Raw genomic sequence first — 288,358 nt, forward strand, 5'->3', positions numbered from 1 at the left:
TTTCTGCCTATTGCTTTTTTTTGGGGGGGGGGGGAGGGTTTGCTTAGCTTGCAAACTCTTTGGGGGCAGGAAAGTCTGGGAGGTGTTGCCGTGTTAGTCTGTAACTTTAAAACCGAGTCGTCCTGAGGCACCTTAGAGACTAACAAATATATATAAAGGATCATGAGCTTTCATGGGGCAAAACCCGCTTCTTCAGGTGTGGCGGAGACATCTCTTCCTTTGTGTACATTGAATGTCCAGCACATCTAGCTCCGGTTTTCATGGAAGCCGTTCAGTGCTACTGAAATACATGTAAAAATGTGGGTAGATCGTTTCCCATGAGAAATCCTACAAACAGGTGTGCCTTTCTGAACGGCAGCTTGGAAACATAGGAGGGCTCAACACAGGTGGGTTCATGAAGTGAGTGTGTGTGTGTGTGTGTGTGTGTGTGTGTGTGTGTGCAGGAGCGGCCTGAGGCGGGCTGTGGCAGCTAGTGCCCCAGGCGGAACACACGATCGACGCCTCCGCCTGCACGGCTGTCAATGGGCTGTCAATGGGGTGACATCATCATCAGGTGCCCTGTGACATCATCATCGGGCACTGTTGAAGGCGGCACCCTAGGCTACGGCCGAGTCGGCCTATAATCATGGGCCGCCCCTGTGTGTGTGTGTTTATAATGGAAAATGAAATATTTTCCTCTATAGTTTCTCAAGGACAGAATTTAAGAGAAGAGTAAATGAAAGAACAGACCAAAACACCTCCATGATTTTGCAAATTATAAAGAGAGAATTTTGCCCTGAGGGACCGATCTTCCCTGGAACTAACGTGCCAACTGTAACAGTCAAAAAAGATTCGCTGGGGCCCATGTTTATGGAGCAGAATGGTATTGCAGGTCCCCTTCAGGTGTGTATGTGTGTGATTTGCCTAGTACTCGTATTCGCTACAGCTGCTGAATTATTTATCCTCAGCCAGATCATTTTAAAAGTACTGATGGTATTTTTCATCCGTGTGGTTGGTTTATTTTTTCTTAAGGCTGCTATTGCTTGTCGGAAACCACAAGTGTCTTTTTTTTTTGCGTGCATGTGTCATTCACCTGCCTGGCTGGCTCCTTCAGGAAACCTTTTTAAATTGCAGGAGATAATGAGCAGCTTCATTTGCAGGGTTTGTTTATTTCTTTATTTTGGTGGAAGGGGCATGCCTCTATCTAGGAGGAAAATTGGGTGGTGCCTGAAATAATCCTTAACTGCATTGCTGAGAAATACCAGCGTGCCGGGAGGACGCTGCTTCAGTGATAAATATGCGACTTTCATGATTTTAATAATTAAAAATGCACTTTAAAAATTCCTTCTGTACATGCTATAGAGGGGACCGTGGCATTTTATCTTATCCTCTCATGGATCCTTAAGGTTTTATGGGCACTTTAAAGCAGAAATAAAGATCTCCCCCCTTTTTTTATAGTGGGAAAACAGATGTGGCTCGAACTGCCATCCCATTTCACATAACCGTAGTTATTTTCGCTTTTGGCTGCTGCATCTGGATCATCGTTTTACAATACGCTGCTGGGGAAGCTATAAAACAACTCACAAAGCACTGAGTCAACAAACTCAGCTACCCTGATGCTCCTTTATAGAGAAACAGACGAGGCTAGGCCCTGAGGACAGGCAGCAACAGCGCTCTCTAGAATTCACACGCATTGCCTAAACTTTCTACCCCCTTGCCTCAAACTTTTGTAGAGGAAAAAGATGACTTCATTGTTAAACTACAAAGACCCAAGCATTGATTCCCAGATATACTTCAGCAGCTTAAAGGAACTGGAAAGGCCCATAAATGGTTCTCTGAGAATACTGTCTGCAAGGAGGGACTCCCAGATGGGTACAGAAGTGGTCTACAAGTTTTATACCAGTCCTACAGCTCTTCTTGCCCAGGTAGGGATGCTCCAATGGATCAGTTGCTGGACTAAAACTCGAGAAAGCGAGCTTGAATTTCTGGTTTAGCAATTGGCTTCCTATGAGACTTTGTGCAAGCCACTTAACCCACAGTGTTACTTGGTTCCTTGTCTGTAAAATGAAGCTACTACAGGTTTAACCTCTCTGGTCTGATACCCTCAGGACCTGACAGGTACAGAACCAGAGAATTTGCTGAACCATGAGAGGACAATGTTGTCTAGCAGCATTGCCAACACATCTACTGCTTACTTGGCTCTTAGAAAACATTTAGGGGTAAATTGGAGTTAAATCGCAACACAGAGCACTGAACACCAGGACTGGTGGCTGTAAACAAACTTTATGGGACCACAGGAAACTTGGTCACACCCATGATAAGTGGACATCCAGCTAACTAAAATCACGCTGGACCATGCAGGTTGCTGGACCAGAGAGTGCCAGACTAGAGAGGTTCAGCCTGTACTTTCCTACCTAAAACCCATTAATGAGATGCTTAGAAGCTTAGGTGGTGAGGATCATGTAGGAACAGAGGGAGACTGGAGATTATTGTGGGTGGGAAGAAGAAAATAGTTAGGTAATGGAATCTCTAAATCCGAAACTGGAGATTGTTAGAATAACAAAATCCAGTGATTGAAGGGAAAAGTTTTGTTCTGTAGAGTTTTGTTCTTTTTTTAGTATGAGACTCACTGAAGAAATTTCTGAAAGAAATAAAACTGATGAAGCCGGTTTGCTTGGGAAATAGATATTTCTCATTATTGTTTTCTGGCAGAAAATGTTCCCTGTAGAAAATACATTTAAAAAGATTAGATTGGAAAAATCCGTGCTTTTGGAAGCCACTTTCATCCCAACTTGATTTTTTGTTGTTGTTGTTTTTGTTTAGGGGGGTTGTTCTTTTATTTCTAAAGTTTCTTTGAGCTCATTTGTCTCATTGGCAACTGAGGAAGTCTTACAGTATAAAGTCCCCATATTGCATGAGCTAGAAAAACAAGGGCGGGATAATGCTACTTATCTCATTGATGTGTGAGGGGGGTTTGTTGACAATGAATTGAATGGGTTTGGGCAAAAGCAAAATACCTTCATTTCCTATGAGTGGATTTACTGAGGGACTAATAATATTGGGAAGAGCCCAGAATAGGGCGTTAACTCTTCCAGTTCCAATGTTCTCTCTAGTTTTTTCCATCAATGCATGGAATAAATTTTGTTATGTGCACTGAGGCATGAACAGATGTGCACCACCAGTAGAAACATATGCTGCCAGCTGTGGGCACTTTTCTAATCAGCTGGGTGGCATTTGAATCTCTCCTTTGTAGCTGCCCAAGTGCTCAGCTTATAGGATACGCTGCCTAGTTCTAATCTACAGGAACCATCCTAGCCCTGCGTTTCTAGGGCTGGGCTCTGGACAAACAGCTTTGCCAGTGCTTCTCGGTCTTGTCATGTTCCTGGGCTCTCTCCAGAGCTCTGCCATTGCTGTTCCAGCTCTCTGCAACCCCAAACCATGGGCCACTGTGCTCTTCCACTCCCTGCTTCATTCTTTTGCACCTGGTGTTGGCGGGAGTAGGAGGGGGGGAGGAGGGAGGGTAGGAGAGGGCACCTCTGTTAAACACATGCCATGTGTGGAGAGGATGCATTGTCACTAGCGTGAAACCTAAGTCTACTTTTACGGGTGACACCAGCAAAATTCTTAGAGGCTGATGCTGGATTGATGCAACCTTACTTCCTCAGCGCTGTACGAGGTGAATCATAGTCTCATCGAATGAGAAGGGACCCAGAGAGGTTGTCAAGCCCAGTCCCCTGCACTCACAGCAGGACCAAACACAGGGGTGGGCACAATATGGCCTGTGGGCCGCATCTGGCCCACTAAGCCATTTAATCCAGCCTGTGGCCTGCTCTGGCGGGGGGACAGGGTCAAAAGACAACATGCCCCCCCCGATCCCAATTGGCCCTGGAGGGAGGGGGAGTGTATGAAGTCTCCTCCTCTCTCTCCCCCCCAAGAGTGTGTGACACTTAGAGCATTCAAAAGAGGTGGTGGCTCCCTCTAGGTGCTGCATGACCCTGGTGGGGGGCCAAAGAGTTTGTGTGCTCCCCCGCCTCCAGGCTCCACTCCCAGCTGTGATGATTGACCTGGGGGCAGGGGAGCATATGCAATGTCTCTTGCCCCCCAGGGACATGTGGCCCTGAGCAGCACATGGAGGGAAGCCATGTGGCCTGGGATGCTGCAGGATGGAGACTGCCTCAGGGACCCTGCTGGGCTGCTGGCTGGGAGCCACCTAAGGTAAGTGACTCCTGGCCAGAGCCTGTCTCCAACACCTCAGCCCCTGCCTCTTGCACTCTAGCCCCTCCCACTTCCTAACTCCCTGTCCTAAGTCACCAAATCCTCTGCACACACATCCTGCTCCAGGTCACAATTCCCTTCCAGACTCCCCGCTACATCCCTCCCCCAAGTCAAAATTCCTCCTTGAGCACGTGCGTAAGTCCCCATGACTTGAAACATTCTTCAGAAGGATATGGAAGTGCTGTCCTAAATTGGGATCTCATTTGAAGCAAAGCAGCAAAAGGCATGGTAGCACACATTGTGTATGTGTGCACTACAGTCTGTTTTAACAACTTGCCCAAGAACAAGGTCTAACTGTTTTGAAAACTTCTCTGCTGCTCAGGGTGCGTCTACACTGCACTGTCCCTCAAAATAAGATACGCAATTTGAGCTATGCAAATTGCGTATCTTATTTCACTGCTATGTCGAAATACCTTATTTCGTTGTTTGGCGCTGTCTACACAACACGCTATTCTGAAACATTCCTTACCCCTTGTAGAATGAGGTTCACAGGGATGTCGGAATAATGAGTCTGAAATAACAGGCTTGCTGTGAAGATACGGGATAGCTATTTCGGGATACTCCAGTATCCCGAAATAGCGTTGCCGTATAGCCGTAGCCTCAGTATACAGCTGTGGCAGGGAATGCAGGCAAGGCAGGAAAGGATGCTTTGTTGGGAGAGAAATCAAATATAAATCAAAGCGGTTAAACTAGAATAGAAGTGAAATTGAGGCTTCTTTTCCTGTTTATGGTGGCAGTTAGGGTTCAGACAGTGGGCTGGCAATAGAATTATAAATTGTTGTACCACAATGTCTTCGAAGAACAATGCAGATTAAACCAGCCCTAGGCAAACCTAATGAGATTAATAATAATAACCATGCCTCTCCAAGTGTGGAAGATGAGAGGGAAGTAGAGTATTATTTATGCAAAAATGGAGAGTCTGTGATGACCATTTGGGGCTGATTTTTAAAAGCTGTAATAAGGAAATGGATCGAAATGTTTCTCGAAGGGAAACATAGTGAGTGGTGCATGAAAAAAGAATGCAAGCAAATTATTATGTGCACAACTGTTGGCTTGTCTTCACTTACCCCGAGATTGACACTCTGAAGATCAATTTCCCAGGGTTTGATTGAGTGGGTCTAGTAAGGACCCACTAAATCTACTGCTGATGCTGCCTCAGTAGATCCCAGTATTCCACTGGGTTGCAAGGAGTAGAGGAAGTTGACAGGACACTGCAAAAATTTGACTTAAGGTATGTCGACACCAGCTATGTTTTCATAGCTGGAATTGCATATCTTCTGTCGACTTTCGCTGGTAGTGTAAACTTGGCTTAAGTGTAAAGGAGTTAGTTGTCAGAGGAGGAAGAACAATTCTGTTCAGTTTTTGTCAGAAGGACTTATAACCAAAGGTGGCGGGTAATGTAGGCAAGGGAAGGAGTTGCCTTCCCCAAACAGCCTATGGACTCTGCCTGGGAGGGCTGAGGAGTCTGGCTCTTTGGCTACCTGGGAGGGCTGGGGCTGCAGTGTAGCAGCCTTGCTCCCCAGCTGGCCAGGAAGGATAGGTTTCCAGGCAGGGGTTGGGCAGGACTTGGCTCCACAGGGGGAGGTTGCAGAAGGGATGGAGTCTCAGGTGGAAGGGGTGTGGCCATGGGCAGAAGAGGCAGGGCTGGGGCTTGCCGTCACCAGCTGGGCCTTCACTTGCCGCCCGTGCTCATAAACCTTAAACTGAGCCTCACAATATCTCAGGATGGTGATTCCTTTTCATTGGTCCAGATTCTCAGCTGATGTAAAGTGATTTACTGTCATGAGGCGCATCAGCTAAAGAGAATATTCATGAAATTCAGGCCAAAGACGGGCAACAGAAGCAGCACAGCCAAGGAAACGGGATGTTGAACTTTGACCCGTATAACTGATATTTTGTTCCCGGTTCTCTTACATGGCCTGTGGGTCAAATTTCCTCTCTTCTCTCTACCTCCTCCTGTTTTTTGTCTGTTTTGACTGTCAGCTCTTTTGGGCAGCCATTTTTGTCTCAATGAGTTTGTGTGAGGCATTGATCTCATTTGGGTCTATACATGCTACAAGAACAATAACTGAATTATTTACCTGATGGAAAGAATTTTAAGTTCCTGCATGGATAATTCCTCCTCCCATTTGAGGGTCTTTCTCATTCACTGCACCCTGCATTAGGGTCCCGTGGCAGTTGTGTGTCATGGGCCCTCGGTAGCTCTCTTCTAGCCCATTAATTTTGAAATGAAATGACCACATTTCTCTGGTGTGATTTTTCTCTCTCTCTCCATAGGAGAAGAAAAATCTGAATGCAGTGTAGATATTAACTGACAGGTACCTCTTTTCTGCTGTGAAGCATCAGCATGAGGCAAAAAAAAAAGAGTACTTTGTAAAAAGATAGTGTCCCAGGGGAAAAAAATAAAAGACCATTCATGCGTGAAGGAATAACTTGTGTAAATGTCTGGAGTGAGTAAAGAGAAAGGATACGGTGCAAGGGGAGAGGACCAGAGATGTATGAAGGGAGCCAAAGTGCATGTTTTCCCCCTCTAAGCATCGTGACAAGTAAAACAAAGCCCATTCTCCTCTCTTCCTCCAAGTTGGATGTGTGGTTTTTTTTTAATTTGCTAATTTATGCTATCCTAATATCACCTCAATCGTGTGCCACTTCTGGCTCTGGGTTGATATTCATGTGGTGGGGGGGTGTTAATTTTATAACGGAGGAAAGGAGCTTTTGTCTTCCTTTCAGCTGAGAAGGAATTAAAGCACAATGATGCCGGATTGCAAGTGATGCTTAACACCTCCACCTCCAGGTGCCTTCTGAAAATGAGGTCGCCTTTGTTGTTGTGTATTGGGATGTTATAGATATAGATCTTGTTGTGATAGCAACTGAATTAGGTCACTAGGGTTCAGCCTGGCCAGTGTGGGCTGGTTCTAGTTAGTTCTGTGTTATGGAATAAATGGACACTGGCAACTGCTCAGGCTCTCAGTATTTCCAGTTATTTCTTTCTAAACTGCGGAACTCCAAATGATAGAACAGCCTTATTGTTCCAATAGCACTTCAGGCCAAAAAGAGATCAGGCCCTGTTGTACTAACCGCTGTATCCCACTGGTGAGTGGATGATTGTTACAGGTCCCTGCCTGTGACAACCCCACATGGGTTTTTTCCCCCCTTAGCTCAAGTTATGGCAGCTGAGGTACCTAGTTCTGGAAGGCCTTGTGGCTAGAGTGGTGGACAGATGAGAGCCCATTTGTTTCAGTGAATCATCTTCTGTGACCGTAAAGCAATAAGGGATGCTTACAAGACATGGCTGCATATTTTTGCCATCGCCTGCTGTCTGTGCACATGCTTCCTTGGCCTTTTCTGTTTTGCTCTTCACCGTGGCTTTAACTGCAGACTAAGAAATCTGCTGCCATCTTGATCTATTGGCCACTGCAGATCCCCATACATTCAGGTCAACCTGGTCCGCTTTTGGTGAGCTTTGAGAGTGCCTTTGTACTGGTTTCACTAGCCTCCCAGTATATGAACTGCCCTTTTCTACTGTCCATAAGAATATGGCTTTGGGAGTCCCTTGTCCATATGTACGAGGTGACCAGCCCAGAAAAGTTGAGCATATAAAAGTAGACATTCATGCGACGTCCCCTCGCGCCATGAGAGCCAGCGGGGGCAGTGGCAGCCCTGGCAGCAGCAAGGAGGCGGCCAAAGCCCCAAGCCTGGTGTGCAGAGACGAGTTTGCCAGCTCCCAAGCCTGGCCTTCTGTGTGAGTGGAGCTGCTGCTGCCGCAGCACCCGCAAGCACCAGGTATCCTCTTGTTTGAAAGTTCAAATATGGTCCCCCTCTTGGCCGGGACCTGCGGGGAACCTTCTCACTTCTCAGTCTCTGCTTTTAGGAAACATGGATCCAGATTGTTCCCTGTGGAGCAGCCTCTTGGCACTCCGGCCTGGATTAGAGGGCTCCTCTGGTGGTGGGGTAAATGGCTGCTGTACTCCTTCTTTTGTGGCTCCAGAGAGTGTGGCGGTTAAAATGGCGGTAGGGCTGAAACTTCTACATGCCAAGACCCAACCCCGTGACTTTGTGAAGTCTTATATCAGCTCTCTAATCATATATCAACCCCCAAGCCATCGAGTTCCCATCCTTGGTGTATTTTAATGATAGTGGCGCTATTAAAACAAATCAGCTTCGCTTTGCAAGTAATATTATACAGGTGATTAGTATATATATGGCCTTTATTTGCAAGCAGTTTGCATATCTGTTACCTCGCTACCGCTGTCTTCTCACTAGATGCACAGAGGAAAACAGTAATATTGCCAAAAGCTATCGTCACTTTTTGCAGTTATTCCCTCTTGTTTCTTCCACTTTTGAATTATAATATCTTTTATTACAGCCCATCAATCAGATTTCATCATGTACAGATCCTATTACTGATAATGTGGCTTTCCCATAAAGGAAAAGAAAAAAAATATAGAAAAGGGAAGAGAATTGATTCGGGAGGGGGCAGGGGAGAGTCAAGCAAGTTTGTTTGTCCAAAACTTGAGAGGAACAACAGACTATTTCGCCGTCTGCAAGTGCTGTCTAGACATTTTTAAAGACAGATGATTAAAAATTATTTCATCTCCTTGGGTTGCTTTCATAAATACCAGTTTGCCTCCAATTCAGCAGCTATTTGATATACATGCTAAAACAGGATGTTTTGTATCATTATAATGCAATCTGAGAACACCATGTCATCTTCTCTGTGCTGCCTACAAAGTTGGGGATGTATCATAGAGCTGCATATAAACGAAAGCTGGATTAAATTGTTCAGTTGTGTATTACAAGGCCAGAAATGCAATAAATGAATTTTGTAAAGTGTTGTTTAAACTGAGTGATTAACTGGCTAGCTAAGGAAATATACCAGTGCAGGAAACACTGTAAATTCAAAGCAGTTAATAACCTTCTGCAGGCATCTGGTGTGAGGCAATTTAGCACACTGTACATTTTGAAGTACAAGGAAAGCAAATAGCTCATGTCAGAGAAGGGGGAAAACCAGAAATGTTTATGGAATAGAAAATGAGATGCAGAGAAATCATGATTCATGTGCGCAAGGAAATTATCTTTGCCTTGTTTGCGTCACATTAATGTGATTGTTCTACACACAAAAGGAAGAAACGAAAGTCTTGATTCTGTGAGCCGTTCCATTCAACATCAACATAAATGTGTCTTAAAAAAATTTCCCATGAAAAAAACCTGGCATTTTTCAAAGTGTTTTTTCAAAAATCTCAAATAGTTTTCAATTTTTAATACAAAACCCAAACTATATTTTTCTGATTTTGATTTTCATTGAAAAACTGGAAAATTTAGACCAAATTGAAATGTTCATAGTGGCCAAAAAGCCATGTATCTTGGAAAAACTTTGTAGGCAAAAAACAATTTCAACTAGCTTTACTCTCTAGTTTCCAGGCCAGATTCATAGAATCCTAGGGTTGGAAGAGACCACCCAGAGGCAACCCCAACAAAATCATCCCAGTAGGACTTAAAAACCTCTAGGGCTGGAGACTCCAAGGGAACCCATTCCAGTGCTTCCCCATCCTCCTAGGGAAATAGTTTTTCCTCCTATCCAACCTAGACCACTTCCGCTGCAGTTTGAGACCATTGCTCCTCATTCTGCCATGTGTCACTACTGAGAACAGCCTCTCTCTATCTTCTTTGGAACCTCCCTTCAGGGAGTTGAAGGCTGCTATCAATTCCCCCTCACTCTTCTCTTCTGCAGACTGAATAAGCCCAAATCCCTCAGTCTCTCCCCATAGGTCATGTGCTCCAGCCCTCTCATCATTTTTGTTGCCCTCTGCTGGACCCTCTCCAATGCGTCCACATCCTTTTTGTAGTGGGGGGCCCAGAACTGGACACAATTCTCCAGATGTGGCCTCACCAGTGCAGAATTCATCCGTGTGTTATCCCAGTTATAAACCCATTTAACTCCATTGATTTCAAAAGCAATGCAGTGGCGAATTAGGCCCACTGTTTACCAAATGTCATATGATAGAATTCACTGAGTCTTTTTCCCTGAGTTTAGGCCTGTACACTGGGGGGCGGGAGTGCGAACTCCCCCTCCCGCCCGGTCCTTCATGGTCCACCATGAGGCTGATTCCGGCTGGTCTGGGAAAGGCAGGGGTGGCGCATTGCCCCAGCCTCCCTCCCTGTGCTCCCACCGGCCAGAGGAAAGCAGAGGCCGTGAATTGCCCCAGACTCCCCCCACCCGCAGTTGTAACACACACACCTCTTGGGCGTGGTACATTGTCCCATCTAAGGGCACTGAGACCACTGAGGCCCTGATCTACACGAGGACTTTATTTCGAAATAACCATATTTAGGACAAATTTATCAGCAGGGCTCGACAAACCGCGGTGAAATCCACTCGCCAGCCCTGCACCGCGCATGTGCCAGACCGGCACTGCTCATGTGCGCACCGCCGGTGAACGGGGTGACTGGCTGAAATCTACTTGCCCTGGGCGAGTAGATACACAGATTTGTCAAATCCAGTTTATCAGCGGTGTGTTCACACTACCAAGCTCGTTATTTTGAAACAACGGGCTGCTTAATTGGAAATCTGGACTGCTGCTTTTCATCGGGAGTAACGCTAATTCCAAAATAGTTATTTTGATAGTGGTCGTGTGGGCGCGCTGGTGCTGCTATTTCGAAATAACGACTCCCCAGAGTCATTTGAATGAATTACTCCCCAGTGCTTCCTGGGACTCTAAGTCCACGGTAGCACGTCCACAGTAATGGAGCCTGCCTCTGACTAATTTCGAGGCTTCTCCATCGCGTGGACACACTAATTCAATTTTGTTAAATTGGGAGTTATTAAGTCAAATTTAGTAATTTCAAAATAATTTCCTAGTGCAGATATAGCCACAGAGAAAGAACAATGAAACTGCTCTTCAGCCTTAGCTAATAGGCTGCTGCCTTTTAGCTCACATAGCAGAGACTCATACACCAAGTTCCAAAGGTCCCAAGTTTGATTCTGTCCACAGATGATGGGGATCTATTGGCATTACACAGACACTCTCCCTGGCTGAGGTAAGAGCTCTTAGCACTCAGTGTATGGGGTTTAGCGGAGATGTGTCCCTACATCAGGGGTAGGGAACATTTTTTGAGTCAGAGGCCACCAAGCCACAGACAAATCAGTCGGGCTACACACACACATGAGAAACAAAAAAAAACACCCCTCACCACTCCGGGCTCCTCAGTGCTGGGTGGAGCCCCAAGCATCAGGGGCCAGATCCAGGCAAGTTGGGGGCTGCATCCGGCCCCCGGGATTTAGGTTCTGCACCCGTGCCCTACAGCTATTCTCTGCTTCCCACTCATCCTGCAGCCTTGTCTACACTAGAAAAGTTTTACTGGGATAGTTAAACCAGTATAATTGTACCAGCAAACCCCCTTAGGGAGGATGCCACTTCTAGCAGAAAAAGAGTTCTTTTGTTGCATAGCTTCTACCAGTTCCCTGCTCAGAATAAGCTACATTGGCCAAAGCACTATTTTGCTGGTATAACTGCATCTCTACTAGAGCTTTTGCCACCTCAGCTTGTTGGTTTGGGGTATGATGTTTTTTACCCACCTAACCAATGTAGCAATATTTGCTGGTGTCAGCCAGGCAGGTATAACTCTTGGGCTGTGTCTAGACTGGCAAGTTTTTCCGCAAAATCATCTGATTTTGCGGAAAAACTTGCCAGCTGTCTACACTGGCCGCTTGAATTTCCGGAAAAGCACTGACAATCTCCTGTAAAATCATCAGTGCTTTTCCGGAAATACTATGCTGCTCCCGTTTGGGCAAAAGTCTTTTTCTGAAAGACTTTTGCGCGAAAGGGGCCAGTGTAGACAGCATAGTATTGTTTTCCGCAAAAAAGCCCCGATCGCAAAAATGGCGATTGGGGCTTTTTGGCGGAAAACCGCGTCTAGATTGACCACGGATGCTTTTCCACAAAAAGTGCTTTTGCAGAAAAGCATCCTGCTAATTTAGACGTGCTTTTCCGAAAATACTTTTAACGGAAAACTTTTCCGTTAAAAGCATTTTCGGAAATTCATGCCAGTGTAGATGTAGCCTTGCAGGGCAGGAAGAGCGATATGGGTATAAGGCACCATTAAAGCAATGCAACTGTGCTCACGCAATTGGTTAAAATCAGTCTTCTCACCGATATACCGGTATAACTTTCATGCATAGACTAGGCCTATGCTTTGTGTGCAATATTGCTAGATACATACCCTGTGATACACTGTTCATATCACTTGGCAGCTGAGAGAATTTTATGTAGCTTTCCCCTTTTTTCTAAGCATTTAGGGGTAAATTCATCCCTGTGCAGAAAGACAGCCTTTGCATCCTTCAAGCTGTGCTCTTTGAGGAATGGGACTTACATGTTTTCTAGGGCGTCTGCCAGTTCTTTTTCCAGGCTTAAATTCACCCTTGCTGAATAAATTCCTGTCTCTGGAATTCTTACATTGTACAGATCGCTTGGGTAAGCTCTTTACACTGACATTCACAGAGGAGGTGAGTCTATGACTTCACCAGCTTTTAACTCCAGTTGTAGCCTCTCATGACTTTAACTCTGGGGGGTCCTTGGTTTAGTCACTGGCATGTTGGCTCTGAAGGCAGCTGTCAAACTTGTCATAGTACTTGCTTTGTGCATTGCTTGTAGCTTCATAAAATATTGCATCCTACCCGTGCTGTGGCTTCAGATAAAATGTTATGCTTCACCTGTTTGGGGAGCTGTTTAAAACATCTTCCCTATGTTTTTATGCTCAGATTTTCCCCCCTTTGTCCACAGGAGCCCAGCATCCTTCAATTAAAGGGAGATATTTGTGTTTTGTTTTGTTTTAAAGAAGTATGTCAAAAATAATTAGTTTCCTGGAGATTAAAGGAAACTGCTCACTTCCTGAAAGTTCCACCATGTTGCATTCTACACAAACCATCCACAAGAGACTAGAGCATGAACGTGCAGCATTGTGTGTCACCAATTTTAACAGGGATGGATGCCGAAAAGGGATGGGAGTGTTTTGTTTGTTTGTTTTGTGTTTAGAAGCCCAAAAAGGTGATTGAATATTTTGCTTGTACTTTGTAGCAGCCACGGGCATTTTGTTGCTGGAATGCTTCCACTCATTAGGGTTGTACTGTCTGCTTGACAACATGGCTGATGTACATCTCTTCACCTCAGAGATATCTGGATGGAGTCTGTTCTCAGTCCTGCCAGTGTAAACCCAGAGTAACTCAGACTATGTCTACACTATAGGGGTTTTTGGGGATACCGGAATGCGTCTGCCCTTCCACTTTTTTTTTTGAGGAAGAGCAGATGTGCTCTTTCAGAAGCCCTGTCTTCCTCCTCCCCCCCCCCCCCCCCCCCAAGGAGGAAGAAGGGTTCTTCCAAAAGAGGAGGTTTTTCCAAAATTTGGTCCAGTGTAGATGGGCCAAATTTTGGAAAAGCCTCTTCCGAAAAAACTATCGGAAAAAGGTATGCGGATTGCGGGGTGCAATTTATGTACCCTTTTCCGATACATAAGTGTAGTGTAGACATAGCCTCATACCCGGAAAAACCCTGTAGTGTAGACATACCCTCACACTCTGCAAAGGTTGTATTCTTCCCATTTCAACACGTACTCCCCTGCTACACTACAAACCAAAATCCAATAAAAGGACGGTGAGGCTGTAAACACCTGATCTGTGAAAAGGAAGTGAAACTAAACAGGGAATGTTAATTGCGCTGTCTGATTAGGACCAAGTGCAAACAGTAAAACAAGCCCCGCCAGTGGTGAAATATATTATGCTTTCAGTTTGGTGAACCTTCAGGGTGGATGAATTTTTATTGTGTACGACATCCCTTTGACGTTATTGTTTGTGAAAAGTTCTCTCTTTCCAGCAGAAAACTGAGAATGTATTTTGTTGGGACTAGAGAAGTATTGCCTCTCCCTCCCCCCGCCTCCCCCGTTCAGCATGTGGCACAGATAAACACACAACTAAGTAAAAGGGAGTGCTTTCATTCAACATTTCTTCACGAGGATTCTAACACAGAGGGAAGCTGACAAGTGAGGTTTTTGAACATTGATTCAGTGGCGTGGGCTGGTGTTCATACATTTTTCAGCGACATTAAGGTCAGTGAGCATTCATCCTGACACACAGTGTCATCCTGACATGGCAGTTGCAGATTTGCTACTCAGGCTGTTTCATTTCCTCCAAAATTGTGTATCAACTTAGCTCCCCCAGTCCTTCCCTGTGGGGCGACTCACAGCTGCTCCTAAAAGGGCTTAAATCGTGTAAACGTCCAATGGCAAAGCCTGTCATGAATAATCCACAGGGTTGTCCCATTAACAAGACACTGTATTTCACAGGGAAGACCCCTCTTTCTAAATTACAGACTATGTGGAACATTTAGAAAACACGGTGCAGAGGCTGTTTAATAACAGATTCCTGCCACGCTGGGCTAATAGAGAGCTAATGCAAGGAAAAGACCACCTCATTAATACTATTCCGGTGCCTGTGAGCTGTATATACAGAAGGCATATGTTTCCATGGAAGTCATCGAGCAGGATAGAAATATCCTAGAGTGGCAACTCCAAGTACGATATAACGGGTGAAGATGTCTCTGTCGGAAGCAGAAGGAACTAGGTTTTTTCTTCAAGGAAGCAATAGGAACAACTAGTTTTGGGGACAAAGTGTAAGAAAGGCAAACACCCAGGAAGTGAGGAAAGCTGGGACTGCAAATAGTTAGCCAACTCCCACCTGAGTCTATAGTAATGAGACAACTTCTCAATTGGTTTGAACCAGAAATCAGTAAATCTATGCTCATTTATACCAGCTGAAACTGTTCCAGTGAGTATACACATCATCTATCTTGATGTGGGTACCAGATCCGCTTCCATCCAGCTGCCTTTTTGAATGTGAAATGGACACCTGTCTGAGTTACGACCACCTCCACTTACGACCATCCGCACTTCCGAACAGCACAGTTGCCATGTAACTCTATGGGATCCGAGTTACAAACACTTCAAGTTACGGACCGTAACTTGTTCGTAACTCGGGGAGCGGCTGTATTTTGTTCATACCTTGCACAATCAATCTGTGGAACTCCTTGCCGAAGAGTGTTGAAAAGGCCAATCCTATAACAGAGTTTAAAAGGGAACTAGATAAGTTCTTGGAGGATAAGTCCATCATGGGCTATTAGCCAGGATGGGCAGGAATGGTGTCCCTAGCCTGTTTGCCAATGGATGATGGGATGGATTACTCGATGATTACTTGTATTGTTCATTCCCACTGAAGCACCTGGCATTGGCAGCTGTCGGAAGACAGGACACTCAGCTATATGGATCTTTGGTCTGATCCAGTATAGCTGTTCTTATGTACGTATAAGCAGGGGCTGAATTACTGCATGCTATCAGCCAGCTAAAAGGAGAGAACTGCCCTGGGGGTGGGTGTGCTCACTCCAATTGTTTAGTTCTGCAAGATAATTAACTGTTAACTGTTGATATGTAAATACAGCTCATGCCAGGAGGGGGAAGGAATCCGAGGTGTGGCTATGTAAATCCAATTCAGCGAGGGCTGATGGAGGATCAGTGTTGGAAATGGAATGTGATGTATTGTAACTAATTTGGGGCTGTTGTGGGGGTCACTAATCATGCTGCCCCTAAATGTGACACCAGTGCTTGCAGGAGAGACGCCATCGTTGTAAGAGGTCTCAGAGGAACAAGCCTCCCCCATGCCAGAGTTGAGTGAACTGAGTTGGGGGGAGGAGGGGAAGGGCTTGAGGCAGCCTGCTTCATGCCTGCCAGGTGTGAGCTGTAAGACTGGCTCAACCTACCCCTTTCCCCCTGGTTTTAAGGACAGACCTAAAGCAGACTTCATGAAGGCTACATCTACACTGGTGGGTTCTTGTGCAACAACCTGCAGAGTGTCCACACTGCCCACCCTTTCTTGCACAAGAAGATTTGCAGTACGGCATGGTAAGAGAGGGTTTCTTGCACAAGAGCTACACTCTTTTCTTACAAGTGTAAGCTCGCTTGTGCAACAGCTCTCGTGCAAGAGGGCAATGTGAACGCGCTGCAGGGCTTGCTTGCACAAGAAAGCCCTATGGCTAATATGGCCATTGGAGCTTTCTTGCGCAAGAGAGCGTCCACACTGCCATGGGCGCTCTTGTGCAAAAGCACAGCTCACACATGGCAGTGTGGAGGTGTTCTTGCGCAACACTTATTGCACAAGAACCCTTGCGCAAGATGTTCTTGCGCAAGAACCCGGTAGTGTAGACATAGCCGAGGAGTCTTTTTGATAGTCCAGTGGAAGCTGGAATCTTTGGCCAGCCTAGGTGGTGGCTAAAGCGTTGAAATTGCTAAGAGCTGAAATCACTGGTTTGGCCGGGAGCCAGACCCATTGCAGCCAGTGGAGCATCTGGTGGGAATGGCCAGTGAGTGGCCGGTAGGAGCAGCGTCAGGCGGCTGGTGGGAACGACCTGCGGGTGGCTGGTAGGAGCGGCAGTAGGCGGCTGGCGGGAATGACCAGCGGGTGGCTGGTAGGAGCGGCGGCAGGCGGCCAGTGGTGTGGCTGGCGGGAACAACCGGCGGGTAGCCAGGAGAGTGGCTGGCGGGAACAACCGGCAGGTGGCCGGTAGGAGCAGCACAAAGGTGTCATAGCCTCAGGCTCAAGGAGTAGAGTCATCAGGATGATGTGTCAGGGTCTGCACTGACTGGACAGAGCTGTAAGTGGGGCGTTTGATGTGGGCTACGGAGAAAGTTTGGTTAAGTGAATGGAACCCTTACCTTGTTGGACTGATGAGCTTGAGAGGCAAAAGACCTTGCTCAATCCTTTTGAGCTGGGACAGTTACTCGTGGGGGAGGGGGCTACGAACTCTGTGGTATTTCACCAAGGTAATGTCATGTGACTTCTCTCTCTCTTTTATTAAAAATTTCTTTTCTACACTCAGACTCTGTGCTTGCGAGTGGGGAAGCATTGCCTCTCAGAGGCGCCGTGGGGTGTGTGAATTTCCCAGGCTACTGGGTGGGGGCTTGAGCCAGTTCTGTGTGAGATGGACCCCTAGATATTGAACCCGGCCCTGGTTGCTGCCAGGCCTACCCGGTGGAAGGGTTACATAGGTATTGAACTTTAGTCACCAATCCCTTTCAGACAGGCAATTACTTTCAAAGAGCCAATACAATAAATTAGTCTCTCCTGCAAAGACATTCAACATCTCGATTACCTTGATAATTACTCGACAAACTTCTTGTTTTTATCGCAGCAGAAAGAGTTGTTAATCACACACTGAGCCAGGATCGCACCTTATGGAAATCCAACATATTGCTCTAAAAATTTGACACTCGAACCACAAATGCAACTTGAGGCCTCTACTGGCAAGTTTTATTCTTCCTGAACATGGAATGAAAGGAGATTTTTTTTTAGACGAAAGTAACAATAGCATAACGCTTGCTGGCGCGGAGGCCGGACAGTGTTGGTGCAGAAGTAGTATGAAAATGGGGGGTCATGCAGAATTTCTAGGAGAATCATCAGCAAGCACTGAGAGCATGAAGGGATTGGAGGAGAAGCAGAGAGGGATTAGCAGAAAGGAACTTGAGACTTGATGGCTGTAGTCCGATGCCAGGATGACGGGCATGGTCTAAGAACCAGGACAGCTAGCTATAATTCAATGATAAAATGGAAGCTTGGATGGATAGAGAGCAACATTCCTCCTAATCTTTTCCATTCACATGTGGAATAATTTTTGTGCACACCAAGGCATGTGTGAATGTGCACCACCAGTGGAAACATAAAACCTAGCTGAGTTGCTCTGCTCATCAGCTGGGTGGCATTTGGCTCTCTTCTGAGCAGCTGCCCAAGTGCACAGCTTACAGGGAATGCTGAAGGGGTCGGGTATGTATATAGCTCTATAGACAGGTGTAACAAAGCTCCTACTTGCACTGGGGAGGCCCTGCTCTTTCTGGTGGATTTGCTTGCCTCAGAGGCTCACAGCAGCCCTCAATTTAGGCACCGTACTTAGGGCATCAGCTTGCTGTTTGCTCAGCTCCTCTCATCATTGGCCAGTATGAGGGACAGAAGGAAACAAAATTCCACAGTCTCACTGAACCCTCAAATAACACAGGGCTGGAAAGACCCCTGACTTTTACCCAGCCAGACTTTTCCCTATGTGGAAATAGGGAAGTGGGTTTTGGGGGGCATCTACTTTGGGTTCCAGCCTAGGGCCGTGTAACAGCAGCTGCCTATAAAATTTTCTAACACCAGCTGTGAGACAGCTACACAATCCCTGGGCTACTTCCCCAGAACCTTCCTTATCACAGGCTCTGCCTCCAACTATCGGCTGGCGCTTGCTCCTCCTTGACCCTCTGCAGCTCTCCCTCCATTCTCTCAGCTCCTCACATACTTACTGCAGAGAAGATCCTTTTTAATCAGTCTTTGTTCGCCAGACTCGGGAAGCCCACTTAATTAGCTCCAGGTGCTTAATTGCCCTGGTTGATTCTGGATCAAACTTCAGTAGTTAAAAGGGGAAAGTGTCTGTCTGTTTATCCATTCATCCTACTTCCAGTTGAGTGAAGAGTGGAAAGACAGTACTTTTACTAACGCCTGCAGTACTGAAGACTGAAGGTGTGATCCTTCAGTGCATTTATATTTGAGGCATCTCATTCTGTTTCGCTGATATAGACGGAGAACTCAATTCCGTGTAGCTACGAACCAAATTTTAAAATATCTGCCTCTCGATTTGCTAAGGGGATGACTGTATTGCTGAGTTCATCACACAACCGCTGAAAACGGGCATGCCCGAGATGGTTAATCATAAAATATCCAGGCTACATCTAGACTGGCATGATTTTGTGGAAATACTTTTAATGGAAAAGTTTTTCTGTTAAAAGTATTTCTGCAAAAGAGTGTCTAGATTGGCAAGGATGCTTTTGCGCAAAAGCATCCGTGGCCAGTCTAGATGCGATTTTGCGCAAGAAAGCCCCAATCGCCATTTTAGCCATCGGGGCTTTTTTGCGAAAAACAATTCTTCCCTGTCTACACTGGCCCTCTTGAGCAAGTATTCTTGCGCGAGAGGGCTTTTTCCCGAGCAGGAGCGTGAAAGTATTTGCACAAGAAGCACTGATTTTGTACATTACAAAGTCAGTGCTCTTGTGCAAATTCAAGCGGCCAGTGTAGACAGCTGGCAAGTTTTTGTGCAAAAGCAGCTGCTTTTGCGCAAAATCTTGCCAGTCTAGATGCACCTCCAGTGTCTGAGATGTTGCATTATCACTTGATATTCTTTATTGCAAAGTGTCCCGTGGCAGAAGGTCTGAGAGGGTTCATAAAGTTAGTGTGATAAATGAGAAGAGGAAACCCGAAAGGAGGGTTGAAAAATCCTCCACAAAATCCCAGATGCTGGGGAAAGACATTTCAATGTTCATCCACTTAACACTGGTGACGTGCTTTGTACCCAGACCTTCGAGTGAGGAATCCTTAACACAGTGGTTCTCAAAGTGTGGGCCAACTCTCTTGCCGGTGGGTCGCGGGCTTGGGACTTGCTCCCTGCAGTGGGGAGCCTGCACTGGAGCGCCAGCCTCGTGCCCCGTGAGAGGTCGGCATGCCACTGACAGCTTCCAGCTGTGGGGTGCAGGGAGGCAAGCCTCGTGGGCCAAATTCGGCTTGCGGGGGAGTGACGGCACGTCAGGGTTCCCCCCGATCCTGCACCCCCGTAGCAGCCAGAACAGACTCCACCAGCCAGTAGAACAGAGGGGGTTTATTGCTTCTCCCGGATACAGCCCAGCACAGACGTGATGTGGCTACAGAGTCAGGGCCAGGATGCCTCAGACCCCTTGGGTTAGGGGGTCCATTGCCCCCTCAGCACTCAGCTTAGTCTGTTCCCTTCATGTTTCCCAGCCAGAAACTCCCTCGCTCCCAGGCCTTGCCCCCCAGCCAGGTGGCCGTCTCCGCCTCCCTTCCTTTGTCTCTCCCTCTGGGAAGAGTCTTGTTACCTGCTCAAGCTGGGACTAGGTGTCTGGGCCAATACACAGGTGGGCGAGTCAGTGGGAATCACACATCACAGCACAGGGGAACCCCGAGTTACAGAGCAGACAGCCCCCCCACTATGTCACAGGGGAGAGAAAGCGGCTCAGCGTGTTGCCACTCCCCCTTCCTCTGGCAGCGCAGGAAACCGCTCACCTGGAGGCTTTCACTGCTGCTCCCATTGGCCGGGATCCCAGCCAATAGGAGCAACAGGGGGGCGGCCCCCATCCCCTTCATGCCAGATCCCACATCCCATCCTGCTCACGCACCTCCTGCCGAGACCCTGGACTGGTATTGCATTGGTGGCTGGGAAGCAGCATGACAGGTGATACCCCCTCTTGGTTAGCATGCAGATGACATGGATTGCTTGGGGCAGGCCAAGAAGAACAAGCCATTTTACCAAGCCTTTAAGATGGATAAAATGCCGTGGGAAAGACCATGTTTTTCTTCCTCTTCCCTCTGAAAGCATGAACCCTGAGCAAATCAGGTGGCTTCTGTGAATATATGACAGGTACCATTAGGAGAACAATTACATAATATTCAGCAGCAGCTACGTCTCTTTTGTCCTGACCTGCAATGACAATTCGATTGGATAATAATGCATTTCTTATCATTTGGACACTGCTCTTCCTGAAAGCAAAATTAAAGAGCAAGATCCAGTGATAAGTCAACAACCAAAATGGTCACTGGCTTATGAACGGAATCCCATTGTGAAGAAATGAAGGATCTCCACTGCATTGCAGCAGTTAAAGCAGAGATGGGGAACCTGCAGCCCACAGTCCATCGGGGTTCTAAGTGTGGCCTGTGAGACATTGTATTTACGGTTGCCCACGCTCTGGGTTGCCAGATTCAGCTGGTTTCTGTCTGCACATTTTTTTCCCCCCTACTGGTGTTACTAAAGTGATGGCCAGCATGCTCGGAGCAGTGCTGAGGGCTGGCCAGCAGGGGGAGGGGCAGACCACAGTCCCACTTGCTACACCTGAAACCCCGCCCCTTTCAGGGACATGGAGCAAACCCCATCCAACTGGCCTGCGGGTGGCGATTCTGTTGGTTTCCCCTTCTATACCACGTAGCTTTTAGCGACAAGGCTATGTCCACACCACTAAAAGTCAGCTTGCGTGAATGCTGCTTAACGCTTCCACTCCCTATGAAGGGGGTTCGCTTTGTCGGCTGGGACGGCAATTATACCCAATCAAAACGGTTTGTGGGGGAGGGCCTGCCTCCCCAGCTTCTCCAGCAACTGCGTTGTCTACAGAGACCCCTCCTCAAAAAAAAAAAATTCCTCGTGGCTGACAGTGGCTGTCTGTCATGCTCCAGCAGCAAAGCAGGCTTAAAACCCAGCTTTTTCAGCCAATCCATTGCTGTGTGCGATCTGGCTGCCTGACCCTCAGGAGGAAACTTGCCACCCTGAAAATATTCAGCAAGGTGGGGAGATGAGATTGGCATGGACATGGGGTGTGGCTCGGTGGTAGATTGTCTCAGCAGGCCTCACCTGCTCAAGTCCCTCCATTGCAGGGACCTTCGGCCCTGGACCCCTATTTTCTGCCTGTTTAGTCTCCTGAGGACTGAAATGTGTTGTTTAAAGTCACTGGGCTCCGTACAGGGATATTTGGTGACATTTAATTCTTTCAGCTCTGACATCTATGAAAAAACGGCACAACCCTGGATGTCAGTGTGTCATGGAAAGCCCTGTCCACAAGATTCCGTCTCATGGGTTTCTCATTCCAAGGTCAGCATGACTGCAGGGGAAAGTGCTGAAAAAGCATCAGGGAGTCACCGCTCGAGCTAGCAGAAATGTTTTTTGGGAGAAACATTTTCTCAGTGGAAAAGAGCTTTTGGGTGAACAGGTTTTTCAAACCTGTTTTGGTTTTCAGCAACTGCAAAATTTCATCAGATCAGGTGAAAAAACCAAATGTGGCTGCGTCTAGATTGGCATGATTTTCCGGAAATGCTTTTAACGGAAAACTTTTCTGTTAAAAGCATTTTCGGAACAGAGCGTCTAGATTGGCACGGACGCTTTTCTGCAAAAGCACTTTTTGCGGAAAAGCATCCGTGCCAATCTAGATGCGCTTTTCTGCAAAAAAGCCCCGATCGCCATTTTTGCAATTGGTGCTTTTTTGCGGAAAACAAATCTGAGCTGTCTACACTAGCCCTTTTGCGCAAAAGCTTTGCGCAAAAGGGACTTTTGCCTGAACGGGAGCAGAATAGTATTTCCGGAAGAAGCACTGATTTCTTACAGTAGGAAGTCAGTGCTTTTGCGGAAATTCAAGCGGCCAGTGTAGACAGGTCAAATTTCTGGGTTTGTGATGCACAATCTCCCCCCACAATTGTTGCAAAATGTTGACAGAAATGGAAAAGTTTTGTTTTTGTCGAAAGAGAAATTGTTGGAAACATCCCATTACTGCTTCCCAACTAATCCTAAGCCATGGTCAGTCTTCTGTTCCTTATAGGTAGATGAGTGAGACTGGTCCCTAATCTTAAATGATGTTATAAGGTGAAATTACAGTACAGCAAAGTCCATTGCATTAGCTTGATGCAAGGACTTTGGATGAGGATTCCAGCTAAGTAAAGACTAACAACTTCATGTAATACAGACTGTTTGCTCAGATCTCAGCTTTCTAGACATCCTATCACTCTGAGAGTGACACATGCATTGTGTGCTGCTCCTTCTTTAGCTAGAATATTTTTTTGAATCCTGCTTCCCGTTTTCAGAAGTTCACATTTAGCATCATGTAATTCAGTGCAGCTCTGTCTACAGCTTTAAAATAAATAAAGGGCGTGGAGACCATTCTGAATGCACCGAGAGAGCTCATTATCAGAGCCGGCTTGAACGCCCACTGGGTAAGAAAGCGATATTGTTGCTCATGTGATTGACTTCCTGGAAACGTCAGTGTTGTTTGTTTCATTCTTTCCCCCTCCCTTATAACATTATTACCTCCAATCCAGTAAGTGACAATTATTTACTAGATGTAGGATGTCAGGCTGAATGGATTTGCTAGGGAACTTTTTCTTCCGTCAGAAAATGGGATGAATTCTGATGCTTGCTGCTTAGCTTAGGTACCAGGTGCAGGGGGCAAGTTGAAACAAGGAAGAAAAACAAAGGATTTTAGTTTATTTTAGGAGCAGGTGTGTGAGATAGCTAAGCTCAGAGGGCTGAATCCTCAGTGGATGTAAACTGGTATTGCTCCATAATATTTGACATGCTTGCTTTTGGGATGTAAAATCCTGTTTAATTGGTTAAACATATTGTTTCCCAATTTTATTTGGCCACGGAACTGGGATGAATTTCAAGGAACCCCTACAGCAGGAGAGAAGTTTTGTTGAGCCAAAAAAAAAAAAAAAAAAAGCAAAATAGACTCGGTCACTTTAAGAGGGGGCTGCGTTCTCATGGAACCCTTACTTTTGCTTCACGGAACCCCGGGCGTTCCACGGAACACCAATTGGGAAACACTAGTTTAACTGATGAACCAATTAAAACAGGGATGGGGGAGCTGCTCCTCCCGCAGGCAGGGGCTGCTCCAGATTCTGCGGCAGCTTCCGCCTGCAGGGGGTGCACCATTAAAAATATTGCCCACTCCTGGGTTAACTGGTTAACCAGTTAAACATTCACATCCCCAGTTTGCTTAATCCCACAAAGATAACTTTAGGGTACGTCTACACTAGCTCGTTAGTTTGAGGTAGGCAGGGTAATGAGGGCAAGCAGAGTTGCAAATGAAGCCCGGGATATTTAAATCCCGGGCTTCATTTGCAACTCCGCTTGCCCTCATTATCCTACCTAGCTCGAACTAATGAGCTACTGTTGACGTTCCCTTAGTTATTACTGAAAATCTATTATATATTTGAGAGAGTTTGTCTGTCTGAATGTCTGTCTGTGTGTTCAAAAACTCCTCCTAAATGGTAATAGGTAGGACCACCAAATTCAGAATGCAGCTTCCTCTTACCATAACTTAAAGCAAAGTCAGGGTCTGGTTGCGCCAGGAAAATAGGATATGCCTGGAATGGGTTTGCTTCTCATAAAACCATACAGAAAAGAGAGGGGTGGCTAGAGGTGTACCCCTCCATCTAGGACCAAGTAGGCCCCAAGCCTCCCACTTTCAGGTGCCCATTTGAGGAGACAGGGGGCAAGTCTGAAACCCCCCCTCCAATTTGTACAGGAACATTGGCGACTATTCCCCATTTTCAGGGAGTGAGGGGAAAGTGCACAGTTTGCTGCATTCCTCACTTCCTCTGGGGAGTGCAGGGGGCAGATGAACCTAGACCTGCCTTTGCAGCTCCAGTGGGCACAGCTAGGGGAGGGGGCGCATGTTCCGCAGCTGAGGCCATACAGAGGCACTTCTCACCTGGCCCCAAGCTGCTGCTGTGAAAGAGGGCTGGGAGAGTCCTCTCTTCCTGGAGCAGCCTTGCATCCTGAACCCCTCCTCCACAGCCCCACCCCAGAGCAATGATTTAAATGAAGCACGGACATTTTAATTTTATTTTCTAAGAAACAAAAAGTAATTGAGTAAAGGACATGAGCAATGCCAGGCAAATCTTCTAGTGCTTAGTAATTGCACTGCAAGTGCCTTGAGTTATCTGGGCTGCAAATGGTGCTGTAGAAAGAAACGACATATTTTTTTCCCCTCGCTATCCAGGACCATATGTCACCTAAGGGTCTGGCCTGTATTTTAGAACTTGGCATTTGCCTATTTACCTGCTTAAACATCAATTCCTTAGAGGCTTAATCCTCTGAAGTCATTAATGTAATGTACTGTATGGAAGGAGGCAGCTTTGGAATTATGTGCTACAAATTTGAAGGAGCATAGCGGCAGCCTAGATTTGTGGGCTCACTAACAATGGAGCTAGTTGCATGGGTGTGTCTATGAGTTAATAAAGACTGTTCTTATTGTTACTTGTATTCCAGGAGGGAGAGTGTTCCCACTGTTCCAGCAGGGGGCGTCACAGGGAGGACTCCCAGTTTCTATTCTCAGCTCCATTGTGTAACCTTAGGAAATCACTTAACCACTCCATGCCTCAGTTTCCCTATTTGTACGACAGACATGTTAAACACATATTCTGTTATTTTGATCACCTTTCTTCTGAGGATCTCCAAACCTTCTACAGGACTGAACTAATGCTTTCTATTAGAGCTGGGTGAAATATTTCCTCTGAAGCTTTTTTTGGCAAAAAGTACATGGTCAGGTCAACTGAAACATTTCATGAATTTCTGTCAAAATTGCTGATTTTTATATGGGGGGGGGGGGGTTAAGAAGGGAAGCAAAACCAATAAAGAATTTTAGAAAAAAACACTCAATGTTCTGTTTTGACACTTTCATAATGAAAAAATTCACTTTTTTATTCACATTTTTTCTGAATTTGAGTTTTTTAAATTAAACATGTTTGAACAGATCAAAAATTTTTCATTTTAGGGGGAATGAGAAGTTTTGCTTCGGGTCAATCAAAATATTTTGATGACCTGTAATTTTTTCTAAAATGCTTGTGAAACTGCCAGCCAACTAAAAAATTGGTCATTTACCCAACCTGTAATTATTATCGTCGTTTTACAAATGGTGATTTTTGCCATAGACAAGTCAAGTGACTTGACCAGGGTTACAGTAAGTCAATGGCAGAACCAGAAAAAGGAAGCTAGGAGTCCTGACACATAGATTTCTCCAACAAACATTTCTTTGTATGAACTGCCTGGCTAATATATCCTGTTTTTTCATACAACACAGAGCTCAGAATTTGGACCTGTAGGTTCATAAATGGGAACTAATGCTGGGTATGTAATGGAGCCAGACTCCCAAAAATACTCAGGTAGATTTTTCAATGGCAAAGCTCTAATTTACATGGGCACATAAGGACCTTTGCTCAGAATCCAGCAGCTCCTGTTGTCATATTGCTGACGAGATCAATAATAGGGCTCACATCCAATACCACTGGCCAGTTGGAAAATAACAATCCTTAGTTCTTAGATCACATTTTTCCTTAGTAGATCTCAAAGCACTTTAACCAAAGAGATTAGCATCATTACTCTCATTTTGCAGATGGGGAAATTGAGGCACAGAAAAGCTAGACCTTGCTGAAATGCTCACAGAAACCCTGCAAGTCGGTGATAGGACCCAAGTTTCCTGAGTTCTAGTCCAGGGCTTGCTTCGCTAGCTCATGCTTTAAGGTGACTGCAAGGGAGCCAAGATATTTGGAAAAATGTGGGTCCCACTATGCAGGCTGAGTCCTCTTAAAATTACAGCCCTGGGGCCAGACCCGTATCTAACTCAGGCCAGATCTGCACTAGGGGAGAAAGTCCACCTAAGAACACAACTCCAGCTACTTGAATAGCATAGCTGGGGTTGATGTACCTTAGGTTGAGTTTCTGTGGCAGCCGCACTCTGGGAGGTCAATAGAAGAAACTCTCCTGTCAACTTCCCTGACCGCTTGTAACCCCGGTGAAGTACCTGAGTTGACAGAGGCATGATCAGGGGTTAATTTAGCAGGTCCTTACTAGACCCTCTCAATCGATCCCTGGGAGATCGATTTTCTGGTAGTGAAGGCAAGCTCTCAGCTTATCTTCATTGACTTCATAGTCAACTGGCCGTCGGAGAAGATTCTTCCTCTCTTTGTTTGATACCTTTTCAGCTACAGCTGATGACAAATGAGGCTATTAATGTCAGTAAAGCACTTTGGGATCCGTGCATGAAAAATGTTGTATAAATATAAAGTATTTTTATGTTGATGAGGTCTCTTGGCTTAAGGTATAATCCTTTTTGGGGGGTAATTTAACAGGAATAATAGCCTAGAGAGCTGTCAGGAAGAAGTGGCACATTACAACCTTTTAATATACTATTTGCCAGAAAAGTTATCATAAATAAAAAGGTGTTTAAAAACCCACCTTCCATTTAAAAGACATACAGTCACACTTAATATCCAATGATTTCTGTTATGAATAATAGGAAATGATAGCAGAGAACAGTACAACGTGGCTTCTTTTTACAGCACCATTTGTGGTCCATCTCTCCCAAGGCAGTCTGCCAAGCAATTATGAACCATTTTAAATAATGACTAAATTTACTGATAATGCAATGGCTGTGTTAGGCAGATGTTATGGTCCAGATGCTGCACTGGTATAAATAAGCATATTTTCACTGAATGGAAAGGGGGCTGTGGATTTCAATAGCAGGGGAGAGGGCTGGAGTAAAGTGCATTAATTAGCAGAGGGATGTGGGGTCTCCAGGCCTGACATAGCAGGGGCAGGTTTGTAGGTTAGAATGAAAAGGTACTGGCGGTCTGCGCTGAGATGCCTAGGTAGAGCTGCTTGAGGGAAGCTAGCTTAGCCTTCTTCCCATTCGTATTTGCAATCCTGCAAGGTGCTGATTGCAAGGATTGCAAGGGTGCAATCCTGCAAGATGCTGATTTCCCGTTGAAGTCGGTGAGAACAGAGGGCACCTGAAGAATCAAACCCTTTGCTTTCACGAGCGCCAGACTCCCAGTTTAAATAAGATTTAAAACAGTCTTTCGAAATGAATGCCTTCCAGTGAAAGTCTGGCTTTTAATTGTAATTTATATTGGAAGTGTTTAACAAAATCTTTGCTTTCCCGGAGTGCAAATCCATCATATTTTGAAATACAACAAACAAAATAGCTTGGGGAAAGGGAGAGGGAAACAACACAACCCAAAACACTGACTAATGGGGCTTTTACTCACTCTTTGGATACAAGTGTGATTATTCCTCCCCCTAATGATCTAAAGATGTTTTCTCTTCGCTTAAAAGATCCCTAATGGGGGGGGGGGGGGATTTCTGAGAAGAGGGGGAACTTTGCAATGTGACAGGGAGACTGATTTGTCTCCCCCTTTGTATTTGTTATATCACAGCTCTTGAACATCAGTGACTGGGCCAAAATACAACACGAGGACTAAGTCACCCTTTGGTTTTAGGTTTGTAAAACCCAGATCCACCCTCCTCCTCTTGGCTCAGCTGCTGTAAATCACTGTAATTCTGTTGGTGTCAATGGCAGGTGCCAATCAATGTGGATCCATTCACATCAATGGAATTATACCAGTTTCATAGATTTTAATGGGATTTGGACCAGGCCCTGAATGCCAGCAGTGGCATTCCCATCTCTAGCCCACGTCCTTTTGATAAAGTCCGTGTCGTTTCCTGTGTCACCTTATCGGCAGCACCTATTTTCATTTGTCTTAGATGCACAAGTGACTTCCCGGCTCTCCTAAATTAAGCCAGCATGTCAAACAGTGCCCTGCTTTCTCCGGAGGCAAGGTTTTACAATGCATAATACAGCTTAATGGCTAAATGTGTCTTTTTGGATCTCAGGTGCTTGAGATCAGGCTCTCTTGCTGATACATGGCCACAACTTTCCAATCCGGCAATGGGCCTATGATGATGTATTATTATAACATCATGGATCTTTATTATCAATAAAGAGAGCTGATTAGTTGGGTTAGGGAATTAGGCAAGTGGTAAAGAATCTCAGGCACTGTGATTGAGGGACTGGGCGGATGGGAATAGGGAATTAGGAGAACAGAACTAATTGCAACAGTGTATAGTCACAGGCAGCAAGTCCAGTTCTAGGCTACGTCTAGACTGCAGGCTTCTTTTGGAAGTTTTTCCGGAAAAGATCTTCTGAAAAAATATCTTCCAAAAGAGAGCGTCTACACTGCCAAAGCGCATTGAAAAAGCAATCTGCTTTTTTGAAAGATAGCGTCCACACTGAATGGATGCTATCTCACATTTCAGCTGTGATTACTATAGACGGAGTGGCCACCAGGGTACGTGTGCTTTTTCCTCTTTCCTCTTCTTTTGAAAAAATTCCCTCTTCCCCCTCCACACATGCCTTTTTCTGAAAGAGCTCTTTCGGAAAAAGGCTTCTTTCTCGTAAAAAAAGAGGTTTGCCAATGTTGGAAAAAACGGTCTGTTCTTTCGATTTTTTTTTTGAAAGAACGCGATTGCAGTGTGGATGTAAGTAAGGATTTTTTTCAGAAAAATGGCCATTTTTCCAAAATATCTCTGCAGTGTAGACATACTCTTACACATACCATAGGCAACCAGCCTGTAGAAGGACATAAGTGGTGCACAGACCTTGTGTGAACAGGAATTAGGTTTCCTGGTAGCTAGTAAAATGCATGCAGCTCATCTGGTCTGGTAACAGGCTCAACGCTTGGGCTCCAGTGGATTGCTCCTACCTAGTATTGCTATTCAGAAAGGTCTCTTAAGTATGTGCTTAATGTTAAGAAAGCTTAAGTGCTTTCCTGAATCAGGATCCTAGACTAGGAGCAATGTTCCTTTTAATCATTTCCATCCACATGTGGATTTTTTCCCCCCATCCATGTGTGGAATAAATTTTATGTGCACTGAGGCATGTGTGAATGTGCAACACCAGTAGAATCAAAACCTAGCCGAGCGCTCTGCTAATTGCCTGGGCAGCATTTGAATCTCTCCTGAGCAGCTCCAGTTCTGGGCCCCTCACTAGAGAAAGGATGTGGACGCACTAGAGAAGGTCCAGCAGAGGACAACCAAAATGATGAGGGGGCTGGAGCACATGACCTATGAGGAGAGGTTGAGGGATTTGGGTTTGGTTAGTCTGCAAAAGAGAAGAGTGAAGGGGGATTTGATAGCAGCCTTCAACTTCTTGAAGTGAGGTTCCAAAGAGGATGGAGAGAGACTGTTCTCAATGGTGACAGATGGCAGAAGGAGGAGAAATGGTCTCAAGTTGCAGTGGGGGAGGTCTAGGTTGGATATTAGGAAAAACTGTTTCCCTAGGAGGGATGATTGAGTTGGGTTGGTCCTGCTTTGAGCAGGGGGCTGGACTCGATGACTCCTGAGGTCTCTTCTAGCCTTAGGATTCTATGATTCTAGCTGCACAAGATCACAGTTTACAGGGCACACTAACCAGGAGCGTTATGGGGCAAGGACAAACTGTACTTGTCCATGGAGTGTCTAGCATAATGGAGCCCTGTCTCCTGAGAGAGGTTCCTACAGGCTTCCATTGTAGAACTAATCCTCAGTAGAGTCCAGTGCAGAAGGGGGCCTGCTCTCAGGCTGATAACTGTCCATTGGCATTGTTCTTGCATTGCCCTATCCCTTGCAGATGGATTTGTTATTGAGCATACTGCTGCTTTCTAGTTGTCCGGGGGAGGCGAGGATGGCACGTGCTCTTGATGGAACAGAGCTGGCTGAATGAAAACATTCCCTTCCTCTCCCTTCTGGGTTTGCGTGGTGCTGATTCTAAATGATTCTCCCAAAGCCGGGTCTCTTTTCTTGTTGTTTTTTTTTGTTCTCCCTGCTGTTACTTTGTCAGTCTCTGCATGAGTCAGGTCGACAAACCCATGCCCGGAGGAACGGTGAAGGAGCAGGACAGCCTGAGAAAGGAAGAGAAGTTCTGAGGCTTTGGTGCAATGACCGGCAGACACGCAATCAGAGGTTAAAGCATCCGAGAGGATGAGTGGGAAATGAGGGAGGGGACGACGTTTTTTTCTGTGCGTCTCCTTCCGAGGAGGACACTGCATCGGAACACCTGTTGTGAAGACCAGGACTTTAACAGGGTTCAAATAAAAAAAGAACTAGATAAATTCACAGAGGACAAGAACATCAATGTATAGCCAGGATGGGTGGGAATGGTGTCCCTAGCCTCTGTTTGTCTGGAAATGGATGACAGGAGAGGGATCACTGGATGATTCTGTTTCCTTTCTCTGGGGCACCTGGCATTGGCCACTGTTGGCAGACAGGACACTGGGCTAAGTGGACCTTTGGTCTGACCCAGGGCGGCCGTTCTGATGTTCTTATGTTCACAGCTGAGGAGGACTGGATGGCTGTGTCTAGACTGGCCAGTTTTTCCGGAAAATCAGCCGCTTTTCCGGAAAAACTTGCCAGCTGTCTTCACTGGCCGCTTGAATTTCCGCAAAAGCACTGACTTCCTACTGTAAGAAATCAGTGCTTCTTGCGGAAATACTATGCTGCTCCCGTTCGGGCAAAAGTCCCTTTTGCGCAAAGCTTTTGCACAAAAGGGCCAGTGTAGACAGCTCAGATTTGTTTTCCGAAAAAAAGCCCCGATCACAAAAATGGCGACCGGGGCTTTTTTGCGGAAAAATGCGTCTAGATTGGCATGGACGCTTTTCTGCAAAAAGTGCTTTTGCGGAAAAGCATCCATGCCAATCTAGAAGCTGTGTTCCAAAAATGCTTTTAATGGAAAACTTTTCCGTTAAAAGCATTTCCGGAAAATCATGCCAATCTAGATGTAGCCTATGTCTTTGCCCAGATGTGACTGTATCAGAACATGCCAGATGTAGGTGCCAGGGAATCAGCAGCAACAGCATGATGTACGTTTGACAGTAAGTTCCAGTAACCCACTGGCCACTGTGTATTATGTATTTCTGTCTCTCTGCCTCTTCTGCTCAAGCAAGACAGAGTCACGCTTTTCGGTCTGGCGGCCTCTGGTTTAAATCCTGTGGTTGGCCGATTGGATAGGCATCTCAGCTGCCCCTGTGCAGCCGCTTTCCTGCAAATGCATGCCAGGTAAACAGTCTGTCTGAAAATCAGTTGCTGCCTCTTATAGATGAGAGCCAGTGCCCAAATCATCCACCCGACAACTCCCCTGAGGCAGCAGGGTAGAATTTTGAATGGAAATTTGGACTCTTTGCCTGAAAGATTTCAGGACAAAGCGGAATTTCCCCTATGTTCTGAAGTTGCTCCCTTGCTTTCTCACTCTCGAATCCATGGGACCCATGGAAATGGTCCTACTTTGAGTTGAGTGGAGCCACCAAGATCTGTGTGTGTTTGTGTGCACTTGTGTGTACACATGTGGCACCACATCCAGATAGATTTTATTTCCAAAATATTTCATTCCATGAGAATCTGAGAGTTCAACTGTGTATCCCATTTTGGGATGAAACCCCATTTTGCATCAACAGAAATGAGCCCCCAGACAACATGGGAGGTGAGTTCCGTGCATCTGGAAAGGGCGGGGTCAAGGCCAGAAGGGGTGGGGCTGAGGGCAGCTAGCCCTCAGCACTGCCCAGAGCATAGCACCCCCTCCCCCAAGCCCTTAGCACTGCCTTGTGGTCTGGTAGCAATTTAATGGGCTCAGGGCTCTGGCGGCAGCTGCTAGATTGTGACTGCCCCTTTTGCCCCCTCCCTATCGATCGGCCAACACCAGTCCACCTTCATGTGCAGACCAGGCTCCAGAGAGACTGCTAGTGTAGAAAAGTTTCATGCCTCCGACTCGCTTTGCTGGGGGTTCTTTGCAGGGCTGTCACCTGGGTACTGGGAAGGTAGAAGACCTTTCGCACAATCCTGGCAAAGCTGAGAGGAGCCCACATGGCGAATGAGCGGGGAATGAGCAAACACAGTATAATCCACCCATGAGACATGGCAGGCAGATGCTGGCTAAGCCTATTCTGAAGAGACCTGATAAATAATACCCCATAAAAGCTACGGAGCAGAAAGTGGCATTTGCACACCAGTGAGATTGCTCTTTAAACTGGTGAATTCTTGATTTCAGAGGCCTTTTGAAAATCTGACCTCTAATTTCTGTCCTGACTGACTGGCTTGTCACCTCTCTACTGAAAAATTGTGCATTGATGGGATATATACTATCCATCCCAGGCCTCTATACTGGAGAATTAAACAGGTTTTTGTCTCCACCTTTGCATGCAAATTAATTATTTGGTGAGGATTTCACAGCCAGACTCCTTGGAAAGAGTAAATCTGAAAGAAAATCCGGGTTTAAATCATTAAAAGCATTAAAAATGACCTTTACCTGCTGCAAACATAATCCATTAATAATGTGCCTTGTACTGGAGAGATAATAGGGCTCTTTCACCAGGGGATTAAGGGATTGTGGGAATTCAGAGTTGCCGATTCACTGAGAAAACGGTTTTTAATCGCGGGTGGGACCATTTATAAAAAACAAAAGACCTAAAACACACAGGACAGATTTAACGATGTTCTTGTTTTAGGTACATTCCCAGAATTAAAGTTTTTATGGAACAGACAGGGAAGAAAGTTTAACTCTTTCCCGCATGTCCCTAAACACGCCAAATACCTAGTGCAAGTATGACTGTCCAATAAAATCCATGCTCCACAGGGACTTGTTTAAGGGCCTGATGTGTGTCAATTTGCAGACAGTATTTTATAAAACCTCTACTGTCTATGCCTATGGTTATAGGGTTGCTCATTAAATTCTACATACTATCCATCTTAGCTCTCTCCTGCTCTACTTGAGCTGGTTGACAAATTTTGAACTACATACTTTCACATCAGAAAATGGGATTTTGTTGAGAGAGGAACATTTCACACGAAACGCTGAAAAAAGGCAAAATCTACACAAAGTGTTTTGTTTAGGGTGGGGTCAACATTAAATTCTGTATCTACCTGTGCCCTCAACGCATCTAATGGGAATTGTAGTTCTGGGTTCATCGTCCCACCTTTATAAGACTTGTGAATCCTGCTCCCCAATCTAAACTACCTATCCCATGATGCATGGCAGTCTCTTCTTATGCTGCAGCTGTCATGTGAATCCTGTGATGCCCCATAGTGACACTGCCACGGGGGGGACAGGCTGCAGTGCATCCTGGGAGATGTAGTTTGGCTGTGGAATTGGGCATAGAAGGAAGAACAGGGGTGTGAGAGAGTTGTAATTGCACCTTCTGTGAGGCATCTCAGGTGAATACAATCCTACCCACTCCTAGATGAAACATTTTGTCATTTCCAACGTGAACTACTTCAGAGTGGTTCATGCCATTAAAAGTGTTGATATTTGGGACAAAGAAAAATAGTGAAGCACTTTAAAAAAATTATTTGTAGGGTGAAATTTACCCTAACGCGGAGCACAAAGCCTAAGCCACGTTTATGTGCTGCGTACGCCCAGCTTTATAAATCCTGGGCCACTTATCTATTTACACTTGTGTTAATGAAATTACTCTGGATTTATGCCAAGGTAGAGAAGAGAAAAAGTTGGTCCAACGGGCCAGCTCAGCTGGCTTCAATCGGAACTCAATGTGGCTATGTTGACTTGCTGGAACCGAGAATCTGACCCTGATGTTGGCATTGTGGACTGCAGTGGATAAAGAATTATCCCGATATCCCCTGGGGTGCATTTCTGGTGCTCTCTGGTTGGTCAATGCATAGATTTCCTAGCTTTATGTGAACAGGGAGAGGGACTTGGCTAACCAACCTCATCCATCTTGGCGGGCTCGAGCCGCTTCACAAATAGAAGTTAAATGTGGAGAACGTACCGAGCAAGGTGGACAGAATGTTTTGTGGCGCTGTTCTTACAGCCGAGGAGGCTTCATGGAAGCTAAAGTGTGTCAGGTTGATTTATCACATGGCTCCAGGAGAAAATAAACAGTTTCTGATGGCAGGAAAGAGCTTTGCTCACTTAAGAGCCTTTGGGTTTTCTAGAACTGTAAACAGCCATAGAGGTAACCCCTGATGGTGGGGGGCGGGGGGAGGAAGGACAGGGGGAGAAGTAATCAGATTAATTTGAAACAACGAAGAAGTTTTCTAATACGAAGAGTAGCTGAGCACTGGAATAGCATTCCAAGGAAGATTGTGCAACCCCTGTCATTGGAAAAAAACTGTCAGGGTTTGTCTAAGGCCAGGTCTACACTAGATTCGGCAGCTCAGCTTAAGGTACACAACTCCAGCCATGTAGAATACATAGCTGGAGTCAGCTTACCTTAAGCCAAGTGTCGCGGTGCCCCCAAGCAGGAGGCCAATGGGAGCAAACACTCTCAGCAGCTTCCCTTACTCCTCACAAGTGCAGGAGTACCGGATGCCAGCGGGGGCAGCCTCTGAGTTTGATTTAGCGGGTCTTAACTAGACTCTCTAAATCGAACTCCAGAAGATCGATTGTGGCAGCGTCACTCTTCCGTGAAGTGAAGACATTACCTAAGTTTACTTGATCCTGCCTTAGTGCAGGAAGCGAGACTAAATGACTTCTTGAGGTCCTTTCTAGCCCCACATTTCTATTATTATATTATTTTCCTTCCTTGTCTGCTGCATCTTTAATGGTGAGGGAAGGACAAACGGTATTTTCCCCATGAATTACATTTTTCAGCTCAATTTCTCTCTTGTTCTTCCACAAAGGTGAAAGTAGACACCGAGACCCACCAGCATGCCCTATAGTAGGCCAGACGTCCCGACCGCTGCTGTGGTGGTCGGGACCCCCAGGTCCTTTTTAATCCCTGGGCCTCGGGGCAGCTGCCCCTTTTTCTCCCCCCATTGGTGACCCTGCCGGTAGGTCCAGCAGCATGTTAACCTCACTGCCATGACAGCACTGCTGAACTCTGCTGTCAGAGATGCCTACTGGGACAGCAAAATGTTTGCTGTGTGCGGGCCGGTCCCTACCAGAACACTGCACGGGCCTACCCCGGTTCACTTTCACCTCTGCTCTTCCTTCCTGTCTTGGTACCTTTCCCTTCATCCACGCTTCCCTCAAGAGGTGAAGAGAGGCAAACCCTAGGATATTTTACGTCCAAATGACAGGTCGGATTTTCAAAGTCACCAGAACTTGGGCTCCTAATTGAAGCACTTTTGAAAACGCTTCTCTTCATCCCTCTTCTGCCTTGTTTTTGGGTGCCCCGCAGACTGAGATGTGCCAATAAACCGCAGGCAGGTTGCAGTCAATGGCCACTGTGCGGGCAGTGTGTGTATGTGTGTGTGTGAAAACCAGAGCCCAGGTTTTCAAACTGTGCCCCGAGATTTAGCATCTGTTGGAGCAATGAGAGATGCACGTTGCCAGCCTTTGCCCTTCTCTTAACAAGGAGCACCTTGACCTCCAGCTAATTGGCGATGTGCACGGGTTGCAGTGAAGTCTCCTGTTCGGAGCACGCTTTCAAGCTTTTCTCACTCACTGTGTGATGTTGTAATGGTAGGGGAGGTCGCAGGCAAGCCAGGGATCAGCCGTGGGAGGGTCACAAAATTAATTCTCTCTTGCAAGTGACTTGTTTTCTAATTAAGGATGATGTGGCACTGCCAGTAATTGGGTTTCAAAGCAGGTTGCTCGCCCAGACTTTAACAGCACGTGCATTGCAATGGGCAAGGGCCATGGAAATTAGGTATGTATGAACACCATGCAAGACCATGCAGCAGAGGCTGGGTTGTCATTCCGGTTCCATACACAGGACTTAATACTTAGCTTTAGAGAGCTTTCCGTCCATGTCACCAGGGAGAATGAGTATCAACAGCCCCATTTTACAGATGGGGCTACTGAGGCACAACAGGGCAAAGTGACTGGTTAGAGGTTACTAGTGTCCAGGAGAAGAAAGTTGGTCTCACAGCTTGTCAGTAGAAATCATTGTTGACAGGTGAAGGACATGTGGTGGTTGGTGCATGCTACCAGGGGGTCAGCCTCTTTCTTGGGATTACGGGAGTCCTTTACACAAGAACTCTACAGAGAGGAGGAAACTGTCAATGGTTACACGTAGCTCTTATCAACCATCAGTCTTAAAGCATTTTACAATGGGAGGATCAATATCATTATCTCCCAAGGGAAACTGAGGCACAAAGAAAAGTGGTGACTTCCTTCAGGTCACCCACAAGCAAAGGTGGCACTAGAACCCAGAGCCATGGTGTCCCAAGCTTGTTCTTTGCCCCCTACACCACACTAACCCTTTATTAGCCTGTCTGTTTAAATTAATCATTCCTTGTTTCCAAATCGGGTGGGTGGGGGAGGAAACGTCAGTCCTCCAATCAGGGAGCCGAAGCAACACCAGGTGATTGGACTGACCAATGGCACATGACAAATGATGAGCAGTTATGGTCAAGGCTCAAACCTAGGGGCTGGAATTGATCAGATAAATTATTTAGTATTGAATCAATCACCAAACTGAGAGGCCACATCACAGCCTCTGAGCCATCCTTTTTGGAGGTAGCAGCATCAATGCTGGATGTATGCACAAGATAAATAAACTACAGCTCTGGGTGTTGGATTATGAGGAGTCTCTAAATACAAAAAAAATTACTAGTTTGTAGTTGCACCCTCGCCTATGTACTAGTATAAATGCAAATATAAAACTATGATGTCTATTTTCATTGTCCTTTCTGTTAGAATACTACATATTTTCTTGGTAATGCTATGAGGCCTCTTAAACTTGACATACCTTAGGGCCTCAGGTTGTGTTAATCCAGCCCTAATCAACCAGCCTGTTGTAAGCAAGACACAAGATATCATTCTTGCACTCGACTCTGCACTGATTAGGCCTCCTTTAGGGTATTGTGTCCAGTTCTGGGCGTCACATTTCAGAGGGAAGATGTGAACAAATTGGAGAAGATCCAGAGAAGAGCAGCAGGAATGATGAAAGGTCCAGAAAACACGAGCTATGGGGAAAGAAGTGGGTTTGTTTAGTCTGGAGAAGAGAGGCCATGATAACCACTTTCAAGTACACAAAAGGGTGTTACAGAGAGGAGGGAGAGAAATTCCTCTTATTAACTCACAACTGGTAAATCACGCTTTGCATGAAGGTAAATTGTACTCATAAGTATTGTTCAGTGTAAATATACCGGGCTTGACTCCATTCATCTGAAGAAGTGGTCTGTGCACACGAAAGCTCATAATACCATCTATGGCTGTGTCTAGACTGGCCAGTTTTTCCGGAAAATCAGCTGCTTTTCCGGAAAAACCTGCCAGCTGTCTATACTGGCCGCTTGAATTTCCGCAAAAGCACTGACGATCTCATGTAAGATTGTCAGTGTTTTTGCGGAAATACTATGCTGCTCCCATTCAGGCAAAAGTCCTTTTGCGCAAAACTTTTGCGCAAAAGGGCCAGTGTAGACAGCTCAGCTTTGTTTTCCACAAAAAAGCCCCGATCGTGAAAATGGCGATTGGGGCTTTTTTGCGGAAAAGCGCATCTAGATTGGCAAGGACGCTTTTCTGCAAAAAGTGCTTTTGCGGAATAGCGTCCGTGCCAATCTAGATGCTCTTTTCCGAAATGCTTTTAACGGAAAAGTTTTCCGTTAAAAGCATTTCCAGAAAATCATGCCAGTCTAGCCGTAGCCTGCATGTTTTGTTAGTCTATAAAGAGCTACCAGACCATTTGTTGTTTTTTAAGTTTATCCTGTACAGACTAACTCGGCTACCCCCTGAAGCACTTAAATTATGCTACTTTTCCCTTGCCCATTCACCCTGCAGGTTATCTACATCTATCTGGTGTCACGAAGCAGAGAATCAAGACCTTTCCCTCACACTTAGGAAACCAGCACAAAACGATTGATTGGACCAGAATTGATGGGACCTGGAGGGAAGATGTGGTGCCTACTTAGCCAGTGCTATGGAGCAGCTCATTTCTAACCTCCTGCACCAAGCACTTGCAAAACCCACAGTTCATTTATTAGCAGCTGTTCTAAGGACACAGGTGCCCAAATCCTATCAAAAAATGAATCAGGGTTTGAGACCCAATTCCTGTGTGTGTCTTTGGACCTCTCCTCCTTAACTCTTTCCTGCTTTTCTTCCTGTCCACAGAGCTCTCACCTCATCTTTCTGCTAGGAACGGTGCAGGCTGCAGCTCCATAGAACTCGTGCTACTTTCCTCCTCGGTTTCCAAACCACTTACCAGGTATGACCCGGCTAATAAATGGGAGGCTTTAGCCCATCATCAAGGAAGTATGGTGCATAGACTGAGTCACTTAAGGGATTATCCTAGGAATGCATGGGGCCATAAATGTCTTCCTTGCTCGTAACCCTGATATAGAGGCAAAGAGGCACAGCTGGGTTGCTCTGCTTTGTGTGTGACACATTCGGATTGTGCTGAATGCAGGTGAAATTGACTCCGACCCAGAAGGGCCGAACAATAGTTGTGCACCACTAGTGCCCTTCTTACACTACTTAAAGCCTTTGGATAACGTACGCCATTAAGGGCTCCAGGAGTTTCAGGCTGAACATTTGAAATGTGGAGGATGTTGCAGTTTAGATCTGTGCTCCATTTTGTCTGAAGCCCCCAAAGATTTGTCCCAGATATAGACCAAGGGTATGTCTACACTACCACCCTAGTTCGAACTAGGGTGGTAGTGTAGACATACCCCAAGATCCTATCACCCTTTGCTCTGTACAAACACAGAACGAAAAGAGGATCCCAGCTTTTTGGATTCTTATCCAGCTCTGCTCCAGGAATGCGAATCTCAGGACACATTTCATAAAGTCAAACCTGCATACTCTAAAGCCAGGAGCCAAACCCTGCAAAATCATGAAATTAAAAAATAATACATTTTTGGTTCTTTTTATTTGCTTTCTGATTTGGGGGGCACACGTGGGTCACACTTTCAAAGCTTTTTCCTCAGAAACCACAAATGCTAGAAACTGAAATTGTTGGGGGTTTTTTTTAAGCAAAACTTTAGATTCTTTTTAAGTCAGATAATTCCAGGAACTGCAACTTTAAGGAAAAAAATTAATGAATTGCTCCAGTCAGCAACACTGCTGGTGTTTAAACGTGTTAGTGGTTCTGTTGGTTTGAATGAGGTTTTTCACACCCTTAAAATCACATCTATATACTAAGGATGTAAGCGACTAATCGACTAGTCAACTATCCAATAAGCAAAAGCTTATCGAATAGTCGACACATTAGATGACTAGTCGGTTCCGCTCCCCTTGCTGCCTCTATCACAAAGAGGTAGCAAGCGGGGGAGGAAGATGAGGGGATACTGGAGGGAGCCAGCTTAAAGGCCAGTCCCCCCCAGCTAGAGCTCCGTGGGAGGGGCAGGATGCATTGGTGGCCAACTTTGATATGTACAAGAGTCCCCGCTCGAGCTCTTGTACATTTCAAAGTGGAAGCACCACATGGAGCTCGGGTCGGTTAGTGGGACTCCCCCCTGACCCCGGGTTCGACACAGCATTTCAATCTTTGAAATGCACAAGAGCTCTTGTACATTTCAAAGATGGAATGGAGAAGTCCTTATCGACTAATCGAATATGTACGTGAATGCTTTGAATCAAATATGTACTTGAATTCTTTGCTGGATCAGGACTTGTATGAGTGCCCTTTCAGGGTGTGCTAAAGAGCAAAGTAACAACATTTCTTGAGCTGATTGAAGTCATTTTTTCCCCAATGCCTTCCAAAAGCTTTGCCCAAGCTGTCATGTTCCAGGACTCACCAGATGGACCCTATAAAAACCATCCCCGTTACAGATCCCTCAACACTTCCCTGCAAAGCTGTGAGTGGTCTGTTCAGCTAACCTGCATAAAATCCTAAAGCAAATAGGCCGAGCTCCCAGATGGCTAGATGGCCCTATGTTGAGATCAAAAGGGAGATTTTAATGCATATGCAATTCATAACTTTCAAATGATTAAACAATGACTGTGACTCTGCGAAACCCTCGAGCCATTAATGAGACAGCCATAAAGATACGGAAAACCACTTCTGATTATTGACTTGCAAACCTTCTCTTATCTCATCCAGAAAAGTGACTATTTCTGCACTCACCTAGTCCATGTCGCCTTCACACAGGTAATACATTCTGGACACCAACTTGCTAACACTCTCTGATGACAATTTATCAATTGGATGGAACAACAGGGAAGAAGCCGCAAGGAAAACACATGTAGTCTGTAAAAACAATGAGGAGTCCTTTGACACCTTAGAGACTAACAAGTTTATTAGGTCATGAGCTTTTGTGGCTAAAACCCACTTCATCAGATGAATTGGAGTGGAAATTACAGACTCTAGGGAATATATAACAGCAAAATAAGTTACCTGTCAATTGTAGGACCAGTGTAAATGAAGCTAATTAAGTCAGGGTGGATGTGTCTCATTCGTAGCATGTGATGTGGAAATGAGAATATCAAAGATGGGGAAATTGCCTTCGTAGTGAGTTAAACAGTTACAATCTTTATTCAAATTGATAGTGTTGAACTTGTAAATGAACTCCAGTTCACATGTCTCCCTCCATAATCAGGTGATAAAATTCTTTTGTAGAAGAATGGCTACTTTTAAATCCATTAGGGTATGTCTACACTGCGGTGCTATTCCAGGATACTTCTGGGTATCCTGAAATAGCTTTTCCGCGTCTTGACAGCGTGTCTGTTTTTTCAAAATATGTTTTGAAATAACGTGTGTGCTATTCTGACGTCCCTGTAAATCTTGTTCCATGAGGATTAAGGGACATTTCAGAATAGCGGTTTATTTCAAAATATGGTGCTGTGTAGACAGCACCAAATTATGAGCTAAGCTATTTCAAAATAAGCTACGCAATTTGCATAGTGCAAATTTTGTAGCTTATTTTGAGCTCAGGGTGCTGTGTAGATGCACCTTTACTGAATGTCCATGGAGGTTAAACTGTTCCCCTATAGGTTTCTGTGTGTTACCATTCTTGATGTCTGACTTGTTTCCTTTGGCACAGAGACTGTCCAGTTTGGCCAAAATCCATGGCAAAGGGGCATTGCTGACACTTGATGGCCTAGATCACATTAGTGGATAGGCAGGTGTGTGAGCTCCTGATGTTGTGCCTTATGTGGTTAGTTCCTGTGATGGTGTCACTTGTATAGATGTGTGGACAGAGTTAGCAACAGGGTTTGTTTCAGGGGTAGGTGCCTGGGTAAGTGTATTTGTGATGTGGTGTGTAGCAGCTGGTGAGGATTTACTTCAGGTTGAGGGGTTTTTTGTAGATGAGGACTGGCCTGCCTCCCAAGGTCTGTGAGAGTGAGGGAACATTTTCCAGGATAGGTTGTAGATTGTCAATGATGCACTGGAGGGGTTTGCACTGGGGGCCGTAGGTGATGACCAGGGGTGTTCTGTTATTTTCCGTGTTGGGCCTGTCCTGAAGTAGGTGACTTCTCGGTACTCATCTGGCTCTGTCAGTCTGTTTCCTCACTTCCCCAGATGGATATTTAAATTTTAAGAATGTTTGATAAAGATCTTGCAGGTATTTGTCTCAGTCTGAGGGATTGGTGCAGATTTGGTTGTATCGTAGGGCTCAGCTGTAAACAATGGATTGTGTGATGAGTCCTGGATAGAAGCTAGAGGCTGATCCTTCCAAAATTCATTTCTCAGCACAGAGATGGAGAGAGGAATTTATATGCAGCCTGGCTGCATGTGCAGCATATATTATTTCTTAGCTCTTTGGGAAAGGTTCCTGCCCCATTTGGCCATAATCATGGCTTGAATGAAAGACTTTCTTCTCCCCCCTCTTTGTGCTAAACCTTTTTCTTTTGTTTTTGGAAAGCACCAAGTCTAGTCCGGGAAAAGTGGTCTTGCGAGTATGTGTGTGGATACGTGCAGGCACACGTGTGTGTGTGTGTGTGCATGTGTGCGTGTATGCACACGTGTGTGCGTGCATGTGTCTGCATGTGTGTATGTGCACATCCGTGTGTGTACATGCATGTGGGTGTGGATGTGCCCATGAGTGTGTGATGTGTGTGCATGCATGTGTATGGGTGTTAGTGAGTGTGAGCATGTGTGTACACATGTGCCAGGTGAAATCAATATTTACGGATGAATGAACATTGAAAATGGATGCTGCCGGGCCTAACCAGACAGGTTAGATTGGAATGATTGGAGTGGTCCCTTCAGATCTATGAATATTCAGAACAGTCATTGCTTCTGACGATGCGTCTGAACAGTATCATGCTCAAGGGGGCCTGTGGTCTCTAAGTGCCATCATGATTCCAATAATTAACCAGAAGATGCAATGATTGCTGACGGGATGCCACTTCAGTCATCTGGCTACAACATTAGCTACAGTCAGGCTGGGGGAAAGCACCTAGGTAAGGCTGTGGAAGGGGTGCTATGGTGCTTAATGCAGATAATATTGGGTATCAGAAAGGGATAGATTGCACTTACTGATTGGGTGGGTTTCTCTCTCCCTTTGTGCTGGGGGTGGTCACACCGACTAGGCTGTCAAAGACAGAGCAGCACACATGGGTTGAGTGTCTTGTTCACATCAACTCTCTGGTCCTCAGTTTCCCCAGTATAATTTGGGAAGGGTCCTAAGATCGGTTCTGATGTTTAGTTACATTGGTACCTTTTTATGTGGCTCTGGCAGTGTAACGGGCTCTTAAAGTATGCGGGAAGGACCCTAAGAGCATCCCTACCACCACCATAGAATTAGTATATGGGCCTTGCCCAGACCTCCCCATCTGGTGTGGATCAGGTTGAGTGTGGCCAATGTGCATTGCACTAGGGTTATTCTTTTTTTTCCCCCTTTGGGTGCGAGTGGAAGCAGAGGCCTATCTAGAGCAGCCAAGAGTTTGCTCTAACTTACACCAAGGACTGCTGACCTCTGTTTTCGCTCATAAGAAACTTCCTTCCCACCTCATCTTTCACTAAGGCATCCCTGTTCCAAGTGCAGGAATAGAGGAACTGGCTTGACATTCATCTCCCTAAGGGGATTGGCTGTAATGAGTGTGTGGAATATCTGCCCCCCACCATGTCCAGTTGCTAGAGCTGTACCTGAGCGAAGGGTGGATTTTATGTTATGTGCAAAACAAGAGAGCGTGTCTGCACAGAGCTACAGATGGGCACGCTACATCCTATTTATTTATACAGCCGCATTTCCTCCTGGCAACTGGCAGGTTTGCTTTGTTCTTCACCAGGCCTTTTATTAACACATGGCTGGATCCCTCTGTCTGTCTGGACCCAGAGTGTTAGTGATCAGACAGTGTGTAATTGTGCATCTGCCCGGAGAAACTGGGAGATGATGGCTAGGCAACCAATCAGCCATTGGAAGTAGCTCTCCCGGGTGCCATGTTTTCAAAGGAGGTGGCAAAAGATGCTCCTAGCAATATATGTAAAACTTTTAAACCGACACATGTCATCCTATCCCCAATGTTTGCAAGGACAAATGGACTTTGGTTTAGTGTCTCTAATCAGTATCGGAGGGGTAGCCGTGTTGGTATGAATCTGCAAAAACAACGGGAAGTCCTGTGGCACCTTCTAGACTAAAAGATTTATTGGAACATAAGATTTTGTGGGCAAAGACCTACTTTGTTAGATGCATGTCTCTAACCAGTGGTCCCTGTAACCTGAGCGCTTGGACGGTCACCCCAGAAGTGATTCAAATGCCACTCAGCTGGTTAACAGAGCATTCACCGTGAGGTGTATTGTTTCTATGGGTGGTGCACATCTGCACATGCCTCGGTGCACATAACAGTATTCCACATGTGGGTGGAAAAATTTTTTCATGTGGATGGAAAAGATTAAAGGGAACATTGATGTGGGCTATGGGGAACGGTTGAGTAGCCAAAGTTTGAAGAATTGAGGCACTCTCCACTGTAACTATTAGGTGGTGTTCAGAGATTTTACCGACTTGTGGATGATAGAAAGTGGAAGGATGGGTTGCTGCTTAGACACTTCCCTGGGACTCAGAACACCTGGGTTTCATGCCATTCAAAGTCCCTATCACAGACACCTTGAGCAAGTTGCTTAATATTGTGGAGCAGCAGTTTCCCATCTTTGGGATAATAGCTGTACATTACCGCATTGGGGATGGGGGTGCACAAATAAATATGCTAAAACTCGTGAGTCGCTCAGATACTCTAGTCACTTGGGCCAGAGAAGCACCCAAGCTAAAGAAGGGGAGGTTTTACTCTGCGGTCAAAGGGTCAGATTCTGACACCTGGCCTGATCCTCCACAGCCCTGCATCTTTGCAGCCATTGACACGAGTGCAAAATGGCGCCATTCTCTTGGTCTCGCACTAGTGGGAAGGAGGCACATGGCAATAGGGAATCTCCACCTTGCCCAGTAGGTTACGCCATGATTAGTCGCACTCAGATCGAGGGGATAGAGGAAGGGGCTTCTGCATGGGCCAGGCGGTGAATCTCTTAGGGTATGTCTACACTACCCCGCTAGTTCGAACTAGCAGGGGTAATGTAGTCATCCGCAATTGCAAATGAAGCCCGGGATTTGAATTTCCCGGGCTTCATTTGCATAAAGCCGGCCGGCGCCATTTTTAAATGCCGGCAGTTCGAACCCCGTGCCACACGACTACACGCAGCACGGAGTAGCTAGTTCAGATTAGGCTACACGCGGCACGGGGTTCGAACTGCCAGCATTTAAAAATGGCGCCGGCCGGCTTTATGCAAATGAAGCCCGGGAAATTCAAATCCCGGGCTTCATTTGCAATTGCGGATGACTACATTACCCCGGCTAGTTCGAACTAGCGGAGTAGTGTAGACATACCCTTACACTGCCAAGCTGTAGCTCGCACGAGTTGTCTCCTTCAAAAGAGCACTAGCGAGGTGAACCACAGCTTAGCAGCGTGAAGAAGGGCCTTAAATTAGGGCCATTTCTGTTCTCCGTCATGTCCGTCTCAATCCAGTGTTCACTCTATTGATGGGGATGAAATTGATCCAACGGTCCTTAGACATAAGGATCAGATTCTGCCCCCTCCCTGTAGCTTCAGACTCCACTAATAATCCCTTGGTTTCATTAGGACTATGTATGGTGTAAGGTTCTACTTCCCATGAATAAGGGAGACGGGCTAGGTCTACACTGAAAGAGGATGTTAAAGCAAAATACGTAGTTCCAGCTACGTTAATTATGTAGCTGGAGTCAACGTACCTTTTTTCACGTTTCCCCGCCGTTCCCACAGTGGGAAGCCCATGGGAGCAAACGCTCCTGTTGGCTTCCCTTACTCCTGGCAGGAGCAGGAATACCTGCAGCCGGCGGGGATGCCCTCTGAGTTTGATGTATCGAGTCTTAACGAGACTTGCTAAATCAAACTCCGGAAGATCGATTGTGGCAGCGGAGATCTGCTGTTTAGTGTTGACATGGTCCAAGTTCTTTAGATGATGGTCTCCCCTGTTTTTGGCCTCATCTTGCGTGAGCCCCTATGAGGCATAAGACTGTTTCTGGGCACCTTCCTCTGCTTGACACTGATATGCTCCAGTTTGATTAGAAATCACCAGACCTGCCAAAGTGGGAAGCGGCCTGGCAGTGGGCACAGAATGGCATTGTCTTAACCGGACGGGCTTGCACTGCATTTCCCTGTGTGTCCCATGGACAGAGCTGGTGCTACTCTGAAATCTGTGTGATTGAGTGACCCCACTCAGGTGACCTGGAAGGTTATTTGTTTGTCTCATAAATTGCGGAGCCCCAAGCCACTAGCGGGTAATTTTTGTCTCCGTTATTTTGAACATTATATTTCACTCTAGCAGGGTGGATTTGTCTCAGCCGGGAAATTGATTTTAAATCCTACTGCTCATACTTCTGAGGCCTGCTACATACGTCTTTGCTGTCCTCTCTCCCTGAGTCTTTCAGCCTTTTACTCCTTCGCCTTCCCTCTCCCTCCTCTGACTGACACGCTTTACGCCACTTTGAGCAGCAGCTGGCGTTTTATATCTTCATTCGGCCTATTGATTTGCTTTTACTGCTCAGCTCTCCCACTGCACCAAAGGGCGTCGCCGCTTCCCAACCCTGCTGGGTTAAATGAGGCCTGGCAGGATCTTGGGGCTTCATGCTTGAAAACAAAACTCAACCGCAAAGTCGGCTGCGGAGTCTCCGCCTGGCGAAGCGACGCCGGGATGGACGCCGGAGCCGGCATGTTTCACGGGATTCAGGAAGTGCTGGGATAACGAAAATGGAGCCTTTTAATGTGAGGCCCACCCGTCACATCCCCTCTGAGATCAGACAGCTGGTCAGTAATATGAGTCTAGCGGCCACCGTGCGGTTCAAGCGCCTGAGTGTCCACACCACAAAGCCACCATCACTCCGGATGTTAGTTTCCTTCATTGAGTGGTGGTCTCCTCAGAGGAACCAAGCACTGAATAAGCCAGAGTCATGGGTCAGCATGTCCACTGGAATAAATTTACATTCAGTAGAGCTACTCTGACATCTGCTGAGGGTAGGGCCCCATCTCCCTAGCTGGCTGAACCAGTGCTCCAGCTCTGAATACGCCTGAATGTGGGGACTTGAAAATGCAGCTCCAAACCGGACCTTCTCCCAGATTTGCTGGGCTTGGTTTAGGCTGGGCTCTGGGCATATCTGAACCCTGGGGTGGACCAGGGAATCATGGTCAGTGTTGCAGCTTTTGGTGTGAATGGAACCTGGAACGGATGCAGAAGCTGTGTCTTGGGGGTGGCCTCGAACCCCTGAGAAGAACAACTTGCCAAGTTTTGCTCTGCTGTAACAAAGACCTTCCCAGCATGAGAGCCTTTGCCCACTTCTGGAAGCCAATCCAAATGGAATGGTATGAAAAAAATGTTTGCCGTGTTCCCCGACTTTCTATGCCACGGTCAGTTCAACTTCTAGCATTTCACAGTGGGGCCAGGTGGGAGCAGGACCTTTGAGAACAGATCCACTGAACCAATTCTCCTGAGAAACAATTCACTTCATGGCAGTACAGAGGAAGTGTCCAAGTATTTGGCTTCCCATCTCCATTCCACCCCAGACTTCTTGGCTACGTCTACACTGGCATGATTTTCCGGAAATGCTTTTAACGGAAAAGTTTTCCGTTATAAGCATTTTCGGAAAAGCGCGTCTAGGTTGGCAGGACGCTTTTCCGGAAAAGCACTTTTTGCGGAAAAGCGTCCGTGGTCAATCTAGACGCGCTTTTCCACAAAAAAGCCCCGATCGCCATTTTCGCGATCGGGGCTTTTTTGCGGAAAACAGTACTGTGCTGTTTACACTGGCCCTCTTGCTCAAATGATTTGCGCAAAAGGGGTTTTGCCCGAACGGGAGCAGCACAGTATTTCCGCAAGAACACTGATCATCTTACATGAGATCGTCAGTGTTCTTGTGGAAATTCAAGCGGCCAGTGTAGACAGCTGGCAAGTTTTTCCGCAAAAGCAGATGATTTTGTGGAAAAACTTGCCAGTCTAGACACAGCCCTTATGTGATCTTGGGCAAGATATTTAACCTCTCTGGGCCTCTGTTCCCCATCTGTAAAATTGAGGTAATACCACCGCCCTGCCTCGCAAGAGTGTTGTGAAGGTAAATACATTAAAGATTGTGAAGTGCTCAGATACTAGAGTAATGGGGCTAAATAAATAGCATAGATAGTACAAGGCTCTATGCATGAGTTAAGGCCCAGTGTATCAACAATGCTGGGCTATACACAGGAATGATATTTCTAGCCCACTTTAACAGCGCCAAGGCATCAGGATAATATGTATCAGCTTTACCCAAGTTGTCCAGATGTTAGGGTGCTTCAGAACTGAACCCCAAACAATTTTGGGTCTTTCCACTCCTCTATGGAAACTGGCATTGGGTTAAACATTGGAATAAATTGCCTAGGTGGGGTTGTGGAATCTCCATCAGGTTATACAGGGATAATCCATGAGGGCAGGGGGCTGGACTCGATGGCTATGTCTAGACTACAAGCCACTTTCGAAAGAGAGCCTCTAGACTACAAGCAGATTGTTTGAAAAAGCGAGCCGCTTTTTCAAAAGACAGTCTAGACACTCTCTTTCGAAAAAGTGCAGTTTCAATTCAATAGCGCCTTTTTTCGAAAGAGTACTTTCGAAAAAAGGCGTTATTCCTTGTAAAATGAGGTTTACTGTGATTGAAAAAACTGCCGCATTCTTTCAATTTACTTTCAAAAGAACGCGGCAGCAGTCTAGACACAGGTGAAGTTTTTTTGAAAAAGGCTGCTTGTTTGGAAAAAAACCTGTAGTCTAGTCACACCGATGACCTCTCGAGGTCCAGTTCTAGTGTTCTAGGATGCTATGATTGCAATGGGTTGCAAGAGATCATGGTTAGAGACCCTACCACATTTATGATCTATTTCGGTCATTTTCACAGTCATAGGATTTTAAAAATTCTAAATTGCACAAATTTAGCTATTTACAGCTGAAATTTCACAGTGTTATTCTTGCAGGAATCCTGACCCAGAAATTAGCTGGGGGGGGGGGAAGGGGTGTCATAAGCTTATTGTGGGGGGGGGGCTGCAATACTGCTACCCTTACTTCTGCACTTCTGGAGGCAGCGCTGCCTTCAGAGCTGGGTGACTGGAGAGCAGTTACTGCTGGCTAGGAGCCCAGCTTTGATGGCAGAGCCGCTGCCAGCAGCAGCAAAGAAGGAAGAATGGTATGGAAAGGCATTGCTGCCCTTACTTCTGTGCTGCTGCTGGTGAGGAAGCTATCTTCAGAGATGCACCTTGCCGACAACTGCTGCTCTTCATCCACCTAGCTCTGAAGGCAGCATGGAATTAAGGCTAGCAATGACCCCCACTCCGAAAATGACCCTCCTCTTTTGGTTCAGGGCCCCACATTTGAGAAACAATATTGTCCCCTGGCAATTCTGTGTAGTAGAGCATGAAAGCACCGAGGCTACATCTAGACTGCAGAGTTTTTGTGCAAAACCGGCTAGTTTTGCGCAAAAACTCACGGGGCCTTCAAACTGTGAGCGCATTTTTGCGCAAGTACATTTATAGTAAATCAGAAGAAGAGAGGGGGTTTTGCACAATTTTTATTCCTCTTTCTATGAGGAATACGCCTTTTTGCGCAAGAGCTCTTGTGCAAAAAGGTATGTGAGAATGGGAAACAGGGGTTTTTTTGTGCCCTGGAGGCCATTCTGTGAATCGCAAGAAAGCTCTGATTGCCAGAGTGTCCATGCAGTCTGGATGCTCTCTTGTGCAAAAGCACATAGCTTTTCCGATGCGCTTTTGCAGTGTGAACGCACTCTTGCACAAGAAGCCTGCCGTCTAGACATAGCCTCAAAGACCAGATTTACATAAGAACATAAGATCGTCCATACTGGGTTAGGCCAAAGATCCATCTAGCCCACTATCCTGCCTTCCAAACAGCGGCCAATGCCAGATGCCCCAGAAGCAGTGAACAGAACAGGTAATCATCATATGATCCCTCTCCCGTCACCCATTTCTAGCCTCTGACAAACAGAGACTAGGGACACCATTCCTACCCTTCCTGGCTAATACCCATTGATGGACCTATCCTCCATGAATTTATCTAGTTCTGTTTTGAACCCTGTTAAAGTCGTGGTCTTCACAACATCCTCTTGCAAGGAGTTCCACAGGTTGACTGTGTGCTTCGTGAAAAAAAACTTCCTTTTGCTTGTTTTAAACCTGCATCACTGTCCATGATGTATTTTTCATGGCTGTGAATTTGGTAGGTCCCTAATCACAATGCCAGACAGCATCAGAAAAGTAATTTTCCAGCCGCCCCCAAGGTAAGTGTTTTGCAGGTTTTTCTCCTTCCAGCACAATGATGGGAAGGGCTGAAGTTAAATTGAAAAGTGAAAAAGGGCTGGTAACTTTATTGTCATATATTGTCAAAGGGTGGCTGGCCTCTGCCTCCAGCCACGTTCATCATCTTGCCCTAAAGGCATTAAACTGAAACAAACAAAGGGAGTGGGAGTGGATGAGCTCTTGATTCGCAAAGACAAGTTGAGTGTGTTTTCTGCTGCAGATCTTTTACCTCCTGGGTGAGACACTGAGCCAACCACACACTTCTTCAGGGAGTGAAGAGCAGCAAAGTGACAACATGCTGTCAATATGTCTCCTTGGGGACACCATTTAGATGCATGCTACCCATCTCTTGGAAAGGGCTGCATGTGCCCAAGTGCAGGTGCGAGTCAGGGAGAGAGAACACACCAGAAACTGCTGTGTGTGTGTCTCTTTGGGTGTGTCTTGAAATGGAAGAAAGGACCCAGTATACAAAACGGACGCAAACAAATGTGTGCATGTGTGGGGCGAGATATGAAAACCACAGAAAGATGGTTCCTGCAGGGCTTGGAAAGGACCCAGTGCATCTCTGAACCACTGGGAATTTAAATGGGGTCATTTAGACTCTTCATCCTGACTGTTAAAAGTCTAGAAAACATGAGCGATGAGGCAAGGCTGCAGGAATTGGGCTTGTTTAGTTTGGAAAGGAGAAGACTGTGAGGGGACATGATAGAGGCTTTCAAGTATCTAAAAGGGTGTCACAGGGAGGAGGGGGAAATTGTTCTCCTTTGCCACTGAGGACAGGACAAGAAGCAATGGGCTTCAATTGCATCAAGGGAGGTTTAGGCTGGACATTTGGAAAAACTTCCTACCAGTCAGGGTGGTTAAACACTGGAATAAATTGCCAGGGAAGCGGTGGAATCTCCATCACTGGAGATATTTATGAGCAGGTTAGATGGTGCCGTATCCTGCCATGAGGGCAGGGGACTGGACTTGATGATCTCTCAAGGCCCCTTCCAGTTCTGATGTTCTATGATTCTATCTCCTGTTAGCAGATTTTTGCTCCCTTAACTAGTGAGGCTGGTGAGTGGCCACAGAACAAGACTGGGGGGTGTGAATGGGAAGCAGGCCTGCTTTTCAACAGTTTGATCAGTTGTCTCCACCTCTGGTGGTTCCCTTTTGCCCTTCGCCCCATGTGAGGTATGTCTACACTTGCAACCTCTTTCGAGAGAGGAATGCAAATGAAGATGTTCAGAATTGCAAATGAAGCTGGGATTTAAATATCCTGTGCTTCATTTGCATAATCACGTTAGAATAGTTTCCTAGTGTAGACATGCTGCCAGTGACTGTGGCAATACTTTGGGTCATAAACCTGTTTCTATGCCAATATTTAGCCTAGTCAAAAATAATGGGTGTGGGGGACATAGAATCATAGAATAATAGGACTGGAAGGGACCTCAAGAGGTCATCGAGTCCAGCCCCCCGCCCTCAAGGCAGGACCAAGCTCCGTCTACACCATCCCTGACAGATGTCTATCTAACCTGTTCTTAAATATCTCCAGAGAGGGAGATTCCACCACCTCCCTTGGCAATTTATTCCAATATTTGACCACCCTGACAGTTAGGAATTTTTTCCTAATGTCCAATCTAAACCTCCCCTGCTGCACTTTAAGCCCATTACTCCTTGTCCTGTCCTCAGAAACCAAGAGGAACAAATTTTCTCCTTCCTCCTTGTGACACCCTTTTAGATATTTGAAAACCGCTATCATGTCCCCTCTTAATCTTCTTTTTTCCAAACTAAACAAGCCCAGTTCATGTGACACAGTTGCCAGGCTGAGAGCTGGGATGGTCCAGGGCTGGTTTAGGATTCTTGGGTTCCACCCAGCTGTGCTGCTAATTCTTTGCAGTCACTTTGCCTTTTTCTTCCACTTTCTGCGTCTATACCAGAGGACTACTCCAGCTTCCTCTACTTGATGAAGACACGATGGAACCTTTTTTTTGGGGGGGGGGAAGCAGCGACGTTTGTGTTCATTACTAGTGTGAGTAATCAAACAGGATGAGCAGGAGGCTTTGTGGGTTGAGATGTGCAGATGCTTGCAGAGCTCAGTGCGGGTGGAGAGCCGAGCGCTGGGGGCACAAGAGAGACTGGGGGTCAGTGCTGAAGTGTTAGTAGAGCTGGAGTCAAGTGGGGAAGGGGCTCAGAACTGGGAAAGCAGGGAGGTTTTGGAACAGGATTGAGGAAGTGGCGGGAGGGTGGCTGGGTGCACCGGACTGGAGGAGTGTGTTTTGGGGTGTGTGTGTCTCAGAATTGAGGTGTGTTGTCAGCACTGGGCTAGGAAGACGTTCGCATTGTGCATGCGTTCTGCCCGCCTCCGCTCGGCACTTTTTTTTATTCACAAGCCACCGAACGAGTCACAAAAGGACATAAATAAATAAACGCGCCTCTCACTTCTGCCCGGCTGTGACAGGCCTATGACCAGCAGCCCCCTGCTTAGATGGGAGCTGATCGCTGCTCTCCCCTCCCATCTCTTCCAGATCAGCAGGGAGAGAACTTCTCCTGCTTGACAGGAGTGCTGCCAGGAGGTAAAAGTTTATTCCTCCACCAGCACATTAATGAGAAGAGAACTCTGGCGCAAGGAAGCAGCTTATCAAATATAGATATTTGCATACATGAATGCATTAGGTGGCAGGGAGGGCCAGCTGCCCGGAACAGGCCAGAGATAATGGGTGTTTCACGTGCAATCTCCAAACCCTTTACATTCAGAATGGGAGGGTAGAAGGGGAGGCTTTTTCTGTCTCCTGCGAACTCTTCCTCCTGAGCTATCGCTTCACCCGCCCTTGTCTCTTTCTATTCACTTGTTGGGGGAGCAGCTAGGTGCGCCATGCTCAGGACCCCCTTCTGCCAGGCGTGGAAGAAAGTCGCTTCCATTTTCAAACACGCACTTGGGCATTCTCTCCCACGCTGCCATTTGCATTCGGAGGTGCCCTGGCAGCCGTTTTCATAGGTAGGGGTTCCTCGGGATATGAAAAAATATTTTAGGGGTTCCTCCATGGGAAAAAGGTTGGGGATCACTGTTCTAGGGCGCTTCTGTGGAGATCCAGGCTGCAACCGGGACACGGTTGGGGGTGGCATCTTTGACCTCTATGGGTGTGATGCTCTGGTGCTCAGCAGGCTGGGCTGTCCTTAAATCGCTTACAAAAACCGTGAAGCCATGTTTGGTAGCCGCCTGGCCCTGGTATCACTGACAGCCCGAGGTGCCAGGCAACGGGCAGCAAGCACCCTTGGTGGAAAGTGTTCCGAGCATGCTTTCTGCATGCAGAGACACCGCAGATTAATGAAAAGGTGCCAGTAGAGGGCACTCAGGAATACTGGACATTGTTTCTGGGCTTCGAATACCAGCTCAGTGGACTGTGGCGCACCGCCTGTAGCTTCCCGTGGGAGGCCTTGGCAGAAACGTGTTGGATAAGCGACTCTGCGAGGTGCAGGACGATGGTGAATCAAGCTTCTTACATCCCAGCCTACGGATAGGTGGGGCAAATGGGGCAATTCACCCGGGACCCAGTGGTTCAAAAGGACCCGGGGCTCCCAGCCTTCACTGCCTTGGAGCTCTGAGCCCTTTAAATCATGCCCCAGTGCGGGTACTGATGGGCTGGTGGAGAGAAGGTACACCCCAGCTCTGCCCCTTCTGACCGAGGCTCTGCCCCTTCCAGGAGCACAGTCCCCCCTCCCCCCCGACCTTGCTCAACAGCCAGGAAATTCCGCCCCCCGCTCTCCGGGCCCAGGTGTAAACTGACAGCCCCGCTTCCCACTTATCGTCACGGTGACTTAAAACAAACCCAGCCCTTTGGGGTTGAAATAAGCAAGGCCTGTGGAGCCCGTTCACGGCTGAGCTGGCCTAGGTAGATTGTGGGCAAATCACTACGCTCCCTGCTGTGACAGGCGCAATTTATCTTGCGCTGAAAAAAGCCGCTTCTCCCCATCCAGTGCCGCGCAGGGTCATCCATCACTTTTTGTTATTTTTATAAACTGTCCAGGGAGTGCGCCGGTTTCCCCTCCCCCCGCCAGACTCCTCTGCAGAGATGGACAGATTAGCACGTCCGACGCCAGTGAGCTCAGGGCGTAGGTGTGTTTGTGGGGTTAATGCCGACGCAGGAGATGCCTGGTCCCCGGGTACAGCTCCGGACGGCATTCTCGGGAGAGGGTCTGTTCGAGCGGGGCCAGTGGGGAGGGGGTGACAGGCCTCTGGGGTGCTGTTCCCGTGCGTGGTTCTGGGCCTGTCCCGCTGTACAGCGAAAAGGATGATTGTGCTGCTTGGAGCCCAGGGAGCTGTACAAATCGGAGCTCTCTCTCCTCTGCCCCCAGAAAGGAGCCGTTCACTCTGGACCTTATGCTGCGATGACGTCTGTGTGTGGGCCCCAACGGCTTGGTCATCTCGCATGACTGGGGCTTCATTTATATCTACATGCCACCTGGCACGATGGGACCCCCTAAAGCATCTGTAGCAGTACAGCTGCGTGCCACCCCAGGGCAAATCCATTAGCATCCTCGTCTCACCTGGGCACCCCAAAGACCTAGACAAATGAAGAGTTGCAGCTCATTCGTGAGGAGAGAAGATACCATCACGGAGATTATACATCGCTGGGTAATTCCCTGATAGCTACACCCTCCTTTTGGCACTGAAGGGCAAAAAAGCGAGCATGATTCTGGGAGGCATGAACAGGAGTGTTGTGAGCAAGACATGAGAAATAATTTTCCACTCTACTCTGTACTGATTAGGCTTCAACTGGAGTATTGTGTCCAGTTCTGGGCACCACATTTCAGGAAAGATGCGGAGAAATTGGAGGAGAGCAACAAAAATAATGAAAGGTCTAGAAGACATGACCTCTGAGGGAAGACTGAAATAATTGGGTTTGTTTAGTTTGGAGAAGAGAAGACTGAGAGGGACATGATAGCAGTTTTCAAATACCTAAAAGGGTGCTACAAGAGGGAGAAAAAATATTCTCCTTAACATCTGATGACAGGACAGGAAGCAAGGGGCTTAAATTACAGCAAGGGAGGTTTAGGTTGGACATTAGGAAAAACTTCCCAACTGTCCGGATGATTAAGCACTGGAATAAATTGCCCAGGGAGGCTGTGGAATCTCCATCACTGTAGATATTTGATAGCAGATTTGACAGACACCTGTCAGGGATGATTTAGATGGTGCTTGGTCCTGCTGTGCGGGCAGGGGACTGGACTTGATGACCTCTTGAAGTCCCTTCCAGTTCTAGTGTTCTATCATTCTACCTCCTCAGTTGCTTCTGCCAATCACTTATTTCTCAACCAGCCTGTCGATTTTGTTGTGGCCAAGAGACTTGTTCTGCAAAGCGGCATAAAATAACGAAGGGGCTTTGCATAATTCTCTGCACGCGGGAACAGAAGCGGGAGGCTGGGTTCAGAGCCCTGCTTTCATAAAAAGTTTAAAGCATGCCGGCGAATCCTCTCCGCTCTGTTAAGTTATTGGGGCACAGCAGCACTCAGAAGGTTGTGCTTGTAAATTTAGAATCCGCTTTTGAGTTTTATGCATCATTTGAAAGGGTTTTCCAGTGATTTTGTTCCGAGAAAGGGCAATGGGGAGAAAGGAATGGTAGCAGCTCGCTCTGAATTAGCCTCCCACTCCTGGAGAGAGCTGATGGAGATACCTGCCCTTTTTGTAGCACTGCATGGACTCACCAGAGAGCCTCTCCTGTCGGCGTCCAAAGTTCCTACCATAGATTCATTGACTTTAAGGCCAGAAGGGACCATCATGATCTGACCTCTTGTGCATTGCAGGCCAGAGCACGTCACCCATCCATTCCTGTAACAGACCCAGGCCTCTGGCTGAGTTACTGACGACCTCAAATCAGTACCAGGTACCAGGAGAGGCAGGTCCATCCTGGGATTGCAGCTAGGCATAGGCGGGCGGGGGGGGGAGGAGGCAATGGTGGGGAAGGGGAGAGAAGTGCCAAGCCGGAAGGCGTGTGTTGGTCAGTCTGTGACAGAGGCGTATAGGGGGGTGTGTGTGTGTGTGACCTCTCCCCATGTGTGTGTGTGTGTTGGGAGTGGGGTGTGTGACTCCTAAAGCTGTGAAGATAAATAAAAAGAATCCGACTAAACAATATTTCTTTTCAACAGGGGCATCCGTCAACTTGCTGTTCATTTGAATGTTTGTACACTAGATTGCTATTGAACTCGCTGGAATACAAGTTCTTTTACTAAGTGCCCCCTACGCATGATAGGGAGATATGGACACCCTAGGTAGGCATGTCTGGCCTCTCCTAAGCTATTAAAGCTCCTCCCCTCTGGCCCCGTTTTGCAAAGCGCTGTGTAGCACACGTCAGTGTCTAACCACAGAGGACTCCCCCAGCCCTTGCTGGGAGTATGAATCAGAAGGACAAGCTAGTGTGCATACTGCAGCCCCTACACCAGGCTGTGTGGAGTTGTCTCTCCAGCTGGGGACCTTCCTGCCAGGTTTTTTTATTTTTTTTTAAATCACTCTTCCACTTAGGCTCTTTGTTATCGCTGCTGCTTGCTGGGACCAGCAGCTGCTAAAAATGCTCCGGGGATTCTAGACAGCTTTACAGACTATCTCTGAGTGCCTCAGGCAAAGCCTGAAATACTAACAGCATGAGAACAGACGAGGTCACTCGGGCATTTTTATCCCATGGCTCCATAGTCCGTAATATCATGGCCCACCACTAGAGGGCAGCCTATTAAACCATAATCCTAGCCAGAGGGGTGTTTGAGGGAGCTCTGTCCATTCACACCCCACATCAAATGGGAAGGTGATTTTGGGTTTAAAGGTTGTAGAGTGCAGCCCGGGAGATCTGAGTTTAATTCAGTTATTTATTGGAGTGCAACATGCGCTGATCACAGATGACAGGTTCTTTTTCGAGTGACTACTTAGTTAATTGAGAAGATAAAATGTGGAGAAGGACACACACAAACTTTACAATCTTAATGATAATTCAGACAAATTTATAATTGAAACCATAAAAATCAATATACATAAAAGTGAGATGAGGACAGTAAAGTGGTTTTCTGCATCGTTCTTGCTTGGAGTCTTATTTTGTATATACTTAGGCTAGGTCTACAGTAGACCCAGAAGGCTGGGTTAAGGTATACAACTCCAGCTACGTAAAATATGTAGCGGGAGTTCGCTTACCTGAAACAGAGCTTGCTGCCGTCTTCATAGTGGGAGGCATTTGCTCCCATCAGCTTCCCTTACTCCCTGTGACTGCGAGAAGACCTGTGCCAACTAGAGCAGGCCCAGCCTTAGGGCAAGGTGAGCAAGGCAGTTGCCTTGAGCCCCGTGCCTTCAGGGCCCCACGCTGCCTGGTGCCCTCCCGCCCGACTGCTCACTCCCTGCCCTGGCTAGGAGCTGCCCGGCCACGTGGTGCAGACAACCACAACATGCCGCCTTGAGCCCCGCAAACTCTTTGGCCGACCCTGGACTGGAGCCACCCTCAGCGTTTGATTTAGTGGGCCATAACTAGACATGCTAAATCAAATGCCACAACATTGATTTCTGGCGTGGCAAGTGGAGATGTGGCCTTAGAGTCTTACATTGTGGCCGCTATTAGAAACGTAGGTGAAAGGAAAAGTAAGTGGAGCCCATCAATTTTGGTTCAGTTTGAACCTTCCAGGGAAACTAACTGACCAGCAAAATTAAGAAACTAAAGTAGGTCTGTGTAATATTGGATATACAACCATATCTGATCAATTTCCATAACCATAACAAGATTAATACTTGCCTCTTAGCCACATGCGGCATTCCAGATGTTTATCATTATGCCCCAATCATTAATACTAATAACTCATTTTAATCATTCCGGTGTTTCGCTGTGGTCTAACTGTCTCATTACTGTCTAGTTACTATAATACAAAAGTCCCGCAAATCCTCTCCAAGGTGGGCAAATTGTGGTGCACTGAACTTTTTTGTGGTTGCTTGTTTGTCTTTCCAAATGTGAGTGTGGAATTTGTGAGCTGGGGTTCTCTCCCAGGGCCTGTGAGCTTTTGTGCTCCAATACAGCCTTTCATGTGACTACTCCCACAAGGCCTCACCCCACTAAAACAAGTCTTTAACTCTTGCAACGGTAATATTATAACCCAGGTACAAGTGCTTTCTTACTTGCTACAGCTTTCATAACTTCCATTATTATTCCTGTGAGCATGTGTAGCAAATCAATTGTGTGTAACTGCAAACTATAGATCTTCCAAGATCAGGTTAGGATCAGTTGGTGCTTGCTTAAATCAGGATCTTTATCTCTGGGTGCCTCAGTTTTCTACTTGTGACCTGGGGATGATATTTTCTTTTACCTGACTTTTGCCTATTTAGGTTGGGAGCTCCTTGGGGCAGGGGTTGTCTCTTAGTACATGAAGTATCTAGCATCACTTGGACCGGATCTCATTTGGGGCCTTATTGGAAAGCTGTAGTAAACATCTTTTTTTTTTTTTTTTTTTTTTTTTATGTCACGACATCAACCAAGGAGTGTAAATGTTGACTGCAGGTTATTGATTCTGCTGGATACTGCTTTGTGGTGCTGGGATTATTAAAGGTGCTTGTAGGATTTATTTCTTCTGATCCCCTTTTATCCTAATTGGCTGCTCTGTCTATCATTGTAAACAAACAAATCCCTAGAAAGCACAGTCCCCGTTTGCTGATTAGAACCGTCCTTCCGGGAATCTTATCCCAAGACTGCCTGAGTTAATGGGTAGCAGGTTTAAAACTAACAAAAGAAAGTTCTTCTTCACACAGCGTGTAGTCAACCTGTGGAACTCCTTGCCAGAGGAGGCTGTGAAGGCTAGGACTATAATAGAGTTTAAAGAGAAGCTAGATAATTTCATGGAGGTTAGGTCCATAAAAGGCTATTAGCCGGGGGATAAAAAGGTGTCCTTGGCCTCTGTTTGTCAGAGGCTGGAGAGAGATGGCAGGAGACAAATCACTTGATCATTGTCTTCGGTCCATCCTCTCTGGGGCACCTGGTGCTGGCCACTGTCGGCAGACAGGATACTGGGCTAGAAGGACCTTTGGTCTGACCCAGTATGGCCATTCTTATGTTCTGATGTTTGTTCTTATGAGTTCACTTGGCCATCCTCCAGGCCTTATGGAGAAGTGGAGTGTTGACAAAGCAGGAGAAGTGGTTTGAAAAGCGTTTTCCAAGCAGTTTTGTTAAGGCAGAAGAACAGCTCGGAATCACCTGAGCGTGCTGCATAATCCAGCTGGGGGAGGGAGGGTCCCAAGGCAGGAAGGCGAACCGGCACGTTTTAAGAGGATGTAAATGAGGTTATCAAGAGTCTGTTAATGACAAGAGAACAAAGCGCATGGATGCCAAAGCATGCTCCTCCTTTTTACTTATTAGCAGCTGAAATAGCATTGCTTTCCTAGGGTCCTCGATGGAAAAGTAGGGGGACAATGGGAGTCCAGGAGAGGAAAAAATGGATTTTCCCACTCCGGAGGGATCCAGAAAAATTAGAGAGGTGAAGGGCCCACTTTCTCTTCTTTTTGCAGGCCACAGGAGGGTGGAGAGTGTGTGCTGAAGTGGTCACTGCAATGCCACCTTTGCGACCAACTCTTTGTATTGGTGCGGTCAGTCAAACTCCTCTTCCTCTTAGTTCACTTAAAGGCATCTGACTCCCAGCCCCTTTCTCTAAGCACTAGAGCATCCCCTCCTCCCAGAACTGGGAGCAGAACCCAGGTTTCCTAGCTCCCCAACAGCTGCATTAACCATATTCTGCTACAGATGGGGGAAGAAACCCAGGCCTCTGGGCACTGCTCCTCTTTGTTAACCAAAAGGCCACTTTTCTCTCAGAGGGTGGCCTCGATCTCAGAAGTCTTGGCTTCGGGCACTAACCATTATGCCACCATCCTCAATGATTTTGTAAACAAAGGGCTATGTCTTGATTTCCCTCCCCAGCTCAGTTAACGCCCAATGTGATTTTTCTTCTGGCTCCCTCAGGCAATAATTTCTCACCTAAGCCCTCCGTGTGGTGTGGAATGCAGATCCTTAGGGCTGGCTCTATCTAGGCCATCATTTGCCAAGTACTGCACCTAGTTCTGGTCTACACTACAGCAGAAAGTTGACTTAAGATACTTAATTACGTATCTGGAGTCAACATTCCTTAAATTGCGTTTCCATGCCATTCGCACAGCGGGAGGTCAACGGGAGCAAATGCTCCCGAAGGCTTCCCTTACTCCTCATGAGATGCAGGAGTACCGGTGCTGATGGGGGCACTCTCTGAGTTCGATTTAGCGGCTATGCTAGACCCGCTAAATCGAACCCTGAAAGATCGACCATGGCAGCATCGATCTTCCATGTCCTGTAGACATGACCTTACTTTCCTTTTTCCAGTGATCAGTTGCATGGATTAAATCCCTTTGTGTTTTGTACAGATGGGCAGGCTTCAACAAGGTCAACAAAAATTATTAGGGATTTGGAACGGGACCCATATGAAGAGAGACTAAAAAGACTTGGACTTTTCAGCTTTGAAAAGAGGAGACTAAGGGGGGATATGACAGAGGTTTATAAAAGGAAAAGTTATTTATTTATTCACGTAATATAAACAGTAGGGGTCACCAAATGAAATTAATAGGCAGCAGGTTTAAAACAAACAAAAGGAAGTTTTTCTTCACTCAGTGCACAGTAAACCTGTGGAACTCCTTGCCTAGTGAAGACTAGGACTTTAACAGGGTTCAAAAAAGAGCTAGATAGATTCATGGAGGTTAGGCCCATCACTGGCTATTAGCCAGGATGGGTAGGAATGGTGTCCCCAGCTTCTGTTTCTCTGGAGGTGGGTGACAGGTGAGGGATTATGTGATGATTATCTCTTGTGTTCCCTCCCTCTGGAGCATGTGACATTGACCACTGTTGGCAGACAGGATACTGGGCTGGATGGACCTTTGGTCTGATGCAGTATGGCCGTTATGTTCTTATGTTCTTCCTGCTGTATATTTCTGTCCCTGCTGCCAGTCGGTCTCCAATGAAGGATAACCCCCCCCCCCTCACACACACACACACACAACTCCTTTTGTGCAATTAAGAGATTAGTACGTATTATGTCCATGCAGGGTTGTTCCCTATAATATCTTCACTGCAGCCTATCTGGTTTAAAATGGATCTTTCCAGGTTTCCCATGGTAGATCGCCGTACCACTTAGTGCATATCACCATAAGGACGTTTATCCCAATGTTCAACCTAAATTATTCTGTGCTTAATTTTTACCCCATTGCTCCTGGTTGTACCCTCTTGGACCACCCGCGACATGAGCAATGCACACCAGCTTTCCTCAGTGCGGCATAATGAGCTCCTTCGCATGCTGTCTCCAAAGAGTGATGTGCTCATTATGCCGGGGAGAGGCGAATTCAGCGGGGCGAGGTGGCTCCAGCAATGTGATGCATTTCGCTTCCGTGAAAGAACAGCACACAGCTATTGGCCACCCACGGTTAGTTTTATCACTGGTCACCCCGGGAGCTTGGAGATGCGCAGCGATGCCAAATGATTGAAGCAAACACCTTTGGGCATCCATTTGTTTCTGGTAATTAAAATGAAGCCACGTGGCTCGAATGCCACGCTCTTCCAAGGAGGCAGAGGCATATGCTGTGCCTTCTAGGTGTTTAATGACGTGCCCTCCAGGGCGTAAGGCTCACGAGTGATTTATGTTCCACCCCAGAGACTGGGTGAGTTGGAAGTGAGATTCGTTGGTTCTATGTGTTTCATCAGGAGGAAGGAACCAGTCAGACCTGGGATGATGGGAAACGTGGTTTTGCAGTTAAAGTCCTAAGGACCCAGGAGACCTGGTTTCATTTCCCAGCACTGTGCGACCTCGGGGAAGTCACTACCCCTCTCTGCAGGGCTCTCCCTCTAGGGGTTAATGATGCTTCTCTTAGCACATCTTAGGTTTTTTAAAACAGGGATCTTCAAAGACATCTAAGGTGTGTCTAAACTACAGGGATTTTTTGAAAAAAGTGGCCTTTTTTTTAAAAGTCTTTACCTGCGTCTAGACTGCCGCCGCATTCTGTTGACAGTAAATCAAAAGAACGTGGCGGTTTTGTTGACCGTGGAAAACCTTGTTTTGCAAGAAATAACACCTTTTTTTGAAAGTGCTCTTTCGAAAAAAGGCGCTATGTAATGCAAACTGTGCTTTTTTGAAAGAGAGCATCAACTATCACAGCTGGAGGAGGGACAATTGTCGGAACCGGAAGGCCCTGAACCAGAAACATCGCCAACAGATCAATCTTCCTCATTCCCTGATGAAGTGGTGTTTCTGGGAGACATGTCCCTCCCAAGACGACCTGAAACAATTTCAGGAACTGTTTAAGTGGGTAGCAGATTCACAGCAGATGCAGCTAATGGAGGTACAAGTGAAGCAATACCGGCTGCTTAAAAATTTACACCCTCAACAAAGGGCAAAGATTGCGCTTCCGATTGACGAAGCAATCATGGAGGCTGTGGAGGACATCTGGCAGATCCCGGCCTCGGTAGCGCCAACATGTAAGCGGGCGGACAAGAAATATTTTGTCCTCTCGAAAGGCCTCAAATTTCTTTTCAATCGCCTGCAACCAAACTCTCTGGTGGTGAATGCGGCCCAACACAGAGCTGAAACGCCTCAATACAAAAATACAGCAGGGGACAAGGACAGCAAGAAACTAGACATTTTCAGAAGGAAAGTGTACTCTTCAGCTACTCTGCTTCTTCACATAGTGAATTACTTGGCCTCGCTATCCAACCATAGTTTCGACAACTATTTAAAATTGACAGACTTACTCCAACACTTCCCTGACTCCAAAAAGCCAATACTAAAAGCAGTGATTCAGGAAGGCTATAATACAGTGAGAGCGGGGTTACAGGTCACCCTTGATATCACTAATACAGCTGCATGGCCTACAGCCACAGCAATCATGATGAGACGATCATCATGGCTCACCGCGGTGGCTATTCCTAAGGAATTACAGACTAAAGTAGAAGACCTCCTGTTTGAAAAGCGTGAACTCTTCACTGAAAAGACTGATGAAGTCTTGCACTGTGGTAAAGACTCTCGCACTACGTTACGCACCCTGGGCACGTATACTCCCCCGTATAGGAGGAAGAGACACTACCCCTATCAGAGGAGGTATGATTTTCACTACCAAAGGCAGCCACATCACCCATTTGACCAGCCTGGCCAGAAACAGTGAGTGCAATGTTGGCACACGCAGACTTCTCGAATGAGCAATCAACCAGGGCAGAAGCAGCAGATTTGACTCCTCAGTTGGAGACTGCCAACCAGGTGTCATTGTCGACACAAACCACTGGGACCATCCTTTATTCTACCACTGCCTACGGTCCTTTTACCACCAATGGGCTGAGACAACAACAGATAAATGGGTCCTGGAAGTTGTGAGATCCGGTCTCGCAATCCCATTCACCTCCATTTCTCCTCCCTCCCCACCAATCCCGTCTCTCTTCAGGGACCCATCTCAAGAGGTTCATCGTTTATTAACAATAGGAGCTGTAGAGATGGTACCATACCACTTCTAGGGAAAAGGATTCTATTCCCCTTACTTTTTAACACAGAAGAAAACAGGGGGATGGAGGCCCATTTTAGATCTGGGAAAGTTAAATTGTCATCTTCAAAAACAACATTTCAAAATAGTGACTCTCACGACTATAATCCTATCACTTGACAATGGAGATTGGTTTGCAGCCCTCAACTTGCAGGACGCCTACTTCCATATCGCTATTCATTCGGCGCACCGACAATTCCTTCGTTTTGTATCTGGCAACACGCACTTCCAATATTGAGTATTGCCATTTGGTCTGGTGTCGGCTCCCAGAGTGTTTTCCAAGATGTTATCGGTAGTGGCCGTGCATTTATGATGCAAAGACATCATCATCTTTCTCTATCTGGATGACTGTCTTATAAAGGGAAGGTCTTGGCGGGACACAACTCACATGGTCACCCTCATCAGACGGACCTTCAACTCCCTTGGCCTCATAACCAACTAACAGAAGTCCACGATAGAACAACTCAGGTCATAAACTTCATAGGTGCCAGGCTAGAGTCCATCAGTGTACGTGCATACTTACCAACAGAGCGATTTCAGGCCATACAGGATCTGGTAACCGTTTTACTGCAGGCACCCACAGTACCGGTGCGTACTTGTTTGCAATTAATGGGCCATATGGCTGTGACCACATTCATGGTCAGATATGCCCGTCTCCATTTACAATGTCTACAGCATTGGTTAGCGTCAGTATACATTCCAACAAAGCACAACATCCACAGAGAGGTAACACCCCCTCCTCACGTCTGCTCCTCCCTATTGTGGTGGACCAACCCACACAATTTGATGACAGGCATTCCCTTTCATCATTCGCAGTCTGCCTTTCAAATAACCATGGACGCATCCCTCATAGGCTGGGGCATGCATATGGACAGCATGACAGTTCAGGGCAGCTGGTCACCTGCAGAGAGAGCATTGCACATAAACCTTCTGGAGGTCAGGGCAATGCACCTTGCTTGCAGACATTTCCGAACTTACATATCAGGTTCCATTGTCAGAATACTAACATACAATGTAGCCACAATGTTTTACAACGACAGACAAGGTGGGGCGAGTTCTTGGTCCCTTTGTGCCGAGGCAATACAATTGTGGAATTGGTACATCACAAACAACATCAACCTATTAGCATCATATTTACCAGGCATCAGCAATGTTATTGCAGATGATCTAAGCAGACAGTTTCCCTACAACCACGAGTGAGAGCTACGCACAGATATTGTCCATCGAATTTTCCATCAGTGGGGAACTCCCCGAGTGGATTTGTTCACCACAAAAGACAACACCAAGTGTCATCTCTTCTGTTCCAGAGCGGGAATGGGAGAGAGGTCGATGGGAGATGTGTTTCTAATCAGTTGGAAAGGTCCATTGCTCTATGCCTTTCCCCCGACAGTGCTCATACTTTGAGTATTAGAAAAGATCAATGCAGACTCTGCACAGGTGTGATCCTCATAGCACCAGCATGGGTGAGGAAACTCTGGTTCCCCTTCCTCCAGCTAATGTCCATGAAGCCCCCATGTTTCCTCACCACCTCCCACTAGACCTACTCTCCCAGAACCACGGTCACCTATTGCATCCCAGACCAGAGGCATTGCATCTAACGGCATGGCTCCTGACTGGTTCAGGTGCATCTGTGTTCGCAGCAAGTGAAAAATGTATTAATGCATAACAGAAGACAATCCACTTGTGTGACTTACCTGGTGAAATGGCGTCATTTTACTCTCTGGTGCTCTGACAATCAAATCAACCCCGAGACATTGAGCCTTCATCACATACTCGACTATCTGTTACAGCTACAACAAGCAGGGCTCTCGCTTTCCTCCCTGAAACTACATCTAGCTGCCATTAGTGCATTTCATCACTCTGCAGATGGAGCATCGGTCTTCGCTAACCATACCATGAAAAGGTTCATCAAAGGCCTAACAAACCTCAGCCCTCCCCACAGACCATCTCCCCCTTCTTGGAATCTTGACCTCATGTTGGATACCCCTTATGTATTCTCCGTTTGAGCCTTTAGCCTCGATTTCCTTCCATAGGCTCATGATAAAAGTCCTCTTTCTACTAGCGATCAAGTCTACACGTAGAGTCAGCAAGTTGGTGGCTATGATGGCAACTCTGCCCTTTATGACTTTTACCAGAGACTCAGTGGTATTATGGCTACATCCGGCCTTTATCCCCTTAGTTTGTACAAAATTTCACATCAATCAGTCTATAGTGCTGCCCTCCTTCTACCCGAAGTCTCACTCTTCCTCATGGGAAGCGCTACTCCATACACTCGCTATAAGGTGAGCGCTATCCTTCTATATACATAGAACCCAGGACTGGCACAAAACAGATCACCTAATAATATCAGTTTCAGGGCATTCCAAGGGCCGTGCTCTATCAAGCCAGCGCATTTCAAACCTTATAGTAGACTGCATGACTACTTGCCACAACGTCCGCAAGAGACCTCTCCGGTCTCACCCGAAGGCCCATTTTACGAGGGCAACGGCTACCTCAACGGCTTTCATTAGAGGAGTTCTGCTGAGTGATATTTGTAGTGCTGCCCATGTGGTCATCTGACACGACATTTATGTAGCACTAAGCAATTGTGCAATGCTTAGCAGCAGACTCGGTGATGACTTCAACAGTATTATCCATTAACATTAAACCTAGCTCCCTAGTGCAAACAGATACTGCTGTGTAGTCACCAACAATGGAGCACCCCCAGGGACCACTTGAAGAAGAAGAAGAGGTTACCTTCATTCAATAACGATGTTTCTTTGAGATGTGTCCATCTCCACGTCCCACCCTCCTCCCTGCTCTGGAGCTCTGTCTAGTCTCGTTTCAGGTCGATAAGTAGTGAAAGGAACTGGTGGGAGCCGGACCGCACACGAGCGAAGGGTGCGAATGGAGCATGATGCCGACTGTGCATGCACAGTCTGGTCGACTACGGCTATGGAAAATCTCCGATCTGCAGCGCCGGGACAAGCCCGGCACCAATAGTGGAGCACCCACAGGGACACATCTCGAAGAAACATCGTTACTGCACGAAGGCGAGTACCTTCTTCTTTTGGACTCTTTCCAAACTTTGCAGAAGCTTGCACCTGGTTGTGAACTTTCCAGCTTGCACCTGTTTCTAATAACAATCCTATCATTTGCTTCTGTAGCATCATTCTTCTAGGATCTAGGAGAGCTTTGCAAACATGAAATAATTAAGCCAGCCTTCCCCCCGCTAGGGTAGGTATTATGATTCTTACTTAACAGGTGTGTAAACAGAGGCCCGGAGAAGGCAAGTTTCTTTTTCTTGTTCAAAGTACTTTGCAAACATTGCATAATTAATCCTTAGACCAGCACTGTGATATACTGACTAGTTCTACTCAAGGACAAAGCAAAGGCATTAGTGGAACCCAAAAAAGGGCGAAGAAGCCTGACTTCCTGGTTCCTTCCTCTAATAATAGGTATTGTCAACCTCAGAATATTCAAAAATGGTGACTCAGGCTCACCAAAAACAAATGAGGTCATTTTCTCTGGAGGTGGGTGACAGAGGAGGGATCAGGTGAGGATTACCTGTTGTGATCCCTCCCTCTGGGGCACCTGGTATTGGCCAATCTCGGCAGACAGGATACTGGGCTGGATGGAGCTTTGGACCCAATATGGCCGTTCTTATGTTCTTAAAAATAATATATGTGCAGTTCTTTTTCGCTGCCTTCTGCTTTTTGAGCGTTTGGTACACATGGGGGGAGTCACATTTTGAAGCTTTGTCTACAGTCTCAAGGGCTAAACACTTACTTTATCCTTAAGAATGAAGTCTGAAATCATCATATATGACTTGATTGCAGGAGCTGGGTCTTCAAGGATAACAATAACTATCGTGAGATTCACGACAAACTCATGAGAACTGGCAACACCATTGGCAGCCCTAACTCCTCCTCTGTTCCTGGTTTCTAAGAATCTGAAGTGATTCGATTTAAGTTTTAAAATGTGAAATCCAGAATCAAGTTGAGGAGAGAGGATACAAATAAGCAGCTGGGTATAGGAGTTGTTTCATTTTCAGCTCTGTCACTTGGGTCTCCCCTTGTTAGAAGGACTCATTGGTTTGCCAGCTGTTTAGATAATTTGTGTACTGATATGCTAAGGAGGGCATTTACTACTATCTGTCTTCAGTCCATACTTCGAAGGCCAATATACTGGCACAAAGAAATGTAACTACCTCTGCCCATGTGGCTCAGGGCAAGTGGAAAACCTTCTCCATTATTTATTACATTGCAATCTATATCGCCAGGGGAGGTCAAAATGGCTTGCTGTGTTTTTGTCCCAGATGCCTTTCTCTGCAACCTCTCAGAACACAGACTATTTATTGGGAACCGACAATGTATCTGTGATCTATTTACATGAGCAGCTGCTAAAATAAGGAAAAGGCAGGAAAGAGACATGGTGACCATAGGCAGTTTGGTGGTTGTGTGTCCTTTTTTATTCTGATTTAAAACTATTGTAATATTTTCTAATTTCGGATTTAGTGTTAAATTTCATTATCACACTTTCTGGGGTTTGCACATTGGCCTAAAATTACTGTTACTTTTCCTTGGAGCATTTGTGGGAATGCGGTGTTGGGATTGGGGATTTTGGTTTAGGTTCACAACAAGAATTGGAGCTGGCCGAGCAAAATGCTCATTTGGCATCCTGATGGATTTAGACAGCCCATGCTGACGGCAGATATGGCGCTCTACTTTGAAACCCCTGTGACGTTTTGCTTGAACAGTGCCCGATCTAATTCTCCTGTCAGATCAGAAATATTGTTTTCGCTTTGCTAGCAGCCTTCTGGGCTGCGCTGATGGTCTGAGACAGCGTCTCAGAATTGCTCGTGCAGTCAGCGAGCTTAGCTTTAAATTGGTGGGGCTCATGTATCCGGAGCACATCCTCGCTGACCGTTCACAGATGATTTCTGGGTCATGGTGACCCTCGTGTGCCTTTGTGTGAGTCTTGTCGCGTGATGCTGCCTCTTGGGTATTTAGTCACAGACGCTTCGTCCCAGTTATTTCCAATGGCAGTGCTATGAATAACGGGGCTGGAATCTTCAGACGGTGAAAACTGGGATAGCTCCACTGAGTGAAATGGCAATAGGTCAATTTACAAGACTTAGGCATGATTATTGTTTCTTTATTTACTCCAGCTGAGGATATGAACTGTGGTTTCCAACTTTTCATGTGCCAGTTGGGATAAAAGATCCTTGATGCTATTGCTCCTTGGTAGAGATTCACGACCATATGAGATGTCACTGTGTGTCATACGCTGTGAGAAATAAAAATGAATCCATTTCAAAAGTCTGTCAGAAGGCCTTCATGATATCCATTAAAGGCTTTGAGGTCTTTGGATGAAGTTGCCTACCGTACGAATAAACGTATGGATACATGTGCACACTGTACAGAGGCAGGAAGTACCCATTACCCAGCTAAGGAAAATCAGCATGACTCGGTCAAAGTCACTGGCGCTATGCGAGTTTACCGCAGCTGGTGATCCGGCCCCATGTAGTTTAAAAAACGCAGCTCAGGAGCGCTGGAGTCCTTTTATTAGCCTTTAAGTTACATCAAGTACATGCCGTGCTAATTATATTTTCTGCGGAGTTCTACTTACACTGTTAATCATTAATTAATCTTGCTCTGTTTTTAGCAATTACCTGCCCCGAATCACCTCGCCGCTGTAACGTCCTGGTTCCGTGCCAGCTCACACGGAACTGTTGAGTATCTTGTTGAGATACTCAAGACCCATTGGAGATATTAATACGAAGGTAATTCTACTCGTATGGCTTGCGTGGTTTTGACTCACACGCTCGCGAGATTTCTTTCTTGGGGGAGGGGAGGAAAATACATTTTAATTCAGCAGGCAGCTCTTTGTTCCCCCTTTTCTTTTTTTCTTTAAGGCGACAGCCTCCATGTGTGATGTAGCCTTCCCAGAACAGGAGAGGGAGTTGGGTTCTATTCCCATCTTTGCCAAGGGGATGCGGTTTAAGGACTTGTGCGGAAGCCAGTACTTCTCACTTCTCTCCCGCAGACTAGGAACATGACCCAAAAGCCACTGAAGTCTGTTGAAAGATTCCTATTGACCATTTTCTGCAGCCTCTCAGAACACAGACTATTTATTGGGAACCGACAATATATCTGCGATCTATTTACATGAGCAGCTGCTAAAATAAGGAAAAGGCAGCTTTGGATCAGGGCCATGGAAGCTTGGGGCAGGCCCCCTTTTTCTTATCTCTGCTCAAGCCCCCAAACAACTCAGAGACCTGTGTGCTGGTAAAACACCTGGGCTATGTCTACGCTTGTGGCTTCTTGTGCAAGAACATCTTGCAGAAGGGTTCTTGTGCAGGAAGTCTTGTGCATGAAAACGTCCACACTGCCATGTGCGCGCTGTGCTTTTGCGCAAGAGCTCCCATGGCAGTGTGGATGCTCTCTTGCGCAAGAAATCTCCGACGGCCATGTTAGCCATAGGGCTTTCTTGTGCAAGAAATCCCTGCCGAGCCTCCACTCTGCCCTGTTGCACAAGAGCTCCTGCACAAGAGGGCTTACACTTGTTAAAAAAGAGCGTAGCTCTTGCGCAAGAAGCCCTCTCTTACCACACCGTACTGTAAATTTCCTTGCGCAAGAGCGGGCGGTCAGTGTAGATGCTCTGCGGATTCTTGCGCAAGAACGGTCATACTTGTGCAAGAAGCCGAGAGTGTAGACATAGCCCTGGGCTACCTCTACATTGGCAAGATTTTGTGCAAAAGCAGCTGCTTTTGACTTCTGGGCTTTTGTGCAAGAGGCCAGTGTAGACAGGCAACATGAATTTCTTGCGCAAGAGAGTGTCTACACTGGTACGGATGCTTTTGCACAAAAGCACATCTCTTGCGCAAAAGCACATGCCAGTGTAGACGCTCTCTTGCGCAAATACTTTAACGTAAAAACTCTCACGTTAAAAATATTTGGCGCAAAGTCTTGCCAATGTAGACATAGCCCTGGTGCTGGTTTCTGTTACAATGTTGGTTCCGGTAGTGGGGTGTCACCCTGATCCTGGGGGAAAAAGGTGTTAAAAACAGCCCTGGGCAAGGGCTGCCCCAGGAGTCAATCAGAGGTGAGCTAGAGTCAGCCAATCAGGGTAGGAAGTGACCCAGGACAGGGAGCTGGGGCTGCAGCAGGTAGGGATCCCAGCCTGCCTTGGGGGTGCTACAGAGCTGCTGGCCAGGAGGCACTTAGGTAAATGCCTTCCAGACAGAGCCTGCCTCCTGCACCCCTGCCCCTCCTGCACAACACCCTCCCAGATCCTATACACCCTCCTACACCTCACCCCGACCCAGAATCCTCTCCAGCAGCCATACCCCCTCCCAGACCTGCACCCCATTCCCCTGACCCATTGGAAAAAAGTTCAGAAAGGGACAACAAAAGGGATGAGGGGTTTGCAACAGCTGCCATATGAAGAGAGATTAAAAAGGTTGGGACCTTCCAGCTTAGAAGAGAGGAGACTAAAGGGGGATATGATAGGGGTCTGTACAATCAAGACTGGTGTGGAGAAAGTGAATATTCTGTATTCACCCCACAGCAGTGACTGTCCTGCACCATGGGGCTGTCTGGGCTCACCTCCGTGGTTTGGGCATTGCAACTTGGCCTCCAGCACACCAGATCGCAATGCCACTCACTCAAATTTTAACCAACTGCACCCGCGTGGTTGCCAACCTATGATAACCCCCATCCCCCAGTAATCCCCAAGGCCATGCTCTTTGGGGGACAGGGTGCAATGGTTAGAAGGGGCGGGGTTTGGGGATGGCTACCAGATTGTGAATATGCTTCGGCCCGTAGATGGCCCACAGGGCATGAGTTTGAGACCCCAGGTACAGAGGAAAAGTTCCTTGAACCTTCTAGTATCAATCAACACCATATGAGGACCCGTATATTATTATCAGTTAGCTATTATTACTGTATCTGTTATCAGTTGTGGCGAGCGTGCCATCCAAGTTTGCTTTCTCCTGGGTAGCTTGTCTTCGAGTTGGCCTCACTGCCGGGCCTAATTACCCTCTTGTTCCTAGAGCAGATAGCTCATCAAAGGAGAGTTGAGGAATGTAGCACCTGATCTTCAGCCGCTGAGTTTCAGTAGAAGCAGGATAGAGTCGGTGATGGGGAAACCACATGTTGGAATCTAGCATGGCTGGTGTCTGAGCTTCACCTGTTCTGTGTGGGAACAGGTCTTTTGCAACCAGAGTGCTTGAGCCATACCCTTTTACCAGCATAAGAGCGTGAAGACGGCCAGACTGGGCCAGACCAAAGGTCCATCCAGTCCAGTGTCCTGTCTGTCCAGTGGCCAATGTCAGATGCCCCAGAGGGAGGGAACACAACAGGGAATCCTCATGTGATCCCTCTCCTGTCATCCATTTCCAGACAGAGGCTAGGGACACCATTCCTACCCATCCTGGCTAATAGCCATTGAGGGACCTAACCTCCATGAATCTAACTAGCTCTTTTTTGAACCTTGTTAAAGTCCTAGCCTTTACCACATCCTCTGGCAAGGAGTTCCAAGGGTTGACAGTGCACTGCATGAAGAAAACCTTCCTTTTATTTGCTTTAAAACTGCTGCCTATTAATTTCATTGGGTGACTCCTAGTTCTTATGTTGTGGGAGTAAATAACTTTTCCTTATTCACTATTTCCAAACCAGTCATGATTTTATAGCCCTCTCTCATATCCCTCCTTAGTCTCCTCTTTTCTAAGCTTTTCTTAGTCTCCTCTTTTCCAAACCCCTCATCATTTTTGTTGCTCTTTTCTGAACCTTTTACAATGCAAATATATCTTTTTTGAGATGAGGCGACCACATCTGTATGCAGTATTGAAGATGTGGGCATACCATGATTTTATACAGAGGCAATAAGATATTTTCTGTCTTATTCTCTATCCCTGGTTTTGAGGGGGGTTGTTTTGTTTTTGTTTTTGTTTTGTTGCCTCACAGTGAATTGCCTCACATGCTGGAAGGCTGGGAGCAACAGAAAAGAATAGTGCCCGGAGAAAGAAGGGAAGGAGAAAAGATATGAGCTAGATGTGGGACTCAGAGTTGGATTTGATGCAGGTGTAGTTTGGCGTGAGAGCAGCTGCACCAGTGCATAGAGTTTGGCCGGTTCTGTTTCCCAGCTGAGCTGCTTGGACATCAAACCGTGTCCTGACCCTGTTTGAGATGCCATGAAATCTGTAGGAAGGAATCACATGCTATGCCGATGAGCCCGCCCGCAGGTCAGCAGCTGCCCAAGGATATATGCCCTGGACCCCATGAGCTCCCAAAAGGGCCCTTTTATTTTGCCAGGCCTTGAGGGACTCAACCCATAGCTGATGATCCGGGACGCGATGCCCTCTTCCTAAGCTTGTTGCCCACAAGGTCCCCTTTTAGAATCATAGAACTGGAAGGGACCTTGAGAGGTCATCGAGTCCAGTCCCCTGCCCTCACGGCAGGACCAAACAATGCCTAGATCATCCATGATAGATGTCTATCCAACCAGTGATGGAGATTCTGCAACCTCCCTAGACAATTTATTCCAGTGTTTAATCACCCTGACAGGCAGGAAGTTTTTCCTAATGTCCAGCCTAAACCTCCCTTGCTGCTATTGAAGCCCATTGCTTCTTGTCCTATCCTCAGAGGCCAAGGAGAACAGTTTTTCTCCCTCCTCCTTGTAACACCCTTTCAGGTGCTTGAAAGCTGCTTTCATGTCCCCTCTAAGTCTTCTCTTTTCTAAACTAAACAAGACCAGTTCTTTCAGTCTTCCTTTGTAGTAAATGTTTTCTAGGCCTATAATTTTTGTTGCTCTTCTCTGGACCTTCTCCAATTTCTCCACATCTTTCTTGAAATGTGGTGCCCAGAACTAACACAATACTCCAAGTGAGGCCTAATCAGCGCAGATTAGAGTGGAAGAATGACTTCTCATGTCTTGCTCACAACACTCCTGTTCATGCCTCCCAGAATCGCGTTTCCTTTTTTTGCAACAGCGTCACACTATTGACTCACGTTTAGCTTGTGGTCCACTATGAACCCTTCATCCCTTTCAGCAGGACTCCGTCCTAGACAATCACTTCCCATTCTGTGTGTGCGACACGGGTTGTGCCTTCCTAAGTGGAGCACTTTGCATTTGCATGTTGTGTGGCGCTTTAGAACACAGCCGACAAGGTGTCAAACAATGGTGGCATGAACGCCAGGAATAGGAGGAGGGAGGAGGAGAAAAGCCCCTCCACACCACAGCACACGCCATGCCTCACATGAACCAGCCAAGTCGGCTTCCTCATTAAGTTCTCTTTTGCTTCTCACGTGGTAATTACCCACACCAGGAAGGTGCTCCAAAGCCATCCCTCTTAGCTGCCCTGGAAAAAAACATGTCTCGTTTGTGCCTGTCAGATCTTCCCATCCCACTGTGCCGCTTGCATCAGCAGCTTCATTTGTGTGCTCAGGCATGTCTGAGACCGTAGGTTCTCCAGGCAAACGCTAAAACCCTGACAGGTGGCCTTTTCGGCCAGGCCTCCCTTTCTGCTGCCTTCGACTTGCCAGGCAGGGGGATGAACAAATGTCTGAGCAGTTGGTTGCAATGGTCACAGGTAGGAAAGCGAGCGAGAGAAGAGAGCAAGACTAAGGACCCTTCCTGGCTACAGCTGGACACAGCTGTGTCTGTCAGATGGTGCACATGCCCCCTGCCAGAGCTGGCCTTACTGTGAGGTGAACTGAGGCGGCCGCCTCAGGTGCCAGACTGTGGGGGAAGAGGGGTGCCACTAGGACCCAGAGTGTAGAAAGTTGTGTCTGCTGCTGGCGCAGATGTATTCTCTCTGCTCTAGATGCACAGAGATGGGGGAGTGCTGTGCTGGAGGAAGGTGGGCACAAGAGACATAACAGGCAGGCAGGAGAAAAGGCGGCTTGGAAGCATCATTTGAGCTCCCCGCCTCAGATGCCAAAATGTCGTGGGCCGGCCTGCCCCCTGCCCTCTCTCAGCCTCGTGCAATTGGGGTGAAAAGGCTGGAAATTGGCCTGCCACCACTGAAGAGCAGGATCTAGCTCAGGCCTGGGCCAAGTCACCAGATCCAGCCCGTGGAGGTAGTGGAGAGTCACAGGTAGGCTCCCCTACTTGCCCCACAACCCCGCAAGGCACTCAGAAATGCAGCTCCAGGGCATCTTCTCTGTATGAGTCCAGAGGGGAGGGGGCAAGATTCAGACGCTGCTCCTGCCCCGGCACAATCCCATTGGCCAGTTTCTGGACAGAAATTGGTCAATGGGAGTTGCATGTTTGAATACCAAGCAGCCGCCCTCCCGCCCAGTTACTTAAGCACCTGGCCGAGCAAGTAGAAACATTTTAAGCTCCGCAGGCCTTTACCTCTGCAGGCAGGCATGCTGGTTTGGCTGCTGGCTGGTAAGTCTCCTGGCCAGAACCTGCCTCTGGCATCCCAGCACCTCCCTTCCCCAACCTTCTGCCCCCCCCCTACTCCTGCCCTGCTACTCCACATGCACCCATACCTCTTCCCAGGTCTGGCACCCCAATCTCCTGCCTCAAATCACAATCCCCTCCTATCCAAAACCCCGCACCCCAGTTCTTCTTCACACAGCACATAGTCAACCTGTGGCACTCCTTGCCATAGGAGGCTGTGAAGGCTAGAACTATAACAGAGTTTAAAGAGAAGTTAGATAAATTCATGGAGGTTGGGTCCATGGAGTGCTATTAGCCAGGGGGTAGAAATGGTGTCCCTGGCCTCTGTTTGTGGAAGGCTGGAGATGGATGGCATGAGACAAATCGCTTGGTCATTGTGTTCGGTCCATCCTCTCTGGGGTACCTGGTGCTGGCTGCTGTCGGCAGACAGGCTACTGGGCTAGATGGACCTTTGGTTTGATCCAGTACAGCCGTTCTTATGTTCCTATGTTCTAGGCTCAGGGTCGGGGGTCTCACTGGACCAACTTGATTTTCATGCAAACCCACTCCTGGGTTCGCATGTGGCCTTTGGTGGCCAGGCTGGCAGCAATGTGGCTGTAGCTAGCCACGTTCCTGTGTCTAGTGCGGAGATCATGGATGTTGGAGGCCTCCCCCTAAACCTCGATGAAGTCCACGATCTCCGCACTAGACCAGGCGGGTGTCCACCTCTTGCGGCCCCAGGCAGGCAACAAATTTCAGGATTCTGAGTTTTATTGCTCTTCTATCTCCCAAAGCTCTGTCCCATCTGGTGCTGGGCTCAGTGCAAAACCTGGGGAGAGTTTCTAGGAACAGGTGTTGGTCTGACTGTTCCAGAGTTCTGGTGGAAAATGTACAAGAGAACTTAAGAATGGCCATGGATGGACCTACCTCCATGAATTTGAGCTCTTTTTTTAGCCCTGTTATAATCTTGGCCTTTGCAACATCCTCTGGCAAGGAGTTCCACAAGTTGACTGTGGAATACCCCTAAGTACTTATACAATCACCAAAGTCAGCCACTGAAACTTCAGGTGACTCCAAGATTTTGTGATAATTCCTAGGTGGCAAATCCCTGTGCATTTACTCAGTCTTATTCTGGTAAATGCCAAAGGTGTAGTCATGAATGGAAGAAGGGCTGAAAACAGAGATGGATACCTCTGCTTTCATTCCGTCTTGTCCCTTATCTTCCTGACCACAGGTGCTCCACTGCCACCTGTTGTCTGGGCTGCAAATACTAACCAGCCACATGCCCTGTTCAATGAGGTCCAGCATGAAATGGGTTAAAGGCAGCTAGGAAAGGAGACATTTTGTCTCTGCCAAAGCACTGGCACATGGTACGGATCTGTTATTTTTTAAGACGCAAACTGATATAATTTGAACAGATATGTTCTGTGCCTCTGAGGCTTACACTAGGCTTAGCGGCCGAGTTTGACGGTAAACTCATATGACAATGCATATGTTTAAAAACTATTAAGAAGTTAGTAAAGATTTCCTGCCAGCCAAAAAGCAAAATTCAGGGGGAAGAGGGTGAAAGTGATTGAAAAGTCTAGCCTAGTTGTGAGGGGGGTTGGAGGAATTATCGATATTTCTGGCTTTACAATAGGCTAGAAAGGGGGCAGATCTGTGTGTGTTTGTTTTTTCCAGGTCTAGATGGAGTTAGACTGAGGGCCTAGGTGAAGTTAGCGTAAGTGGCCACAGAACTGCACTCTGTATGGCATGGGGAGTTGGTAGCTTTCCTCATGACTCAAGTTGCAGACACATCCCATTTATTATAAAAACCCTGTTTTGAGTTGCTTTTAAGTTTGCCATACTTTAAACATGGAAAAAGTAGGGAGTGATCATATGATGAAAGACTGCCTCATAATGCATAGGCCCAAGACAGCAATTCTGTCATTTCCTAGCTTTTAAGTGCTTGATTTTGCAACCTTACTGTTCTGTTAACGTAGTTTTCAATGTAACTGTCACTGAAATTGACTTTTAAAATGAACTTCCTTTGTTATAGCATCCAAATATCCAGCGCTAGTTCCTTATCTGGTGTAAATCAGTAGAGTGCCATTGAAATCAATGGAACGATGCTGATTTATATCTGGCCCTTTTAAGAAAACAAGAATAAATCACTACTTCCGAATGTGGTGCTCTTCGGATCATCCATCATTGTCCTTCCCTACACGGGTGTTGTTATTGATGGGATCAAGCACTTTTGAACCTCGCCCATTGCTAATGATTGCTGTTGTGTGCGTAGAAGGCACAGTGCTGTTCTCAGCCAGGCAGGGGCACTATCCCACGCGTCTTATTGGATTGCAGTGTTGTGGTCAGTAGACACTGATTCCTCCAACATGCTCCAACTTAGTAAGAGAGAGCGACTCCCTGCCCTCCAGAAAAAAACAGAGTCCACAGGTTAGAGAAGAAAGACAATTCATCCCACTTTATAAATGGGAAAACTGAGGCAGGGAGCGTAATGTTTTTCAGAAGCGCTCAGGGGACACAGGCGCCGACATTCCATCTTGAGGGTTATGCAGGCACATAGGCTCTGATTGTCAGAGACATTCACGTGCCTGATTCCTACTGACATCGATTGGAGCTAGGCGCCTACAGCTTTGACCACATATAAAAGTTTAAAACACAGCCACGGCAGCACTTTAAACTGACAGTGTGGTCATGGCATGAGCGCTGGGTGAGAGATCTCTGTGTAAACCACCTCCACGAGAGGAGTAGCTAAAGCGCTAGGCGTTGTATCCTGGTTCTCACTGGCGCTTTACAGCACTGTAACTTGCTACACTTGCAGGGGGACTATTTTTTCAATCTTAAATGTATTTTGAGGCTCTGGGCCCCCAGCATCTAAATCTCTCTGACTTTCAATGTTATGTTTCTAATTGCCTAAGTTACCTTTCAAAATGGGACTTAAGCGCCTACATCCCTTACCCACTGTGAAAAATTTTACCCAAGAGAGATTAAGTAACTTGCCCAGGTGTCTGAGCAGAAATCAGTTGCAGAGAGTCATGAAACGATACCCATCCCCCTCCAGATCTTGTGGGAATCCCACTCTTGTGCCTTAGCCCCATCTCATCCTTCTCCAGTGGCTGGCTTTTTTCTTAAAGATTCTTAACCTGCTTCTCACATTTACAGAAGCCCCTGAGGGAATGTCTACATTGCACTGTGAACTTGGAGTGTGGGAAGGCTGAAGTCAAATATGTAACTCCAGCTACGTACATTACGTAGCTGGAGTTGACGTATCTTAAATCTCTGTCTCCACAGCAGGAGAGTTGGCTTCCCTGGCTCCTTGCAAGGAGCAGGAGGACCAGAGCCGATGGGGGCGCCCTCTGAGTTTGATCTAGTAGATCTGTACTGCACCTGGTAAACGGAACCCTGGAAGATCGACCGTGGCAATGCCGATTTTCCCTGTAGCATGGACATACCCTTACAGCCGTGGTCACCAACCAGTAGGGATCGACTGGCAGATCTTGGAGCCTCTGACAGGTGATCCTGACTGCTTTGGCTAAGAGGCTGTCAAGTGTGGGCAATTCAGCTGCCCGTCCACCTACTGCTGCGCATCTCCTGCCCTTTGCCTCCTCCCACCTCCAGGAGCCTCCTGCTTGCTGTGCAGGGCAGGGGAGAGAGAAGAGGGATGCTGATGCTAAGGTGCCCCCTTCTCACGCTGTATCCTATCGCCACAGAGCAGAGCAGGGCAGGGGGCACAACAGGACTTGGGATAGAGTTTGATGGCTGCTTCTGGGAGTGGTGTAGGGCCAGGGCAGGGGTGATCCTGCCTTAGCCCCACTGCACCCCCACCCAGGAGCCTCCTGAGGTAAGCAGTGTCCATTTGCAGCCCACATCCTGAAACCCTACCCTGAACATGAACCCCCTCGTGAACCCCAAGCCACTGCCCTAGCCCCGAGCATCCCTGCATCCAAACACCCTCCCAGAGCTGCACCCCAACCTGCTGCCCCTGCCTGGTGAAAGTGAGGGAGGATGGAGTGAGCAGGGGCAGGATCTCAGAGAAGGGGCAGGAAGGAGGCAGGACAAGGGTATTTGGGTCTGAGGCAGATCTTGGATTGCACTTAATTTCAAAAAGTGATCTGCTTACAAAGGTAGGAGACCCCTGCCTTACAGACTCAGTGTTTCCAAACCAGAGCTTACGCAGGAACCTGGGTTTACTGTAGGGATGCAAAATCCCGATTCATTAGTTAACCGGTTAAACGTTCAGTTACACTAGCATTTAGCTCGTTAACCAACTAAATGAGATCCCAGTTGGGGGACTACTCTAGCTCCGGTGGAGCAGCTCCCAACCCATGGGGCTCCTACTCCCAGCCCTGTACTGGGGCTGGCTGCAAGCTCTGCACCCCCATGCTGGGCCTGCTGCTGGTTCCCGGACCCTATATGGGGCTGGGCCTGGCTGCTGGCTCCTGGCCCCACAGGTGTGGCTTGGACTGGCTGCCAACTTCCAGGCCCACACCTGGGACTGGCTGCTGAGCTAGAGTAACCCTCTGCCTGTGGCAGGCTTCGGGTGAGGGGCTGCTCCTGGGGAAGCAGTTAACCATTATCCAGTAAGATCACCCAGGAAGGGTGACGCTTACCAGGTAACCAGTTAACAAGTGACCTGTTCACACCCCTAGTTTACAATCACTGGCCCAGGCTTCACAGTGGTGCTCCTTATTGCATGACACAGACTTTCTGACTAGAGTCTGCAGCTTGAGCTGCGTCTATGCTGCACAAGGCCAGGGCTGGGCCGGAGTGTCAGCAGGAATCAAACTCTGACCAGTAGCACTTGCAGGCCAGAGTCCAGAGTGGCCCCTGCCCATAGGGTTGCCAGATGGTTTAACTAAAAATACCGAACACCGCCCCTTAAAAAAAAAAACACCGGGGGAAAAAAAGGAGGAGACCAAAGTTGTTGAGCAAAAAGGAAAAAAAAAAAGACCCTGAGAGTTAAGCAAAAAAAATAAAGTAAAATAAATGGCCCCTTTAAGAAAAGCCTTTGAAGCTGTTTGCTGGCAGCCATCTTGTTTTCCTGATCAAGCCAGAAGGCAGCTTCCCTACAGAACCAGGTAAGCATGGGGGACAGAGAGGTTCAGGGGGGACAGAGGTGGTCGTGGAGCCTGTGGGGGAGGGGCCCGGGGGCTGGGCCTGGTTGCTGAGTAGGGTTGCCAGGTGTCCAGTATTTTTGCCTCCTGGCAGGGAGAAAAAAAATCAGAAAATACTGCACATTTTAGGTGTCCATTATTTTCTGATTTTTTTTACTGGACAGGAGGTGGAAATACCGGACTGTCCAGGTCAATACTGGATATCTGGCAACCCTACTGGCCCAAGATAGTCTGATTTGTGTGTGGGGAAGGGGGTTTGGGCTCACACCTCTATCAGAGCCTGGATTTACTGTACAATGTGGCCCTAACCTAGCTGTATGTGGTTGCTACCCTTAGCTGGGTTTCAGAGCCCAGACTCCAGCCTGAGCGGAAAATGTTGACAATGCTGTTTTTAACACCATAGGCCGGATCCAGGAAGCCTGAGTCATTAGCTTGGGCTCTGAGGCTATGTCTAGACTGCAGACTTCTGGAGATCTTCTGGAAAAACTTCTTCCGAAAGAGAGCGTCCACACTGCAAAAACGCATCAAAAAAGCAATCTGTTTTTTCGAAAGATAGCATCCATTCAGTGCAGACGCTATCTCGCATTTAAACTGTGATTATTCTGGATGGAGTGGCCATTAAAGCACCTGTGCTTTTTCCTCTTTCCTCTTCTTTTGGAAGAAATCCCTCTTCCCTGTACACACACACCTTTTTCTGAAAGAGCTTTTTCGGGAAAAGGCTTCTTCCTTGTAGAATGAAGATTACCAATGTCGGGAAAACCCTTCTGTTCTTTTGATTTTCTTTCAAAAGAACCCAATTGCAGTGTAGATGTAACTGAAGTTTTTTCAGAAAAAACTCTAAGCTACGTCTACATTGGCACCCTTTTCCAGAAAAGGGATGCTAATGAGACAAGTCGGAATTGCAAATCCGCAGGGGATTTAAATATCCCCTGCAGCATTTGCATGAACATGGCTGCCACTTTTTTCCGGCTCGGGGTTATGCCGGAGAAAAGCGCCAGTCTAGACGCGATCTTTCAGAAAATAAACCCTTTTCCGGAAGATCTCTTATGCCTACTTTCCTGGTAAACTACCGGCTCTGTTGTCGGGGCACATCTTGCCAAGAAGAGACAAATGCAGCTTTGCAATGTTGCTCTGTCTCCTCCTTGAATGCCTCCCCGAGGCACAGCAGAGCCAGCCAACCCCACCGCCGATAAATTCCAATTTTCTTCTTATATAACAATGTAAATGTAATAATTTCATCTGCTGCTCTGACGGTTACCCAATCGAAGTTTAGTAAAGGAATGGGCCATTAGAGAATTTGCTCTGGCAGCTGCTGGCAAGGTTTAATTTGAAGTTTGGTTTATTGTCAGATTACTATTAATAACATTTCTGAGTAGGGACTAACTTTTCTCTGAGCTTTATAAATGTCAGGGAGAGATTGTTTGGGGAAAAGGAAACGTGCTTTCTCCTCCCCACCGTGTCACAGGCACTTCCACATGCTACCGTCTTCCCATTGTTTTTCATCCTATTGTAGAAGTGCTGCAGCGGTGACTAATTCTTGCATAAATCATTGCCATGACAACACCTGTAATATATTGCCAAGTGGAGCTGAAGCGGCGAGATTCCTTTGGCTCAGCCAAGGGGCTAGAGTGACACAGATTCAGGTTAAGTAACTATGCTAGGCTTTTTCTTGCTATGAAAGAGGAAGTGATGAGCAACGTAATTTCATTTTTAAAGGCTCCTTCTCTTCTCTTCTCTTCTCTTCTCTTCTCTTCTCTTCTCTTCTCTTCTCTTCTCTTCTCTTCTCTTCTCTTCTCTTCTCTTCTCTTCTCTTCTCTTCTCTTCCTTTCCACTTGCCCCCCACCTCAAGGATCAAATAAAGGCCCAATGCAGCACTTTGAAGTAGATACAACTACCAAATGAATCCAAGCAACCTCGTGTGTTGATTCTTATGCTCTCGGCCAGTTTGGCCCTTCCTTTATAGATCTTTTCACGGGTTTGGGCTAAGAGATTCCTTCTCTTTCGAAAACAACGTGGAATCCCATGGCACCTTAAAGACTAAGGGTATGTCTACACTAGCTCATTAATTCGAGCTTGGTAGGCAAAACAGGCAACCGGAGTTGCAAATGAAGCCTGGGATTTAAATATCCCTCATTCCACGAGGAGTAACAGTTAATCCAAACTAAGGACTTAGTTCGGATTAATTTTAAACTGCCGCATGTAACCGCGGGCAGTTCATTTGAACTAAGGAGATTTTAAAATGGCGGCCGGATGGGAACATGCAAATAAAACTCGGGATATTTAAATCCCAGGCTTCATTTGCAACTCCGGTTGCCTGATTTGCCTACCTAGCTCGAATTAACGAGCTAGTGTAGACATACCCTAACAGATTTATTTGGGCATAAGCTTTCGTGGGCAAAAACCCATTTCAGGTGTATGATGCATCTGACAAAGTGGGGGTTTTGCCCACAAACTCTTACGCCCAAATAAATCTGTTAGTCTTTAAGATGCCTCAGGACTCCTCATTGTTTTTGCAGATATAGATTAACATGGCCACCCCTCTGATCCATCTCTTGTAGAATTTAAGCACAGGTTAGATAGGCATCTATCGTGGATGATCTATGGCGCTTGGTCCGCAATAAGTTACCCCTGGCTACCTGGAGCCACGGGTGAGTTCCCCGCAGTGCCCAGCTCTTGGGTGAGTTCAGGAGCTGCAGGAAACTCACTCTGAGCTTTGATTGAAAGTACCTTGGGTCCCGGCCCACTGTATCTGAGCAAAGTGTGAAAAACCCACTGATTCAGCTCTGATGTAAATCATAGCATCCTAGAACACTAGAAGGGACCTCGAGAGGTCATGAAGTCCAGTCCCCTGCACTCATGGCAGAACCAAGCACCATCTAGATCATCCCTGTCAGGTGTCGGTCTAACCTGCTCTTAAATATCTCCAGTGCTGGAGATTCCACAACCTCCCTAGGCAATGTATTCCAGTGTTTCGCCACCCTGGCAGGTAGGAAGTTTTTAATGTCCAACCTCAACCTCCTTTGCTGCATTTAAGCCCATTGCTTCTTATCCTATCATCAGAGGCCAAGGAAAACAAATTTTCTCCCTCCTCCTTGTAACACCCTTTTAGGTATTTGAAAGCTGCTATCATGTCCCCTCTCAGTCTTCTCTTTTCCAAACTAATCCCATCCAATTCTTTCAGTCGCCCTTCATAGGTCATGTTTTTTAGACCTTTAATCACTTCTACTGCTTTTCTCTGGACCCTCTCCAATTACTCCATACCCTTCCTAAAATGTGTCTAGATCTTGGTGAAAAGTGAAACAGAGAGGTCGTTAAACACCTCTGACTTTTCCTTTTTTTTTATTATCATTTTTCCCTCTTCCATGAGTAATGGGCCTACCCTGTCCTTGGTCTTCCTGCTTCTAATATATTTGTAGAATGTTTTCTTGTTACCATTTATGTCTCTCGCTAGATTGAGCTCATTTTGTGCCTTTACCTTTTTAATTTTACCCCTACATACTTGTGTTATTTGTTTATATTCATCCTTTCTACTTTGACCTAGTTTCCACTTGTTTAGGACTCCTTTTTGACTTTTAGATAATTCAAGATCTCCTAGTTAAGCCAGAATGGTCTCTTGCCATACTTCCTATCTTTCCTACACAGTGGAATAGTTTGTTTTTTTGCCCTTAATAATGTTCCTTTGAAAAACTACCATTTGTCTTCAATTGTTTTCTTCTTAGTCTTGCTTCCCATGGGACCTGCCCTACCAGCTCCCTGAGTTTACTAAAGTCTATCTCCTTGAAATCCTTTGTCTTTATTTTGCTGTTCTCCCCTCTACCATTCCTTAGAATGATGAACTCTGTCATTTCATGATCACCTTCACCCAAGCTGCTTTCTACTTTCAAATCCTCAACCCGTTCCTTCCTATTTGTTAAAATCAAATCTAAAACAGCCCCCCCTCCCCCAATAGTACCTTTCTCCATCTTCTGAAATAAGCAAGTGTCTCTAATACATTCCAAGAACTTGGAGCATCTGTGCCCTGCTGTGTTAGTTTCCCAACAGATGTCTGGATAGTTGAAGTCCCCCATCACTCCCAAGTCCCGTGCTTTAGATGATTTTGTTGTTTAAAAAAAGCCTCATCCCCCTCTTCTTCCTGGTTAGGTGGTCTGCAATAGACCCCTAGCATGACATCACCCTTGTTTTTTACCCCTTTTAACCTTACCCAGAGACTCTCAACAAGTCTGTCTCTTACATCCATCTCCATCTCAGTCCAAGTGTATACATTTTTAATATATAAGGCAATACCTCCTCCCTTTTTTTCCTGCCTATTCTCCCTGAGCAAGCTGTACCCTTCTAAACCAATATGTATATCATGTGTATTATCCCACCAAGTCTTTGTGACACCGACTATGTCATAGTTGTGTTTATTTAGTAGCATTCCAAGTTCTTCCTGCATATTTCCCCATACTTCTTGCATTTGTACACAGACAACTAAGATACTGATTTTATTTTGCCCCCCAGTTCTGCCTTATCTCTCCTTTATCCCTGCTATTATAACCCAATTTCTGACTTGTCTCCCAGGTCTCCATGTTTTTCACTTATCTGTCGGCTTTGTTCACCTGCCCCCATCCAAAGTAGTTCAAAGCCCTCCTGCATGGACAAAGGCTGGTATCAAATTGTGTGTTCAATAAGAGTCTGACTGTGTCCTTGTTGTAATGTGATTGATAGTATTTTAGTGCAGGGAGATCCTGTTTTGAGTTTTAAACTGAGTGGATTTGATACACAAGTCACCAGCTGGGCCATAAACGTGAAACACAGGGATGCACTTTCCACAGACTAACATCTTTTATGAAAACCAGAGAGCTAGCTTGAGTTTAATGGCCAAATATATCCACCTCCCCACTTCCAGAACTACTCACTGCTCTTTATTTTGATTTTTAGAAAGGAGAAGGCTATGGGGGGGCAAAAGCTGACCAGAGAAGTTATCGATTACTATCTGCTGGTATATTCCTGTAGTGGAGCAAAGCCTGCTCTCTCCTACCAAGGCTATCGCAATGTTCTACCTTTTCGCAGCTTTCATTCACGGTTCTTTACAGATGTCTCCGGAGAAAAATCCAGTGGGATCTTTAATGACTGCAAATGGCCTGTCTAGGATTCTATACCTCATCCATGCCCAATGTATCTGAGATCTTTCGTAGCATCTGTGGGTCTCCCAGCAGCCTCGGTTTTCTATTTCATTTCAAAGACGACACGTCTGGTTTCTTGACACCTAACAATATGCCAGGTCCTAGGGTAGAGGAGTAAAGAAATAAAACGGCGTCACCTGTTGCATCATCCCTTTCTTCAGTGTGCTGGATTTTCTTTGGTGCTCTTCTGTCTGCGGGCTGCGCAGGGCTAGCCATGTTTTGTATCGAGGGGTTGCCTCTCCACGCCCCACTGCACCTCCGTAGGTCATGTTACACCTGGGGAAAGTGACTCCACATGGTTCATAGCAGATGAGTATCCTGATATTGGGTCCACTGAAGAGCTAGGCCACTTTATCCCAGTTGGGCATCTGGTCCATGGTGTTCAGGTTCACCTCATTCTAATGTTCATGAGCTAAGTCTGAACTGTAAATTCCATTGAGATCCAGGGGCTGGGACCCCACTGTGATGGTCTCCCTCTCCCCCCCCCGGCTATGCTTTATGAAATTTGCCTTATGAATATAAATGTGCATAACTCAAAGGTGCTTTAGACAAAACACCCGATGGGAACTATTGATTTTGACATTGCAGTCTGCTGGATCTGTATGTCCTGTTTTGGTGCATGCCTCATTCTTGTATGTGAAGTTAGAAATGCGGAGTGTGAGTCTGTTTATAGTGTTACATGTGTTAATTAGAGCCATTACTGGTGTCCTGGAAGTCTAATGACTTGTGAACAGCCTTGTTTGTCCTGTACCTCTGGAAAGAGTTTGGTCTAGAGAGACCTATGCCCATATCACCTAGTGCTGGAATCCATTCTGAACCTGGCATTTTCCATGGAAGGGAGGATGTAAAACAAAGGATACTCACCCAGGTGGAAAGACTATTTAAGCAATGGGACACAATCTCCTTTTGTCTTTAACTGGCCTGGGAAAATACCTGATACACCCTAAAAGGCTACAAAGAACTCTAAAGCAGACTGGAGACCCATGTCAAGGTGAAAGATTTTGTCTCTGACTTGAAGATTGTGCCTGAAATAGGAACAGCTGTTTAGAGTAAGAATTTGCATGTAATACATTTCTTAGTGAGTTAGAACTAGCTATGCATTTGCTATTCTTTTTAATTTAATAACTTGCTTTGATCTGTCTGTTTCCACTTGCAACCACTTAAATCCTACTCTTTGTACTTAATAAAAGCACTTTTGTTTACTATCAGGCCCAGTGTAAATAATTGTTATCTGGGGGGAGCAACCACTTTGCATATCTGTCTTTCATTAAGAAAGTGAGCTTACCTGATAAGCTTTTCCTGTGTAAAACTTGTACACAGAGAGAGACAAATGTATGTGGTGGTTTTGGTCCCATTTAGTGATTGGTTTCCTGGATTCTGAGCCCGAGAACTGTGTCCAGACAGAGCTGAAGTGGGTTCAGTGTCTGCATTGCAATATAGCGGGGTAGTAACCCCAACTCTGGGATACCTGAGGATCTGGCCCAGCAGAGTGGTGGGGAGCCTCAGATAGCAAGAGCATCAGTGGCATGATCAGCACACCGGGGAACAATCCTAAAGGGTCGGCTATGATTGCACCCCATCACCCTCACTTTTTGTTCACACTCCACCATGAAAACACTAAGGGCAAAGGTGACATTTGCAGCCTGATGCATGGCACTCTGGGAAGGAGAACAGGTGCCTACTGGTAGGCCTGCCCAAAACCAGACCTCTCCTTACCTGGCAAGTGCTGACTAAAAATGTTCCCCTTTTTCACACTGGAAAATGCATTCCCAAAAGAAGGAAGGACTACACTGTCCCATGGGCTACCTATTCATGTGGGATTCCCCGGGAAGCAAATTGCCCTTAGACATCCTCAGAGTGCACTTCTGATCCAGGGGGGCAGGAGGAACTGAGCACTTTGAGTCTTTCACCCCTCCTCCTTCCTCAAGCAAGTGGCTGGAGAGTAACACTGAGTATTATTCCCCCCCCCTTAAAAATAATGAATGATTTGTGGGGGGAGGGGATGGTTCAGAACATAACCAAGTGACCAAAAACCTAAAGGAACATGCAACTTGAAGTGAAACAAAAATGTTTGTCCCCAATTTAAAAAAGCACCAAATAAAATATTACATTTGACAAACTGTCCCTTTTCCTCCTGCGTTGTGGGAAGATTTTTCCGTAGGGAAACCAATTACCATCGGTTTTGGGGGGCAGTGATAAGGCGTGGGTAGAACTAAGGCTCCACTCGGCTGTCACTAGGGTGCTCCAGAAAGGAGCGAGGTCTGTGCTCCTAGCTAGTCCAGAGATAAGGCAGCAGCCGGTAGCACTCAAGAATATGCATCATTGCTCTTGGGTTTTTCTAGGCCCAGTAACACTCCTAGTTAAAAGGCTTCTGCTGGGTTGCTCTTTACAGACTGTTAGTTATTGCAACAGAGCCAGAGTAGGACCTTGTCAATGATGGCAGGTGTCACGGAGGAAATGACGGATGAATTTTGACTCCTGAGGGACATGAGGCTTCCAGTGGCTATTCTAGTGTGGTGCAGCTTATACCTTACCCCCTGCACCACACCCATGAGGTACAGCTCGTGTGTGGTGGGAAATGAAGACAAGGGAACGCACAGCAGTTCAGCACCCTGGCCTCCGGGGGGGGGGGGGGCTGCAGCATAGAAACTCGCCCTTCAGCTGGCCAGTGGAAGAGATTGCTGAAGGGGCGTGGCTTGGGTGGAAAGGGTGGGGCCTCAGGTAGAAGGGGCGGGGCTGGTGTTTGCCATCCCCAGCTGGGCCTTCACCTGCCGCCCATGGCACAGCTCAACCTTGCAAGTTTTTATTTTTTCATTTTCTTTCTTTTTTCTTCTTCTTCCCTTTACTTGACCCCTCCTTTCTTCCTCAATTCCTGTCTCTGTTACAGCAGGGCAGTACGGCTAGCGCCAGGTCCCCCCAAATGATTAGACACCACAAAAATCATGAGATTGGTTTTTAAATATTTTTTTTTAAATTAAGGGGTTGTTATATTTGCCTTCGGATGTGTTCTCCCTTCAGGGAAAGGATGGTGTTCCAATTCCTAGATTTCCTTCGCATCCACTCGGGCTAGCACGGCAGCTTTTCTTGTGAGAATGCAAGATTCTCCCATAACCCCATGACTCCAGGAGTGGGGGATTTTAAGAAGAACCCGGTGCCATTCGCCTGGAAATTGTGAGAGCTGACAACACTGCCCCTGCTGCTCCAAAGTGGCTCTGTTATCTCTGAGGAGTGTACTCCCGATTTCTGTCAGCACAGCTGAGATCAGAGTCTCTCTCTCTCTGCCTCCTCCTGAGTGTCACTGCTTGTTAAAAATGGGTGACATTTTCACATCCTGACTTTTCATCTCTTTACGCATTAAGAGCTTGTCCCCAGACCTCCAAGTCCTTTTCTTTTGTCGCGTTCCCTGCACAAGGGCCGAGTGAGAACACCCCATTGCGTCCCTTCAAGCAAGACTTTCACAGCATGAACGTAGTTCCCCACCCTAGTCCCCTGCTAAAGGTCTGAGCAGGCGTACTGCTGCATTTTTAGTGACTTGGGGACCCTGGGCTGAATTTTACCATGACTGCAAATGAAGTCTTGGGTGTCAACATCAGATCAAGATAAAGATTCCTTCCCTCCCCACCCCCGCTCTCTCACTTCCCAGACTATCAACATTCAAATTCACCAAGGGCCTCATTTGAGAGGTGTAAAAGCTCCCTCCATAGATGGCGAAATGTTCCAACCCCTGTAATTGTATTCAGGGCTGGCAGCCTGATTTGTGAATGTTGGACTCATGGAATAAACCCTTGATTGCTGCCTGGGATTTACAGACACCATGGAAGCGGGTGTGTGTCTGTGTCTGCACATTTGGATTTGAGTGCGTGTTTGCAGGCATATGGGTTTTTAATTGTGTGTGAGGTGCATTTGCTCCAGTGTGTTAGTGTCTCTGGATGTAAGTTAATATGACAAATCTGTGTTGCGGTGTGGGCGAATTTGTAAGGGAGTGGGTGATTGCATGTCTCTCTCTGTGTGTGTGAATGATTATTCGAGTGTGAATGCATGTGTGTGTGTTTGTGTGCCTTAGTCCATGTGTGTGATGCTGCACAGACTATACAGTCGAGGAAAGAAAACGTTTTGATTGGCTTTCAGCACAGAAGTACAGTCCTTGGAGCTGGCAAAAGCTATTGCTAATATTTTGCATTCATAGCCTCTTTCGTTTAAGGATCTCAAAGCACTTTGCAAGCGGGGATGGTCCTTAGGAGGGTAACATTTTGGCTCACTGCCGCCTTTTCTAGATTCATAGACTTGAAGTTCAGATGGGACCATCATGATCCCTTAATCCAATTTTTCTTCCTGTCTTTCTGGGTGGCATGCATGAGAATGAGGCAGATAAAATATTAAGCTTGCACGGGCTAAACACCAGCATGTTCTCCTTCCCCAGTAACTCAGGAAGGACTTTCCTCAGGCAGTGGGAAAAGTAAGGCATGGTGGATGAGTTTGGAATTGTGGTAGCATATGTCCCTTGGTTTTCACACAGTCAGTACCTTTCGCAATGGACCAGAGAGACACAGGTTTGGAAATATCTGCTCCTGGCAATGTCTATTTCTTTAAGAGAGTTCTGCTACACACAGGGCGTTCCTGGGCTGAGCTAAAATATCTTTCAAGTATTCTTTTCATGATTGTAAGGGAAAGATTTTGTTGCTGCTCCAGGCTACAATGTGCTTGGGTTCTTCTTGCATCCCTCTGATCTCCACCCGCAAGCTCCTCGTCCCTCTCTCCCATCCCCCTTTATCGAAGGGTCTCCTTACAACTCCCTCCACTCCATCCTTCATGCCAGGGGCTCTGTGGAATCCCCATTCCCCTCTACTCCCACGCTATGGCCTCCGGATACAACCCGTTTAGCCTCACGCCCTTCATTCTCCCCACTATCACCACCAAAGTTTCGGTGTGACCTCTTATTCCCTCCACATCAAGAGCTCTGCAAGCACCTCCGCCCCCCCCAATTTTCACAAGCTTCTGCCTGATGTTGCCCAGAACAGTCTGTGCAATTTTGGAATGGATCAGATGCAACTTCAGCAATTGTTTCTGTGCAGCCAAACAGGGGAATGTTAGCAAGTTGAGTGTAGGGGCCTTTTAGGATCAGCCAAATAACTACAGATGAAGAGTTATTCTGCTGAGGAACTGGTTCAAAGTTTCCTGCATTACTCAGTACAGATCCTGGTTCATCACAGTGTGCAGGGGTAATACACAAGTTAGCAAAGATGCAGTAGACAGCTAAGGGGGAAAAAGCCATAAAAGGAGGGATCAGTTCCCGAGCTGGTGCAAATCCAGGACAGTGCCACTGAAATCAGGTTATGTCCATTTACACCCGCTGAGTACCTGGCCCCTAATTTTACAGCTTTGCATGTGGGACACAAATGCAGCCTGGTATAATTGGCGAGTTCTGGAATGAACTTTTCTGCTCTGTTCTGCTGCGGTGGAAACTCCTGTCATTAGTTTTATGGGGATCTTTCAGTGGCCTCATTTGCTATTCATATACATCTGTTCCATCGGAGCCTGTCATTAATCTCTTGGTAGGTTTAAGGTTTCCCTCTTGCCGTTGCTACATGGCCAGTCATCAAAGCGACGACTAAATGAATGTGGATATGAAACAAATCGTAGGGGGGAAGGTTACTGGATAATTGCTTCCCTACTAAAATATACACAGTGTGTGTCTCTCTATCTTGTGGAGGGAAAGGGCACAAGGAATATGCCCGCAATTCTCGCGGACCAGGTTGGAATGTGATGCTTTCAGATCTAAACGGGTCCACGGTATTTGATTAGTGAAGTCAGGCTGTCTCGTTCCCCTGTTTATAAATATGCAAGCTCCTGCAGTCCACTACTCAGCTCCTTTGGCAATGATAATTGAGTAGCAAGCGAAACTGCAACCAGAGCTAACGAATGGTTCACATGCTCATTTCGGAACAGCCCCCTGGAGAGGACGTGGCGTGCAAGTGGACTGGTTGTCCGCAGTAAGCACAATCTTAATTAATGAGCAACGCAGCTGAAAAAAGGCTCACTTGGTGGGAACCGGGGCTGGAAGGGGGAAGTTTTTGGCTCTTACATTCTTTGAGCGTGGAACAGGCTGTTCAAAGACCGGCTGGTCCCAGTTCCTTACTTCAGATTTACAAGTGATTCTAAGGGTGCGTCTACACTGCGCCATTATTTCGAGATAACGAGCGTTATTTCAAAATAACAATGCGAGCGTCTACACTGGGGCGACCAACCCACAGCTCACGAGCTGCATGCGGCTCTTCCCCCCCTTAAAGTGCAGCTTGCAAAGCCTCCCCCACGGCTCACGAAGCCGCCTCTGCACCCCTAGAAATGGTCCCCGGCCCCCGGCTCCCTGTGCTCACTGGGGCATGGGAGCTGTCGATTGTGGTGATTCAAAATGGTGCTGCCCTACCGGAGCCTGACGTGGCCAAAAAGCCTTGTCTTTTCTTTTAAAGGGGCAGCGTCCTTTCCCCCTCTCCCCCCCCCCACCCCCGCACAACTCTGGGGGATGGTGGGGAGCTCTTCTCAACAAAAATTGCTCAAAAAAAATTCTGGTGCGGCTCTTCGCATTCTTTTCGCCTCAGTGTTGGTTCTCTTAGTTTAATGGGTTGGCCACCCCTGGTCTACACAGCCATTCCATTATTTTTAAAATTTTGAAATAAGGGATGACTTAATCCAAAATATGTAAACCTCATTCTATGAGGAATAATGCCTGTTCTGAAATAGCTATTTTGAAATAAGGCGGGTGTAGACGCTTCACTGCTGCTATTTCAAAATAGCCCCTCCCCAGGGCCATTCTAAGTTATTCCTCCCCAGTGCCTCCTGGGGCTCTAAATCAGGATAGCACAGCTACATTAGGGAAGCCTACCTCAGATTACCTTTGGGGCTTCTCTGCAGTGTAGACGTACTCTTTTGAAATAAGATATTTTGGAATAACTATTCCGGAATATTTTATTTTGAAATAAGTGTGCATTGTAGACGTACCCTAAGAGTAGAGTTACTGGGATTAATGGAATTTCTAGATTTACACGAGAGCTACTGAGAACAGAGTTACTCTGGATTGAGTTACTATAGATTTACACCAGCATAACTGAGACCAGAGTTACTCTGGATTGAGTTACTTTAGATTTACACCAGTGTAATTGAAACCACAGTTACTCTGGATTAAGGGAATGACTATAATTTACACCACTGCAGCTGGAAGCAGAGTTAATCAAGATTAATGATATTTCTGTAGATGTGCACAACTACAAAATGGGGAAGAAGTGGGGAGCCAGGAATATTGCAGAAAAGGGGCTGGGAATTATAGTGGATCACACATTGAATATGACCTAGACAAAAAAGGCTAATATTATTTTGGGGTATAAAACAAGGAGTTATTGTGTTGCTCTACTTGGTGCTGGTGAGGTCTTAGATGAAGGGCTGTGTCCACTTTGAGGCCCTGCTTTAAGAAAGATGGGCACAAATCAGTGAGAGTCCAAAGGAAACTAGTGTTGCCAGGTGTCCGGTTTTCACCCGGACTGTCTGTTATTCGGGTCACCTGTCCGGTAAGAAAAACAGAAATGTGAAATGTCCGGTATGTCCTGTTTCCCTCAAACAGAATCCTGGGGGGGACAATTTTCGCCTGCCACATCTGGCGGGGGCGGGGGAGTGAGGAGTGCAGGGTCATTTAAAGGTACAGCACCCTTTTTTTTCTCAAAATTTTTGGTCCCTTTTTTTTTTTTTGCTCTACAGAATTTTTTTCCCAGTCTTTTTTCTGGGGGAGGGGGGAGGGTTGGTATGTTTTGTTAAACCATCTGGCAACCCTAAGGACAGCAACTTAAATGGTAACAGGATTAAAAATCCTGACCTATGAGGAAAGGTTTTTAAAAAATGGGCATGTTTAGTCTTGAGAAAAGGAGATTGAAGGGAATCCTGAATCCTGATGACAGTATTCAAATATGTTCAGGGCTGTTGCAGAGAGGATGGTGATCAATTTTTCTCCATGTCCACTAGAGGTAGGACAAAAAATAATTGGTTTAATCTGCAGTCAGGGAAATTGACACTAGAAAGTAGGACAAACGTTCAAATGCTAAGGATAGTTATATCATGGAGTAGGTTATCTCAGGAGGGTGTGGAGTCCTCGTCATTGGAGACCAACGTTTCTCAAAGTGGGCTGCAGGCTGCAAATGGCGAACTGCAGGCTGCAGAGCTGGTAAGTAATCAAACCGGAGAGGCCCATTAGCAGCGTTCTCAAAGTGGGCCGCAGAGAGATATGGCCTCATTTGTCTTCACGCATCAGATCCATCTATAGACCAGACCTCGCCCTCTCTGGAATAACTTCTTAGAAGAGAAAACTCCATGGCTGTGTTTTCAAAAAAAATCAGCTGCTTTTCCGGAAAAACTTGCCAGCTGTCCACACTGGCCGCTTGAATTTCCGGAAAAGCACTGACGATCTACTGTAAAATCATCAATGCTTTTCCAGAAAAACTATGCTGCTCCCGTTTGGGCAAAAGTCTTTTTCCAAAAGACTTTTGCGCAAAAGGGCCAGTGTAGACAGCACAGTACTGTTTTCTGCAAAAAAGCCCCAATTGCGAAAATGGTGATCAGGGCTTTTTTGCGGAAAAGCGTGTCTAGAATGGCCACGGACGCTTTTCCACAAAAGGTGTTTTTCCAGAAAAGCGTCCTGCCAATCTAGATGCGCTTTTCCGAAAATGCTTTTAATGGAAAACTTTTCCGTTAAAAGCATTTCCGGAAAATCATGCCAGTGTAGACGTAGCCCATGTCTATGAATGAGTGGTTGTTACGATGAGCCTTTGGCTTTTCACTTACCAAGATTATTGGTCACTACAGGCCCTTTATGTGTCAAAAGTGATGCTGTAGGATATACATATAGGAAATAGACTGGGTCAGATTTACCCTGCATAAGCCCAACTTTCACGGTTATTTATGACTTGAAGAGCTCTACTCATCCTCCAGAAATGAGATGGCTAGTAGCCAGGACAGTTGGAGAGCTGTAAATGATAGACTATATAGAACACTAGAAGGGACCTCGAGAGGTCATCGAGTCCAGTCCCCTGCACTCAAGGCAGGACCAAGCACCATCTAGATAAACCCTGGCAGGTGTTTGTCTAACTTGCCCTTAAAAATCTCCAATGATGGAGGTTTCACAACCTCCCTAAGAAATTTATTGTAGTGCTTAGTCACCCTGACAGGAAGTTTTTCCTCATGTCCAACCTAAATCTCCCTTGCTGCAATTTAAGCCCATTGCTTCTTGTCTGAACCTCAGAGTTTAAGAACAATATTTTTTTCTCCCTCCACCTTGTACCTTTTAGGAACTTGAAAACAGTTATGACCCTTCCTCTCAGTCTTTTCTTTTCCAGACTAAACAAACCCAGTTCTTTCAATCGTCCCTCAGAGGTCATGATTTCTAGACCTTTAACCATTTTTGATGGCCTGCTGAGATTCTAGCATGTGGGTAGCAAGGTGCTTTTTGAGGCTTTTCCTGAAGCAAGATGGAAATTTAACCAAAAAATTGTCATAGGGTCAGATCCTGAGCTGGTATAATTTGGTCTCCCTCAGTGCTTAATTTGTGCCAGGGTTTTCCAGGGCTCAGCCCTGGCACTTCTATGAAAGTTTTAAAAAAAACCACACAAACAAAAAAATTGCTTGAGCATGGACACGTCTTTCATTACAAACTAAGCACTTGTCTGGTCCTGTGATGTTAGTGGAGCTTTGCTAATTTGCCCCAGACACCAACATGGCCCAAAATTATTGACTCATCATGATTTATTTTCTGCCCTTGTTAGCATCTGAGAAGAACCACTCCCAATCCGAAGCAGTCAAAAAACTGTGAGACAGGGCCCCAAAACCCCACAGAACAGTATATATCATGGAATAAAAAAAATTAAAATAAATGTAGAGTTCTTTTCATTTGCCTTCTGTTTCTTCAGTCATTAGGGATCAAGTTTTCAAGTGGATTCCGCAGCTAAGAGTGCGGGAAATTTACATATTCACATGATTCCAGGAGCTGGGGCTTTCTGAAAACCACAAATTATCACGAGAGTGGCAATAAAATTGTGAGAATTGGTGACTCTGGAGAAACTCACAATATTAGCATTTCTTCCACAGCAATTTCTCCTACCACCAACCACACCTGCTGCTGTGTTATCGTAATTAATGCTATGGTTTGTTGTTGTATGGTTATTCATGTTGCACTATTTCATTTCTGTAGTATTGTTCATGAACAGAGCAGCTGTTTACGGTATGGCAGCTCATGAGCACTCTTCACTTAAGATTAGTTTTTGTTATATGGTTGTTGGAAAATAGGTGTGTTATTTTAGGGATGATTAGAAATGCACTGGATTATTATCACAGGGCGGTGTCAGATACATACTCTGTTTTGTTATTGTAGGGTGCCTTATAAGTGCATTGAGGTTATCATAGATTTTTTTCAGGAATGTGCTGTTTCATTATTGTAGGGTTGCTCATGAGAGTGCAGGTTTGTTATTATAGGGCTCTTCAAAATATGATGCTGGGCTGTTGGCTGATTATAGTTATAACTGAAAAAAAAATAATTGTAACCCACTGGTGAACCTGTGTTCCTGGTTGCCCTCTCCAGCCAATTCACAATGCACATCTGCAGACTACAGAGGTCTGCCTCTTTAGCGCAAATAGTAATCCTCCCACCCCCCACATGCACACATTAATTCTTTTAATTCCGGAGGTCCTAGTTCAATCCCCAGTGTGCTAGCCAAGATGGTGGCTAAAGACATTTATAGAAATTTCCATTTTATGTGGCAAACACAACAAATCCAGAAAGAGATACATATAATTTTATGTAAAAGTATTAGAGTGTGTTTAGAAGACAAGGCAAGTCAAATTTTGGCTCCTCCTGTCTTTTAGAATGTATACAGTGGCTTAAGTTGATTGGTGACATTCCCTTTTCACAGACTTTCTCTTTCTCTATGTAGTTTGCCTCCTGGGAATCTCCTCCTAACTCAAAATTGTCCATGGGTTCTGATCCTGATCCACCCAGGAAGATGGGTCTCATAATTCTTACTTTTCTCATGGAAGATGTTGCATCTCGAAGGGTGCGTCTACACTGCCCCCATAACTCCAAATAAGCTACGTAATTTGAGCTACACAAATTGCGTAGCTTATTTCAAGTCCATTTTGAAATATATTTCGAAAATTGCCACTGTCTACACAGCACTTATTTCGAAATAAACTGCTGTTCCAAAACGTCCCTTACTCTTCGTGGAATCAGGTTTACAGGGACGTCGGAATAGCAAGCCTGTTATATTTTGAAATAACGGGCAAGCTCAAAAGACACAGAATAGCTAGACCACCGGTATCCTGAAATAGAGCTGCAATGTAGACGTAGACTTTATGGCATGTGTTTGGGAAGTGCTTTGAAACTGCTGGATGAAAAGTGTCAGACTGGTTTTCCATGTTGTCTTCTCATCTCCTCAAAACGGGTCTGGAAATGAGCTGACTTCATTTGAACTCTATACCTGTTGCTGAGATTCTGACTTGCATCTTGGCTCTTCTTTGTTACATCAAAAGGGGCATCCTTATGCCTCCCGGGGCAACAGGAACTGCAGGGGAGCTGTTTCTCAGCTTCAGAGTTGGGCTGGGACATTCTAGCCTTCTCAGCACTGCCCCCTAAACACGAGAGGGTTAATCCGGGCCCGGGGAGGCATGCTGTCTTACTGGAATTACACCCTAAAAGCTGAAAACAGAAGTTCCTCTGCCACCTCCTCGTTTGTTCCTGCTTACAGTGAATTTACAGCTTGCGTCTAAATGGTGAATTTTAATAACATTTTATTTAAAAAGTGTTACATATAAATGTAGTGTCCCAGTGTAAAAGTGTCTGCGGGCATAGAAATCATTATTGCTGGGCTGACGGTTAAAGACTGATACATTTAAAGTGAAATATATTCACTCCAGCATGAAAACTCAGGGTGTAAATTAAATTTGTCAATAAATATGGAAATGGCTTCCATCCCTCCGCCTCTCCCCTGCCCCGCGTTGCAGAGATTAGTCGTCTTGGTTCCATGTCATCGGCATGACAAGAGGAATTATTGGTTCCCACTCCTTCTGTTGTTTAATGTATGCTCAGTTTCAAGAGACATCTATTATCACAGCCTCAGATCAGTGAGTTAATTGTACATTCAACAGTGGTATCCACCGTATGAACTGTTTAGGAACAAACACTGGGAGGAGGTAATTGGATTTAGGGGATTCAAGAAACCCCCTGGGCAACTTGTCTTCTTCCTGGCTATTTCTGAGTGATGGAATAACCTGCCCATATGCTTCAGTGTTTTTGGTTTACACAAGTCTACGACATATATTAAGACACTTTGTGCATCTGTGTGTCTGTGTGTCCCTCTGTCCGTCTGTGAGTCCATTTGTTCAGGATCTCCTCCTGAGCGGTAACAGCTAGGACCACCAAATTTGGCAGGCACCTTCCTCTTATCTTAACTTGAAGCAAGGTCAGTGTTTGGTTGTGCCAGGACAATGGGAAGGAGGAATCTGATAGTAGGGACAGTTATACTGTAGAATGACCAGAAGGGGGCAGCAAGGGGGCAGAGATGGGGACCGGGACAGCTGTTCCTTCATTTGGTCGGCAGGGGGTAGGGGTGGTGAGAGGGACAACTACCTACTATATATTTCAGGGAGTTTGTCGGTTTGTGTGTCTGTGTGTCTGTCTGGCCCCCAGCTGGGGGACATGCACCCCGCTCTCAGCTGTGCCTGCTGGAGCTGCAGTGGCCATACAGAGGCATGTCTCACCTGGCCCCAAGTTGCTGCAGTGAGAGAGGGCTGGGGTTGTCCTCTCTCCCCAGGGCAGCCTGCATCCTGAACCCCTCCTCTCCAACCCCACCCCAGATCAATGATTTACATGAAGAAAAACAAAACTTATTTAAGTTAAGGACCTGAGACACGCTGGGTAAATCTTCTAGTAGTTCGCTGCAGAGAGGAGCCCAGTGCAAACGCCTAGAAACCCAAATCCCCCACATTTGAGACAGTCTGGACCCCAGCTCCATTCCAAGTCTTAATGAACGCCTCAGAACCTTGGGAACATTTGGATCTTCTGAACTCTACTGCTTCCATCCGTGTCTAACATCCGTGCATGGAAATATTTGCATCAGGTGTTTTCCTTATCCTGATCTGCGCTGTTGCTGGGTTCGTGCCAGTGCAGGAAGGAAAGACAAACACCTCACCTGTAATGCACCAGGTCATTGTGCACTATACTTGAGTGTTTCAGCCTGCCCTTGGGAATTTAATTGGGTTATTTTTGTGCCTCTGGGTCAGATACCTGGGTGTCACATAACAGTGTAGCTGTGTGACGCAGTGGGGGGCTGTCTGCTTTGTAACCCGATGTCCCCACCTGGGTGTGCTGTGATGTGTGTTTCCCATTGACTCACCCCACATGTGTATTGGCTCAGACACCTAGTCCCAGCCTGAGCAGTTAACAAGGCTCTTCCCAGAGGGAGGGACAAAGGAAGGGAGGCAGAGATGGCCACCTGCCCCGTCCCGGCCAGGGGGCAGGACCTGGGAGCTGGGCAGTCTTGGCTGTGCAAACATGAAGAAAACAGACTAAGTCGAGTACTGGGAGTTCAGGGGCCTGCGTACCCCTTCCCCAAAGGGTCTAAGGCTGCTTGACCCCTTACTCCTATGCCCAAATCGAACCCAGGCTGTGCTGTATCTCTGAGAAGCAATAAACCCTCTCTATTCTACTGGCTGGTGGAGTCACATCTTCCTGCGGACAGGGGTGCAGGGTCAAGGGTCCCCGACACGTCGTCACAAGCTGCACTGAAACTAATGGCGTGTGACTGTTTTACGCCCATTGAGGATTTGGCATTTTGTTCATGGATGTAGGGTTTCAGTATTGGTGTTTGCAAAGCAAGATCCTAGATCCTACTTGATGACATAAAGTTGGTTAATAAGATGAGTTTGTGTAACCTGATCGGAAGATTCCCATATCTTACTCTGAGGCTACGTCTAGACTACAGGCCTCTTTTGAAAGAGAGCGTCTAGACTACAAGCAGATTTTTCAAAAAAGCACAGCTTGCATTCAATAGCGCCTTTTTTCAAAAGAGTTCTTTCGAAAAAAAGTGTTATTCCTTGTAAAATGAGGATTACTGCGATCAAAAAAACTGCTGCTTTTTTTCGATTTACTTTCGAAAGAACACGGCTGTAGTCTAGATGCAAGTGAATTTTTTTCAAAAAAAGCCTACTTTTTTCAAAAAAAAACCTGTAGTGTAACACATCCTAAGGATGGACAGGTCCTATCCCATGATCAGGCCCAGTAAAATTATGATTTAAATTATTTTATGATTGGAAACCCAGATGTGCAGAGGTGTAATGCTCACACTGTATGAATGCTTTTATATTTACAAATAAATAGTTTATTTACAGATATGCAAACTAAGTCAGCAAGGTAGATAGAGATAACACTGAGATAATATAGAAAGTACACTGGAACATCCAGACTCACGCCATGCCTTACAGAACAACCTGGATGTTAGCCCTCATTTTCCTCATTACCATCCCCTTCCTCGCCTTCACCAGTGATCATCATTCTGGCTTTTCCCAAGGTCTACCTCTCTACCGGCAATGCTACTCTCTTCTGCTACATCTAGACTACATGGCTCCATCGACAGAGCCATGTAAAATAGTTTATTCAGCATAGTCAAAGAAGCGGGGATTTAAATAATCCCTGCTTCATTAAAATAAAAATGGCCGCCGTGCTGTGCCGATGATCAGCTGATCTGGCACAGCGTGGCAATCTAGACATGGCAAGGTCGACAAGGGAATCCCTTGTTGACTGCTCTGGTAAACCTCATTTCATGAGACATACCGGAGCAGTCGGCTTCATTAAAATAAAAACGGCCGCCATGCTGTGCCGACGATCAGCTGATCCGGCACAGTGCGGCAATCTAGACATGGCAAGGTCGACAAGGGAATCCCTTGTTGACTGCTCTGGTAAACCTCGTTTCACGAGACATACCAGAGCAGTCGACAAAGGCTTCCCTTGTCAACCGTGCCGCGTCTAGACTGCCGCGCTGTGCTGGATCAGCTGATCGTCAGCACAGCCCGGCAGCCATTTTTATTTTAATGAAACGGGTATTATTTAAATCCCCGCTTCTTTGACTATGACGAATAAACTATTTTACATGGCTCTGTCGACGGCGCCATGTAATCTAGATATACCCATACTGTGTTACACTGATGTAACCATGTCTAATGCATATTTAATAGGGGGTTACTTTTATTCCTTATTTGGATTTCCAACTCTTGCCAATGCTAAGGTGTCCTTTTCCCATAGGCGAGTATATTTATGATTTCAACTCATTATCATATTCGTCAGTTCGTTGCCATGGCACGTTTGAGGTCGGATGTTCCATCCAGAACCTTCTAGAAGCTGGTGTCAGCTCCTGTTCTGAGGTGAGTTGATGTTATATGCCCAAGACTGCCCCTTACATCCTACTTCCAGTTCCTTATAGCTCATGAGTTACCTAAGTTGAGCTATGCCAAAGTTTACAGGCCTTAAACCTCAGGTTAACTGCTAGAGCCAATGTCTCACGGAATTTAAACCTGTCAGTTCCTTGCATTACTGCTGAACATAGTAAAGCAAAATATATAGCAAAGCAGTGAATATAATAAACATAAACCTGCCCACTGAGCTAAATCTGGGCCCCTCAGGTTCCACTCGAGGGACTAAACAAACCCAGAACTCTCCAGAAGTGTAATGAGAAATCTGGACTCTGATAAGCGAGACTGTTGTATCTGAAAAGACATATTCTTTGGATGACCCTGTGGTCATCAGAATTGAGGTCAGGATACTGAAAAGTTACCACGACGAGCTGGGAATAAAAAAGATGCTCTCTCAGACCCTGATGGGTTTTTTTTAATGATACTGAGGTGATTATTTTATGTCTCCACTCATTAAAATGTCCCTTTGTCCACATTGTTTGATTGTCCCCAAGATGAATACGCATCCGGGGCTCTTTTGCTGCGTGGCAGGTGAGTTTTACATTGAGTAGGTTTGCAGGGGAAGGGCTCATTAATGTTACGATCAGGCTCCTAGCCCTGCAAATCCTGAGATGTCGCCCATTTCAAGAGTCCTGAATGTGGCTTTCCCATTGGCAGAGTGCTGCGGTAGACCGGGATGATCTGTAGTCAAGGTCAGGAGAAATGATTGTGATGATGACGGGCTCACATTAATTCTGCATTGAGGAGACATAATGGAGAATGGGAAGGAAGACTCATCTGTCACAAACTCCTCATCCATCAGCCGGAGGTTGGCAGCTGGGCTACGTTGCCTTTCCTTTGTTCCGCTGTTGCTCGGCTCAGAGTGCTGTATTTCAGGAGGGACAGAGGAGCCTGTCTCAGGAGTCATTGCCCTTCGCTGGCAAGCCATGGGACCTGAGATGCCCTCTGGCCATCTGCTTTCTGAGCACCTGCACCCCCCCCCCCCATGGTCTGACCTAAAAGGGTGTTACAAGGAGGAAGGAGGAAAATGGTTCTCTTTGGCCTCTGAGGACAGGACAAGAAGCAATGGGCTTCAACTGCAGCAAGGGAGGTTTAGGTTGGACGTTAGGAAAAACTTCCTGTCAGGGTGGTGAAGCACTAGAATAAATTGCCTAGGGACATTGTGCAATCTCCATTATTGGAGATATTTTAGAGCATGTTAGACAAACTTCTGCCAGGGATGATCTAGATGGTGCCTGGTCCTGCCGGGAGGGCAGGGGACTGGACTTGATGACCCCTCAAGGTCCCTTCCAGTTCTAGTGTTCTGAATCTATGATTCCTTACCGGAATTCTCCCTGTTAGCTGTTGGAGCTTCCTCGTTCCCCCCGTTACTTTCTCACCTTCCCCACTGCCTGCTCCTGAACACCCCACATTCCCTACCCACCAGCTGTTTTCGGCTGCCATCCCCTACCCACCCTTTCCTGTGGCACTCCCCTCATTCTTCTAGCCCCTCACACATACAAACAACCGACACTGATCCTTTCCTGCAGCTAGGGAGACCTTGTCTTCCACGGAGAGACCCCCCCTGGGTTCAGGGGAGTTTGGATCCAGCCTTTGGTCAATTGGATGGAAATAACCCTGCCCATTGGCCAATCCCCCCCGGTCCCTGCAGCGTATGGCATGATGAATGCTCCCCACAGCTCTCCATGCAGCAGAGAGAGGCACACTGAGAGACACAGAGCAGATCTCTTGGGGAAAACAGGCTTTCCTTCTTTGTATTACCCCTCTCCGTCAAGTTCCTGCTACCTGCCAGAAGTCAGGGTTCAGTGCATTGTCCTGCTTCTTGCAAGAACCCCTGGATTCTTTTGGCTTATTTTCTATCTTTCCCATTCTTATTTGGTGCTTTCAGATAAAATATAAAGTGCTAAGGTCATTTGCCAAAGCCCAGGCATTGGCTGGAGAGCTAAACCCCAGTGACCCGACTTTGGTGGGGGTACGTAATCTCTGCCTTTATCAGAGGAACTTCACACTTTGCCTGGCTGGGCGTGCTATCAGCAGTAAGCATGCCCCACAGAGCCTGGCTCTGGATGCTCTGGCGGTGCAATGCCACTTTAGCATCAAAGTACATTCGCTTGTACCTATTACTTCCAGGCATTATCGGGACCAGTTCCTCCTTTGAAACAAACTGAAGAACTCCATCTTCAAACGCCTGTGCATAAAAAGAACTAACCCCTTGGATCCACTCCCAAAGCCACATGCTGCGGTAGGTAAAGAACTGAATTAGACCCCTTGGGTCGCCATTGGTAGGTGGTGGGAGCAGGGTTGAGTTATGAAAGGGGCTTCAGGGGCAGCAGCCTGGAGCCCCCTGATGTAGCCCCTAAAGCCCTGCATGCTGCAGCTTTGTCTGGAGGGTCATGGAAGAGAAAGCACTTTGTGAGCTGCTGTTCCCCTACGATTACGTGTTAATTTCTAATTACCACCTTCAGGGTTGACAGGTTCTTTGTCCCAGGATCTGGCATATTCAGGAGGGGACGTTTCTAGTGCTGAAGTGTCCTTTTCCTATAGGTCAATGTAGCATTGCTCTCAACTTATTATCATATACGTCAAGTCGTTACCATGGGCGTTTGTGGTCATTTATCACATCCTGTGTCCTGATTACTCAGCTCAGCCTGAACCAGTTATTTGGGGACTTTTTATATAATGATGCATGTGCTGAGTCTGAGGGTATTTTCTCTACCATCCTATGTGGGTGAAAGGTCCCCGACATAAGTTTCAGTCCAGGGAAGCTGTAAGTAAGCTAGGGCCTGTGTCTGGGTGAGATCAGTGTCTCAACCACAGAAATCTGCTAACCTGAGCTTCAGCTGATCTTGCAAACGGCCTGTTACAGCCTTCAGCAGATTTCTTGCATTGCAGCTTTTAACTATTACCTCTAGACTAAATCTACCCATTAATATATTAATGAATTAATCTAAATCAACACAACCATATTATGAGCATGATAGGCTGGCAACTTGATAGGCTACGCTGGAGACACGTACCTGGGCTCCAGGGCTCTCGCCGGAAGGCTCCTCTGCCACCACTCCCATTGGACAGGAATTGCGGCCAATGGGAACGTTGGAAGTGGTGCAAGCGCAGCGCCATGTGGAGCCCCCCATGTCCCTCCAGGAGCTGTGCCAGGTAAGCGCCCCAATCTCCTGCTTCTTCCCTTCCAGACCCAGCACCCCAACACCAAGGCTGCTCTTACAACCTGCCCAGATCTTGTACCCCCACCGCTGCCCGCTCCTGTACCCTACCTCCTGCCTAGACCCTACACCACCAGCAAACTCCTGCACCTTATCTCCACCCAGACTCCATGTCCCCCAGCAAGCTCCTACACCCCACCTCCTGCCCAGACTACGCACCACCAGCCTGCTCCTACACCCTACCTCCTACCCAGACCATGCACCACCAGCCTGTTCCTACACCCCACCTTGCTCCCTGACAGCCCCCTGCCATACACTGAGTCCCTCATTTTTGACAAATCCCACAGCCTAGGTGGAGGGGCACACAATCTACATGCCTCAGGCCCCCAGAATAGTTAATCCATCCCTGGGCTGAAGAGCACATGTTGGTAACATTTTCCAAATGAACGATAAAGCACCAGGGTTTTGTATTTTACCGGTGCCATTGGTACAACGCACCATCTAAAGAGGAATCTAGAGAACCAGATTGTGCCGAAGAAGGATCCAACTCATCACATGTTGAAGTCAATGGCAAGACTCTGATGAAGCCCAGTGGGTGTTGAATCAGACACCACGTTCTTAGGTTGACTAAATACAAGAAGTAGACTGTAACTTGCATGATGGGTTATCTGCCCTTCCCTGGGAGGGCTTCTTAGACTGTGTTTGTAGGGGCTGAAATGGGGCCCGATCACAACTCCAATATATGTAAATTATGTCAAAGACACTAAGAAGATGCACTAAGAAAATGCCTCATTGAGAATGTTACAAATTCGCTGTCTGTGTGTTAAGGACTCTGCACAGCTAAACAAATGTTTTTCTGTATCTCTTTCCCCTTGTCCTTTCATTATGGAGGTGATTTGCATGAAAACAAGAGCTTTGCTTGTAAAGTGCTTATCTGTTATTCTGCATTCAAGGAACAGCCTTCTCTCCGTGGCTTCGAAAAAGCATTTACACAGCATCCAGTTGTGATATCTACCCATTGTAATGAAAGCTTGTGATATTAACTGGGAACTGTACAGCCAATCAGAGCAAAGAGAGATTCCTCCCAGTTCCGATCAGTGTTGATTTACAGACTTTCTCCCTTCTGCCTTGAGTCAGGGAGCACAGTCTAGTGGTTTCAGCAGGAGTGTGGAATAGACTTCCAATAGAGCTTAAAATCACTTCTTTACTGCCCCTCTTTCATCTGTTGGTAGAGCTAGTCAGAAATGTTTTGACAAACTGCTTTTTAGGCAAAAAGGGAAAAAAATGCGGATTTTGTCAAAAACCGACATCGAGAAATGCAGTTTGGTTTTGCCCCAATGCCTGAATGGAAATAAAGTTTGAAATAGTCACAAGGTCTTGTTTTGGATCTGTTCTAAATAAAAAGGGTTGTGTTTTTGGAGTCAGAACAACGTTTGCTTTTGTCATAGTGTAAAAATGAAAAAGAAAATGGTCCCCCCCCCCAAAGAAAAGAGGGTTGCTATGGAAAGCAAACATTTCAAACTAACTTGAAAGGATGCAAGAGGACGCGGTGCCAGATTTCCTATACAGTGAAGGCTAGGACTTTAACAGGGTTGAAAAAGAGCTAGATAGATTCCTGGAGGTTAGGTCCATCAATGGCTATTAGCCAGGATGGGTAGGGGCGGTGTCCCTAGCCTCTGTTTGTCTGGAAATGGGTGACAGGAGAGGGATCACGTGAGGATTCCCTGTTGTGTTCCCTCCCTCTGGGGCACCTGGCTTTGGCCACTGTCGGTAGACAGATGGACCTTTGGTCTGACCCAGTATGGCCACTCTTACGTTCTTACTCAGGAAGCACATGGGAGTCCAGCGTTCAGAGCAGGAGATGAGGCCTCCCCACTTCTGAGTTCTAGTCCCAGCCGTCTTACACTTGGCTTCTTCAATTAGGCAACTAATTGGGTCTTAAACTTGGCTTCTTTAATTAGGCAACTAACTCCCCATTTAAATGCTTAAATAACCACGGCCTGAGTTTCAGAAGTTCTGAACCTCCACAAATGTCACTAAAATTAATGGACGCTGCAGGCACTCTGCTCAAGCCACGTATTTAAGTGCGGGGATTGATAGATCCTCAGCTTAAACCAGAAATCAGTGGCATTTTGTTGATTTACACCAGCCGGGGATCTGTCCCTGATTTTCGGTTGGGCCGATGACTGATTCAGCCTAGCTCATCCCACGGATATCAGTCCTTGTCTTTCCCGAGTCCTAACTTTGCCCTGAATGAAAAGAAAGTCAAAATCCACCCGTGCCATCTGATTTTTTTTTCTTTTTTAATTTCCTTTTTCACCGTGAGAGCTGACGCCCATGCGCTACCTGGGATTGATGGGAGTGTGCCAGACTCCAGCTGCAGGCTCTGTGTCTTGGTGCATTAGGGACAAAACAACATCGCTGTGTTACAAGTGCCTTGACAGAAAGGGAGAACAGAGGAAACATGCAGGCCCGCGGCTTCTCCTCCAAAAGAAGCCGCACAAAAGAAGAAACTAACTCAGCAGAAAATGTCGTGTCGGCAAAGCAGCTAGGAGCAAAGCAACACAACTTTCCGTGGGAGAAAACAGGGGATGGAGGACAGCGTTTTTAAATTAACGGTGTTAGGAGGCTCCTGGAGGAAAGGAATTTGTTGTCGTTAGACTCACTGTGCTCATGAATCACCTACACGGAGTCCCTTTAGCCTGTGTCTGACAATCCCCTCAAAATGCAGAGCGAATCGGTCTGTATCAGTGACAGCCTGGTTTTCTAATCTCAAATAACCTTTAGCAGAGGAAGGCTCCCCAGGCGTGATGAATATCTGCAATATCAGCGCTCCTCCCCGCCATCCCTTTAATTGCAATTAAAGGGGTTGCCATGGCTCGGGTGAATGGCATGCAGGCTGATTTACATGGTCCAGTGGTGGGTGGGTCTAACTCTGTGATTAACTTTAATAGTGACATTGGAGTCTTATGCTCTATGAAATGAAATGAAAATGGAAGCAAAGCAGAGGTTGGGGGCATAGCATGGGGAATGTGCAAATAGTACTAGGGACCAGTATCTGTTTTTGTTTCCATTGGCTTTAAATCCAGCCCAAACTCGGGCTTATTAGTCTGGATTCACATCAGATCTCCTGTACGCTGGTGTAAATCTGGAATAAACTGAATAGTTACTCTGGATTTACATTTGCATTAGTATCAGCCTAGACTAAGCTGGGTAGAATTAGTCTGGATTTATATGGGAGCTTGTGAATGTTACTGTCAATCTGGAGTAACCCCAGAAGAGTTGCTCTGGATTTCCCTCTGAATTCCCTCTGTCAGTCTGGAACAACTCCAAGAGTTACTTCGCATGGTGTGTCATATTTTACAGCAATTTCAACCACAATTGTTAATTGATATTGACATATAAAATAAAAGGAATAAATTCAACGCGTGTGAAACTCACCCAGCCCTGCCAATGCAGATCAGTTCTTTCCTACAGCAACCCTGCCTGTTCAATACCAGACTCTCATCCAGGTCTGTCAAAGTCCCTCCCACCCTCCCTCTAGCAACTGTGACTGTTCCGGCCCCATCTCAGTTGGCAGAATTCCTGCTGCTGGGGATACAGCTTGGCTAACACACTGCAGAACCTTCTCCTTTTCCATTCCTGACCTCCACAGTAGTGAGCCTCCAACTCCTTACCTTCAACTGTGGTTCCCCTGTGGCACCGAGAGCCTCTGCTATTCTGCATTGTTGGGTGTTTTTTTAATGTGTATCAGAGGAGACTGGAGTGAACTGGAAAAAAATAAACCTCATCAAACGCCTCTTCGGTTGTAGTTCAGAAGTTGTATTCAGGTCCCCAGAGGTGAGCTGTTGATGCTTTTGAACTCTGCCTCCTGCAGCTCTCAGTTCTTAATGAATGGTGCTTAACTGAGGATGGTAGCTAAAAACAGAAGAGAACAGGACTTCTTTAGTTCCCCTGTTCCTTAAAAAAAGTGCTGCTTTTGGTAGCTCTTAGGAGATGTGTTTAGTATGTCTTTGGGGCTGACATGAAGTCTTGCCTACTTTCAGTCCATACACTTTATTTCACAAACCTACCCAAATAGAAAAGGCTTATGAATTCTGCCCTTTCTATAGATTGTTTTGAACCAGCTTATATAATTACTTAGATAGAAAGATTTGGGGATGGGAAAAATTGTCTTGGGGGGGGGGGGCATGTATATACAATGCCTCACACATCAGGGCCCAGGTACTATTTAATAATAATTATAATAATGACTTAATAGGGGACTAAATTCATTATGACCAAAACAAGTGATGTAAATGGGCAGTTTATATCAGCTGAGAATTGGAACTATTGTCTACTATATATTTGAGAGAGTACATCTGCTAGTCTACCATATATTTGAGTGAATTTGTGTGTGTGTCTGTCTGTGCATCCATTTGTGAGTCTATTTGTTCAAGAACTTCTCCTAAACAGTAAGAACAAGGACCATGAAATTCACGATGCAACTTCCTCTTATCATAACTTAAAGCAAGGTCAGAGTTTGGTTGTGCCATGACAATGGGCAGAGTTTGGTTGTGCCAGGACAATGGGATGTGCCTGGAATCTGATTGGTTCTCATCAAATGAAAAGGGACAGTTCTACTCCAGACTGACCACAGGGGGCAGCAGGTGTCCCAGATCCAGGGAGCAGCTATGGGCTGAGCAGCTCAGCCCACACTGCCCTCGCTAGCTCCGGAGAGCAATTGCTGGTCACCTCCACCTCCTGTCCTGAGTCCCCTTCCCACTGCCCCGTCTCCTGCACCCTTCACTCCCTGCCCTAAGCCCCCCCACACACACACCTCCCAGCCTTTCACTGACTCATGAACCCCCACACATATCTGCACCACCTGCCCTGAGGCCCCCACCCTCTGCCCTGAACCCCGCCACACATCCACTCTCCTGCCCTAACTACCACACCCCCTACATTTCTGCCCTGAACCCTCCACCCTTTGTCCTGACTCCTGCACCCTCACTCCCTGCCTTAAGTCCCTCCTCACTTCCAATCCTGACTCCTCCCCCCACACACACTCCCAAACCCCTACTCTGAGCCCTTCCTCACTGCCAACCTTGATTCCCACATCCTCCACAGTCCCAGCCCTCTCCCCTGACTCCTGCACCCCACACACCCCCAGCTTCCAGCCCTGAAGGCCCCGAGCATCACCAGGTAAATGTTCTAGTGTTTCATAAAGCTTAAAACAGGCTGCTCACTGAGGTAGAAACGAATGTTTTTACACTGTGCTGTGCATCTTTCCTTTAATCTTTTACATATCAGTGTGTCTAACATTGTCATGAAGTGTAAAACAAAGGGAACACTTCATGCAAAAATTTCAAAAATCGTACTTTTTTGGGTCAACATTTCAATGTTTTTGAAAGATTGTTATTCTAATAGCTGGTTAAAATACAGGAAACATTTAAAAGACTATTCAAAAAAAATGTACTGATTTCACACCAGTGCAACATGGTTCATTCCATTACAAAAACAACCAACCAAACAACAAATGGTCTGGTAGCACTTTATAGACTCACAAAACATGTAGATGGTATCATAAGCTTTTGTGGGCACAGCCCAGACTGATCTTTCCCTTAAAACATGCATATTGCTTCAAAGAGACTTTAACTCCAGACTTCAATGAGAAGCTTCTGAATTGTCATTCATGCTTAAATTTATGTATTGGTCTAAACAAAGACTCTAATTATCTCACCCATTACAAAGATAGCTTCCCCAGTTATCATCCCTAATGTCATTACCTCACAGAAACTTCTCCTATTATCATCCCTATGTCATTACTACACAGACACTAACCTTCCCCCCTCATCCCCACTCTGTTCCAAAATCTGATCTGTCAATTTCACATGCCTTCATTTTTTTGATTGTATCACTTTGGTACATATGGTCGTGCCACTTTTCTTCCACTATTTGTTCTGAAGAAGTGGGTCTGGCCCACGAAAGCTCAACACCTAATAAACCATCTTGTTAGTCTTTAAAGTGCTACATAGTTCTGACTTTTGTTTCATCTAGACCAGACTAACACAGCTGCATCTCTATCACAGTTCTTCTAGAGTTAGTCCTACAGGTGGAACCTCTCTAATCTGGCACTCACTGGTCCAACAACATCCATGGTCTGGCATGATTTTAGTTAGCCAGAAGTCCACTTATCATGGGTGTGGCTAAGTTTCCCGTGGGCCCATGAGGTTTGTTTATAGCCCCCACTCTTGGCTCTCAGTGTTCTGTGCTGGGCTATAGTTTCCCACAAATGTCTTCTAAGGCTACGTCTACACAGCGGAGCTATTTCAGGATACTTCCAGTATCCCCAAATAGCTATTCTATGTCTTAAGAACAAGCCCATTATATTGAAATATAACAGGTTCGCTATTCCAATGTTCCTGTAAACCTCATTGCATGAGGGACAAGGGAAATTTCAGAATAGCACCTTAGTTTGAAATGTGGTGCTGTGTAAACAGTGCCAAATATTGAAATAAGCTATTTCAATATAACATCGAAATAAGCTATGCAATTTGCATAGCGCAAATTGTGTAGCTTATTTTGAGGTCAGGGTGCTGTGCAGACACACCCTCTGAGCCCAGTAAGCAGGGAAAGTGTTGATCATGCTGCTAGGCAATATTGACCTCCCGTTGTTCAGCAAATTCTCTGGTTTGGCACCGGCCAAGTACTGAGGTTGCCAGACTAGAAAGGTTCACTCTGTATCAGAATCAGGCCCTTTATAGCGTGTTACATTGGGGGGTTATTTATGCAGTTGAAAGGAATTCCCCTCTTCGCTCACTTTGATTCAACCTTTTCATGTGGTATTTTGAAATCTAACCGGGGGCATCTTTTAAAAACAAAACAAAACAAAACAAAAAAACAGGTGTTGCCGAAATCTGCCGGCTCACGTGAATTTGTGACTTGAGTTCTAGCTTATAGCCCACTTCTCAATTCACTCCGCAGTCCTGCAACCGAACCATAGCTCCAAACTTCATTTGAACTGCAGCTATGCGAGTCCCTTGGCAATGGCCTCGTATCTAGCAGAGTCGCCAGGGTAGAAAGGGCAGTAAAATGTGTCAGTTACTTTCCTTGAATGTAGAGGAGCGATAAGTTACACAGTTTGCAACGTGCTATCCCAGAAAAAAAAAGAGAGTTCTGTCAACACTCACATCTGGTCCTCATTCAATGATAATAAGAGACAATTAATTATTTCAGCCCGCTGTCTATCTGTCAGTGCATCATAAAGAATATTTTTGGTTTGCATTGTCTATCTCTTTTTTTTAATATATAGCTGCTTTTGTTTGCTACATAATAGCTTTTGTTTTTCTCTACTTTTTTGGTCTTGTGTTTTCCCCCTCCCCTTTTAAACGTTTAAATCCTGTAATTGACAGCCCTCCATCTTTTGCTGCCATCAGTTATCCACATAAGATTACATTGGTTCAAGTATAAGTCTTTTGCAGGGATATTAAGACCACATCTACACTGCAGTCTTCTTGCGCAAGACACTTTTTGCAGAAGAGATCTTCCGCAAAAACTTCTTGCGCAAGAGCATGTCCACACTACAAAAGTGCATCACAAAAGCGATGGGCTTTTGTGCAAGAGAGCGTCCACACTGCATGGATGCTCTCTCAAAAGAAAGCTCTGATTGCTATTCACAGAATAGCCACCAGAGCACCTGTGCTTTTGTCAATTGGCTCTTTTTGCATCACCCCCTCCCCCGTTGCCTGTTTGCATCACCCCCTCCCCCGTTTTGCGCAAGAACTCTTGCGCAAAAAGGAGTTATTCCTCATAGAAAGAGGAATACCTACACCGCTAAAACCCCTCTGATCGTTTGATTTACTGTAAATTTACTTGCACTAAAATGAACTTGAGGTATGGACACTCCGCAGGTTTTTGCGCAAAAACCCTGTAGTGTAGACGTAGCCTAATGGATATCATGTGGCTGTGTGGCTAGGGCAGGGGACTGGCGTATCCATGCCAGGGTCTCAAAGAAAGAGTATAGTCCACTTGCAAGGAAATTACTTTAACTTCTTCATGCCACAATATCCCTAGCTGTAAAATGGACATAATAACATACAGGGTGTGCTGGGGCTAATTCAGGGTTTGCAAAGCACTTTACGATTCCTTGGTGTAGAAGTGCAGTGTGTCCTTATCGCTGCTCTTACATTTGCTGTAGTTTCCAAAGACTTTAGGAGCCGTCAGTTCAGCACAGCCTTTGGTCTGGCTGTATACTCCAGATGGCAGCTGCTATAAAGGAGACAGATGTTTTGTTACAATTTTAGTGGAACTTTAATAGTTTTGTGAGATCTTGGGGAACAGAGGGCTAAGGTCAGCAACAGACTTCCATCTCCAGAGCTGCAGGAGTGATTTTAACCTGAGGAAAAATGACTGTTTATTAGCGTGGGGTAGAGATGGAGGAAATATTGCAAAAGGGGAAAAAAAAGCATTAAAACCTCCAAGCTGACGTGGCAGGTGTTTGCAAATCCCTTTTATCAGCCCTCCAAGAAGCATGGGGCTAGCAAAGATCTGTCTGTTGGAATGTTCACAAAAAACCAGCAACAATTGATGCAAAGACCAGTGCAAACACATGTGCTTGCATCAGAGAAGAGCACTGTTAATTTCCCTTGGTGCAGATAGCAGTATGGCAACATGCCAACCTCAGTGCCACTACTAACAAGTGGGAAGCGGCACTGAGTTTTCCGTCTGCTTTCAACAGGGCTCAGGATTTGACATTGTGTTTTTAGCTATACTAGTGCAAACCTTTGGGGTGGTCACAATTTGCACAGGTGCAGCGAGATCTGTACTAGTATCGCTTGCTCCACCATACCCGTGTAGATTTTTTCTAAGGCCAGGTCTGCACTAGACCTGGAAGTTTGGGTTAAGATACACAACTCCAGCTACATAAAATATAGCTTCACAGAGGGAGGCCGACAGGAGCAAACGGTCCCATTGGCTTCCCTTACTTCTTGTGACTGCCAGGAGTACTGGTGCTGACCGGAGCTGCCCTCAGCATTTGATTTAGAGGGTCTTAACTAGGCCCGCTAAATCGAATGCCAGAAGGTTGATCTCCAGTGGGGCAAGTGAAGATGTGGCCTTGTTGCGGTCATGAAGTTACATCAGTGATTAAAATCCCTATGGAAACAAGGCCCCAAAATACTTTGCTGGAAGTCCTCAAACTAGCATGGTTTGAATCACTTGGATTTGTGGTTCTGATTCTGCTGACCCCTTTAGCTCATGGTTCTGATCCATGGGGCACAGCATCTCCTCCCAGGGCCTCATGGTGCGTTGGATTTCACAACAGCTAAACCATCCCCAAGAGAGGAACAAAGAACCTCTCCCAAAGAACATCTCCAACAATGCACTATTACACGTCCTCCTTTGCAGCTCCTTCCACTGCTTTAACATTACAAAGTATCCTCTAACATCAGCCCTTCTGCAGCTTAAGATGAGGACAGTACAATTTCTTTGCTCCCTGTGGATCAGCAAAACTCAATCCCTATCACTTTTACAAAGGAATTCTCACACGGGATCAGGTCGGTGAGCTGTCTAACCCTATATACTAACCCCAAGAGTGGCCAATATTTTCTTCTTCTCCACTCTTCTCCAATCCTGGATGTGTCTGGGTCTTTTAACCTCGCCCCTCCAGTCTTAATTTCCAGACCATTTCAAAACCAAACAAGATACTCTGACTAGTGCAGTGGTTTTCAAACTAGGGGTCACGACCCAGGACTGGGTGGCGGAATTTCGGGCACTGGGTCTCATTGCTGCAGGGGCGGTTCAGGTGACCAGTGGGGGTGCTAAGGCAGCCACCTGTGCTGCTCCCCAGAAGCAGCTGGCAACAGGCCCAGTTCCTAGATAGGGGGAGGTGGAGCACACAGGGGTCTGTGCACTGCCTCCACCCTGAGCACTAGCTCCGCACTCCCATTGGCTGTGAACCTGCTGCCGGCTGCTTCTGGGGCGCAGCCTGGTCTGAGGTGCCAGGAGAGGCAGGAAGCTGCCTTAGCCCCTCCCTTTCCCCCCACTGCACTGCTGTCCAGGAGCCACTAGAGGTCATCCCCTTCTGCCCCAGTCGTGCCCCCCTCGCCAAGTCAGAGCCCCCTCCTCAGGGGCAGATGAGGATTTTGCGGGGCCCAGGGCAGCACTATTTCGTGGGACACCCCCTTTGACAGGGTGAATGCGCGGGGCTTCTTGAAGCGCGGGGCCCGGGGTGGCCTCCCCACTCGCCCTGCCCTATATCCGTCACTGCCCCTCCTACAGCCAAAGCTCTACTCCTCAGCCTCACCCCGGAGCCCCCACTCCAGTCAAATTATGTTGGGTTGCAGTATCAAGGATTTTCTTCAACTGGGTCCTGAGAAAAATAGTTTGAAAACCGCTTGGTCTAGTGGAATCGCTCCCTTTAACTGAACATAGTTGGCAGGTCTGTGCTCAGAATCCACATCCTGATCCACTCCACGGTCTGCGCCTCTTGGTGTGTAGTGGGGCGCCGCTGCTTGGGAACAGAGCCCGGGAATCGCCATCACAACAGGGTGTGCTCATATGTCCCCTTTCGCACGAAGACCCCAAAGCACTTGAAAAAAGCTAGCTCATGAATTCCCTCCGCGCTCCAGGGAGATACTCATAGGAGCAAGATGGTTTTCAAACGGCAGGGAAGGCACGTAAGAATCCACAAACCAAATCAATGTCACCTCCGTGAATAGAAACTCCACACCCTTGCTCCTAGGGATCCCTCTGCTGCAATCACTAGGCAGCACTGTTGTCAGCTTGCTGGGATGCTGTGGATTCATAGGCTTCAAGGTCAGAAGGGACTGTTCTATCAACCAGTCCAACCTCCTGCATGACACAGGCCATACATTTCACTCTGTTTTCACTGCATGAAACCTGACAACTTGCGGCTGAACGGCAGGGTAAATTTTAGAACGCCCGCCAGTCTTCTCTGCTATCTCCCTTGCCACCCAGGGACAAGACGGCTCCGTAGCCTAGAATGGTTGGTGATGTGGACGTTAGAAGTTCTCACTGACGCTCTCTGCCTTGCTTTACTAGTGAGATCTGGTGGGATGGCCGCACAAAGTAGCATGTAGGGCCTGATGCACTGGGAGGCTTGCTGTTAGTGAAATATTACTAAAGATTAGAACCCATGTGTGACGTAGTGTGGGTACCTTGCTGGTTGCTAGGCTTGGGCGGTGGGTGACCCCCACTGGCTGCTGTCTGTAGCACGGCCCAGCAGAGTAGCTGATGGGACAGGGAGGTAACCTGTTCGACCAGTTACCTCCCAAGGAGAGGAACAAAGGAAGGTGGAATGCCGCCCCTGGCTGGGGGGCAGGGCTGGAAGAGAGTTGTAGTTTCTGTGTGGGAAGCAGGGGAGAAGGAGCTAGGGAGGGGGCTGGGATTGTAGGGCCCAGCCACCCCCCATCTCAAGGGGGGCACTGAGGCCTCCTAGCCCCCGTTCCTGTAACCAGATTACACCTGTGCTGTGCTGTATCCTGGAGAAGCAATAAACTCCCTCTACTCTACTGGCTGGTGGATTCGGTTCGTGCCACTATGGGGATGCAGGAGGTGGGGGACCCCGATGCGCCACCACGCCATGACACTGTAATTTAGAACAGGGTTAAACAAAATTAAGAAGAGACACCTCTCTCCTCTGTCCATTTATGTAAAGACCAGTCCCTTTCTCCTGTGGTTTCTTCAGTTTTACACCCACTCCTGAACAAAAAACCACTAACCCTCATTTCCCTACCTCCCGTTAGGTCTATGGGTATGTTTACACTATAGAGTTTTTTCAGAAAAACAGTTGTTTTTCCAAAAAAACTTGAGTTACGTCCACACTGCAATTGCATTCTTTCGAAAGAAAATCGAAAGAACAGAGGGGTTTTTCCGACATTGGTAATCCTCTTTCTATGAGGAAGAAGCCTTTTTCCGAAAGAGCTCTTTCAGAAAAAGGCGTGTGCGGATGGGGAAGAGAGAGGTCTTTTGAAAGAAGAGGAAAGAGGAAAAAGCACAGGTGCCCTAGTGATCACTCTGTCCATAGTAATCACAGCTTAAATGTGAGATAGCGTCCGTTCAGTGTGGACGCTATCTTTCGAAAAAGCAGATCACTTTTTCAATGTGTTTTTGCAGCGTGGACGCTCTCTTTCTGAAATTTTTTCACAAGATCTCTTCCGGAAAATCTTCTTCCGAAAGAAGCCGGCAGTCTAGAGGTAGCCTATATGAATCAGGGATGGAGCGTCAGTCACGTATGAGCCTATGTATTAAGTGCTTGGCTTGCCATAAAGCCAAGCACCTAATAACAATATGATTCCAAAATCGTACATTCCAGGCCTTCATTTCACTTCAGAAGTTGAGGTCTGTGTATTGACTCTTCCTTCTAGGACCATAATGTCAAATCTTGGAAGTCGAACGGCTTCTCTGCACGCAGATTTCTCGGCGGGCAAGTCTCTAGTTTTTTACATTTTTCTTTCCATTCTGCAGTTCTCAACAAAGTCAGTTTTTTAAAGCGGCTCCAGTGAGGGATTCCTGAGTCCAGGCAAGACTCCCAGTACAGCATTGCCTGGCAGCAGATTGGACTGCCAGCCCGGGAATGGGCCGTGGGCGAGGTCAGGGTGAAAAGACAGTTCACCTCGTTATTCCTGGAGGCGAGTCCGTTTCCAGTGACTTCATCTATTGTATTTCCTTATCCTGACTCAGCTGCCCCACTTAGAAAGCCACGAGGGAGGGCGGGTCTGTAGTAAATCACAAACAGAGCCGCTGTGGTTTAAAGAGCCCATCAGGGATGTGGGCTAAAACTGCCAAAGAGATAAATCTCTCTCCACTTTTCCTCCCCTCTCTCAGACAGTGCACGCTGGAAAAGCATATGGCCCGAACCCCTAGAGGACAAATTTCTTCCCTGCCCTGAAACGTGAGCGTTTATGTTCCTCCCGCTCCGTTATTTCCTACGATTGCTTGGCCATATGTGAAGCTGCCGATTTGGAATGGACCCAGTGAGTCATGTAGCCTGATAGAGCCCTGCGGCTCCTTCCAACCCAAAGGAAATCCTCTGTATTGCGCACCCAACTACGCAAACCTCGGACAGGAGGAGAAATTCCTTCCTCAGCCGGGCTGGTGAGCAGCTTGTGCCCTGAAATTGGAGGACTGAGGCCTGTTTAGAATTTCACACTAGCCAGGGTAGCAACTCTGGAACCTCGTCGCGCTGACTCAATGGATTTTCACCTGCTGCGTCATCTTTATGAAGTTCTTGTTGACAGGGGATCTTTCTTTCCTTCCCCTCCAAAGGGCAGAGGGATTGTGTGGGACCTAACAAGACTGGGGAGTGAGGCGGTTACTTGGGCTATACACCCAAGTGTGCAGGGGAGCATGGGGAAGTGCAGGGGAGCATGGGGAAGCGCAGGGGACCATGCGCACATGGGTAGGCTCAGTGTAGTCACAGATCACCAGAGGTACAAACCAGCTTGGGAACATTGATAGGCCCTCAGCAGCTAGCCCATGTGGCCACGCATCTTGCTCGGGCGACATTGCTAATTTTAGGGTGTGAGCTTGGTCAAAGCTGGCATGTGTATGCAGAAGTGTGGGTTGAGGACGGAGTGGAAGGGGTGGGGTGGGCTTGGAAGCAGGGCCAGATTAACTCTCCTGGGCGCCTGGGGCTAGCAGATTTTGTGGAACCCTCCCTCCCCCCAGCCTCTGGGGCGGTTCAGTGTGTAGGGAGCAGGCTGGGAACAGGGGTGCAGGATACGGATGGGAGGAGGCAGGGGATTGGCGCACTTACCTGGAGCAGCTCCCATTTGGTGGGGGGACAGGTAGTTCCACCCCGCCCTGCGCTTACAGGCACCACCTCCCACCACTCCGTTGGCTGTGATTCCCAGCCAATCAGAGTAGCGGGGGGGGGGGGGGGGGGGGAAGGCTGCAGGCGAGTGCATGGGCAGCACTTTCCTGCCTTGGCAGCGATGGGGCTCCAGGCCAGGGCGAGGGGGAATGGAAGTGAACAGAGCCACCTCCCTCCACCCCCGCCAAGCAGAGCCGGCCAGGAATGCAGCACACATGTGGCTTTAGTGGCTGCATCCCAGGGCCCCAGGCACGGGGCCCCTCTTACCATGTGCGGCAGCCCCGAAAACCCCTTTCACAAGAGCTTGGCTCCAACCTCCTACCCTCTGGCCAATGCCGGGAGCAGCTCGTCCAGGCCAGCCTCGCATTCCCAGGCCTGGGAAGAAGCAAGGATGGGTTTCCTGCTCCAAGGCAGCCTGCCTGTCTGAACTGCTCCGGGGCTGGTGCACCTGGCCCTTTGCGCAGGGTTCAGACCGTCTTCCTGACCCTCCGAGGGGCGAATGTCGCCAGGTGAGCTGCAGAGCAGCCGACAGCGTTTCCAGCTGCAGTCACAGCCGGGGTGATCTTTAAGACAAATGTTATTTAAATGATCTCCGCTGCTGCAGGAGCCAGGCACCTCCTCTTAGCATGCTAAATATACCTTATTAATTGCCTTGCTCTTTGCACGCACCGGAGGCTGGAGCATCATTAAATCCACTCGGCGCGGTTATTCCTCTGCGGTTTGGTTCCCGATGAAGAGGTTCTTTCGTACGGGGTGGTCGGTGGGGCAGGGTTGGATTAGGAGCAGGGTTTTTAAGTCCCGGCTTGACAGAGCCCTGGCTGGGATGATGGAGTTGGGATTGGTCCTACTTCGGGCAGGGGGCTGGATTTGATGACTCCTGAGGTCTCTTCCAGCCCTCGGATTTTAAGATTCTACGTCCCCCTCCGCTGTACAGGCAGGCCAACCCTCCCCCAACTTCCCCACCCCAGTCTGGAGGGTAGGAGCATGGGCAGAGTGTGGCCTTTGCCAGAGCACAGGAGTGAGGGAGGACTGGCAGCATGCAGCCCCAGCCTTCCCCGGAGCATAGAGAGGGTGCACAGTGTGCGTAGGGTTGCCAGGTGTCTGGTATTCACCCGGACAGTCCGGTATTCGCATGCCCTGTCTGGTTAAAAAAACAACAACAGAAAATAGCAGTAAAATGTAAAATGTCTGGTATTTCCTGTTTCCCTTGGATGGAAGCCCAGCAGGGACGATTTTGCCCTCCCGTATCTGGCAAGGGTAGGGGAGTGAGGAGCGTGGGGCCATTTAAAGGCGCAGCACTTTTTTTTTTTTTTGCTCAAAAACTTTGGTCTCCCCCCTTTTTTTTTCTCAACAGAATTTTTTCCCCGTTGGTTTTTTTTGGTGGGGGGGGGGGGCGGTTCGTTATTTGTTGTTAAACTGTTTGGCAACCCTAAGCGTGCAGCCCCCTCTGCGCCTGGAGCATGGGCAGCACCAGGCCCCAACCTCCTCAGCCCCGGGAAGGCTGACAGCACAGCTCCAGCCTCATGGGGGATGAAGCCCAGACAGTCCCAGGAAACTGCTAAAGGAGGGCAGGGGTTGGAGGCGGAGTGTGGTCCTGGCTAGGTTAGCGGTTTGGGAAGGCATCGCCCATGAGTGCAATCTAAAGTCACCCGCCTGGATGCGGGCAGAGGTCCAGAGCCAGCTGGTCCGTCCTCAAGTTTCCAACCCAGAGACACCAAGAAGATGCTCTATTGTCCCCTTTTTGCAGAGGGGAACCCAAGGTCACCTCAGCCAGGACAGACTGGTGTGGGAGTCATTGCTTGTCAATGCATTGAAAGAGCTTCTATTTGAGAGGCAGGGAGGCCGACTAGCTTGGGATTTGGGGTTGTAAGGTCTTTCCCAGTGCTCCCACTGGCTCGCTGGGTCACCTTGAGCAAGTCACGGCCACTCCGTGCCTCAGTGTCCCCCTCTAGAGAAAGGTAAAAATGATACCGACCTCCCTTGTCCAGCCAGCTCTTTGAGGGCTGCTGGTTAGAGGCTGTTATATCAGAACCGTGTGTTCCTCTGCTTCTCCAGCATTCAGGGGGGCAAAGCTGAAGTGACGTGACTGAAAGCCAGACCAGCGTGAGATGGGCCTGGGAGAACTGGGCCCCTTGGGTTTGAAATCAGCTACCCACCTTTCCGCCAAACCACCTGCCTCTCTGTTCTGAAATGGAAGGCACCCTAGTAGACTTCAGCCCCTTTTCATTGGCCTAGCCAGGGGTCAGCTGGAGGGTTAGGTACCCAAATCCTTCCATTGTGCTCCTTTGAAAATGCCACCCTCCATCCTTCTTGCTGCTGTGAAAGGACGCTGAAATAGCCTTTTCCTGGTGGCAGTGAATGTTTTCTTGCTGGACTCCACCCTGGCCGCCAGAAGTGGGGGATGGGTTGCTTTTAGGAGTAAAAATCTTCTGTGTTCCTGCTGGAGTATTTTTTTATGAGGGCCTCTTCTGTTTTACAGCCCAATTTGTTCTTTCAGTAAAGACAGAGAAGCACCTTGCAGGGCAGGATTCGGTCTGTACCTCTGCACCAGCCAAGCCTTTCCGATCTCTCCCAGAGTTGCAATGAAGTGGCTGTGGATGGGGACACGGTGAGTCGGGGCTTGCAATGCAGATCAGCAGGGAGTTTGGGGATGGGGGAGGGCTGGACCCAAGACTGTGGGCTGCAATCAAGTGGCCACTACGGGTAACATGCAAGGAGCCTTCTCTGTGCCGACAAAAACAAAACACCAAAAACAAAATCAAAACCAAAAAACACAGGGCAACCTGTTTTCTTTCCAGAATGAAAGTGCCTCGGTGCTCTTCCTTAAACAGCTGAGCCCCTAAGGGGAGGTTTTCTAATCTGCTTCCCTCCCTGAATGCCTTTGTAAAAGAAAAAAATATACAGCCGCGATCATCAGCAACACACCGTTGCCTTATAAATATCCCGCCGTTGGCAATAAACCTTGCCAGATTCATCACAGCCTCAGCACAATGGCACCTCACAGGCTTTCAGCTCCTCTGACTTTAATGGGGTGTAATGGCCCCCCTAGTGCACGGAGGTCTCTTTCTGTTCATGTGTCAAGTTGCAGTGGTTCCTGGGGTGTATTGTTAGATGTAACAGCATTTAATGTGCCCGATGCTTGTCATGCACCATTAATGTACGATGAGCTGCTGGGCGAGGGACTCACGAGCACTCAGTAACGAAATGCAAAGATCTTTCCCACAGTATTGATTGTGTAATATGCTTTTCCTATAACAAGCTGTATGGACACACGGCAGGATGCTCTGTAGCAGCTCCTCAAGGTGGGACCTTTTGGGCGTGTCTCTGTTCTCAATGCACTCTGGACTTGTTTGAAAATGAGCAAAGCTTTAAAAATAATTTTTTTCCTATGTTCCATGTCCCAGCTATGCCAGATGTCTCAAAGAACTTATCCAGCAGTGTGGCCTGCTGGTTAAAACTCTGGGGCTACATCTAGACTGCAGGCTTCTTTTGGAAGAAGCTTTTCCAGAAGAGATCTTCCGGGAAAACTTCTTCGGAAAGAGAGCGTCTACACAGCAAAAGCACAATGAAAAAGCGATGTGCTTTTTCAAAAGGTAGCATCTACATTGATTGGGCGCTATCTCGCATTTAAGTTCTGATAGCTGTGGATGGAGTGGCCACCAGGGCACCTGTGCTTTTTCCTGGAGGCCTTTTCTTTCGAAAAAACCCCTCTTCCCCATCTACACATGCCTTTTTCCAAACGAGCTCTTTCAGAAAAAGGCTTCTTCCTTGTAGAACGAGGTTTACCGCCATCAGAAAAATCCCTCCATTCTTTCAACTTTCTGTCGAAAGAATACAATTGCAGTGTGGATGTAAGTGTAGTTTTTCTGGAAAAAACAGCGATTTTTCGGAAGAACTCAGCAGTGTAGACATACCCCCAGGAGATTTGAATCCTTGTCCTGTTTCTGCCACTGACCAACTGTTTAACCTGTGGCAAGTCACTTCACCTCTCTCTGCCTCTGTTTTGCTTCCCAGCATTGGTCTTATCTATTGAGATCATAAGCACTCTAGGGCAGGGATGTTCCCTAAGGATATACACTTGAACCTCCTTAATCCGGGTGTCTGTGCTCTGGGAACCCTTCTGGTTCGGATCCCTGCATGGCTCTCACAGATCCCACTTCCCCACATCCAATAACAGTTTAAATACAGTGCTTTAAGGACTGTGACATGTTACACCTGTACAGTACTCTACAGTGGCTTGCACATACAAAAGCTTTAGTAAAAGGCTTTGTTTACCCTTCATTATGCTGAATCCCCATGGTCCAGAAAATTCCATAATCCTGCATAGTCTATTACCCAATTTTGCCGGATTAAAGGGGTTCAAGTGTATTTATAAAGTGCCTCATATGTGACAGCCCTGATCTCAGAAGGCCTTTAGACACGACTAGCATGCTATTCTACATAGGGTCATTGTGCCTGGCCTCATTTCAGTATGAAAACCTTGCACAATTAGGACTGATCTTGAATTCTCTGTGTTTCAGCTGTTACGCATTCTGAAGTTGTGTGTAGCTCTTTAAGTAGGAAATACTTTATTTCCCACAGCTGGTCCTGCCATATGGCAGGTGTCTTGCTGTCCAAGATACTTGTGTTGTGTGCCTCCCTTAACATACTGTCTTAATCTACCCCCATAACACCCTCTGATGTGGTAGTGCAATACTGTTGTCCCCATTTTACAGATGGGAAAATTAAGTACAGTACCCAAGTGGAGGATAAGTCCATCAATGGCTATTAGCCAGAATGAGCAGGAATGGTGTTCCCAGCCTCTGTTTGTCAGGAGAGGGATCACTTGATGATTCCCTGTTCTGTTCATTTCCTCTGGGCACCTGGCATTGACTGCAGTTGAAAGACAGGATACCGGGCTGGATGGACCTTTGATCTGACCCGGTGTGGCCATTCCTATGTTCTTAAGTGCATACACAGGGTTGGTGGCAGATGAAGGAAAAGAGCACTCATCTCCAGCCTGCTAGGTTTGGCACTCTAACCACTGAGCCATCCTGCCTGTAGTTATAGACCAATTGCAGTCTGGCGATTGATGCAACTGATCCTACAAATGGGCAGTCCTCCCCACCATGCACACATTGCATTGGACAGCAGCGCTGAGCAGATGAAGGAATCAGTCCGAGTGGATCAGATCGCAGGATCGGGAGCCACCTCAACCCCTGAGGATAGGCAATTGTATTGCTGCCATCCGGAGAAGCTACAGAAGATGACCTTGTAGCCATTAGCTGGGTACAATATAGTGATATTGTCTTTATAGCACAGTTAACCTGTCAAGAGAGTGAACTCTGCTTTACACCACCCATAAACTCCAGCACTGAGGCCGGGACTAGTTCGGTCTAATTAACCTCAGTTACATTGTGCATTGTGCTCTGGGCTGCAGTGCAGTCTCATCCGGAGTTAAATTGATAATGCCGTGAGTTACAACATAATTACTGGGTTTGGACTTTTGCTAGAAAAAGTTTTTGTGAGTGTGTTTTTTAACACAAAAGCATCACCTTAACTGGGATAATAAGATTTCCCCCTACCTCTTCACTAGTACCCCATATATGCATGTGCTTTAATTAAAGTTATGCAGTATTCTGCAGCTTGGTAAGACTGTGCTACTGGCTTTGTGATACACGCCCCATGAACACACACACGCACACGCACACAGAGTGCAACTGCCTGGAAAAATTAAATAGAAATGAATCAACTTGGAGAAAGCTTTTGAAATCAAGCATTAATCCCCTCTCCCCCTTATGGACACCAACATTCAGCCTGATGCAGGATAAATGTTACTGTAAACTGGCAAACATGGGACTATGTTAAAACATCAAGATTAGGTTTGGCTAGCTTAAGCGTAATTGTTTACTAAGTAATATTTTGGGACTCAGGGAACCCAAATGAAGTTTGATTCATTACTTAACTGTAGTATTAATGAAAACAAATCTAAAAGCTACTCTGGTTGTTCCAAACTTTTCTTTGCTTTGTGAATTGGAAATTAAAATGTTAGCAAAGGTGTACCGCCTTTTGAATGAAACAAAACTTGCTGCAAATATAAGATGTTTGTAAAAAGATGTTCTATGTAGCATTATTGGAAGTCAGCAGGAGACACTATTGCAAATGGAATTGCTCCTTTTAATTCCTCGGAACGTACAAGCAGTTAGCACTTGGATCGATGCCTCTTGTTAGTTGTGATGCAGTTCTTTTTCAGGCGCTGCGCAGCTCACAAGCAAAGTTAACTCCTTACCTGACTCTCTCTGAGTGCACAATTTCTTAAGGAACAAATAGAAAAAAATTCTCTTAACCCCTTTTCTGGAAGGCTATGTCTACACTGGCAGCTTCTTGCGCAAGAACTGTTTTGCAGAAGAGTTCTTGCGCAAAAAGTCTTCCACAAGAGCACGTCTACACTGGCAGGTGCTTTTGCGCAAGAGATGTGTTTTTGTGCAAGAGCGTCTATGGCAGTGTGGATGCTCTCTTGCGCAAGAAAGCTCTGATGGCCATTTTAGCCATAGGGGTTTCTTGTGCAAGAAATTCATGTTGCCTGTCTACCCTGCCCTCTTGCACAAGAGCTCTTGCACAAGAGGGCTTATTCCTTGTGGGGAGAGGAATAACTCTTCCAGAAGAAGCCCTGTTTTCCGAAGCTAGCCTGTAAATTTACTTGCACAAAGTAAGTGTAGACACCCGGCAAGTTTGTGCGCAAGAACAGCTGTTCTTGCACAAGAAGCCGCCAGTGTAGACGTAGCTGAAGAGTGTTTATTCCACGTACAACTAGGCACGGACTGAATATTTCAGTCCAAGCCAATCTATCTATTTTGGTGCTAATCACTCCAGTGCCTCCAAGATTTCTCTTATCCAACCTGCGTCATCTTAGCGGTGAATTAATTGAGACTTACACACATTATGCAACTCAAAATAAACCATTACGTGGGGTTGACCTCCGCAGCATCCATTCAATAATTAACTTAAATCTTGGGCTGTAGTAACCTAATCATGTGGATTTGGGGCAGGAGGAGAGGCATTTGTTTGTTGTGGTCCCAGCCACAGGTGATATTTAGGCGAAGAAAGACAAATTAATCCTCTTTTCTGATTTTGCCTCACAGAGGCTATGCAAATGGCATCAGCGGCGGATCAAAGCGCCGATGATTACCGGATTACTAAGAGTGCATCCTAACAGCATCCTCCTGGGAAGCAGCATTGTTCTGGCTCAGAAGCAACCCGCGAGCAGACGTGTTGCCCACATGGATCGGAGAACCAGCGGCTCCCTTGCAAGGGGACATGATCAACAACCCAACCATCATTTAGGTCACACATGGAAATGAGTTGGGAGGCCCAGAATTGGTGCATGTTTGTCTGTATCAGGAAAGGAGAACCAGGATTGGAAGAGCTGGTGAATGGCGTGTTACCAAGATTTGAAGACCAGAAGGGATGCTCCTGATAATCTAGTCTGACCTCCTGCATGACACAGGCCAGAGAATACCCGCTCCCCCGATTAGAGCAGCATAGCAGCGTTTGAGCATCTGTGGGGGGTGCCGACCAAGACCTGAGCTGCACCAAGAGACCAGTGTGGAGATCCAAAGCTGGAAAAGCAGGGGTGCAGGGTTGGAGTTAGGTGCATCAGCTGAGGTGCATGGAGGCTGGGGGTAGATAAACAAAGGCATGTTTCAGGAGGAGTGAGTTGCCCAAAGTGGTAACGGGAGCCCACCACTGGAATAACATGAGAGACAGTCGATCAGCATCAGCCGAGCCCAGGATGGGCTCATCCAGGATGACTGCAGCTTAGGTGGAAGGTGCATTGGCAGAGTTCTTGTGGTAGAACATGCACCACGTCCTCCAAATGTTATCCCGGCTCTTCTCCATGCAATGAGCTAACCTGCACAGCTCAAGAGCCTAAAGCAAGCTGAGCACCTCACTCCCGAACTTTGTGCATGCTAACAACCCCTAACAACATGTTCCTGGAATTTCTTCTGCTCCTATCAACTGCTCCCTCTTCTTCCTTGGCCAAAACACATGTGTGCTGCCAGAGAATGGCTTGGATCTTAGCTGGGCATTATCCCGTTTTCGCTTTCCCAGCTGCCTAAAATCTGTCATCTTCTGTTTGCAAGCTTTCCTCCATTTAATACATTTTAATCAGAAAATTAATCAGGAAACACCAGTTCAGCAAGATAATTGAACAATGAAGGGACACGATAATTACTGTTTAGTGTAATTAACTTTGTGAAGTCTTTATTGGGAGCAGAGACTTCCTGAGTGAAACTTATTAAAGGGCTCTCTCTGGAAAACTGAATCCCTGTCAGAAAGCTTGATTTATTAGTGCCGTTCTTTAGAAACCGGTCATGTGTCCTTAAATACTGATTAAGGAAACTCACAGGTTGGGTGTTACTGTCCAGTTTCCTCTCTCTGATCTTTAATTCATCTCTGTCTTTCGCTGCCCTCTGTCTCACCACTTTGCATGTGACTCAGGGGAGTACAGCAGTGAAAATGGCTTGATTTTGCAACATCTCTTCATTGGTCTATTTGCCGTACATACTTGTCTAGTTATCAGTTTCATATAACACGCATTTCTTACAATCTAAGTGCAAGCGATGTGCATGGGTCATTGTGGGTTTTCCCCCAGGAGAGCAGCTGCACTCCGCTTTGCTGGGATACATAATCACAAGACACCAGAGCCTTCACTGGGCATTGTAGAACTCGGTGGTGGCCATTGGTGCAGGTCAGAAGTGTGCTATCATGGCTGTGCTAGCAGGTGGCGAGGGTAACAGAGAAGCACATTGGTGTGCACAGATTTTATGGGCTTTATGTCATGTGCATTTCAACTTCTTGTGTGGCTTTGACAGAAAACCAGTGGTTTGGGTAGAGATTTGGCTCAGAGGTCCGTTTAACTTTGAAACTTCAGTTGGGAGAATGAATCCTGTATCAGTCAAGAAAGTGTTTGCAGTAGCATTAGATAAAATATGAACAATTTTCCTCTCTCTCTTCCTTCCCCTCCATTCACCCACTGTACTTTGGTAAATTAAATAAAGAAACCCACATGTGAAATACCCAGGCTTGGGGTTTTGCAAAATCAAAACCCAACCCTGGGTCAGCTAAACTCTGCTAGGCAAAAACCACAGCATCTTATATGGATTTAGTCAATTGCAGACATCATAAAATGGCAGAATTGAACAGGTGTGTCATTTTAACCAATAAAATGACAGTATGCAAATGAGTTGAGAAAGCAGCGAGATCATGACTGAATATGACTCATTGAAACCAATAGAATATTAGTATGCAAATGACATATAAAGGGAGGAGCCAATCTTGATGTCTCCTATCCACCCAGGTGTGAATTGTTCTGTGTGTATCAGCTAGTTGTTTCTATAAAAGGATGTTTATGTCATATACAGAAGAAACAGTGGTAGTAGGGTTAGACCTTCATATAAACTGATCTGTCGTGCTTTGCACCTTGACTTTTTTATTAAAAACAAGGGTGTGGGGTCACTTCCCACCAATGTTGTTATTTCTTGCAGATAATTTGTGCAACTAATAGTCCAAACATTTTGAATGCCTCTTCAGTGAGTGGCTCTGTAATTGAATTTCTAATTTATTCCATCTAGTTATAATTAAAATAAGTATTCTCAATTATTTATGTCTGGCAAACTTGCTCTACGTTCTCTGAAAGGCAGATTAAGTTGTAGGTTCTGAAAAGCCCCCCGCTGGTGCTCTTTGATTATTTTGACCTGTGTCTAGATGTTGGAAATAATCTATATTATTATTACAATTACCTGCCTTAATCTACTCAGCCCTGAAGAGTCAGTGAGATGACTACATCACACTTGACTTCAGCTCGATAAATGGCTCCCGGGGCCATTAACAGAACAAATCCACGACAACATTTAACTTTGCTGAGTCAACAAAGCCATAGTATGATGCAATGACCTGACGTTATGGGGCAACCGGGTAATTGTATGATGTAGTGACTTGACACAGTGTCTGCGATATGATGTCACGCCCTCACAAGTGACAACATCTTGCAGTGATGCAATGGAGGGGGGGACCCCAAAATCCTAGAACCATTTCAGCAGCAAATCTCTACCGTCTCTCCACTGGATAACACCACTTCACTGACGGCTCAGAAAAAGGGCAACTCTTTCCTTTTCCTCCTTTGTTTTGCCAAAGCCCCTGGGTGGCATCCAAACTACTATTCAGGCTCACTGCTTCTTTTGCCAGTGGGAGAATACCATTGCCCCCTCACACCGCTTGGCATGGATTTGAAAAGCAGTGCTCTCTGTCTGAGGATGGCCACAAACGTGGCTGAGAATTGCTGATGCCCATGACCCAATACGAGTGTTGGCTCTGGGATGGTGCCGAGGAGGAGAGCTGTGAGGTGTAAGAGGGGGCTCCAGCTTTGGGGGGAGGGTCCGCGTTGGGGCAGGAGGGGCTGACCTTGAGCAGCTCCCAGTCTGCGGTGCAGCGGGGGGGCTAAGGGAGCTTCCTGCCTCTCCTGGCCCCACAGACCAGGCTGCGCCCCAGAAGCAGCCGGCAGCAGGTTCCCAGACAATGCAGGTGCGGAGCTAGTGCTCAGGGCAGGGGCAGTGTGGGGAGCCGTGTTGCTCCCCCACCCCCACTTAGGAGCTGGGCCTGCTGCCGGCTGCTTCTGGGGCACAGCACAGTCTGCGGTGCTATTACAGGCAGGTCGCTGCCTTAGCTCCCTCCCCCCACTGGTCGCCTGATTCCCCTGCAGCAATGAGACCCAGTGCCCACCATCCAGTGCTGAGTCGCAAACAATGTTCCCTGTAAGCTGAGCGCTTGGGTGGCCACTCAAGAGAGATTTAAAAGCTGCCCAACTGATTAGCCAAGCGCCCACAGCCGACAGCACATGTTTCTACTGGTGGTGCACATTCACACTGACCTAAGTGCACAGAACAAAATTTATTCTGCACGCAGAAGGAAAAAATTAGAGAGAACGTTGGTCGCGACCCGCAGCTTGAAGACCACTGGCCTAGGCTGACACGCCAGGATTGAGCTGGGCATGTCCAGAGCTAAAAGCTTGAACTGCCATAGCCCCCAGCTGAGAAGGCTGCTGATTCTTGTCCTGGGCAGAGCCAGCCGAAAGTGGGACTGGTAACACACACTTGCCAGTCACACATGCAGAGCTCCCGTGTTTGAGGTGACCACGGGGGAATAGGAGTTTTGCCCTTTGCATGGCCAGAAAGGTAATAATACAATCTCTCCCTAAAAGACTTGCCCCAGGTTACCTCTTGGTAGTGACCCCACACCTGCGGCAGCCTAGCCCAGTGCCTTAGCTACAAGACCACCTGTAGCCTTTCCAAATCCCCAGGGCCACAGACCAGAGCTTGCTACTACACCAAGGTTCTTCAGTCCCACTCCTCTTGGTGAATCTGTAACATTTCCCCCTCCTTCCAGCCCATTATGGCCTGTTGAGAAAGAACGTTCAGCAGGAACACAGCAAAGTGACCATGTGCACAATTTTATTTTGTACCCCCCACCAATCCTTTGATTAATTATCATGAAGACACTGTTGGTTACGCTAGAGTCACACCTCAGCTCTGGCATCGGAACTTACCTTTCCCCAGGGAGAGAGGAAACACGTTGTTTTTTTACTTCTGGGGGCGGGGGGACGCTTAAGGAACCTTTTAATTTTTTTCCCCAATAGCCCACTTCCTGTGTAGACACTTAGGGGACAGCTACACTGCATGGCTATTTCGGGATACTGGAGGTTTCCCAAAATAGCTACCCCATGTCTACACAAGCCACCTGTTATTTCAACATATTTTTTGAAATCATGGCCGCGCTATTTCTCTTTCCTGGTAAACTTCGTTGCACAAGAGTTAAGATCTGCCTCAAAATAGCGCGTTATTTTGAAATTTGGCACTGTGTAGATGTGCCAAATTTCAAAATACTCTATTTTGAAATAGATTTGAAATAAGATACACAATTTGTGTAGTGCAAATTGCGTATCTTATTTCGAGTTTAGGATGCTTTGTAGACGTACCCTTAAGGTACATCTACACTACAAGCAGTTCTTTCGACATAATGTCAAAATAATGGTGAGCTGGAGGACTTCTTACTCCAACTCCTGTGACTCTCATTTCATGAGGGATACGTCTACATTGGCACCCTTTTCCGGAAAAGGGATGCTAAGGAGACAAGTCGGAATTGCAAATCTGCAGGGGATTTAAATATCCCCCGCGGCATTTGCATGAACATGGCTGCCGCTTTTTTCCGGCTCGGGGTTATGCCGGAGAAAAGCGCCAGTCTAGACGCGATCTTTCGGAAAATAAACCCTTTTCCGGAAGATCTCTTATTCCTACTTGAAAGTACATCTACACTTGAAAGTAGGAATAAGAGATCTTCCGGAAAAGGGTTTATTTTCCGAAAGATCGCGTCTAGACTGGCGCTTTTCTCCGGCATAACCCCGAGCCGGAAAAAAGCAGCAGCCATGTTCATGCAAATGCCGCGGGGGATATTTAAATCCCCTGCGGATTTGCAATTCCGACTTGTCTCCTTAGCATCCCTTTTCCGGAAAAGGGTGCCAATGTAGACATAGCCGAGGAGTAAAGGAAGTAGGAGAAAGAGTGGTCTTTCTCAGACTTCCTGCTTTGTAGGCAGCGCCAAATGCCAAAATAAGCTATTTCAACTTAAGCTATGCAGTTGACTTTGCATAGCTTATTTCGGCTTTAGCCCTGTAGAAAATAAAACTGTTAAAGCTTGTAAAACATTTCCCTGGCTGATCACAAGCATTCATTTGTATTTTAACAGGACAGCTGGGCGAGGTGAAAGAACAAGCAAAGAAAGGAGACATTAAAATTACAAAGAGAAGAACAATGGGGAAAGGGAAGAGGTGGTTTTCCAGAAGGGGATATTTAAAAAGCACTTTGTTTGCAATTTTTGGCAAAAGAAAACGGCGGGTTAATTCTTCTTTCTCACTCCAGTTACAGGTTAAAATAATACAACCAAATGCTATTTCCTTCTTTGAGAAAGGAACAAGCTGACCTAAACAGTCTTGTTGCTGCCCAGCGTGGCGATGCACAAATGGATTGGCCTTCTAGCTTGAAGTCCCTTACACTTGGGAGGGGTGTTTCATTAACAGCTGCCCTGTCGCCCTCCTTCCGCCTGCTTCCTAAGCTCTCCTTGGGGGTGATGTCTACAAAAATCTTGACGGGAGTTGGGTCATTGCCTGGGATGCTGGCCAGCGTCGTTTCATTCTGCCTTGTGCTTCCCCATTTGTCTATGTACAGTGATGGATGAACCACTGGGCCACATGTCCAGGGGCCTCCGCCACTTGGAGGGCTGGAAAAATGGGCAAAGGGGGATCAGAGAAGCCCCCATGCAACTACCCTGGCAGGAATGACAAGTGGAGGGATGGAGGGGGGTAAGTGCCTGCACCCTGACCCCATTTCCCCAGCAGGAGGGCCAAGGGGGGACAGAGGAGACTGCAGACAGAAGGTGGTAAGGAGCGTCCCCCACTTGCTCTGGCTCAGGGCCCCACAAACTCCTAATCCACCTCCATCTATATCTGCCTGTTCTCGTGATTGAGTGTATGCCTACACTGCAACTGGGGGGTCTGACTCCAGTATGTGTAAGACCATAAGAACGGCCAGACTGGGTCAGTCCAAAGGTCCATCAAGCCCAGTGTCCTGTCGTCCAACAGTGGCCAATGCCAGGTGCCCCCGAGGGAATCAAGTGATCCCTCTCCTGTCGCCCATTCCCAGCTTCTGACAAGGAGAGGCTAGGGACACGATTCCGACTCATCCTGGCTTATAGCCATGAATTTATCTAGTTCTTTTTTGAACCCTATTAAAGTCCTGGTCTTCTCAACATCCTCTGGCGAGGAGTTCCACAGATTGACTGGGAGCTGCATGAAGAAATACTTCCTTGTGTTTGTTTTAAAGCTGCTACCTATTAATTTCATTTGGTGAGCCCTAGACATACCTAACCTGAGCTAGCTAGAGACTGCTGCTAGCTCAAGTTGGGAATGTCTTGGGGTCACCCAAGTTGGTAGCACAAAGCTAGCTAGAGTAGCAGCCTGGAAACCATCCAGCATAGGTAGCAGTGGCTCAAGTTTGTAAAGCAGGATTCTGGGCCGATGGGGTTAGTCCATTCAGCTATGGCTTTTTGTTCTATGTTAATACGGCACCTAGCACGTGGGTTCCTGGCTTGGGACTGGGGTATGGAGCAGGACAGCAAAACTAAAAGTTGGAAACCTTATAATCCAGCTCCCACCACCAGCATCCTGTTGATTTCAATGGGACTTAGACTGGACCCTAAGGCTGGATTTCAACCTTGTTCGGACAGCTATCCCCAGCCCTGTGCACTGCCTATGTCCTGCAGTAGGGGTCATGAACGTTCAACACAGGCTCCGGCTGGATCCTCCATCATGCACTGGGATTTCAGAAGTCCACAGACTTTGTGTTGCCCTGGAGCAGGGTGGTCACCTTGCTCCAGGCATAAAAAGGATTAAAAGAGCCGTGGGAGAGGGCTGTAGCGAGGGGCCCAATCACGAGAGGCCTTGGGGCAGCCAATCAGAGCCCAGAAAGGCTGTATAAGAGCAATGGCTGGCTAGGCTGAGCTCATTCTCACTCCAGCCCTGGAGCGTGAATGACCTCTCTGCCTGCTAGCTGAGGTGTCACAGACAAAGCCGTGCTGGGGAACGGCAGGGTGAGACGGGGGAGCTCCAGTTGGTGCAGTCTCAGGCTAAGGTCCAGCAACAGAGGCCTGAGGAGCATTGGGGCTGCAGGGAGGCAGCCAGGGCAGGCAAAAGGCAGCAGTGAGGAGTGGCCATGTCTGACTGTAGTTTGCCCCTGAGATAAGGGGCTAGGTGACAACTGTCAGGCGGGTCACTGAGGCAAGGTGGGTTTAGGGGATTGGGGGTTCCCTGAAGGGGAGGACCCCAGAGTGCGGGGGGTCTATGGCAGGACACTACCCTCAAGGAAGGGCATCCTGGTCTGAGAGGGATGTGGGCCCTAACACTAGGTGGTGAATAAAAAGTAACAGTTGGCGTGACCCCAGCCAGCAGGGGGTGCTCCAGGGCTGAAGAGTGGATTCCCTGAGTGACCAGCAGTGAGTTGCACCATGGCAGTGAGTTGCACCATGTTATATGCCCCCAGCATGAGGTGAGCTTTGCCTAAGGGTCCAATCCAGTTCTCATTGATTTCAGGCCAGACCTGGTGCAGGGACATGTCACTGGGGCATGGGCAGGAAGATATCTTCCCGCACAGCTGGGGGGGAGAGCGGGGATACTGTATAGCTTTCAGTGTAGGCCTGAGAACTTTTCTCAGTCTCCCCTCTCTTGTCAGGCCCTCGAAACCCACTTCATGTGGGTCTTGAGGCCGCACACAGATGCTAAGCTCTCTGGGTGCAGGAAATCTCTCCAAATGCCACCCTGCCTTCTGTCTATGCACCAGAACCCACAGGGACACCATCTCTACGATTTGCAGAGAAGAAGGGACGGAACTTAAGGGGCAAATTCCCCTTTCACACTGGTGCAAACCTGGAGTTAATCAGTGGGATCCAGAAGAAAGCTTGGGACTGAACTGGTACATAGGCCTTGGCGAATTGCCCTGACAGGAAATAACTCCTTCCTGACCCCGACTGTGGCAATGTAACCCTGAAGCATGCAATTTGCTTAGCTTTAACTGTAAGAGCCACCAACATGATTACAGCTTGATGGGTAGCTAGCCACAGACTGCAGAAAGCAGTGCACCGGGCCGGACTGTTGTACCCTGGATATTGCATAATAGCTTCCCCGAAGCTACTAATGCAGCTGGGGCAACGTGCAGTCCCCTATTTGCTTTGAACTTCCAATGCAGTGCCTTCCACACACTTACCTGCACGCTTAGCCTTGATTCACTGTAACGGGCAGGCTCTGGCACCTTTCATAAATACTGGTTGGTCATTAAGGCCATCTTTACGGAGGGTTGATAGCTCTGGAATAGACATGGAACTTGCTCTGCAGAGTTGTTCCTGCATAAATATGTGGTAATAAGCAGCTGGTAGTTAAGTGCTTTGTAATACATGGAAGGTTGTAATTTGCTGATTAACAATGGCTGATTGCAATAGCTATTTCTTAACATTATCATAAGCCTGAACTATTACAAAAAAAAAAGGAATGAAATGAAATGAAAATGTCACTGCAGCTAGAGCAGAAAGGGTTGGCACAATGGGGAATCATGTAAGTGCTGGCAGAGTTTTTGGTGGCTTTTAGTAAGGACTGGGTCAGGTCACTGGTTTAAGCAAACACTCTAAGGGCTGGGTCCTTAGCCCCATTGGTGATACTGATTGATACCAGAGATAAGGGATGAACTTGTCCTATCACTCCAATTCTAAGCTAGCGCAAGGTCTAGGAACCATTTGTAGTCTCATCTCTGCTACTGACCTGCTCAGTGACCTTGGGCAAGTCCCTTCACCCTTCTGTGTCCTTCTTTCCCATCCCATCCTTTCACTCTGGTTAGCATTTCCGGACAGGGACAGTAGCTGGGTTTGTACAGCACCTGGCACAATGGGGTGCGGATCCAGGGAGAGGCTCTACTGTAATACAAACACTTAGTAATAAAACCCACTTCACTCTGCCCTAGTTTGGAGGCCAGTCTGTAGATGTTCCCTGGGAGCACACGGAGCAGGTTTTTGCGGTTCAGCAAGACTTTAACCTAATCCATGCAAAACATTGCATCCCTGCAAAACAAAAAATAGTGCGCGTCAACTAAGCCTTCAAATGCATCCCGCTGATGCAGGCATTGAGTTTATGGCATTCATGACATATTGTCCATTGTGAACAGCTCCTGCCACCTCCCAAACTGAGACAAATAAGTGCCTGTGTACCGTTGACAGGTGAAACCGAACCTGGGACTTCTGGGCACGATCCTCTGCTGCATGAGCTAAAAGCCAGTTGGCTCTCAGGTGTGGACTCACTCTGCATTTGTAAGCAGCAAGTAGCCAGAGGCAGTTTATTTGAGCAATATTGCAAGGGAAGCCTGATTTGGAAGAGGTAAGGGGGAGCCTTCCCCCCCGGCAGATCTTCAAATACAAACAGTTTAGAAGCAGCTTATATACTATGCATTACATATAATAATAATAAACAATCCATCTCCTTCCCACCAATGGCTAACACTTATTTTAGTTCCACCCAGATGCTACCTTATGTTCAAGGTTCTCACTGGAGTCAGCATTCCATCCTTATCTCTGTATGGAGGCCGGAGGCGAAGGCAGCGTCTTATTACAACTCTCGTGTTGTCAGGCCGCAGACTTAGCCTGACTCTTGCTCTGCTAGGGTATGTCTACACTACCCCGCTAGTTCGAACTAGCGGGGTAATGTAGGCATACCGCAATTGCAAATGAAGCCTGGGATTTGAATTTCCCGGGCTTCATTTGCATAAGCGGGGCGCCGCCATTTTTAAATCCCCGCTGGTTCGAACCCCGTGCCGCGCGGCTACACGAGGCATGAACTAGGTAGTTCGAACTAGGCTTCCTAGTTCGAACTACCGTTACTCCTCGTGGAATTAGGAGTAACGGTAGTTCGAACTAGGAAGCCTAGTTCGAACTACCTAGTTCATGCCCCGTGTAGCCGCACGGCACGGGGTTCGAACCAGCGGGGATTTAAAAATGGCGGCGCCCCGCTTATGCAAATGAAGCCCGGGAAATTCAAATCCCGGGCTTCATTTGCAATTGCGGTATGCCTACATTACCCTCCTATTTCGAAATAGGAGGGTAGTGTAGACATACCCCTACTGACAAACCCTAAGATGGCGACACACAAATCCCCCTATTCCTGCTTCCACACAGGTAAGGCTGTAGTGTGGATTCATTCTTTTCTCTGGAAGTGAGCTCCTTACCACTAAATGAGACCTTGCCTCCACTCATCAGAAGTGTGGGTTACACAAGTATTTGAGGAGTCTGCATTTTAGATCTCTGCAGCCACACAATTTTGGCTTATTGAGGGGTTTTTTTTGTTTTTGTTTTTTGTTTTTTTTTTGTGAGCAATCAGACAGACAGTCCACAACTATCTTAAGGATTATTATTTGTATCTGGGATTGAGACACCATTGTGCTAGGTGCCATACATACATATATCCAAAATGCAATCCCTTTCTCCGTACTAGCTTCACAGACGATGCGAGCCAAGAGGTGGGAGGTAGATGAAGACACAAGACAAACAAGGTAACTGGGAGATGATTCTGTTCAGCGTAATGAGCAGTCTGCACAGCACAGCCGCTGCCTCATCTTTCTGGGTGTTGGCGTTATGTCACAGGAGGGACAATTACAGGGCGCTCTTCCCATGCATACGGGAGAGAGTGCAAAAGGTGCTTGCAAGAAAACTGGACTAATAGGCAATAATAATAAACCTGCAGTGAAGGAAGTGTACGTTTATACACGCTCCAAACCGATGTCTGTCGGAATGACAGTCTCATGCAGTGGTGTAGGAGGAGTCTTTAGAAAAGGACAAAGAGCTAAATGAATAAGGCTTTTGGTGTATGCGGTGGGTTTCCTTCTCTCCGGTGTCTTGCTACTTTGCATCTGCTTCCTTGCATCCCTGCTGAGCACGGGTTCCCAGCAAGAGGATTCTGCGGTCACTGGTGGCCTGCTTCCCACTGCAACGCCACGTGCACCGTTCCCACTGGCTGCCCCTTCTGTGCCGTGCCAGGGCTCGGATGCGAATGGCATATGCCTAGTTGTCTCCAAGTCGCCATCAGTGATGGCCACACTGATTCTCGCTGGGCATCTTTTTGGGGGCAGTTCAGTTATAGAATCATAGAGCCATAGAGCTGGAAGAGACCTCAGAAGGTCATCAAGTCCAGCCCCCTGCTCTAGGCAGGACCAATCCCAACTAAATCAACCCAGCCAGGGCTTTGTCAAGCCGAGACTTAAACACCTCTAGGGATGGAGACTCCACTACTTCCCTAGGTAACCCATTCCAGTGCTTCACCACCCTCCTAGGGAAATAGTTTTTCCTAATATCCAACCTGGACCTCTCCCACCACAACTTGAGACCATTGCTCCTTGTTCTACCATCTGTCACTACTGAAAACAGCCTCTCTCCATCCTCTTTGGAACCCCCCTTCAGGAAGTTGAAGGCTGCTCTCAAATCCCCCCTCACTCTTCTCTTCTGCAGATTAAACAGACCCAACTCCCTCAACCTCTTTTCATAGGTCATATGCTTCAGCCCCCTAATCATTTTGGTTGCCCTCCGCTGGACCCCCCCCATCCTTTTTGTAGTGGGGGGCCCAGAACTGGACACAATACTCCAGATGTGGCCTCACCAGAGCCGAATAAAGGGGAATAATTGGCATCTGCTGCCAATGCTCCTCTTAATGCAACCTAATATGCCATTAGCCTTCTTGGCTACAAGGGCACACTGTTGACTCATATCCAGCTTCTCATCCACTGTAACCCCCAGGTCCTTTTCTGCAGAACTACTACTTAAGTGATTGGTCCCCAACTTGTAACAATGCTTGGGATTTTTCCGTCCCAAGTTCAGGACTCTGTACTTGTCATTGTTGAACCTCATCAGATTTCTTGTGGCCCAATCCTCCAATTTGTCTAAGTCACTCTGGACCCTATCTCTGCCCTCAAGCGTATCTACCTCTCCATCCCCTCATCCAGGTCATTAATGAAGATATTGAACAAAACTGGTCCTAGAACCGAACCTTGGGGCACTCCGCTAAAAACCGACCACCATCCTGACATCGAGCAGTTGATTACTACCCGCTGGGCCCAGCCTTCTAGCCAGCTTTCTATCCATCTTACCGTCCATTTATCCACTCCACATTCCCTTAACTTGCTGTCAAGAATATTGTGGGAGACCGTATCAAAAGCCTTGCTAAAGTCAATGTATCTCACTTCCACTGACTTTCCCACGTCCACAGAGCCAGTTACTGCATCATAGAAGCGAATCAGATTGGTCAGGCATGACTTTCCCTTTGTGAATCCATTGCTGACTATTCCTAATCACTTTCCTCTCTTCCAAGTGCCTCACAATGGATTCCTTAAGGATCCCTTCCATGATTTTTCCAGGAACCAAGGTAAGACAGACCAGCCTATAGTTCCCTGGATCGTCCTTCTTCCCTTTTTTGAAGATGAGCACTACATTTGCCTTTTTCCAGTCATCCGGGATTTCTCCCAATCTCCATGACTTTTCAAAGATAATGGCCAAAGGCCCCTCAATGACATTTGCCAGCTCCCTCAAAACCCTCGGATGCATTAAGTCTGGACCCATGGATTTGTGTACGTTTAGCTTTTATAAATAGTTCCTAACCTGTTCTTTACCCACCACGGGCTGTCCATCTTCATCCCATCTTGCGTCACTTAGCACACAAGTCCAGGAGCCAGCCTTGTCCGTGAATACAGAGGCAAAGAAAGCATTAAGTACTTCAGCTTTCCCCACATCATCTGTCACTAGGTTACCCCCTTCATCCAGTAGGGGCCGCACACCCTCTCTGATGACCTACTTGTTAACATGCCTGTAGAAACCTTTCTTGTTATCCTTCACATCCTTAGCCAGTTGTCTTGGGCCAGTCCTCTGAGGGCGTAAATGGATGTAGCTCCATCAAAGGGCAGTGGATTTTACACCAGATTCACACTCTTTCCCGTTTAAACTGTCAGGCCCTTGGGAAGGAGGTTTTTTGGGTTTTCTTAAGTGACCGGCAATTGTGGGTTTCCATAGCCTCTGGAATACATCATGTTTAGGAGCTTCCTTATTGGGCACCGGCATCGACATTAGGCCTGGTGGCTGGACAGGACCAGGCACGCGGGGCCCAGGGCTGGCAGCTGAGCCCCTCTTTGCAGGGCCCGCAGCTGAGCAAGACCTTAGTCCAGAAGCGGAGGTCCCAGGCTGGAAGTGGAGCATCCAGAGAACAGTGGGGCCAGCAGCCCGGACCTTCAACAGCAGCTAAGTGGGACCCGGGGCCAGAAGCAGAGCTCCTGGTAAACAGCAGGCCCAGCAGCTCTGGGAAACAGGGGCATGGGGCTGGCAGCCAGGAACCTGGGTAGCAGAGGTATATGGCTGGGATGCCCAAAAATCTGGAGGTGCTTCAGCACCTCCCCTCTTCCCCCCCGGCTTTACTTCCTGTACCTATGAGTACATCTAGACTACAAGCTTTTTTTGAAAGAGAGCGTCCACACCTCAAAACCGGATCGAAAAAGTGATCTGCTTTTTCAAACGAGAGCATCCAGACTGCATGGGCACTCTCTCGAAAGAAAACCCCGATTTGCTATTCACAGAATGGCCACCAGGGCACCTGTTCTTTTTTCGATTGTCTCTTCTTTCGAAAAAGTCCCTGTTCTGTGTCCACACACGCCTTTTTTCGAAAGAGCTCTTTCAAAAAAAGGCGTTCTTCCTCTTAATTTGAGGTTTACCAATGTGGAGAAAACCCCTGTGTTCTTTTGATTTAATTTCGAAAGAACGCGATTGCAGTCTGGACGCAGGTGAAGTTTTTTCGAAAAACGGACAGGTTTTTTTCGAAAAAACAACATAGTCTAGACATACTCAATGTTTCAGCATGGTGTTGCAGGGCTCAAAGACCTGTGGGGATTATGCTGTGCATAGGCCTTGTTCTGGCCCCAGGCCTACAGATGAATTTCACCTGAGGGAACTGTGATATTCAACACCTCCGCAAACCAAGCCATTAGCTCCTCTGTTCCTCACTTTCCCCAGAGATAAGCTGAAAAATGAGGGGAGTTCTGTAGAAAATTTTGTCTTTTTGGCCAAAAAACAAACAAAAAAAACCCCTGAAATGTATTGGCCAAAATCACTTGATTTGAACATGCTGCCACAGTGTTTCATGGGGGTTGTAGTCCAGGTGCCTCCTGTTTCCATGCTTATCTATCAGTCGGGCTCCCTTGTCAGATTACATCTTCTGTGGTAAACCAGGGACTCCCTTTGGTGAGGTGAGGTAGTGCCCCATGGAAGATGCAGTCTAGCTTCAGAGCCTGGCCTACCAAGGAAAATGGGGACTTGAGGCAACAGAGCTACTGCTCCTATGGGATTTCTAGGGTGAAATTTTCAATTTTGGAGTTTTCAGACTTGTGACAAAAATGATTATTTTGTGGCAAGCAAACACTTTTTGTAAATCAACTAAATATTTTAGAAACTTTGTCTGCATACCTGTCAGTCTGTCTGTGAGTCCATTTTTTTTCAAGAACTCCTAAACGGTAAGAGCTAGGGTATGCAGACAGCTTCCTTTTTTCCTAACTTCCAGCAATGTCACATTTTGGTTGGATCAGGACAACGGATGTGCCTGGAATGTGACTTTCTCATAAAATGGAAGGGAGGGGTCTGGTAGGAGGGACAGTTATACTGTAGAATGAGCACAAGGGGGCAGCAAAGGGCCAGAAATGGGGACCAGCACTACCATAATCCCACTGGGCCAGAAGGGAGCAGTGGTGGAGAAAGAGACAGCTACTTACTATAAATTTCAGAGAGTTTGTGTATCTATTTGTCTATGTGTCTGTCTGTCCCAGAGCACCTCTGCCCCAGCTATGCCTGTTGGAGTGGGAGCAGCCATGGAGAAGTGCTTCTCACCTGGCTCCAAGCTGCAGTGAGAGAAGGCCAGGGTGGTCCTCTCTTCCCAGGGCAGCCTGCATCCTGCAGCCCTCCTCCCTAGCCCCATACCAGAGCAATGATTTAAATGAAGAAAACCAAAACTTATCTGAGTTAAGGACCTAGGCAACGCAGGGTAAATCTTCTAGTATCTAGTTATAACTCTCTAATATTCCATCAAAAAGCAATTTAAATGGAACATTTTGGAGCAGACTTACTTATGATGCTTACCTAATTCACAGAGGTCTTTTTGAGTCTTAATTAACAAATGCTGGTACGACTGCACTTTTCATCCCAACGGCGCTCTTGGCATGCTAGGTACGATGCTAATTTGAATCCCATTTGGGGCATGCAGCCGTCTCTCCCTTTCCCAGCAGCAGAGAGACCGGGCGGAGTTTGCACACACAGCTGCTAGTAAGAGACACCAAGCGGGGAAAGCAAAGCCAATTGTGCCAATTTCAAGGGTCGTCTTAATTCAGGCATGGTGTCTCTCTGCATCAGAGGTGAGGGAGATAAGTTATTCTGGGAGTCTGATTCACAAGATGTCCATCCATTCTGTCTTTCTTAACGTTGGGATGAATTCAGTCAAATTCTTCAGGGATGCTCCAAGACCATTGGACTGGAGGTGGGAACTGCTAGTGCACAGCTGCCAAACAAGCTGTGTTCTTTTCCAAATGTTTGGTGGAATGTTTCGGGTTTGCATTGAAAGCAAGCCACGGCGGTAGTTGGTTTTTGGATGGTTGAAAAATGAAACGTTTCTGCTGGAAGCCTAATCCAAACTAGCTACTCCGTGCCGCGTGTAGCCGCGCGGCACGGGGTTCGAACTGCCGGCATTTAAAAATGGCGCCGGTTGGCTTTATGCAAATGAAGCCCGGGAAATTCAAATCCCGGGCTTCATTTGCAATTGCGGTATGCCTACATTACCCTCCTATTTCGAATTAGGAGGGTAGTGTAGACATACCCTACCTGCTTATTGTTTCTTACCAATGCAACGGAGAGAGACGGCAAAAGATAATGTTGCACCTATTGGCTATGTCTACACGGCCATTCTACAAGCCCGTTTTTGCGCAAGAAAATTTACAGTAGATCGTCAGAAGAGAGGGCTTTTTGTGCAAGAGTTATTCCTCTCCCCACGAGGAATAAGCTTTTTTGTGCAAGAGCTCTTACGCAAAAAGGCTAGTGTGGATGGGAACAGGGGTTTCTGGCGCAAGAAACCCCTATGGCTAAAATGGCCATCAGAGATTTCTTGCGCAAGAGAGCATCCACACTGCCATGGACGCTCTTGTGTAAAAGCACATCTCTTGTGCAAAAGTGCATGGCAGTGTGGACACACTCTTGTGCAAGAACTCTTGCACAAAAAGTTCTTGTGCAAGAAGTCTGCAGTGTAGATTTAGCCATTATGTCCCTCACTTTGGCATAAATTAGCTCCATGGAAGCTAAATGGAAGGTAGCTCCATGGAATGGAATGACGCACCAGTGTAAAATCTGAGTGGGAGATCCAAATGAGTTTTTGGATGGGAAGACGCATCGCACTGTGAGAAGCAATGGGAGTGCGTTCCATAAAATTTCATTTGCTGTGGCGTGTTGCCGACACATAACTGTAATTTGTGACCTGGGTGGGAACCTGCTAGAGTCCTCCTGCCAGGTCTCGATTTTTAAATGCTTCTTGGCTGTGCACGTTTCTCAGTTCATTTAACACACCTCGGCTTTCCCCTTCCTCCCACCCTGCTCTGCGCTGGGGAACGATAACTGTAAAGTAAACATGCTAATTAGACCTTTCTTTTATTATCCTTATTGCTATATTGTAACCTTCCTGTTTAATAATAATAACAGGATTATGGTAGAGTCTAAACAAGATCAGGTCCTGTCTGTGCTATGGGATGCACATATTCGGAATCAGAGACAGCCCCTGCCTCAGGCAGCTTGCGGCGTAAACAGATGATAGAGAGCAAAGGCATTCTAAGTACGCTCTTCTGAGATGGGAAGTGACTTGTCTATGCTGTGGCACAGCTGGGATTTGAACCCCAGTCTCTTGGGAATGGGTGATAAGGGATCGATCCAGCCCCATCCTTACTCATATGTTGTATATGCAGCTGCGTGGGGCACCTGAAAATTTGGGGCTCCTCTGGGTGTTTACATCCACCCACCTGCCTCTTCCTGTCCCTGTTCTCTGCTTCCTCCAGAGAGGACCTGGCTCACTTAATAGAGGCCAAGCAGGCCTGAGCGATTAGCAGAGCCAGGGAAAGAGCCATTCAGGTGGTAATGAAGCCATTTAACAGGCCTTTGTCAACCCCAGGTCTGCCCTGCCAGTTTCTGAATTGACCGTGTTAGTCGACTGGAGTTTAAAATGTGCTTTAAAACGATGCTGTTAGTGTGTTGCCGAAGATGATAACATCGCACCTCTAAATAACCCCCCTTTCCCCGTCTTAGAAGTACGAGATTAATAGTAACAGGGCCCCATAAAGCCTAAGGACAGCATTGGGTGGATCACTCGATTACCTGCTCTGTCCGTTCCCTCTGGGCACCTGGCGCTGGTCACTGTCAGAAGACAAACTGCTGAGCTAGATGCACCTTTGGTCTGACCGTGGCCATTCTGTTCTTAAGTCCCAGCTCCCTGCCTGGAGTGTGATGCCACCTTTGCTCGCAAGGGTGCGTCTGTGGGTTTTTTCTTTCCTCCTCTTCTTCAGTGTCTTCTGAGTTGCCCCTTCTCCCTCCACACATTGTGTGTTGTGCCTTCCCCCCTCCCTGTGCCTTCCCCCCTCCCTCTGCTTTCCAAGCCCAGCCCAGGAGAAGATGTCATCAGACCCCTGAGAAGTCCTTCAGCGTGGTTGCTGGGATAAGAGTTTTGCCTGGCTTTTATTAAACCCACAGCAGAGCTTCCGAGAGCTTTTCACCGAGAGCATTTTTTTTAATGAAAGCCATATTAAGAGGGCCAAGCCGCAGAGCTATTTTTGGAAAAGATCAAACATTAAAATGCAAAAAGAAAAGGGGGGGGGCAGTGATTCTCCAGTGCAATGCTCAGTTGATGGGCTCACTCGGCCCTGAATAACATTGCACATTAGCTCTGGTATTAAACTAAATTTATGTCCATTAGAAAATGAGATGGGGGAGTGAAGGCAACACTCCCTCCTGCCAGAGACTTAGTGCCTCCTGCTTGCACAGCACCTGGCCGAGGTTGGAGCCGCTCAGAACCTTCCAGGGACCGTCTCCCGGGCTTCTTCATCGTGACTCACGGCGGGCTGTCCTGCAGCAGCGGAGGCATCCATAAAATCAGTCGTGTCCCAGTGGGAATTTACCAAACCATCTCAGACTCGTTCCGAGGTGCAAAATGCTAAATCACCATATCTGGGGGGGTGCGGGGGAGAAGGAGAGAGCAGGGGAGGGGAAGTGCAAAGGGACGCCTGTGTCCCCAGTGTGCCAGAAGGTGAAGATGAAAAACCATGCAAGAGCAGGTGCCCAAGAAGCACATGCCTGGAACCTCCCTTCATTAATACTCCCAGCTCCCTGCACTTGCCACTTTCTGTCATATACATACAGGAGCCACTGGATTGTATTAGCACCAGTCGGGAAAAGAAGAGGCTTTCGAAGGTACACTGAGACCTAAAAGCCATCACTCAAACTTACTGCCGCCCGGCCCGGCCTCATATGTCCCCGGCGTTATTTATGGCCCGGGAAGCAGGCAGCATGTCCTTTGAGGTCTGGAAGCTGAGAAAAGTCATTAAGGAACCTCACGTGGAAAACCTGGTTGCACACCTCCATCCCCTATGGCACGCTCTGAGACAGACAAGGAGATCTGCGGCAGAGCACGGACGGGTGTGGAATACTCGCAGGGACGGCACAGGCTTGATAGACAGCTCTTTGGAGAAGGGTCTGCCTTTTACTGCCCTGGGATCCCAGGTGGGACCGCCTGGTGCTGCAGGAATACAAATTACTCTCGTTAATAACGAATACAAAAGCAGAGAGCCAAGCTGCCTGCTTAGCCCCTGAGCCTTCTTCACACCCGTATATAGGGTATGTCTACACTACAGAGTTTTGTCAGAAAAACAGCCGTTTTTCCGTTAAAACTTGAGGAACGTCCACACTGCCATTGAGTTCTCCCACAAGAAAATCAAAAGAACAGAGTTTTTTCCGGTGTTGGTAATCCTCATTCGACGAGGAAGAAGCTTTTTTGCAATAGAGCTCTTTCGGAAAAAGGCCTGTGTGGATGGGCAAGAGGGAGTTCTTTCAGAAGAAGAGGAAAGAGGAAAAAGCACAGATGCCCTGTTGGCCACTCCGTCTATAGCAATCACAGCTGACTTGCGAGAGAGCATCCATTCAGTGTGGACACACTCTGTCGAAAAAGCAGATTGCTTTTTCGATGCTCTTTTGCAGAGCGGACGGTCTCATTCGGAAGAAAGCGTCTCATCTCTTCCAAAAAAAAGCTTCTTCTGAAAGAAGCCTGTAGTCTAGATGTAGCCTAAGTGAAGCAACTTATGCAAATGCTCGTGGGTGTGCAAGCGGTAGTAAAAGTGTTGCTCTTGCGACCGGATTCAATGACCCATGGGAGGTTTCTCCTTAACTTCAATGGATGGGACCCATGCGTAAAGGAAATTGAATTTGAATCGTTGGATTTGATCATCTGGCACTTCAATGGAGCCTTGGTATCGGAGAAATGAATCAAAGGAAACTGTGAAACTTATCCTGCTGCGAAAGCCCTGGATTTAAAGAAAAGCAGAGTCCCACAGTCCTTCAAAAAGCACCACTTGCCTATAAACTATCCCCCCCCCCCGTCTCTCTAGCGCACCATAAAATTCCTCCGCAACTATCATCACCGAAACAATAAACCTGTTATTTCCATTCTCTGAGATTTATAGCTCTGATGACAGAGGTGAGGCCGCTGTTATATTGTGATGATCAGACGTTTGTGAGGGGAAAATAGGCCCAAGTTCCTCCAAAGCTACTTTATAGAAGAGCCAGGAATCGACTTTCATTCTCATTCACTGTACTGTATTAATATTTCTTTTCTAAGTGGGGTTTTTTTTACAGTATATGGGTGAAACCGTGGCCTCCCGGAAGTCGATGGCAAAAGTCCCATTGTCCTGAATGAGGGTAGGATTTCCTCAAGTTTTTGCTACACTTTGGATGGTGTGAGTCAGACTGTGGGAAGGTTGCAACCTGGCTCTGTAGCTATAGTAACCATTTCCCAGACCCTAGATTTAACTCTTGCACTCCCCAACACAAAACTGCAATGTCAAAGCAGGGCTGCTGTATTGTAGACCAAAATACCTGAGCCGAGGCCCTTTGGCTTATTACATCACTTCTATACTGACACAGAGATCCACGCTCCGGCAATTGATCTTCTGGCATTCGATTTAGAGAGTCTAGTAAAGACCCAGTAAATCGAACACTGAGGGTGCCCCCTCAAATCACGAGGAATAAGGAAAGTCGACAGGAGTGTTTGCTCCCATCGACCTCCCGCTATGGAGAAGGCACCAAAGTTTGAATTAAGCTACGTTGACTCCAGCTACACAATTCAAATAGCTGGAGCTGCGTATCTTAATTCGAACTTCCATGTAAGTATAGATGTGGCCTTAGCGACCAATCTTCTCTATCCTCCCCAATTATTCAGTGGTATAGTCCGTTAGCAAGAGCTCCTTACCAGGTGGGAACTCTTGTGATAGTGCATAGAGGGACAATTCCTGCAGTCTCAAACCATGCAGGGCTTTGTAGAGCAACAACTACCCATTGAATTGCATGCAAAAGCAAACAGGAAACCCCAGAAACTTTGGCAAATGTTGGCAGTGCTCACGTCGCTTCAGGAAATATGGTCATTGGCCCCTCTGGTAGCACACCCAGTCTGCACTGGGAAGGTGTGGGGATACACACTGGGGCTACGTCTAGACTGCAAGCCTCTTTCGAAAGAGGCTTTTTCGAAAAATACTTTAGAAAAAGCCTCTTTCGAAAAAGAGCGTCTAGACTGCAAGCAGCACTTTCAAAAAAGCAAGTTGCTTTTTCGAAAGAGAGCACCCAGGCAGTCTGGATGCTCTTTTTTGAAAAAGCCCTGTTTGCATTCAAGAACGCCTTTTTTCGAAAGAGCACTTTCGAAAAAAGGCGTTCGTCCTCGTGAAATGAGGAGTACCACCGTCGAAAGAAAAGCCGCGTTCTTTTGATTTAATTTCGAAAGAACACAGCTGTAGTCTAGACGCAGGTGACGTTTTTTCGAAAAAAGGCTACTTTTTTCGAAAAAACCCTGAAGTCTAGACACAGCCTGGGTGGCTAGGGAGTGTGACAGGGAGACAGAACACCTGGGTTCTATTCCAGTTATCTTGGTCTTGGGTGAATCACCTGCCACTATCTCTACCATGGTTTCTCCCCATCTATTCCCGCAGGGACAGTCAGCCTCATCCTGTATGTATCAAGTGCTGTGAAATCCCAGGATGAAATGCTTTTGAGGGGCCAGATCCCCAGGGTGTATAAAACAGCATTTCTCTATTGAACTGAAGACACATTGGGGTGATTGACACCAGCCAAGGGCTTGCCCCCCGTCATTTCAAAGTGTCTTTGCGGTGGCTCTCTCTGAAATGCTGCCATCAAATATATTTTCCATCTACAATGGCTTTAAAAACCAGCAAACCAAACAGAGCAGACAATAAAGCCAACGGGAACATCCTTTTCCTGCGGAGGATTTCAGACACCATATCTCTTAGGGAGCATATTAATCCAAGCATGTGCTAACTGAGTCCAGACTGTCAAGTGGAATAATCAATCGCTCTTGTTTTACTTGACCTGTGTATTTTGCTGTGGTGAGTGCACTCTGGTTTAATGGATGTCCTGTTTACCTCCAAAGAGTTTGTTTTTATTTGCATCTCCCACTTGTCGGTCCGGGCGCCGGGCTCCGGTTCAGTGGTCGGTCAGGAGCGGTTAGTGAATCGACAGAGAACAAGAGGCCTGGAACATGTGACAGATCAAGCTGTCCGCGCCGCAGCCCCCTCCACTGCCTTTCCCTGACTTCAGCAAGAAAAGTGCTGGGAGAGGCGTTCGGAAGACGAGGCTTTCTGGAGGATCAGCACAACGGCCTGCTGATTTATCACTGTGTGCAGAGGAGAAGAGTGATTTGATGGCTCTGGGCACTCGTCATTAATTTTACGAATGACTCCGCCAGATTTTATCTTTTAAAAGAATTCTCAGAGAGAGAGAGAGAGACCCAGAAAATGAGAGGAGGGCAAAACTCTGGCCATGAGGTGGGTGGTTGTCTGGAGTTTCTATAAACTCTAAGGCCTCATCTTCATCACGGACCCTTTAAGTTGGTGCAAAGGGGCCACAAGGCCAGCATAAGAGCCCCTAACCTGACACAGAGCCGGCCCTGCGTATGGACCCTTTCTATGCCCTGAGAAGAGACGGCCCTGCGTACGGACCCCTTTTGTGCCCCGGGCCGAGCTGGCCCTGCGTACGGACCCCTTTTGTGCCCCGGGCCGAGCTGGCCCTGCGTACGGACCCCTTTTGTGCCCCGGGCCAAGCCGGCCCTGCGTACGGACCCCTTTTGTGCCCTGGGAAGAGCCGGTTCTGCATACAGGGCAGGTTGGAGGGGCCTAGAGAGGGCTTAGCCAGAATATTCGCACTCCCTAAGGGTACGTCTAGACTACATGCCTCTGTCGTCAGAGGCATGTAGATTAGGCTACCAGACATAGGAAAATGAAGCGGCGATTTAAATAATCGCCGCTTCATTTAAATTTACATGGCTGCTGCTCTGAGCCGACAAACAGCTGATTAGCTGTTTGTCGGCTCAGCGCGATAGTCTGGACGCACGGGTGTCGACATCAAAGGTATTTGTCGACCACCCAGGTATACCTTCTGGGATGAGGTTTACCTGGGTGGTTGACAAATACCTTTGATGTCACCACCCGCGCGTCCAGACTATCGCGCAGAGCCGACAAACAGCTGATCAGCTGTTTGTCGGCTCAGCGTGGCAGCCATGTAAATTTAAATGAAGCGGCGATTATTTAAATCTCCGCTTCATTTTCCTATGTCTGGTAGCCTAATCTACATGCCTCTGGCGACAGAGGCATGTAGTCTAGACGTACCCTAAGTATTCACCAACCCCAAAAGGGCCATTGAGGCAAGAGTTTGGGCTGTTCCTCCAGTTCCCAGAGCCTGGGGGGAAGGGGAGGAAGCAAGTTTCCTCTGCGCCCGCCCTGACGGGAGGAGAATCTGGTCGTGGAACACTGATCATCTGGGCCTGTGTGAGCCATGCAGGATGGGACAAGGCGGCTGCCACTAGGCTCTTGGGCTGCTTAATGAGGAAGCCGGCCTGAGGTGAGGAAGCCATAGGGTTGGGGGTGCAGGCCTCTGAGCATCAGAGTAGAGAAGCTTCATTATGCCTGGCTGCAATTAGGAGCCACCCCCAGTCACAGTGCCCAGTGTGAGCCGGTCACGGGCCCACCTAGGAGGCGCTGGCGTGAGGGAGGGCGAAGGTTCAAATCTGCCCCGTCTTTCAGTCGGAGCGGAGGGGTTTTAATGAGCTATGGCCAGGCTGGCAGGCTGCTGTGGACGCAAACCAGCAACGAGCCCGGGGAGCTGACGGTTCTCACCGCCAGCACAGGCACACCACGGCCCCCATCTCCATTTGATCTTCCTCCGGCGCCTGGCTCTGCCCTCGTTATGCTCGGAGAGCCTTTGGAAGGAGAGACGCACGCACTGAGCCAAAGATGAGCCGGGTGATTGGGTGGCCTGTGAGGAAGATGATCTGTCCCTCGCTTTGCACTGTCGCCACAGCAACATCCGTTTCTCACAGCTAAATCTGAGTCAGTAATGAGCCAACATCTTCCCTGTTCAGCTGTGCCCTTAGCAAATGGGGTGACTACTGGCACCCCGAAAAAGGGGACGAGAGGGACTCCCCATTGCCACTGCTGGGGAGTCACTTGCTCAAGTGAAATGAGGCACCAAATAAAGTCTCAACCGGTCTCTCTACATAGGCTCATTCTGCTCTGCAGCCACTTGGTTACTGCCCAGAGCTCCTTATTTATGCATGCAAATTGCTTCATTTGCATACGTGCCCTTAACTCAAAAATTATGTCCTAATGAAGCAAAGGAAACCGTAGCTTCCCTGCTCACTCTTTTAGAAAATATCCTCCTTTCCTTGCTGGAGAGAAGTTAGCTAGCAGTTAGAACAGGGAGCAAAGCAATGGATTCCTATGTTGTGTGCTCTGCACTAGGGGTATGTCTAGACTCCATGACTCCATTGATGGAGCCATGTAAACTAGTTTACCCGGCATAGGCAAAGAAGCGGGGATTTACATAATCCCCACTTCATTAAAATAAACATGGCCGCCGTGCTATGCCGATGATCAGCTGATCCAGCACAGCACGGCAGGCAAGATGCGGATCTGTCAGCTGGGGAAGCCTTTGCCGACCAATCCCTTATGCTTCGTGAAACGAGGTTTACAGGAATTACTGAGAGCAGCTTGCCAGCCTGGTGTGGATGAAAACCCATTCATTGGCACTGGCTGCCGGTACGTTGGGTTTATCTTGTCATTCCTGGCTCTCGGTGTGTCTTCCGGTCTCCAGCGCCTGCCATGTGTGTGGCTCGGGGTGGCAAATTCAATACAGCGAGGATAGGAGGGGGCCATTAAACAATAGTGAAAGGTTTTGTGTCACCAGAGTTCACCTGGGGCAGCCGCTACTTTTCCCGAAAAAACTTCCCCTGCGTCCAGACTCAAGCCGCATTCTTTCGAAATTATTTCGAAAGAACGCGGCTTTTCTTTCGATGGCGGTAAACCTCGTTTCACGAGGAAGAACGCCTTCTTTCGAAAGTTCCTCTTTCGAAAGAAGGCGTTCTTCAATGTAAATAGGGCTTCCTCGAAAGAGAGCATGCAGACTCGCTGGGTGCTCTCTTTCGAAAAAGCGGATTGCTCTTTCGAAAGATCCGCCTGCAGTCTAGATGCGATCTTTCGAAAGAGGCTCTTTCGAAAGATGCTTTCGAAAGAGCATCTTTCGAAAGAAGCCTGCAGTCTAGACATAGCCTGGGTGAGTGAGGAGAAATGCAGGGGAAACAGAGTATTAAATACTGAACATGAACTTATCTTTTGCCACTCCTTTCAGTTTGATTGATCTCCCCTGCTTTTTTGTAACCCAAGGTGCGGATATTTGTTCTCCAAAATCAGCACAGGTCAGATCCTCGTCTGGTGGAAATCAGCATCTGGGTCCTTTACTTTTTTAACTCGGTGGTGTGCATTTAAAAGATTTTAGCCTGAAGGATGGGCTGGATTGGACTTTTAAAATACTCTTTCTGCCAAGTTCCCTGCTGGACGCTGGGGGTAAGGAAAGAAGTCCTTCACATGAGCAACGCCATTCTGCTGCTGGCCACGCTGGGTGGTGTGGCCTATGAAACCCCGATTAATATTTCCCACCAATTTTAATGAGCAATGGATTAATTATGCCCCCTGTGTTGATTTCACAGCCTCACCTTGTACCCATAGACCGTGGCATTTCATTAGCTCAGTACATCAGAATGCATTTTCCCTGAGTCTCACTCATTATTTTATTGAGTTTGGTGTGCGTGCTACACACGGTTGGAGTTTGTTCTTTGGAAGGAAACGCGGAGCAAATTTCCAGGCAAAGGACAGAGCTGAGCACTGGGGGTCACCAACACATATTCTAACAAGTGTAATTAAAAGGCCTTACTCCATTATCCAATTCAATTACAGGCAAATTGCTGGGTAAACAAGGAGAAAGGAAGCCCCTGGGTGAACTCATGTGACTGAAGTAGCCCTCTGGATCTGATCTTTTCAACCTTATTTATATAAATACACTTTCCAAGTCCACTCCGTCAGGTTCTCTTTGAAGTTCCCCGGATCTCCCACTGCCACTTAGTAATCGAACTGAATAGATGATTCACCACACATAATGTATCTGACCTTTTTTTGCCTTTGCTTCGCTTCATATCAGGAAAGAAATCTTGGAGTTACCGTGGATAGTTCTCTGAAAACTTCCACACAGTGTGCAGCGGCAGTCAAAACAGCAAATAGGATGTTAGGAATCATATATATAGTAGCCCAGTGTCTGTGAGGGTATGTCTAACAGCTGTTAGTTCGAATTAACTTTCATAGGCACTACACAGGCAAACCGCTAGTTCAAACTTAATTCGAACTAGCGGAGCACTTAGTTGGAACTAGGTAAACCTCATTCTACGAAGACTAACGCCTAGTTCGAATTAAGTAGTTCGAATTAAGGGCTGTGTAGCCACTTAATTCGAACTAGTGGGAGGCTAGCCCTCCCAAGCTTGCCCTGGTGGCCACTCTGGACCAAACCAGGGAAACTCTTCTGCCCCCTTCCCGGCCCTGGAGCCCTTAAAGGGGCACGGTCTGGCTACGGGGCCCGTGCCAGGTGCAAGCTTGCCAGCACCCAGCCAGCAGACCCTGCACCTGGCACGGCACGAGCCAGCCACCCGCTGCCACCCAGCCCTCCCCCTCTTCCCAGGACCAGGCTGGCGGCTCCCAGGAGCCTGCCCAGGGCTGCAAGAGGTGGGTGCTTGTCTGGCCTAGTGCGGAGATCGTGGACCTCATCGAGGTTTGGGGGGAGGCCTCCAACGTCCACGACCTCCGCACTAGGCACAGGAAAGCGGCCGTCTAGGGCATGATAGTTGCCAGCCTGGCCACTAAAGGCCACGTGCGAACCCAAGAGCAGGTTTGCATGAAAATCAAGGTGGTCCAGTGAGACCCCCGACCCTGAGCCCTGAGCTTAGAATGGCAGTACTTGGTCAGACCAAAGGTCCATCTAGCCCAGTAGCCTGTCTTCTGACAGAGGCCAACACCAGTTACCCCGGAGGGGATGGACCAAAGACAATGACCAAGCGATTTGTCTCATGCCATCCATCTCCAGCCTTCCACAAACAGAGACCAGGGACACCGTTCCTACCCACTGGCTAATAGCACTCCATGGACCCAACCTCCATGACTTTATCTAACTTCTCTTTAAACTCTTTAAACTCTGTTATAGTTCGAGCCACATTTCAGGTCTGATCCCATCTCTAATGCTAAACCCTTGATGGCACGTCAATCCTAGAACACTAGAACTGGAAGGGACCTCGAGGTCATGGAGTCCAGCCCCCTGCCCTCCCGGCAGCGCCACGCACTATCACTTTAAAGGCCTCCTGTTCCTAGCCAAGAAAGCAGACAGACTCACGCCCAATAAAACCACATCCCGAGCCTGCTGCTTGGCACCTCCGGTTCGTTTCCAATGGATCTCGTTTCTGTTCCCGGGGATTTCCATGTGCACCATCCAGGGCTGGCCCACAACATTTTGGCACCTGAGGCAGGGAGCTCAAATGACACCCCCATGCCCTAGCTTGGGCCAAAACTTTGAAAGGTCTCAATTCTGCCTCCTTGCTGTCTACTCTAGAGCAGAGAGAATACATAGGCACCAGCAGCAGACACAATTTTCTACACTCTGGGTCCTAGTGGCACCCTCCCCACAATCTGGCATCTGAGGCGGCCACCTCAGTTCACCTCATGGTAAGGCCAGCCCAGGCACCATCAGCAGAATATGAAAAAAGCGACCAGGTCAGATTCACGGAGCAGCCACATGCCAGCAGGTTAGTTATCTGCCGTGAAAAATCCTTCCTCTCCTCCTCCTGGGGAGCTTCGCTGGGGAAGAGGAGAGAATCCTTCGGTCTGATCGTGGCACAGTGTTGATTCTTTTATTGGCCGAAGCGGCCACAAACAGGCTGGAGCTCGAAGGGAACAGTCCTCTGGCTCTATGGTTCCCTTGCTAACGCTGATGTTCCCCTCCACCCGATAACCTCCTGCCTCCCCCAGTCACTCAGAGATGCTCGAGTTGGGCTCTCCCCACCCAATCCTGCAGGCTTCCAATTACCACTGAGCCCTTAGAAAGAGAGAACTCAGAGCTATTCAGTGGATTTTCAGGAAAACCCACGTGGGACAGGCAACGCCTCGTTCCTCACTGCCTTGTGCTTTGTGGTGGCGCTTACACTAGTGCAAAGTCAGTGCGAGAACCCTACCCAGCGTGGTAGCATTTTACACGCCCCTGGCACCCGTGTAAATAGCTGCACACCGCAACGGTGAATCAGGCCCCTTGATTTTTTACGCCCTCAAGATAGCGTAGGCTAGACACACAACGGCTTCCATTTCTAATCCAGGCTTCCCTCTGCCCTAGAAAAGGGCTCTCCGCAGCTCTGCAGTGGCACAGTTTGATTTGTGTATTTATTTTTAAACCTGGAGAGCGCTGCCTCGGAGGGGAGATGAGTGACATTTTATTTGGCATCCTTCTTAGGCTGAAAAGGATTCCTTACAGCCTGCAACTTACCAAAGACACTTGCTTGTCAGTGAAGGTTATAAACCTATTTAATTAAAGGCAAAGCTAGGGACTGACAGCTGAACCAAGCAGCTTCCTTTTTTTTTTTTTTTTTCATACTGAGCAGAGCCCAGAATGGGTTTACAGTTTCTATAATACCCCCCTATTTATCTCCGAGAGGGGAAAGGGAACCTTGTCATTTGCATTTTGCAGTGTCCAAAGGACAACAGACAAAAACCCCAAAATGCTTTAGACTAACTTTCTGCTTTGCATTAGCTCTGTTCCTGGATGTCATTTTACAGATAAGATGCCCGCAGCTCAGCACGTTTGGGTTTGTGCTTTTCAAAGACCTGACACATCCCAGATCATCAATGCAGAAAAGTCAAACGTGGGAAGAAAGAAAATTCAGCCAGGTCTCTTGCAGTCTACTGTCTCTCGCTTTCAGTTTGGAAACAGGGGACTTGGGATGTTACCCACACTAAATAACAGGACTTTGCTCATCTTTATTGTCTTTTACAGGATCTAGACCACTTCACAAATGTAGGTTAGGCCTTGCTGTCCTCCCCAGAGTTGGGGGAGGGGCTACTTTGCCCTATTTGATAGGTGGGGAAACTGAGGCACAGAAAGGCAAAGTGACTTCTGCAGTGTTATGGAATGAGTCTGTGGTACAGCCAGGGACTCCTGTCCGAAATTCCCTTGTGTGTCCGTTAGACTGTGCTGCCTTACTTTAAGGCTACATCTAGACTACATCGTAAAAGGGATGTAAATTAGACGTAACACAATTGCTAATGAAGTGGGGATTTAAATCTCCCTCGCTTCATTAGCATAAAAATGGCTGCCGCTTTTTTTTGGCACGGAGCTTTGCCGGAGAAAAGCGCCAGTGTAGACGCTGATCTTGCGGAAAATAAAGCCTTTTCCGAAAGATCCCTTATCGCTCTATGAAATAAGGGATCTTTCGGAAAAGGCTTTATTTTCCACAAGATCAGTGTCTACACTGGCGCTTTTCTCCGGCAAAGCTCCGTGCCGAAAGAAAGCAGCAGCCATTTTTATGCTAATGAAGCGGGGGAGATTTAAATCCCCGCTTCATTAGCAATTGCGATACGTCTAATTTACATCCCTTTTACGAAAAAGGGATGTAGTCTAGACGTAGCCTAAGAGTAATATTTTCCATTGCTATAGCAGCTTTCATCCAAGGATTCCAAAGCACTTTACACAAATGAGAGAAGACAAAGCATTTCCCGACAACATCGGATCGCAGGTACAACCCACATTCATTTGATGGCCCCTTTTAGTGGCCTGTCCTGATAAGAGCCTACTACTGCTGCCAGCTAATAGAGTTACTCAAATGGTTGGAATCGATGCTTTCCAAGCCAAAGTGGCTACATTCAAAGCTGGCTGCTGGCCTAGACTCGGAATCATTACACATCCGCTTCAGTCTTCTTTGTACGTTTACTGTGAAGGCTAAAACACTCAGCATGTGACCAGGGCCAGCCCGAGCCATTCGTGTGCCCTGGGAGCACGGCACTGCCCCCGGGAGTGTGGCACATGTGCGGCCCCGCCCCAGGCGGCAGGCATGTGCACGGCCCCGCCCCCCGCCTGGTGTCCCCTACCATGGGGCACCCCGGGTGGTACCCCGGTCAGCCCATAGCTTGGGCCTGTTCTGCATATGACCTCCATTTCAGATCAAAGGGGAATGAGGTGTGTTCAGCACCTGCTCTGAATTGAGCCCAACTCCAGATCCAGAGCAATTTGCTAATGGCATCTGGATGGGACAGTATGAATTTTGTCCCATCTGGAAAGGCGGCGGGACAACTAAAAAGTTCTCCTGTCCCTAATCAGGATGAAAAGTCAAAATTTCAATTTTTGATGAGATTGATGATGATGATGATATACTTGGATCAACGGAAACTTTTTAATTATTTTGATGTCAACTTTAAATATTAATATTTTCAGTTTCTGATAGGGCTATTTTAATAGTTTCCGTTTCTAAACAAAAATCCAGTTTGAACCAGAAAAATGCATTTTTGATTTAGAAAAGGCTGAATCGAAATGGTCTGACAGTTTCAAAAAACTTAAAAAAAAATCAAGTCATAAACTTTGTCAAAGCCACCCTTTTCCTGAAATATGTTTTTATTTCAATGAGTTGTTGTTTTTGAATCCTCCCCCCAAAAAATTCCATCTAGCTCTGGTCCATCCCTAATGAGAAGACATGCACAAAGAGGGACAAAAAAATACCATAGAAGCAGGACCTAGCTGGTGAATTCTAGGAAACCCAGGTATGCATTATAGTTTGGAGAACAGCTGCAAGACGCCTTTATACAAGTAACTGGGGCCAAATACAATCTAATTGAAACATAAAACTGGTTTTCAGGTTTGGGGTTTATTACAGCTAGACAAACATCATTCCTCCTGCTGGAACATTTGAACTTCCAGGAGGAGCGGATGGATCGATAAGTCTTCTATTAGATAATTGAAACATGCCTCTTGATTTACACTAATGCACTTGTTAAGCAATGAGTAATCAGGCCTTCGGCAGGCCTATGTGACTGAGGCAAAGATTTGATTTAATGGGCCGTGAGTAGGAACAGGGCTAACTCACTTTGATACTGTGGGCATAACATACTGGCTCAACCACGCTTCGCTCAGACGGCACCTGATGTCTGCCTTTGCAATCACAATCCAGGTTTTTGCTCTGCAGAGATTGGCCAGCATGCACAGGTGTGGGAACTAAAGGTGTGGGGGTGCGGCCGCTAATGCCTGGGGTCCCAGCTCCTTGCCCCCTACACTGGAGCTTTGCTCCCAGCCTCAGTTGGAGGTGGACAGGGGTAGGGTGCTCTGCACCCCCACTTTTAAAAATATTGCTGTGCCACTGTCAGCGTGCAGCTACTCTGCGATTAACGGGAGTGTGGTGAGCAAGACACGAGAAGTCATTCTTCCGCTCTACTGTGCGCTGATTAGGCCTCAGTTGGAGTATTGTGTCCAGTTCTGGGCACCATGTTTCAGGAAAGATGGGGAGAAATTGGAGATAGTCCAGAGAAGAGCAACAAGAGTGATGAAAGGTCTAGAAAACCTGACCTGTGAGGGAAGACTGAAAGAATTGGGCTTGTTTAGTTTGGAGGGGAGGAGGGGATGCCAAAGCAAGATGAAAAACAGGTCACGTGGCACTTTGGAGACGGTGGATAAGATTCTCAGTCGCATGAGTAGAAATACAGGCTAAGTTCATGGACTTCACATGTGTGACAGGATTAGCAGAGCAGACCCGAGCTCTCTGGGGTATTCAGTTACAAATCTAGCTAAGGGATAGAATTAATGGCAGAGGCATCTGTGAAGATGGCGGGAGTTGGTAGCCATTCCAGAATCATAGCAATGGAGGCCCGGAAGGGGGCCTCTGCACTGTACACGGAGCTCGAAATCAGCGACACAATTTGAGCTACGCAAACTGTGTAGCTTATTTCGAGTCAATTTCAAAATAGCTTATTTCAAAATTTGGCGCTGTCTACACAGCTATTCTGAAACGTCCCTTCCTCCTCGTGGAATGAGGTTTACAGGGGTGTTGGCATAGCGAGCCCATTATATTTCGAAATAATGGACACATTCAAAAGTTACAGAATAGCTATTTCGGGAAACCTCAGAAGACACGGAATAACTATTTCTGGTATCCCGAAATAGTGCTATGTAGACGTAGCCCTAGTGACTTTGTGAGGTCTGCTATTCCATCCCGCTGTGCAAATAAACCCTGATCCTTGTTTGTCTAACCTGTTCTTAAAACCCTCCAATGACTATTCCAGCACATAGCTAGGAAGCCAACTACCTCCCAAGCTGAACTATGTTTGTAGTTAGAAAGCGTTGCCTCATCTCTAATCTAAATCTCCCTTCCCTGTAAATTAAACCCATTATTCTTGCCCTTACTCCACTGCACATGGAGAGTAATTGATCTTTTTTTTTTAAATAACAGTTTTCAAATATAGCAAGGGCTCTTATCACTTCTCCCATCTGTTTTCTCAAGACTAAACATGCCCAGGCTTTTTGCAACCTTTCCTCTTAGTTCATGTTTTCTAAACCTTTGATCCACACTGCTCTCTCTGCGAGTCTCTCCAATTTGTCCACATTTTTTCTACAGTCTGGAACCCAGATCGGGATGCAGAGCTCCAGCTGAGACCTCATCAATGCCATGTACAGTGGGGCCATAACGTGTTGGATCTTACAAAGGGCACTTCTGTTAAAACAGCCCAGAAGCGAAGCCTTTTTCACAAACGCCTTTTTCCCCCAGATCTGTTTCAGCAGCAGGACCATCCCACCAGTTAGCTCCATTTTGTAGTTGTGTATTTGATTTTTTCCCCCTTCCTGAGTGTAGCACTTTGCATCTGTCTTTACTGACCATCCTCTTGTTAATTTGGAACCAATTTATCAAGGTTGTTTTGAATTCTAACCCAGTCCAATGTGTTTACAACCATCAACAAAAATGATGAGGGGGCTGGAGCACATGACTTAAAAGAGGCTGAGGGATTTGGGCTTATTTCACCTACAGAAGAGAAGAAGGGCGGGGGATTTAATAGCAGCCTTCAGCTATTGGAAGTGGGGTTCCATTGAGGATGGAGAGAAGTAGTTCTCAGTGGGGACAGATGACAAAACGAGGAGCAATGGTCTCAAGTTGCAGTGGGAGAGGTCTAGGTTGGATATGAGGAAAAACTATTTTGCTAGACAGGTGGGGAAGCACTGGAATGGGTTCCCTAGAGAGGGGGTGAAATCTCCATCTGTAGAGGCTTGAATCCTGGCTGGGATGATTGAGTTGGGGTTGGTCCTGCTTTGGGCAGGGGGCTGGACTCGATGACTCCTGAGGTCTCTTCCAGCCCTAGATTTCCAGGATTCTATGCCCACCGTAGTGTCATCCACCAATCTGAGAAGCATGTTCTTACTCCACTCCCCAAGCTGTTATTGAATTATTAAATAGTACCAGACGCAGGACTGAGGCCTTTGGTGAGTGTAATGGGGTGCACCACTCGCCCCCTTTCCTGGGTGTGGGTTGCCCTCCCCAATCAGGCTCACAAAACTGGGAGCTTTTCCCGACAAAAGTTGCATTATAGTGTAAACGTGCTTGTTGTTTTGTCAACCAAAGGCAGTTTTTTATGACAAAACACGCCAGTGTAGACAAAGCTTCAGTTCCAGAAGTCCTAGGTTCTTCACAACCTCTGGGAATTTAAGGTGAGTCTGTTGCTTCTACAAAGCATGGAAGGGCAGAAATCAGTGTGACATACAGACACAAGAAAGCTAAAAAAAGTTGTGAGAAGCAAAGTAGGGCATGTGGTATCAGCATGAACGGCTGAGAATCAAGAAGCTATTTATGAACCATTTACTACAGCCCTAAAAATAGCAAGGGCTGTGCATGAAAATAGGTCTGTGATTGAAATCAAGTCCTAGACATTATGTAAGTGTGGGGTTAGCTCCTGGAGAAAGATGTAAATGGCCAAGTACTCAGTTATATTCAGAAATAGACCCAGTGCTTTCTGTGGATGGAGGCAATTCTGGCTTGGGTATTGTTATTTTCTGGGGGTGGAGGAGGACGATACAAGAAGAAATGTCATCCCACAGAATTCCCATTTTCTAATCTGAACTAGCCAAGCATCTGGAGTGTGCAAAATCAGCCTAGAATATAATAGAAGTCATCCACAAGGTTCAAAGCATGCACTTTCAGAACCACAGCACAGATCTTTGCTGCTTGATCAGAAGTAGTACCATCATTAGATAGTAGCAGTTAGGGGTTGTTGTCAGGGGTGGGGGGAATCGCCCATGCATTACCTAGCATGTTATAACTGTCACCCCCCCGCTCATCCCCGGCCTTATGAGAATTGGCTTCTGAATATGAATATGCATAACTCAAAGATGCTTTATGCAAAACAGGTCGGTTACCTCTAGACTGGCATGATTTTCCAGAAATGCTTTTAACAGAAAAGTTTTCCGTTAAAAGCACTTTCGGAAAAGAGTCTCTAGATTGGCACGGATGCTTTTCCACAAAAGCACTTTTTGCGGAAAAGCGTCCGTGGCCAATCTAGATGCGCTTTTGCGCAAAAAGCCCTGATTGCCATTTTCGCGATCGGGGCTTTTTTGCGCAAAACAAATTTCAGCTGTCTACACTGGCCCTTTTGCGCAAAAGTTTTGCACAGAAAGGACTTTTGCCCAAATGGGAGCAGCATAGTATTTCCGCAAAAAGCACTGATTTCTTACAGTAGGAAGTCAGTGCTTTTGCGGAAATTCAAGCGGCCAGTGTAGACAGCTGGCAAGTTTTTCCGGAAAAGCGGCTGATTGTCCAGAAAAACTGGCCAGTCTAGACATAGCTGTCATGTAACATATCGATTTTAACATTACCATCTTCTGGATCTGTACATCCCATTCTTGCATCATTCTTGTATGTGACGTTAGAAACATGAAGAGTGACTCTGTTCATCGTTCTAAATGTGCCTAATGCCTCAGTATTCGAATTAAGGACCTGAGGATAGTTGCATTTGTCCTGTAAGCCCAAACTGTGGTTGATCCTAGAAAGACCTGGGACCATGCCAGCTGGGACTGCAATCTATCTTGGACCTAGTATTTTTCATGAGATTGTGGCAGGGGGTGCCAAACAAAGAGGGAAAGTCTATTTAGGTGACAGGAAACCATCAGTCCTTTGTCTTCAGCTGGTTTTTGCTACTGTCTGGCCCATCAGGACAGGGTGTGGGGAGCCCAAAGAGAGCAGGAAGGCGGGCATCAGTGACAGAATCAGCACACCCAGCGGCCAACCCTAAGGGGATTCCTGCGATTCACCCTGTCACAAGAACAGCCCTTCTCCTTCCAGAGGGAGAAAATTAAAAAAATAGGCTAAAACATGGGGCAATGTATATTTTAGATAATTTCTCTCTCTCTCTGCAGTGCCGCTGGGTGTTTGATAACGTGCTGGCGACTTTCTTCCTACCCCGTTTGTTCCATATGGGCTTTCCGAGGCTGAGAAATTGGTTTATCTTCCTTCCCTTCCCCTCCCACGCTCCCTATGATTCTTATCCTAGGTGCACTCCAAGGTTAACGGTTAACAGCAGCTCCCATAAGACAGCCGTGTATGACTCAATCCAGAGCACGGGGTAAGAGCACAGAGCCAGAGAATGAGCTAATATGGGTGAACCGGGAAGCAGCAGGGGTAGGTGGAGGTTCTCAGCTGACTGGCTCATGCTATAAATCTTTCTCCTCTTTTTTTCCGATCTCCTAAGTTGCTAATGGGGAAGCCAATACTGAATCTAGCTAGCTCACCTTCTCGAGCAGTGGCGCAATGGCAGCAGGAGTTTCAGCACAGCGATACAAGCCCATCTGGAACCTGGGGTAATTATTTTCAGGCCTAGCCAACGCTGACACATGCGCTGCTACGGTTTTACCCCTCTGGGACCTATGATGACTAGATTAATGCTAGCTCAGCCGTATCTGCTCAAGCTGTAATCACACCCCGTCACTGCGGTATAGGCATACCATAAGTCTAATGCCCCCTGGATTCTAGGCGACATGGTGGCATTTAGAGCTTTTTAAAAAGTGCTCACCTACAATAACACCTGGTATGCATGTGTGTCCTCAGGACATCCAGTCCTGATATCACTGAAATTCAGCTCTATGTGAGATTGATCCAGGGCTGTGAAAAACAGTTAAGGGGAAACAGTGGAAAGACAAATTTTAACATCTCACAAAATGTTATCTAAAGCAATACTGAATTCTAATACCTCATGGTTGCATTTCTGACCATCTGGGCTAATAGCCATTGCTCTATTCTCCATGAATTGATCTCTTGTATGAACACTTTCAGCTTTCCCAATATCCCCTCGCAAGGAGTTCCACAGGTGGATTGTGTGTGGGGTGAAGAAGTCCTTCCTTAGGTTCGTTTTAAACCTGCTGCCTAAAAACCCTGTAACACTGGCACTCTGATAATCCCAAACATTCCAAAAGATCCAGGGCCTCTGAGGATCCCAAAAGGCCTGGGGGTCTTTAAAAATCCTAAAGTCTGGAAAAATCTGCAAATTCACTAACCCCCTCTGTTATGAGCACTGCCTGCAGAGCAGATATTTTCAGAGGACTATCTACCCTGACCCCAAGACTTCTTCATCAATGGGCAGCACAACATCTCTCTGTGTCCTGTGGCTAACTTTGCTTTACTGCAGCTGAGTTAAAATGAACTTCTGACTGGTGATTATTTTTATTCCCCACTGTCTTTCATCTCCCTTTGGAATATATATGGGATGACAGAGACTCGCGTAACCCAAAGGGAGCAGAGAGGATTTATGGCTATCAAGCAGCGTTTAGTACAGATGTGCCGTACGGCAACCATCAGCTGCCAGAATTGCTCAGGAGATATACATCATGGGAGAAAGTTGTCCGCAATTAATTTTCAGAGGGCTAAAACGTCAGCCATTTTAACAGCAGGGGAGTCTGACACAGCACTGAAGGGAACTAAATCATTAATACGGCCATGAGTTTTTATGTACTTTACAAAAGTGGCGTTACATTTTTTTCCTCATAGCACACAAACGGACATTTTAACCCGTTGAAACAAAGAGCCTTCAAGGAGCAAGACTTCAACCCGTCGCCCAGCTAATTTGATTTTTAAAACAAAATCCCTAAAATGTATCTCATCCAGTCCATAGAGGAAGATACTTAACGATGGTGGTCATGATGTCAGCCATAATAGGTGACTTGTCTTGTGGGTGGAGTTTGGAATTGTAGGAGCTTGTAAGGAAACACCCATTCTGAACCCTGGTTGTGAGACATCTGTAAACGAGCAGGAGAAGGGAGGTTGATGAATTGTACTGTACTTCTCTGCCATTGTTTTCACTTCAGCTTGTCTTCTGGCCACCAAATTCACAGGGAGTTTGTGTATCTTCAACCTATAGATGACAGGCAGCATTATCTGCCTATCTACCTATCTATTTATTACCTGCTTACTTACCTATATCCAGTATATTGCTGATTCACAGTCATATTTGAATCAATTACTTTTTAACAGATATTTACATATTTCTGTCTGTGAGTCCATCTGCTTGTCTGTGAGTCCATTTGTTCAAGAACCCCTCCTAAATGGTCACAGCTAGAAGCACCGACTTTTGTCTGCAGCTTCCTCTTCTCCTCACTTGAAGCAAGGTCGGGTGTGGTTGGGGCAGGGAAATGGGATGTGCCTGGAATGGGATTGTGGTCCATAACACGGAAGGAGAGGGGGCTGATCGGAGGGGTGCAATGCTGCACAGTCACCACTGGGGGGCAGCGAGCGTGGGGGACAGCTATACTGCAGTCACCACTTGGAGCAGCTGCATCAGTAAGGCCATTTTGCCAGCCACCAACCCAAGTAAAAGTGGTGCCCCTGCCCCAAACCCTTTCCCTCTGACCTGTGGCCCTAGTGCCAGACCAGGGGCAGGGCCCCACCACTATGCTCCCCCCAAGATCACCACTACGGCTGGGCAGCCCTGACCCTCCCCCCCAAGACCCACAGGTGGCAACCCCAATATCACTGCAATGCCCAGTGTGGCTGCACTGTCAAGTCCACATGCCCTCCTCCCCATTCCACTCCTCCTCTATCTCCATGCCTGGGCCCGGGGAGTACTGAGGGCCTGGGAAGTGCTGGAAGGAGACCTTAATGTCCCACCCCCTATGCAGCCCTCACCCAGACCCTGAGAGCACCAGTGGAAAGCCACTGTGGCCCCCCTCAGCCCCAATCCAGGCCCAGGGAATGCTGGCAGGGGGCCTCTGTGCCCCCCTTCCTTGCCCTGGCCCCAGGCCATCCCCCTGGCTGGACCCAGGCAACACCAGGTAGGTCTTCTAGTAATAAATAAATAACGGCCCTCCCTATTGGACACACAATTTCATTTGTGTTTAGAGCCTCGATTGCTCTAAGCGCTGACGCACAGACTGATTTGTGAGCACGTGCTCACGTCCGGCTCCACTGAGCAAAGGACTTGCGTGTTCTGTCAAGGGGACTTATGCACCTGCTTAAATTCTTTGCCGAGCTAGCTCCAAAGCACTGAAGCATGTTTAATTTGAAATATGCCCTCTGCTGAATCAGGGCTTAAGGCTCTGATCAGAGAAGATCGTAGCCTGTGAAACTCCCACTGACTTCTTAATGTGGGCTTGCAAGATTTTGTATACAGACACACATACACAAAGAGGAAGTGACACACACTCACACACAGGAAGTCACGCACACACACAGGAAGTCACACACACACACACACAGGAAGTCACACACAGACGCACACACACAAAGAGGAATTGACACACACGCGCATGCACACAAAGAGGAATTGACACACACGCGCGCATGCACACAAAGAGGAATTGACACACACACGCGCGCATGCACACACAGGAAGTCTCACACACATGCACACACACAGGAAGTCACACACAGACGCACACACACAAAGAGGAATTGACACACGCGCATGCACACAAAGAGGAATTGACACACACACACGCGCATGCACACACAGGAAGTCTCACACACACAGGAAGTCACACACACACATGCACACACACAGGAAGTCACACACACACAGAGGAAGTGACATTTCTAGCCACTTAGCCCCAGGCTTAAATTCTCCTTGAGTGTTTCCCAGAGGCTCCTACATCTCTACCTCATCACAAGCTAGAAACACTCCAAGGAGATTGAAAATACTCACTAGGGAAGTGTTTTTCAACCTTTTTTTTATTAAGTACCCCTTTTTTTAAAAAAATATAAGTACCCCCAGTACCTACAATTTTCAGACACACAATTTTTTTTCTACCATTGCAACACATTTGTTTAAACAACTTCATCATAGCCGGGCAGGCGATGAAATTTTTGGGTGTAAAAAGTACAAAAACAATAAAGCGCTGTAAAACTTAAAACAAAAATTCAGTTTTCTCCAAATTTCAGTTGTGTTGACGTACCCCCTCCGACTTCTCTCGAGTGCCCCTAAGGGTACTTGTACCACTAGTTGAGAAACCCTGCACTAGAGCTGTGCTTTGGACAGCCCCTATTGTATCAGCATTTTACCACCGCTGTTTTTTTCCCCCCTTGTCAATAGCTTTATACCTACAAATAAGAAAACGTAATGTTAAAACCGGCCCCATGCGCTTTGCTCTGCACCCCTAGATATGTTCAACACTGGTTTTTCATGCTAGCAAGGTTGGGTTGTATCATTACACTGATTATTTTCTCCCTAGCATTAATAAAGCCCTTCCTATAATTAAACAAACCCACCGCTCATTTTTGTTGGTTCAAAGAAAGCAACACTGACGCCTGCTTTATGCTCCCCTGCTGTGTTTGCTGTTTAAATGACAAAAATCTTAAAAGGCAGCACGCCAGATCCACCGCTAATGTAAATTGGCATTGCTCTGTCTACTCCAATGGAGCTACATCACATTACCCCAGATGAGGATCACAGCCACCAAACTCAGGAGACAAAGAACTTTAACAGATTCATAACAGAAAATTTTGCTGTCATCTTTCTCTTTATTACCCTTTCCTCTGTGACCGGGCTGGTATTAGTGATATTTCCATTTGTCGGTTTTCTGTATTTTGTTTTCCCATCTTCTGAAAAATTGATTACAGAATGAAAAGTTTCTCAGGCCCCTGGGTCCAGCAAAACCCTCTCTGGAGTTGGTTTCATACCATAGCAGAGTAGAAGGAGAGCAGGTGTTGGTGGAAACAACACGAGAGGAAGAGCAATCATTGGATTAGACCTTTGTTTTAATACAAGAAAATGGTTATTACATCGTATCGGGAGCGGCAGAATGCAGACAGCTGCCTCATAGGGAGGCAGCAATTTTATCTGTGCAAGGCCCAAAGACTTTGAAATCAAAAGAAAACAAAAGCAGGAATAAATATGCAGCTGAGATGCTAACCTGGCAGGAAACAAAGTGACATTGAGGCTAATTTCATCCAGGGCTGAAACTTGGGGGGAAAGGAGGAAAGTTCATAAAAGCAAATACATTTTCAGTTGAAAAAGAGGTGCAGGCTGGTGCATGAGATTACTGATGTGAAATAGGGTCTTTATAACACCCTCAAACACCTTGACTGCCTATGCGAGCTCCACGTGGATCTAGATCAGAACAGCCCTCTTGGGTTATAAAACTCTGAGGAGTTGCTCCAGACCGTGGCCAGATCTACACTTAACCCAAGATCAGTGCTCTGGAAATTGATCTTCTGGGGTTCAATTTAGCGGGTCTAGTAAGGGCCTGCTAAATCGACCACTGATGGCATTCCTGTCAATCCTAGTACCCTATGGGGTCACGAGGAGAAAGGGAAGTTGATGGAAGAGTTTCTCCCATTGACCTCCTGCATAAATTACTCTTAAGGTATGTTCACTCCAGCTACGCTATTCATGTAACTGGAGTTGCATATCTTAAGTCAACTTCCTCACATAGTATAGACTTGGCCTGTATCACACCTAGGTATCTAGTGCAGGTTTTCATACTGTTACCTAGCACCATACTATCTGTACGTCTTAATCAATTGCAATAGCAAAGTCATACAATCATAGAACTGGAAGGGACCTCAAGAGGTCATTGAGTCCAGTCCCCTGTCCTCACGGCAGGACCAAGCACCATCTAGATCATCCCTGACAGGTGTATCTCTAACCTGCTCTTAAATATCTCCAGTGATGGAGATTCCACAACCCCCCCCCCCCCCCCCGGCAATTTATTCCAGGTAGGATGTTCTCTCCTTTATTCTGACATGCTAGAGATAGCCTTCCCCTCCACAGCCCCGAACGTGTAGAGCAGCAGCCCTGCACCAATTCATCACATAGACACTTTATTTCAGCCTCGCCTGGAAACCAACTTTTTCTCTCTTACTCGCACTTCTTCATCTTCATCTTCCTCTTCCTCTTCCTGGTTTTTGTCTTCTTCATCTTCGTCTTCGTCTTCCTCTTCCTCTTCCTCATATTCCTCTTCCTCATCTTTGTCTTCGTCTTCTTTGTCTGTCTTCTTCACTCTTTAAATCATGTTGAGATTTGCTTGTAAGGGACCATAAACAGACCAAGTTACATTGAATGATAGAATCCTAGAATTATAGAATCCTAGGGCTGGAAGAGACCTTAGGAGGTCATCAAGTCCAACCCCCTGCCCAAAGCAGGACCAATCCCAACTTAATCATCCCAGCCAGGGCTTTGTCAAGCCAGGAGTTAAAAACCTTTAGGGATGGAGATTCCATCACCTCCCTAGGGAACCCATCCCAGTGCTTCTCCACTGTATTTCACTGATTTGTGATGAGCGACCCTGCCCATTATTATTAAGAGAATTTCTTTTTTACTTCAGAAGAGGTGAGATCAGCCCCTTATTGCCCACAATCCTCTTTTGGGGAGGGCCCAGAAAGGGGGCTTCCAAACAGAAACAGAGGAAGTAGATGAGTAAAATCCATGATCCCTAAATTCTGGAGCCCCCATCCCACTGTTGTGCCACTGATTGTGTTTGGCTGATGCTGACTCCATCAGGATAATGGGACGATGCAGCTCCATGGGAATTGATCCCCTCTCTGAGTTTGATCCCAGCTAGCTGGTCTGCAGAGCCATTTTCATTCACATAAATTCCTCATCCTTTTATGTAGCTCACCAAGTTATTTGCCTCAACAGAATCCTGCAAATACAGGTTCCATGACAACGGGCAAAAGGCAGTGACTGAGAGAAAACACACACACACACGCACAGAGTGCATCTACACTTCAGGGCTTAACTCGAAATAAGCTACGCAAATTGAGTTATGTCAATTGTGTAACTTATTTCAAAATAGCTTATTTTGATATAGGAAACATCTACTCAGCACTTATTTTGAAATAGAGCACTCTTCCTCTGACTTCTCTTACTCTTCGTACAATGAGCGTTATAAGAGTCAGAGTAAGAAGTTCTCCAACTTGACAGTATTTTAACACTATCGAAATAACCACCTCGTGGACTAACTCTGTGTCTACACTACAAAGTCAGAAAAAGTCTTTTTCCGCTTTTCTTTCGGAAGAGGCTTTTCTGAAATTTGGCACATCTATACCGTGCCAAATTTCGGAAAAACCTCCTCTTTTGGCACATCCCTTCTTCCTCATACAATGAGGTTTACAGAGATGGTGAAAGAACGTGTGCACTTTTCCAAAAAATTTTTCAGAAGAGTGGACGTGTGCCTTGAACGCACAAAGTTATTTTGGAATAGCGCTAGTTGTTTTGAAGTAGCGTTGCAGTGTAGATGTACCCACTCCCACACAGACACACATACAGACCCACATACACACACACGCACAGCATAAAAAAAGCACAGCACCAGTGAGGTACATCCAGAACCGCATCTCCACAAAAGGGACCAGTATGCAGAGCAACATGGCTTGGGGGATGGGCCTAGACCAGTATTTCTTAAACTTTTTAAGACTGAGGAACACCAAACAATAATATTTTTAATGAAGAACACAAAGGATTTTTTGTTGAGACAAAAAAGAAAATGGGGGGGGGGCAGGAGAAAGTTATTGAACAAAAAAAAAAGTTTCCTGCCCCTTTAAGGACGGTCATTTTTTGACTCTGTTATTCTCCACGGCACACCTCCGACTGCCTCACGGTGGAACACAGTTTAAGAAACGCTGGCTTAGACTGCCTCTTGGTTAATTCACACCAATGGAGGAGTGGAGGTTGAGAGAGGGCTGAGTAAGGAAGGGAAGGAGCATGCACTGGGGTGATATCAACCTTTGTGGCTTCTACAAAGAGGGTTGTAATGGTTCGAGTGGACACTGTGCTCTCATGAGAGGCTTGGGAAGGTGTGTATGTGTGTGGGGAGGGGGCGGATTGTGGGTCCATGTTAACTCTGCTGCTCCTTTCACCACATCCCCAATCACCACTTTAGAAATTCAATCTCTAGTGGGCAGCACCTGTATCCTTCAGTGTCTGAAAAGCACCTCTGGGTGTTAAATAGGATCTAACTAGTCATTCATAGTTTTTGTTCTCCAATCAGTTATTTCCATCTCCAGGTTCCACACTATGCATCTGTGTTACACTGCAGGAAAAATACCAGCCTTTTGGGTGGTCAGGTAGTTGTGCATCTTCAAAGCAGATTCTCATTGGATGACCAGCGTGCCTCGGAAATTCCAGAGGCTAAAGGGGACCAATAGGAAACCATGCAGCTCTTGGTAAAACCCTTTGGCTTGTCATTAATGAGCCAGCATTTGCAAAAGAGGCAAATGGATCAAGTACATTGTATTGTGATTTCTCTCCCCCTACCAGGTTTGTGTCTGTAATGCAGTCCGAGGAGGGAACACCGCCGTACACCCACTGTTGTAAATTCTGCCGTTAGATATGGCTTCCGTAGGAAAATCCAAGCTTTCCCCGGTGGGTGAATAACAGATTAAAATATTCATCCAATAATGGATTAGAAAAATACCATTGAATGAATCAACTCAACTATAAGGAGAATATTACTCTCGTTAAAACGATGGCATTAGACGGAGCTTATTGCACCACTCCGGGGGACACAGTGATCATAGCCACTAAGCAGATTCTGTAAGTTTGTTATTAAAACAAGGCGCTCGTGTTCATAAGCGGCCAGGCAAGATACAGGATTTAGAGGTCTCTCCAGTGCTGCACCGGTAGATGCAACATTTAGAGCAAGGCAAAATGTTTCCCTGGAGACGTCTTTTCCCTGAAAAATGCAGATTGAGCGGCGTTGGAATGGTTTATAAATTCACATGGAGTTTGCCAAGATTTTAATTTCAGGGGGAGGGAAAAATCCAGCAAATGGAGACATTTCAAAACAAGATTGGTAACGCTGAGGTTTTTGCTATCCTCATTCCCTGGCAACGGAATCCCACTTGTAGAATTCTCAACAGGCCCCGAAGTAACAGCCGCAGAGTTGGCAATAGGATGTGGAGCATTCAATGGTTGGGCCTCTCAGATCCAGCATCTCCCTGCCGTCCCAAGCCTTCTGGGCCGCACACATGGTGCATGAGACAATGCCAGTTTAGCTACATCCAGGACTTTAACAAACCAGACAGAGCCCATTGAGCGAAGCTGTTCCTATCTTGAAGTTTGCCCAAGTCATAAAACACAGCAGCCTGTTTGGAATCTTAATACAGCCATTTCTCGGCACGCACAGAGCCAAGGAGAGGTCGTCTCAAAGCTTGGCCAGGTGAACAGCAACAGCTCTGAATTGATATTGTAATTGCGGGGAGTGTAGCTGAGTGGATAGGTCAGAACAAAAGAATGAGTATGGAACCAGAGTTATGTTCTGGTACGATTTTATTTACTGTTTCAACAGAAAGCTTTAATGCTTCCAGGTTTTGGCAGGGGGAAAGCTGCCGTTTGTATTTTCTGCCCCTCATCTTCCTCCTCATATCTGGGCACCCCACAGTTGTGGTTGGGGCTCCCCTGGCTGGATTTTATCCTTATGGCTCCCTTGGGAGTCAGGACAGGTTAATTCCCATTTTATGGATGAAGAACTAAGGCACGTGATGTGGCTTGTCCAGGTTTTGTGCTGGAATCTGGCCAGAGTAAACTTTGTAATGTGCTCTGGGGTCCTCACGCAGAAGATATCACAAAGTATCCATAGTCACCCCTCCTTATTACTCACCATCCATTGCACAGGCTCAAGGAGAAAGAAATGCATTTACATACAAATATCTTGCCATTTAGGGGGTGGGAAAGACCATGTAGACAAAGTACATCGCATGGCTGGGGCATGCTATTACATTTCTTCAAAATTGCATTGTGTTGAATGGTGGCAGTGTGTATATAAAGCTAGGAGCATCAGCTCTATTAAATTGTGGTGTTTTTAGTTGCTAGAAGTGAAGATCCTTTGGACTAGTTCATTGGCTGTTATGAAACTTATATGTCTACACTGCAAGCTTATTTCAGAAAAAGCTATTCCGAAAGATATCTTTCGAAATAGCTTATTTCAAAATAGAGCGTCCACACTACAGGAAAGCCTCAAAATGAGTCTGAGGCAGGCTCCCCTAATGTGGATGTGCTTTCTCGATTTAGAGTCCCGGGGGGGGGGGGGGAAATATATAGAATAGCCCTGGGGAGGAGCTATTTCGACAAAACAGCAGTGGAGTATCCACCCGCACACACCTCCTCTTCCAAAAGAGCTTTTTCGGAAGAGGCATTATTCCTCATGGAATCAAGTTGACCAACATGGGAAAAGGCCCTCCGTTATTTCAATTTTCTTCCAAAATAACTCAATTGCTGTGTGGACGCTAGTATTGTTTTTCCAGAATAACAGCCGATATTCCGGAATAACAGTGCAGTGTAGACACAGCCTTAGAAGTAATTACAATATTTTTTTTGTCATGGCACTGAATGAATGCCAGAATTTCCATTCAGGTTTCATTTTATTTTTTTCTCATTTTGCAGCGCATCATTGTATTAACCCTTCCACTCTTGAAATGTTTGTGCTGCCATGACATTTCTGAAAGAAAAGAGGTGTGTTCCGCAAGGTATGTCCAGCAGGAAAATGTTGCAATAAATAGAGTAGCTTCTGATGTTTCCCATAGTGCTGGAAGAGAATATTTTTCTTGATTTAAGGGCTAGGCAACCCAGTTTGGATAAGTAGCTATCATAAATCTTCACCTAAAATATAAGCAGACCTAGAGATGGTTGGGAAATTTATGCTTTTCTGGTAGGAAAAATGCTGAATTGTCAAAGTGGAAACTTTTCTTGGGAAAAAGTTTGTTTTGATGAATTTCTTGACTCAAAAATTTTTGGAAAAAAGGGAAAAATTGTTAAAATGTTTTGTTTCAACAAAAACAAGAAGTCCTATGGCAACTTAAAGATTAACAAGTTCATTTAGACATAAGCTTTCATGGGCTGGGATCCACTTTGTTTAGATGCAAGTGGAAACTTCAGGGATCCACCAAACTGAAGTTTCCAATTCATGCCTCTGACAAAGTGGGTTCTAGCCCATGAAAGGTTATGCCTCTATAAATGTGTTAGTCTTAACCACAGGACTCCTCATTGTTTTTTCTGAAACAGACTAATACTCACAAAATGAATTTTAGTTTGAATTTTTAAGCTACATGTATAAAAAAGACCCTTTAAAAATAATATATGCTACAATCTAAACCCAACACATTAGAATTATCAAAACAAGATGTTTCACTTGACACGTATCAACACTTGGGCGGGGGGGGGGGGATTTTTGGTTCACTAATATAGATATTTTTCATGGGCACAACACACGTCTTTGTAATTGTGACGTTTTATCCCAAGTCTTGATGGGAATTTTTTTTTCAAAAATTTGCATAAAAACCTTTTCCCACACAGTCCTAAAGAGAATTCCGAACCTTTGTTTCTTAGGGTATGTCTAGACTGCATCCCTCTGCATCCCTCTGTCGGCAGAGGGATGCAGATTAGGCAGGTCAACATTGCAAATGAAGCAGGGATTTAAATATCCCGTGCCTAATATGCATACAAATGGCTGCCGCATTGTGCCGACTCAGCACTTTGTCGGCAAAAAGCGGCAGCCTAGAGGGGGGATCTGTCGAGAAATAAAGCCTTTTTCGACAGATCCTGTAAACCTCCTTGCAGGAGGCATAAGGGATCTAGACATACCCTTATTCTAGACATTAAAAGACTTACCTGGCATTGCCCAGGTCCTTCAGGACTGGCAGTGTGGGGATGCAGGAGTCAGGACAGGGCCTTGGGGATGGGGGGTGGGGAGTACAGGAGGCTGGAGGTAGGAGGGTTGGGGATTGTAGAGGGGCTCATGGGGGGGCATCTGGTATGAGTCTTTCTCTCCCCCCAGTCTCCTCCCAGCCACCAGGGGACTTTTCTCTCCTTCGACCCACTCCTTCCCCATCTGCCATGGTCTTTCTCTCCCCCACCCCCGGCACTGTGGCCAAGGGCTGGCAGAGGGGGAAAGGTTTGGGGCAGGTGGGCTACTTACCCCATGTGCTAGCAGACAAGATGATGGAGCCACAGCCCTGCTGGTCCCACCCTTGGTAGTGTGGCTGCTCCCAGATAGCTCTCCCCGGTGGTCTCGCTGCCCCCAGTGGCTACTCTCATATTGCGTCCCTCCAAACAGTCCAGTCCTTCCCTTTGCATGTTATGGAAATCAATCCCTTTCCCAGCACTTCCGGTTGTTCTGGCACAACCAAACCCTGACTTTGATTTAAGTTAGGAGAAGAGGAAGCCATGTACTGAATTTGGAGGCCCTAGTTCTTACCACTGAGGAGGAGTTCTTGAGCAAATGGATTTGCAGACAGACACACACACAAATATACAATATACAATTCACGCAACCAAAAAAAGTACCTTAAAAGAATATTGTTTCTAAGACAAACTGAAGCACTGAAAAGTTCTTCGCTGTCACCTTAATTTGGCCCCTTTATGCATATGAATTACGATATAGCCTTTAATTATGCAATCGCATACTTATTTGTATGTGCGTTAGACAACAAAATAATAACTGGCTTTTCTCAGGAGCTGCATTTGGCTACAACAAATTCAAACTCCAGATGCAGGGAGATAATTCCAACCCCAAAGGAGTCACAAAAACTCAATGCTACTAAAGCTACCTAGCAGGATATTGAATGATGCACTCAACCAATGAAATACAAGACAGGCTCATGACATCATCAGAACAAGCTCTAATTGGCTGATCAGAGATTCCGAGGCCAGACCATTGTTTCTTAGTAGCTGACTAGCTATTGAAGAAACTCAAAATACTTCTTCCCATAGTCCTCTCTTTCCATTTTTGATCTCTCTAATGGTATCTTTCTCCATGTTGATCCCAGAGTATTATTGTGTCATGTCTTCCATTCTGTGTCAATTTCCTCTTTCTTAGGAAGTTTCCAAAATCTGGAGACACCCAAGGAAAAATCATTTCTCTTCAGTTGTTTTCTTTTTCCTTCTTTTATTTATTTATTTAAAAAAATTGTACTGAGCTGAAGTTCATATGCCAAGACTTGGGCAGATTTCACTAAATATATACAATCATGGATCTACAATAGTTTGTGCACAGAATTTCTGCCATTGTGGAGAGATATGGAGGGAGGGACTGGAGGGCCAATTTACCTTGTATGTTCCGGCACACCTTTCTTTGCTCCCGTTGAGATAAGACTGCCGTGAGCATGAAAAGCAATGAAATCATCTCCTACGTGAACTCTGCATAATACCTAGATTTTTATTGCAGTCATTACATACAGTGCTGGCATAAAACCCCAAAGAAAGAAGATTCTTCATATAAAGCAAGCAATTTTTCTTCGACCTTATGAAACTAATTATTTTATATCCCCGAACTGAAACTTATAATTCACCATAATTGGCAGGAGAAGTCCCACAGTAACAATAACAGGGTCTGTTATTGTTTCCTTTGGTACTCCACAGTATGAGCGCTGGAAACACAGGTGCCCATTCTGTGGTTTAATGCTATGTATTAAAATAAATCATGCCAAACTCAGCAACAGGCTCAACAATAAATAATTCCTTCTTCTCTTGATGTGTTTAAATCATGCTGGAGTTCTTCAGGGCATTTTATAGTGAGCTTCCGGTAGGAGGTTGTTTTTCTGGTTAAGAAGAGCGCCTGCTGAAACAGGAAACCAAAGCTCTAGTCCTGACTTTGCCACTGACTCATTGGATGACCTTAGTTAAATCGCATCACCAATCTGCAGCTGAGTTTCCCCATCTGTAAAATGAGAAACATTGGCCTATAATACAGGACAGTGATGAATAGAGCCCTGCAATTCCATGGATATGGAAACACGAGTCATTTTTGCAGCGGTGGATACAAATTTTGTATCTAGAACCCTGCAAATTTGCCTTATATCTGTGGGTATCTGCATCTGTGAGTGTGGATATAAGCAGTTCGTTTTTGCAGAGGTGGATGTTCATAGAATCATAGAATCATAGAATACTAGGACTGGAAGGGACCTCGAGAGGTCATTGAGTCCAGTCCCCTACCCTCATGGCAGGACCAAATACTGTCTAGACCATCCCTGATAGACATTTATCTAACCTACTCTTAAATATCTCCAGAGATGGAGATTCTACAACCTCCCTGGGCAATTTATTCCAGTGTTTGACCACCCTGACAGTTAGGAACTTTTCCCTAATGTCCATCCTAAACCTCCCTTGCTGCAGTTTAAGCCCATTGCTTCTTGTTCTATCCTCAGAGGCGAAGATGAACAAGTTTTCTCCCTCCTCCTCATGACACCCTTTTAGATACCTGAAAACGGCTCTCATGTCCCCCCTCAATCTTCTCTTTTCTAAACTAAACAAACCCAATTCTTTCACCTTTGTGTCTTTGCCTTTCTAATCTTGCCCCTGCATTCATGTGCTGTTTGCCTATATTCTTCCTTCGTAATTTGTCCTAGTTTCCATTTTTTATATGACTCCTTTTTCATTTTTAGATCATGCACAATCTCACGGTTAAGCCAAGGTGGTCTTTTGCCATATTTTCTATCTTTCTGACACAGCGGAATAGCTTGCTTTTGGGCCCTTAACAATGTCCCTTTGAAAAACTGCCAACTCTCCTCAGCTGTTTTTCCCCTCAGTCTTGATTCCCATGGAACCTTACCTATCAGCTCTTTGAGCTTACCAAAATCCGCCTTCCTGAAATCTATTATCTCTATTTTGCTGTTCTCCCTTCTACTCTTCCTTAGAATTGTGAACTCTATGATTTCATGATCACTTTCACCCAGACTGCCTTCCATTTTCAAACTCTCAACCAGCTCCTCCCTATTTGTTAGGATCAAATCTAGAATAGTTTCCCCCCGGTAGCTTTTTCAACCTTCTGAAATAAAAAGTTGTCTCCAATGCAGTCCAAGAACTTATTGGATAGTCTGTGCCCCGCTGTGTTATTTTCCTAACATATATCTGGATCAACATATATATTGGATACTAATGTAGCCATGCAGGGCTCTAGGTCTGAGGCTTCCTTCATAAATGACTGTAAAGTGGTGTAAGATTCTTGGTTGCTATTTTGAGAGCTCTTCATGGAGATACATGTATACCCATGGCTGCGGATAGCTTGTATAGAGAACTTGGTACCCCAGACCCTCCAGGGGGGACAAAGGGAACTGCCCTTAAAATCACTGCCAGAGCCCCACCTGACACACTGTAGAGCCCCGAGCAGTGCATCAGAGACAGCGCAGGAGGGGGAAAGTCCATTTAAGGAATGGCAAGCCATCAGGTCTTTGTTTTCAGGTGGCTTTTGAAATTGCCTTCAGTTTAAGAGGATACACATGAAGAAACCTGGAAACAAGGAACTGTAGCAAAAAGATGAAGGCAAAGCTGCTGGGCCCGAGTCAGAAAAAGATCAACTCTGACCTGAGCGAAGAACAACTTTTTAAGGTAAGAATTTGCACGTAGCAAGGTTTTTTTAGGTGATTAGAAGTAGCAGGTGTATTCTGGGCTTAGTAATTTACTTTGATCTGTTTTCACTTGCAGTCACTTAAATCCTCTCTCTGATACATAATAAAAACACTTTTGTTTATTGTCAAGTCCAGTGTAAATAATTGTTACCTGCAAGGGGGAGGGCAACCACTGTGCATCTCTCTCTTTCATTAATAAAGAGAGCTGACTGTACGGGCTTTCTCTATGTAAAACTTTTACACACAGTAAGAGGGATTTATCTGGGGGTTTGGTCCCTTTTGGGAGTTGGTTTTCTGGGTGCTGAGCCATGATAGCTGAGTCCTCCCAGAGCTGAGTTGATTCGTGTCTGTGTTGCTCTGCTGGGAGGCGGTAACCCCAACTCCATGCTTTGGCTAGGGTAGAGCAGAGTTTTCAGCCCAGCGGGAAGGAGAATAGGGAGCCCCAAAGAGCAAGAAGCAGGTGTCAGTGCCTTGATCAGCATACCAGGGGACAACCCTAATGGGATTTCTGTCATCCAACCCATCACACTGGCCTCCTGAGAATGGAAAATGTTCTGCCAGCATCACAGACACACTAGGCCCTGCTCAGATGCTGAGGCAAAATTACGCAGCTGCCACCTTGAGAGACTCCTGATTTCCTCATGGAGTCATCACGCCTCATTTGCAACACCCTGTTCCATGATAGGCCTTGGGACCCTGCACAGTGAATGCCATGCTTCCGTGGTAGCGCTTTGCTCTGCATAACAGATGATTAAATGTGCAAGACAACAGAGAGTCTCCTCTCGTCACCAGCCTGGCCTCCGATGTTTACTCTCCCTACCCCCTTTTAAAGTTAGTTTGGATGTGTCTCCACAGCAAAGTTATTTTGGAATGATGGCCGTGATTCTGAAATAACTAGGCAAGCGTCTACACAGCAATTCTATTATTACAAAATAATTTCAAAATAACGGATGGCGTATTCCAACTTCTGTGAACCTCATTCTATGAAGAATAATGCCTATTCTGAAATAGCTATTTCGAAATAAGGCGTGTATTGATGCTCCACTACTGCTATTTCGAAATAACCCCTCACCAGGGCCAGTCTAAGTTATTCCTCCGGGGGTTCTAAATCGAGATAGCACATCTACATTACGGAAGCCTGCTTCGGCCTCAGTTTGAGGCGTCCCTGCAGGGTAGACGTGCTATTTCGAAATAAGCTATTTCAGAATAACTCTTCCAGAATAGCTTATTCCGAAATTACTGTGCAGTGTAGACATAGACTTTTTGAGCTGGCTTCTCATTTAGGCGACTGGCAGCACACGGCAGCCTTATATGACATCTGTGGAGGAATGCCCATGTCTAGAACCCGCTACTGAGCCAGAGAGATGCAAAGGGGCAAGAGTGTAGCTGGGAACTCTGGTTTTAATGGGGTTTGTTTTTTTTTGCTTTGTTTATAGTCTCGGTCTCTGCTCGCCGGCAGGACATAGCTCTTGTTAGGAAACACCTGGTAGGCCTTAAAGAAAGTCGCCAGTCACAAAGCATTGGTGGCTCAGGTTGGGCTGACCTGAGAATTACACTTCCCTGTCTCACAGGGGGGCTGCAAGGAGAACTTCATGGATTTACATGGTAGGCTCAGGTACTACGGAAATGAGGGGCCAGCTAAGGACCTAAATATCTAGATGCATTGGCAACCTCTGCTCAGAGAAAAGCAAAGACTTAAGGACTTAAGGGAGGCAGGCAGTAAAACTGTATCCCCGCTATTCGTTCTGCACCTGTCCCGTGGCTCAGAAGAGGCCTCCACACATCAGAAGCAACATTCAGCTTTCTCCAGTGCCCACGTCCCTTTCTCAAAAGCACTAAATAACCCCACTAGATTTAATCTCTTTCTCCCACCCCCTGCGATTTACTTCCTCGATTGCTGTCAGAGCCCATTGCTTTTCCCAGACAGCCGGTGATCTGTCCAGCATCTGTACCTTGGATCGACTTCAGCATTCCGCCAGCTGGATTATTCACCCTCTCCTGTCCCCGGCTGACTGCTCCAGACGATTGACACCAACTCAAGACCCTGAGAGACAGACCAGAGCTGAGTGGCCCATCCTCCGTAAGGCCTAGCAGGCATTAATTTTCCTGATCAGTGAGCACTATGTGGGACAGTGTTTATTAAGAGAGGCAATTCTGACTTGAAGCCTGAAGCCAGAGCAATGAAGAGGAGAGATGGCAGAGGGATGGTTACAGCAGATAGGAAGATGGAGGAAGAGAGATGGAGATATATTCCCCTCCTCAGACAAGACACATGCTCCTAGCTTACCTGGTGTGTGGCCGGTGGATTTTCCCTTCGCAGGGACAGGGGAAAGGGAACGTAGGGTACGTCTATACTGCAAAGCTATTTTAGGATACCAGAGGTATCCCAAAATAGCTACCCCGCGTCTTTTGATAGTATCCGGTATTGCAAAATATAGCAGACCTGCTATTTCAGCATCCCTGCAAACCTCGTTCCATGAGGGATGAAGGATGTCTTGAAAAGGAGCATTATTTCAAAAGTTGGCGCTGTGTAGATGTACCATATTTCAAAATAGCTGATTTAGAAAAAGAAGCGAAAGAAGACGCGCAATTTGCGGAGCGCAAATCGTGTGTCTTATTTTGAGCTAAGGCTGCAGTGTAGACGCACCCTTAGCCTCTGCACAATTAAGCCCAAGTGGCGGCTAGTTTTGAGTACCTCCATTCTGGAGGCCCAATTCCAGACACCGTAACCCTGATGTTTCCTCTGCTAAGCACCTGCCGCTCCCATCGGCTTCAGCTAGAATTTCTGGGTCTTCAGCTCTTCTGAGAGTCTGGATCAAGAAGAGCATCCAAATGCAAGGGCCGCTCCCACTTGGCCTAAACCCTTAGGATGAACCCTACAGTGAGGGGGTAGGGAAATGTAGAGAATAAAATGCTTGCCCAGCAACCTTTGGGAAGTTTTTGTCAGCTTCCCCGCCCAGCCTAAACTCACCGATGGAGGCTCAGCCTCTGTCCCCATTGTGGGCCTCGTCCTATCCCTGCACACTTTTGGGTCGTGTGCCAAGAGCATCCGTCAGTACAAATGCCCAGCGGGCTGAAGAGGGGACTGAACGGAGAGGACTAGGAGTAGCTGGGGAAGGTGGGTGGTCAGGGTGGGGAAGGGGAGGTTGAAAAACACCCACCCGTGTACTAACGCTGTCCTCGACCCATTAGCCCCCCTCCCTTTGCCCATAAAATGCTCCCCTCCCCCCCAAAAAAAAGCTTTTCTCTCAGGTGTTTTGCAGGGTGCCACCAGCAACATGGCAGGTCCTGCCTTCGAAGCAGAGAAACAGCCAGTTTGAGATCCGTTGGTCTGGCCCTGCCTCATGGGGGAGTCCATACAGCGATGCCTCCTGTTCTCCTGTGCTGCGTGACAGGCCGCGGTCCTTTTGCACGTAACAGTGCCAAGATGTTGAACTGACTGTCTTTATTCAGGGGCTGCTTTCCGCAGTCGGTCTCGCAGGCCCTCTGAAGCTGCCTGCCAGCGAGCAACTTGATATATGAAGAGAGGGGTGGTTTTTTTTTAGCCACCTCTAATTTCTGCCTATTTATCTCCCAGGTGGAGTCCGCAGTGACAAGCTAAGCAGAGTGATGCATCTGTAAACACTGAAAACCCTTCTACCTTGACAAATTCCCGCACAACAGCCTCTAGGAGCTGCAGCGGGAGCATGATTAGGTGGAAACGAAAGGTCAGCAGACCGTGTCCTCGGCCACATCATGGGGAGCTGGATTCTTAATGGCATGACATTGACCTGTATGAAATTGGAGGGACCAGGACCTCGAGGGGTGCGAATGCCAGCAACATCTTCATTCCACTTTGGCTGGTAAAGGGCAGGGTTGGCTATGAATGAGGGGCTGGGTGCAATGCTTTAATAAGAGGTTTAAATCCCATCTAACACTGGTGTAAATCAGCCTCGCTCTATTGACTTTGGAAGTGTCCCTTTGTTCTTTAAGACTGCAGTTCGGCAAAGCACTTAAGCACATGCTCAACTTTAAGCAAGTCCATATGGGCCATTCAAGTCAATCAGTGCTAAGCACATGCTTAACTGCTTTCTCGAACAGAGGTGAACGTAATCACATGCTTCAATTTAAGCAAGCGCAGCACAGAAATGGGGCCCACATGCTGACTCCGACAACTCATTTGCCATTCAAATGTGGGTTTTGGTGAAAAACGAGTTTCTGATTAAACGGAAATGCACATGGAAAAAATATATTTTTTACAGCCCCACCAAAACATCAAAGAAAAATGTAGATGAATTTTTTTTGGAAAAAAATCAGTTTTGTCAAAATTATCCACAGTGAAAGAAAATGATTTCCCAGTCAGCACTATGGAAAGAAAGAAAGAAAGAAAGAAAGAAAGAAAGAAAGAAAGAAAGAAAGAAAGAAAGAAAGAAAGAAAGAAAGAAAGAAAGAAAGAAAGAAAGAAGGTTGTATACTGCTTGTTCGAGGAAAACAAAATATTAATTTGCCATAAGTCAATTCCCACAAAAGACAAAAACCTCTCCTCTCTTCTCCCACTTACATAAGAAGCTTATTTCATGGCGCTTCTGAGTAAGATCACCAGGAATAGCGTAAACTAAGGCCCACAGGGAGTACTCAAATGATCTGACTTGGGACGTCTATGGACTCTCCTACGGTGACAGCACCAGGCGGAAGATGAGGAAAGAAGTCTGATGGACGAAACAATGGTTGGAGGGAGAAGCCAGCGTCAGCATGAAAGAACAGCTGAAACACACATTTGGCATGCCCTTGGCCAGTCAAGGCCACTGCTAGAGGGGTGGAGATGAAAGGACCCTGTGTGATATTTATTCATGCTAGCATCAGATGGGAGTTTGGGTTTGGATATTGGGCCACCAATGTGCTTTAAAACCATTGACATCAAAGGGAAACCATACGTGGTGTTCAAGTGCTCAGATATAGCAGGCACGGTGGAGAAATCAAAGCTGCAAACAACTTATTAGGTACATCAGGCTGTGAAATGCTTTGGGATCCTTTTAGATAAAAGGTGCCTTAGGATGACTAGGTTTGTAGCTCACCTGTCAACATGGAAGTGGTGAGGTTTGGACTGAGAAAACATCACAATAAATGCTGCATAAAAATAGATTTTTAGGCTTTTATTATTTGCCCTGAGTTGGATCAGCCGTGTGGTCCCAGGTGGAAAAGGCTGTAACTGCATATCTCCCATTACAATCCTGTCTTCCAGCCCTGACTAAAACCCTACGTCGGAAGCGAAACATCCGGCTTCAGGAGTTGTTTTTGCTTCAGGTCTAAAGCAGGGGGATTAGTCCTTCCTTCCCTTTCAAAGACCTAATTTTACCTCCCACATGACGCTCAGATGCCAATTAAGTCCCCCGAAGGAGGAAGTGCTGTGAAAATCATTGATTAGGGCCCTAATTGCTTGTCTCTTTCTCCTCTTCAAGTGAAGTGAGCTTTATGTAGTCCCCACAAGGCAGCCAGAGAAATACGGCTGCCTGCCACTCAGTGTGAAAAGGACAATATTCCCAAAACAAATAAGGCAGGGATGGTTTTAAAGCCGTTGTTTCGAAGGACCAGCTCTGTCTCCCCACTATTGACACTCTGATGCCTTGTTACAAATGTGGCCTCACAAAATCATAGAACTGGAGATCATTGTCCAGTCCCCTGCCCTCATGGCAGGACCAAGCACCATCTAGATCATCCATTAGATGCATGTCCAACCTGGTCTTAAATATCTCCAGTGATGGAGATTCCACAGCCCCCCTAGGTAATTTCTTAAAAGTCGTGTGCTCCAGGCCTATGCAGGACTTTCTCCAACGTGTCCACAACCTTTTCTGTAATGGATGCAATACTACAGGGCTATGTCTACATTGCGCATTCTTGTGCAAGAAGATATGCAAATGAGGCATGGTGATGAATATCACCGTGCCTCATTTGCATACCGAATAAGCTGCCATTTTTTAGCAAGGGGCTTTTGCGCAAGAAGGAGCAATCTACACTGCTCCTTCTTGCGCAAAACCCCCCTCTTGCGCAAGAGCCGTTCTGCCGTTTATTTTCGGGCAGCATGGCTCTTGCGCAAGAGGGGGTTCTTGCGCAAAAGCCCCTTATGCAAAAATGGCAGCTCATTACGTATGCAAATGAGGCACAGTGATATTCATCGCCATGCCTCATTTGCATAACTTCTTGCACAAGAACGCGCAATGTAGACATCGCCCAGACGTGGCCTCACTAGTGCTGAATAAAGGGGAATCATCACTTCTTAAAAGCCAAGGTTTCTTTATTACAGACAAGAAGGCTGCAAATTTATTACCCAGGTGGGACTTGAACCCACAAATCCCTGGATTAAGAGGCCACTGCCTTGTCCATTAAGGAGACTAAATGAGGGGAATCATCCATTATGGGGCTTGACCCCCATGACTTGTGATTGAGAGGTTCATGTACTACCAACTGAGCTAGCCAGGCTGTATTAGTAAACACTCCCTCAAAGACTCATTTTTTCTCTCTGTAAATGATCTCGATGCCATTGTGTGTGTGTGTGTGTGTGTGTGTGTGTGTGTGTGTGTGTGTGTGTGTGAGCTCCGTGCCGTTTTGTGTATGATCTCGGTGCCTGTGTGCGTGAGTGTGCGTATGCACGAATGAGTGAGTGAGGGAATGAACAGACACTGGCCTCTGTCCCCCACTGTCATTCTGATTGGTTGGGAAAAGGGTCTCATGGGCCAATAAAAAATTTTACCTCACCCACCTTGTCAGAATTATCAGTGACAAGGGATTGCCATGGTGTATGATCCAAGGCACCATCATAAACCACTGAAGTTACTGAGTAAATTCCTTTCCACCTTGGAAATTCAGGCTTTGTCTACACCTAAAATGTAGGTCACCTATCTGGGCTATGAAAATTGTCACCCCCTGAGCACCCTAGACCTCCAGTGTGGACGTGGCTAGGTCAACAGAAGGATTCTTCCATCCACCGAGCTACCCTCGCTATGTGGAGAGGTGGATTGGCTACAAAGATGGGGAAAAAAACCCATTTCTGTTGAAGTAGGAAGCAGCTTCATGACCGTGCTACAGTAGAATAGCTGCAGTGCCTTGACTACTTTAGGAGCTGCAGCGTAGACATACCATGAGGCTGGCATTTTCAGTGGCTCCTGAGGGATTTCGGGCCCAGTTCCCATTAATTTCCTTCAAAATCCCAAACAAAAGGATTGAACACATTAAGGCAAGTGTGTAAAACTTTTGCACAGGCAAAAAGAGCACAGTTTAACTCACCTGATTTTCCCTGACAGTAGGTGCACCGTGTGTAGTGGTGGATCTGCCTACTGCCGGGTGTTTTACAAGCTAATCAATTTAATGTAATTCTTATTGAGTTAAATCAAATTGCCTTAAATTCACTTTAGGAGACAAAGCTCATGCACAGATTCATGGAAAATGCTTGGATTGAGGCTGCCCCCTGCAGAAATGGTTATGCCAAGAGGAAAGACATAGTTCTTTTTTTCTAAAATACAATGCAAATTGAAAGTGTGGAACTCATTGCCATGGGGATTTCAATGAAACAAGACTTATGGTACATGATGCATAGTATGCCTGTTTGTGCAACAATGTCCTTCCTGCTACCCAGCTGAGAGATCAAGAATTGGCAATTTTCTGAGTGAGTATGAGATGGACGCTTGATCACTTAGGAAAGGGCAGTTCTTTTGGTCCTTCCTCGGAGCCAGTTTAAACAGGTTAGGACAATAGCACTGAATTTCCTTTTAAAATGAAAAACAAATATACTGAAATATGGCGCCTATGTAATCAAATATTGCACACTACCATGGAACGAGGTGTACAGCTAGTTCGGATTAGGAAACCTAATCCGAACTAGCTAGTCCGTGCCGCGTTTAGCCGCGCGGCACGGGGTCCGACCTAGCCGGCATTTAAAAATGGCGCCGGCCGGCTTTATGCAAATGAAGCCCGGGAAATTCAAATCCCGGGCTTCATTTGCAACTCCGTATGACTACATTACCCCCCCTAGTTCGAACTAGGGGGGTAGTGTAGACATACCCTCAGATATTGAATTCCATACAAGGACGGGCCTGGAAAATGTATTGGAAATGGTCTCCCTGGCTCGACCTTGAGTATTTTCTCGTTAGATGTTTAACAATGAACATCATGCAGGTCAGCAGAGATGGGATTGTGCCAAATATTGGGGGCGAGAGTCTATGCCGGGCACCTCCAAACACAGGGGCAGTGAGTGAGTTCCAAGGTTTTGCTTTGGCTCCTTCTCCACATATAGGTAGACGGAGGCTGCCAATCACTTTTGCTCTGGGTCAGGGTACGGATTTCCATAAAACACCCCTCTGGTTAAAATGGAAAAGAGCACCAGGAAAGCCAGAAGGTGAAGGGGGTTTGCTGTGGTTGAAATGAAAATTCTAGCCTGCTCAGCTTCCTAGCCAGCCTCCTCCATGGCGCACCCGCAATAAAGATCCCAAAGTCCCACTGGTCACCAGAGCTGGCAATTTATGCAGAAATTGTTTGAGGAGGAATAAACAAACCAGCAATGTATGAGTCTTGCTCTTTTCCTTTCTTTTCTCTCTGTCTGCTGGTCTAACCTGCCCACCCTGCTTCCCCCTCCTCCTGCTAGCTTTAAAGCTAGCTCTGATTTCCCCTTTAATCCTCCCTGTCTCTTCTCCAGATCCATGCTATTCCCTTGCTATTCTCTTCCCACGGCCTTGTGGTACCAACATTGCTCTTGCTGCTCTTCTTCTTCCAGCAATGTGGAGAGACACATCCCTGCCTGTCTCTTAATAGGTTGAAAATGTCTCTGAAAAGCTGTCCCATGAGTTAGTCCTACAAAAGAAGCCTGTTTCAAGGGCCAAACAGTGCATTAATGTTTCATTCTAATGGATAATGCTTCCCATGATAGTAAAGGAGAGAAGTAATCTAAGAGTTAAGTGCTTATTGTACCCTGTTTCCTACATACCATCGTGACAGGTGTGTTACAAATGGGATAGAGCAGTATCTTCCATAGTCAAATCGGGAGATAGATGGTAAATATGTAAGTAGACGGGTTGGTAGATAGACAAGTAGCCAGCTAAATATTTATCATTTTTATTGCAATAGCATGGAGGAGCTGCAGACCAAGACCAGCTGTGTGTTACACAAGCACAGAAAAAAATGTGGCATCTGACCCAAAGAGCTTGCAACCTGAATATATGATAATAGAAAGGCAGGTAGGAAGACAGAGGGAGAGAGAGATAGGCAGGCAGACAAATAAGGTAGATAGATAGGTAGGTAGAGAGAGAGGAATAAAGGCAGCTAGGAGGAGAGAGAGGAAAGCAGATGGTACATAGAAAAATAGGTAGGTAGGTGCATCAGTAAATCAACTGGTTTCAGTTGAAGTCCCCTTTGCTAAGATTCGGTCCAGTGTAAAAGCCCCGCTGTAGTGACTGACTGCTATTCGGTGCTCACCACGGCTACAGACTCACATCACAGAAAACCGCTTTTGTCAGTTCCCAGCTGTTGGCAGTGGTCTCCAGCTGTTAAGGCTGGAAGATAGAATTGTGCATCACTCTCCCTTGTGCACTTCAAACGCTCCTATCAGCGCAGGCCGGGATCCCTTCATCTGTCTTGCAAAGTGATGTTGGTTTTTTGCTTGCCGCCCCAGAAGCATCTGACAAGCAAAGCCCAATAAATATAGTTGAGAGACCTTGAGGGAGTTGAGAATTTCATTGATGACACTGTGGTTTGGGGGGAAGGAAAATAACTATCCAGCAAATCTAAGGAGGATGGAAACTAGAAGCCATGGACTCCTGGGAATAAGAGAGAAAAATAGGACACTTAAAGGATCCTGGTATAAGATTGCTGTCAGCAAAGTCAAGTATTGTACAACAATTTGGTCTGAAGGAGGGCTGCGAACCAAATCAGCCTGAGCTTGAAACAGTCACGGAAACTTGGAAGTCCTGAAAACAATGGGGAGCTGGAGAGATTACCAACAAGACTGACACCCATTTCATACATAGGGACCTGAGCTTATAAACGTAATTGTGCCATTTTCAGAGGCACTGAGTACCGGCAGCTATCATGGAGTTCAATAGGAACTGCAGACGCTCAGCAAATGAAACTAGCCAGTCACGGCGGGGTTAGTCTGTAACTTTAAAAACGAGTGGTCCCGTGGCACCTTAGAGACGAACAAAAATATATATAGTATCCTGAGCTTTTGTGGGCACAAGCCACATCATCAGATAAGCTGGAGTAGAAATAACAGAATTCATAACAGAAAAGGGGAGATGGAAGGTACTTGTCTGTTGTAGGACGGGTGCTAATGAGGCTAATTAAGGGGGCTGGAAGTGTCTCATATTTAGCTTTTGCTGTAAATGAGGTGTTAAATGCGAGGAAGGCTGGTTTTATAATGCCATGGCCAGTTAATGTCTTTTTTCAAACCCAGGGAAACACAAGGGCTCAGGCAGCAGCCGTGTGCTCCGGGACACAGCTTGCTTTTCATCCCATTCCCCAAACACTCAGGGGCTTTGTCTACATTGGCCCCTATTCCGTAATAGGGATGCAAATGTAGCACTTTGGAATAGGCAAATCCGCGGGGGATTTAAATATCCCCCGCGGCATTTGCATTAACATGGCTGCCGCTTTTTTCCGGCTTGTAGATAAGCCGGAGAAAAGCGCCAGTCTGGACGCGATCCTCCGTAAAATAAGCTCTTTTCCGGAGGATCTCTTATTCCTACTTTCAAGTCCAGACTGGCACTTTTCTCCGGCTTATCTACAAGCCGGAAAAAAGCGGCAGCCATGAAAATGCAAATCCTGCGGGGGATATTTAAATCCCCCGCGGATTTGCTTATTCCAAAGTGTTACATTTGCATCCCTATTACGGAATAGGGGCCAATGTAGACACAGCCAGGGAGTGAGGGGAAAGTGCTTGTATTCTGTGCATGCCTGTCACACCTGGCTGGTGAAGGGAGCAGAATGCACAGAATGCAAGCACTTTCCCCTCACTCCCTAAGCATCCGGCAAACGGGATGAAAGGCAAGCCATATCCCAGAGTGCAAAGCTGCTGGCTCCCTACATGCCCGAAATGGTGCCCTTGGGGAAACAGTGTCAAATTTGTATATGCAGGTCAATTCTGCTCTCTCTCTCTCTCTCTCTCTCTGTAATTGGCTGGTGAAATTCCTTTATAGAAGAAAGACTACTTTTAAATCCATGATTGAGTGCCCAGCCAGGTTAAACTGTTCCCCCACAGGTATGTGTGCGTCACCATTGCTGAGGTCTGAGTTGTGTCCTTTTATCCTTTGTCTTAGGGTGTGTCTACACAGCAACGTTATTCCAATATAACACAGTGCGCGTCTACAATACAAACCATTATTTCAAAATCATGTCGAGCTGGAGGACTTCTTACTCCAAATGCCTGTAACCCTCATTTCACGTTATTCCTCCTGCAAGGAGGTTTAATGGTAGTTTGAATTAGGAGCTTTAATTTGAACTCCTAGTCCGTGCCGCGTGTAACCGCGGGCAGGTAGTTCGAACTACGGGGCATTTAAAAATGGCGGCTCCCAGGAACATGCAAATGAAGCCCAGGCTATTTAAATCCCAGGCTTCATTTGCAAGTTCAAATGACTACATTAGCCACCCTAGTTCGAACTAGGGTGGCAGTGTAGACATACCCCAAATGTGTGAGCCATTGAGGGGGGAGCCATTGTCTAACAGCGCTGATGAACAGAGTGGAAAGAGTCCAAAATGCGTTGTGTCGATGTTGTTATGCTAAATGACTTTTTGTTTCAAATTGTACTTTAATTTGTTTGAAAGAGGTGAAAAACGAAAAAGAGAAACAAAACAGTTAAAAAGTGGGTGGAGGAGTGTTAACGTTTTTAGTTTGTGGAAAAAAGTGAAGAGAACTTTGTTCTGAGTGAACCCCAAAGAAACTTTTGATGGGATTTTTTGGTTAGGCCAGTGACATGAAAAAAAATCAATTCTCAGAACTCTACTAGTGAAGTAATTGAGGGGGAGGGATTTAGACAAAAAGGGATTACATACGGTGGCAGTGTAGGTGGGTGGCCAGCCATTGGGAAAAAACGTGGACAATTTAATTTTCAGCTTCCAGTCACATCTGAAAATACAAATGGATTTTTGATGTCTTTCAAGTGCACTTGTATTTCTAGGGCCACCCTAGGCCCAAGACGAGGTAGGAGACATTATCGAAGGGTGGCAGCCTGGCTGTAAATTGTGATTATCTAAGGTTTGGGGGCAGGGTTAATTAGCAAATCTTCAAAGCAGGATTTTTCATTATTTTTAAACCAGTGAAACATCCCCCAGCAATCAGAGCGATCGCAACTGCACCTACTGGGGGATTAGGAGAACAATTGTCACTTGCTAATCTCTGTTAAAGAGTGTGAGGCTCTAAATAACGAATATGGATGACTCACAATAGCTAAAGCCTCTAGGTGAGGTGTGTGGTGATTATTGAACTAGGTATAACCAGGGAAGCACATGTAATGATCTCCCCCTTCTCCAATCTCCCAAAATATCCAGGAACTTAGCACTGCATCTGAGCCACTGAATTCAAGGCCACATCCCAAAGTGGTGTAAGTGAGTAACAATCCCACAAAAGTTGCATGCAGTATGAAGGTGTGGATAAAGCATTTCAGTAGGAGCCTGGTAGACCTGGGTTCTAATTCTGGCTCTGTCACTGACCTGCCGCGTCACCTTGGTCAAGTCATTTTGTTCTCTGTGCGTGTCATTTCATCTCGGTTGCAAACTGTTTGGGTTGAAGCCATCCTTCCCAAAATGTATGTACAGCACCCAACACAATGTGACCCTGCTCATGGAGGGAGAAACTTAATGTGCCAAATAATCATAAATCTCTGAGACTTAATAGGAAAAAATAATAATAAATCTGTGACATAATAAATTATCATTATACTCATACAATATGTGAGTTAATAATAATACATCTGTGACATCATAATAGTAATAAGAATCATAGAACTGGAAGGGACCTCAAGAGGTCATCGAGTCCAGTCCCCTGCTCTCATGGCACAAGCAAGCACCATCGATCATCCCTGACAGGTGTCTGTCTAACTTGCTCTTAAATATCTTCAGTGATGGAGATTCCACAACCTCCCTAGGCAATTTATTCCAGTGCTGCAATTTAAGCCCATTGCTTCTTGCCCTATCTTCAGAGGCCAAGGAGAACAATTTTGCTCCCTCCTTCTTGCACTACCCTTTTGGATACGTGAAAATTGCTCTTATGTCCCCTCTTAGTCTTCTCTTTTCTAAACGAAACAAGCCCAATTCTTTCAGTCTTCCCTCACAGGTCAGGTTTTCTAGATCTTTAATCATTTTTATTGCTCTTCTCTGGACCTTCTCCAATTTCGCCACATCTTCCTTGAAATGTGGTGCTCAGGACTGGACACAATACTCCAATTAAGACCTAATCAGTGCAGAGTAGAGTGGAAGAATGACTTCTCATGCCTTGCTCACAACACTCCTGTTCATGTATAATAAAATAATAATACAAATAAATAATAATAACAATAAAATCTGTGACTTAATAGGAAATAAATATGATGGAAAACTGGTGTAAATGGTGTAAACTTTTAAGTTGTTTAACTGGTATCTGTGATGAGGCAATTAACTCAAAGAGATGACCAGGAATTGGAAGGTCTGATTAGCTCATCTTGCTGTGCCTGGCGTCAGTGTTGGGCTTGATTTGTTATTAGCCCCAGCTGGGGTAGGGGAGCTAGGACACAAGATGGAGGTGAACACCACAGAGAAGGACCAGGACAAGGACAGGTAGAGGAGGGACAGTACCTTCCATTTCAGAAGGCTCTGGGGAATGCCGACTGAAGCAGGTGACAGGGATGGAATTCGTCGCTGTGGTGGATGCTGGAAAGGAGGCCGGGCGCAGAGAGGCAGTCTGGGATGCAGGACGTTCCAGCAAAAAAAGAAGGCGCTGAGAGGAACGAGGGAGAAGCCAGAGGCCTGGGACCAAGAGGAGAGGCTGGGTGAAGCACAGGCTGCAGAGAAGCAGCAGAAGGGGCTGGGAGAGCAGAAATGGGCCAGAAAACAGCAGCCCGTCACTGCTTAACCAGCTTCAAGAAAGCGGGCTCCATGCCTGATGTGTGGACTGTTAATCCCAGGGTGCGTTTGAGCCTCAAGGCCAGTCTGAGAAAGAGGCCAAGGGGTTGTCCTGTGTTGGGATGGTTGTGGGTGTTCAGCGGCACTTTTGTTACCCCCATAAGGGGTAAAGGGACCGATCGGGGTTGGGGGCTGAAGCACAAGAAGAGAGACCATTGCAGGCCCGGCGCCCCCGCTGGCTGGAGGGATGAGATGACGCAGACCCAAATGCAGAGAGGGTGCTGGTGGAGACCTGACCCTGCGACAGCACGTTCACCCAGGGTGCGGCCCCTGGTGGCTCCAGGGAACGAGTTCGAACTTCCGCAGGGCACCTCCTCCTGGCTGGCGTCTTCCCGCTCTGCGCGCCACACTCGCACTCCGGACCCGCGGCGCTCCCAGACCGCGGCGTCCTCCTCGGGACACTCCCCTCCGGCAGTGCCCACGATAGTGGGCTCTCGTCCCCTTTGCAGGGGTTATCAGCCATCCCTTGGTCTAGCACCTGCCACCGTGGCCAACTGCAGCCTCAGTCTAGGCCCTCACTTCAGGGGCCAGCCACAGTCTGTATGGGCCATGCCATGGTGGCAAGGCAGGATGTAAGAGGGAAGGGAGGGGGGACCTAGGTCTACCCACTACTCTAGGTCCTGGCCCAGGGGCCCTCTGGCAGCAGCCTTGCCCTGCCCTCCCCCACTCTCCTCTACTGTCTCGTTCCCTGGGCCACTTCCCCTGCGACCCTCCTGGCCCGTGTATCAGGCTGGAGCCTCCCGCTCTAGCCCCTCTGAGCCTGCCCAGCACTGCTCTCCCATCTCTAGGAATCGGTCCTGCCTCCTCCCTGGTCAGAGCCTAACTGTTAACTCTCTGTTGAACAGCTCCTTATATACAGGGCTGCCTCAGCAAGCTACACCCTGATTGGCTCCTCTAGGCCCTTCCCTGATTGGCCAGGGCTCTGTGCAGGCTCCCGTCAGCCTGCTTTAACCCCTTACAGCCAGTGGAGGGCAGTTGCCCCACCACAAGTGTGAAGAAGTGAGGGGCAGAAAAGAGGATGGGCACAGAGAAAGCTACATGCCAGAGGGTGAAAGAGAAAGCAAAGACGGGCTGCTTCCTACACACAAGCCTTCACATTCACCTCTGTGTCAGGATCGCCTCCATTACCTCTGCTAAGGCAGAAGAGCTGCCGGGAGCTGCTGCAGCTCTCGTCTACCCTACAGCCTCGTCAGCCTTGCTCTGAAACCGGTATCCTCTAGCTGGGTAGGCTAAGATCTGCCTGGGCAGAGCACCACTTGGGCTGAACCGTCGGGACGGAAGCTAGAAAACTCTCCGCGTGGCTGCTGACAGGAACAAAATCCAAGAGTGAAACGGTGAGTCATTGTCAGAGAGCTGCTTCTCGGACATCACCTATGTTGTTACGGTGTCATCATTGTGGGGAGGCGAGCTGTGTTCTTAGAATCATAGAATACTAGGACTGGAAGGTACCTTGAAAGGTCATCGAGTCCAGTCCCCTGCCCCCATGGCAGGACCAAATACTGTCTAGACCATCCCTGATAGACATTTATCTAACCTGCTCTTAAATATCTCCACAGATGGAGATTCCACAACCTCCCTGGGCAATTTATTCTAGTGTTTAACCACCCTGACAGTTAGGAAGTTTTTCCTTGTGTCCAACCTAAACCTCCCTTGCTGCAGTTTAAGCCCATTGCTTCTTGTTCTCTCCCCAGAGGCCAAGATGAACAAGTTTTCTCCCTCCTTCTTATGACACCCTTTGAGATACCTGAAAACGGCTCTCATGTCCCCCCTCAATCTTCCCTTTTCTAAACTAAACAAACCCAATTCCTTCAGCCTTCTTTCATAGCTCATGTTCTCTAGACCTTTAATCATTCTTGTTGCTTGTCTCTGGACCCTCTCCAATTTCTCCACATCTTTCTTGCCTCGGTTGAAGGAACAGCAATACTTTGCACTCCCTCAAAACCACTTTTCCTCTCGAGACGTCATGCTGCTTTACAAAGTACTGTTATCCCCACTTTACAGGCGGGGAAATGGAGAGGGATCCCTCTGTCCCTGGGCAAAGGGGCAGCAGGTAGAAGCTGGATGGTAGCACGTGACATGCACTAGGGATGTTAAAAGTCGGTTAAATAGGTAACAGTGTCACTGCTGAAAATCTCAGCAATCACATGGTTACAGGCTGCAGGTCTCTGCGGCATGAAGCTTAAATAAGCTTTATACTGCAGACCCGGCAGCGAAGGCTTCCCGGGAGCAGGGCTGCCAGCCCCTGCCAGCACCTCTTGCCCTTACCTGGCTCCTGGAGAGGAAGCTGCCCTGCCACAGTGAAGCCGCCTCCCCGGGAGCCGGCTGAGTGTAACCAACACTATTAACCGATAAGCGTCAGTTTACTATTAGGGTGGGAAGAGATCTCAGAAGGACATCTAGTCCAGCCCCGGGCCCCAAGCAGGACCAATACTGGCCGTAAGTAACATTTTTTCACCTCTAACCACGTTATGACAGAAGACTAATAGGAGGTCTATAAAATCATGGCTGGTGTGAATAAGGAAAAATTATTTACTTATTCCCACAATATAAGAACTAGGGGTCACCCAATGAAATTAATAGGCAGCAGGTTTAAAACAAACAAAAGGAAGGTTTTCTTCACTCAGCACACAGTCAACCTGTGGAACTCCTTGCTAGAGGATGTGGTGAAGACTAGGACTTTAACAGGTTTCAAAAAAGAGCTAGATAGATTCATGGAGGTTAGGTCCCTCAATGGCTATTAACCAGGCTGGGTAGGAATGGTGTCCCCAGCCTTTGTTTGTCTGGAAATGGGTGACAGGAGATCACATGAGGATTCCCTGTTGTGTTCCCTCCCTCCAGGGCACTGGTATTGGCCATTGTTGGCAGACAGGACACTGGGCTGAATGGACCTTTGGTCTGACCCAGTCTGGCCGCTCTTATGTTCTTATGTGACACTGCAACCACTTAGCTTCTATTTCACACTTTATCCGGGTGGCACTTACAATCGACCCAGTCAGGATCCATTACAGCTACCAGGCCTAATTCCACTTTCCCTTAGGCTGGTGTAAATCAGGGGCTCCTCCCCTGAAGTGTCAGAACAATTGGCTTTGAACGGGACAGTATCAGAACCAATGTTGCTGGTTTTGGCATTGCCGAATCATCTGGAGACTTCCACCGAGACCGGAGCCCTGTTATGCTAGGTGCTGAACATAGTAAGAGGCAGCCCTAGTACCAAAGAGCTCTCCTGACTCCAGCCAGGGCCTCCCCTTGCTTTGGGAGATAAAAAGATTATCTCATACATTTGTACGGCCAGAGGGGCTTGGAAAGCACAAGAGCATCCACGGAGCAGCCGATACTGTTCACTTCCAGCTTTGCACACGATTCAGCTCACTCTGGCCAGGTCTATACTAGACCCAGCAGGTTGACTTACAGTACGCAACTCCAGCCATGTAAATAACGTAGCTGGAGTCAACATACCTTGGCGCCATCTCCACAGCGGGAACTCGATGGGAGCAAATACTCCTGTCGGTTCCCTTACTCCTCAGAAATTGAGGAATACCTGGGTGCCCTCAGCATTTGATTTAGAGGGTCCTAACTAGACTTGCTAAATCGACTGCCAGATGATCAATCTCCGGTGCGGTATGTACAGACGTGGCCTCTTATACCTGGTCTGACTGAATCTAGGGGAGTGAATCTTTAGAGGTGACAGTGTGGGTATGTCTAGACTACAGGGTTTTGTCGACAGAAGTTTTGTCGACAGATAGGCTGTGTCTAGACTACATGCCTCTGTCGGCAGAGGCATGTAGATTAGGGTTGTAGGCAAAGGTAAATGAAGCCGCAATTTAAATGATCGCGGCTTCATTTACATTTACATGGCTGCCGCGCTGAGCCGACAAACAGCTGATCAGCTGTTTGTCGGCTCGCCGCTAGTCTGGACGTTCCCCCTGTCGACATCAAAGCCCTTTGTCGGCAGCCCCGTTATTCCTTGTGGAATGAGGTTTACCGGGGCTGCCGACAAAGAGCTTTGATGTCGACAGGGGGAACGTCCAGACTAGCGGCGAGCCGACAAACAGCTGATCAGCTGTTTGTCGGCTCAGCGCGGCAACCATGTAAATGTAAATGAAGCCGCGATCATTTAAATTGCGGCTTCATTTACCTTTGCCTACAACCCTAATCTACATGCCTCTGCCGACAGAGGCATGTAGTGTAGACGTACCCATACTGTCGACAAAGCTTCTGTCGACAAAGAGCGTCTAGACTACATTCAGTTCTGTCGACAAAGCAAGCTGCTTTGTCGACAAAACCCTGTAGTCTAGACGCAACCCTACATGCAATAACACCTTCTGTCGACAGAACTCTGTTGACAGAAGGCGTTTTGCCTCGTAGAACGAGGTTTACCAGCGTCGACAAAACTGCTGAGTTCTGTCGACGTTATGTCGACAGAACTCAGCGGTAGTATAGACGCAGGTATAGTTTTGTCGACAAAAGTCCACTTTTGTCGACAAAACTCTGTAGTCTAGACACACCCTGTGAGTGCAGTGGGTTCCAAGTTCCAAGCTGGTATTGCTAAAAATAAGGACAGTGACCAACAGGGAAAAGTAGCAACACCAACGTCCACCCAGCCCAAGCTAAGTCAGGGCCTAGCCCTTTTGAGCTTGTAGTCTCTCCTACCGCTTGAGATAAGGCTGTATGCAGCATGCAGCTTCCACATCTAGGCAGCTTTACAAGTGGATCAATGAGAAACTGTCAGATGATAATGTCAGATCAAAGAGTACGCTGCTCTTACACTGGCAAGAAAGCTCTCTTGATGGAGTCAGAAGGCCTGGAACGCAGTGTGTATCTGTATTGGTCCCTAGCTCACTTGATCATTTTTAACAGGGTTTTTTGATTTTATCTAATTATTGTTATTTTCCTGTGCCGGGACTATGTTACAGGAGGGGAAATTACTACAATTGTACTCACGCGCCTCTGAAAGATTGACCTTTCCACACAGAGTAAAAATGCTGATAATGATTTTGCGCTGTGGATAGTTCATCGCTATCAAGTAAATCTCGTCGAGCTTTTCTTCATCCCACTCGGTCCATTTCATCAGCAGGTCAATGTATCTTCGGATCTAGGTTGACACATTGAGCTTGGGATAATGTTCAGGGCTCCGGTATAGCACTTGAGAAACCCGAGTTCTGATCTTGGCCCTATGTAGCTTGGGCAAATTACTTTCTCTGTCTCTCTCTAGCCCTTGCCAAGTGTTGTTTAATGACCACTTGAAGATAAGGATTATATCTTATTGTATGTCATGGAATCATGGAACTGGAAGGGACCTCGAGACGTCATCAAGTCCAGTCCCCTGCCGTCACAGGCAGGACCAAGCGCTGTCTAGATCATCCCTGATGGATGTTTATCTAACCTGCTCTTAAATATCTCCAGTGGTGGGGATGCCACAACCCTCTTGTCCATCCAGCACCTAGCAAAATGAGGCTGCATTAACAGTAGGAGCTTTAAACAATGCTCTGATGAAAGTAACACTCATCATGGTGATGGATGGCATTTCAGGGACTTCAGTGGAAGTTGGATTTGACCTTCAAATTTAGACAGAGCTCTTGCTTAGAGAGGCTGGTGCAATGCTATGTCATGTCTTGAGGGTGGACTAGTCAATTCTCACTATTCTGTTTGCTACCTGAGAACAGATTGTTTGGTTCCCACTGTTGGGGTTGGCCTTTGATTGGAAGTCAGGACTCCTGAATTTGAGTCGCCACTCTGCCACTGATTCATCACATGACCTTGGTCAAGTCACACAGTCTCCTCAGACCTCAGTTTCCTCATCTGTCAACTGTGGATTTTACAGCAAATGGAAGGGATGGGCTGAGGGGTTTGTGTTGGGTGGGATAACAAGGGAATCCCCATCTAGGAACTTCTAACTGTGTCCTGGACCTTTACGCCATAGGAGCATTACAACAGAGTACCACATGCCTCAGGACGATAAACGTTTGCAATCTGATTCCATTCCGATTCTTTCACTGAGCCCCTCCTGTGGTATCTGAGCAATGTTCTTGTGAGGTAGATCAGTTGCTGCTGTAAATCTGATAGACCCAGCAGGTAGCCTCGAACCTGGGACCTTAGGGGCTAAAGCCATGAGCCTGTGGCAAAAGAGCTAAAAGCCAACTGGCTCATAGCTAAGGCTGTAGAGCAGGGATCACTCGCCCTCGTGGTCTCAGTGCCTCTGGATTACCCTGTGGCAGAGAGGTTAAGTGACTTGTCCAAGCCCATGCAATATAGCAGGAGTCGGAACCAGGCTGGGAACAGGGTAGTTTTGGCTCCTAGGCCTGTGAGCAGATCATGGCTCCTTGCAGGCTAGCACGCTCCCACACACTTGTTCACCTTGGCCCCCGCTCTGACAGTACTCTGAGCGCCCTACGTTTGCTTTCGTTGTTGAGCCATTTCTGCGATACTGCAGCAGGACTAGCGTGAAAGTTAGTGGTATCCCTTTGCAGATGGCAGGCACGTACACTAGACATTCGTTTGGGCTGCCAGGCTGGAAAATAACAATGTCCGCAGGGAAAATGAGATATTCCCTCGCTGACACCTACCTTCCCTCTGCTGGCAGTTTCTCTACACGCCTCACGACTTTCATTCTGCCATCTCTGAGATCCAGAGAGAAAGATAAAACATTCCTAACCCAGCAGGGCTGGTTTCTCCTTCAAAGTTCTGTCTCTTTCTCTGTCTCCTGTTGTCTGTATCTAGCTATATATCTGCAAAATCTCTTTATATCAATAATGGTAGAGCCTCACTACAGTTCAGTTCTTGGCATAATGATAATGTAGATACAGATAGCTGTGGTTTATATATGGCGCCTCTGAGTTTGGGCCCATCTCTTCCATCTCCCTGACTGGATGCCTCTTCTCTGCCTTCCTTTCTACTCCACTACATTTCCAACTTCCAGTTTCACCAGCTGTTTTCATGCCACCGGCTCCTCTTCAAAGGAGTGAGGGGTGAATTCAGTCGTGGTCATCACCGCTGCCACCAAAACAGAAACTAATGACCTCTCCTTGTTGGTGCTTTTAGTAGAACATCTAAGGACTAAACGTGCCACTGTTATTGGCTCCAACCTCTAGGGCAGGTCCTTCCAGGGGAGGTTTGAAGGCTCATTGCTAGGGTCCATAATGCTGTGCTAGATCCCATTACTGACACCATGTGATGGTGTAGTGCAGTGCACAGAATGAAAGGGACATTTCCAAGGGAAGCAGGATCCACTCACAAATCCTTCGCTTATCAAAAGGGCCACATTTCTGGTGAATACAGAATCTCCTTCCTCTTTGACTGGTGTAAATCAGGAGTCACTTGGTTGAAGTCAATGTACTTACACTGAGGGGGGGAGGAAGAGAATTAGGCCCATTATTTTAATGACACGTTCAACTGATCCTACATCTGGACCTTTCTACTCGGTGGCAATTACCATGGAATCCTCTTTCCCCTCCTCCATTGTCAGCTGTAGAGTAGGGATGTAATAGTATTGTCAATTAACTGATTAACCGATAAGCAAAAACGTATAGGCTAATGTTATAGAATACATGTATCCCCCCCGTCCCAGTTCCTCTCCTGGGCTATGTCTAGACTGCAGGCTTCTTTCGAAAGAGCCTCTTTCGAAAGAGAGCGTCTAGACTGCATGGAGAAATTTCGAAAAAGCGGCTTGCTTTTTCGAAAGAAAGCATCCAGTGAGTCTGGATGCTCTCTTTCTCAGAAGCCCTATTTACATTGAAGAACGCCTTCTTTCGAAAGAGGAACTTTCGAAAGAAGGCGTTCTTCCTCGTGAAATGAGGTTTACCGCCATCGAAAGAAAAGCCGCGTTCTTTCGAATTAATTTCGAAAGAACGCGGCTTGAGTCTGGACGCAGGGGAAGTTTTTTCGAAAAAAGGCTACTTTTTTCGAAAAAAAACCCTGAGTCTGGACACAGCCCTGGCCAGTAAATTTTTTAGCAGGCTGGTCCAGCATCTCAGCTCAGTCCCAGCTTGTGCCGAGTCTGGGACCTACTCCCCCCCCCACTGGAGCTCCTAATACATTGGGGTATGTCTACACTAGCCACCCTAGTTCGCACTAGGGTGGTTAATGTAGTCATACGGAGTTGCAAATGAAGCCCAGGATTTGAATTTCCCAGGCTTCATTTGCATGATCCCGCCGGCGCCATTTTTAAATGCCGGCTAGTTCGGACTGCGTGCCACGCGGCTACACGCGGCACGAACTAGCTAGTTCGGATTAGGCTTCCTAAACCCAGGCTGTCTCTAGACTGGCCAGTTTTTCCGGAAAATCAGCCGCTTTTCTGGAAAAACTTGCCAGCTGTCTACACTGTCCGCTTGAATTTCCGCAAAAGCACTGATGATCTCATGTAAGATTGTCAGTGTTTTTGCGGAAATACTATGCTGCTCCCATTCGGGCAAAAGTCCTTTTGCGCAAAACTTTTGCGCAAAAGGGCCAGTGTAGACAGCTCAGATTTGTTTTCCGCAAAAAAACCCTGATGGCGAAAATGGCGATCGGGGCTTTTTTGCGGAAAAGCGCGTCTAGATTGGCCACGGACGCTTTTCCACAAAAGGTGCTTTTGCGGGAAAGTGTCTGTGCCAATCTAGACACTCTTTTCCAAAAATGCTTTTAACGGAAAACTTTTCCATTAAAAGCATTTCCGGAAAATCACGCCAGTCTAGATGTAGCCCCAGGCTCAGCCTCCCAGGGAGAGAGACAAAGGGAGGAAGGCGGAGACCAGCACCTGGCTAGGGGGTAGGGCCTGGGAGGGAGACAGTGGCTGTCTGGGAAGCATGAAGAGAAAAGGCTAAGCTAGGGCCTAGGGGCGATGGACACCTAACCCTAGGGTCTGAGGCATCCTGGTCCTGGCCCCTGTAGCCACATCACATATGTGCTGTATCCTGAAGGAACAATAAACCCCTCTCTATTCTACGACTGGTGGAGTCTGTTCATGCTGCTAGATTTGGGGGAACCCCAACTCGCTGTCACAGTAGTTTGGGCTTCCAGGACAAACAAGACTATTCTGAGGTCTCTGGTTTGAGTACTGAGTCATTGTGTTTCTGGAGCATCAGTAATGGCCCTCATTAGCACATTTAAACTATGCCCAGTTCCACACTTCATATTTCTAACTTCACACACCAGAATGATACCAGCACAAAAATAGGATCTACAGATTCAGCAGACTGTAACTTTAAAAGTGATATGTTACAGTTTTGCATACAGCATCTTCAAGGTATGCATATTCATATCCATAAGACAGTTTTCCTAAAGCAAGCGGGTGACAGGAGGCATCTCCTATCCACGGTTCGGCTGCTCTCTCAGCCATCCCATCACCCAACTGCTTGCCATGAGTTCCAATGAGGAACAGCCTGGCTCTGGCCCAGCAGCTTGCTTTATACTGATTTGCTGGGCTCTGATTGGCTGCCTCTCATGCTGCCTCTCTTGGGAGCTTGGAGGACTTCTCTAGTGCTCTTTTCCTGGGGCAGGATGTGGCAAGGCACCAAGCCTCCAGCAGCCGGCTTCGGGGCCCAGTGCATCCCATCACATTCTTTTACGGCAGAAGCTTTTTCTCTCTCTATATATATAAAAGTTTTTCCTGCAGGATGACAGAGTGACGTCATCATGTCAGTCTGTTTCCCACCTGCCTCCTCCCTCCCTTTCTCCCTCCCTCTTCTTTCCTCAGTGCTCCGCTGCTGCGTGGGACCTGGAGAGGCCCTGGAGCGCCCCCCCTTCCCCTCCCCAGTCTCTGGGCGGGGGGCCAAAGCCACAAGCCCCGTGGCCTTTCCTCTCACCCCTCGGTGCTCTGGGGGCAGAGGGGGGGAGGACAGGGGGCGGCCTGGAAGCTGCATGGCCTTTCCTCTCCCTGCCCTCCAGTGCTCCCGGGGGGGGGGAGGGCAGAAGTCACACGGCAATGGGAACTGTGTGTTTCTTCCCCTCCACAGTGCTCCAGGGAGCGGAAGCCACAAGCCATACAGCCCCTCCCTTCCCCCCTTCCCAGTGCTCAGGGGGGCAGAAGCTGCCGCAGCTGGGTTGGGGGGGAGCGCGGGGCCTGGCGAGGCCTTGCAGTGCCCCACCCCCAGTGGCAGGGGGAGAAAACTGGGGCTGGCTGTGCTTTGGTTTCGGCCCAGCCCAACCCTCTGGGGACCAGGGCGGGAGAGGGCAGGGCAAAGCCGCTGCTTTGACCTGGCTCAACCCACCGGCAGCCAAGGGGGGAGAGAGCCTGGCAGGACCCAGGCTAGGAGACTGGGGGATTAGGATTAGGCCGCAGCGGAGGATAGGTGAGGGGGGGAGAAAGGGCTGGGGCTGGTGCAGCTGCAGCCCGGCCCTCCCCAGTGGCAGGGAGGGGAGCCAAAGTTGCCTACTCCCCCTGAGAGGGGGGTTGGCGCGCGTAGCAAGCAGGGGGCACTGCCCACTAGATTTTTTTTTTTAACAAAAAATGATCCCATCAGCAAATAATGACAGTTGGCAGTAGATCCATACAGACAGGTACGCACACCGGCAGCAAAGCGGTAATAAGCAAACCTGTCCTCATCCTGACAAATACCATCATTAGTTACCTCGGAGTGAAACGGAAGGAACGGGCTTATTAGGGAGCTAATGCTATTTAGGTTGTGGGAAGCTTTTGTGGAACGACATTATACACGCTGACGGCTCATCCATGCACGGAGCCGGCTCCTCTCGCCCATATGAATGGCTGCAGCAAACCAACGTGACGGCCAGTCTAGGCCAACAGCCTGTCTCCGAGCACAGCCCGCGTTGGTGCATGCTTCCTTTAATTCTTATTATGGCAACAAAGTGTAAGTGCTAACCAGGCCTGGACTTCCTAGCCCCTCCCCCAAGAAGTGCTAACGAGGCCAGCCCTCCCTAGACCCTACCCCAAGGAGTTTACAGTCCGGAAAGACATGCCCTAACAAATAGACCAGCTGAGTGGGACGAGGGAGAAAGGGCATCGAAAGGGACGGGATGCCTGCAATGCTGTGGAGCCATCTGCCACGTTTGGAGGGAAACCCCTGCTGGTGTGGCTGAATGGTGTCTTCAGCCACGTCAGGCTGAGGAGACTAAGGGGGCATATGACTAATCGGGGCTATAACTAAGGGGGGATAGGATAGACGTTTATAAAATCATGACTGGTGTGGAAAAAGTGATTTGCTTGTTCCCACAATATAAGGACTAGGGGTCATCCAATGAAATTAATAGGTAGAAGGTTTAAAACAAACAAAAGGAAGGTTTTCTTCACTCAGTGCACAGTCAACCTGTGGAACTCCTTCCCGGAGGATGTGGTGAAGGCTAGGACTTTAACTTGGTTCAAAAAGATCTAGATAGATTCATGGAGGTTAGGTCCCTCAATGGCTAGTCAGGATGGGTAGGAATGGTGTCCCTAGCCTTTGTTTGTCTGGAAATGGGTGACAGGAAAGGGATCACATGAGGACTCTCTGTTGTGATCCCTCCCTCTGGGGCATCTGGCATTGGCCAGGGCTAGATGGACTTTTGATCTCACCCAATATGGCCATTCTTACTCACACTACATTTGCTCTCTGCGGTAATGTAATGTTGATCCCTAATATGGCTCTAGACCCACTGAAGTCTGAGTATCGCTGGGTTAGGGCTGAACTCAATTGTTATGCATCAAACCATAGAACCATAGGGGTAGAAGGTGCCTGTTTTTCAGGACTCAGGTGGAAATTGGAAAATACACGCAGTGCTGTTAAAAGGGCCCCTCTCCCATTGTACACACCTGCTACATTCGAGCTCTTAATGATTGTGGCGTCTGATTAGCACGGTGAGTGCCCTCGTTGCTTTGTAAAACATCATAGGCACAAAAGGTGCTAGCAAAATCATCTATTTCTTTTCTATTAAACTCTCAATAAAGCTGCCTTGCACCTCTCTTCCAGTGTTGTCTGTATGACAAACCCAGCACCAGTCTTCACCAGCCCTTGACAAGCGACTTTTTCCAACCATCAGCTGGGAGCACACGCTCTGTTAAGCTCATAATTGATAATATACCACTGTTGAAATACGCCTGTCAGTTCTGCAGGCAGATAGTTATATTGTGTTGATATTGGATAACTGTTTTCACAGGCTGCATCAGAAACCATTGCCCGCCCCAAGCAGATAAAAAGGTTAGACAAAAAAAATTTGCATCGTAGACTCTGCCTTTCCATCTCCACAGTGAAACCGCAGAGAGACACTTCACACAAACCGAGCTGATGCTATAACTGTGCATCAGACTTTCCAGTTGTGCTGAAGAGCTCCATAGTGGTGGGCAGACAAACATCACACCCTTGGTCTTTAAGCATAAGAACGATGAGGAGTCCAGTGGCACCTGAGTCTAATAGGGCATGTCCACACTAGGAAATTATTTCAAAATAACATATTTTGAAATAATAACTCCCAAAATAACTATTTTGAAATAAAAGCAGCGAAGAGTCCTGTGGCACTTTATACACTAACCGAAGTGTTGGAGCATAAGCTTTCGTGGGCAAAGACCCACTTCGTCACATGCATGTGACGAAGTGGGTCTTTGCCCACGAAAGCTTATGCTCCAACACTTCGGTTAGTCTATAAGGTACCACAGGACTCCTCGCCGCTTTTGCAGATTCAGAATAACACGACAACCCCTCTGATATTTCGAAATAGCATGTCCACGCTCCAGAGAAGCCTCAAAATTAGTCCGAGGCAGGGTCCCTTCTGGTGGACGCGCTACCTTGACTTAGAGCCCCAGGAAGCACCAGGGAGTAATTACTTTGAATGATTCTAAGGAGGAATTTTTTCAAGAAAACAGCCAAGGAGCATCCACACTGCCACTATTTCAACATAACTATTTCGATATAAACGTTATTCCTCGTGGAAAACAGGAGCGACTATTTCGAAATGACCAACCCGTTATTTTGAAATAATGGGCTTAATAGTGCGGCCGCTTCACTTGCTATTTCGAAATAAGGGGAGATATTTCGAAATAACTCTCTAGCATAGACCAGGGCTGGCAGATTTATGTAGGCATAAGCTTTCGTGGGTAAAACCCACTTTGACAGATGCATTCATCAGATGTGTCCAGTGCATCTGACGAAGTGGATTTTACCCATGGAAGCTTATGTCCAAATACATCTGTTAGTCTTTGTCACAGGACTCCTCGTTGTTTTTGTAGATACAGACTAGCACAGTTACCCCCTGAGACTTGTCTGAAAGGGGAAGGTAAATGTAGGCCAATTATCATGCTTACTCTAGCTTTATGGAGAAACGGTCTGAAAATAACTGAGATGAAATTAACTAAGGACACATGCAAAGTACTCTACTTAGGAAGGAACAGTCAACTGAAAAATACAAAATAACACCTGACTGCCTAGGAACCATAGAACCCTAGAACTGGAAGGGACCTTGAGAGGTCATCAAGTCCAGTCCCCTGCCCTCATGGCAGGACCAAGCACCATCTAGATCATCCCTGATAGATGTTTATCCAGCCTGCTCTTGAATATCTCCAGTGATGGAGATTCCACAACCCGCCTAGGCAATTTATTCCAGTGTTTAACCACTCTGACCATTAGGAAGTTTTTCCTACTGTCCAATCTAAACCTCCCTTGCTGCAGTTTAAGCCCATTGCTTCTTGTCCTATCATCAGAGGCCAAGGAAGGAGTACTGCAGAATGGAAGCTGGGGTTTATAGTGGATAACAAACTAGATATGAATCAACCGAGTAACATTGTTGTTCCCCTGTGACAGAGTGGACTAGCCTCTGAAGCCCCCTACTGGAGGCCTTGTGGTCCTGCCATGCTCCACCCCAGAAAAGACTATAGAAAGTTCCTCCAAGCAGGCTAGAGTGGCTGCAGGGGAAGCAGCCAATCAGGGCCTGGCAAGCCAGTATAAAGAAAGCTGCTGGGCCAGAGCCAGGCAGTTCCTCTCTGGAGCCTGAGGTTTGCCAACTGTATATGACTTGACCAGGGGGCTGAGTCACAGGAGAATTGCCATAAGCCGGGAGTGCAGGCACACAGACTCGGCCAAGGGGGCTGCTCGCGAGAGAGGAGTGTGACTCCATTACCCACCCCCTGAAGAAAAACAAACATCGTTCTGGAAGGTATTAGCAGGAATGTTGTGAGACAGACACAAGAAATAATTATTCTAATTTACCCTGGGCTGATTAGGCCTCAGCTGAAGTACTGTGTCCAGTTCAGGGTGCCGCACTTCAGAAAAGGTGTGGATAAAGCAGAGAATGTCCAGAGGAGAGCCCTATCGCAGATCCGCCAATGTACCTGAAACACCTTTGCTTCCTCCGGGTCTGGAGCAGGGGCTACTCCTGAATAATGTGCAGTTTTTAGACATGGCCTGCCGAAGCGCAGGGGAGGGGGACAAAAAGGACAGTTGTAAGGCCTAGGGCTCTGGCTACTGCTACAATAATTTAATAATCCTTTAAATTGCTACTGGAGCACCACACCACACACTCCGGGCAGCGCTATGGGCTGGCGGGAGGGCGGGGGGGTATGTACCATGATCTGGGCACTGGGCGCCGCTGCGGGCTGGCTGCCATGGCCCTTGCCCCTTCTGCCCTCAACCACATCCCTTCTGGGAGCATGGAGCCCGGCTTCCCCACACCTTTCCCAAGGGCCTACGGAGGCTCTTGGCACTCGTGCATGTGTCCAGATTGTACCGAGGGCTCCCTCTAAGACTGGCTGACCCAGAGGAGTGTTCAGAACTCCAGTGTTCAGATGCTATTGGTCCTGCCTAGAGCAGGGGGCTGGACTTAATGACCTTCTGAGGTCTCTTCCAGCGCTATGATTCTATGAGAACCTCTGGAAGCTAGCCCCTTACCGTCTCTGGTTGCTTGCCCCAAATCTAAAGTGCCTTCAAAATTAGTGGCCTCTTTTGAAAAATGTTGGCTGGGGTGCCTTGCTCAGGATCACACATCAGATCAATGGCCTGAGTGGGAAACAGAACCCAAGAATCCCGACTCCTAGATCATTATCCTAGCCCACGGGTCTGGCTGTTAAATAGAAAGTCTCCCTCCCCTCCCCCCAAAAAGAGAATTGCTTTGCATCTTTCAGGCAGCAGACAAATGGTATCTCTCTGAACTACTGCACTGAACTGAAAGCAGCATGGGTCCATTTCCGAGACTGTAAAATACTATTGATTTACCTCTCGGCCTCAGAGCTCAGGGGCTCAAAGCGCTCTTGAAGTCCCCTTCCAGTTCTAGGATTCGATGAAGCCGCAGCACCGAGCAGGCAGGCTCACGTAACTTCCCCTCTCTTGATGAATATCCTGCCCACAGCAAAACCAGTGGTGCTTTAATTAGGGCCACTTTCACAAGGATTCAGAGGCATAAAAGGACTGCTTTAAAGCTAGGAACCTGAAATACCTTGTAATGAACCAAAAGCAGGGGAGGGGACAGGCATTGCTAAGGCCAGGTCCAAGGCAGTGGAAGATCTAAACTGCTGTGATCAATTTTCCGGAGTTCGATTTAGTGGGTCTAGTTAAGACCTACTAAATTGAACTCAGAGGGCAACCGCATTGGCAGCAGATACTCCTGCTCCTACAAGGAGTAAGGGAAACCAACTGGAGTATTTGCTTCTGTCAGCCTCCCACTGTGCAGACAGCAGGGACACTCGGAACAAGGCATGTTGACTCCAGCTACATAATTAACGTAGCAGGGGTTTCAGGAGGTAGCCAAGTTAGTCTGTACAGGTAAACTGAAAAAAACAACAAATAGTCTGGTAGCACTTTATAGAATAACAAAACATGTAGATGGTATCATGAGCTTTCGTGGGCACAGCCCACTTCTTCAGATGACCGGAGTGTTGGATGTTTAGGACCAAAATAAATAGGGGAGACAGGAGGGGGAGTGGAAGAAGGGAAAATTGGGGGGCAAGGGAAACAAGAAAAGGCAGTGGATAAAAAATATATCAAGGGAAAGCTGAGCTGGAAAGCAATAGGGAAAAAAAAATAGTCTATAAGCACCTAAAGACTAGATAGTCAAAGGGGGCAGATAAGAACCATTAATTAGCAAACAACAAAGAGTCAGGAAACACTTAAAGACTGATGAAACATCTTGTTATCATAGGCTGTGTCTAGATTACATGCCTCTGTCGTCAGAGGCATGTAGATTAGACACATAGGCAAAGGCAAATGAAGCCGCGATTTAAATGATCGCGGCTTCATTTAAATTTACATGGCTGCCGCACTGAGCCGACAAACAGCTGTTTGTCCGCTCAGCGCGCTAGTCTCGACGCTCCCCTGCCGACATCAAAGCCCTTTGTCGGCAGCCCCATTATGCCTCGTGGGATGAGGTTTACCGGGGCTGCTGACAAAGGGCTTTGATGTTGGCAGGGGAGCATCCAGACTAGCGCGCTGAGCGGACAAACAGCTGTTTGTCGGCTCAGTGCGGCAGCCATGTAAATTTAAATGAAGCCGCGATCATTTAAATCGCGGCTTCATTTGCCTTTGCCAAAACAACAAATCTACATGGCTCCGTCGACGGAGCCATGTAGTTTAGACGTACCCATAGTGATAGAGATGTAGCCGTGTTAGTCTTTAAAGTGCTGCATAGTCCTGTCTTTTGTTTCCGTTACACCAGACTAACAAGATGGTTTATTAGGCGAAACAAAATACAGGACTATGTAGCACTTTAAAGACTAACAAGATGGTTTATTAGGTGATGAGCTTTCCTGGGCCAGACCCACTTCCTCAGATCCTGGTATCATGAGATTCTTCAAAAGCAAAGAACCATTGTCGCCTTCATTGTTTGATAGGTAGGTAATGACCTAACCATCCAGTATCTTTATTTAATCCAGAGGTGTGAGAATTCAACTTGGTCTTGATTCAACCTTCTCCTTTAGACTATTGGAAAGATCTTGTGTGTCTCATCCCTTTGATGAGACTTTACTGGAAAGATGAGAGCTACCATGGGAAGGAAGAGAAAAAAGGACAACGAACACGCAGATTTGATGTCCCTCCCCCCTCCTACACACACACACACAAAATCCCAACAGCTCTGGAAAGAAAAGCCATAAATTGCTCTCATCTTCTGCTGATGAGGTAGAAATAACTTGCAAGGGGCACAGCATGTGTTGGCTTCTGGCACCTCCCAATCTCTCCCGTGATCTTCACACTGGTGGCAGGACAACCCAGTCCTCAGCTGGTCTGTTTCATTTATTTATTTGGCATGAGAATGAAAGCACGGATGGCAGGCGCAGTTCCATAAAACTTCTGACATGGGTTCAGCTGCCGCCCATGTGTCCTGGGAGAGCCACACACCTCCGTCTGCATCCCGGCCTAACAAGCTTTAGAAGGCTGTTTAGAGAGAGGGTTGTTAATACATCACGTCATCCAGTTAGCTGCCAATTAGATGCTTGCGCCGAGCCTGCCTGACGTTGATAGCCACTGGGCCGGCCTCTTCCCATTTGTTAAGGTTATTGACTAACATTTGGAGTCAAATTAAGGAAGTGTAGCTAATGGCAAGCTCTGAATTCTCTTCAGGGTTGGTTGCACCTGGGGAAATTACACTTTCCTACCTCCTTGTGTTCCCCCCCACTCCTGCTAATTAGTCTTCCCCAGCCCACATGGCTTGACATTTAAAATTAACTCAGTTACAATGAGTATTTCTCTTACCAGGCTGTAAACATCAATCAATAACAGAGTGAGGGGGAGAGGAGACTGTATATCAAGATAGCCCAGAGATTTCTCCTGCCCTTTATTTCAGCTATTTTTTAAATTAGAGGCTGCAGATGCAAGTCCCTGCTCCGCCACACACTTCCTGTGTGACCTTGGGCAAATCCCTTAGTCTCTGCCTCAGTTTCCCATCTGTACAGTGGGGATAACAGCACTGCCCTCCTTCAGAGGGGTGCTAAGAGGATAAATAGATAGGACTGTGAAAGGCTGGGGTGATGGGACGGCAGATAAATAAGAGATTTTTTTTACTGTTTCCACCCCATGTCCTCAGTGAGAAATTTCTCCCTGAAAGCCAGAGAAGGCCGCAAACAAAACGCAAAGCACAAAGGATACAAACTGAGGCAGGAATCTTTGACCAATGCGTCGGCCTCTCCGGTCTCCATTTCCTGGCTTTGGTGGGGTATAAATCAAGATGGATCGAGATGTAGTAAAAATGACAACTGGTACTTGCAAACCACTTTATCTTCAAGGCACTGGACAAACATGTATTAATTAGAGAGGCTGTCTGCAAATATATGGCTATGGACATGCACAGCTATGCTTTTACAGCTACGTCACAGTGCTTTCGGCTGCGGAAGTTACAGTGGAAGTAACACCCCTTGCAGGGCAGGAGTTGTGTTGGTCTCATATTATCCTTGGGAGGTGTGGGGGCACCCAAAGGTAGCCCATGAAAGAAGAGTTCAGACAAATGTGCCTTTCTACATAAAAAAAGAGCAAGGGTATGGCCTGGAAATCAGTGTACCTGGTAAGAATTCGGGCTCTGCCATCAGTACCCAAGCCAACAAGATTAAAGCCAGCTGAGGTGTCGGCAGTGACCATACCTCTGACTGCAGTGTAGCCATCCCCTTAGCATGACCTTGGTCATGTCCCTGTGCCTCAATTTCCCTAATTTGTGATTGGCGTTTTACCTTCCCTGTGAGGCGAATTACAGATTGTGACGCATGTCAAGCTCCTCCGCGGGGAAGATGGTCATTGCAGTCAATGCACTAATGTGAGGTTCTGGAAAGAGGCTCTCTTAGCTTGCTGTGTTCCTCAGTTTCCCCTCCCTGCCTCGCGGGGGGAAGGATTGGTTGGTGTCACTCAGCTAGGCCTGGGATGGGTGCTAGAGAGACAAATCTGAACAGGGTCCATTGTTAGTGGTATGAAGCTCTGAGAGCCTAGTGGATTAGCTATTGGGCTGGGTGCTAGCAGACCGTGTGTCTATTACTAGGGTGCCATCTGCTTTTTTCCCCTCCCAACCTTTGTGTGTGTTGTCTACTTAGATGGGGAGGCTCTTTGGGGCAGGAGCCTGTTTTGCTCTGTGTGCGCGCGTGTGTGTGTGTGTGTGTGTGTGTGTGTGTGTGTGTGTGTCCACCTCTGGGTAAGTAGCCCCTCCAGACCCCTGTCCACAGCACTGCACAGGAAGTGGGGAGCCCCGCCAGCCAGGCCCCCTTCTGTGGCCCTCCTGGGATCACCTCGAGGGCCAGCCAGTGCTACTCCCCAATGCCCCCACCCCAAGGACACGCTAGGGGGGCCTGCAAACCATGGCTTGGTGGTCCCCCCACCTCAACAGGACACAGGGACAGGCCAGGAACCACAGCCCAGCAGTCCCCTATCCCCAGGACATGCCAGGGGGGCCAGTAATCACAGTCCAATGCCCCCCCTTACCAACCTCTGCATCCATGAGATGCTGATGGTGGGCCAGGAACTGTGGCCCAGAGGCAAAGTTGAAAGAAGAGTTTGTCATTGCCATATCCCAGTGTCTCTGACATGCGGGGCAGGGGGCGGGAAGGAAAGGGGAGCAGGACCTTTGCTCAGCGATCTGGTTCCAAAGATCAGAGCAGCCACTACTGTTTTGAAAGGCCCTAAGTCCTGAATCCAAGCGCTCTAAGATTTGGAGGAAGTTCAGACCAGAGCTCTGGCTAAAATCCTGGCCTCTTTTGAAATTAATGGCCCTGTTCCCACTGACTTCAAAGAGGCCAGGATTTTACTATTTTTATGGCTTGAGCGCATCTCTGGACAGCATGTGAAATGTCAGTTACACGGTAGCATAGGAGAATTGCAGGGTTTGTACTAGGGTAACACACAAAGAATCCAGCGGCCATCAGGGCTCCATTGTGCTAGCTGATGTACAAATAAATAGTCAGACAGGTCCTGCCCCATAGTGTCCAATCTATATAGCCAAGGCCAACTGAGGGAGCATGACCGCTCCCATTTTACAGCTGGGGAACTGTGTCACAGAGAGATAGTGCGACTTGCTCAAGGTGTGTAGCCAAACAGGATAAAACACACCTCATCGCAGTCCCAAACCAGGGGCTTAAGTAAGCCAGCCTCTCTCCCCCTTAGAGGTGTTAGGCCATGTCTCCACTTGCGGGAAGATCGACACTGTGGCAGGCAATCGATTTAGTGGGTCTAACAAAGACCCACTAAATCGAATGCTGAGGGCACCTCTGTCGGTGACGGTACTCCTACTCCTTGTGAGGAGAAAAGGAAGCTGACAGGAGCGTTTCTCCCGTCGACATCCTGCAGTCAAGATGGTACTGAAGCTCAGCTTAAAGTATGTCGACTCCAGCTACGTTTTTTACGTAGTTGGAATTATATACCATAAGCCAACCTTCCCCCGTAGGGTGTACCTGGCCTAAGTTCTGTTCAATTGCTATGGAACACTGATTCTGTAGCATTGCAAATTCCTCTTCCTCCTTGAAGGAATTTCATTCTCTGCAGGGAACAGAGAACATGTAAATGAGTAACACAATTCTTGGCTGATACTCCGAACCTGTATGGAATAGAGTATGTGTGTGTGTGTGTGTGTGTGTGTAGCCTTAGCAGAACTAGATTTTTTATCATTTAGGTAGATAAAATATCAATATTTATTTGTAAGCATTTTTTTCTGATTTTTATCGATTTACGTTTTGACAGTTGCAGGAAATCATTGGTGGGGTCAGACAGAAGGAGGGTCAGACACTACTGATTTAATAATAGCTGCTGAGATTCAAAAAGCTGAAGCCTCATAACTCTAAGGTTGCAGATTGTCAGCAGGCCCTGTCAAAATACACAAAGTGAGTATCTTTAAATCAAACTCGCAGACACTCTGAAGCAGGATTTTTCTTTCCTTGCTGTAAGGGGGGGGTGACTCCCCACTCTGGCACCTCCTACAGGCAGTTCTGAAGATTAGCTTGCCAGAGCCAGTGCCCCCTCCTCCGACGGCATCATGCCGCTGTCACTTCGGCCGTCTCCATGACTCTGTGACCCACCTTGCTCCCCGGCCCATAGCATCCTGTTCTGGGCACAGCACTCCGGCCGTATCCAGCTCCATTCTCTCTCCATTTCTGGGGGACTGGTCGTCCTTAGTCCTACCAATTGCCTCAGCAGCCAACTGCATTCCAAGCCTAGCCCCTCATCTCAGGGGCAAACTGCAGTCTGGATGAATCACTCTCCTCTTTGGCAAGTGGAGTGCCCACTTCTCTTGGTCCCACCCCAGGGACCCTATAGCTGGGAGCCACCTACTGCCCCTTCTCCAACTTTTGCTGCCTCTTTCCCTGGGCCACGTCTCCATAGACCCAGCACCTTCTCTGCCCCTCTATCAGGGATTCTGTCTGGCAGCCACTCAAGTTGGAGCTCCCTGGTGCTCCCCTGACCCTGACCAGCCCTGCTCTGTCCAATATATTCCTCTCCAGGCAGCCAGTTCTCCCCCTTCCTGCTCCAGGGAGGGACTCACCCTGTTCTGTTGAGCAACCCATCTTATACAACCCTCCCCAGTTCTGATTGGCTTCTGTAACAAACTTTCCCCTGTTGGTTGGCTCTTCAAGCCCTCTCATTGGTTGGGGTTATGCACAGCCTCTCTGTGGGGTATTTTAATCCCTTCTCCTACCTGCCACACAAGACTTGCAAATCTGTACGCGTCGGTTATTATCCATGTAAATATTTTCCATCCCTTTGAATGATTGAGACAATTAAGACCTAATCCAACCCGGGGCCTCTCGATCTCTGTTGTTTCAAGGCTTGGAAACGAATGAGTCATCTGGTCTACGAGATGTTTGGTCTGTAAATTTTATAGAAAGCCCATGGGCTAAATTGCTATTGAGAACAGGTGAGGAGTAATCCTTTCACGCTAGTTCTGTGTGTGTGCCGTGCCTAACGTGATGGGGCCTCTAGGCCAGTGTTTCTTAAACTGTGTTCCATGGCACACCGGTCTGCCACGAGGCAGTCGGAGGTGTGCTGCGGAGAACAACAGAATTCAAAATGGCCACCCTTAAAGGGGCAGGCAACCTTTTTTTCTCAATAACTTTTCCCCCCCGACCTTTTTTTTCCTCAGCAAAAAATCCTTGGTGTTTCTCATAAAAAAGTTATTGCTTGGTGTTCCTTGGTCTTAGAGCAGTGTTTCTTAAACTTTTTAAGCATTGTTGCAATAGACATAATAATAATTTCCCCCGTCTTCCCTCTCCTCTCCAATTAAAATAAAGAGGGCAGGACTTTATGGGGACTGCTCTCTTTAATTACATTTGCACAGACAGTTCCTGCAGGGACACTGGCTCTGCCTCCAGATAGATCACACTCATTAGAAATGGAACAGAGATGTATGGGAGAAGCTTAGCCCTAGCAGACAGGGAGAAATGTGGAGGGGTCTAGAGGACCAGAAGGGAGAGATCCACTGTGCAGAAAGACAAAGTCTGAATCCACCTTCTTTCCCCAGCCCGGGCCACATGCTGGACATGCAAAAGATCCTTGTTTCCTTGGAAACAAATTATTCGTGCATGCACTGCAGCAAGTCAAGAAAGTTTGCCTTCATCAGCCCCCCACAGAGAATGGAATAACCTGCAAAGATGCTGTCCCAGGGATCACAGCCTGATTGCTAGCCTGCTTTTCTTATTTACATCTGGTTTTTTTAATCCCCATCCCCCCACACCGTTCAGAGATGCCAGAGACAAAGAGCTCTCCTGGCTCCTTCCAGTCCTCATATGGTTCTGCTTTTCAGAGGATTGCTCTCAATGTTTGGTACAACCTCATGCATGACACAGGATTGCATGTGACATTGTCTGCATTAAGACTGATAGAGACATCCTTTAGTGCTCCAGATCTTCTAAGGCATTGGTCCCCAACGCGGTGCCCGCAGGCGCCATGACACCCGCCGAAGCATTTATGTGCGCCTGCTGAGAGATCAGGGCCGGCCCTGCCCTGGGCGCATGGCGCATGCGCCGTGCCGACTGCAGCCCCGTGGCGCATGGGCAGCCCCAGCTTTGGGCATGTGTCACATGAGCAACCCTGCCCCTGGGTGCCCGGCAGCCCCACAAGGTTTGGGCCACTGTAAATCTAAGGGTTTGTCTGCACTGGCATGTTTTGCTGCCAAAAACTGCCGTTTGGCGACAAAACAGAGAAAGCGTTTACACTGCAATGGGACTTCTGTCAGGGAAAACACCCAGTTTTGGCGACAAAAAACGTCCACCTCTGTGAGAAACTTTTGTCTTTTCCCCTCCCTTTATTGTCGACAAAGAGTCAGGGTGGACTCTGCTGTTTGTTTATTCCCCAAATGGACAGCTCACTCAGCTGCCAAATACTTCTGGGAGTTTTGAAAGGGGAGGGGGGCATGCTCGCAGGGCAGCAGAGATCCCAAAACACTCAGCAGAGCCACAAGGGCAGGCACTGTGGGATACTGGTGGAAGCCAGTTCTCTCCACAAAACAAAGAACAAATCATTGGAGAGCTTCTACTCTGCCCTGCTAGGACCACTAGGGGAGGGACGGAGAGGCTGCTTTGACATTCCTCAGCACGGAGAGCTCCCAGAGCTACAAAGGAATCCCAAGAAGTGCAGGGATTAGCTCTGCCTTCCCACCACACTGCGCTGTGGGATGCTTACCCACAATGCTTTGCTCTGTCGGGAGGGTGCTAGCCATGTGACCATGAAATGTTGACAGTGGGAGGCAGAAAAAACGCTTTGGCTAGTTTTCTTTTTCCCGACTTTTGCACGTCGACTGCACTTTTGTCACCAAACCTTCCCAGTGTAGACCCAGCCTGACACTCAGGTGTTGATCTGCACTTGCTGCTTCCTCCCAGAGATCCGTGGAGAACACAGGAAGGCTTTGGCCTTGTCTCTTTCCTGTGTTTCCTTTCCTCTTTCGTAACCTGCCAGTAAAACACCCAGGGTGTGTCTAGACTACCCCTCTCTGTTGACAGAGAGATGTCGATCATGCACATCGAAACTGCTAATGAAGCAGGAATTTAAATATCCTGTGCTTCATTAGCATAAACATGGCCACCGCTTTTTTCTGACATGGAGCTTTATCGACAAAAGTGGCAGTCTAGATCTGTTGAAAATAAACCCTTTTTTTGACAGATCATGTAAACCTTATTTTTTGAGGAATACAGGATCTGTTGAAAAAGGCTTTATTTTCGACAGATCTGCATCTAGACTGCCGCTTTTTGTTGACAGAGCTCCGTGTCGAAATAAGCGGCAGCCATGTTTATGCTAATGAAGCATAGGATATTTAAATCCCTGCTTCATTAGCAATTTTGATGTGCTTGATTTGCATCCTTCTCTCGACAGAGGGATGCAATCTAGACATAGCCCCAGTAGGGTTTGGGGATGAAAGACCCAAACCAGTATTCTGAACACCACATCTCTAGGAGCAGATCCTCAGCTGGAGGAAATTGTCCTGAAGCCAGTGGGAAGAAAGCCATCAGGAAAGGAGCTGGTTAAGAGGCTGAAAATTTTGCATGGGTTGAGTGCCGCTCTGATTGCAAAATGAGTCGAGCAGTGGCGGGGGTCAGGAGAGCCATGATCAGCTACGGTTTCCTTAACATGGGTTCTCCAAAGCTGGTGGCAGAATCAGTGTCTCCTTTTTGCTTCTTCTCCAAAACACAGGCAGCTTAGAGAGCACAGAGATGTGTCAGTGGAGCATAAGAACAGCCAGACTGGGTCTGACCAACGGTCCATCTAGCCCAGTGGCCTCTCTGAAGACAGTGGCCAATACCAGATGCCCCAGAGGGAGGGAACACAACAGGATATCTTCACATAATCCCTCTCGTGTTACTCATTTCCAGACAAACAGAGACTAGGGACACCATTCCTACCCATCCTGGCTAATACCATTGATGGACCTAACCTCCATGCATCTATCTAGATCTTTTTTTTTTAATCCTGTTAAAGTCCTAGCCTTCAACACATCCTCTGGCAAGGAGTTCCACAGGTTGACTGTGCGCTGCATGAGGAAAATCTTCCTTTTGTTTGTTTTAAACCTGCTGCCTATGAATTTCATTTGGTGACCCCTAGTTCTTATTTTGTGGGACTAAGCAAATAGCTTTTCCTTATCCACTTTTTCCACACCTGTCATGATTTCATAATGGACAATGACAGACAAAACCTTGGGAAACGGAGCTGTTTCCTGGCAGAAATATCTCTGAATCCCTCCAGTAGCCAAAGAGGGGAGCAGGAGACCGTGCTTCCCAGATTCAGGCACCAAAACCCTTGGATTTCTCCCAAGGACAGGGGGGATCCAGAGGGTCCAGGAGCCAAGTGCATGAGTGGGCGTTGTATCCAGATTGAAGATCAACCCCATCCCTGTTTGGGTCCCCAAGGCACCCTGCTGGGCTCTACCATACTGCTGCTTTCTGGCTCGGCAGGATGCCACTGAAGCTTGAGGAGAGGCCAGGCCATACAGGGTCTGACCAACGGTCCACCTCGCCCGATATCCGGGCTGGGCTTCAGCAGACCCCTCAGTGCTGCAGCATGTTGCTCTGGGGTTGCGTGGTGTGTCTGTGGTGCAGCATCCTGCAAGCAGCAACCGACAACTCAACCGAGCCACGAGAAGCTTCCCACTCCTCTTCCTTCTGGGCTGCCCTTTCCCATCTGATACCTGAGAGGGCAAGTGCAAAGACACACAAGCGCATCTGTGTGCAGGCTGCACCAGCTGTTGCGTGCTCACTTGCACAGGCAGGAGATGCTCCAAAGGGGCTAGAATGAAAGGACAAGCTGCCGCAATATGGTGCTATCTTGCCTCGCATCACGCGTTGCCTTTGGGGGCTGCTCTGTTTCTGCTGGAAACAAAGCCTCCGATTCCAAAAGTAGCAACGCAAACAGAGCTGAAATCAACCTGCTTTCCTCTGAAACTCGCTGAATCCAGTTACCGGCTTTCTTTGTCATGTGGAACCATCTGATGCTCCGAGCAGAACCCCTGGGTCTCTGAGGTTTGTCCACTTCTTCCAAAGCCTCGCCTATACTGAGAATTTGCCCCTTTCCCAGCAGCTGATGGCTAACTAGTGATGCAAACCTTTGGTGCAAACAGGTGAAGCGGCTGTTTCATGTCTTGGTGGAATTGATCCATGCTTAAAACCACCGGATAAATTCCATTGATGCAAATCCTGGAAGTTATGTCTGTATCTGGCCATCCTTTGGTGTAATAGGCCTTGTCAGTCCTGGGAATTTGCTCCTACATCACAGATCTGAGCATTTGCAAAGAAGCGTGGGGGGAAAATCCCATAATAGTGCAATGAAATGAAGGAAGGAAATTCTTCCATGAGTGGCCAATAAGCCAGAGGAGATGATAATGCCTAGCTCTTTGTGTAGCACTTTTCATCTGTAGCTCTCAAAGTGTGTTACAAGAAGCTCGGGACCATCATCCCCTGTTTTACAGATGGGGAAACTGAGGCTGGGAGCAGTAACGAGTCTTGTCAAGGTCACCCTGTGAATCAGTGCAGAGCAAGGAATAGAAACCAAATCTCCTTCCATTCTGGGCAGGGCTACACTATGGCTACGTCTAGACTGGCCCCTAATTCCGGAAAAGTCATGCAAAGCAGGTAAGTCAGAATAGGGAAATCTGCGGGGGATTTAAATATCCCCCGCGGGATTTAAATAAACATGTCCGCTGCTTTTTTTCCGGCTTGGGGAAAAGCCGGAAAAAAGCGTCTAGACTGGCGCAATCCTCCGGAATAAAGCCCTTTTCCGGAGGATCTCTTATTCCTACTTTCAAAGAGATCCTCCGGAAAAGGGCTTTATTCCGGAGGATCGTGCCAGTCTAGACGCTTTTCCCCGGCTTCTCCCCAAGCCGGAAAAAAAGCGGCGGACATGTTTATTTAAATCCCGCGGGGGTTATTTAAATCCCCCCCAGATTTCCCTATTCTGACTTACCTGCTTTGCATGACTTTTCCGGAATTAGGGGCCAGTCTAGACGTAACCTATAAGTCTGACATCTGTGTAGCTGTGCCTATGTAGCAGTCCCTCAGTAGTGTGCCTGGTGAAAATTCTTGTCAGACAGAGAGTGTCTCCCATCAACATTGCTCTGGTGTGGACAGCACTGGAGTTACTTAACTCGCATTGCTCTGGCGGGGGGTTGTCTGTTTCACATTGCTGAGTAGGGATGTTAAAATGTATGTCATTTATTAACCATGTAACTGATGAACATTTCAGTGCTTACACAAGTTACATGCGGGGCAGCAGTCAGCTTCCTGGGAGCTGGTGCGTGCCGGGAACCAGTTTTTAAGCCGGCTCCCCATGCGTACCAGCTCCTGCCTGCCGCCCCATGCTGCTGCCTCTGATACAGAGGCAGCGGTGTGGGGTGGTAGGTGGCTCCCCGGGAGCTGGTGCTGAAAATTTGGCGAGCCGCATGTAACAGTGAACATTATTCAATAAACGCGGGCTTATCAGCTAACCGTTTACACCAGAGGTGGGGAACTTAATGCCTGGGGGTCGGATGCAGCCCCTGGGTTGCCTGGATCTAGCCCCCCAGCATTGGAGATCCCACATTGAAACTCCATCCCCCCCGCTGCCTTCCTACAACCCCTGACCCCTGACTGATTTTTCTGTGGGCTAATGGCTCCTGGCCCAAAAAAGGTCCCCCACCCCTGGTTTATATGCTTAAACTTGCACATCCCTACCACCGAGTGATGTATGTTAGATTGGTTTACGTGGTCGCCCTAGACCTGCCCTCCATCCAGGGCTCTGTCCTCTCCTCTGCCCAACGGCCGCTTCTCCACACTACCAATCTGCCTTATTTAAAACTTAATTTAATAAAAATGTTCAAGCTTGAAAGTAAATTCTTTTACTTACAGTTTCGCTTGCTTTGAAATGCAAACTCCAGGGGGTCGGATGAATGGCGTGAGATTCATTAAAGCTTTCCTCAGCGCCGCTGAGCTGTTATTGTGTACGTTCCCCATGTGACACGTTAGGGAATCACACCGGGTGTTCTTTCTGGCGCCATACAAGACAACCGAACTCTGCCCTCATGGGCAGCGGGACACTCCCCGGCAGCCTCCCCTGCATGGACCCCCACAGCCCTGCGTGAACACTCAAGTACAGACCTAAATGTGCATGTGCTGGAGCCAGGAGAAACTTGGGATCAAATTGCACCAGAAGGTCTGATTCCTGGTGTTTTGCCCATGTGACCACACTGCAAGCCGCAGAGCCACGCCAGTGTAAAATCCAATTCAGCCAGGAACTTCAGCACAGGATGGGTTTACATTTGGGCAGACAGCTGTGCGCACCTCTCCCACTGAAGAGATCGGCTATTAAGCATGTGCTCAAAGTCCAGCATCAAGGGCTAAAACTGGAATCATGTAATCAACCAGGGACAGAGCTGCAAGATGCAAAAAGGCAGAAGAGCTGTTTAAAAAAAAAAACCATGAGAGCTAGATACTTAAACAGACCAACTCCCCTTCCTCCCCCCAAACTGGGAGTCACCCAGAATCACATGACTCCAGCAGCTGCTGCTTTAAGAAAGACACCAAATATTGCATGAGACACAATTGTGAGAGTTGGCACCACTGGGAATTCCCTTTTAGTGACCACCTGTCCCTTTTGAAAATAGCCTGCAAAAGAGTAATAGCTGAACAATCCGAGACAGGTAATTGGACTGGTCTTTGCCATCTCTAGTTTCTCTCATTTCATTTACTCCTCCCTACAGTGCTAGACCCAGAGAGAGAACTGTTTATGACAAAAAGGTGGAGGACCAACATGCCTCAAACCAATGGACAAATAGCCAGGAGGCTGCACCGATGCTAACCGACTGTCCAGATTCTTGGCTTCTCGGCTGAGCCTTTTGATCCTGAGCTCAGCTGCCTGTAAACAGGATTCCATTTTAAAGTGACTCGTTACCTGGTTTTGAGCAGACCTGGGTCACATGTACAGCTTTGGCTCAGGACTCACAGCCGATTCACGTGGGTTTCGGTGCAAATCCCTGCAAGACTCAGCTTCTGCCTTGAGATCTTCACCCCAAAATTCAGGCCGAATGAAACCCAAGAGAGTTAAAACAAAGAAAACCTTTGCACTACCCCCTGGCAAAACAACCCCCCAATGCAGCCTGGTATTGGAGAGGCACTAAGGGAAGAGGACTACACATTTCTGACGGTAGGTTTCAGGGCAGGGTGGCCTTTCTTTGAATTCACTGGGAATCTGGCCTACATGAGGACGGCCGGATTTTAGCCCTGAGCCAGAAAAGCAAGCCACGTCTGAAGTCGCTTTTCCCTGTCTGTCTCCAGGAGGGTTTCCTTTCCCATTGGGCACCCACCCGCAACATATGAGTTTCCTGACAAGTCCTAACCTGGGATGCATAAAGCACCTTGCAACCCACGCACAGGAGCGATTCGGTACGACAGCACTCTAGCGCGGCCTAGTGTTTGAAACGGAGAACGGGAGCTGTCGCTCTTGCTTCCCAAGGCCCCTCACCTGTAACGCCCAAGCCCTGATTCTCTTTCAAAGCTGGTGCTTTCGTGATTCGAGGCACTCAAGGCATTTCTACTCCACTCGGGGCCGTGGAGCAAGGTTTGCTTTCCAAGCAACAATATTTCCCAGGGCAGGGAACAGGGAAAACGAGGTGAATATTTGGAGAATTAGAGCCCCTTCCGGTTTTCCTGAATGTTTCATTTTAGCTGCATTTTGGAGGGGGAAGGGTGTTGCATTGTGGAGGGTGACTTCTACAGACGCTGCTTTGAACAGCTCCCTTGAGCACCCCGGTAGCCAATTATCTTAAGCTCAGCTAAATCAAGGCTGGTTTAGTGCACTGGGCTGGGGATCAGAAGCCTGGATTCTCTTCCATCCTCTGCTGCTAATGGCTGGTTGTTTCCCCTCAGTTTCCTATTTCCTTGGCTAGTGGAATTCTACGCTTTTTAGACTGGGGACAAGCAACTGGCTGTTACTCTGTATCTTGCACCACCTGCAGGATGAACCTGTTCAATCCAGAACTCTCTGGTCTGGGAATATGATTTTAGTTAGGGAACTCTCTGGTCCGGCATGATTGTAGTTAGCCAGATGTCTTCTAAGAGCTCAGTAAGCAATGGAAGTGTTGGTAATGCTGCTAGACAATATTGACCTCCCCTGGTCCGACGAATTCTCTGATTTGGAACTAGTCGGGTCCCAACGGTGCCGGATTAGAGAGGTTCAACCTGTATCACAATGGCGCCCTGATCTCACTTGTGGCTTCTGGGTGCTCATGTTGTTCAAACACAGCTGGTTCAAATGCCCATGCACTTTTCCCCAAGGGTATGTCTACACTAGCCCCCTACTTCAAACTAGGGAGGCTAATGTAGGCATTCGAAGTAGCAAATCAAGGCTGGGATTTAAATATCCCACGCTTGATTTGCATCTTCCCGGCCGGTCGCCATTTTTTGAAATTTACAAGTCCAGACTAACTGCCTGCGTTTACACGCGGCAGGGACCCGGTAGTTCGAAATAAAGCCCTAGTTCGATCTACCTGCTATTCCTCCTGGAATGAGGTTTAACAGGTAGTTCAAAGTAGGGGCTTTAATTCGAATTACCGGGTCCCTGCCGCGTGTAGATGCGGGCAGTTAGTCTGGACTTGTAAATTTCAAAAATGGCGACCGGCCAGGAAGATGCAAATCAAGCGCGGGATATTTAAATCCCAGGCTTGATTTGCAACTTCAAATGCCTACATTAGCCTCCTTAGTTCAAACTAGGGGGCTAGTGTAAACATACCCCAACATTTCTTTTGCGCAACCCTTATTTGGTTGTTTTTTTTCAACATTTCTTGAAAATCCCGACATTTCAACACGCTCGAATTACACGTAAGAATCCTGAAGACAGCAGGGCCTCATGGAGGAGGAATCTGGAGGTGGCTCTTTCCTCACCTATTCCTAGGTGATAGAGATGTAGCCGTGTTAGTCTGGGGTAGCTGAAGCAAAATGCAGGACAATGTAGCACTTTAAAGACTAACAAGATGGTTTATTAGACGATGAGCTTTCGTGGGCCAGACCCACTTCCTCAGATCAAATAGTGGGAGAAAATAGTCACAACCATATATACCAAAGGATACAATTAAAAAAATGAACACATATGAAAAGGACAAATCACATTTCAGAACAGGAGGGGAATGGGGGGGGGGAGGAAGGAAGGTAAGTGTCTGTGAATTGATGATATTATCATCAATTCACAGACACTTACCTTCCTTCTTCCCCCCCCCTCCCCCCAGCATCCCCCTCCTGTTCTGAAATGTGATTTGTCCTTTTCATATGTGTTCATTTTTTTGATTGTATCCTTTGGTATATACGGTTGTGACTATTTTCTTCCACTATTTGATCTGAGGAAGTGGGTCTGGCCCACGAAAGCTCATCACCTAATAAACCATCTTGTTAGTCTTTAAAGTGCTACATTGTCCTGCATTTTGCTTCAGCTATTCCTAGGTGGCTTTGGATTTGGGGCCACATTCTGAAAGCTATTTTGGTGCGTAAAGACAGAGCAAGGGACCCAGTGGGATTGCCTAGAGTACATTGGTGCCTGAGGCTTTTGTAATCCCTCGAGGTGTCTTGTGTCTTTTAGCGCCTAAGTACATTGAGAAATCTGCTCGTTAACCAGCCCTTGGGCCTACCTCCATAGATGACTGGCAGCCAGGACAGAGCCCAGAGAAGGGACATAAGGTGCTCTCATGACCCCAAACTTGCTCAGAAAGCAGCTTGTGTTTTGATTAACTTTCTGGGTCCTGTTTTCCTTTTACCCAGGACGCCTCCATTGCCTTGGATACAGATCATTGCAATGGACGAGGAGAGAGGTTTGCAAGCCCTGGACCACTGAGGCTAGTCCCTCTTGTTTTATTTTCCCTCGTTCTGTAGGCACTTTGTGCCTCTCGCCACACGGGTGGGACATGTGTCCAGATGCCTGAATGGGCTCTCTGCTCAGTAGCTACGTTTTCCCAGACTGTGGACCGGGCCCTACCAACAAGACACAGGACAGTCACACAAGACCAATGCGGCTCACAGGAGCTAAGTGCCGCTGGAACCGTGGCAACAGCAGGCGGAAGGATGCTCTAGCCTGCTAGCTGGGACTCTGGAGCCCACGGTTCTCAGCTCTGGCACAGCCTGTGTGTGAGCAGAGCCGGATTAGCCATTAGGACAATAGGCACAATGCCTAGGGCCTGCGAAAAGGTTGGGGCCTAACAAACAATTCAAAATTGACTCGAAAATAAGAAAACCACTAAATCAAACTTAATAATTTGCTTTCTTTCGTCAACAAGCAACATACAATTACATCTTAGGGGTGCAGGCAATAGGGCATCTCTCCCTTATATAGTTATATATAATCTCATTTAAAGGCCTACAATTATGAGAGTGCCTAGGGCCTACGCAGACCTTAACCTGGCCCTGTGCGTGAGCAGGGGGAATTCACTAGTCGGACATCAGTAAAGTGGGGATGCTAGCACCACCTGATTTCACCGGGAGCTCTGCAAAGGTCAGCGTTAACTCCATCGTCCCGGCGGGATTGACTGCTGCTTTACCCATGCTGCCACGACATCTGCTATAAATCCTGTTGCCTCAGCTGTGACTCTAGACTCCCTCCTGCCTTTCCCAAGCCCTTGCAAGTTGCTCCTTGCAGCTGGATGCTCAGGGTGGACCTCTCTCTGCTCCTGTTGAAAGCAAGGGCTGTTTCCCATCGGCTGCCAGATGGGCTGGCCGCTTGTGAAGAGCGCACAAGGCTTGTTTGTTAAAGTCTCCACAGACTTAACTCCCTTCCCCCGCCTGTCCAGCATCAGCCTCTCCTCTGGCTTTTCTCTGCCCATGAGGTCAGGGGCTTCTGCCACATGGACTGGGCCCCATACACCAGGTTTCTCTATAAGCTGAGACCTCAGGTGGCCACCCAGGAGAGATTCAAATGTTGCCCAGCTGATTAGGAGAGCACTCACTGCTGGCAGCGTGTGTTTCTTCTGAGGCTGCACATCTGCACATGCCTTAGTGCAGATAACAAAATGTATTCCACACATGGATGGGGAAAAAAATTGGAAGGCACATCGCCATGCACTCTTCTCCCTCCTTGACTTTCATCTCTTTTGAAGTGCCCTCTGCAAGCCAAATCTTCAGCTGACGTAAAACAGCATGGCTCCCTTGACTACAGTGATGCTAGGGTGATTGACACCAGAATATGCAGTTGCATGGGGCACCAGAAAATTTGGGGCACCGCTGGGTCTTAATGTCCACCTGCCTGCCTCTTCCTGTGCCTGGTCTGTCATTCTGTTTCCTCAGAGAGGACCTAGTTAACTTAACAGCCAAAAAGCCTGACAGCGGTTAGCAGAACCTGGAAACTGGGAAAGAGCCGTTCAGTAATGGTAGTGAAGCCATTTAACAGGTATTTGCCAATGCCGGGTACATACTGTCCATTTCTGAATTGACTGTCAGTCAACAGGGGCCTGACTTTAAAGTTTGCTTTGAAATATTTCATTAGTGTGTTGCTGAGATTGTAAAATCACCTCTCTACAAAATCTTTGTCCCCCTCCCTGGCTGCCGTTGGGCACAGGAGCACCAGTTTAATAGTACTGCGTAGGGCCCCTTAAATCCTAAAGATGGCTTCTGTATAACCCCATCTCTCACCGACTCTCCCCATCAGCTGTTCTGTTGTATCAGAACATGGCAGAGACTGAAACCCTGAAGGGCAGCTTTCCGAAAAGCACCAAGGAGATTTGCGAAACCCCGGTCTCTAAAAGTCAGTGGAACATCCTGGCTTTATCTTCACAGTCCTCTGTGAGGCAAGGCAAGGCAATTATCCCCATATGACAGAGGGGAAACTGAGGCACAGAGAGGGTATGTGACTTGCCCAAGGTCACACAGGAAGCCTGTAGCAGGGTAGGGAATTAAACTAGGGTCTCTGCCACAACCACTAGACCTGCTCCTCGGGTGCTTAGGAGACTCTGTCCCCAACATTCCAGCCGGCTCACCAGTTGGTGCTTTCTTTCACAGAAAGAACTCAGTGTTATTCAATGGAATTCACCCCTCAGGCTAGGTGGGATCCTTGGTTACCTCACAGGACCTGCATTTGCTCTGGGGATATAGCTTGTTTGAGATACAACTCCTCCCCCTCCCCGCAATGCTGAACAAATGCGACTTCACTCCCTTCCTTGTATCCCACTGCACCCACCATTATTAGCATTAGGCCCAGCTGTCAGCCTCCCTGAGCGATCATCATTGCATGCCAAGAAGCCCTCCCCCTCTTTGCCCCTCCCCCCCCACCTCCACACACACAGAAGAATGCAGTGAATCAGCAGCTACTAAAGAAACCCCCTCCTGTGTATAGGTTTGGACACTTAATTTGCTTTGCTTTGCTCAAATTTCACGCAGCTGCGGGGTTTGATTTATGCATTTGGAGAGCCCTTTTGCTGGGCTGCAGAAAGCTAGCATGGCCAGCCTGCTATAATTAAACAGCCCCAACTCTTCGGAGCTGTCTCTTCTTTTTTTAGTGACTCCAGCGTGCTCTGATCAGCCTGACAGTAAACAAACTAAATAGATTGCTTTCACTTTCCAGTCCTTGTCATAAACAGACTCTGGATATGACAGCTGCCTGACAAGCCATTAAGATCATTCGATCATTGTCATAATAAATCCCACCTACTTTAGACAATGCACTCACCCTCTCTTTGCAGCTGAGGTGCTAAAACACAAATGCTAATGACACCGCATGCTGTGATATTATTTGTGGAATTTTTTGGTAGCACCTAGAAGACCTGGCTGAGATGGGGGCCCTATTGCGTTAAGCTTCCTACAGTCCCTGTCCTAAAGTGACCTAAACAAAGGGCAGGAAGAGTAAGAGATACAAGACATGATGTGTCCCAGGGTCACAGGCAGAGCTGGGAATGGGGGACTGTATTTAACTTCCAAGGTGCAAGAACCTGTGGGACTAAAACTTAGGAAGACCGCCAGTTGTAACCAATATTCCCTCTAATCTTTTCCATCCATGTGCAAATTTTTTCCATCCATGTGCAGAATAATTTTTATGTGCACTGAGGCATGTGTGAATGGGCACCACCGGGAGAAACAAAGAACCTAGCTGCGGGCACTCTGCCAATCAGCTGGGTGGCATTGGAATCTCTCCTGAGCAGCCGCACAAGCGCACAGCTGACAGGGGACACTAGTTGTAGGCTGCAGACATTTCCACATCATCTTTGGAAGCTCGGGCTGGGTTTCTGCTGGAGCAGGCTGTCAAGCTGAACACCGCAGGAAGTACCGCCCTCCAGGGCCTGAGTGGCATTTCCTGCAGCCCACAGATTGGCTCATCCTGTTATATAAACCAGGAAGTCAGCTGGGGGAGGTGCCCAAGCAATGGCATGGACTACTACAGAAAGGATGTGGACGCACTGGAAAGGGTCCAGCAGAGGGCAACCAAAATGATGAGGGGGCTGGAGCAGATGCCATATGAGAAGGGAGGTTCCAAAGGGGCTGGAGAAAGGCTGTTCTCAATAGTGACAGATGGCAGGACAAGGAGCGATGGTCTCAGGTTGCAGTGGGGGAGGTCTAGGTTGGAAATTAGGAAAAACTATTTCACTAGGAAGGTGGGAAGCACTGGGATGGGTTACCTAGGGAGGGGGTGGAATCTCCAACCCTGGTGGACAAAGCCCTGGCTGGGATGACTGAGTTGGGGTTGGTCCTGCCTTGGGCAGGGCAGGCCCGGCCTTTGGGCAAATCACCCCTCCTTTCCAGCTCCGGGCCCTGCCCACCCAGCCGCTCACGAGCTGCCCTGACTGGGAGCCATGCAGCCATGCGGCTCAGCCAAACACAGCGTACTGGGCCCTGCAAACTCTTTGGCCGGGTCTGGGGCAGAGGGTTGGACTCTATGACCTTCTGAGGTCTCTTCCAGCCCTAGGATTCTACGGTTCTTCCTGCTAGCTCCTGCTTTAGAACTTGCCTTGTTGTGGACCCCGGATTCTGACTTCGTTCCGGGGTTTTCCCCTGGCTCTGCTACCTGGCCTACACCCATGGCTAGGCTGTGATGCAGTGACGTCACCCCATCTCTTTGATACACCTGAGTGGCGTTTCCTGCAGCCCACGGATTGGCTCATCTTGTTATATAAACCAGGAAGTCAGCTAGGGAAGGTGCCCAAGCAACGGCATGGACTACTACAGAAAGGATGTGGACGCATTGGAAAGGATCCAGCACATATTGCTGAGGAGGCTCCAAACCAACTCCGCAGAGGGTCTGCGGATCAGCTGTTCGGCAGCTGTCCCTTTAAACCACACATCTATGTGATTCAAAGGGGCAGCTGCCTGGAGCCCAGGGGCAGCTAGGGACTCCCCAGCTGATCCCGGGCTCCCGCGGCATTTCCCCAGACCCCGGGGTCAGCTATTTTGAAGATTGCTATTTGCTGCAGCTGAACCCTGTGCTGGTGAGTTCCACAGGCTGATTATGCATTGCCTTTAAAAAATTGCCAGTATTTTCCTAGCTCTCTCTGGTGCAAGCATAGCCTGCCTGCATTCCTTTTACCATCCCCCTGCTAAGCCTGTTTATAGCTGGAGAGGTTAGCAGCAGAAATTAGAAAAGAGTTAGCCAACCTCCAGAGGCTTCTCAGATCTGCTAGGGTGAATGCCCTTGACACTGCTCTGAAGAAAAGAAGGAGACACAAACCCAGAAAAAGAAGGGAGGGGTGATTTGAATGAGAGAGCAGCGGAAAGAAAAAGAAATACTCTTTTTTTTTTGGCTTGATTTGGGGAAATGGTCTAGCACAGAAAGCTGAGTCAACTTCGATGTCCCATCTTGTTGGAAAACTTACCGGGGAGTAACGTGTGTGTGTGATTTACTTTTATGGATGAAAAATGCCAAAAGCTTGGGCAGTGGTGTTGCTGGTTCTCAGGACCAAAAAAAAAAGAAAAAAGAAAAAATGGCTCTGTAGTAAATTACCTCTTTAAAAAACAACAACAACAACAAAAAACCCTCAATAAAGTGTCTAGCTGCAGCCAGATATTTGCTGAACAGCCAGGGACTTTTGACGGTGACTTTTGAGACCACCGAAAATGGGCAACTTTAAAAGCAAAAGGCTACACTGCTCTGTCAGGAACTTGCAAACAACATTTCTGCACCACTTACCCCTGCTTAGTCACTCCTCCGCCACAATCTATTGAGGGTAAACCTTTCCAAAACCATTTAGGGGACTAAGTGCTATTTTCAAAAGGGACATAGGGAATTAGCAGCCTTTGAATTTCTATGCATGCCGCAATCACCTTCCCCAATACAGCGTAGACATAGGCTAAGATGTCTAGGGGGAGGATTTTGGAGCAAAAATAACACCGTTTTTACTCAAAACGTTTCCTCTTTTCAAATGAAAACCTCCATATTTTTCAACACGTTTTTTTATTTCGACAAGTTGTTCGGCTGAAACGTGTTCTTCATGCCCTTCCAGGCGGAGCTGTGATGGAAATGCCATGCTGAGTGTTAGCGAGGGCAGAGCTAGCACAGCCGTGTCACGTTCAATGACCCTGAGGCCTAGGTTTCCTACAGGTTGCTGGTGAGTTTGACTGCCTCCATTTCTTAAGAAATGTAAAAGGAACCCATAGAACTGCCTTTTGAAGCATCTGACATTGGCCGCTGTCGCAGGCAGTATACTGGGCTGGATGGACTATTGGTCTGGCCCAGTCTGGCCGTTCTTATGTTCTTTTTTGAACCCAGTTACACTTTGATCCTTTACAACCTGCCTTGGCAAGGAGCTCCACTGATGAGCTGGGTGTGGTGTTGAAAAAAGCAACTTCCTCCTGTTTCTATTATACCCCTTTCCTGTTGAACCATGGCCACCCAATGGAAGTGTATGCTATGGGAAAGGCTAAATAACATTTCTTTGTTCCACTGTCTCCCTTTTTGAGATGGGGTGGCCAGAAATCCTCCCTCGCGGAGAGGCTAGGAGAAGAGAGAGACATGTAAACATCATGCATGTAAACATCTGAAATCCATAAACGGATTTAGTTGTGTGAAAAAAGTGTGATCCGAGTCATTGGGGGAGAAAAGGTTCCTGAGTTTGCCAGATTAATTCTCCCCAATAGAATGGCTGCTGATAGCTACAAACAAGCAAGCCTCTTTTAAAACAAGTGGATTCAATGAGAATTTCTATGCTCCGTTACTTCAGAATTCCCTTTGCAAGTATTGGCATCTTGCCTTTCTCGGGGATGCTGCTATTGGAAGAGTATAGATCAAAGGTGGCAATTAGAGGCCTTTAGCAAACATACTCAGTCTATTAAGTTGTTTAATTATGCAGAGACAGTCCTGAGAGTATTTGGTGATTGGGGGCGGTGGAGGGGGAATGGAGGAAGAAAGAATGTTGAAAACCATTGGAACAAGGCAAGGAAGCATGTGGTTTGTCTTGGAATCCTACCCTTTTCTCTCGCATCTGTTGTCATTCACATTACTCTAGGCTGCTCAAAACCAAGAACTCCTGTCAGAATCCAAGGGCTCATGTCCTCTCTCCCCAAATGCTCATTAGCAATACAATTGGGCTGTGTCTACACTGGGCCACTTATTCCGGAAAAGCAGCCGCTTTTCCGGAATAAGCTGCGAGCTGTCTACACTGGCCGCTTGCTTTTCCGGAAAAGCAATGACGATCTACTGTAAAATTGTCAGTGTTTTTCCGGAAAAACTATGCTGCTCCCATTTGGGCAAAAGTCCTTTTCCGGAAAAACTGTTCCAGAAAAGGGCCAGTGTAGACAGCACAGTAGTCTTTTCCGCAAAAAAGCCCCGATTGCGAAAATGACGATCGGGGCTTTTTCCCGGAAAAGTGTATCTACTTGGCCACGGACGCTTTTCCGGAAAAAGTGCTTTTCCGGAAAAGCATCCTGCCAATGTAGACGCGCTTTTTCCGGAAATACTTATAACGGAAAACTGTTCCGTTTTAAGCATTTCCGGAAAAGGGTGCCAGTGTAGACATAGCCTTGGTGTAGGAAAGAGGTTTTGTGGAAAGGTCCCAGGAGGTAGGCGTGAAGGACTGGTCCTGCCACAGATTTCCTGGTGTGACCTTGGGCAAATCATTTAATGTCTCTGTGCCTCGATTCTCCATGTGGAACATACGGATAATACTTCTTTCCCCTGCCCTTTGTCTGTCATGTCCGTGTACACTGTAAATTCCTCAGAGCAAGGATTGCCTCTTGCTAGCTTACGTTTTGCAGCTGGGCACCTAAGTTTAGGTGACTTTCCCAAGGTGATATACTGAGTCTGCGGCAGAGCTAGGAATCAGCTCCAGGCCTGTGTCTTCCTCCCAAAAGGCTGCTTCGTCTCCAATTACCTTTCCCCTTTGCTCACATCCAACACTACTTGACTGCCTTTGTTTTGTATGTTTGTTTAAATTGACTTCACAGTCAGTAGACAAACTCGATACTTCGACTGAATGATCATAGAATCATAGAACCATAGAGTTGGAAGAGACCTCAGAAGGTCATCAAGTCCAGCCCCCTGCCCAAGGCAGAACCAATCCCAATTAAATCAACCCAGCCAGGGCTTTGTCAAACCGAGACTTAAACACCTCTAGGGATGGAGACTCCACTACTTCCCTAGGTAACCCATTCCAGTGCATCACCGCCCTCCTAGCGAAATAGTTTTTCCTAATATCCAACCTGGACCTCTCCCACCACAACTTGAGACCATTGTTCCTTGTTCTGCCATCTGTCACTACTGAGAACAGCCTTTCTCCATCCTCTTTGGAATCTCCCTTAAGGAAGTTGAAAGCTGCTATCAAATCCCCCCTCACTCTTCGCTTCTGCAGACTAAACAGACCCAACGCCCTCAGCCTCTCCTCGTAGGTCATATGCTCCAGCCCCCTAATCATTTTGGTTGCCCTCCGCTGGACCCTCTCCAATGCATCCACATCCTTCCTGTAATTAGGGGCCCAGAACTGGACACAATACTCCAGATGTGGCCTCACCAGAGCTGAGTAAAGAGGAATAATCACATCTCTGGATCAACTGGCAGTGCTCCTCTTAATGCAACCTAATATGCCATTAGCCTTCTTGGCTACAAGGGCACACTGTTGATTTATGTCCAGCTTCTCATCCACTGTAATCCCCAGGTCCTTTTCTGCAGAACTACTACTTAACCAGTTGGCCCCCAGCCTGTAACAATGCTTGGGATTCTTCCGTCCCAAGTACAGGACTCTACACTTGTCCTTGTTGAACGTCATCAGATTTCTTGTGGCCCAATCCTCCAATTTGATCTGAGGAAGTGGGTCTGGCCCACGAAAGCTCATCATCTAATAAACCATCTTGTTAGTCTTTAAAGTGCTACATAGTCCTGTATTTTTCTATCGAGGAAGTCTTCATCCTCTCTGATCAAGCATAGGGTCGACACTTGGGCCTCCAGTCCTCTAATTTTTTCTTCCAAAATGGCAACCAGCTTGCACTTAGTGCAGATTAAATCCCTTCTTTCTTTCGGGAGGAAGACAACAACAGCAGAACTATCACCATCCATACCTGCTGTCCTAAAAAAGGGTTTAAAGGAAAGACAAGAGTACCTCACCCCATTCCCTCTTTCCAAACTCCTTCTCTAAACTCCCTGTTTGCAATCACCTGTTCGCAAGCTTCCTGGTTGCTGACTCACTGATCACATACTGCTGGGTATGATAAAGCAGGCTGGGAATTTCATCTGGACAAAAAGAAAGCCGCAAAAACACAGCTTCAGTAATTACTAGTTTGATTTGTCCTTGTTGTCTTTTAGGGGACTCACTGTACAGTGCATGCCAAAGGCCTCATGAGCAAGGCGCGGATGCATTGCTTTGGATCAAATTAGGACATCTTCACTCCTTTGCTGAAAACCCTGGGCTGAATCTGACCAGTGTCCTTGATGAAGTGGGTAAAAAGTTTGGCCAAAGTATTGTTTTTTTCTTCATCAACGTTCCTGTGTAGAATTGATTGAAACTTGTCCACTGAAATATTTGCCTGATGAAACATTGGAATCAACATTTTTTGTTAAGAAACTGTCACTTTTGACCACTTTTTCTGTTTTTCCAAAGGGAAAATTTAAAACTAAACACTGTTTTGACTCAACATTCAAAAATGTATAAAAAGTGTTGACCTCGTGAAATGAAACATTTCATTTCTGAGCCAAAGTACCGACATTTCAATATTCAAATTATCTTCTGATACATGTTGATGTTTCATACTAGTTTGAGATGACAACAAGTGTCAAAGTATCTGGTTTTCCCCTGGAATGGAAATCCCTTTTCTGAGCAGTTTAATTCCCGCGTTTCTGCAGGCTCAGGTGGTGAGTCTGGCTCCTAAGCCCCCGTCTTTTGGATGTTTGAGGTACAGATCCACATCTGAATTTTCAGGCCTGGGGCCATTTCATGTCCTCCTGGCTACGTCTACACTGCAGGCTTCTTGCGCAAGAACTTTTTGTGGAAGAGATCTTCTGCAAAAAGTTCTTGTGCAAGAGAGCATCCACACTGCCATGTGCTTTTGCACAAGAGATGTGCTTTTGCACAAAAGAGCATCTACACTGCCATTGACGCTCTTGCGCAAGAAAGCTCTGATGGCTGTTCACAGAATGGCCATCAGAGCACCTGTGCTTTTTCCAATAGGGATTTCTTGCACAAGAAACTCCTGGGCTACGTCTACACTGGCATGATTTTCCGAAAATGCTTTTAACGGAAAAGTTTTCCATTAAAAGCATTTTCGGAAAAGCACGTCTAGATTGGCAGGATGCTTTTCTGCAAAAGCACTTTTTGCGGAAAAGCGTCCATGGCCAATCTAGACGTGGTTTTCCGCAAAAAAGCCTCGATCGCCATTTTCGCAATCGGGGCTTTTTTGCGGAAAACAATACTATGCTGTCTACACTGGCCCTTTTGCGCAAAAGTGTTTCGGAAAAAGACTTTTGCCCGAATGGGAGCAGCATAGTATTTCCGGAAAAGCACTGATGATTTTACAGGAGATCGTCAGTGCTGTTCTGGAAATTCGAGCGGCCAGTGTAGACAGCTGGCAAGTTTTTCCGCAAAATCATCTGATTTTGCGGAAAAACTTGCCAGTCTAGACACAGCCCTGTTGTCTGTCCACACATGCCTTTTTGCAAGAGTTCTTGCACAAAAAGGCTTATTCCTCACAGAAAGAGGAATAACTCTTGCGCAAAAAGCTCTGTCTTCTGTCAATCTACTGTACTTTTTCTTGTGCAAAAACCCGCTTGTAGTGTGGATGCTCCACGAGTTTTTGCACAAAAACTCTGTAGTGTAGACATAGCCCCTGTCTTAGTCTGGGAAGGGAAACAGAAATACCCAATGTTTCTTAAACTTTTTAAGACCAGGAAACACCAAACAATATTTTTTTTTATGAGGAACACTGAAGATTTTTTGTTGAGCAAAAAAAAAGGGGGGGGGGGGGTCGGGGAAAAGTTATTGAGAAAAAAAATAGGTCTGTTGTTCTCCACAGCACACCTCCAACTGCCCTCGCGGCACACCAGTGTACCACGGAACACAGTTTAAGAAACACTGGAAACACCCGAACAAGGCAGGTTGTTTGCAGGGCATTCCAGATCTGATATAAACCAGCAAAACTAGCAGCAATCTCAACAGAAAGCAAGAGCATCTTTGCAGGAAAAGATTGGGATACATTTGGGAAAAGCATTTTAAAAGCAACCGCCAGGACTGGGGGTATTGATTGAGCTGAGGGGAACGGTGCAAAACTGCCATAGCATGGGTGGCAAATTATGATGGAGGGTCTCTGGGCTGGGCAGAGGCTCAGGACTGAAATGGCCAACGGCTGCAGGGTGAGACTGGAGTGAGGTGACTGTGAGCAGCCTGGGCAAAGTTTGCCTGGGCTATGCTTTGATTTCACAGCAGTGCTGCCTGGGCAGGACTTTCATAAGGGTTCCAAAGCAGGCAGGTGGGGATCCATTCCCCTAGATCCTGGCTCGAAGCCCCTTTGTAGCCCAGCGAGTCCCATGAAACATTCTCCAAACTAATGAAAAGTGAGGCCCAGGAGACAGAGGCCGCTTTGCCGTGTTTGTAGCGGCTGGCTCAGAGGCCTTCTCAGGACTTTGGAAGGTGAATGAGTTCCCGGTGTCACCAACACATTTCAGTCTGCATGAAGGACCAGTCTGCTGAGTCGTAGCAGGATCCTTGGAGAGGAGGAAGCTGCCGCTCCTAATTATATTGATAGGGGAGGCAAGGTTTTGAGCCAGCGAGAACACAACCTACAGCTAATTTGTTTTTAAAAGTTAGAGAAGTCTCTGTTCTCACAGGGGGAGATGCTGTCAGGTGCACCGGTAGCAAAGACTTTCACTTCAAAGCCTCTGACTGCCAACAGTTCCTCCTGCTCTCTCCTTTTGATTTCCTTGCTTCTTCTCACATCCGTGCCAGGCATCTCTGGTCTGCATGATGGCTCTCGGTCTGTAGCTCTAATTGTCTGCTTTTCATGTACTGTCAGGCAACAGTGTGACAGGGAGTGTTCCCACAGGCACAGAGCTGAGTAGCAGATAGATAACCTCCGTGACACAGAGCTGTGCAAACAGCCCCCCTCCGGCTGCACATCTGCCGTGCGGAAGGAGAACAGCTGCTCCCGCCGTTTGAGGTGGGTCATTCAGAAGAACCCGCTTACATGTTGCAGGGCATGCACATTTACACACGTGCATTCACATTTACACACGTGTGTTCATATGCACACACACGGAGATGGGGTTGGCCCAGGAGAGTCCCGGGATCATTTTGCAAAGGGACATCAGCTGGAGGCCAGGGCCGCTGCACCTTTGACCTGGGCAGGAAATGAGTTTCTCATCCCATGAGACGTGTTTCTGGGAAAATGCCCTGACTCAACTGGAGGAGAAAGGCGAAAAATCCTGAAAATGTCAGCAAACTGAACATCTGGGTGGGAGGAGTGGAAAATGGACAGGGTCAATCAACTTGTGTTTCGTAGCTGAGCTTTTAGTTTTTTTAAATTTTTTAACCAGATAGTAACTTTAAATTTCTCATTTAAAAAGTCATTCAGAACCAAAATACAGAACTGTTTTTAAAACAACAAAATAGCTTTGAAATGGTCAAAAAGTCCCTTCTCCCCCCTCTCCCATGGGAAATTCATCACAATCACCCCTTTCGTATGATCAGTTTTGCATTCAGTGACTCAGCATTTTCCTTCTGAATTTTTAATCCAAATAATGCCATGCCAGCTCTATTCAGAGCCCTTCAACTATTGCTCAGCACCTAGCAGAATCAGGCCTCTAGCAGGAGGGAGAGCAAACCGTGTCAAAGCTGTTAGATGACGGGTGAACTTTGTCTGTGATATTTGTGTGCAGCAGAGAAACTTTTTCAATCATTCGTCATCATGACCCTGTACCCACTGGTAGTATCTTGCACTATCTTGCACCAGGGATTAAGACTGCTTCACTGCCCTGCATCTTGACAGTGCGATAAATGATGAAACAAGGTACAAGGCATTGAGCCTAATCTAATCTCGGAGCCGGAGCCATGTTAGTCTGTATCTCCAAAAACAATGGAGAACTCCTTGGCACTTAAAGATTTATTTGGACCCAACTGTTCATGGATAAAAACCACTTTGTCAGACGTGTGGAGACATCTGTTAGTCTTTAAGGTGACACACGACTCCTCGTTGGTTTTGATAGTCCTCAATCCTATCACTTCTCTATGTCACCGACTCGAGGAAGAGACTTATTATTCTGCTGCTGTTATTCTGCTGCTGTAGCAACCTGCATGGAGCTTGGAGACAGGCACACAGGTTGCAAGAGGGGCGGAGGTTTGGAAGAGCCACCAGGAAGTCAGTCTGTGTGCACATGGCTGGAATGCTGGCTGCAGCTGTAGCCATTTGGTGACTAGGTCTCTGAAAAAGAACCACGGTAGTTTCAGAAACACAGAGTCCTCTCATGTTGCTACCCAGCCCCACCGTCCCTCAAAGACAAAGTTCCTTTTCTGCCCAGCATCCTCCCAAAATGAATCCATCTCTAGTGAAGGCCTGGAACTATATCTACCCAGAATCCCCATCACTCCCCCCCACCCCGCAACAATGCATCCTTGTCTGAACACACACCTTGTGATCTCATTTAAATGGACACATTAATCCTGCAAGGGCAGCCTCAGCTGAGGCTGGAGTTACTTGTAACTGGCGTCTCCTTGCACTCCCCCCTTGCGTGATTTATGTTTATTCCCTGCATAGGAAATGAAGTGGAAGGCAACGGCTGCCACATCCAGAGCCGCTCTCCCTTGATTTGTTTTAGCAAGAGGGAGCGCTTTGCTGTGGGTTTTTTTCTCTCTTAAGGAAAATGAAAATTTGAACAGGATTAAATCTAAATCCTTTTGAATTTTTAATCCTGCGCGGAATTCAAATGCTCCCCAGGCAGCCGCTCCAGTGACCCCAGCCAGCAGAAGGAGGATGGCGAACTCTGTCATGTCTCCAGCAGTTTTCGGTTGCAAAACAAAAGTGGGAAGGGAAGCCAGCCTGGCTTAATGGAAACGGCATCAGTTCCTCCTTGCTCAAGTGTCAGCCCTGATGGCAGCTTGTTCCGCCTGTGGTTCCTACATTGCAGGGAGGAGGTTTCCCCTGCTGGTCACGGCATTTAATCATCGGGCTTGTCTACACCTTACAGTGTTGCAGCGATGCAGCTGCACCGGTGTAGTGGTGAATGTACCTACACCTTTCCTGTTGGTGTAGGTCCTCCACCTGCCTGAGATGCGGTAGCTATGTCCATGGGAGAAGCCTGTCCATCAATATAGTGCTGCCTACACCAAGGGTTAGGTCTGCATTGCTCTGATATGTGGATTTTACACACACACACACACACACACACGGCACACACACGCAAGGTAGTTCTAATGAGGTATGGTGGGAGTGTAGGCCAAGCCACCAAAAGCCTGGCACAAGCTTCTCCGAACCTGTCCCCCACTCTACACTGACTTCCCAAGGAGCTTTGAGTCAAGTTCAAGATCTTAGTCCTTGTCTTCAGTGTTCTCCGCAGCACCTCGTGGATTATCTAGAGCTCCAGGATAAGGGCAGGGGCTGACCATGTCACTCCTCCGACGCCATGGAGCTTTCTGTGACAACTGCCAAGTTTATAGGACCACGGCACAGAGCTTTCTTGGGGGTGGGGTCCAGACTGTGGGGCTAACTTCCACAGGCACTATCGGCTGTCCCGATCATGTCCATCTTCCAAGTAGCCTTCACTGAGTGGGGGGAAAATGCAAACCCAATCTCTCCCCAGGGAAAAGATGAGAGAACGAACCACACAGAACCAGGGCTGGCGACAGACTGGGCAATGTGGGGTGTGGGGATTGGCTCTGGACCCTGTGGAAGGGGCAGGGGTGAGAGCTCCAGCACCCAGCCCTCCGCACCGCCTAGATTGTGTGACGCGGGGCTCTGGCGGTGATTTAAAGGGACTGGGGTTCCGGCCGCCGCGGCTGCCACATTAGTGGCGGTGGCAGTCTTCAGCTCTTTGCCCCTGCCAGGGCCCTCTTTGCCCCTCGCTGTCAGCGGCCCTTTACGTAACCCGATGCTTAATGCACTGCGGAAGGAGTTTAGATGCTCTGCTGAGGAGGGTGATACAAGAACCTGAAAATAATAGAACAAAACTGGTGACTGATTAGCCTCCCAAACACACACACACTTAGGCCTTGTCTAGACTAAAAAGATCGCTGCTCCCGTGATCGATTTTCTGGAGTTTGATTTAGCAAGTCTAGTTAAGACTTGCTAAATCAAACTCAGAGGGTGCCCCCACTAGCATAGGTACTCCTTCTTTTGTGAGGTGCAAGGGAAGCCACCAAGTTTGGCTTCAGTTTAAGACAACTCCAGCTCTGTATTCTACATAGCTGGAGTTGCATACCCTAAGCCAAACTGCTGGATCTAGTGTGGGCTTGGCCTTACATTAATGCTCACATCTAAATGGATGCACGTATAAATGCCAGGGGGTGAACACAGACTCACGTGCTTATGGCTCCACCATGATAAGGGAGACAGGAGGAGGGGACAGGGGTTAGAGTGCTCTGGAAAATGCAGAGAGTATCCCTGCCCTACCTCCCAGGAGAGCTGTGCGGGGGAATGCATTGAAGCTTGGCAGTACTCTGGTATTGCAGTAACAAGGCCATTTAAGCCCTGCAGAGAGAACATGAGAACAGCCAGACTGGGTCAGACCAAAGATCCATCTAGCCCAGTGTCCTGTCTGCCAACTGTGGCCAATGCCAGGAGCTTCAGAGGGAATGAACGGAACAGGTAACCCCCCCATCACCCATTCCCAGCTTCTGGCAAACAGCGGCTAGGGATAGAGTCCTGACTAATGGCCATTGATGGAGCTATGCTCTATGAATGGATTTAGTTCTTTTTTGAATCCTATTAGTTCTCTGAAAACATCCATTCAAGGTGCTGCAGCAGTCAAAATAAATAAATAAATAAATAAATGAAGCAAACAGAATGCTAGGAACTCTGGTCTTCACAACATCTTCCAGCAAGGAGTTCCACAGATTGACGGTGTGTCATGTGAAGGAATACTGCCTTTTCTTTGTTTTCCCCCTGCTCCCTATTTACTTCACCTTGCAGCTACTTATAGTGGGCTTGTTGGTCTAGGGGCATGTGCCTTAGTTAGGGTGCTAGAAATCCTGGGCTCAAATCCCCAGCTAGCCCTGCTTCCTGTGCTGTTGTACTTACAGCTAGCTGGAGTAACTGCCCGATGGGGATGGGAGGCCTGAGAGTTTATTGCGGTGAGAGTGCCTAAGGTTCCAAGTATGGAAAGCTGTGGACGGTGCCCAGGGAAGCCTCGCAGGGCGATAGAGCATGTCGTTGGCCCTGTGAAAGTTGCAAGCAACACATGAGAGTTCCCCTCAACTTTTTATTATCATGCTTTCCAGGTTTTGAGTTGGGGCCATGGGCCTTGATGTATCTTGTCTGCCTTGAAACACAGCTTGTGTGTGTTTCTTAATACCGTTCTGGGTTCATTTAAAACTAGCGGCTACCAACTCCGGGTCTCAGCCATGCAATTAAAATAGCGCTGAGCCGGACTGCGCCCAGAGATTTCCCCATGCTGCTGATTCACAGGAGCCGCCAGCGAAAGCCACGGCGCCAACCGTTGCTGCTTAAGCAGGTTTCCTTTCGCTTGTGCCCTTTGGGGAATTCTCCTTCCTCCCGCCTCCCCCCAAGGGGACCTTGATTTGCTAAGAGCTCATCCTTAATTCTCATCCAATGCTAATGAGCTTCCCTAGCTCCACCGCTGCCGAATACTTTCATATTGGGCTTTTCGGGCAGCGAACAAGGGTGAATAATAGCCTCCCATTTTTCATTTTCGCTGGAATGGATGCTGGACAAGCTATTAATGCTTCCCTTCCAAAACCCAGGCTCTCCCCTGCTCATTTCTGTCTCTCCCGCCCCCGGTCCGGGTGCTGACTCATAGCTCCCTGCCAGCGGCGAAATCCACTGGAGTGGAAATTACGGGTGTCAAGTTTGCGGGGCGCCGTGCCAACGGAGATAAGGAGAAGAGAGCCAATACCGAAGGAAGGGGTCACAAGATACAAGTTCCACAAAAGCCTGTCCACTGACCTTCTGGAAAGAGACAGTCCTTGTCGTGAATGCAGGAATCAATCACGCACTTCTGGACCAGGTGAGAGCGGACAAAGCGACAGCCGGAGCCGCTCAAGACTGTGGCGAGAGACAAAGCTTTTGAGACCCTGACGGGCTGCGATTCAAAGCAAAAGGAACTTTTTTTTAAAAAAAAATTATTTTCCTCTCAGCTCTCACCTGGAGATGAATGTCTTTTCTTTCTTGAGGGTGAGGGGAGGAATGACCATCCCTGCTAGATGTCTATCTAACCTTTGCTGCTGCACTACAACAGAAGCGGGGGGATACCAGGCATTCAACATTTCAGCTAATAGAATTCTCCATTTCCCCAGTATAATTTATCCCGTTTTGTGGGATTACCATGGGGTTTTCAGTGAACCCAAGTGGCCAGTGTGATTGCGATCCCAGGGGAGAAAACTGAGGTTACTCTGTTAGGGCCAAACTGCAAAGAATGGGGGAGCTGCTCTCCAAAGCTGGTGGTTAATCCAATCATTAGATTTACCGAGTCAGCACAAACCAGCGTCTGTGACACCTTAAGGCAGGGGTAGGGAACCTAAGCTTCAGGGGCCAGATGCGATCCCTGTCTTGCTTGGATCTGGCCCCTGAGGCTCAGAATTGGGGAGCCCACGCTGGCACCCCAGCCCCCCTACTGTCCCACCATGGGGCATCTATTAGCTTAGGGCATCCTAGGCTCTCGTGTGCAAGGGGAATGTGGGGAGTGTCTGTCTCCTTCTCAGTCAAGGGCCACGGCAGTGAGTGTTTGGTTTTTCTTTTTTGCTTCTCACTTGTGTGCGGCCCCCATCTGATTTTTCTGTGCGTCAGCGGCCCCCAACCCAAAAAAGTTTCCCAGCCCCTGACTTAAGGCAACAACATATTTCTCTTAAAACAACCTACCCCTGGGCTCCCGCCCAGACAACCAATCCAGATAACGCTCTACCAATCCCAAAGGATCCAACACGTTACAGCCCAGGTCAATGAATATTTCAGATCTTACTCCCCAAAACGTGCTTAGAGCTAATCCTTATTAAGTAAACTAATTTTTTTTTAAGAGAAAGAGAGAGTACTGGTTCCCAGATCAATATACATGCAGACATGAGGACAGGCCGTCCTCGTTACGGGTACGTCTACACAGCAACATAATTTCAAAATAACTTAGGGCACGTCTAGACTCATGGGATGAAGTTTACCAGGGAGGTCGACAAAGGGCTTTGATGTCGACCACAGAGCGTCCAGACTATCGCGCTGTGCTGACAAACAGCTGATCGGCACAGCACAGCACAGCAGCCATTTTAATTTAAATGAAGCGGCGATTATTTAAATCACCACTTCATTTCCCTATGCCGAGTACACTCATCTACATGGCTCCGTCGACGGAGCCGTGTAGTCTAGACATGCCCTTAGTCTGCATCTACACAGAAGCAGTCATTTCAATATAATGTCAAAATACTGTCAAGCTGGAGGACTTCTTACTGCGGCTTCTCTAACCCTCATTGTACGAGGAATAAGAGAAGTCAGAGGAAGAGCGCTCTATTTCGAAATAAGTGCTGTGTAGACGCTTCCAATTTCAAAATAAGCTATTTTGAAATAAGCTACACCATTGATGTAGCTCAATTTGCATAGCTTATTTCGAGTTAAGCCCTGCTCTGTAGACACATCCTATAAGTCCAAGATATGTTCCAAAAACCTGAGATTTACAGCGAAACAACTTCCAGTTGGGAATTGTTTTCCTGTGGCTGACTTCCATTTGCACAAATTGTGGGGGAAGAGAGGACATTGAGCGACTTAAGAGCGGAGGTTTGAAGGACTTATAACGAATCCGTTCCAACAAGCGTCAATGACCTTGGTGTGGAACAGATGTATACCAGGGCGACTTATAACAGGGGAATCCTGTACAGTTCTAAGATCAGAATCATAGTTGAAATGGTGAGCTTTGTAGTTGCAAAGAATTCTTACAGAATTCGTGCATAGGTTATTGTCCAATGTCCAATAATTCCGGGTGGGGCCTTGGTTTGCAACTCAAACTTCCCCTGAGAAGCTTAAGAAGATCTGAGATTAAAAGATTCCAGTCCCAAGGGTCTTTATACCCGTTTCCCAGCAGTCTCTTGACTATTCAGCCAAGAAGAACAACAGGCTCCTCTGATGTATAGACGAATCTGTTTCCCAAACATCATGGTAATTAACACAAATTGCTTTATGGATTAATTATCTTACCACAAGCTTTAAAGAGACATATAACACAATGAAGTTATTTCACCCAAGATTCATCTAAATATTAATATTCCCTTTGATCCTGAATCATCAACTATAATAATAGACAAAAACTGTCTGTTTACAGGACTAACATCTAACAAGATATTAGTAAATGCACTCAATTAGTATCACTTCTAACATGTAACAACACAGATTTGCACTTCAAAGCTCTAACCTAACTACTATGAATACCAGTTACATATTTTTCCAACATGTCTCTGTAGGTTGATTCTGGGTCATTTAGCCTGCAGGCTGCTTAACCCTTTCTGCCCATGTGTCCTACTTGGTTTAAGATTTGTCACAACTATACAACAGTGATAGCAACAGTGGGGTTGATGGCCCTATTTTAATCAGATAACGTCACAGCCCGGATCTCCATTTCACAACGCATGTTAAAGATGGCAGACTTTGGCATTACAGTGCTCTTTGGAGGGTATTTGTTGTCTAATTCTTCTGAGGGAAAAATGACTCATGTGGAATCACTTAATACTGTCCCCTTACGGCTCTTTTCATCAGTAAATCTCAAAGCACTTTGCAAAGGAGGTCAGTATTATTATCCCTATTGGTCAGATAAGGAAACTGAGGTATGTAGAATGATGAAGGAGCTTGCCCAAGATCACAGGGTGTGTCTAGACTACAGGGTTTTGTCGACAAAAGTGGACTTTTGTCAACAAAATTATATCTGCGTCTACACCGCCGCTGAGTTCTGTCAACATAATGTCAACAGAACTCAGCAGTTTTGTCGATGGCTGTAAACCTCATTCTACGAGGAATAACGTCTTTTGTCGATAGAGTTCTGTTGACAGAAGGCATTGCTTCTACACTGTCCTTTGCATCTACACTGTCATGTTGACAAAGCGGCTTGCTTTGTCGACAGAACTGGATGTCATCTGGATGCTCTTTGTCGACAGAAGCTTTGTCGACAGTATCTGTCAACAAAACTTCTTTTGACAAAAGCCTGTAGTCAAGACGTAGCCATACAGCAGGGCCCAGAGTAGAAACCCCATTCCTGTTCTCCAGCTGGCAGAGTTCGGAAAGGATCCGAGATTTCACGAGGCACAGCCCAGTAGCTCTCAATCTTTCCTTCTCAGCTACTGTATCTCATCTGATTTTGTCTTGAGTACCCCCGAGTTCCACCTCACTTGAAAAATGACTTGCTTACAACATCAGACATGAACATACCAAAGTGCCGCAGCACGCTTCCTGAAAAATGGCTGACTTTCTCATTTCCACCATATAATTATAAAACTAAATCAAGTCTGGGATATAAAATATTGCATGTCAGTGTGTGGTATACCGAACAGTGTAAGCAAGTCATTGTCCATATGAAATGTAAGTTTGTACTGACTCTGCTAGTACTTTTTATGTAGCCTGTTGCCAAGGTAGGTAAATATCTAGGGCCATGTCCACACTAGGAAACTATTTTGAAATTAGTAAATGCGACTTAACTCCTAATTTAACAAAAATTGAACTAATGTGTCCACACTATGGGGAAGCCTCAAAATGAGTCCAAGGCAGGCTCCGTGAATGTGGACGTGCTACCACCAACTTAGAGCTTCAGGAAGCACTGGGCAGTAATTACTTTGAATTACTCTGGGGAGTAGTTATTTCAAAATATCGGCACCGGCGCATCCATGCCACCATCATTTCAAAATAACAATTTTGGAATTAGCATTACTCCTGATGAAATGCAGGAGTATAGATTTCGATTTCCATGGCCCATTATTTTGAAATAACGGGCTTGGTAATGTGGATGCTCCACATGTGAAGTCAACTGAAGGGGGGTTATTTCTAAATAACGTCGTAGTATAGACCAGGGCTTGATGAGTTGATGTACCTCCAGGGAGACTTCTGCATGGCCCTGCTCCTGAGGAACATGCATCCTTAATTGAGAACTACTGCTTTAGCCAATAGGCAACACTGCCTTCCATTTCCTTACATTTGCTGACAGCACTTCCACCATTTTCTTTCCTATCTGAGCCCCTTCCTCCATTTGCTTTCCTATTTGAACCCAAACTGACATCTGAAAGAATCAAAGACCTGGGAAGTGGGGTAGCTTTCCTGGTGAATGAAGGGTTTGTGGGGTAGGGAAGGAGGAAAACAAAGGCTTAAAAATAAACCTTAAGGGACACAGCCGCTGGAGAAGTTTCCTTTTTGTTGTTAAAAAAATAAGAAGCGAGGTTGTGTTCTGTGGAAAGCTCTTCAGAGGCTAAAGAAGAACATTTCCTGTTTGAATGGGTAGCGTTTAAAAGCCAGTGCTTTCTCCCCAGCACGATAAGGAAGGTTTTTCTTTTTTATTATTTGAAACTTTCCGTATCTACACTTGGCCAGCTGCAGGGAGTTGGATCCCTGTAAGCCATTCAGCAAAGACAGAAGAGGGGAGTGAACGAAATATGGCTTAGTGCAACAACCTAGAAGGGTTCTCCTCCCCCATCCTGGCATTAACTCATAATAAGAAACCAAAGGAGCTGAAATCAGGAGCATTGTATCCGTCATTCCTTTGTTCACAAGACATCGATGGATTTCCTAGCAATGATTAGCCAGTATTTTCACTGTAGTCCTCAATGTGCGTGTATCCAGTGCCTGCCAAAATGGAGTCGTGATCGGTGCCTCTAGCTTATGGTCTCATGGCGCTGCCCATCGTTGCGGTGTCTGGACTCACTCCATGACAAAAGGGCAGCGATAGTGAATTGTTAATGGATTTTATAGCAAGTCTGGAACGTCTCCCCTTTCAAGGGTAAAAGGTCTGCTGAGGATTTTAGGTTGGTTTTTTTTTTAATCAACTTCTTTCTTTTTTGCTTTAAGGGGGGTTTCTATACTTCACCCGCAAGGTCGGCTTAAGGTACACAACTCCAGCTGTGTAAATAATGTAGCTGGAGTCGATGTACCTGAAGCTGAGCTTGGCGCCAGTTTGCTCCCGTTGATCTTCCTTATATCTCATGAATCAAGGAGTAACGGCATTGACTGGGGGCACCCTCAGCGTTCAATTTAATGGGGCTTTACTAGACCTGCTAAGTCAAATGCCAGAAGATTGATCCCTGGCACAGTAAGTATGGATGTGGCCATTATGTTAAAAAATATAGATATTTTCATCTAGAACTTTTCAGCTGTAGTTGTCCTAGTACTTAGCAAAGGAGGTCAGTAATATTAAGAGCATAAGAACGGCCATACTGGGTCAGACCAAAGGTCCATCAAGCCCAATGCCCTGTCTTCTGACAGTGGCCAATGCCAGATTTCCCAGAGGGAATGAACAGAATGGGGAATCATCAAGTGATCCCTCCCTTGTCAACCATTCCCAGGCTCTGACAAACAGTGGCTATCAACACCATTCCTCCCTATCCTGGCTAATAGCCTTTGACAGAACTATCCTCTGTGAATGTATCTAGCTCTTTTTTGAACCCTGTTACAGTCTTGGCCTTCACAACATCCTCTGGCAAGGAGTTCCACAGATTGATTGTGCATTGTGTGAAGAAATACTTCCTTTTGTTTGTTTTAAACTGGCTACCTATTGATTAATATTATGCCCATTTTATAGACAGGAAGACATGAGTTGTCCAAGGTCACCGAGTAGGCCAGTGATAGAACTGGGAATAGATTGCAGGTCCCCTGAGTCACAGGCCCTGGATTTAGCCACTAGGCAACACTGCCTCCCATATTCCATCTCCATGGAGGCCACCATGTGGTTCCTGTAATTCTTCTAGTATTTTCTCTGACTACTTGACAATCTCTGTCCCGTCACCGCACTTAGATAAGGGTCATCGCCAGGTTAGTGCAACTTTACAAAGTTCTGCTCATTCCAGGCATTTCATTAGCAATAGGAGCTGCAGCAGGCAGGGTTGGAGGGGAAAAGATCTTCAGCAAGCATGCAGAGAGGCCGGTGTTGCAGGCCAAGAGACCGTTGTGAGACAGCAGTCTGGCCGGTAGCTTGCATGCTGGAACTCCTGGGGTCCCAACAGGCTGATTTTCTCATGAAACCTGAGCCTCTTTTCTCCAGCTCCATCCCCCCAGGCGCAGACTACGTCTCTTTCTTCCTTGATAGGAGAAAATACATCCACCGACGTCACTGAGGTGCTTCTGAAAGTGCTGCCCCACAGACTTAGGAACCCCCGGTGGCTAAGACACGAAGCCACTCTTGATAACGTTGCTTGTCCTCATTGTCGTTAGAATGGATTCGATGAGTGGACCGCGGACAATTAACGTAGAAGGGCTTTGCTCCCTCTCCCCCCTCCATTGGACTGGCTAGCCAAGGAGTTTTGAACAAGAAGCGCTGGTTGGTTTGGCTGTCTCACCCGGGGATTGAAATTCATCGGGAGGCTGAACTGAAAGAAGATTAAAAGCACCGGTGCTTTTATTAAACCCCGAAGAGGACACGCATCTGCAGGAATGTCATCTTTCTGGCCCTCCGAAGTCTACAGATATCCAGGGCATCGAATGCTAATATATCAAGACCCACATGCCAGCCCCTGATCCCGAAGAAAATGAAAGTTCTTCTATTATGTATTTATCTGCTCCTGAAAGGATGTTTTTGAAACAGCAGGAGGCAAGGGGAGAGCAGAGGACTTTATTTCTATTACTCTTCTGAGACGAGAGGTAAATCAGTATTCAGGATGCAGTATTTCCTTGCCAACTTGGGACCGTCTTCTTCATCCAGCCACTTCTGTTTTGTTGGATAATCCATGGCAATTCCTAGCTCTTCTATAGCCCTTTTCTTCTGTTGATCTCAAAGCACTTTGCAGAGGAGTGAGCTCAGGGTCCCATTGTGCTTGATGCTGTACAGATACAGAGGTTTAGTCGGTATAGACAAAGGCAAAGGAGATGTTATCAGACATACTTCAGAGATGGGGGCACCGAGGCATGGAACAGTTAAGGGTAAAACTTTCAAAAGTGAGTTAGGAATGTCGGTCTCATTGAAAGTCAAGGGTTCTTTGGACCTAAACATCTTTGAGGATCTGCATCTTAGGGTCCTAACTCCCATTGACACCGCTGAAAGTCAATGAGAATCAGGCTCATGGGAAAGTCTGGTCTACTTGTTAGAGCAAGGGACTGGGAGTCAGGATTCCTGAGCAGTGTTCCCTGCTTGTGCGGCCATTCAGGAGAGATCCAAATGCCACCCGCTGATTAGCAGAGTTTTTGTTTCTACTGGTGGTGCACATTCACACATGCCTCGGTGCACATAAAAATTTATTCTGCACACGGATGGAAACGATTAGAGGGAACAGTGATCCTGGATGTTATTCCCGGCTCCACTTTTGACTCTGTTCTTCAGCAAGACTTTTCACCTTTCTGTGGCTTGTCTGACTGCTCGGTAAGATGGAAGTGGAGGTACTGACCTCCTACTTAGGGCTGTGATGAGGCTTACCCAGCATTTTGAGTTCCTGGATGAAAGGCACTCTACAAGGAAGCTAAAGGAATGGAGCTTTGGAAAGGTCTTAGCTGTCCCTCCCTGTGGGTCTGGTAATCATACATTTCTGTTTTGTGGCTGCTTTCCCGTTGTGGTCGGATCCAGCAGCTATATTCTTGGGCCAGTCTGAGGCAACGGGGCTGACAGCCACTGCGGGCCCAGGGGCAAGGCGGGGGAGGGCACAGCTCTGTACCCCCAGAAGGGGCGGAGCCTCAGGTGGAAGGGGCAGGGCCTCAGGTGGAAGGGGCGGGGCTTCTGGTGTAAGGGGCGGGGTTGAAGGCAATCAGCCCTTAGCACCACCCAGAGCATGGCCCTCCCTCCCAGGCCTCAGAGCCGTGCATATCAGCAGAGTGGCGCTCTCACAGCTTTTCAAAAGGGGACCTGGAGCTCCTGGTCACCACTGCTGCTGATGCAACAATGACAGTGGCCAGGAGCTCTGGGCCTCTTTGAAACGCCGGTCCCTGGGCAATTCCCCCCTCCGTCAGCAGGCCTGGTGTGGGGCAGCAAATGCTGGCACCCCCCTAAGGATCTAATTCCTCGATGAGTAACTTTAAACCCAACCACGGCTGCCTTTGCTTGGGGCGCGGTCTCCCAGCACCGGCTCATTGACACTCTGTCATGCGGCCTCTTCTCCCACTCATGCCGGTGGAACCATGCCTGCCTGTTCCTCGCAGCTTTCCTGCCAAAGCAGGGTCAAGCCAGCAGGAAGCATTATTGTGAGCTGGGACAGAGCCCAGCCGGATAGGATGTGTCGAGTGCCAGGATTTATGATATTGTCCTCAGGGAACTTGCAAGCGGGGACTTGGTGTACGGTTGTCTCTGGTCTCCTGAGTCTTGCACTCCGTGCTGAAGGTGCAACGCACAGGAACAATCTCCTGAGTACACCCTACCACTGGGAGGAGAGGTCTTGGCAGGAGAGCACATGAGGGGAAGAGGCTACGGGGGTGCGCAGTGGGGGAATCACAGCTTGTGTGTGGAATAATCCAGGGCACTCTCTGGGGGAGGCTGGTAGGCAGGCCGGGTCTCTTGACCTGTTGGATTGGACCACTCGTTCCCAGAGCAACTTCCCCTTCCAGCACTGACTTGACAATGTTTACATTCTACTCTTGAGCCTTGCGATGGCAAAACGCAGCAGCTCCTGCTAAGCTGGTCACGTTTCAAGACAACTGCACTGAATTCCTTCTCTGGGTCCAGCTGGCATCCACACTCCGGTTTCAAGCTCCCAAGACATCCCCTCTCTGGGGTTACCGGGCCAAACTGCTTTGTCTCAGAACCAGCACCCCCATGAATCTGAGAGCAGCTCCCTTGTACAGTCTGGGTCTCTGGTCTGCAGGGGTGATCAGCCCGACAGCGGTTCTCTCCCCAAAAGGTTGGTGCTTTCATTAAGCGGAGGTGGTAATTTGCATTCACCTCCTGCCTGGTATTTCCTCGGAAGCCAGCAACTTTGTCTAATATACCCGTGGCACCAAGAGCCCTGCACTACCTGCCCCTCCCCCCTCCCTCCCTCCCAGCCAGCGATGAAAGTAACAAAATTCCTTACAGGTCCTGTCCTATTCCAACCTGCATCCCTTTCCGCTCTTTAAATAGCTCCCTGCTGGCTTTTGCCGCAGCTCAGCCAGCTCTTGCCAGAGCTGCGCACTAGGATGCACCTGCTTACTTGCACCTCTGTGCATATTGTTTAAAATAGTCCTTCTGAAACCCAGCTGCTTCCCAAGTGTTGGCATTGGCCGTCTCTCGCCTACATAAACACTCCCACCTTTAGTACAATAAACTCCCAAGATACTTAAACTGAATTCAGGAAGGTTTCCCCAGAACATTGCCCCGTCTGACATAGGGTATGTCTACATCACAAAGTTATTTCAGAATAACGGCCATTATTCCAAAATAACGATGCGAGCGTCTACACAGCAATTCTGCTATTTCGAAATTATTTCAAAATAACGGAAGGCTTATTCCACCATGCTGGAGCATGGGTTGTCAGTAGAATGAATCACGCCACCAGTAAATACTGCATTGAAGCACATCATGCAGTGGCAGGTGCCTGGTGTTGTTCACAGCTCTCTTCCATCCCTATACGCAGCTGAAACGCAGGCTATTAGGATATACAGGGAGTCCTGGGGGGGGGGGGCAATATGTATGTGAATGTGTGAGGGTCTCCCCCCTCCCTGGCTTGGGTACAGAGCTCCCCAAAGCTCTCCCTGCTCTTGGGCTGGTGGATGGAGGACTCCTTGTTCTGTTTTATGCTATCTTCTGTATCCCCTGAGTCCACACCCTACCTTCAGCTTCACCCACCCTCAGCACAGTTGCCATGGTTCCCTGCTGCTGGGGAGATGGTTCCCGTGGAAGCAGGGATGGAATGTTAGCTGGTGAGATACAATGTATTGGTTGAACCTCTCTGGACTGGCACCCTTGGGACCTGATCAGTGCTGAACCTGAGAATTTGCCAACCATGAGTGGTCAGTATTGTCTAGCAGCATGACCAACACTTCCACGGCTTGCTGGGCTCTTAGAAGACTTTTAGGGGTGATTAGAGCTAAATAAAAGCCCAGAACACTGTGAACCAGGACTGGTGGCTGTAAACAAACTTTATGGGACCGCAGGAAACTTGGCTACCCCCATGATAGGTGGATAACCAGCTAACTAAAATCATGCTGGAGCACGGAGGTTGCCAGACCAGAGAGTGCCGGACTAGGGAGGTTCAACCTGTACAAGCCGAGCCCAGGCAATAGAAGTGTGAGCACCCCTCCCCAATGCCCCAATCTTGAACCCTAGGTCAAGCCATTCCACACTTCCTCTGCTAAGCCAGGAACTGCTATGACAATGGGAAAGAGCACTTGTTTCATGGCTGCCTTAGAAAAGCCACTCATGAGAAGGTAACTGCTGCTCATGGTTGGGCTGGGACCAACCACCCAGGGTGTGTCTACACAGCAGCATTATTTTGGAGTCACAATGCGAGCGTCTACACAGCAATTCCAACGAGAAGTCCTTTGGCACTTTATAGACTTACAGATTTATTGGAGCATCAGCTTTCGTGGGCAAAGACCCACTTCATCCGATGCATCTGACGAAGTGGGTCTTTGCCCACGAAAGCTGATGCTCCAATAAATCTGTAAGTCTATAAGGGGATGTCTACAACTTGCCCCCTAGTTCGGACTAGGGGGGCAAATGAAGCATACCGAAGTTGCTAATGAAGCGCGGGATTTGAATACCCCACACTTGATTAACATAGTCGCAGCCAGTCACTATTTTAAAATGCTGCTAGCCCGAATTAACTCACCGCGTGTAGATGCGGTAGTCCGATCCAAAACCCTTTCCTCGAATTAACTGTTACTCGTTGCATGAGGACTAACAGTTATTCGAGGGAAGGGTTTTGGATCAGACTACCGCGTCTACATGCAGCGAGTTAATTCGGGCTACCGGCATTTTAAAATGGCTACCGGCCGCGAATATGCTAATAAAGCATGGGATATTCAAATCCCGCGCTTCATTAGCAACTTTGGTATGCTTCATTTGCCTCCCTAGTCCGAACTAGGGGGCAAGTGTAGACATACCCTGAGGTGCCACAGGACTTCTTGTTGTTTTTGCAGATTCAGAATAACACGGCTACCCCTCTGACAGTATAGCAATTCTGTTATTTCAAAATAAACTCGAAATAATGGACAGCTTATTCCGACTTTTGTAAACCTCATTCCATGAGGAATAACGCCTCCTCTGAAATAGCTATTTGGAAATAGCTCCTCCCCAGGGCCATTCAAAGTAATGACTCCCCAGTGCCTCCTGGGGCTCTAAATTCAGGTAGCTCATCCACATTAGGGAAACCTGCCTCGGACTAATTTTGAGGCTTCCCTGTAGTGTAGACGTACTATTTCAAAATAAGCTATTTGGCAGTATTTCTTCTGGAATAGCTTATTTCTAACTAAGGGTATGTCTACACTACCACCCTAGTTCGAACTAGGGTGGTTAATGTAGGCAACCGAAGTTGCAAATGAAGCCCGGGATTCGAATTTCCCGGGCTTCATTTGCATTTTGCCAGGCACCGCCATTTTTAAATCCCCGCTAGTTCGGACTCCGTGCCGTGGCACGGACTACGTAGTTCGGATTAGGCTTCCTATTCCGAACTACCGTTACTCCTCGTAGAACGAGGTGTACTGGTAGTTCAGAATAGGAAGCCTAATCCGAACTACCTAGTCCGTGCCGCATGTAGCCGCGGGCACGGAGTCCGAACTAGCGGAGATTTAAAAATGGCGGCGCCCGGCAAGATGCAAATGAAGCCCAGGAAATTCAAATCCCGGGCTTCATTTGCAACTTCGGTTGCCTACATTAACCACCCTAGTTCGAACTAGGGTGGTAGTGTAGATATACCCTAAGGGTGCAGTGTAGACGTACCCCTAGAGACCTTGTGTTCCATGTCCCACTGCTGCTTCTCCCAAGTGTCAGGGGATCTCCAGGAGAGATGGAGAAGAGTCTGTCTGCTTCTTTTTAGAACTTCAACCAATCCTGCAAGGCTGCTCTGAACCTGGGAGAGTTGGGCGGCATTTCTCTGTGAAACCTGTGAGAAATGCGTGCAGGCTCAAACGTTCCAGAAGCAGCTGCCGTCGCTGGGGCAAACTCCTGTGGTAAAGAACAGAACAACCCGCTGGAGAGACAGTGAAGCAATAAGCCAGAAGGAATGAAGGTCCAGTAGAACAGCATGGAAGGAGTAGGATGGGGTAGGGGGAGGAAAGCACAGAATTGGGGGATTCTGCCGAATGCCTCACTCAGCCAGAAGCATGGGCATGGACGCCGCCAGGGGTTTGAGCGATTGACGTCTGTCTCTGGAGAAGAAGGTGGGTTTTCCTGGCCAAGCCAGACTCTGGAATGGAAAGAGAGAAAGTTTGCAGTGGGCACAGACAGCTGCAGCTCAATTAAAAATTGAAGCCCTTTGTAAATAAGTAATAACTCCCACCACTGAGAGACCGGGGTGGGCGTGCCAAGTGCCAGCCGGCAGAAAGAGCATGCCCTTCGCAAATCGGTTCCCTTCCCCTCCTTGTCGAAATAACTGTCTGCTCAGGGCCTGTGGTGTCGGCAGTGAATCCAGCGCTGCTCAGAGCTGCCCACTGAAAGCCTTTTTTATCAGCCTTCATGGGGTCCAGTCAGGGCTCTGGAACCCTGCGCTGGAGACGTGTCCTCTAGTGGCGGGAGAAGAAGGGGTTCTCCACCCTAATCGACTCAAGCCCAAGGACTCTGTCCACGACCACACGACCCGTAGGAACTGGATTCAGCCTTTCCCAAATTCAATGCGCACTGGATGCCTATTGGCTTTCAGGTCTGGATTGGGCCACCCTGGATTGGACCAGAAAAGGAATTGCCCTCTATGCTCATGAGGATTCTATCGGAGTTCAACTACAGCCTGTCCACCTTTTTCTATCCACTTTTTTCCAGCCCACACATATTTCCAGCATGGGATGCGTGTCTCACTGTGGCCGTGGCCTTTCCCCTTCTCCCGTCCCAGAAAAGCCAGCTAGAACCCATCAGCCAGCTAGAGCCCACCTGTTTTGAGCAGCATCACAGCTGCAAATGGACCAGAATAGCTAACTCCTTTATGGCATGTGTCCAGTGGCGGGCAGCCTGCAGTCCCTGGGCCTCATGCAGCCTATTGTGTCTCTGTATGTGGCCTGCAAGACATTTTGTTACCATTGCCCCCATGCAGGGTCACCAGATTCTGCTGGTTTCCATCCACGTCAGGTTTTTTCCTACCGGTGTTACTAAAATGACCCACATGTAAAGCCAGGGTATGTGAAGCGAAGGGTGGGCTGATTGCACACAACAATGCCGACACCAGTACTCCTTGATTCGTGAGGCGCGAGGGAAGTCGACAGGAGAATTTGCTCCCGTTGACCTCCTTCTGTGGAGACGGCACCAAGTTTGACTATAGGTACGTCGGTTCCAGTATAGACCTGGCCTGATTTACAGGGTCCCATATTGACCCTGTCTCTAAAGAAGGCTCTGGACAGGCCCAGTTTGGGAAAGGCTGAAAGTCAATTCATTGGGCTCTGGGTCGGAGAGAGAAACTGCAGGAGTAGCTGACAATATATGTGCAAGTAGGAAAAGGCAACTCGTGTATGTGTATGTGCATCCAATGTACACAATTCATTCCCTGAACCTGATCAGCCCCCTCCTCTCAGAAACTAACATTAGGTTTCTGCAACCTGGAGTTGTGTCTTTTAACTGCAAATGACCATTCATCAGCATGGCCTGGCCGTGCACGTGTGTTAATGATCAGATATGGGAACAATGCCAGTTCCAGTAATGAAGCAGACAAGAGTAGACTAAAGCACCATTATTGATCATTATTCGTTTCGTGTTAAACGAGGTGTGTCATTGACAATTTACCTGCCTGGCAAGGAAATGAGTAAGTAAGGTGAAGACATTCCTTGCTTTGCCTGTTAACCTGCAGAGGTAAGAATTCCATCCTCGCTTTAGGTTTACTCAAGTGCTGCCTAAATGTCCTTCACACTTTTTATCTCTTCTATTTTCCTTGAGGACGCCTGGTACTTTTTACAGCCTTCCCATTAAAAAAAGAAAAGAAAAGAAAATGACTGGGAACTAATGTAGCAAAAGACTTTGCTGACTAGAATTTCTAAGGATGTTTTAGTGTTCTCCTTTCTCTCCTCTCTGCATTCAGAAATGATATCGATTGCTGGTTTTTAATTTAAATCTTGGACAAGATTTCCCTCCCCTCCCCACCTGGGTCTTTTGTGTTGCTAGTGCTGAAAACAGAGTGCATTTTCTTGGAGGGATTTTGTCTTGGGAGTATCAAACGCAGGGATGAGCGCCCTTTGAGAAAGCCACAGCCTGGAAGCAGGGTGAACACTTTTAATTGACTCTGATGGGGGAGCCGTGCTTATAGATCAGGGCGTAGGAAAATTCTCCAGTGTCATTGTGGTTTGGAAATAAAGGATAGTTGAGTAGAAGACTGTATTACCTGATCTCTTTTTTTTTTTTATATAAATTGTCAGTACGCTCGCAGTGAGAAGGATGCTGGGGGAGAGAGCGTATCAGACTATTAGTCAAAGGTGAAAGTAAGCTGGTGCGGCAACACCCTGGGCAACGCAGCCCCAAGCTCCAGCCCCTGTACTCAGGCAGCTGGTAGCGTGGTAGCTGCAATCCCAGCCCCAAGTTCCCCCACAACCTCTGGCCTAAGCCACCACTTGCCCCTACTCCCTGCCTTGAATCCTCACCCCAACTTCTGCACCCCCTTGCCCCTGCCCTGAACCAACAGTTCCCTATCCCCAGCCCTGACTCCTGTACCCCCCATGCTCCCCAGCCCTGAGCTCCTGCTCTCCATCCCACACTTCAGTTTCTTACAGGTACCGTCCAATGGCAGCCCCCTTAGCTCCATGCTCTGACACACACACCTCCCCAAGGGGGTTGCCATAGGACAGTACCTGTAAGAAATGTAAGTTACTTTTACTCCTGCACATTCCAGACTGCAAGGACCTCGGTGCAGCATCTGCTGCTCCTTCTGCAGAGCACAGGTAAAAGATGCAGTAAAATGCCCGTGGCCGGCCAGGGTCAGCAGACTGGCTCAAGCCCTAAGCAGCTACGTGGCAATTTTGTCCGAGCCTGAATCTGCCAAGGCACGTGTAGCACTGCAGTGAGAAGTGACCCTCTTGGACCCTGATGGCCATTCCGGCCTGGGCTGGAAAGCTGAGGCTGGAGAAGTGATAGAACACCCAGCACCCAATGACATGGAGGGGAGAGGAGGATGCTGAGGTCTTTTTAAGCCTGAGCCCAGAGGGCCTGGTCTCAAACTCTTGGAAATCCCCAGGAGTCTGCATTGCACTGAGATCATTGGACTCTGGAGCAGGCAGAGGTGGGGCATGTGGCCATTTAAACCTATGGGCTACGTCTACATTGGCCCCAAATTCCGGAAAAGTCATGCAAAGCAGGCAAGTCAGAATAGGGAAATCCGCGGGGGATTTAAATATCCCCCGCGGATTTAAATAAACATGTCCGCCGCTTTTTTTCCGGCTTGGGGAAAAGCCGGAAAAAAGCGTCTAGACTGGCGCGATCCTCCGGAATAAAGCCCTTTTCCAGAGGCTCTCTTATTCCACGGATGCTATTCCACGGCTGCGGCTTTGCTCCCGGTGCCCCTGGTCTGCGGGGGACCGTCTCCAGCAGACCAGGGACATCGGGAGCAAAGCCGCAGCCACGGCAGGGTCCTGCGCCTCTGAGGCTTTGCCAGAGCAAAGCCTCAGAAGTGCGGGAACCCGCCGCTGCTGCGGCTTTGCTCCCGGTGCACCTGGTCTGCTGGAGACGGTCCCCAGCAGACCAGGGGCACCAGGAACAGCTTTTCTCGCCCCGGAGGTTGAGGTGGCGGGACTGCTGCCTGCGAGCTCCGGGGCGAGAAAGCCCCGTTCGTAAGTGCGGATCCGACATAAGTCGGATCCGCGTAAGTCGGGGACTGCCTGTATTGTTTTGCGCAAAAAAGCCCTGATCGTGAAAATGGCAATCGGGGCTTTTTTGTGGAAAAGCGCGTCTAGATTGGCACGGACGCTTTTCCACAAAAAGTGCTTTTGCGGAAAAGCATCCATGCCAATCTAGACGCTCTTTTCCGCAAATGCTTTTAATGGAAAAACTTTTCCGTTAAAAGCTTTTGCGGAAAATCATGCCAGTCTGGACGTAGCCATGGAGAATGAACTTAGAAACACTGTCCTAAATCCACTCTCTGACCAAGGCACCAGATTGGAATGACTGTCTTGTGGTTAAGGTACTGGATTGACTCAGGAGTCATGGGCACAAATCATGCCTTGGCCAGAGACTTGAGGGAATTTCTTAATATCTCTGTTCCCTACCTCAGAAATGGGGATAAAACTCTCATTCCCTGCATCAACATGGGTCCTACAACTGACAGGTACTTCTGTGGTTCTATGTATATCTTGGTTTCTGTTATTTCCACTCCAGTTCATCTGAGGAAGTGGGTTTTGCCCACAAAAGCTTATGAGTCTATGTATCTTGATTAGTCTCTAAGGGTATGTCTACACTACCCCGCTAGTTCGAACTAGCGGGGTAATGTATGCATACCGAACTTGCTAATGAAGCCCGGGATTTGAATTTCCCGGGCTTCATTAGCATAAAGCCGGCGCCGCCATTTTTAAAAGCCGGCTAGTGCGAACCCCGTGCCGCGCGGCTACACGCGGCACGGGCTAGATAGTTCGAACTACGTAGCCATTCCGAACTATCTGTACTCCTCGTGGAATGAGGTGTACAGATAGTTCGGAATAGGAAGCCTAATCCGAACTACCTAGTTCATGCCGCGTGTAGCCGCGGGCACGGAGTCCGAACTAGCGGACATTTAAAAATGGCGGCGCCCGGCAACATGCAAATGAAGCCCGGGAAATTCAAATCCCGGGCTTCATTTGCAACTCCGGTTGACTACATTACCCCCCCAGTTCAAACTAGGGTGGTAGTGTAGACATACCCATGCTTTGTGCTGTATGATGCCTAACTGAATGGACCCCAGATGCCTTAGGGTGCATCTACACTGCACCGTAACTCGAAATAAGATACGCAGTTTGAGCTACGCAAATTGCGTATCTTATTTCAAAGCTATTTCGAAATAGCTTATTTCGTCATTTAGCGCTGTCTCCACAGTGCCAAATTTTGCAATAAAGCTCTATTCTGAAATGTCCCTTATGCCTTGTAGAATGAGGTTTACAGGGACATTGGAATAGCAAGCCCAAAATAACGGGCTTGCTGTAAAGACTCCGGATATCAATTTTGGGATACTCTAGTATCCCAAAATAGCATTTCAGTGTAGACGTACCCCTCAGGTGCTCCCTGTGGTACACATAACTCTACCCAATGACATTTGAAGAAACAGCATGTTGAAAGCTGGGCTTTGAGAAGCCAAAATGACTTTGAAAAAGTACTTGCAAAATTCACACCAGGCGCGGCGATTTTAGCATTTGCAGTAATAAAATCTGGCAGTCAGTGTTTGCCTCTGCTATCACAATAGATCTCATTTTCAGAAGTTATGCAGGCTTCAAAGGTTAATAAATGTTTATTATCGAGGTGCTTCTTGTAAATGTTAATTATCTCTGGTGCAATTACTGAGGAGGGGGCGTTCACTCGGTAGCAAATGCCTTGTATGTGTGCGTGTGTTTTACTACCTCTTATTATTTGCTATGCTGCATTGTTCTCCTAGGCGATAACTCAGGAGAAAAGGTTTGTGGGGGCTGTAATTAAAAGCTCAGCTGAAGAATTCTGGACAATTTAAGGAGGAATTGTGTAAGGGCAAATGTATATGCACTGAGACCGTGGAGAAATGAAAGAGGCACCTTAGAGACTTTTTTCAGGCAGGAGTCGGGTTTCCCAGGAATGTGTTGAGTGACTGGCACATTGGTAGCTTACTTTGGGCCGGCTGCGGCATTAACAGGAGTGTTGTGAGCAAGAAACGAGAAGTCATTTTTTGGCTCTACTCTGTGCTGATTAGGTCTCAGTTGGAGTATTGTGTCAAATTCTGGGCACCACATTTCAAGAAGGATGTGGAGAAATTGGAGAGGATCCAGAGCAGAGCAACAAGAATGGTTAAAGGTCTAGAGAACATGAGCTATGATGGAGGACTGAAAGAACTGGGCTTGTCTACACCACAGTAAAACACCCAGGGCTGGATGTGGGCTTACACTCCTCAAGTTGTAAGGCTATAAAACAGCAGTGTCCATGCTGGGTTTCATTGCGTGCCCCAGTCACTGACCTGCCCAGACACTAGTGTGTTTTTGCCGTGTAGACATGGAGGCTTCCGAGTGCTTTGCAACAAGATGAGTAACCATTAGCCAGGCCTTGCCCAGTGGGAAGGCTGTTGCCCCCTGCCTCCAGTGCTTGAGGCTGAGTAGACACACAGGAAGATTTGGCCCTAGCCTAGCCTGGGGAGTTGGTCATCTGAGCGCAACTATAAATGAAAAGCCTTCCAGGCCTATGAGCCACCCTCAGTCCTCCCTAGCCCAGACACAATATAGCAAGATCAGATAGCTCAGTGGTTAGGCCACAAACCTGGGGTTGGGTTTCAAGTCCCTCCTCTGCCACAGACTTTGAGTATGTGACCTTGACCAAGTCACCTAGCTGTCCTGTGCCTCGGTTTCCCTATCTGTTAAAAAGGAGGGTTATTCTGGGATGCTGGAGGTGCTTTTATCAGAATGGGGGTGTATAAGTGCCCGAGGGAAAGAATCTGTGAAGGCACTTGAAGAGCAGTTAACTGCCAAAGAAAAGGTTTGCACTAAACACTCTTTTAAAGAGAGTCATTGTGTTTGAAAGAAGCAACCTGCACCCCAGCCTTAGTGGGATACAAAAGCTAACATGGAACACTTGTGGCACAGGGGCACTGCTGTTTGCAAAGCTGTTGATGGAAATAAATTAAATATTAGAGGTCAGACTTTTTCAAATTTGTATTTGACCAAAAATATATAATGGTTAAGGGGCCTTTTTTAAAACAAATTATATGGGGAGCGTTTTTGTTAAAATACTGAATGCCACATTATGGCTTTTGAAAACTGTAAAGCCTTGGGAGCGATTCCACTTATCATTGGAGAAAATAGACTTATAGAATCATAGAATCCTAGAACACTAGAAGTGGAAGGGACCTTGAGATATCATCAAGTCCAGTCCCCTGCCCTCGCCCAAGCACCATCTAGATCATCCCTGACAGGTGTCTATCCAACCTGCTCTTAAATATCTCCAGTGATGGAGATTCCACAACCCCCCCAGGCAACTTATTCCAGTGTTTAACCACCTTGACACTTAGGAAGCTTTTCCCAATGTCCTATCCTTCCTCGCTGCAATTTAAGCCCTTTGTTTCTTGTCCTATCCTCAGAGGCCAAGCAGAGCATTTTTTCTGCCTCCTCCTTATAACACCCTTTTAGTTACTTGAAAACAGCTGTCATGTCCCCTCTCAGTCTTCTCTTTTCTAAACTAAACAAGCCCAGTTCTTTCAGTCCTCCATCATAGCTCATGTTTTCTAGACCTTTAACCATTCTTGTTGCTCTTCTCTGGACCCTCTCCAATTTCTCCACATCCTTCTTGAAATGTGGTGCCCAGAACTGGACACAATACTCCAACTGAGACCTAATCAGCGCAGAGCAGAGCGGAAGAATGACTTCTCGTGTCTTGCTCACAACACTCCTGTTAATGCATCCCAGAATCACGTTTGCTTTTTTTACAACAGTGTCACAAAAGGGGAGGGGGCAGGTCTTATTTCAAAATCCTGTAATCTGCCTAGAAAATACTTGTCAAACTCCCAGCCTTTTATTCTAAATTGTGGGAGGAGCGTGGGATAAGTTGGTGTCAGATGCTTGCTTCTAGCACTGACTTTGGAGGCCAGTAAAGTGACTTTTGTGCAAATAAGTCTATTATATATTTGAGAGAGACTATAAGTGTGTTTCTGTGTCTGTCCATCCATCTGTGAGTCTGTTTGTTCAAGAACTCCTCCTAAAAAGTGCTAGAACCATCACATTTGGAAACTAGCTTCTTCTTATCCTAACGTAAAGCAAGTTCAGGGTTTGGTTGTGCCAGGACAATGGGATGTGTGTGAAGGTGATTCTTTCTCAGCAAATGAAAAAGGAGCGATGTGGTAGCAGAGACGGTTATACTCATGAGTGACAACAAACCCCTCCAATCAGAGAGAGCCTTATAGGCAGCCAATCCAAGGGCAGCTTGCTGGAGCAGCCTTGTTTATAAGGAGCTGCTCCGCAGAGCAGAGGATAAATAGAAAGTGCCATATTGGTTCCCAGAGAATGAGAAACACCTTGGATGGAGCAGTGCTGGGCTGTTAAAGGGTCTTGACACAAGGACCAAGATAGTGCAAGGGTCATGGGGCACTGGCCCAATGAGCACTGAGGACAATTAGGGGGAGCAGAGGAGGCAGGACAAGACTGCTGCCAAGAGGTTCCCTGGGCTGGGACCCAGACTAGTGGGTGAGCCAGGTTCCCCCCTACCCCTTTGTGCTACCTGTAGCCGACAAAGAGTGTGACTTATACAGACTGTGGCTTGCCCTTGGGGCAAGACTTTGGGGCTGCAGTTGGCCATGGTAGCACATGTGAGATTGAAGACTCCTTATGCCCCACCCCCAAGGGGGAGAAACCAGAGGAGTGAGCGCTGCCGGAAGGCAGTGTCCTGAAGAGGATGCTGCAGTCCAGGGAGAAACACTGGTCCGTGGAGATAGGGGAGCAGAGTGACGAAGGGCGAGGCACTGGCCAGGAAGCAGCACGCTCCAAGGGACAGAGCTAAGTCTCGGTGTGACCGGTAGGCAGCGCCACAGCAGTGAGTCAACACTGCTACATGCCCAAAAAGCAATTGCGCTGGGTGCTGTACGAACACAGAGTAAGAAACACTCCCTGCCCCAAACAGCTTGTAGTCAAAACAGCCAAGCATCTTGGGTGTCCTTCCCAGGACTTCTTCAGTCTTCGTGTTAACAGGGAGAAGGATCATTAATTTAGGAAATCTGTTACAGCTCCATGAACATTAAGCAGAGCCTCAATAATGTACTTGGTTGCAAAAACATAAGCTAAAGGATTGACTTCTAAACACCTCTGGAAATGGGGTACGGCGAGGGCACAAGCAGAAAGAATAATTGATAAATCTTGTATTTCCTATTAAGTCAAATGGCAGTTTCTAGCTACCGTTGGATAATAGCTTAGAAAGCCGCATTTATCTTTTAATGCTGGCATGAGATCTGCCCTTTACAATATATTTTGCAACAGCTTGTCATGGTTTTCTCTCTTCAGCAGCTGTTAGTGATGCCATGAACAATAGGCCATTGTGCTAAGTTAAATTGTTAGCTGCATCTAGACCTTGCTTTTGCACCAATGTTTCAACAAGGTGCCTCTTTCCTAGCCACCGTGCTCTAAAGGTGACTGTGTTTTCTGCTCTTTGCACAACAGAAATCATATGAAGAAGCCGCTGGCTTATCATTGGGCCAGTAAGAACCATGCTGCCTAAGTCTATGCTACGGTGCAAGGCCAGACACAAATTCTGCTGGGAGCTTCTGGCTTCAAGGTGTAGAACACACTGATGGACTGAAGGGATATGTCAAGGTTGCCGCCTGTCTAGAGCGCCCCCTTCTGACGGAGGTGTGTCCACAAGCTCCCACTCTGATGACTGGCTTTGGGAGTGGAGCTTTCTGCTTGCTCATCTAAGACCAGGCTTCTTTTCTGACCCTTTGAGTAGCTATTGAAGGATTAGAGGAGGGGCCAGGCCCACACACCCACTCACTCCTCTGGGTCCCAGCCTAGGGACCCTGTAAATAGCAGTTGCCCAATAAGTGCCACTCCTTATTGTCCACTGCTCCTCACTCCCTGGGCCACTTCATCAAACATCCGCTCGGTCCTTGCCCTCTCTTAGGGATTCATCTCAAAGGCCTCTCAGTGCCCTGTCCAGGGTCCTGCAATGCTCCCTAGCCCACCACCCCCAGTCTTCAGCAGCCAGATCTGGGCTTCAGCCAGGTCTGCAACCACCCTACACACTGAGCTGTCCGAGGTACTGCTGCCTTCCCAACCAGTCAGTCCCTGGGTCTGCCTGGCTTGAGCCCCGAAGAGGGATTTGCAAGGGCTCTGCTCCAGCAGCTTCTTTATACTGGCTTGCTGGGCCCTGATTGGCTCCAGCAGAAGCAGCCACTCTAGCATGCTTGGAGGACTTCTCCTCTGCTCTTTTCCCTGGGGTGGGATGTATCAACGCCGCAAGCCTCCAATAAGGGCCGAGTCCACTCTGTCAGAGGATACAGCTGTGCAGTGGGGTGCTCTATTGAGGAAGCCAGATGACTTCTGTGGTGCTGGAGGGCAGACAAGGCACACGACGGGGAGCCTGCAGCACCTACAGCTTTGCCATGAGGCGCCTGGTGGGGAATCACGAAGCAAAAAGGCCATGTGGAGTTCTGCATTCTCTAGCTGTCGTTTGCCTCATACCTTTACAGCCCCGGGCTGGCGGACAATGACTTGGCTTGGCAAATTCACCAGCCAATGTTCTTACAAGCCCAAGGTGACCTTCTGCTAAGACATCCAGAGAGGATGGGAGTCTGTGAAGCTCCCAACAAGAGATCGCTGAACTGTAGCAGCTCATGCCTTTACTTCCAGCAATCTCTGGTTCAGGTGCTGGTGTCAGCCAAGATAATCTCTATCCTGGGTACAATGTCACACACAGGAATCCTCCCCGGGGCCAGGGCTGTTTGTGCCCCTGGGGCACTTACAACATTGTAGTTTCTGCCCTTGATGCTGCTTTTGCCACTGGGGTCCTTAGCTGAAAGGGCCTCTCTGGATTTGGCTGAAACACCCAGGGTCTCAGCGGGGCAGATATTGGGCTCTGAATCCAAACTTCCCCAGAGTTTGGTGTATTCCAGATCTGGAGCTTCGCCTTGGCCAATAACAGAGCTGCAATCCAGATCGGAACTCTCCCAAACTCCAGGTGGGAGGGCAAGAATGGGGGGAGGGTAATCAGGAATTCACCTCCAAGGCATTGATTTGGGTCCGATATAATAGATTGGCATTTTCTAGGTCACTGAAGTCACTCGGCCCCTCTATAAATTACAACCCTTCTTTTTAGTCTCGACACGCAGATTTCAGAGACTAGCGATAGACACTGAAGTGCTAACCTCCTCACCTGTATGTGCCTTGGCTCCCCCAGCTCTAAAGGGAGGATAAGGGACCTTTGCACCATGCATTGAAGGCCTCCGGAGGAAAGTGCTATGTATGATCCTGTAACTCCACACTGCCAGGTTAATAGGTGGGAGGGGGGAGCTCTGCTCAGATGTCCCACATTCTCAGATCTGCTAAACCCCCTTCTCCTGCCTGCCTTTCTTTCCTTGCCCTTCCTCCCTGCTGACCCCCTTTTCCCAGCAGGAACACCGTGGCCACGGGCTTACGAGCAATTATCCCTCTGGCTCCAGTTCCTTTTCTCTGTTCATGCCTGCGACCCTGCTTAGACACTCAGGGACGGCGGACCTGAGCCTGCGATTCCATCTCAAATCCCCTTCCGTTTGCGAGGCGGGGAGCCGGGAGGCAAGAGCCAGCTGCGACAGCGGAGGGAGATTCCCAGCTGGCACTCGCAGAGGATAATTGCTTTGGGAGCAGAGCAGCGTGTGGCGGGCTCGTTCCCCTCCCAAGAGTGAATCTGCAGGATTGCCACGTGCTGGGGAAGGCAGAAAGTTCTTGAGATGTCTCCGAACATCACGTTCCCTTCTTGCCTAGCGCCCCGCGGGGTGTTCCAGGGATGGAAACATCATACGCACGTGCTGCACAGCAGCAGGGCCTGGGAACGCTGTGGCATGTAGTTATATACCACCCTGCAGGGAGGGGAGAATGGCTTCAATTTGCTGGAGGACCAATGTGATTCCTCCTTGTGGACACTTGCCACTTAGGACTTCATTTTACACAGGCCTGATTTGTAAAGGTACCTCCCTAGGCTTTAAAAATCTCTCCCTAGCACAGACGTAGGGAACCTAAGGCTTGGGGGTGGGATGAGGCCCACGGCTTACCTGGATCTGGCCCCTGAGGCTCAGCCTTGGGAAGCCCACACTGGTGCTCCAGGCTCCCCCCCCCCGCCCCCTGCCTGGACCCCACTAGGTTCTGGTGTATAAGGGGAATGTGGGGAGTGTTTTTCTGCTTCTCAGGGGCTACATCAGTGTGGATTTGTGGGGAAGGGGGTTGTTTGTTTTGCTTCTCATTTGTGTGTGGCCCCCGACTGATTTTTCTGTGGGTCAGTGCCCCCCCACTCAAAAAAGGTGCCCTGCCCCTAGAAGATTGCTACTGACCTTATGGGAACCAGTGATCTAGAGGTGAAAAACTCCTTACGCATTCCCCATCTCCTTGTGCCATCGGTTTCCCTAGTACTGGGCAGAGACCCTGTGCTTGGTGGGGGCAGGTTGTGCAGCTGCTGTTGCTATTAGTGACACTAGACCAAGAGGCTGCAGCTGAGATAAAGGCCCCAGTCAGACATGGCCCCTGGCCCAAAGCACCGAGCACACTAAACAGGTGAGACAAGATCAGATTCAACGACGCTTCACTGATGTTTATTGAAAGTTCTGCCGTGCTCTGGGCAGGACGCCCCATACAGCCTGCACTGGCTACAGCGGGAGGGGCAGAGAGACCCCAGCCCCGGAGTGGCTGGTTTAAAGCTGGTGAACTAGCTGTAGTCCATGAAGTGAGGCGATGACATCAGCACGTACGGATTTAGGGGCATGCCGGGGCTGGAGGAGCCTTGCGCCGGGATTCCACGGCTACGTCTGCCTGGCAGGGACAGACACGCCGCTGGCCCAGGCTCGTGGGGGGCAGGAGGAAGAGGCTAGGGAAGGCAATCCTTCCCAAACTGCCAGCCTGCTTCCCCCATGACTGTCTGTGCTTCAGCCCCACTGAAACTTGGGGTCAGGCTCTGGGGAAGGCTGGGGCCAGGCACTACCTGCTCTCTGGGGCTAGGGCACCCACCATGTGCCCTGTAAAGCCAGGGCCTGACTTCCCCAAGCTCCAGGGACAGCTAGGAGGCTGGGCCCACACACTATTGGCTCTCCCTCTACCAGAGCCAGGGCAGGCTGGGGCCTCATGCTGCCCATCCTCCCTCTCCCCCTTCCTCCAGCTGGGGAAGGCTGGAGCTACCCACCCAAGGAGGCAGGGGCAGCCTGTCCCTTCCATGAGGGGGCACGTGGCTCCCACAGGGGTTCTGAGTAGCAGAGGAGGTGACCTCCAGCAGAAGAGGCAGGGCTGGGGGCTTGCCCTCGGTTCACCCACTGCCCAGGCTTACAGGGCTCAGGCTGCAGGGTTCTAAACTGCAACGTAGAAGCCAAGGCCGGGACCCCAGCGAGGGTATAGCCCGCTGCAACGTGAGCCCAGGATCGGTGGCAGTTCAGCGAGCAGATCCTGGGCTTGTTAACCTAGAGCCGCAGCATCTACCCTGGTTTGGAACCCCAGGGCAGAAGTTGTTGGCCCCTGGGTCCCAGCATCTATGTAGGCCCAAATCCAACCACCCATATCCCCAAATGCCTAGTGTCCTTCTGAAATATGACTGCTCTAGCTCTTTGTTTGTAGCATTATATCTCCTTCTGAACCCTAACCTGCTTGTGCTCCCCCTGCTAATTGAGGAGGCTTTTAAAGGCCTCCAACAGGCCAGAAGTGGAATCAGCTGGCCCTAATCTGCCTGGGCCAGCTCCCTGCCAGCTGTTCCTAATTGTCCTGCAGCCTCCACCTCTAATTAACAGGTCTTTTCAGCCTTCCGGGCTGCTTTTTCCCCACTCTGCAGCAGCTCTGGGGCTGGACCTTGTCATGCCTCCCAATGCAATTGTTTAGAGGACATACAAAGTTGGGCTGGGGGATACTTTGGGCAGATTCCCAAACTATGATTCCTGTGGGGCTGCCTCTACGCTGCAGAGCAATAGGGGTAGAACCCTGACTTGCCCCACGTGCAGACCCAACCCCCCAGGAGGTCCAGAAACCTGAGTTAGACAGAAGAAAGGGGTAGGTTGGAATCTCAGTTTGAACCCTGGGCTTACACTGCAATAGAGACATGCCCCAAAGCACCAAGGCATGGTCTTGTGGTTAAGAGCCTAAACTGGAACTCTGTACTCAGTTATTGACTCTGCCACTGACTTTCTCTGTGAGCTTGGGCAGCTTACTTCATCTCTATGTACTTTGGCTCTCTTTCTGAACAATGGGAAGACAGTGATTCCATTCTTCCAGGCTTTGACTGTCCTGGCTGTGTAGACTGTAAGCTTTTTACTCTTCTGGCAGTAAAGTTCAGCATGGAAGGGGGGTGCACTAGATGTGCTCCTGAGATCCCTGCCACATCTGCATTGCTGTGAATCTGTGTCCAGGACTGACTGTCTATTGCTATCTGTTTGCACAGCACCCAGCTGTGTGCAGGGGTTTCTAGGTGCCCAGTCAAGGACCGACCCCCCCCCCCCCCCCGTGTGTTGTATATGGGCAAACACCAAAAAGTTTGGAATTCAGAGGTGGTTTGGAAATGGCACCATGAGGTTTAGATGCTTTTTTGAACCTTCTGGGACTGTGAAATTGAGCTGGGCACCTCAAGAGAACAGCTCCTCTCCGCTCGGATAATGGGGACAAAGAAAACGAGACAATTTTTCAGACCTCAGGGAAGTTTCTGGTTCAAGTTTTGTAACCGTTGAGGGAGGGATTTGATTTATCAGAACGCTTTCGCCAATTGCTAGGTTCAATAGCAGCATTTCTTTCATTAGGAGGCTAAGGATTCCCCTATTTCCTGCCCCACAGAACCCTCTTTTCCCTCAGCTAATCCCTCTGCCCTACAGAACCCATTACTAGTGATTTGAGAGTACGGCAGGGGCATGCATGTCTCTCTGCACTGATCTGAAAGCCTAACACAATTACCCCCAAGGAATTAGTCAACAGCCAGCAGGCAGATGCCCATAATGATAAAATGGTGTTTCAAACAAGGCATCTTCCCTCCCCCACCCCCAGTGCGGCTTCCTTGCAGCACAAAGGTCAATTGAATTCATTACAGTGTAAAATGAAGTTCTTTGATTGAAGGTTCCTCTTTTAACATTTCAAATGAATGTTAGTTTTGCTTGATGGAATGCTTTAAAGGTCCATTATAAAACACCCTTTTGTACGAGAACTAATTTCTTTACATCGTTTTTCTTTTCTTTAATTTTCTGGAACATAATTATCCCCCAATCGCCACCCTTTTTCTCTTTAACCTCTTTTCCCAGTGAAAGCCAAACAAGGCACTTTAAAAGGATACAGGCAGGACAGCTGGATAAAAGATGAAAATACTGTAGCTATGAGAGAGCTATCGAAAGGGGCTTATATGGTTCCCCATTATCATTGTAATTAAGCATTTCTAGTTCTCTTGGCAATTCCCGGTGAGGCCAGGCAATGTCCTTATCCCCTTGTTACGGGTGGGGAATGGAAGCACAGACAGTGCAACATTGTCTGAGTTATGGTCTCAGTTCCCATCTGTAAAATGGGTACAACATGATATCTTGCTTGGTTTGCATGAGGCAGGCCAAGGAATCTTTAAGCTCTGTGTATGTACAGCCTCTAGCACAATTGGGCACCTCCAGGTGCTTCTGTAATACAAAGAACAATGTCTGTTTTAATAGTCCCTGTAAAATGCACATTTCTTCTCTCTGGCAGCTCCCCGTCTGAGGTTCTCTCCATTATAGGATGTAGGTTAAACTTCCAGGGCTTATTCCGACACAGAACTGAACCTAGTTGAAATGTTGTTGTGTTCATAATTGTTTTTAATGAGAAATGTCCATTTCCCAAAAATATTTTTATTGAAAGATTTCAGGGGTTTTCCCCTCATTTTCTGCTTCAGTGAATGAAAATGGACCCCCAATTTTTTGGGGGCGGGAAGGTAACTTCCTTCTTTTCCCTCTCTTACAATGGAAAAAGGGAGAGATGGGGGAAGTGAGAATGAAGGGAGGAGGGAAGAGAGGACTAGAAACCATAAATGAAAATATTTTCATTCTTGGTGTGTCTGGTGGGGAAAAAAATAAGAAAATTCTGAATTATTTTGTGAAAAAATTGAGGAAAAGAAAAAAATATGTGGTTTTTTGGGGGGGGCGGGAATATGAATAGTAGAAAATATATGCCTCTTTGTTTCCTCCACTGGGTATTCATGAGGCCTGTTCTGCCAAACAGACCTACCAAGTTCTAAGAGGGCAAAAGTCCCTGTTTTAAAGGGACAAGGTGTATGCAGCTCTTGCGTCCAGTCCCAGCTGTATTTTGAAATCTTCAGCGTGGATTGTGTGGTGCAAAGAACTTTGTGCTTTCCCTCTGCACATGGGTGACTGGCATGCAGAGAAAACAGTGACTAGTCAGGCATCTTAATCAGGAAACTGAGAGAGTCCCCAGGCCCGTGGGCGAGGTGTGTGTGTGGGGTGGCTCTCGCTCCCTGAAGGGGCGGGGCCTCAGGAGAAAGGGGCGGGTCAGAACAGCCGGTCCTCATCATCACATGGGCGGTGCCGTGGCACCTTCTACCCCTCCCCGGCCAGCCGTTGGTGCTGCCAGGGCATGCCGCCTTGCGCTCCAGCAGCAATTTAAAGGATGCAGGCCTCCAGCTGCTTCCACAGAGCCCTGCACCCTTTTGAATCACCGGGGTGCTTGCTCCCTTTGTTCTCCTGCCCCCATCAGTGGGCATGGTCTTAACATCGGTGAATAGTCATTTCAAATAATGGATAACTCCCTGGTGCACCCACACTCTGAATACTGCGTCCAGTTCTGGTTGCCCCGTCTCAGAGGCTCCAGTGGAAATGGAGAAGATTCAGAGAAGGGCTTCAGAGCTGTTCAAGAGTCTGAAATGGCTTCTGCCTCAGGAGAGACCAAAGCGATGAGAGCGGTTCATCTTAAAGAAGAGATTATGGGGATACGACAGCGATCTAGAAAAGCATGAAAGGTGGGAAAAGTGAACGGGGATGTCGTATTGATCCTCAGGGTACGAAAACAAGGGGCCTTCTGATGCAAGTAATAGACAGCAGATTCAATGCAAGCGAGGAAGTATTTCAGCACGTAATTGAAGTCCTCCTCAGGGGAGGTGGTGATGGTCCAAAGCAGGCCTGCACAACTCGGAAAGCAGCGAGGGCCATATTACTCCAAAGAAACAGCTGCGGGTCGCAAGTAGGGATGCGCTCCCAAAAAGTACCCAACACACGGGCTAAAAATTTTTGTCAAGCAAAAAAAATAAAAAACCACACGTGTCTCCACTTGGCCCCCTGGCATTTGTCTCTCCTGCACCCTGCCCTTTGGTGCCTTCCCCTTTCTCCTGACCTGTCCCCCTCCCCTCAACACGAGCCCCTTCCCCTCCTCTACCTGGCTTCTGCCTTCCAGTTTGCGGGGCTGCTGGAGCCTTTTTCAATCCAGCAGTTGCCGGCAGTGATGTCACGATGCCACGTCATGCCAGCATCCTGGCGTCTGCCGGCGTCCTGCTCTCTGGCTCACGCCCCACCTCCTCGTGCCGGAGCTGCCTGCAGGCAGCCCAACAGCAAGAATTGCCGCACTTTTCCTTCCCCAGCGGCGCTCTGCTCCTCCACCCCGCTGGCGGATCGGATGGGGCTGCGCCGCCCGTAGTCATCACGAACCGCACAGTGAGCCCCTGCAGGCTGCATGCGGCCCTTGGGCCGTATGTTGTGCAGGCCTGGTCCAAAGTATAACCGGGTGTTAAAAAAAGGATTCGATAAGTTCATGAAGGGTAGGTCCATCAATGGCTATTAGCCAAGATGGCCAGGAATGCAACTCCATTCTGGGGGTGACCCTACACCTCTGAAGCAGGAGGAAGATGGGTGGATTTCTCCAAAATTGCCCTGTTGTCTACACTTCCCTTGAAGCTCCTTGACCAAGCCAGGGGAGACAAGATCCTGGGCTAAACGGACGATGGGTCTGATCCTGTATGTGTGTCCTTGCGTAAATTGTGATCTGCTTGCAAATATCCCACAGGCAGAAAAAAGGTTCCTTCTGGGAGGGCCAGGATTCACTGGCTCTGCTTCCTTTGCAGCGCCAACAGGGCATGTTCTTTTCATCGGCTGATGTTGGAGTGGTATCCAAGCCCCATCGAAGATGACTGGGCTCTGACTGGCATTGGACAAGGCCCTGAAGATGTAAAACCCGTGTCCTTTCCAAAAGGTCACTTGAAAACAAAACCCCTTCTGTCCCCTCGCCTGCTCTTTGAACACACGGAATGGTGACGAGAAGAGACAACCCTTGTCATGCCCACGAGCGTGGGACCAGCCCTGGCAGGGTTTCAATCAGTGAAGTCGGACCCATCTCCCAAGGCGACTGGAGCATGCCAAGGAAACAACAACTCAGAGACGGCTCTAATGCCGAACAAGGTCTCCAACTTTGTTAGGCACATGTTCACTTTTTGAATGTAGGTCAACCCAGATCTACCTCAAACCCAAACACCCTTGCCCCGCCTCCTTCCCTGCCCCTTCTCCGAGGCCCCGCCCCACCCCTTCTCTGAGGCTCCACCCTGCTCCCTCTGTGGAGATGGGGTACAGAGGCAGAGGGAAGGGAGCCACCCTTAGATCAGCTCCCCCTTCCTCTGCCTCCCACACAGCAAGCAGGAGACTCCCTGGAGGGCAGCTTCAAGGCAGAGGGCAGGAGCAGCAGGGCAGTGGGGGGAAGGGCAGCTGAAGTGCAGGCACTTGATAGCCTTCTGGCCGAACCAATCAGGATCTGTCAGAGGCTCCAGGATCTACCAGTAGATCCCAGTCTACTGATTGGTGACCACTGCTCTAAGGGGTGCAGGTGCAAAATACCCAGCAGAGAGACGAGAAGCTTTGAGTGAAGCAGTAGGGACTTTATAGAGATAGAAGGAATGTTCCCAACAGAGATGCAAGCAATTAAAGGTACCAGCCCAATAAGGTCTGTGTTTTTAAAGGCCGTGAAACATTGGGGATTCGTCCCACCTTGCAAGACCTATGCAGGATGTGGGACTTAAAAGAAAGCAGATGGGCCAACAGAGGAGAAATGTGAGCTAGCAGCTGACGGAGGAGGGTCAACCTGGCCCAGGTGTCTGGAACCTAGGAGCCGGTAGGGAGACGTGCAGTTGCTTCTAGAGGCCTGCCCATAAAGATGGGGACTAAAAGTTGAGCTCTGCTGACCTGACGGGCTCTTTGGTGTTGTGCTTCTGATTGGACTTTCCCTATAGGACTCTGTTGCCTCAGAAAGAGTAGAACTTTCTAAAGTAGCTTGGCTGAAGAGTCAAAGTACCTCTACAGCAGGAGGGGGTGGGGCTGGAGAGTGGTCATTGTGGGTAAACTGAGGCAGGAGTGTTGCAGTTCCACTCTGTACCACAAAGGGGTGCTCCAGGATGCTGAGTCTTGTGACATGGGTATTACGGTAACCAGAGACTTTGAATCAACAAATTTCAGCCTATGGAGATACCCATCACATGTTCTCTTTGATTTTCCCCTCCCCAATTACTCATGATAACAGGTGGTCCAGGTGTCTCTGACGTTCGAAATCTCAGCTAAAAATGTTATTGAACTATTGACTTTCACAAGGCTAGAAAAGCAAGGCGGACATTTTTGCAATGTCCTCCCCTTCATTTTTTGCCAACCTGCTTTCTCCATGGTACATGCTTGATCCCCTAAGTCAGATGGTATTGCTTCTGAACTGGCAGGTGGACATAAATAAATGATTTCCCGCACGTAGACTTGCAAAGGACAATACACATGAACTCTTGACTCTTCTGTGAGACAAGGGAATCGGGTTCTTAGAACTGTTTGGTCCACTGTTTCGGCCATTCCCCGGGTGGATAACTGTGCCTGTGGATAGACAGGGCTAGTCTTATTGGAAGACCTGATTTCACGTTGTCTCTCTGTAACCCACACACGTAGGCCACATCTAGACCGGCATGATTTTCCGCAAATGCTTTTAACGTTAAAAGCATTTGTGGAAAAGAGAGTCTAGATTGGCACGGACGCTTTTCTGCAAAAGCACTTTTTACGGAAAAGCATCCGTGCCAATCTAGACGCGCTGTTGCGCAAAAAAGCCCCGATCGCCATTTTCTCAATCGGGGCTTTTTTGCGCTAAACAAATCTGAGCTGTCTACACTGGCCCTTTTGCTCAAAAGCTTTTGCTCAAAAGGACTTTTGCCCGAATGGGAGCAGCATAGTATTTCCGCAAGAAGCACTGATTTTTTGCATGAGATCGTCAGTGTTCTTGCGGAAATTCAAGCGGCCAGTGTAGACAGCTGGCAAGTTTTTCCGGAAAAGCGGCTGATTTTCTGGAAAAACTGGCCAGTCTAGACACAGCCCTTGTGTGGTTACTGAGTACTGCAAGTGGCACCTAGACCACAGCAACAGTTAAGATCAAGAGACCTCTACAGCAAGGGCTGGGAGCCAGCTGGCTTTTAGCCCAGAGGATAGAGGCTCCTAGAGTCAGCTCCTGAGGTCCCAGATTCAAATCTGCCTTGGTGGTGGTTATATCTGCACCTCACATAGTCATTTCCGCCTGTGCAGAGTGGTGGTAAATCACGATTATTCTGCTTGTTAGTGAGTCACAAGAGAAGGGGCGGGGGGTAGGGTAATTGCTTTCTTCATTGCTGAAAGGCAGCCAGTTCTGGTGTGGAACTTGATGGATATTTCACAGCCGCTCACCTGCCGTGCTCAGTGCTTTAGCACTGGAAGTGAAAGAATATCTGATCTGGAGGGATTTTTAGGGAGGCTGCGTGTCTTTGGCCTGGATCTCCAAGGCTCTCGCCCCCACATGTGAGAGGCCACAGGCTGTGTAAGGATCCATGTAACAGTTCACATTCCCAGCTGGTGTGAATGGATGTAGCTGTAGTGACTTGGAACCCAAAGCCCCACCATGGGGCAGGTGTTGGAGAGGCAGGGTGCGAGGAGAGCTTCCTTCTAGGTGGATGAAAAACTGCAGGGCAAAGCCTTTAACTGGCAGAAAGTGGCATAACTCCTCTTAAGTCTTTTTACAGCTCCTACAGACGCTGGCACCTTGAGTCTGCCCCCAGAACCGTGATGGGGTGTCGGCTCATGTAGGGGTGTGCTGCCCACAGAGGACTTGTCTAGACAACATTCCTCTGTCAAAAGAGGAATGTAAATGAGCCCGATCAAAAGTGCAAATGAAGCACGGATTTAAATATCCGGTGCTTCATTTCCATATTGGTGTCCGATCGCTGTTTCGAAAAAGGGGTTTTTGAAAGTGAAACTGCAGTCTAGACACGGTTCCGTTGGGGGGGGAAACCCTTTTTCGAAAGAATCCGTACTCCTCATTTTTTCAGGAGTACAGGCTCTTTCGAAAAAGGGGAGTTTTTTTCAAAAGAACCGTGTCTAGACTGCGGTTTCACTTTCGAAAAACCCTTTTTCAAAACAGCGATCGGATGCGAATATGCAAATGAAGCATGGGATATTTAAATCCGCGCTTCATTTGCACTTTCGATTTGTCTAATTGACATTCCTCTTTCGACAGAATAATGTTGTCTAGACATAGCCAGAGTGTACATCAGGGCTTCTAACAGATCCCTAGTGCTCCTCAGTATTCCCCCACACCCAAGCAAGCTCTGACCAGGCCTTTCCTATTTAGCTTGTGAGATGCAGTGATCCCCAGGTGGGCCGAGGGCGGGAGACAGCCGGGATGCCAGGGCATGCCTCCTGCGTGTCACTCAGGAGCACCGAGTAGAACAAACCCACCTGCGTGCTTAATTTCCAGCTTTAAAAAGAACGCGCCCTATGTCCATTCGTCCCCAGGGGCCTGTCATGGTGGGCCTCCTTGTTTAACGAACTGCCACTTTTAATGCAGCCCAAGTCATGCTCTGCGTCAGCACGGATAAAATCTGGAATCTATCATAGGGGGGTTTCCCACAGCAGCCTTTGTTACTAAAGGAAAGGAATTACAATTGTTCCTTCAGTCCCAAAATATTGCCCATATGGGGAGGGGGAAACCAAGAAGCTGGACTCTGGCCAGGAACGACGAGGACCTCAGTAATTACCCTAAATCTGGGTATGTCTACACTACAAAGTTAGTTCGAACTAACGGACGTTAGTTCGAACTAACTTTAATAGGTGCTACACTAGCGCTCCGCTAGTTCGAATTTGAATCGAACTAGCGGAGCGCTTAGTTCGAACTAGGTAAACCTCATTTTACGAGGACTAACGCCTAGTTCGAACTAGCTAGTTCGAACTAAGGGCTGTGTAGCCCTTTAGTTCGAACTAGTGGGAGGCTAGCCCTCCCCAGGTTTCCCTGGTGGCCACTCTGGCCAACACCAGGGAAACTCTATGCCCCCCTCCCGGCCCCGGACCCCTTAAAGGGGCACGGGCTGGCTACGGTGCCCGTGCCAGGTGCAAGCCTGCCAGCACCCAGCTAGCAGACCCTGCACCTGGCACGGCACAGAGCCACCCACCCGATGCCCCCCAGCCCACCCCCTCTTGCCGGGACCAGGCTGGCGGCTCCCGGGAGCTTGCCCTGGACCGCAAGAGGCGGGCACCTTCCTGGGCTAGTGCGGACATCGTGGACCTTGTCCACGATCTCCGCACTAGGCACAGGAAAGTGGCCGTCTAGGGCAGGAGAGCTGCCAGCCTGGCCACCCAGGACCAGGTGTGCATGAAAATCAAGGGGGTCCACTGAGACCCCCGACACTGAGCCCTGAGCTTACAATGGCCGTCCTGGGTCAGACCAAAGGTCCATCTAGCCCAGTAGCCTGTCTGCCCACAGCGGCCAACCCTAGGGACCCTGGAGGGGATGGACCGAAGACAATGACCAAGCCATTTGTCTCGTGCCATCCCTCTCCAGCCTTCCACAAACTTTGGGCAGGGACACCACTCCTACCCTCTGGCTAATAGGACTCCATGGACCCAACCTCCATGACTTGATCTCACTTCCCTTTAAACTCTGTTCTAGTTGTAGCCTTCACAGCCTCCTGCAGCAAGGAGTTCCACAGGTTAACTATTTGCTTTGGCAAGAAGAACAACTTTCTCTTACTAGTTTCAAGCCTGCTACCCATTCCTTTCCTTTGGTGTCCTCTAGTCCTTCTTTATGGGATCTCAGGAAGAACTTTTCTGAATGCACCCTCTCCACCCAACCCCTGCTTTTACAGACCTCTATCCTGTCCCCCCTCCGTCTCCTCTTTTCTAAGCTGAACAGTCCCAGTCTCTGTAGCCTCTCTTCATCTGGGACCTGTTCCCAACCCCTGATCATGTTAGTTGCCCTCCCCTCTCCCAGCCTTTCTCTTCCCCTCTCCCACCTCCTTTTCCCAGTCTCCCCCAGTTTTTTTCAATAAAGACAGAGTCAATGTTGGAAGAAACGTTATCTTTATTTTGTACATCAAGAAGAAGGGGGGCTAGGGAAGGGCGAGTGGAAGGAGGTGAGGGAGGAATGGGGTACGAGCCCCCGATGGGGAGGACTGGGCTGGCTCTGCGGGCTTCTGGGGGTGGAAGCTCTCCTGCAGCCCCCCAATTACTCCCTCTCCCCAGATGGCAGCCTGCGGCAAGTGCAGCCGGGCTGATGGCCGAGTGGTGTGATGTGCCCAGTGTGGGCACTCAGGGCACTCCAAGCCAGAACTTCTTTGCAAGCGGGGCACCCCTTAGAACTGTGTGTCCGGGGTGGGGGTCGGGACCCTTTAAGCGCAGCCCTCGGCTAGCCTGAGACAGCATCTCCATGCTCTAAGTCCTCCTTTTATGCCCTGCCGGCACTGCTTCCGGCCATCCTTAAGCCCTGTTCAGAGTCCACTCAATGTGGACTTACTAGTTCGAACTAGCAAAACGCTAGTTCGAACTAGTTTTTAGTTCTAGATGCGTTAGTTCGAACTAGCTTAGTTCGAATTAACTAATTCGAACTAAGTTAGTTCGAACTAGCGCTGTAGTGTAGACGTACCCTCTCTCAGCTTCACAAGCCTTCTCTTTTGTGACCCTATTAGCTGAGAAACCATGGTAGTTAGAAATAGTCCAGTGAGATTGGGCAGGGCAGAGGTTGGGGGAAAGGGGCATGATTCTCCCTTGCTTGTACAGGGATACAGACTCCGACTTTTAAGACCTAAATCCCTCAACCGCCCTTCACGGAGCAAGACTCTCGCCACCAGGAGCTGGAAAAACTCAGCGCCACTAAGAGGGGCTGAGCACCAGACGTGGTAGGACCCAGCGGGGGTCTGAGCAGCCATCTCGGTCACATGGTGTTCTTTCCCTTTCCTGATTGGAGAAGGGAAACGTTGTCGGCCAGTAATACTTGCAGCATTTGGTAGGATCGAAGCACTGTCTGCAGGGTTAGTGCTCACGCTCCTGTGACGGAGCCCGTAAGTGGAAATGGGAGAGGATGCCGTTACAGGGCAGAGGCCAGAGCTGCCCAGCCATCGGATGCGTTGGGGCGGCCACCCCAGACCCTGTAAGGGTTGCTTCCCCCACACTCCTCACGTGGGTGACGGGAGCCTGCTCCACCCTCCCGGCCTGCTGTGCCTAGCTTCTCAGTGGCGGCAGGAAGCGAGGTGCTCCACCCCTGTGTGCTCGGGTTCCTGCCACCCACGGAGAAGCGGGCTCCAGCAGGCCAGGAGAGCAGTGCAGTGAGGGAGAGCAAGCCTCTGAATGGGGGAGGGGAAGGGGAGCCCTGCTGCCACCTCGCCAAACCCCCTTAATACCCCAGGCCACATTGCTCAGAGGTGGTAAGGGGGCCGGGCAGAGCAGATCTGGGGGGAGGGATGGAGCAGGGGAGGGGAAGGGCCCGGTAGTGGGGGGGGTTGCCCCAGGCCTAGGGCACTGGGGGAGGTTGTCCCAGGTTCTGCGCCCCCCTCAGGATGGCCCTGGTGGCTGTGGTACCGAGAAACTAAGCAACTTGCTCGAGATCACATAGCGAGTCTGATGTAGGGCAAGAAACAGCCTGAATTTCCCACTCTGGTCCCTAAAACACAAGACCATCTCCCCCTAGACTCAGCATGTATGGAGCCTGGCTTTACGGCTGCCAGCCATCTCTCGTCAGCAAGCTAGGATACAGCCCCTGAGCCTCAGCTTTCTGGGCCTGCTCCGATGACCATCATGTCACCTCCTGACCCATCAGCGCACCCTGTTTCCATCTCAGATCTTCTCCATCCCCGTTTGTTTGCTTGGAAAGGGTCCGACTTTTCCTGAATGTTCAGCTGTTGACTTGATCCACCACTAATGAATTTACTTTCACATCTGAACCTGCCAAGGGCAATCCATACTCCAGCTCCCCGTGCATCCCCCACCAGCTCAGTGCTCTGCCCTTCCCCGTCAATCTTCATGTCGCACGGACCAGGACAGAAAGGAACTTAAACAATCTCTCTCTCTAGCCCCTGACTCCACCCCTTTCACCTAAAGCCCCGCCCCTTCCAAGGGGTCCAGAGCCAACCCAGGACCATGTACCATAATTCCTGAAGTGGCCCCCCTGCGAAAATGATTGCCCACTCCTGCTCTGAAGCCTGCTTTTCCAGCATGTATGTTTTCATCCCCATTCACATGGAGCTAGAGAAGGGCTGTGCAGACAGTAATTTGAGGGGAAGGAAGCGTCGCAGGGCTTAGAATGATGAGAAGTGTTGGGTGAACTTTTTCAGCCAAAACTTTTTTGGGGGGAGGGGTGAAAAATGCAGCTTTGACGACACAAAACACTCAACAAATGTCAGTGCCACGGCATTGTTCATGCGGGGAGGGGACGACCAAAGACCAGATGTTCTCAGTTTGCATTCAAAAATGAAATATTTTGATTGGTTAGAAGACTCTCTAGAGATGTCAAAGTTTCCTTTAATCTAAAAATTAAAATCACTCCGATTTTAACCATTTTTTAATGGTTCAATTTTATTAGAGCAAAACGGTTGGCTCAACCCAAAAGATTTTCGGGGGAGGGAGCCTTTCCAGAATTGCTAATGAACTGACCCATCCTGTCTTCCCACAGCTCTAGCGATAGGAATGTAACATCGGTGGAAACCCAGACTGGTTTCAAACCCAGCAGCAATGCTCACAAGATACAAGAGAAGGCTCATTCCTGCATTGGCAGGGAAGAGGCTGTAAGAAGCAGGCCTTTTCCCCCCCTCTCTCTAGTCTCCACGTTTCTATGGCTACTCTCGACACTACGAACTGAGGTGTAATTCCCTGCTTGTGTATCCATACACACGCGCCAGCTGTCAGCAAGCTAGTGGGAATATAAACACACGTGGAGCCGCAGAAGAGGCACGGAAGAGCTGGGCCGAGTACAAATACAAGGTAGCATGACGCTGTACATGAGCAGGGATGATTCCCCGGGTGGGTAGTACAGATGTCGTCTGTGGCTCTGACTTCTGGACTGAGAGCGTGCCAGCTTCCAGCATGGAGTTCTTCATCGGCCGATGATCATAGAATCCTAGAAAACGAGAACCGAGTAGTCATCAAGTTCAAACCCTTGCACTTCCAGCCAGACCAAGCACCATCTAGACCATCCTTTATAGATGTCTGTCTAACCTGCTCTTAAATATCTCCAGGGATGGAGATTCCACAACCCCCCTAAGCAATTTATTCCAGTGTTTAACCACCCCGACAGTTAGAAAGTTTTTCCTAACGTCCAACCTAAACCTTCCTTGCTGCAATTTAAGTCCATAGCTTCTTGTCCTATCCTCAGGGCTTGTCTTCACTTCTGGGAAGATCACTGCTCTAGAGATCGATCATCTGGCATTCGATGTAGCGGGTCTAGTAAGGACCCGCTAAATCAAATGCTGAGTTTGCCCCTGTCGACCCCAGAACGCCTTGCAGTCACGAGGAGTAAGAGAAGTTAATGTGAGAGTTTCTCCTATTGACCTCCTGCAGTAGGGCTGCCCCAAAAAATCAGTGCAAGGTACGTCGACTCCAGCTACGCAATTCTCATAACTCGAGTTGTGTATCACAGAGAATCCCCATTCTTATAGCTGTGCAACACTGAATCTAGGCAACATGGCCCTCAGCCTAGGATGTAGGAGTCAGCCCTCTTGGGTGCCTTACCAGGATCTGGGGCCTTGGGTGAGTTACTGCTTCGCTTTCTGCCTCAGTTTCCCCACCCTTAGTAAGGATGATCATGCCTCACCTGCTTTTGGGAAGCCCTTTCAAGTCTCTGGGAGAAAAAGCACAGTCTCCGCACGGCCCAAATTGTCTGGTGCAGAACAGGCTATCTAAAGTTACAAGGGATTTCTTCCAAGCCTCCCGCTCCATCCATGTTTCCTGGATCCTGTCGCTCGTCAAAGGAGCCCCTCACATTCCCACAATGCTCAGGACTTACAGTGGATTGCCGGCCTGCTCGCATTTGATTGATTAAACAAGTTTGGTTTTTGACCCCGCTCGCCCCTTGTCCCCGAGGCAGGGGAAGAAGCTTCCATCGGACACTGGATCTGATGCAAGCAGACATCTGACACCGAAGATGAATTGAGGGCTGCATCTAAAGTGCCAGATTCATAATACATTCTAAATAGGCTTCATTAATCGCCGCAATTACAGTTACCACTGTGGATTGGATACATTTTCTATTAAATTTGCCCTTGTGATCCCCAAGTCTGATTTGCCTCATAGTAATGAGTCCTGCCACTTCTGATCTATTTCTTGTAATCACTCTCTTCTCCCCTAACCCTAGGCAAAATATGATTTATAGACAGGACTATCATCCTTATGTCACGGGCGTTTACTCTCTGAGACAAAGGGAGAGCTTGAGGGAACAACCCCTGGCCAAACATTGAGTGTCTCTTCCAAACTTGGTTCATTTTTCAGCACACAGCAGGGAGAGTCTCAAATCCATTTTCAGGCCTGTATTTCCCTAGCTCCTTTAATCCCCCTCTAGCAGGGTCAAGAAGCTGGAGCCTAGTTAGCTCTCTCCCTGGGAAGTGCCCCTACCAGAAAAGCGATGATCTAATGACAGAGTTGTTGACTCGAGTCCCACGACTTGAACTCGAGTCCGACTTAAGGCGCCTAGGTGACTGGACTTGAGCCTCAACTCGGGTTCATTGTTTGTGACTTGAGACTCGACTTGAGACTCGCTAATTTTGTTAAATCGACTTGGCGAAAAAACTTGGTCCGAAAATGCCGATACTGATGGCTTGTACAAAAGTGACTTGACATTTTTAAATTAAGACTTGAGACTCGACTTGGGACTTGACTCGAAAGTGACTTTAGGGACTCGAGACTCGACTTGAGACTTGAACTGTAGTGACTTGAGACTCGACTTGGACTTGACAATGACGACTTGAAGACAGCGCTGTCTAGTGATGCACAGTGGACACAACCCTAGGAGTTGGGAGAACAGGAAGTGAGGTCAGAAAACAATCGCTTCTGGCTGTCTTGGGCAGTCCCTTAGGGACAGTTTCAATCCAGGCATCAACTGTTGGGGCTGGATCCAGGGTTCATGGATCGGCTTCATCCACTTACACCAGGTTCCGCCTTGAACACCGCGTGCAAATGTGGTTGCCTCATTTCGAAAGACATACCTTGTCACTGGAAAAAGTTCAGAAAAGGGCAACAAAGATGATTAGGGGTTTGAGGAGAGGGTAACAAAATTGGGACTTTTCAGCTTAGAAAAGAGGAGACAAAGGCGTCTATACTGCACTCCTGAGGAAGAATGGCTCTTGCGCAAGAGGGGTTGTTTGCGCAAAAAGGAACTGACTACACCACTCCTTTTTGCGCAACAGCCTCTTGTGCAAAAATGGCCCCTAATTAATTATGCAAATGAAGTGTGTCAATATGCTAATCCACACTTCATTTGCAAAGGCTTTTGCACAAGAGAGGTGCAGTGTAGACATAGCCTAAGAGGGGATATGATAGAGTTCTATAAAATCATGACCAGAGTAGAGAAAGTAGATTAGGAAGAATGATTTACTTGCTCCCATAGCACAAGAACTAGGGGTCACCAAATGAAATGGAATAGGTCACAGGTTTCAAACAAACAAAAGGAAGTATTTCTTCATGCAAGGCACAGTCAACCTGTGGAACTCCTTGCCAAAGGATGTGGTGAAGACTAGGGCTTTAACAGGGTTCAAAAAAGAGCTACCTCCATTCATGGAGGATAGGTCCATCAATAGGCACTAGCCAGGATGGGCAGGGATGGGGTCTCTAGCCTCTGTTTGTCAGAAGCTGGGAATGGGTGACAGGAGAGGGATCACTTGATGATTCCCTGTTCTGTTCATTTCCTCTGGGGCACCGAACACTGGTAACTGTTGGCAGACAGGACACTGGGCTAGATGGCCCTTTGGTCTGACCCTATATGATGGCTCTTATGTTCTTAGGTTTAAGCTGAACCTATTCTGTTCACAGATGCCCCTCGTTAATGGGAAAGTTGGAGAGAAAATCACATACCTTCTCTTCCAATATGTCTATATTATGCTGGCCCCATGTGCCCCTTAGCCAGAGGCTGGTCTACTCAGCAGAGGTTAACAGCCTACTACTGCTGCCAGCTAACAAAGTCACTGAAGTGGCAAAAGTCTGTGCTTCGGTGCTGAAGGGGGCAGGAGACCACTGTCACGGGCAGTGTTCCGAAGAGGATGCCTTGCTACCGATCAAACTAATTCCCCGGAGCCGCCAGCAGGAGGCGCCACGGCGGTGAGTTCTGCCCAGTGACAAGCACCCAGCGCCGCGAGACCCTGCTCCGTGATTGGAGCTCCCAGGCGTTACTGCAGTGCACCTACTTAGTAATAACACGAGGGCCCCTCTGTACGGCTCGTCAGCCAGGTGTAAACCGCCAGCAGCACAGGAGGCTTCCGGGGGACATAGGCTTTCTGCAGCCGGGCGGATCTTCCCTGCTGAGAACAGAATTTGGCCCTTTAAGCCTCACTGCCAATATCTAACCCTGGCAGGTCCAGCTGCCCCGCAGGAAGTGCAGAAACCACTTTGTGCCCCAGAAGAAGGAGATTCCCAGAAAGGGCAATTTAAAGTGCAGGGGGATTAGGCCAGATGGGGATAATTTCTGATCAAAATCACTTCCCACCTGAAAGGCAATGGTCCTGGTGGAAAAAAAAGAGCGAAACACTATGGCTACGTCTACACTGGCCCCTTTTCCGGAAGGGGCATGTTAATTTCAGCGATCGCAATAGGGAAATCCGTGGGGGATTTAAATATCCCCCACGGCATTTAAATAAAAATGTCCGCCGCTTTATTCCGGCTTTTAGAAAAGCCGGAAAAGAGCGTCTACACTGGCCCCGATCCTCCAGAAAAAGCGCCCTTTTCCGGAGGATCTTATTCCTACTTCGAAGTAGGAATAAGATCCTCCGGAAAAGGGCGCTTTTTCCGGAGGATCGGGGCCAGTGTAGACGCTCTTTTACGGCTTGGAATAAGATCCTCCGGAAAAGGGCGCTTTTCTAAAAGCCGGAAAAAAGCGGCGGACATTTTTATTTAAATGCCGCGAGGGATTTAAATATCCCCCGCAGATTTCCCTATTGCGATCGCTGAAATTAACATGCCCCTTCCGGAAAAGGGGCCAGTGTAGACGTAGCCAGCGGGGATGGAGCCCGGCTCTTTCCTTCTGCCTTCGAGTTTCTTTTATCGAAGGGTTTTATTGCTCCGGGAAGCGCACTTTTCATTGCCTGATTCCTGGAGCCTGAAAAGGGGAGGAGTGGGATGGGGACGTGCAAACTGCATGGCATGCTTTTAGCGCCCTCTATGCTTGCCTGAAAGCAGGGCGTGCGAATCACCACGCCGGGGAAATGCCAGAGCCCCGTTCTTCGGAAGGAGCAAGGGGGAGAGAGGGCGTATCCCTCGGGGATGTAAATCAGAGTAGAGCCCCTGGAGTCAAAGGCTATGTCTACACTCCCAGCTTCTTGCGTCAGAAGCATGCAAATGAGGCTAAGCGTGGAATATTGCTGAGCCTCATTTGCATACCGAATGAGCCGCCGTTTTTGCAGAGGAGGCTCTTGCACCAGAAGGAGCTGTCTACACTGCCCCTTCTTGCGCAAGAAAACCCCTCTTGCGCAATGCCGTTGCGCCAATTATTTTCAGGAATAACGGCATTGCGCAAGAGGGGCTTTTCTTGCGCAAGAAGGAGCAGCGTAGACAGCTCCTTCTGGCGCAAGAGCCTCCTCTGCAAAAATGGCGGCTTATTAGGTATGCAAATGAGGCTTCGCAATATGCCACGCTTAGCCTCATTTGCATATTTCTGATGCAAGAAGTCACGAGTGTAGACATAGCCAAAGGGCCTGGTGCCAGCTGGTGTAAGTCAATAGGGTCGCCGACAGCACAGGGCAACGAGGGCAGCTTCCCCAAGACCCAGCAATTTAAAAGAGGCCAGAGCGTCCAGCTGCCACTTCACCGGCAGAAGCCGTGGCCCAAGAACCAGGCTCTTTACATCGCCACCAGAGCCCTGGGTGCCACATGCCTGGCAGCCTTGAAGGGCTGGCTGGCTGGCTGGGGGAGACTGGCCCCCCACCCCACCCCTTCCAGAGGCAGCAAAGTCTGTCCTCAGCCCTGCAAGTCAGGCTTGCTTTAGGCCAGCTCAGGATCTGGCCCTGGGAGGCTGAGAGAGAGTCACTGTAAACCTGTGAGAGCAGCCAGGCCCTTGGAGAGAGAAACCAAAGGGAAAAGACGGGACCAAATGAATCCTAGTGGCTCAGTGATCCCCATGCAGGCCCGCCACTGTGTTTGGCCCAAAGATCTGCCACTCAGACCTCTAGCGCTGACACGCCAGTGTCACCTTGGTAGCTGGCAGCCACGGTGAATGAAGTGTCCGGTGAATGCTGCATTCCACAGAATCCTAGAACCTTAGAACTGGAAGGGACCTCGAGAGTCGTCCTGTCCAGCCCCCTGCCCTCAGGGCAGTACAAGCACCGTCTAGATCAGTGTTTCTCAAACCGTGTGCCATGAGGCAGCTGGAAGTGTGCCACAGAGAGCAATGGAATTCAAAATGGCTCAATAGCTTTTCCCAGGACTCTTTTTTTTTTTTCCTCAACAAAAAATCCTTGGTGTTCCTCATAAAAATTCATTGTTTGGTGTTCCTCTGCCTTAAAAAGTTTCACCTTTTTTTATAAAGTACCCCTTTTTCAAAAAAAATTATAAGTACCCCCCCGTACCTACAGTTTTCTGACCCACCATTTTTTTTTTCTACCACTGCAACACATTTGTTTAAACGACTTAATCGTAGTCGCGTGGGTGATGACAGTTTTGGGTGTAAAAAGTACAAAAGTAATAAAGCGCCGTAAAACTTAAAACAAAAATTCAGTTTTCTCTAAATTTCAGTGGTGGTGACGCTCCCCCCAGATGTCTCTGAAGTACCCCTAAGGGTACTTGTACCACTGGTGGAGAAACACTGATCTAGATTATCCCTGCTAGATGCCTGTCTAACTTGCTCTTAAAGGGGACTCTCTAAGGGGGCATATGTAGTCACCAAAGAAGTTCCTAAATATTGTGTGGTGTCCTTCAAAGGAGAGGTGGGGAACCTTTTCTGGGTCGGGGGCTGCTGACCCACCGAAAAATCAGTTGGGGGCCACACACACAGGAGTGGCCTGAGGCCGGCTGTGGCAGCTGGCACCCCAGGCGGAAGGCGCGATCGGCACCCCTGCCTGTACGGCCATCAATGGTCGTGACATCATCATTGGGCGCCCGGGCCGGCGGCGCCCTAGGCGACTGCCTGGTCTGCCTAGGCTCATGGGCCGCCTCTGCACACACCAGTGAGAAGCCAACAAAAACCCACCCCCAACCTTGACTGAGAAGGAGAGACCCTCCTCATATTCCCCTCGTACACCAGCACCTAGGGGGGCTCCAACTAGTAGAATTTGTGTACTCCAGCCTGAGGGGCCGGATCCAGGCAAGCCAGGAGCCGCATCCGGCCCACGGGCCTTATGTTCCCCACCCCTGCTTTAAACACACACACCCCCTATTTCTGGCAAGGGGCCGCCCCAGGCAAATCCAGTTCCAGCGCCGCAGGAGACCCAGCGTGTGGCCAGTTGGCATGGTGGGAAGAAGACTCTCTAGCTCTCTGGATGGACTCAGCAATGTGGATTTACTCCTTGCGTTCGTTCTGAGAGTCCGCTGATAAATTCTAGGGGGCTGAAGATGCGGGGTACAGCCTGTCACCCCTCTCTCACTGCCCCATGGCCAGAGTTTGCCTCTGGACACAGCACTTCCTGTGGAAACTACAACTTCATCGACTTCTGGCTGCAGCAGGCCACAGAATCTGACTCCGCTCCCAGCCTTCTAGCGTGGCTGATTCCCCCCCCCACGAGGGTGACGGTGCTCACATGGAAACTCCCCCTGTGATTCTGCATGTCATACGCCTCAGCGGGGCGCCTAAGCCCCTGCCAAGTGCGGAGCAGCACAACCTGCCTGACAAATAGCCCCCTTCTCCCCCTCACACCCGCCCCCGCCAAGCTGACTGTCTTCATCTCGTTATATCAATAATAATTAAGAGGAAACTGGCAGTTAATCCCCTGCGAGGCGTTCTGATGATTACATCCAGAGAGCCTGGGATAAAAATGCAGCCTATTCCATTGGACGCTTGGCGCCACCAGAGTTGCCCGTTGCTGGGACGTGTTTGCGGTCTGAGCGTCTTTTGTTTTCTAGTGAAAGTTTTTAACCCAGTCCAAGGAAGCTCAGAGCGAGGGCAGCTGCAGGGTGGGTCCCCTAAAACAGGGGTGGGAACATAAGGCCCCAGGGCCAAACCCGGCCCCTGGATTGCCTGGATCCGGCCCCCCAAGGCTCAAGGCTCCCCATGCTGGTGCGCCAGCCCCTCTGCAGTGCTCCCTGTGGGGCTGGAGCACTAGCGCCGGCTCCTCGCTGTACGGAGAGAGGGGCCCTGAGCCTCACAGGCCGGAGTCAGGCAAGCCAGAGCCGGATGCGACCCACAGGCCTGCCCTGGTGGGGCAGGAAGTGGGTCCCCGCACTGCTGGTCCCCCTCGCCCTGGCTGGCACAGTAAGGGTGTGTCTAGACTCCATGGCTCCGTTTCACGAGGCATAAAGGATCTGACGACAAAGGGATCTGGGTTCAGCTGATCCCCGTCCAGACTACCGCGCTATGCCGACAATCAGCTGATCGGCACAGCGCGGCGGCCATTTTGATGTCAATGAAGCGGCGATTATTTAAATCGCCGCTTCATTTCCCTTTGCTGAGTACACTCATCTACGTGGCTCCGTCGACGGAGCCGTGTCGTCTAGACACACCCTAAGGCGCTGCCTGGAGGCTTTTCCCTCACAAAATCTACTAGCTCAGGCCCCCAGGCTCTGCCATGCGAGGAGATGTGGGGGAGGGTCTTTCTGCTTCTCAGTCGGGGGCCACGTCAATGGGGGGTTTGCTTTTTGGATTTGTTTCGCTTCTCACTTGTACGGCCCCCGGACTGATTCTGCTCTGTGGCCCCTGGCCCAGCGGCCCCCAGTCCTGCCCTGCCATAAAGGTTTCTGCTTCCCATTTGGATAAGCGAGTCCAGGTGTGCTCAGGGTCTCCTGGTGCAAGGTGCTGTACATGCATTGTGAGACAAGAGTCCCTAGCGAGGCTACCCACTCCATAGACCGCATGCCCCGAGGGTGGGAGAAGTGTAAATTATTAGCACACGTTGTTTTACACATGCCCGATCAAGAGTCAGAGAGATCAAGTGACGTGCCCAAGGTCACACACCCCATCTGTGGCACGGGTAAGAATGGCACGTTGCTCTTTGAGCCTAGTGTCAGCCTTCCTCCCCAGACTCTCTCCTTTCGTCCCATTAGTCCCTGCCTCTCTGAGGAGCAGCGCTGCACACGTTTACAAATGTTCATTAATCAGTTGATTAAGCCTAATAGCGCCAAGGGGGAGTTGGTGGCGACAGATTCTCCCCATCCCGCATTGCAGGAAACTGGGGAACCAGCTTGTACGAGGTGGTGGAGCAAGTCTGGGTCCCGAACCAGCACGGCAGTCCTGACAGGCACCCTTAGCTGGTATTCAGCCTGGAGGGTCCCCCGTCAGAGGAGCCGTTGTGTTTGGGCGATGAGCAGAGAAATCGGTCCCCGGCGTCTTCTGACTGACGTGAAATCAGAATGATGGAGCGGCTGATGAGTGACATCTGCTTGGCTGTCTCAGCTGTAGCTGACATTCCACTCCCCCCCCTCCCCGAAAGGTTACTTAGCTATTTATCTTACTGCCTCTGCAGAGAGGGCGGGGCCCCTTCCTCACCTCCGGCACCCTCCACAGAAGGTTAAGGATCCCGGGGGGCCAGCACTGTGGGTGGCTGTTAATTAGGATGGCAGGCGCACTAGAGTGAGTCCCCTCCAGGCCGTTGTAGTGCGTCTCTCTGCCCCTGCGTTCCCGTGCCAGGGGTGTGGGCAGATGCTGGGCACCCGTGTTCTGTGAAAATGGGGAGGAGGGGAGTTTGGGGGCGAGCTGGAGATCCTTTAGCTAGGGATGTGAACGAGTCATCGCTTAACCAACTGGTTAATCGACTAGTCGATGACTCGCATTTCTCCCCCCATCCCTGCCCACTGTCTCTGTATCAGAGGCCATAAGAGAGGAAGCAGGAGCTGCTGTTGGTAACTGACTTTTGCGCAAAAGGGCCAGTGTAGACAGCTGAGATTTGTTTTCGGCAAAAAAGCCACGATTGCAAAAATGACGATCGGGGCTTTTTTGCGGAAAAGCGCATCTAGATTGGCACGGACGAGTTTCCTCAAAAAGTGCTTTTGCAAAAAAGCGTCCGTGCCAATCTAGACGCTCTTTTCCGAAAATGCTTTGAACGGAAAACTTTTCCATTAAAAGCATTTCCGGAAAATTATGCCAGACTAGACATAGCCCCTGAGCCTAGCAACATCCTAGTACCAAGCCCCGGGTTCCTTCTAGGTGTGTAATTTTCCAGAGCTGCATCCTACGTTTTCACACAACGCCCATGAAGCCTGCAGAAGTCATTGCCATAAACTTCATTCCAACCAGACACGGGTGAGAGAATTAGGCAGTTTTTTCCAGAGGGACAAGGGTGTGCATTAAAACAAAAAACCCAAAAGGATGGTGCAAACTGGCAAAGATCTATCAAAAAAGGGAGCAATGCTGACTTACAACAGCTGGGCGCAGCCTCAGAACGCTTTGGTGGGGATATAAATGCTCATGCTTCCTGGCACATATCAACTTCTCCCTCATGGGGGTCAGGAAGAAATGTCTCCTGGCAGCAGGTTATCCTGGTATGGCGAGGTTTCCTGAGCCTTCCTCTGAAGCCGATGGTACCTGTTAGGGTGTGTCTAGACTACAGGGTTTTGTCGACAAAAGTGGACTTTTGTCGACAAAACTATACCTGTGTCCACACTGCCTTTGAGTTATGTCGACATAACGTCGACAAAACCCAGTAGTTTTGTTGACGTATGTAAACCTCATTCTACGAGGAATAACGCCTTTTGTTGACAGAGTTCTGTCGATAGAAGGCATTATTGCATCTACACTGTCCTTTGCATCCACACTGTTATGTCGACAAAGCGGCTTGCTTTGTCGACAGAACTGGCTGCAGTCTAGACGCTCTTTGTCGACAGAAGCTTTGTTGACTGTATCTGTTGACAAAACTTCTGTCGACAAAACCCTGTAGTCTAGACATACCCTTAGAGACAGGATATTCCATAGACTTCAGGTGGGCTCGATTGCAGAAAGGCCTGTGTTCCTGCTTTGTCTCGCCACTGTCGAGTGACAGTCTAAGTGAGACTCACTCGCTGACACTGCTGCCTGCTGAAATGTTCTTCTGTTGCTCTTCACCGACAGGCCTGTTCCTCTGGCGCCTGCTAATGACTTTGTCACTGTCACGATGTCATTGCCCTGAGCCTGACAAGGGCAGGGGCAGGGCGCCGTTGTTTAGTTTGGTTTTTTCCCCCCCTTCCTCCCATGTGTTTGTTTTCTGGCCGGCTTGCGCCAAGTAAACACCATGTCTGACACTGGAGCGGTGACAAATGCCTTTCTGTCAACCAGAGTTAACAGGCTCCGAACCTTTCCTGACAATTAAAAGAAACATGCTGGCTCCTCGCCTTAAAAATCTCGCTGCCAAAAAAAGGTCTCGTTTTCCTGGATCAGGCCCCGCTCAACTCTGCAGCCCGGAGTTGCTCCGATGTTTGGGTCTTGGCTGTGCCAAAATGCCCCTTCCTGTTTCATCACCCCTGCCCGAGCCCTCATATATATGCACAAAAACGCAGCAGGCATGAAGCCCGACCCAATGTGTCTCGGCTTGTTTCCGGCCCTGTTGTGCTTGTCCGTCTCCACCCACTACGTTCACCTCTGCTATTTGGCAGCCGCCTGCTTCTAGGGCAGCATCCCAACCTGTTTGTCCATACGTTTCAGGGTCACCTTGGGATTTTTCCCCTTCGCTTCTGCTGTTGGATGACAGTCACGGGGCTCTGGGCAGAGCAGGGCTTTGCTTGCAACGAGTTTCCTTCAGTTTCCTGCCTCAGACCCCTCGGCTTCGTCTACACTGGCATGATTTTCCGAAAATGCTTTTAACGGAAAAGTTTTCCGTTAAAAGTATTTTCGGAAAAGCACGTCTAGATTGGCAGGATGCTTTTCCGCTAAAGCACTTTTTGCGGAAAAGCGTCCGTGGCCAATCTAGACGCGGTTTTCCGCAAAAAAGCCCCAATCACCATTTTCGCCATTAGGGCTATTTTGCGGAAAACAGTACTGTGCTGTCTACACTGGCCCGTTTGCGCAAAAGTCTTTCGGAAAAAGACTTTGCCCAAACGGGAGCAGCATAGTATTTCCGGAAAATCACTGACGATCTTACATAAGATTGTCAGTGCTTTTCTGGAAATTCAAGCGGCCAGTGTAGATTTTGTGGAAAAACTTGCCAGTCTAGAGACAGCCCTCAGGTGCATCTAGACTGGCAAGATTTTG

The 288,358-nt window shown here is 47.7% G+C and overlaps 1 long non-coding RNA gene across 4 annotated transcripts; it reads left to right on the forward strand.

Moving 5' to 3' along the window:
* The first annotated feature begins 595 nt into the window (after nt 1–595).
* LOC112546261 (uncharacterized) lies at nt 596–131,027 on the forward strand. 4 transcript variants are annotated; one of them, XR_012897593.1, is made up of 8 exons: nt 596–882; nt 1,438–1,904; nt 38,683–38,776; nt 69,479–69,596; nt 100,807–100,925; nt 103,104–103,215; nt 120,430–120,558; nt 130,731–131,027. It is a non-coding gene; the product is annotated as an uncharacterized LOC112546261 (long non-coding RNA). The 4 variants fall into 4 exon arrangements; XR_012897594.1 differs by having other exon boundaries at nt 120,448–120,558; XR_012897596.1 differs by having other exon boundaries at nt 1,713–1,904.
* Nucleotides 131,028–288,358: the final 157,331 nt, after the last annotated feature.

The sequence above is a fragment of the Pelodiscus sinensis genome, chromosome 25 (assembly GCF_049634645.1).
Source record: "Pelodiscus sinensis isolate JC-2024 chromosome 25, ASM4963464v1, whole genome shotgun sequence".
Lineage (NCBI taxonomy): Eukaryota > Metazoa > Chordata > Testudines > Trionychidae > Pelodiscus > Pelodiscus sinensis.